Below are 204,665 nucleotides of genomic sequence, written 5' to 3' on the forward strand. Positions count from 1 at the left end.
ATCTTCTTGAATTAAAAACATCAAATAGATCGTTGAACAGCATAATAAAATTTTCTTTGCTCGCAGATTTTTCAAATTTGTCCAATTTTAGCGTTTCGCGACAAATTTTTAGACTTATAGAAACACTTCTGCTAAGAAGTTGCATGGCCAGTTTAACTTTCATAATTGTATTCCTAAATTCTAAATGTCTTCGTGTTAGCTTGTTCGCAATGTTCAGTCCTTCTGTATCCTGCAAATCATTTAAAAGTACCAAGTAGTTCCAATCCACAACATTTTTTTGTTCATCGAGGAATTGCCTTTTATCTTCCCAGTGATTACGGATAAGCTTAATCATGTGGCATGGATCTAAAAATACCGCCACTTCGTGATCTGATGAAGGGTGCTTAAAGGTGATTTTTAACCCGACAACCTAACAATTCCATCGCTGAAATATTGCTGGGGTGACCATCAAAGGTTAGAGATACAACTTTAACTCCAGCATCGTGACATTTAGATAAACAGATGTTTATTAAATTTTTTTTATGTTTTCCCTCCAAACTTTGAATTAGGAAATATCCCAAAGGGATTTTCCAACGCTCGTTCAGGCAAACAAGCATAAAAACATAAGCCTGTGAGGCTTTTATATCACTAGTTGTGCCGGTGCCAACATCTACATTTCCCAGACCTCCTTTAATATTTTGTGGTCTGATCGCCATTTCATCGGCAATCAGTCCACATATTAACGTTTTGTCCGAGTTTTGGGACTTTGATTTTAAAAGTTTAAAGGATTCATCCGTAAAACCCGGTGATCCATCGATGCTGCGATACCAATTATACAACGTTTTTGGGTGTGGAAGACACGTATCAAAAGTATTGCGAACGTATGTATATACTCGAGGACTATGGTAGTGCAACGTTAGACAGAATTTTCTGAACTCAGGTGTGTATTTTGGCATAGGTCGCTTTTTATCTTTTTTTGTTTTTTTTTACCATGTTATTGAATAAATCGGCTGCAAAAACATTTTCAGACAATAAATTAGATACATCATTACTAATGAATCTATTTTTTTTTTAGTTCACTTAAAATTCCTTTGAGCGATTTATTCCTCTTTTGGAGACGCCGGGTCTTTTGTTTTAAAGTTTTTATAACTTTTCTTTGTTTGAGATTAAGTAATGTGCTTTTCTTTAACTTTTTTCGAATGAGAGCCTTACGAGGAGTGTCCAATATGTAATCGAATTCGTCGTCTGATGGGCGTCTAAAATTCCCGCGTGACGTACTCTGTAAAATAAAAATTCTTGTAAGTTCAGATCACAATATTAACAAAATTCTGGGTGCAAAAATAAAATTACCAATTTAAAGATGTATAGTTAAATTTTAAATACCCAAATTCAACACTTTTGATTGGACTTTTTGATGATTACTTACAGGTTGCGATGAACTTTGAATTACTAAATTTCTATTTGAAGTTTCAGGAACTTCTTCTTTATTGTCTTCAGCAGCATTTATACTCTAAAAAAAGTCAGTTATGTATGTTTACTACAAAGACATTTGTCTAAAATTAAATAGCTTTACAACACTTAACTGAATACAAAAATATTTATTTTCCTAAGAGTCACATGTGACTCATTTGATAGTTATGTTGTTTATATTAACAACGACATAACTACACTCACCGATAGCCCATGAAGAGGTGAAACCTCATCCACATTATCTTCAGATTGATCATCTGTGCCTGTGCATGAAATATGTAAATCCTGAAATAAGTAACTTTATTATCATTTGCTTCATTAATTTTTATTTATGTCACAAAATCTAAAAACACCTTAGTTTTAGTTTAAATAAGAACTAAATAATGCTTTGATTATTATACCTTAACAGGGACAGCATTTCGACGCAGTCTACACAATCCACCCGGTGTCATGTACTTATCTTCATTCTCAAAATGTTTCGAACATATTCGTGTATTTTTGGTTGGCTTCCAATATACTTCTCCACGACTAAGCCTTATATTTTTCACCCACTTGTCAGCTATAACAGGGTCGGTAGGAATCCTTTGAACAACAACACGCAATAATCTTGTATGTTGTCATTTTAACAAGTGTGAAAAAAAAGTTCATTTACTTTTCAACTTTCAAGTAACACATTTTCAGGTACCCATATGATATCTTAACACAAACACCTATATTAAAAAACAGCAATAACAACTGTTTTAAAATTAACTAGTCAGTTAAAATGGGAAAATATTTTCACAATCGGGCAACACTGAGTATAGAATTGGAACGTATTTATTTTGACATAATTAACTACAAAATACTATGAAATTCTGAAAGCTTACCTGTGAAAAGTGATGTTATCACATTTCTTTTGCTTTTCAGATGTGTTGTGACACAATTTGACTGCACAAACCGTCATAATAATTTTTTTTTCGCGAGACACGTTCGGCTTGCATTCACGTTTAACACTACGTAGCGGCCCGGCGTTTGGAGCCATTTATGGCTCCAATAAAGGTGCTTCAAAATGGGCGCGCGGACTTGGTTTCTATGTGTAATTATTCTAAGGTTACTATACTCTTTGGGTGAGTTTGGGTGAGTCTCAGAGCAATTAACTAGGCTTGTTAATTGTCGGAGCAATTAACAGAGAGGTGGCTCCGAGGGCGAGGGGTAAACATATGATAGATGAACAAGAGAAAAAAAGAGTCCAGAAAAAATTTACATATTTTTACTTTGTACAAAACTCCTAATTAAGTAATATTACGCACTATAGTATACTGGAGTGGGTTGTGGAATGTTATATTTTTCAATGCTTGGATCATTAATGGCATAGTTTTCATCACATGTGAAAGCAATGGTCATAGCATATCTTTTTCCTGACTTAACTTTCTCAACATAATGCAAATTTTCATGGCCACTTGTGAATATACTCAGCCTGCCTTTTCTTGGTTCAATAGTTGTGTTATGTTTTTCATCAATGAATACAAATCTCCCTCCTTCAAAATCAATACCATAATCACTTAGATAAAGTAAACTTGTGTAGTGAAATGAATCATAAGTTTCCTGAAAAATTAATACTATCATTAATCATTTTGCTGTTAATTTCATGAAATTTTATTCACTTTTGAATTCAAATGAAAGAGTAATTAAAAAATTAGAAAAAATCCTTCACTTGTAAGTACATACTTTATCTACATGGGCATGCCAATATTCATCATGTTTTGTGACTGCTTGTTTAGAAGTAATTTCTGATATAAATGTAGGTGATGTTAAATATATCTTATTTGGTACCACACCAAAATGATGAGCTATTGTGTGTCTAACTTTTTCTTTAACAACCTAAAATAAGTAATTAAAGAATTAAAAAAAATATACTTATGTTTTTTAAGTGTAATTATATATTTAAAATTTAACACACCTTGTATAAATTAAAATCCTCTTTAGTAAATAAATTATTCATGCTTAAAGATTGATAAATATTTATAAAGACCTCTCCTTTAGAAAGTGCTCCAGTATGTAAATCAATCACTGAGGCTCCACCAAAGGAACGGCCATATTTTAAACCTTTTTTGGCAATCGCTAAGAGACCTTCTACTTCAACAGATGACACAACTGTATCGGCGACAAATCGTTTACATTGCCGTGGAAAGCAACCATCGAATGTGTCTATTTCCTTCATGTATTCCATAGAACATTTCAGAACTTGTGCTTTTCCTGAGATTACATCAGTCTGTTTGGCAAAGATTTTAATTCCCTCATCCTTCGAAGTGAAATACACTACTATAAGTAAAGAAGTTATAACCACAACTCTTGATATCACCCTCAGTGGAAGACCTTTATTAATCGATCTGAAAAAAAAATATCATAAAAATAGAACTATTTATTTATCGTTTACTTACAAAACAAATCTTTCTCATTTTCCTCTTCTTCAATTAATTTTCACTTAATTATTCTTACGGCTTCTCTTTTTCCTTAGCATTTTTATCTTTTTCTACACTTGGCGCGGGTTTATTCCTCTTTTTCAGATCAGACATAATTTCTTAATTAAATATTAACTTCGTGTAGCCTAGTTTAAACAATCATATTAATTCCATAAGTCGTTTAATATAACATTAATTACGGTACTCCGTACTCGTAAGTGGATGGTGGAATGTATTTTTTATAATCGATGCGATTATGGCGCGATGCCTGAAATCACAGCCGGAAATTAGAATGCTAAACAATTAGGTACAACAATAAATTGACAGTTGACAAACAATTGGCATTAACTAAGGGCATTAACTATTGACGTTTTACCAGTTTTACTTTTGTATCTATTCATCTCCCGACTTCCGTTTATTCTCAAATCACGGGAACTTGGTATGAACGTGTATGTTATTATGGTGATTAAATTAAAAATAGCGCTACTGGTGCAAACTCAGGTGCAAAACATATATGTATAATTTTTTAATTTTTAGTTAGTTCGATTCCCGGTCGAAGCAAGTGAATTTTAGAAAATCTTTGAGTGCAGTTCTATTTCTTTTTTACACATAAACATTGCACATAATATAGGAATGTTACCTTTCAGCCACCTTTCAGCACATTTTGCTATCTCTATTATTTCAACACAGAACATTAAAGTGTATTTCAAGTATGTACTTTCCCTCCATCGAAAAATTTTACACTGTATACGAACCAACCTCCACATACCGAACGAATTTTAGTTACGTGAATTTTGAAAATACCGTTTTCTTTTAACATAATGCTCCTAATGTGCTTTTATTCGATATATAGTTAATTGTGAAATTATTTATATTAAACACAATATTAAACATTAACATTTATTTTATGCCAAATAATTTAAATTTAATATAGTTCTATTATGATGTACTTTTTTTTTATGGCAACATAAGGTAAAAATCACGACCGTTGTTGATAGCATACAGCCTTCATACAGCATACCTACTGATACCTACTGTTTAATTGCGAATATCAGGATTTTTGTTGGTTCTTTTCTCGAAATTCTTTGTTTCATTGTGTTTTACGTAAAATAATGTTCAAAATTTAATAAGAGTTGGCGCTCTTAATTAATTTTGCATTCGATAGTATCTAGATATGGCCATGTTTTATGAAATTGAAAATGATGATGGAGCTGATGGACATTTCGACCCCGAATTATTTCAAGTTGTTAGACGCGAACTTTGTATGTATTTTTTTATTATTTTATGTAATTTTATACAAAAACTTTTTAAATTATTAATGTTTTCTTATTTCAGACGCAATAAGTACAAATTTCAATACAACACATTATAATGTTTATGCAGGTGTGCCTACTCATACTGAAGATGGAATACCGATCAGAAAGTTGTATGTGTCCAATCTACCACCAAAGGTATATCTCATATGTGTTTTTCATGTAATATGTATCGAGTAAATGATGTTCATTGGGATTTAGTATTATTCAAATTCATTCAAGGAATTATTTTCGTACATTCAGGTAGTAGAAAATAACACATGTCATGGGACATGTAATATGTTTTTTCACAAGTTTGTGGGTACACTGATATGTTTATATTTCAGACTACACGCACAGAGCTATTTGGTATATTTGCTCAATATGGTTTTATTAAAAGTTGCTGGTTAAGAATGGGAGACAAAGGACCTAACAAAGTTCCAACACCTACTTATGCCTTTGTTACATATAGTGATCCAGCTCATGCTCACAAGTAAGTACATACATGATTTTATGATTTCCTATTGATATTATGCTTATAAATATTGCTATACAAAGACTAGTTTGTAGCTAAGCAATCTATACTAATATTATAAAGAGGAAAGGTTTGTAATTATGTATGTATGTATGGTTTTCACGCATAAACTACTGGACCGATTTAAAAATCTCTTTCACCATTAGAAAGCTGCGTCTTCATTAAGCAACATAGGCTATAGGTATTGCATTTTCAAAAAAAATTAGAGATCCTTACCAAAAATGCAATTATGTAACCCAAGGTGTAAAAAATTCCTTAATAAAAATTCTGTCATCGCGTGCGCTGCGGAATCTATTCCTTGAAGTACGAGGATGGTTCTTATGAAAAAAAAATGTAAACATGTAGGTACCACGGGTGAAGCCGGGGCGGACCGCTAGTGTAATATAAAATTGAAATACCTTTGTTTTCTTACTAGAGCACTGACGGCGCCACTTTATGAAAAAATACTTCGTGGGCGACATCTCAGAATTTCACCAGCTGACAGTTGGCATCAGCCTGCTGAAGATACTGATGGGAGGGTGCGCTGGAAGCCCCGCGGTGAATGTGGGGACATTGTGCCTACTCTGAAACAGAATGAATCAGAACAAAATGCAGGTGCGTTGTTATTATTTTTAATAATTATTTGTGTGCAAAATATCTTAATATATATAAATCTCGTGTAACAATGTTTGTCCTCAATGGACTCCTAAACCACTTAACTGATTATAATAAAATTCGCACACCATGTGCAGTTCGATCCAACTTGAGAGATAGGATAGGTTTTATCCCGGAAATCCCACAGGAAAGGGAACTATGCGGGGTTTTCTCTGAAAAAACCGGGTGAAGGCGCGGGCGGAAAACTAGTAATATTATATAATTGTATTGTGGCTTCGTAGTTTTTCATAAAGTGGCGCCGTCAGTGCTCTAGTAAGAAAACAAAGGTATTTCAATTTTATATTACACTAGCGGTCCGCCCCGGCTTCACCCGTGGTACCTACATGTTTACGTTTTTTTTTCATAAGAACCATCCTCGTACTTCAAGGAATAGATTCCGCAGCGCACGCGATGACAGAATTTTTATTAAGGAATTTAGTGTGACGTTTCTTATTTATATGAATTTAATTATGGCAAGACTATCTGTGACGCAGGTGACATTCAAGAGTTCAAAAATAACGGTTAATTTTCGATTGTTATTTTTCACCTTGTTAGTTGTTTGACTGTAATGTGACTGTGAAAATAAATAATCATTAATCAACATAACAACTTGTTTCAAATTTCAATCTCATAATGGGAATACAAACCCCATAGTATAATATGGGGATCATAAAATAATATCTAAATGATAAATAAAAACTACTGCATGATATTCAATGCAGTTTTTTTTTATATACATACAGTGGTGGTCGTTTAATTAGAAACACGTAACACGATGAAGTAGTCATCAAATTCATTTAACATTTATGTATTAACGTATTAGAGATTAAGTTTTATTGCATACTAGATTTCCGCCCGCGGCTTCGCCCGCGTTTTCAAAGGAAAACCCGCATAGTTCCCGTTCCCGTGGGATTTCCGGGATCAAACCTATCCTATGTGTTAATCCAAGTTACCCTCTATGTGTGTGCTAAATTTCATTGTAATCGGTTCAGTAGTTTTTACGTGAAAGAGTAACAAACATCCATACATCCTTACAAACTTTCGCCTTTATAATAGTATTAAGATGTAATAGAACACCCGTTTATCTAGTTTTATAAGAAATTGCTTAATTTTAATCAAACGTTAGCTTAAATTAATAAAATTAAACAACTTTAAGTGAAGTCTGATTTCCGACTATTTTCAGTCTGGACAACAAATTAGAAACAGCATGGTTCAAGTGTTCCAAAGTCTAAACCTGTTGAAATGCCATCAATATTTTTTTCTTCTACACATATTTGCACCGTTTTTTAAACATTCCATCTAAAAGTTTCTGAAAATTAATTAACTTTGCAGTAAAAATGGGTAAAAGTAAGATTTGTGACCCATCAACAAGAAAAATAATTTTAAGCTTACATTTTGACAAAAACTAGAGTTACAGGAAAATTGCAAATCATTTAGAGTGTTCGATAAAAATGTATTCAATGCTATAGTTTATTTAAAAGAGCACGGTACTTCCGATCAAGTGCCTAGAAAAGCTCGACCATGAAAAACCACTGCACGTGAGGATAGGCAAATGATTCTTTTGGTAAAGATGGATCCATTTAAAAGTTCAAATTCTATTATTAAATTAGGTTTTTCCGAAGATGAACCTTGCAATGTGTCGATGAGATAGGTTCGCAGGCAAAAGTCGAGGCAAAATTTTTTGGGAGAGACGCCAGGAAAGTATAGCTTCTTACTAGGCAGTACAGGGAACAACGATTTTCATTTACTAAGAAGTATTGCTAGGGGACAGTCCGCCAGTGAAAATGTTTTATTTTGGGATGAAACTAAAATTAATTTAATCAATTCTGATGGCAAAGGATACGCGCGTCGTTCAGTTAACCAGGCCTTAGATAATAAATAAACAGTTCAGCATGGCGGAGGAAACATTATAGTATGGGCATGTATGGGGTTGTTTTAGACTGTTATAATCTTTATAGACAACAACGGCTTTACAACGTCGTGGCTTAGATTGTATGAGATTTTAAGACGTTTGCAAAAACATATTTTCTAATAGAATTGGAAACATTAAATGGATCCATCTTTGCGAAAAGAATTATTTGCGCGAGCATAGAGCAGTGGTTTTTCATGGTCGAGCTTTTTTAGGCACTTAATCAGAAGTACCATGCTCTTTTAAATAAACTGTATCATTGAATATCTTTTTATCGAACACTCTAAATGATTTCCAATTTTCCTGTAACTCCAGTTTTTGTCAAAATGTAAACTTAAAATTATTTTTCTTGTTGATGGGTCACAAATCTTACTTTTACCCATTTGTACTGCAAAGCAAATTAATTTTTAGAAACTTTTAGATGGAATGTTTAAAAAACGGTGCAAATATGTGTAGAAGAAAAAAATATTGATGGCATTTCAACAGGTTTAGACTTTGGAACACTTGAACCATGCTGTTTCTAATTTGTTGTCCAGACTGAAAATACTCGGAATCAGACTTCACTTAAAGTTGTTTAATTTTATTAATTTAAGCTAATGTTTGATTAAAATTAAGCAATGTCTTATAAAACTAGATAAACGGGTGATCTATTACATATGAAATAATGCTTAATCTCTAATACGTTAATACACAAAAGTAAATAAATTTGATGACTACTTCATCGTGTTACGTGTTTCTAATTAAACGTCCACCACTGTATATATATTTTCTTTCGATCTAGGTAGTAGTTTTTATAATAGTTTTAATTTTTATCAATAATTTTATAGTATGTATGCTCTATCATATTATTATTATTTGTACATAAATCATGATTAAACTGTCTCAAATTCATGCATTTATTTTTTACAGAAGAGTCTGAACAAACAGAGACAGTTGAAAATGTAGAAAATACACAAAGCACTTCAAAGGTAAATATTTAAATCATTTCAGACGACAATATTAGAATATGTTTAAATTTACTTAATCTTTCCTTTCCAAAATAATTATAATATTGTTAATTATTTTACAGAATACTGAAGAGGAAACGGAAGATGATTCATACAATATGTTGGATGTTCTCAATAGAGATTGCCTGACGCAAATACTTGGTTATGTTCCTATTGTAGATCTTATACGATCCGAAAGAGTAAGCAAAAAATGGCAAAACATGGTTCATGAATATTTACAGGGTGAGTAAGAGTTTTGCAACTTGTGTTGATAAAAATATTGCATTAAACATTGCATAAAAATGTGTAACAAAACACTATAGGTAACAACACATCTGCAATAAGTCCGTTTTAAATTTAGATGGACGCAGTAATTTATACTAAGCAACTCAAGAGAAATGGAATCTAAGAGCTAGCGCGCACAAGCAACTTTGTCTCCGCAACTATTTTGTCTCCGCAACTATTTTGTCTCTCCCGCCTATGGGCTAGTATGAAAGTGCGCGCACGTAGCGACGCAACTCCCCATACAAATTGATGGGAGAGACAAAATAGTTACGGAGACAAAGTTGCTCGTGCGCGCCAGCTCTAACATGGTTATTATATCCGATTTTAAGGTATTCGCACATTCAAGACGTCCTGGTGGCAACATGCGGGTATGAAACTCACGACAGCAGTGTTGAGACGCGTATTGCAACGCTTCGGCAGCTCGTTGCTTCGTCTACATATTGACCATCATTGGTCTGCACTGAATGATCGCACTGCTCACACTGTTGGCAAGTTCTGTCCCAACCTGGAAGAGGTTAAAGTGAGTGGTGATTTCATCATTAAATAATCACTACATAGTATAAAAACAAAGTCGCTTTCTCTGCCCCTATGTCCCTTTGTATGCTTAAATCTTTAAAACTACGCAACGGATTTGGACGCGGTTTTTTTAATAGATAGAGTGATTCAAGAGGAAGGTTTTAGTATATAATTTATTGGGTTTTAGACAAAGCGGGCGAAGCCGCGGGCGGTAAGCTAGTATACTCATAATTCAAGAAATCAATTCACAAAGTTGAGTCTGAAGGAGTCATTTACATACAAACATGTTGGTTACACATAAAAGTGTGTTAAAAATGGTTATCTCTATTTGTTGGTCAGCTATAAATTCTATATCTAGATTTTATTTTATTTATATTACAGTCAATTGCAAACCTATTTCTAATGTTTCAGGTGGTTGGAATGCACACAAAGAATTGGAACCCATTAATTTATGGTTGCAAGCAACTTAAATGTATCTCATTCATTTCCTGCAATAAGGTAATTTTGTTTATATATTTTTAGTATTATTTCACTTTCTTTCTTTCTTTTCTCACTATTTGTGTCTGAAATAATCAACAGTATTAAATGCATATTCTATTTGTTCACAGCTCACAGATTCAAGTTTGGTCCATGTGGTAAAAAATGATACAAGTATAGAAAAGCTGACTGTTACTCATAACACCCATGTGACTGGACTGTTCCTTACAGCATCACAACCTCTGAAATTAACCTCACTTTCTTTTTATAATTGCTACAGCTTACAAGGCACAGTGCTCAGTTCAGCCATGGTCACTTTACCAAATCTCACCACTCTGAAACTAGATGTGTGTCCGGTCACTATGTGGAAAATAATACCTTTAATTCTAAATAAACTGCCGCAATTAGAAGAGCTTTCACTCAGTGAATATACCTCAGTAGGAGAATGCTTAACACCAATAGGTAATGAAGCGTTTTGCGAATCAATTGCCAATTTAACTGAACTGAAGAGGCTGAATTTAAGTCGGAATATATACATAAATAACGCGGTATTGAAACAAGTGGCACAGACTTGTCAAAAGCTAGAATCTCTCAATATTTCAAGTTGTAACTCAAGAAAGAGCTTTTCGTATCCAGGTGTGTATACTGTTTATATTCAAATTTAATTTATTTACAAATAACAAATTGTTTCATTTTTGTCATCTCACAAGACAAGTCAAGGATCAAGGTAATTTGTCACATTGCATGTAGATAAGTGTGAAGTAATTAGGAGCAATTTAATCGCATATTATTACAGGTGTAGGTGACGAGGGTTTGATAGCCGTGTGTAATGCTTGCACATCTATATCGTTCCTGAACGTGTCGTATCTTGCGGCGGTCAGCGACGTGGGTATGGCGGCCATTGCTAAACTCAAGCGGCTGCAAACGCTGATATCGCGAGGCAATTCTACCATCACCGCGTCACCTTTCACCGCTATACTGAATAATTGTCATTACCTTGAAGTAAGTTGTATATTTTGACGTGACAACATCTTATAATTAGATAGAGCCGGCTGCACGCACGAATAAACATGGGCGGCGTTACCTCGCTCTGAGGCGTTCCATGTAAGGCTTGAAGTGCAAGCGAGAGCGTGGAACGAGCGACAAAGAAGCACAATCGGACGTTGTCACGTTCAACTGTCGTCAGTAAACCAACTTTACAGACAACCAATTTTTTATTTTAACACCAATTAAACTTCAATTTCATAAATAATTGAACAATTTTAATGATTTGATTTAAATTTATTGAGGCGAAATTCGAACACACATCTTTTCTCTTAGGCCATAACAATGCTACAAGTGAACCTCTCCGATCCTTATTTTTAATTCAAGCTTATAATAATACTCCCAAAACACACTGTACACTTTCGCATAAATAGATGTCTAAAATACCCTTTATTTACAAAACATAAAATAGAAGTATGCCTTCTAGATTTATTAATCTAAAATTACTTAATTGAAGTGAAACTTCTTTATCGGGGTTGCAAAAAAATTTAGTGTCACATTTTTTCGTTACGCGCCATCTTGTTTTTATCCCTACCACGCGTGATTGACGTATTTCTGTGAAATTGCATATAGTACCTAAATTATTTTTTTTGAAAAATAAGGTCATAAAGAAGTTTCACTTCTTACGTGTGTACACTAGTACACGCACACATTTTTTACATGCTTTATATTAGCTTCACCTGTATGTTTGTTTGTAACCGACTTCTTTGGGCGCGACTTTGACCCACTTTAAACGGCCAGATTTCGTTCAAACTTTGTAGATTTATTGAGGACCGATGACAATACAGCGTCTTTCCAAACTATACAAGGCCAGTACGCAACGGTGTGAAACTAATCACGTATAGTTTGGAAATAACTTTTTCACAAAGTTCTTCCAATCTATACAACAGCAGTACGCAAGTACTCGCGTATACTTTGTAGTGAAGTAAGTAAGAATAGCGCTCCAAAATATACAGCGCCAGTACGCATGCGGACTAATCGTGTATGTTTCGGAGTAAGCGCGGCGTCTTTCCATTGCTCGCGCTTATATTATTGTATTGCTGTTTTGAAATCTATTATTAAAATGCATGTGTATTGTGTATGTAATGTTGCGTACTGATCGTATATTTTTTGTATCGAGGATGCTTGTGTCTTCGTTCTCGACTATACTGCACGACTTAGGCTAAGGACTCACGAAGCGGTTTTCACACGTGCCCGCCGCGGTGGCGAAATGGAGTTTTATTTTCAAAACTCACGAGAGCGGAGTTTTGTGCGGTTACGCAGCCATCGCGGTTGCGATTATCACTCGCAAACTTGGCGGTTGATAATCGCAAGACAAGCGGTTCCAGTTGCAAGACGGGCCGGGCGGTTAAACGATCAGTTGAGTTCCAGACCGTCATGGACACACACCAGAAACGAGATGTTGCGTTATACTTCCTTCACAGAAGAATTAAAAAAGAAGGCCTTAAAGGTTCTGGATACATCCACTGATTGCGGAAAGAGATCGTTATGGATTATTTGTTACTCTTATTAATGACTTAAAGAAGGATGAAGAAAAGTTCTTCAATTATTTTCGAATGTCCGTATGTAGTTATTTAGAACTTTTAAGAAAAACAGAAACTGCTCTTCAAAAACAACATACTAATATGCGAGATCCCATATCACCAGAGGAAATGTTGCGGTCGCCCGCCAACCGACCGCAGAACACGCGGGTGCAACCCGCCGCGGCTGCGGGACCGCGACCCGCGCCCGCTGGTAGAAGATGACCGCCGGTGCAGCGGGACCCGCAAACAATCGCACACGCCGCGGGCGTAAAACGCGTCGTGAAATGTGCTTTAATTTTTTACATAAATATCTGTATTCTACAAAGGCTGCGGGCCCGCAACCGCGGCGGGCACGGGTGAAAACCGCTTCGTGAGTCCTTAGCCTTACAATTGACAATAGTGCTAAAATGTAAGAATCTAATAAGTCCAGAAGAAGACGGTTGCGAGGCGACGGCTATTTTTGTGTAGTTAAAAAAAACACGAACCTAACCTAACCCATAGGTAACCCTTATATACCTATCTGTTATCTATTTATTTTTCTAAGCTCACCTAATAATATTTTATTCCAAATTTTACTGAATCAATCAAGAAGAATAAAAGTAGATAGATAAAGCTTTACAAGTCTTTGATTGCCTACGCCTATTTATTATTTCGCTCAAGCGTAAGTGGTGTAGTAGGTATATTTAGTTATATTTTGCGTACTGATCGTGTATAGTTTGGAACGAAGAAGCAAGCATCCGTGTTACAAAGTATACACGATCAGTACGCAAACTTCGTGTATATTTTGTAATAACAAACTTAAAAACAGCATTACAAAGTATACACGAGCAGTTTCCTATGGTTGCGTTCTGGCTATGTATAGTTTGTAAATACGCGACAATACACTAATTTGATTGAAAATTTTCTATTTTTTAGTTCGGTTTTCTATAAAAAAGCGTGTTTTTTTAGTTTTTTTAAACTATTATTATTTTTTTATGATGAAACAGGAGATAGATCTGTGCGGATGCGACAGTGTGACGGAGGAGGTGATATCACCGGCCGCGAAGATGTTGGACGCGCACCCGAGGCTCCTGCTGCTGCGACTGGCGGGAACCTCGGCCTGCGCTGATGGCACATCTATCTTGATTGTATGTATAGGTCGCGTCATGTAAAAAGAACGCTGACGGTTAAGCTGCGCATTGGCGATTTATTGGTCTATTTGGTGTTATGAGGTGGTATAAGAATAACAAATAGGTAGTTGCGAAGCCACGACTCGAGAGCCTACTTCAAAAATAAAATAAGCAGCAAATAACTTTCGTGTTAAACTCGATACATGCCAATACACACCCCATCACTTTCATCCAGCGTTCTTTTTACATGATTCGCGTTATATTTTTGACGTGACAACGTCTTATAATTCGATAGAGCCGGCTGCACGCACGAAAAACTATGACTCATGCGGCGGTACCTCGCTCTGAGGCGTTCCATGTAAGGCTTGAAGTGCAAGCGAGAACGCGGAACGAACGACAATGAAGCACAATCGGACGTTGTCACGTTCAACTATCGTCAGTAAACCGACTTTACAACCAATTTTTTTATTAGCTTCATCTGTATCTATCTATGTTAAGTCTCCTTTAAACTCAATCAGTGGCAACTGGCAATACAGTTTCATGGTATTGTCTTTTAAACGTGTTTGTTATTTATTAGTTATTTTTGTGTAAACATGGGTGTTATGTATGTTACTATCAAGTACTTGACTTGTGTTACTTGATTACATAGTGTTAATGGTACCCCACACAAAATTCTTATTTTTTTATGTCTATCAACAAAAAAATAATTATTGAAATTGATCCAGTCGGTCACGCATGTTGTTGTGACCAAGAGAAATAGGGATTCATTTTTAGGGTAATTGTAAATAGGTGATTGGAAGCTACTCCACTTACACTTTTAATGCCTATTCTAAATAACTCTTCTTTTACAACTTTAAATAATTTTTCATTATAGATATTATAGATCCGATTCCGGTTCTTCAAACTCTTGGAAATTCATCTGACTGATTATAGAAAAAAATTCTTGTTACTTTTTCACCCCTGTTTATCATTATGACCGCCTCCTTGGTTCAGTGGTTGACGCGTGAGCGTAGAACCGAGGGGTCCTGGGTTCGATTCCCGGTGGAGACAAAGAAAAAAATGTCTTGGTCTGGCAGGACACAGAGGGCTGATCACCTACTTGTCCCTAAAGAAAATCGATCAGTGCAACAGATGTATAATGCATCTGCCCCTCTCCCCACTAGGGGACATGGGAATTCACTTTTTATCATAACGTATCCTGACTATATTATATAGAGATTAAAACATTCTTAATCATCTCTTCATATTGTAGGATAATCCAACACACAAACTTTTGGCTGTGAACCTACATGAAGACCTTAGCAATCCTCACATGCGACCCGACTTTGTGGATAGAGTGTTTGAGGACAGCTCGGATGAATCATTTGATGATCTATATGATCATGAGGACTTTAATGACATCATTGGACATAGTGAGTTTAAGTTACTTAATAAAATATACTTAAATATTAATACACTTCTTAGGTTTACGTTTTTAATTTTGTCTAGCTACTCATTCATAGTAATGTATCTAATGTATATTCGTTTTATAGTGTTGTCATCTGATGAGGAGCTCTACTTGGATGAGGATTTGGTGGACTATGACGGCGTCTTTGAATATGGACTCCATGATAACATTATACTGTTTTAACACACTGCCATTTACCATTTTATGAAATCTAAATCATCATGTATACATTGGATAAATATAGTGCGTCCAAGAAAAATTGCCAATGCCAATATTCATTCATCATTATTATATTTTTGAGAATAATGGTCAGTTTTCTTGTTCATTTGTTTTAAGTTTGTTTTTCTAACCTTTTGTTTTTTTTTTAGGAATAATATGTTATGCTTTCAGAAGAGAACTGATATTTGTTTTAATTGTAGTTATATCATACATTCATTAGACTATAGTTTATGAAATAGAAACATTGTTGATACTTATCTGTGATGTAAAATTGTTGCTGTGAAATGCAATATTTTAATAATTGGTTTCTTTTACTGTACATGTTAACTTATGATTATTATTTATTCGAAAATATCACGTCTATAATAACGATAGTAAGCAAAGTCTGAAATATTGTGATAGAAAATGTTTTCATGTACCTTTCTATTATTTTTCACAATACTGGTATCACTTTGTATTTGTATAGTGTAAATTCAATGTTAACATAGCTTACGAATCAGCTTTAATTAAAGAAGCTTTGGGTGTTCATATACAATTCATTTAAAAGCACAACCATTTTAAAGATGTAACAATATTGATAAGGTTTATTATCCTATATTATACTGTTGGAGTATGTTGTATAACATGTATTTGAAATTTATGATATTTATCACTATATAATTTGTTCAATAGCAACATTCACCTATGATAACACTCTACTTTCTGCTTTGGCTAATTTGAAAAGCATCAAAAAATAAATTTACTTGATAATGTTTTATTTTTTCAGTGGTGTGACTTGAATACAACACACCATCCCTCTCTTATTTTCTAGTTATTTTAGTGTGGTTTTCCTTGTTTTTAGTATTGCAATTTTTTTCCTTTATATGAACTAAGTTTGTTATCAACAAGTTGTTTATTTTTATACTCAGAATTGATTTTCTCATTATGAATGCAATCATTAAAATATATTTTGTATATGTTTTTAGAAGAATCTAACTTAATTTATTAGTTTAGTTATTTGCTTAGGGGCACTTCAAAATATTTTTATTAGTTTTTGTTACCTTTTTACATGTGCACAGTAATCAATAATTAATTATTATTCTATCTTTCTGGAATTTATAAAAATTGATATTACTGTTACAATCCAGGCTTTAATAACTCTTTCATTAAAAATAAATTACTTCAAACATTGGTTTTTTAGTTTTTAATTTTTTATTAATAAAAATATTTGTTTAGTTTAATTAGTAAAACAGTGGTTGCATGGAACTGTTATAATTCTGTATAGCAATGAAAATCAATATCAGACAAAAGGTTTATAAATTTCTGAAAATATCTAAATAATGAAATATAAAAGCTACTTTTTTCTAACTCTTTTTAGTACTTATTATGTTGAATTGAATAAAAATATGAAACTCATTCATCATATCATTTGCTTATTTAATAATAAATATTATGTTACATAAATTTACATCTCTTTTTCATAATTTTATTGTGCATATGTTAGAAGGCAATTAAAACAATTATATAGAAACTAGAAAGATTGATTTAAAAATCTGTTTTTTTTTGTATTGATTAATTGAAATAGATGGTTTTGTTCTATTCACATTTGATTTTTCTAAAAAGGATAATTTTTATTTGAAATAAATAGAAAAAGTTTGAACTTAATTTTTTACTTTTTGTGGAATTACATCACTTAATACTTTTAGACTAGTTAACAAGTAATTCTTATGATGTTGAATATTATCCGATGCCTTACATATAATACATAAGGGTTTGTATTAATAATTAAACAGTGGATCAAGTATAGTATTAATGATTGCTTGTTTTAGACTTTTGTTTTAGCATAGATTTTGCATGAGGTGATTTGCAAGATGATCTTATTTTATAATGATCACTTATTAAGATTCAATAGAGAAGAAAGAAATAAAACATTTTCTTTAACTACTGTGTATTATTGACCAAACTATTTTCACTCATTCAACTAAACATTAACATCAAAATTTGTTGTTTTAATGTGCAGATTCCACCACCTACCCATAACACCAACATCAACAATCCTTGATAAAATATTTGAATATGTAGGCTTTAAGTAAGAGCAATGTGCTTTATACAAGTCACATTCTTTGTTTAATTCTGTTGTATACATGAAAGATATTACTCCCAAACTTATGTAATGTAGTACCCCTTCATTGTAGCACTGTTGAATGAACCTTAAATGATCAATCGACTCTGCGTTTCTACATTCTTCACTTATTAAGATTACTTCATTGGTAGTATTTGTAACTTTGTCTTTAAAATCAATTTCGGATGGATTATTTTTAGCTAATGCATAAGCTGCAGCAATACCACTACACCATTTTAATGCTTTTCTAGGTTCATCTTGAATATCAGTTCTTAAATCCTGTAACATCTGTTTATAATCTATGACAAGATTCTTCCAATAATTTGCCCATTTCTCTAATACAGTGCCTTTGAACTTGTCGGGAAATATTAGTTTGTTTTGAAGGTTAGCTATGAGAGTTGGTGACTTCCGTATAACACTCAACATCTTCGATTTTCAAACCAGATGCAAGAAGGACACTACAATGCTAGATTTAAAAACATACATATTTTAATTCTATACAACGATTTTCAAAAATAAGACAAATTAAGTATTGCTGGTACGATGAACGATCATGAGAAACTTTAACAATTGACAGTTTGTAAAATTGTAAATATGACAATGACAAGAATTGTCAAATAAGAAGGAAATGAGCACCACAGACTATAGCAACATCATTTAAAACAGGGTGTTATCGTTAATTGTGCACAAGGAATGCACATTGCACAAGCCAAGGCACAGCTTGGCACAAGCGATTATACCGTAACTATTGCAGATATCAAAAAACTTTAAACTGATATCGAAAGTATAGGTCTACCAGAATCTGATGGCATATTTATATTTACGAAATAAAAGATTTTCATATGGCAATTTTATTTGACAACTATCAAATTGGTTGTCAAATTATTTGTCTTCTTTGCAATTGATGAATAATTTTAAGGATTTTGTCTAAAAAATCTTCGAAAATGTCGAAAAAGCCGCTGCGATCACAAGCAAGAGGTGTTGTTTATAATGTGTATAGAAAAACATTCGATGAAGAAGGGTCAAACACATCACAATTTTCAATTTTAAATATTTTATTGGTAAATTGGACTTACCCGTTTTGATACTTAAAATAAAAAATATTATAAGTAGGTAACTATAATATTGTTTGTTGATTACAATATAATTTTATGAAAACTTATTACAGGAGTTTCCAATACGGCTATTCGTCAAGTCCAAGCTGTCCAAGTCAATTTTATAATGTGTGTATCTTTAATACTTACGAAAATAAACATAGTTTTATTTTATTTTTATTTTATTTTATTTTATAAAAAATTATTAGCAATCTAGTTTTGATCTGCATTATCATTACATCCATATTTTTACATGGCATAATGATAATGAATATACAAATATAGGTATGTGTAAATAATAATATGTATTACATAGATAAAAGTAATATGTATATTATACATGTAATTATGTACCTACATAATATTAAGTGGATATCTCATTATTAAGTACAGTATTGTTCACTTATGTAATGTGACTAATGATGTTTAGGACAAAATAAAAAATAAGCAGTATCAAGATCGTTCAGTCCATTTTCCCTAGGGTTGCACACTCAAAATTTTGATTTCCCAATTTGCCATCAGATTCTGGTTTACCTATACATAACCTAATGAGTAAAATGGCCCTAATAATTTTTTAAAAATAAAACGAGAAAGGTGAGTGGTGAGAAAGACAAGTTGGAACGAAAAATGCTCTCACTCGCACTCCGACCGGTTTTTGCGCCATGGTGCACAGTCTAGATAATAGTCTAGCGTCTTTCTTTGGTGGACCTACTGTGAATTTACCATATTAACAAGGAGAAGAAGCATCTCAAAAGCATCTGATATTACTTGCTCTGTGAAGACGCATTGCCTAACATTTTTTTTATTGTAAAATGATTATTAAGTACGTATTGTTTAGTCTTATTTGAAATATATTATTAAGAATTTAGTTTTCTCTTTTTTATACTGGGAGTGTAGTCTAATAATTTATTATCAACTATATTCGAATCAGGATAACGGAAAATTATGAATAACTAGCAGTTTATGAACCGAAGTAGAACATTTAGGTAGGCACGAGTGACCCGACTGTACCTTTAAAATAAACTTTTGATTAATTCATTTTGGAGGTGAGATAGAGTTAAATTATATTACTTTACAAAAAAAAATAGTCAATAATGCATTAATTATAATTTATTAAGTACATTCATTTCAAATTCATATTCCGTTAGCATAATAGAACATCAGAATAAAATTATTCCGAGACAAATAAATTTTGAAACTTGAAAGTTAACCTTTTCTTGTTGGTAAGGATCCGCTGACACCTTTAGCTTCACGGCGTTTGCGTAGAAAACTCTTCATGTCGGGCATCTGGGGTGGTGGGGGCATACCCGGTATGCGAGGGGGCTCTTGTCTCACGATCTAGTTAAAAAAAATATTACGCTTGCCTTTAATATTTGTAAACTCCTCAAAAAAGAAAATTTCAATAAGACTGTAGTCTGTTGGTTTGGTACCTCATAACTTTCGACTGGGTGAACCGATTTTAATGATTCTTTGTTTATTTGAAAGCTTATCATTTGGTCTGTCTGTCTAATATCTGAGAATTTGAAGGCGGTAAAAATTATTATAATCAGGTCAGAATTTCGGGTATTTAAATGATATGAGAGTAGGTGCATAATATAAAAATTCACATACTTATAGTTATTACAATATTTTTCTTTTTATACTTACCCTTTTCAAAACTCGAAAGGACTCTTGATCAGTAGCGCCAAAAGTAGATTCTACTTCTTTCTCTTGACAGAGGCATATCTCTATGACCGAAATGATAACGAAGCAAAGCAAAATATACTTCATTTTCGGATGATTCTTTTTACATTGAAACTTTAACAACGAATGCTCAATTTATAACACGCTAAGTGTAATTTTATTTAATCGGTTGCTTTGAATGCTATATCAAACAATTCTTCAGTTTCCTGTGATGAACAACGGTAATTATTAAGATAAAAATGTTTCATCAGATGATAGCCTTAATAATATACCTATATAAATAGTTATTTTAAAATATACACCATGTAGATGTTATCTGTTTTACGTTGTTGATTTTTTCCTGATAAAGAAATATTTTTATTATTACAAATATAATGAATTTTAAACTTAATTTTGTAGATCTTAATGGTAGATCCACTAAGAAGTAAGAACTTGGTAAGTTTTCATTTTCAACAAAAAAAATTAACCACCAATCAGAAGACACCAACTTTCAAATTAAAAAAATAACTACCTACCTATCAAAATTGGTCAGGGTTGACCAATGATATTATATATAGAAACAAGAGGTAGATACGTCATCAACGCACCAAAACTGATTCCGTGAATTGGTCCTTTTTGGGACCAATGCAATCAGTCAGATTGTCACCGGTCCCAGTGAGCGTATATGCCGATAGGTACATTAAAGTTGTCGAAAATGCCTTCCTGTGTGTTCAGAAAGTGCACGTATTCGTGCAAAAAAATAAAAAAAGATAAAGGAATTACATATCACAGCAAAATATATTAAATTATTACAGTTTAAGAGTAAAAATAACAATTTACAATTATTCTTTATGAATGACACTTGCTTGACACGTGTATTGAAATAATGAAAGGGATAAAACATTGCTTCAATCACTAGTGTGACAAAGCTAGCGTACACTGTGTTCAAAGATTATCATGTAGATACGATTATTGAAAATAGAACGGTTATTTTATTAATTTCGATTTGGGTAAATACTTGATTATTTTTATATTTAAATCCACAGTTTACATCCAGTGCATATAATTAACAAATATAGCTATTTATTATATACAATGAAATCGTGATGCCAAAAATGTTTGTTTGCAATAATAAAATGATAAATAAAAATAAAATGATGTTGAATATACGTAAACATTAAAGAAAAGATTATCGCTACTGACGAAAAATGCTATTTGCTTTTCTGTAAATAGCTATTGAACATAAATTTTATTTGTGTTTTAGATAAAAAAGGCTTATACTTCATCCTTTCTTTTATTTCATCCTTTTTTTTCATCTAGGCACCACTATTATTATAATTATCCTACAAGTTGGAGTGATGACCTTGTACGGGTTTCGGGAACTGCCATGAAACGAATAGCGTAAGATCGGTCCTTATGGAGTTCTATAAGGAGGATTATGCAGTATGCTCAGCAGTGGGTGTTTATCGGGTGAAATGATGATGACCGAAAACGAACACCACAGCTAGTAATAAATACTTAATACAGTTATATCTCCAAAAAATAATTTTTTTTTTCATTGTAATACGACATCATAATAATCATAAAATAGTAAATGAAATTGTCACATTTATTTACTTGTGCAGGAAACCTAACATCTATATTCTATAACATTGAACCTTCTGTGTCGTTAGTCTATGCCAATTACCATGGCAACTATTTGTTTATTTATATTTAATTGGCGAATTCCAAGCCTGACACTGCATATGAAGCATTTTTTTTGGATATATTGTGAGTATATAACGTATCTATACATAAAATATCATTGGGGTTGACCCAATTTCTCTGCTCATTAAAAAATTTAATTTTGTCAGTGTTACCTACTTATATAACTCATCATAACTCAGAATGGTCTTATTAATCAATAAACACTGAAAATATTTTTTTTTAGTTTATGCAAATAATTGGTGCATTATTTATAAAATTATAATAATAATATTACCTACCTAAGTATTACCTACATAGATAAAATTTATTATTTTCGTAAGCTAAAAAATATGAACGTACCTACAAAAAAATTCTCAGCTCTCGGGTTTTTTTCTAAAATTAGGGTTGTTGATTGGTTTATTCAAAAACCTAGGTTTGTGATACATTTTAAACTCAATTTAATATAAACCTGTGTAACCTGTGCCTGTAACAGTTGTAATGTTTGTAACAAATATGTAATTACGTAAAATATATTTAGTCAAATAATTTGTAATCTGACTAAATGTGATTAATATTGATAAATGATAATGCTTAGTACTCCAAAAGAAAATTATTTTTATGACATCTGTATAATTTAAAAAAAAAACATGATTTATTAAATACCAAGTATCCAAGGCTACAATCGTTAAAAAAGAAACAAATTTAAACTTACCTGCAAAAACGCATATTATTGCAAACTGCCCGGCGCCCGCCATTTAAGTACTCCACGTGTGCCAAAGTAGATATTGTTTCTTAATTAAATTCTAACAGAATACTTTTTGATTAAAATGGATACTTCTAAGACTACACCAGTTGTTGCTGCAGCAGCTGGTATGATTTTCAAAGCTCCTAAAAGAGTTGGCCGTGGTGTCCCAGGAATAATGGATACTTATAACAAGAAGTGTTCTTGTCGTCGTGATAAAACAATGGTATTTTGTCGCGCTTGCGGCTTTTATTGTCATGGAAGAATTCGTTTGAAGTGCGAACAACATCCTCGAGTAAGTAAATTCAATTATCGCCTATTGCACCTCCTTACGTCTGGATAATAAATTATAATAATAGGGATAGCTTTATCAATCTCATATTTTAAAAACAAACTGCATGGATATGAACTCTTTAATATAAAGTTCCAATCTTGTTCCAATCTTATTCCAATTGTTTGTTTCAGGTTACATTCTTATTAGACATCACAGAATGTCCCCGTTGTCACTCATCAGTATTTTTGGATGAACTAAATTAATTATTAAAGCAAAACTGGATTTTGATGACTTCTTTATGGCTGTGTATACTACATGACTGATTTATAAAAGAGTGTAAATTTTATTTATAGGGTTAAGGTTAAACTACATAGTAAGTTCCTAAGTTAATTTTAACAAAAAATCTTAAATTTTATAATTCTAGAATTGTCACTCATCAGTATTTATGGATGTTGATTGTTAAAGCATAACTGTATTCTGATGACTATTTTATGGTGGTGTATAAAAACTGACTTGGATAGATTGAAGGTTTAAAAAAAGTTCCTTATGTAAGTTTATAATGATAGAAAACTCTTAAATTTTATAACTCTGGTTGTACTTTTATTTGTTTGAAGCTGGTATATGATATCATAACTGAAGAAAACCATTTTTTCTTAGTTTCTAGTTTTCAAGTCTTGGTTTCTGTTGAGAATTAGTGTTATTTTGTGATAAGTATTGGAAGATTTTAGGAAGTTTTTAATTTGTTTTTTAAGTACCTAAATACTCTGGTAGTGAGTTACCTTTTTGTTTTGTTTCAAGCTGATAAAAGATGGTTTTATGATTAAAACCTCTCCTTTTATTATAAGTTTGTGTTATCTTAATCTTTATGTTGATACTGATAGGTACTGTTTGTTACTTTTATGGTTTGATTTTATTAGTTGAATAAATGCAACAGTTACATTATTGTTTTATTTATTGTTTAAATGCTTAAAACATCCAATATGATCTCCCTTGATTATCTCACTACAAAGCAGACAGCCAATTATTCATTCACAATGTAAGTTAATTTTATTATCTCTGGCAAATTTCAAATAATCAGTCATAACTATAATAATCAACCATCCGCTTTGTAGTGAGGTAATCAAGGGAGTTCATATTTTTTGTTTTCATCAAAAAATAGAATACCAATAATAAAAACTAGGTACCAATTTGATCTAATATTTAAGTATTGCAGTAATAGTTTTACTTTTAACAAAAACATAAGTACCTATAATATATTTTCTTTACTTATCTTTAATTTTCAATGCTTTCTTTATGAAAAAGATGGTTTCCTAGAACCTTCTATGACAGCTGAGTGAGGTTATTAATTTATCCAATCCTTGGCCAAAACCTCCAATTGGAATAAAATAAACTTGATGAGAAATATTGCAACAGATAATATGAATAACTCATATACCTACAAACAACTAAAAATGTAAGCAATAGATTTTATAGACTACAAGCCCGCATATGAAAAAAATATGGGTCAAATGAACCACCACGGGACATATCTAGTACGAAAGAAGAGCAAAAAATAATAAGATTCATCACTATGCCGTCACTTGTAAGCTGTCCAACTGAGTGCAGATGAGAATTGAAAAGTACAGGTAGACTCGGTAAATTTTGGTCATATATTTTTGTACGGCATTCTTAACCATCGATAGATCCATTAAAAATAATAAGAAACCGCTCAGTGCCGTACAAAAATGTTGGTCCACCAAGTCGGAATTTTTATTTAATTTCCGAGAGTTACCGGGGGTAAATTTGGTCATTTGACCATGTACGGCATCTGTGTCATACTATTGCTATACTGCTTTTAATCCATTATTCCGCAACGCCGTACAAAAATCATGGGGACAAGGGGAAAAAATCGAGAGTTGTAATCCCCTCTCTTTCCCCACTCCAGGGGGTCATTTGACACAACACGAAATAAATTTATTTTTAAAGTATTTTATGCATAGATAATATTTTTTCATGTGCCGTACATTTTCGTTGGTTCAAAGGGGAAAAATCTGAAAAAGAAAAAATCCATATAACGAAATGTTTGCTTTATATTTTGATAATAAAATATAAATATACATTAATATTAACCCATTGACCACCGAGCGGCCCGATCGGGCCGCGACACAATAGATTTTCTATTGTGTCTGTGATTCCGGGACTGAGGGATTAAGAAGCTCGAGGTGGTTAATTATCACCTTGGAAAGTCGGAGTCAAGTGGAATGGACTCCGTTAAATTGATGAACTAATAAAAAAGCTATGAACGAAAAGATGTGAATTATATGCAATCAGCCCATGAATACAGGTAAAGTCACAAGCAAATGCTAGTATTATATACATATTAAAAATGTACAAGTAAAGCGCTTTCAAATGATACCAAACACGGCATATTTATCTTAACTTTATTTTTTTACTCTGTATGTTTTGTCCGCTAGAGGGCGCCACATTAGATTTTGTGAAACCCCATATAGCCTTTAGCTAGCTGGTCGCTGGTTATCCAGTGAACAATTCAGATGCTTCTTATGATATGTTATTTGTCGAATTCTGATAAGTAGTTTAGAAGTTACGAGGGAATAGATGAACATACATACATGACCTGTCAAAACCATAACCCTCCTTTTGCTTTGCCGTAGTTGGGTAAAAATATGTTAATGCCGTACTGTATCAAATGGCCATAAAGCACCCTTAAAATTGTAGCTTTCGTCGCTTTCATCAGCCTAAAAGATGTGGTCTGCACAAAAATGTACGGCATCGTTTTTTCCTAATTTATCTATGTTAATACTATTTAAAACAACGAATAAAGTGTAGAAAACTATTATATTTCATTAATCTACGATGTTTAAACTTTAACAAAATTTCTGGTTTTGCATTTCTCTATAACTTTTTTTAGAACGGTTTCTTTTGAACGGCAATACTATACAACAATTGAATTTTACAATATCATGTTAAAAAAAAAAGTTCCCGTACAGGGTCAAATGACCTTACAGCTCTTTATATCAAGAATTCGATGAAATTAAGATGATTATTGGTATACATTTAAAAGAACAATTATTTTTTGACGGCATTGCTTTTAATAGTACTTTTGAGTGCTAGATAATGTTTTGGAACCGAAGCCGTACTTAGTCAAATGACCCCCTGGAGTGGGGAAAGAGAGGGGATTGCAACTCTCGATTTTTTCCCCTTGTCCCCATGATTTTTGTACGGCGTTGCGGAATAATGGATTAAAAGCAGTATAGCAATAGTATGACACAGATGCCGTACATGGTCAAATGACCAAATTTACCCCCGGTAACTCTCGGAAATTAAATAAAAATTCCGACTTGGTGGACCAACATTTTTGTACGGCACTGAGCGGTTTCTTATTATTTTTAATGGATCTATCGATGGTTAAGAATGCCGTACAAAAATATATGACCAAAATTTACCGAGTCTACCTGTACTTTTCAATTCTCATCTGCACTCAGTTGGACAGCTTACAAGTGACGGCATAGTGATGAATCTTATTATTTTTTGCTCTTCTTTCGTTCTAGATATGACCCCTGGTGGTTCATTTGACCCATATTTTTTTCATATGCGGGCTTGTAGTCTATTATCATAATAGATATTTATCACAATAAACGGAAGCAAATATGCTATGCTCAAGAAAAAAAAATTCTATGAGTAAAATATAATATTTGCAGGAAAAAATATTGAACTACACACTTCAACTTGACCCTTTATTTATAATTGAGATTGGAGATTACTGTAAAGTAATAATGTAAATCAAGTCGTCTAGACTCTCTTCGACTCAAATTAATATTTGAAAACAATAATGAATTCTAAAAATTAACAGCAGATAGGAGTTTGAGAATATCTGGGTGAGCTCACACCAAGAAGCGATGATACTGGAAGAGACCAGTGATTTCGGGCTGCGCCGCGCGGCGCATCGGAAGTCGGAACGTCGAGAGGTGCATAGTAAAATCGTTGGCGCCGCGCGACTTCTCGAGGAGCAACGCTGCATGGTGTAACATACTCTAAATTCTCACAAAAGTCCTTCTTTTAAAGTGTGCGCACAGCTTTGCGTCTCGGTGTGAGCTGACCCTTAGGGTGTTCAATGAGTATAAAAGTAAGAAGCTCATGCAATGATAACACTTATATTTCTAATTCACATCATACAAGTAATAATTTATTATTAAACACTATTAGCTACATTTTATATTAAAACTAAAAATTATAATGAAAACCAGCTAGGGATATCACTTCGGTCTTTGTTTCGTGCTATATAACTTTTAAATGTTTTCTTTGATTCTTCTAAAGATTTTTCATTATCTTCCAGATCACCTTTTTTCTTTTCAAATATGTTTGGAAATTCAAACTTCATATCTTTCGGCTAAAAATTAAATTACAGTTTGAACAACTTTCACAAAAAGGGTTAACTACAGATTATAAAATTATTTATTTAATGTATATTATTATTGCAAATAAAAAGAAATTAAACAGGGTTATCACATCTGACTGATTTAACCATCCAAATCCAACTATGATTTTCAACATACTGGTTACCCTCTGCTTGTAACTAAGTTTTTAGTTTTACTTTAATTTTTATTACCCCAAAATTTGAATTCATCATTGAATAGCAGATAAAACATAGATATTTTTAGTTATATGTGCAGATCAGGCGACATTTTTTTTGGTATTAGTTAGTTCTTTAAAGAAACGAATCTTCAATGGCGGCGCTTATCATTCCCTCTCGCTCACACACGTCCGTACGGTATGCAAAAAAAAAATGGAAAAATAAAATCACTAAAATGTATTTGATTTTCCCTATAATAGTTTTTATCATAAATTTACAATGACAATTATGCATTTGCGAAAGTAAAAAATGTTTTATTGGAATTTGACAAAATATGTTCTTTGGGAAAAGTTGTTCAGTTTTATGGGCTTATTACAAGTATTATGGGGATTTTATTACATTCTGTATACGTAAATATGATAATTCATATAAATACACAAATACAATAACAAAAAAGTTTGTCAACAAACAATTTGAAATAATTAATAAAATAATTATCAATTTACGTTAATTTTATTTTCTTTTTTGATGATCCTACCATCTGTCAAAGTCAGCTTTGGCCGCCATTGAAGATTCGTTTCTTTATTGAACTGACTAATATCCTTTAAAGGTAAATTAAATTCCCAAACTTTTTCTTTTGTGCAACCATTAACCAAATTGAAATTTAAGTTTTGAAGACAAACTTCAACAACATTACATAGTAATTTTATGTACTATATTGGATATTGGATAACAAGATCATAAAGTATTTTATTTATTGAACTCCTTTATTATACATACATTAAAAAGCAAAGAAAATAATACTGTTAGCTATAAATAAATAAATAGCTTTGAATGAATGAATGAATGAATGAAAAATACTTTATTGCACACTTAATACAGGATTATAAACTAAGAACCATACAACTAACAACATGTACAGAGGGCGGTCTTATCGCTATAAGCGATTTCTGCCAGACAACCCGAAAATTTAAAAGGATTACATTTATGGTGGTGGTGCATTACAAACTTAAATTTTTTGATTTGAACTAAAATAGAATGAATAATAAATAAATATAAAATATAATTATAACCTAAATAATAAATATACATAAATAATAAATCTATAAATAAATACATCATAATAGTAATATATTATATATAAATATATACATACAAATATATACATACATACATGATACATGTGAAACTATAAAAATTATGGGCAAGGAATAAATTGAATTAATTGAAATAGGTAGTTATAATATATAAGATTACAATTGAGATAAATATTGCTTTAATGCATTTTTGAATGCAGTTAATGACTGAGCACGTCTTATCGATTCTGGAATAGAGTTCCAAAGGTTGATTGCAGACACAGTGAAGGAAGAATGGAAGAAATTGGATCTGTGGGTAGGGATGCTTAAGGTAAGTAGATTAGAGGAACGAAGGGTAAGGCTATTTTCACCGAGGAATTTAAAATTTTCTTTAAGGTAATATGGGGTTTTAGGATCAAATAAAACTTTGTACAACAAATGCAGAATATGAGCATTCCGGCGGACGCGGATAGGAGGCCACTTGAGCTTGGCTCGGAATTCGGACACATGATCATATTTGCGTAGTCCAAATATGTAACGTATGCATACGTTTTGGAGTCGCTCAAGGGAGTCAAGTTGCTGTTCGGAAAGGTCAGGATAGGAAATGTCAGCATAATCTAGGATAGGAAGGAGTAAAGTCTCAGCAAGCGATACTCTTGTAGGAATGGGCAGAAAATTGCGCAATCGACGAATGGAACCTACAGCGCCATACATTTTTTTCCGTAGCGTCTCTATTTGCACATTCCAAGACAAGTTCATATCAAGATGGAGCCCAAGATTTTTAACAGACTCACTAAATGGAATATGTGATCCACCAAGAATTAGCTTTGGTAAGCTGTTCCAATCTAGCTTGGCTGTCATTTTGCGGCTACCAATTATGATGGCTTGAGTCTTAGCCGGGTTAACAGTCAGACCGTAATTGTGTGACCAGGTAGCTATAGTATCTAAATCAGCATTTGTACGTTGTATAGCTTCTGAAATTTCGGAAATGGCTGTATGCGAGTAAATTTGCAAATCATCTGCATACATATGGTAGGGAGAAGTTAAATTATAGGAAATTGAGTCAATAAATATTGAGAAAAGGATTGGTGACAACACGCTACCTTGAGGGACACCGACACTTAAGTCACACCACGACGACAGAACGTCATCAACTTTAATACGTTGCCGGCGCCCCTGAAAAAAGCTACGGAACCATTCAATGGCTGCCGATGAAATATTAAGAGAAGCAAGCAGACCCAGCATAATATCATGATCGACCGAGTTAAATGCGTTACTAAAATCTAATAACGTGAGAATTGTGAGCTGCTTGTTGTCCATTGCTTGGCGAATATCGTCGGTGACTTTAACGAGTGCAGTGGTCGTGCTATGGCCTGGACGGAATCCGGATTGGAAGGGATTGAATAAGTTCTGTTTATTTAAAAATGAACACAACTGTTGTTGAACAAGTCGTTCCAGGATTTTAGAGAGGAAAGGCAGTATTGATATAGGACGGTACTCATGGAAGGATGAAGGATTAGCTTTTTTTGGAAGTGGAATAATGAAAGCTTCTTTCCAAGCTTTGGGAAATGAGCAAGAGGATATGGATTCGTTAAGGATGTGAGTTAAGATAGGAGCTACAACTTTGAGGATAGGGAGGATCATATCACGACCAATACTGTCACTACCAACGGCTTTCGAAGAAATGGACATAATGCTCCTCTTAACATTATCAACGGTGAATTGACTAAAATTAAACGGTGGCAGGTTCGGGGCCGATTTTGATGAAAGGAGGCGTAGTGTGTGAGATTTAGTATTTGGATCCATACTAACTGCAGCATTAGAGAAGAAATTATTTAATAAATCAATATTTGTATTAATGCTACTAGTTTGAGACGATTTGCCGATCCCTAAAGATCTCAAAAATTTCCAAACCTTAGCGGGCTCACCGTTTTCAATCGTTTTGTGGATGTAGCGCTGTTGTGCATCCCTACACATAGTATTACAGCGGTTGCGAATCACCTTGAACCGTTCTCTATTAATATCGGAGTTGTCGGTCTTCAGTTTTGCCTTAGCACGGTTTTTCTTATTTAATGCAGATTTTATGTCATTAGTTAACCAAGGTGCGGGAAGGTGCTTCAGTTTTACTGGACGTAGCGGTGCATGCTTATCGTAAAGTTGAACAATTAGCGAGTTGAACAGATCAACTTTTTCATCTACCGACGATGCATTAACTACGGATGACCAATCTGTTTGTTCCGCATCGTTACAAAGCAATTCTCTGTTCAAACCCACAAAGTTACGCTGCATAATGACTTTACGTATAGCTTTATATATTATAAACATCTTGTTCTTCATAAAAACCAATTAACTTTGAATATCTCAAAAACAGATTTCAGTTTGGGTGCTAGATGGTCAAATTAGTCAGAAATGATGTAAAATATATTCCCTTAACGGGAATTGATCCAATTACACTATAATCTAATAAAAGTAAAATTTGATCACTCACCAGAGTAACAAATGCATATTTAATATCATCATCCTTCACAACATATCCTCTTCCTACATCCTTTTTGAATTTACCGAGTGTAATTTTAGTTCGTACATCTACTACGGGTACATTGTATATTTTTTCTAAATAATTCCTTATATCATACTTTGTCATTTCCATAGAACATTTGAAATGCACAATATTTGGTTGTTGTTTTGGAAGGGGACGAACTAATTTCATCCAAAAATTTGGCAAGAACACACGTAGTTGTGGGTTCCCTCTCTGATAAATTGGATACCTACACAATAGAAAGTCCGATACAATTTTTAGGAAATTATACAATTTTTTGTTTGTAGGTATATAAGCACAACTTACCATCGAGTAGACATCTTTTTATGTTTTTCTAATAAGTTTCAAAATCCTTAATTTGTACGTACAATATGATGTGTTCTGTACAATAAAGATTTAATTTTAAATCATAAATTGCTTTGCAAAAGCCAAAAGATTTAAATTTTAAGGTTATGATAACTTGCCAAATGCCAATTGACATGAAAGTAATGACCACTCACCACAGTTGACACTTGACAGTTGACACTATCGATAATAATGAGCACAGATAATATAATATGAAAAATAGTCTGTGAAAAGTCAAGTAAATAGAAGTAGTTGGTATCAGGTATGCAAAGCTAAATAATTACATAAATATATAAATTTGTATTAATAGTCATTGATGTATTTATTAAAAGTACAAAAAACAAAATAATTATACATCTTTGTATAATTTGACCCCTTTACTGAAAATTAAAAAGACGTGTGGCACTCGGGGACTGCCGCGGTAAAGCTATTGCGGGTATGTATAAGTTATGGCTGGTTCACACTTTGATTAGTGCGAGTGCAGGTGATTAGTGCGAGTGCAGGTGTGTAGTGCGAGTAGTGTCCAATTGACTGCGAGTGCAGGTGATTAGTGCGAGTGCAGGTGTGTAGTGCGAGTAGTGTCCAATTGACTGCGAGTGCAGGTGATTAGTGCGAGTGCAGGCACACTGCGAGTGAGGGGGAAGGGAGGGCGCGCGGGACGTGGCTACTCGCAGTCCACTCGCAAAAAAATAGAACACGCTTCTATTCACTTTACTACACAGCCTACTAAACACTCGCACTAAACAGTCGCTGTCCACACGTAGTACTACTCATCACCTGCACTCGCACTAATCAAAGTGTGAACCAGCCATTACTCTATGGCTAATGGCTGGTTCACACTTTGATTAGTGTGAGTGCAGGTGATTAGTGCGAGTGCAGGTGTGTAGTGCGAGTAGTGTCCAATTGACTGCGAGTGCAGGTGATTAGTGCGAGTGCAGGTGTGTAGTGCGAGTAGTGTCCAATTGACTGCGAGTGCAGGTGATTAGTGCGAGTGCAGGCACGCTGCGAGTGAGGGGGAAGGGAGGGCGCGCGGGACGTGGCTACTCGCAGTCCACTCGCAAAAAAATAGAACACGCTTCTATTCACTTTACTACACAGCCTACTAAACACTCGCACTAAACAGTCGCTGTCCACACGTAGTACTACTCATCACCTGCACTCGCACTAATCAAAGTGTGAACCAGCCATATTGCATAGCATGCCTTCAAGCCACACCTCCGTGCCCGTCGGAGTGGGGAGCGTGAGGTTTTTTTTGTAACGGAATTTCTGGATTCGGTCCCCGCGCTCAAGGCCCGTGATAGAACTTAGAAGCTATGCAATAGCTTAAAATAGAGTAAATCTGAAAGCCAATTATATTATTTCATCGACTGAGCTTTTCCTGCAAAACTTTTTAAATAATATGGAAAATGTGGTTTCCATGATTGCAACATTCGCATATTTCAGTCATAAAGATGGCGGTGGCCCTGTCACCCGATCAGGAATTGGTAAGTTAAAATATAACTTTATTTACTGTAATATTAGTGTTTTGACTTAAACATATGTTTTAAAAACTTTATTTTTGGGACGAAATTTATTCATTTACATTTTATTCAACTTTTTTAGTGCTTATTTATGATTATTTTAGTTTGCGTTCCATGTCATCAGTGTTTGTTTTGGTTTCCTGTTTATTGAATGCAAAAGATTACTTTGGTATAGTTTTGTGCAAACTTTATTAACTGTGAAAAAGTTTCTCGTTTTTAAAAAGTATCTACCCGTTCACATCCGAATAAGCATAATATCTTGTGCACTGATAAACATTAAAATCGTTTCCTAAAGGCATGCTTTTAAAAGAACAATGTTTTTACAGATTGTCCTGTCTTTAGAGCCACAAAAATGTTTAGTGACATTCAATTAAAGGCAGATTATTATTAGGGTTTTTAATTTTGGTCGCTAAATGATATATTATGTATATTACTGCTATGATTACTGTACTTGAACAGTATTGACTTCAATTTCATGAAGTTAGGGATTTGAGCAATAGTGGACAAACATGTCTTATTACAATAAATTATAGCAAAGTATTTGCTCATAATTCATATCACTATTAATATTATTGATGTAGAAAACTTAAAAACTGGAATGTAAGTACAAAAAAGTTTGATGTAATCCCTACTTCCCTACTAATATTAGTATATGTATAAATGCGAAAGTAACTTTGTCTGTCTGTCTGTTACACTTTCCCGCTTAAACCTCTCAACCGATTTTGATGAAATTTGGCACAGACAATCTTTAGACCCTGAGAAAGAACATAGGCTACGCGGGCGAAGCCGCGGGCGGAAGTTAGTATGATATATACACATCAAACTTGGTCCGTAAGAATGGATTATTGCTTAAACTCCTTTAGGCCTGTGAACTTACATTGGAAATAAACTAGCTCAACAATGATGCGGATTAAGAAATACACATTATTGAACCAACTTGATAATCTAAATATGTTTTGCCTCTGTAGATGAGGTCATAAATTATATGTAAGTTGCTGTGCCCCATGGTTTTACCCACATTGCTCCGCTTCTATGGCGGATATTGTGTTATGATATATAGCCTAAATATTCATCCAACCTGTTAGTAATATTCATGCAAAATATGAAGTAAATTCATGAAGTAATTTTTGAGTTTAGCCCAGACAAAACAACTTAAAATTATATTTTTATCTTTGATATCAATAATTGTAAGTCACACCCAAAGTGTTCTTTAAAAAATGTTCAATGTACAGTTTTGACTTTTCTACGATGTTATTATATGTGTTGATAAGCCTGTCTATTTATTATGAGAATTGACTGAAATGAAATATGAGGTGTAAAATTGTAATATAACAATTGAACTCTTCAATATGTATATTGTATGTGATATTTGAGTGCTCTAGGTCTAGGCCATATATGTATAGCGGGCGACACCGACACATTGTTGGGAGTTATCTCTAGGGTCTAGATCTTGGTCTAGATCTACTGAAATGGTTTTGAAGGTTGTTTTACCAATAGAAATCCAAATCATTTGAGTGTCAAAAATGTCCCGTGTCAAGAGGCTAGTAAATAATATTATCTATATAGGTACGAAAAAGGTTTTTCATGTTCATTAAAATACATATATTAGTATAAGTTAAAATATTTTTTTATTCTGTAGTCCAGTGACTCGAAAAAGGATAAAGAAAAAGTTAAATAAAGAAAAAGATTTACATTCATATATATACAGGGTTTTATGCTGCCTTGAGGTCGCTTTTGTCTGTCAGAGGTACTTGAATAAAACAGTAACAGGGGTCATACATTTTCATTTAAACTTTTTGTCTTCTTATCAGTCATATCCGCTGTTCGTGTGAACGAAGATTGATTTGTTTCCTCTTGGGGATATTTTTTCAATCAGTGTTATTGGATACAATTTATAAAGTAGAGGATTGTTTCTTTAAATTTAAAACATCGTTATACTGCTGCGTGAATTTTTTAGGAAGACTATCTTCTCGCCTGCAGCATTGCTCGCATTGTTCTTTTTAGGGAATGGAAAGTTGTTTAAAACATTGACTCCTTTAGACTGATTTTGACTTTAATTTAAACTTTGTACACTTATCAAGGATTGGTGACATTTAAATAGTTTCATGAGTTTAAGCCTGTTTGGTGCCGAACCTCAAAGGAAAAAAGGGAACCGTTAGAAGTCCGTCGTTGGAAGCAACAAATTTTCAGTTACAATATGTAATAAAAACGTAGGTTTGTGCAGAACCATTATAATGGACCTCCGACTAGCACTTAACCGATTTTAAGTTTTTTTTTCAACTATATTAGGTAATTATTTAAGGAATTATTTGTAAGTGAACCACCCACACGTTCTCTTAACTATTATCATCCTCCCACGTTTGTTGTTTCAAGTAAATCGTAAGCTTCTGACTCATAATGTTGTCTGTAAGAATAAAAAGTTTACATAATACATAATTCTAATGTACTGGATTATCAGATTACACGTCACACTGCACACTTACCGTCGCAGATTAATTCCACCAGAGGGTTTGATCACAAAATCATGAACGGATGTTGACATATTCAGATAGTATAGTATTATTGTTACGTTTATTCGTTCAAATTGAATTACTGCTTTGTATCACAGTTGCAACTCGCGTTTGCTTGCGTACGACCGTGCGTATGTTTGTGTAACTATTGTTTTCATAACAATGAGGCGATCGTTTTACTTAGCTTAAGTTAGGGCGCGTTCCCACTATGTCGTAACGACTAATTTATCGTTCGACGACTGTCGTCTCTACCTGTTCCCATTATAACGATTGTTTGTCGTCAACATTTTTTATCGTTTAGCGACTGTCGTATCTAGCTGTTCCCATTGGATCGCGACGACATTTTATCGTTTCCTGGCAGTCGCTTTGTCGTTTACACATCATCAGCAAGCTACAAATCTAGTCGCCTCTGCGTTCGCTTGGTGATTACTAGTGCGTTTACTCTCCTGAGTTCAATGGACGTCATAGAGTTGCCGTCCACGATTTTTTATCGTTTTACGACTGTCGTGCTTGCCGTTCCCACTGTCACGACAAAGTGTCGTCACTGCAAAAACTGTCGTAGACGACAGTAAATTGTGTCGTTCTAAATGTGAACACCTCCATTTAAACATATATGCCACGACACTTAAAACTACACGATTATCTGTCGTCACGACACGGTGGGAACGCGCCCTTACAGGCTACTTTTGAAATAATAGTGAGATTTGCAGGACAAACTGTTTGTGCTCGATTTTGTGCTTCTTTCGCGTTTTTTTATGTGTTTGTTTATAGTAATAGGATATTTTTCCATATAACTTGACAAAATGTCTTTTTATCTATAGTTTTGATGAGTTCATTATCGGAGACCTTTCACATTTTTATAATAAAACTAGCGGTCCGCCCCGGCTTCGCCCGTGGTACATATTTACGTTTTCTCTACATAAAAACCATGCTCGTACTTCAAGGAATACATATAATAAAAAAAGAATTATCGAAATCGGTTCAGCCGTTCTCGAGTTATGCGCTTACCAACACATTTTGCGATTCTGCGAAGATTATTATAAGTATCTAAAATATCTTAGAAATTTGGTCATAGTTCATTCTACGAAACGGTTAACAAAGTAAATAACGTTTTAAAAAATTGCTTTTTTCAATGTTTCATTAATAATTAAAATTGTGACACATAAAGAGTAGGTAGGTTCATAAACCTTTTTGAATATATGAGCAAAAAGTCTGCACAAAATGAAGCTGTCTTTTACCACAGTACAGACTTGTTGGATGTTCTTCAGACTCTTGTATAGAGGCCTTTGCCCTGTAGTTAAACATTAAAATGCTCTTGTAAGAGCCTTAAAGAATACTTATGTTTTTCTCTTAGCCCGTTGAGGACGTCGGCCATTGCAGATACAAATAAGAGAATCCTTATTTTTGTGTAAGAGTATGAAAATGTTCGCGGCTTATTTTGAAATTGTAATTTCTTTATGAATTTTATGCTTGTTAAGCATGAATATTGTAATTTTTAAAGCTTTATTATGATGTATCTAATGGGTCTTTTTTTCGTTATTTCAAAATGGGCTCATGTATTTTTTCCTAAAGGTAACTCTAAATATTTAGGTACGATAGTCACTTATTTAAATGGATGAAGCATTATTAAATTAAATCTAAAATTTACCTACATTACAAAAAAATCGTGCTGCTAATAGATAATGTATTTATGAATTAAGCAAATTATTATGTACTTATACTTATAGAACACAAATGAGTTCTGAAATTTTTTATTCGCTATTTATATTTGATGTACATTTTGCGTGTAATAGATTGAACGGCGTGGCGGTGCGTGCTCGGCCATACTAATAGGCATACAGGATATACATCCCGGAAGAATTAGGCCCCTCCCCTAAAGCGGTCGCTTCCACGTGTAGTGTTTACCGTCTGTGATTTTAAAGTTTTATTTAGTATCTACCTTGCTGTAGCACATTTGTATCTATATTTGTTTTATCATAAATATTTTTATAAACACTAATTTTTAATGATGGCGTAGTAAATACATAGTAATGTTCGCTTCATATGAGAATTGAGAACGTATCGAATTTTTAAATACGTCGCCACTATAACAGTTCGCCTCGTCTACGTCCTAAGCTCGTATCTGTTTGATCGCAATGAAAGTGTGACAAAGTAGTGAAATCTTAATAGAAATGTAAGAGACAGTGCGGTATATAAAACTACTTATAATATAGTGGAGGCTTGAATTTATCGTTTTGAAGAATTAAAATGGAGTCTATCTTTATGCGACACTTCATGATCTTATTGCGGGTAATAGTTTCATAAAATATTTTTTAATACCTACATATTATATTCATGCATGCTAAAAATAAATACATATATCATTATTGTACCTATATAGCATCTCATAAAGAGGAATGTGATGCTTTGTAATTTGTATGTTTTAATAGATAAATTAATAAACTTACCTTATTTGTAAATCTTCACCAGTAGAAATCGTATTATTCCTGAGTAAGAACAGCCTATATTTATGGAGGAGAAGCCGGGACGAGTTGTATTTAATTAATTGATGTCATTATTATTATTTATCAAAGTACCTAGAAAGGTAGAATTTATGTGTTTTTAGAAGTTTTGGTTATGCTATGACCATGTCTTCTAAATCTAGGTAAATAATACCGGGGTTTAAATTTAAAGTTAATTTAAAATTCGATAGGTACCTACCTATATTCTTAAATCTTAATACCAGAAAGGAAAAATATAACGAGGGCTGTAAAACTTATAAGGGATATTCAATTCTTATAGGAGTAGGATTTTCCATAAGTAGAGCAGATTCGGAATTCCAGAATTTATTTTCGGCAAAGTTAATTGGGTATCCTCTTTAGTTCCGTGTATCAACGGTTTTCGTTCCATAGTAATATAACTAATATTCCTAGTCTAGTGCTATATGTATAGGAATTTCAAAATTGCATTTCTTATACTACATATTTAATCTGAGAATTTTTAGACTAATATAATATAGCATTTGCCCATTTTATATCAATTATTCAATACCTAAATTGGCTATTGTGGGAAACAATTGTTCGAAATCGTTTAATCATTATACCAATCGAGTTAAAGTGTTTGGTTATCTAATGCATAATTACACAGGCAAAAAACTGTGTCGAAACTTGAATATGTTCAGCATTAAAGTATCATGTTTACGTAACAGCTTTCTTTAAGGAATTTCACGATTGTTTATTATTAATGAAGTAAGAAATGAACTTATATCATTTTGGGATTATTTGTTGGTACCTAATATAGTATCATTATATGAAGGTATTTTCTACGAAGGATTAGGTATGATCGGAAAATATGAAGTATAAAATAGGTATTTAAATTAATTGTACTACTGTACTATAGGTATTCTATTATCTATATTTACAAAAATAAAAAATTCATGCGTAACCTCAATGAATTTGGTCTTTATTTTGTAATATTTGTTTTGCTTATTAAATTGTGTTAAAAGTATTCATTAATTGTTTCCAGGCGACAAAAACCTTTCTGGATGCGCTGAACGAGACGGGTGCCGTGTGCGTATCGCGAGCGACTGCGATCAAATTTCTACTTGCGCGCAAGTTCGACGTTGCGCGCGCGCACACGCTCTGGCGGCAGCACGAGGCGACGCGCCGGAGAGAGGGACTCATCAAATTCGAACCTTTCGAAGACCCCCTCAAAAGCGAACTTGAAACGGGAAAATTTACTATATTGGTATGTGTCCTTGTGTCCACAATTTGAAATTCCCTGCTTCCTTTCACAGAATAAAATTACGTGAAATTCCCTGCTTCCTTTCACAGAATAAAATTCCCTTATATTTTAAACCGCTTTCATTAAAAATGATATGGAAGAAAACATCATTGAATTACTATAGAGAAGGAAGGCATGCTCGTGATTTCTTTGTACAAACTCTTAAAAGTTCGAGTGAAATTGGAATATAATATAAGCTTTTCAATAGCTTTCTTAGATAACGTTTGTAAGGCAAGCTGAGCGATGGTTTTAGAAAATTTATCAGAATTAAGCCACTTTATTATATTATTAAAAAGTACCGTTTATTTTTCTACTATTTTAGAATATATTTACTTAATATTTTTTGTCATTAAAATGAGAACTTTATTAAAATTATCATTTTATAAGGTATAAATTTATTATTATATAAGAGTTTATAATAATATAAGAGTTTCAATGCCCTTTATCGGTAAATTCGGTTCAGTCCTTGCCGAAAACACAAGTTATCTTCAGATTTGAGATGGCGTTATGTACAATATCCGGAAATAATATGAACGTTAGTCCTACACACCGTGTCGACATCCCATTAAATTGTAGAGTGATATAAATACCGTGTCCCGATTTATATACGTGTTCGGTGCAATGACCACCGAACACCCTAGTCAGCAATACTAGGTATCGCGGGCGGCGTTTAACATAAATTAATTCAGTCCACAATCAACAGTCCACAAAATAACATATTACCGTCGCGACGCGTTAAACATTAAACATATAACATAACATATTTTATCTAGCAGAATAATTAACATATAACAATTATTAACAATAGAATTAACAGTAAAACATTAGCAAGTAAAAGTATAACAGTGTTTTGTAAGAAACAAGTAGAACAGTGATTTTAGAAAATATAAATTATTTAGTGTAACTTTAGTTTGATTTTATAACAAATCCCTCCAACACTAGCCACGCAGCCCATCACTGGGTCTATCGCCCTACATATTGGTCCTTCGAGCCGGATCTGCTAAATTTATTTTATTTATGTAATTCCATGTTGGTTTTTCAAATGTTAAACTTGGTAAATTTTTAATTAAATTGTTCATTATATATGCTTCTGTGTTGAATTCAAAGTTGTTGTATATCGACGCGCATTTAATGTTAATTTTTCCCTTGCAATTGTTTCTGTTTTGTCCAACCCCGAATATAACCCCATGACATGCTTCCCGTTTCAACCCCAATTGTTGTGCACCATTTTCTGTTATCAGTGATATTTGTGACCCCTGATCTATGAGTGCTCGCATAGTTATATATGTACCATTGCTGCTCCGTACCCTTAACATAGCTGTTGAAAGCAAAATTTCTGAAACATCATTTTGCGACACGTGTGACATGTTGGCCCCGTTTTTATTCGAAGAATTATTGCTTATTGTTTTGGACATTACTGGCCGTTCTGAGGTCGACGATCGCTGACTTATTGCGTCATGCAAAATCGTATTATGCGCTCGGTTGCATACCCGACACCGATGAAGTGATGAGCAAGGCTTTCCATTATGCGAAAATAGACAATTTATACAAATGTTTAATCTATTTAATGTTTTAAATTTAATTTCATTCGGTTGGTCTAAAAATGTCTTGCATTTGTATAATCCATGTTCTAAATTACAGAGAGGGCAAGTTATGTTAATCTTAGATGATAAGTGATATGTTTTCATAATAGGCTTTGGAGAGTGGCGATTTCCAGAGTAGTTTTGCTGGTTTACTTGATAATTGTTATTTCTCACATAATTTGGCAGACGATTAATTTCTTGAGAATATGTTGGATAGAAATTGGGCTTTATATGCGAAGATTTTTGAATGACAGGTTCTTGTTTTCTTCTAGATTGTTCTAACATGGTAAATTTACTCTCTAAATAATCCAAAAATTCTTGTAGGACCGGTAGCTCTCTCGGTTGTTTTAATGATTCCACATAATCGGAATGAGATTCGTTGTCTAATTTGAGCGCTAAAATATGTACTATAATGGGGTCCCAAGAGCTTATGTCGACGTCAAGGTTTTTAATTGCATTTAAGCTCTCCTTTGTGGCATCATACATTTTCTTAAGTTGTACTAGCGATTGAATTTGTATGTTTGGCAGGCCTAAAATCATATTCATATGTGATGCAAATATTAGTTTTTTGTTTTCATATCTATGATTCAAAATTTCCCAACATGTTATATAATTCTCCGAACTTATTTGTAGGTGCTGAATCAGGCGTTCAGCATCGCCCTTAATTTTGCTCTTTAAATATTGCATTTTCTGTGCATTGGATAAGGTGGGGTTGAGGTGTACTATTTCATTAAATAAATTTTTAAAGGAAACCCATTGCTGATAGTTGCCCGTGAATATTGGTATATCAACTTGTGGTGTAATATGTTCTCTGTGGGATACAGACCAAAGCTTGGTGTTGATTGCTTCTTTGAGTCGGTCAAAAATACCTTCGTGATGAGTGAAGGCATTTTCATACTCATGGTCTTGCCCATCTAAAATACTATCAATCTCCCAGTGAAGAGAGTCTATTACGCCCCATCGCGAGTTCAGTTGCTGTAGTACATCCTCAAATTTCCATTTAGTTGTTATTTTTTCTAAATCAATGCTGTTCACCGTTCTCATTAAAGCTTTAAAATTAACTGCTTGCTTATGCAACATCTCTTGCAATTTACTTGACCCTATTGAAATGGGTGCGGATGAAATTACACCTTGTTCAGTCTGTTCATTTGTTTCTGTTAGTTGCTTACTTGGACCTTCCCCTTGATTATATGTGCTTGTAAATGTTTTTGGAAATTTCGTGGCCAATTCTTTCGACACCCTAGCTATATACTGTTTAATTTCCAGGTATAGTGTATTACAGCGGTCGTACTCCCTTCGGGCGAAGTAAGGGCGCTCCCTGTCTTCGTAGGGCAATAATTTTTCATTATTGGCCTGATACTCAGACCAATATGATTCCAAAATGTCTAACTTCTTTTTAATATACCCTGAGGACATTTTCCTTTCTTCCCCATCCTTTTTTAAATTAATGTAAAGCTTTTCTAGGAAAGAGAAAAGCTCCGCTTGCGCTTCGTAAATGTCTTCCATGATGTTGTTAGTTAAAAAAATAATGGAACGAACTCACTTGTTCTGGAACTGTCAACAGCTTTACAACTTACACCCACTTAATTGTTCACTCACTGTTACTCACAACACTAGCGCGTCAGCCCGGCGGCGCTGACTCTCAACGAGATACGAGAGGCGTAAATTCCCGAATCCCGTGATCCCGCTACGATAGCTCGAAGGACCAATATATACATGTGAATAATCCGGACTTTAATGTAAGTAGACCAGTGGACTTATTGCTTGGAGCAGATATTTATTCAACAATTGTTTTAGAAGGGATGATCAGAGGAGACTGCACAACACAACCACTCGCTCAACAAACACATTTAGGGTGGATTTTATGTGGTAATGTGCATACTTTTCAATGCAACATTGTGTTAACAAACATGGACAACATTAAACAATTTTGGGAAATTGAGGAAATCACGGAAACAGAAGAATTATCAACAGAAGATCAGAAATGTATAGATTTTTACAACAAAACAACGAGACGATTAGCAGACGGAAGATATGAAGTAAGAATTCCATTTATTGAACAGTATGAACAAAAATTGGGGTCAACAAAGGAATTAGCAATAGCACAATTCAAAAATTTAGAGAAGAAATTAAACAAACAACCAGAGCTAGCACAACAATACAGAGATTTTATTCACGAATATCAGCAATTAAATCATATGCGTCGATCAACAAGTAATTTATCAAAGGAAATATTTTTACCACATCACTCAGTTTTACGACAAGAATCCACCACAACCAAACTTCGGGTGGTATTCAACGCGTCAGCGAAAACAACAACAGGGAAAAGCTTGAATGATGTTATGTGTAAGGGGCCTAATTTACAACAAGATTTACAAAAACTAATATTAAAATGGCGTCAATTTCGATACGCATACACTGCTGACATCGAAAAAATGTACCGGCAAATCAAAATTCACGAAGATGATCAACGATTTCAAAAAATTATATGGAGAGATTCATCGGAACAAAGTTTACAAGAACATCAACTAACAACAGTCACATATGGCACAAAATCAGCACCTTTCTTGGCTATGATGACGTTAAGGCGGTTGGCAACGGATGAAAAAGTATCATTTCCCGGAGTAACAGATATAGTTATGGAGTCATTTTACATGGATGACCTGCTCCATGGGTCACACACTATTGCAGAGGGTCAAAAACAAATGTGCCAATTAAATCAATTGTTGAAATCAGGTGGATTTACGTTAAGGAAATGGTCATCAAATGAATCTGAATTATTAAGTAGCCTGAATAACGAACAAAATGCTGACACAAACATTTTTAGCTTTAAAGCTGAAGGGATCACTAAAACGTTAGGATTACAATGGGACTCGTCAGAAGACATGTTTACATTCAATTGCAACATTAAATTCAATAACACAAATAAAATCACGAAAAGAATACTCCTGGCTGAAATTTCAAAAATTTTTGACCCATTAGGCTGGTTAGCCCCAGTAGTCACGAAATTAAAATTATTATTTCAATCCGTATGGCAAGAAAAGCTCAATTGGGATGACGTCATACCAACTTATATACAACGTGAATGGGTTAAGTTAAAAGCGGATATTGAAAACATCGACAGTATTAATATACCACGTTGGATAGGCTGTTCGAAGGGTGGACTCATCGAATTGCATGGTTTCTGTGACGCATCAATAAAGGCTTACGCAGCAACAATTTATGGAAGGATTCAAAAGGGAACAAATAATTATTCAACTGTTTTAATCGCTTCGAAAACAAAACTTGTACCACACAACAAGTCCGTCTCACTACCGCGACTCGAATTATGCGGAGCTCAGCTACTTTCAAAGCTAATGTTAAAAGTTATTTCATGCTATAATGAAAACAATATTAAGATGTATGGATGGTGTGATTCTATGGTTGTTTTAGGATGGATATATGGTGATGAAGCTCGTTGGAATACGTTTGTATCGAATCGTGTAAAGAAAATTAAAGAGGTAATGTTGCCTGACTGCTGGCGTTATGTGAAAAGTGCAGAAAACCCAGCGGATGCGGCTAGTAGAGGCCTAACAGTTTCACAATTAAGGGATAAATCCCTATGGTGGAAGGGTCCATCGTGGCTATCACAAAATAATTATATAGAAAATATAGTTAGTAAAAATAATTACGAAACCAATCATGAAACAAAAACATACATATCGGTACCTATAACAACAATTCAAGAAAGCATAATTAACAAGTTATTAGAAAAATATAATTCAATTAATAAAATAACAAGAATATTAGCATGGATACAGAGAGCATTGACACCGAAAAGCAAGCATCGACCTACATGTAAACATATTACATTGCAAGAATGCAAGACAGCAAAATTACGAATAATACGTCACGTACAACAGACTGAATTTTATAATGACCTACATAATTTACAGATAAATAATCGTTTAAGTTCAACTAGCAAGTTATTAAGTTTTAATCCATTTTTAGATAAGGACAACATTTTACGTGTCGGGGGAAGGTTAAGGAATAGCATCATACCTTACGACACAAAACATCCGATAATCATCCCGCATAATCATAGATTAACATATTTATTAATTGATCAAGCTCATCGTCTTACATTCCATGGAGGCGCTAAATTAACATTATATACATTAAGAAGAAAATATTGGATTTTGGGTGGATACAAAACAACGAAGAAACAGATAAGAAGCTGTGTGACGTGTCGTAAGCAGAATCCGGAGTTGAGAAACCAACTTATGGGAGATCTACCAGATTCACGCTGTAACCCCGCCCCTCCATTCTACCATACAGGGGTGGATTATACAGGATTTGTGGACGTGAAGGCCAGCCAAGGAAGATCTGTACGGACAACAAAGGGCTATATAGTAGTATTTGTATGCATGGTAACAAAACTTTCTAATGACATCTGGAAAAGATGGAAGTCAGAATACCTCATTCAATTATCAGCAAGAGCAAAATGGCAAAAACAACAAAATAACATAAAAATTGATGATATAGTGATAATTCATGACGATAATTTACCAGCAGGAAAATGGGCTATGGGAAGAGTGGTCGAGTTACATCCAGGTGGCGATGGGTTAGTTAGAGTAGTGATGTTAAAAACAAAAAATGGGTTTGTAAAAAGACCCTGCAATAAAATATAAATTTTACCGGTAAGCTCTGAAAAACAATAACAGAAGACAAAGATCAACATCCACAAAAAAAACAAATTAAAAACAGTTCACGAAAAGGCTCACAAAGTTTCTTATCCCTAGCAATTTCATTTTTATTATTTTTAAATATCTTAACTACCGCAAGTACAACATGTCACCCTACTAGGAAGGAGTAGAAGCATTATTTACAAAAATCATGTGATATGTAGTATGGACAATAATGCACGATGTCATATGATTCTAACATCATGAACAGGTGTAGTTATTATGTTACAATGACTTTGCTGGATCAGGCACAGCCAGGCGCACGCGACAGGCACGCGAGACAGCGGCGCGGCCTTATCAATGGTGTGGGTTATGTTGCAAACACTATTCGGCGTATCGGACGAGCGATTCGCGGAACAATATCGAATGGACATAGAACATAGTGTTAGTGATAGTGTTAGTGTGTGTTAGTGTGTGCTTAGAGACTCTAAGATTTTAACATTTCACTTTTAGATTTAACTAACATACATTTAGGATTTTAAGTCTTTATATTTGGCACTTTACTTGAGATAAAACAATTTATAAACTGTTAGATGCTTTAAGTTTAATTAACATAATAATTTTTAAATTTATCATATTTTAAAGTCTTAACTATTTTACTTTTAGCTTAAGCAAACATGAATAAGCATACATATTTCATACCTCTTATCATTGAATCATTTAAACTTTTGTAACATTTTCATCTCATACTCATCTTTGTCGCCCGGGAGCATGTTCGGTGCAATGACCACCGAACACCCTAGTCAGCAATACTAGGTATCGCGGGCGGCGTTTAACATAAATTAATTCAGTCCACAATCAACAGTCCACAAAATAACATATTACCGTCGCGACGCGTTAAACATTAAACATATAACATAACATATTTTATCTAGCAGAATAATTAACATATAACAATTATTAACAATAGAATTAACAGTAAAACATTAGCAAGTAAAAGTATAACAGTGTTTTGTAAGAAACAAGTAGAACAGTGATTTTAGAAAATATAAATTATTTAGTGTAACTTTAGTTTGATTTTATAACAAATCCCTCCAACACTAGCCACGCAGCCCATCACTGGGTCTATCGCCCTACAATACGGGAAACAATAAGTCTAAAATATATCTATGCAATCATGGACGTATAAAAAAAGACGGACGCCGTTTTAACGAACAAACAACGTGAAGCCACCGTAGTAAGCTAGCGATCGTGTAAAGACAATGAACACGCACACACTCTCACCATAGTAAGCTATTCGGCCGCCATTACGTCGTGAACTACCGACTGATTAACTGCGTCACTGTTTCACAAAAAATATTTAAAATGCCGTCTTGCGTGGTTAAATGGTGTCGCAACAGTAGAATTTTAAATAACAAAACACAAGGGATTACATTCCACAGGGAAGCAAGTTATTTCTTTTATGTTTTAATGACAAAATTATTACGGCAAAATTTATAGAAAAAAATACAGCCGCCATTGTCATCAGGACAGCTGTTGCCATAGTGTTGCCATGGCAACATGGCACACACACATGGATGTGTCACCGCCATTACTAGGCTTCACTCAATGTTTAGGCGATATACCGTCCGTCTTTTTTTATACGTCCATGTATGCAATAGTGACAGTGTTCAACTGTGCCGGCTTAGATTAAAGGATTGGTCTCCGCGCGCGCGCTACGACTAGACGCGCCGGCGGTACGCGCGCTACGTACAGCCGGCGTACTTGAAAAATGCGGCAACTAATAGTACCCTACCGCTTTGTGAAATTTATGTAGCTGGCAGCACAATTCTTCACACACACCAGCGTCCATACAAATTGCCTTACACACACTACAGAACTGAGTTGCCGCACACACGGAGCTATTGTTTTTAGGTGGGGCGGTATCTAGTCGTAGCGCGCGCGCGGAGACCAATCCATCATCTAAGTGTGCCGGTATACAAATACCGGTATTTTAAAGGCAATTTGATTTTTGGTGAGTTTTGCACAACTGGCTGTTTCCCAAAGATTCGTCCGCGTGGCCAAAATAAATTTTCATGATACCTACAATGCTGTGCATTGGTAGATCAATAAGTCAGTCAGTCATCTGTGCATTTTATATATTAAGATTAAAAGAGTTCTTGGTTTATAACCGTAACCAAAAAGTATAAATAAAATAATTAACTTTGGTGCTTACCTGCAGCCCACTCGAGATGCGACTGGAGCAGCTATTGCGGTGTTCACCGCCAACAAACACTTTCCAAGCCAAACGACACATCAGACTACGTTACAGGTAATTTGCATAATTTAATAATAATAATTTAATTGAAATTTCTTTAGTAGTAATAATAAGATATTAGCTTTAGGCCCGCGGCTTTGCAGGCGTGTCAGCCGTGTTGACTGATGCCCAATTTGAGATGCATGAAGTTTTGTTCCAAATTTTTTCAAAATCAGTCAACTCGTAACACCAGATAGAATTACTTTCGCATATATAATATTAATATTATAAGAGTTTTATTTTTAAAATTCATTTTATAATATTAGAGCTTAGAATTGCTTCCTGCAAGCAAAACAACAGGTGATGTCTGTAAAGTTATTTATCCATTACGATAATTGTCACATTTTATCAATGAAGGTTGAAAAATGAAAATATTTATTTGGTTGCTAATTTATTACTAATCTTAATCTTAATCTTAATCTTAATACTATTATAAAGGCGAAAGTTTGTAAGGATGTATGGATGTATGGATGTATGGATGTATGGATGTATGGATGTTTGTTACTCTTTCACGTAAAAACTACTGAACCGATTACAATGAAATTTAGCAAACATATAGAGGGTAACTTGGATTAACACATAGGATAGGTTTTATCCCGGAAATCCCACGGGAACGGGAACTATGCGGGTTTTCCTTTGAAAACGCGGGCGAAGCCGCGGGCGGAAATCTAGTCTAACTATATTTCATTCATTAATTCATTCACAACACATATTTTTGATATACTAAGATAAAGTTTAACATCCAAACTAGAATTATTAAATAAAATTAAACCTAGAAGACCCCTCATTATGTGCTCTAACACGTTACTCAACGGGGAAGCCTTTCCGCCCGCGGCTTCGCCCGCGTTTTCAAAGGAAAACTATTTCCGGGATAAAACCTATCCTATGTGTTATTCTGATGTATAAGCTATATTGTGATAAAGCTTCATTCAAATCCATTCAGTAGTTTTTACGTGAAAGAGTAACAAACATCCATACATCCATACTTACAAACTTTCGCCTTTATAATATATATTAAGATTGCACATTTATCAGGGAGTGGTGTACCAACTGGACGTAGCTCTGCAGTCGATTGAGACACAACGCGCAGGCCTCGTGTTCATATACGACATGACCGACTCCAAGTATACCAACTTTGATTATGAACTGTCGCAGAAGATACTCACCATGCTTAAGGTAAGCGCGATTTATGACTACCCTTAATTAAGAAAAATATTATAAATTAGGAGGTTCGTGAAAAAAAATTTTTTTTTCATTATTTAATATGATTATAAAAAATAGTGTGTGCCGACCACACGTGTCAGAAGTGAAACTTCTTTGGCAAGATTCAAAGATACCAAAATCGTCGCCTTACTCCATGACGTGACGGTATTGCCATGACGCGACCTTAAAAATTTCACTCTCTACGCGCCTTAAGAAGTTTCACTTCAAAAAGCTTATTAATTATTCGTCATGTTCAAAAGGTCTAAAAAGGGCTGTTTTAAAACATTTTTTTCATTAATTAATATGATTATTTAATAAAAACTCAATTGAAAAAAAATTCCGGTGAGATTAATATTTGAGGGTTTTCATTAAAAACTGTTTGGTAGTTAAATTAAGCAATTCATTAATCAAGTTTACTTTTGGAAAGAAGAATATTTGAAAGTTTCTGTAAGATATAATGAAGCCATACCGCATATTAGGCGCGGGTCAAACACAAGCGGCGCGGGCGCGGGCGTGCCATAAGCGCACCTCTTGAATCTGTTTTGCACCACGTCCTTCTTATACATTTTGTATGAAAGAATTTTGGACAGGCGTCGAGACGGCACGCCACGGTTGTGCCAAGGTTGCGCCTTACCAAAATTATTTCATACAAAATGCCAATAGCGCACCCGATGCACGCCGGCAGCGCGCCCGCGGCGCGCCGCGCCGCTTGTATATGTCCCGCGCCTTACGATGAGGTCGGCGTCAAATTCATTTCATAATGGAGATCAAGATATCAAGAAGTCAATAGTTAATATCCAATCAATCAAATTGGACATTCATATTGTTTGCTTTGTTTAAAGACGTTAATGTTAAATATTACTTTACTATTTATTCAAGGAATTACTTAACCTTGTGACCTATTGTAATTTGATTAGGTATATTCTTGATGTCGATTGTAACTTGAGATTATGAATGTACTAGTAAAATAGACATTCTTGGGTTTACTAATACGATAATACACAAATAAAAATATAATAATAATTTATAACCGTACGACGTCCGTTATACCTTTTGCTAGGAACTTAATGATTATTTTGTATTCTTAAGAAGGTTTGGTTAATGCAAAAGTTTTTCTTGGTGTGAATTGCTACGGAATTTTCCTTTTATGATCGACTTTTTATGAAAGAACATGATATTGAATACCGCGTTTTTGTTATGATTTTAAAATTTTGAACACTTTCTAACAAAATTATGATATTACAAAGTTAATTGCGAGCGTCTATTAGCACTACTTTAACATAAAAGTATTATTATCAGCCCAGGGTTGTTTTAACGTTCGCATTGTTGTTACTACGTTAAAGGAGTTTTTTTATAGAGGAAAAGCGCTAATATAGCGTAAGATACAGAAGAGCTACCGATGAAAATACAAAGAGAAATTTAAAACACATTAATTTACGTGAAAACATATTTATGAAGATGATATTCGTAAAATTCTTCGTCACGATGCGACTTCTATTAGGTATGGTATAATGATACTTCGTAATTTAGAGTTCTAGGTAAAGTGCAATAAGTACTTAGTCGAAGAGATAAGAAAGTATACTTACGTATACATCCGTCAAGTGATTTTCTACATACGAATATCATAAATGTAATATGTATTGTAAATTGCAGCATGAATCATCTTTCAACTACTTCGTTGTATTCAATTTTTAAGCTATTGCATAGCTTCTATCGCGGGCCTTGAGCGCGGGGACCGAATCCAGAAATTCCGTAACGAAAAAATCTCACGCTCCCCACTCCGACGGGCACGGAGGTGTGGCTTGAAGGCATAGCATGCAATAGCTTTACCGCGGCAGTCCCCGAGTGCCACACGTCTTTTTTTTTGTTGAAAACTATCCCTGCCATCCATCTTAAAATAGATAAAAAGGATCTATAATTTTTGTTTGGGATAATTTTATGCGAAAATAGACTTTTTCTCTGAAAATCCCGAGTAAAATCTTTCCAGGTATCGAATCGATAAGGACAATTTCATTTCATTTATGATTTATAATGGTGTCTTGATCAACCCTGACAATTTTTAAATAGGTGTGATTTAGCAACCTCGTCGTATTTTGTCTTTGTGGTCTAATTTGACCAAACTATAATTAGAAATTACAATCTTAAGCCTTTCTGAATCTTTGGTCAACTGTATTAAATGGGTTGGTAGTTATGTGGCTAATTACTAAACGCGAGTAAGCTATGCAAGGAGGTTTTCGGTAGCTAATACAATATGAGAAAACCAGCTAGTTAAAACTAGTTATCTGAGCCAATATTTTGATTATTCTGGGAAAACTATTCTTATACCTATTTCATCGTATTCAATCATTTCAATGGAAGAGATTAGTGTCGCTACTTTTGTATCCTGACAAACATTTTCCTTAACATTAATAACATTATTACTCCATTCACAGAATTCTGCGAATAAAAATAATTACTCTGACTGCTTTGCATTGGACTGTATTAAACGCTTCCCATAATGCTGAAACTAATTGACTTTATATATCCACTTTTATCTTTTAGTAACTTTCCACTTTTCGTGCGTTGTTTTATTTTACGTAACATCTATCTCTTCCTTAATGATATCTATTGTAGGTGAATATTTTTCTATGAAACATTAAGTTTTTAAAAGAAGAAGAAGATACAGATTACAGACTACATTTTTCTTCAATCAGATCCTGAAAACTGTTGTAAATGTTTTTAATAGTCCTTGTAAATTTGAATTTGATAGTCAATTAAATATTTCTTTAAGAATATTAAAAGGGAACTTTTTAAACGAAATTGAAAATGAAAATATTATAAAAGAATGTTAATTTGTCCTCAAAGAAAGTGAGAACTTTTGATAAGCAATGAACCCATTTATACCATTAACGTTAAAAATTCATTAAATGTTCCTGCTTTGAAATGTTTATTCGTCCCGTTTTTGTATCCATTTGCCGAGGCTAGGTCATATTTTATTTAAATTTCGTTTCATATACATAGGCAAGAAAGTGACATGCTGCTCTCACTTTTTTAGATATGTTTTTAATAACTGGATAAAAAATATTACCTACCATATTAATTGAGTCTTGTAATACTCATATTTATGGAAATACTGCCTGCTCTAGCTATAAATAGTTTTTCATTTTTTATTTGTCTGGAAATTCGTAGCAGATTTTCCGTAGCGCGGTGGGCGGATGCAGCCCCGTAGCTAAGGCGGTAGCGGGCCGCCCGCCGCCCGCCGTTTACGTCAGTCGAGCTCGCGCGCCGCACGGGTGTGCACGTGTGCATTGCCACAAACCAAACCGCATATGACAATTGATAATTGCGTATCATACATTGATATTTTCCCCTATCAACCAAAACATAACTAGATTGCGTCTTGCAACATCTCAATAATCGGGCGTTGTAGAAGTTAGTGATAATATAGAGTGATACTGAGTGAAGCCGTGTTTAATGCTGTTGTTTGATATCGAAGTGTTTGAACATTGCGATTGTTGTTGATAGCACTGGCCCGTTTATAACGCACATTTTGGTGAAGTCGATCGATAAGTCGGCTATCTAACAGCTGAGTCGATCACACTGAACCTTCTTACAAGGTAAATTTATTATATTCCAGGATTATACCCTTCCTCGTTATGATTCCTGATCGCTTTCCGTTTCGTCATATTATATGGTTAAAATTGTCATCCTTGATATCTATTTATGCGAATTATATTAATGAATCGTGAACAATGTACGAAAAATGTTTTTTTTCTACTCACAATAAAGGAAAATGTTCAACTTGATTTATAATCACATTTTTATAGCAAAACGAGCTGTCCCAGTAGCAATTTTTTTTACCTAATTTTATCACTTAGGAGTTTGAAAAATAGATGTTGTTCAATTCTCAGACCTACCCAAAATGCAAATAAAATTTAATGAGAATCGATCTAGTCGTTTTGGAGGAGCTTTTCAAAACACTGCAACACCAGAATTTTATTTATTGGATGCAATTGTATGCATTTTTATGGTAAGGTGCAAAAATCTTCACGCAAGCAAGAAGAAATGTTTATTATCTTACACAAATGCTTTATCAAAATAAGAAACTTTAACATTAAATAGTAATTTATTATCTAGAACAAATGCAGCTCGTGACTTACGAATAACTAAAACAAAAAATAATGTTGACAATTCAAATGCAATAAACACACAGTTATTAATATAAAGATACATAATATAAGCAACAACAACAATAATAGATACATTAAACCTGTGAGATATAAGATTTCATTGTCATGGTTCAATTTTATGATATTATTAGCTTATTCCGGAACAGGGTCTATATTATAACATCAATAATAACAATCAATGAACTATGTAATGTCATGTATCGATCCCTAAACGGAAGCAATTCGTCACCTTGTCATCAACTACCATTGGAATCGGTAGCCGACAAACAAATGACGAAACATTTCTCTCGCTAATTTTAAAAGCTATTAGCTAAATGTATTTTGGCAAAAATATTATGATTCTTTAACATTGATGATGTTATAATTTTGCGGTCGATGTACGTAACGATGCATTAAGATATAAAAAAAAATATGTGTAATCAACAGGATGAGTTAGGAAAGAAGCAAGATTGCGATGTATCTTTAAAATTGAACGTCGGAATTAAATTCAGTTTACATAAGAATATTCTGCATACCATTCTCAAAAATTATGGAAATGTTGCAATATGCTATTGTTGCACCAGAATAATTTGCTATAAAGCATAATAGCTTGTCAGTGATGAAGCGAACTGGTCTGAGAACGAAAGCCAAGGGCGTGTGATTGCCAATTTTTCACTGCTCTTATTATCTACTCGGTCAGACTTCGTCGTAATTACATCATTAGATGAGCTTTCCGTGCCGTGCAGATTAACCTAGAATGCTGTAACTAGTGCCTGTTGAGAGATTACATTTATCTGCTTGAACGTTCATTTCTAACCGAGTTATCTGAGATAATAGTGTCATCATTTTAATGTTAAATCAGAAAAGTTATTATCAAAAAATATATTTATTTATATATTATGTATAAAAGACTTAAGTTAAGTATAACCACAGTAAAAATGGCTTTGTTAAAAAATAGCGGAGAAATTGTGTCGCGGGTTTGCCGCTGGAAGTGGGCTATCGACGTTAATGTAAGAGCAGTCTTAATTATTATGAATAGTGAGGATTAAATGTGATTCTCTTTAAAAGTTGTGCTCAAAACATTTTATTATTTAAAACATTTTATTATATTTCATTGTTTTCATCAGTAATAACTAAAATGTTAATTAATTACGATTGTATTTTTCTTAGTTAGAATATTTGTATTGTCTAATGCGTGAAATATTAATTGATAAAATAAGATTCATTTAATAGAATGTGTATCGTGTTCAGAAATATAAAAAGCAAGATACGTCTCGCAATGTATGTTTTATATGCTATATAATAAGCTATAAGTATGTTATTATATCTGTATGGAATATTAGATATTAGATTAGGTGTAATACGTAACCTTTAGTATTGTTAAAGATAATGAATCTATCGATAATTATTATTAGCACATACCTACACAGATACCTTCGCTTCATCAATTAAGTATCTACCTACTTCGCAAGAATCACTACATACTATAAAACAAAGTCGCTTTCTCTGTCCATATGTCCCTATGTCCATATGTTTGCTTAAATCTTTAAAACTACGCAACGGATTTTGATGCGGTTTTTTAATAGAGTGATTCAAGAGGAAGGTTTTAATATATAATTTATTATGTTTTAGACAAAGCGGGCGAAGCCGCGGGCGGAAAGCTGGTCTATTACAATTTACAGTTGAATTATTTCACACTGATATTAGAACGAGATAAGCGGTGCTTGTGTAACTTCTTTCCGTTGAATGGTATGAAAATATAAAATTCCCTTAGGCTTTCGTAGAAAAAATTCAAAGAGTGTCCAAAAAAATATAAGTATTTGTTTATAATTGTCTGTGCGTAATTTTTACGAAGAATAAATACATACTAAAGCTGATCGTTAAAATCACATGTTCACAAAAGCTCTATTGCAATACATTGATCTCACTCGTACATTAATAAGACTCCATGCACCTGGTAACTGGGGCTCAATCACGCATTGACACTCCAAACGCGCCACGTGCCAAGTGGGACTGCCAGATGCTTGCTTGCCTAGACAGTTAATGATGTCTCGAGTAGCTTGACTCATTAAAATGTCTTTTAATATTTATTACGCGGATTTCATTTACACATCGTGATGTCCTTATCGTTTGGATTTTGTCTATGAGGATTATTTAACTATAAAAAAAATCTATTCTCATGCATACTGCATAGTGCGACGAAAAATACCATTTTAATGAATAAAAATGTCAGTTTCGGTCGCCTACTCTTATGCTCTTTGAAATTTAAATGTTCGTATGTGTATAATGGCTCTTCGGCATGATAACTAAATGGAATATGCAGCGCCGGCTTTGAATATAATAACGAGGCTGATGTTGTTATATTTTTATGACGACTATGATCTTTCGTGCTCGGTATAGATACCGATTGTTCGATGGATGGTTGTTGTCATATTAATATTATTTTGTAAATATGGTAAGGCACAAAATAATATTTATTACGCATATTATTGAGGCCGGTGTGGGCGACTGAACCAGTCTCCGCGCGCAAGGCCGGGGTGCCCCATGCCAATCGCGGCTCACGTTATTGGTCGATTTTAACACCTGTACCTCCGAATCTATCTATAACTTGTTATTCTGACATCATAGCCAATATTCCATTTAGCATACCGAGTATGCGGAATGAATGGCATTCGTTTATTTAACATTCCTAAGGACGAAATTGAAATCGATTTCTAAACTTTATTATAATGTTGGTTATCATTGTACGTCTTTAAAAATTAGAGATTAGATTATTCGAAATGAGTAGAATAAATAGTTTTGCATAATCGTCGTAATTCGATTTGTTTTCCACGTCTAGCTAGATAAAGTTGTTTTGAATTGATATTATTGTTGATATGACATATATTGCGTAGTACGTCTTGAATAATAAACATTCATTCAATGCAATACTATTTAAAACATATTATGTTAATAAATATTTTATTTTTTAATTAACAGTAGTTAAATATTACAAATAAACAAGTTATTATGTAATAGCATTAAATAAATAATAAAACGACGGCGAGAAATTTTCAGAAAAAATAATTTTCTAAATTTATATTTAGATTGTAAGGCAGTCGTAATTGCAAATAAGGAACGCAGAATTTTCATTACTTCAAACCCCAGTTTTGCAAATTCTTTACTCAAATTAATTCATGGAAGAACGCTATACTGTTACTTGGTACCTGGGTAGGTAAATTAAGCAATTTACTTAAAGGCGGTACTAGGTATTTTTCCTCGAACGAGTAATTAATTATTGATAGTTGCGGAAGTTTATTATTAAGTAGTTTTTACAATTTAGTGACTAAATTATCTTTATTATTAGTGCTACAAGTTGGAGCGAATATTTCTGCAGAATATTACAAAATCATAATTCAAGCGACATTGATACTTCCGAATTGTTTTAAATATAAAATATTATCACAAAGATATTTTTTCTCAATGGCGTCAATGTTTTTCGGTAGTAGAGTAGATGTTGTTTATGTATCGGATCTTATGGTCTTCACCTTGAAGTCACGTGTTCATCGGTCCGTGAGTCAGTGTTGCGCAGCAGTTCTGTCACAAGCGCATTGCGTTTTATAATATTAAAGGCCATCTTCGTACCGTGACGAACTTTTTATTTATTCGCAAATGTGTGCTGCGAACGATGCCAACGTGACCACTTGTAATCTGTCTAAATGGGATCTCATGACAAGAGGGATGTCACGACCACGCATTTTGCGTTAGGTCAGCTCGTAATTGCTGCGCATGAATTTACTTTCATGTTTTTTTTTATTTATATACTTGTTACATGTCTAAATGCTTATAAAACGGTACCATTAGTTAATATTTAAACTGTGCTATCACAATCAACTTAAAAATAGAAATGTTATACACTGTTGAGATGTAGCTAATAATAGAATTAGTTAATTTAAAAATTTATAAATAGTGTAGAGTCCAAAGTTGATCTTTTCATGTTGCCGTAGTTTTTACTCAAAGAATAGTGTAACTTTTACACACATTGCCGATAGGACGGTTATGAGTGACCAGTCCAATTTCGAAGGTAATATCCTGTCTCCTGTTCGAATATCGTTTATAGCTAGATTCCAGGTTTCAATTATTTGAAATATCACAAGCGATCGATGCTTTTGCACGTGTAATGTGCACTATGCTTACGTAGTTCTACGTATATTCAAGGATTTGCGTAGGTGTAAAGTGTTATCGACAGTGTACCTACACATCTTTTCTTTTAAATATCACAAGAGCTAGTAGCTATAAATAATAATTCCGACATTAGCGTTTTAAACGAGTTAAATTACACTTGTATTTAATCCTGTTAAATTTGTTACATTTCTTCAAGGGCATTTCTTTCTTCAAACGTCTTTTGGATGGATTATGATTAACCTATTATAGTAAAATATATTTTGTTACGTATCAATGTCAGGTAAGAATCCATAGGTATGGCAGTTATTGGTTTGGGATGATTAATATCCGCTAGGAGAAGGTCGCGGGTGAGGTGTGACGTCACCTCCGCTAGCGCTCCACTTCCGCTCGTTCGCCATACGTGCTCCGATTACCATTTACAACTGTCTACCACGATAAATATTCAAATTAATCTTATTGCCGTACAAAAATTCCATAAAGAATGAGAGTTCAGTTTCAGTTTTCAATGCTATTGTATCAATATTAACGCACAAATGTTGCCAAGGGATAAATAGGTGACGAAGAAATGGTAGAGACCCCAGATTACCGTTCATTCGATAGATCTCTGAAGATATTGGCTTTCAAACATAGTAGATAAAATAAAAGCGATTTCTGTTTTATTTCAAAGTTATAGTTTTTATATCATGTTTGATAAATATAAAAGAAAATAATACTGATGCAGTTTAAAGTAACCAATCATACTTAAATAACATTTACTTGCTAGGTAAAAGTTTGTAATAAGTATATCATTTAAGAACGATATACCCCAAAAATGGTAGTACATATATACAACTAGGTTTCCGCCCGCGGCTTCGCCCGCGCAGTCAAAGAAAAACCCGCACAGTTCCCGTTCCCGTGGGATTTCCGGGATTGCGTCATTTTCCCGGGATAAAAAGTAGCCTATGTCCTTTCTCGGGTATCAAAATATCTCAATACCAAATTTTATGAAAATTGGTTCAGTAGTTTAGGCGTGATTGAGTAACAGACAGACAGACAGAGTTACTTTCGCATTTATAATATTAGTATGGATTGTGAATAATATGACCTCATTGTCAATAACATGCAAATTATTACTTATATCATAAGCTATTACAATGTAGAGCATTTGTAACAATGGTAAACGCTCCATTTACGACTGCAGTTTGATTATAGACTAAATAGTCCATTGAATGAGTCCCTCCAAGGGGGGTCTAGAGTGCGTGAGTTAGTAACGTATGATGTTTCTTCGGAAACATGTCAAGAGTCCCTAGGTAATAAACATACTAAAACCCCGGGCCACTAGGAGGAGCCCCGGAGTGGGGGGAGGGGGGAAATGGGTCCATTTTTTCATTTTTCGCTTAAATCTCAAAAACGGTACATGTTAGAGAAAAACTTTCAAGAAAAAGTTGAAAGGCCATAAAATTATCTACAAGTTGTACCTGAATCATTTTTTCCTATATCCTACCGTTTCTGAGTTATACGCAGTAAAACATGATTTTGGCTCAAACAATTTCCACATCAATCGTTAAAAAAATATTTCTTTCTTCCAAAAAACTCAAATGTGCAACTTGTGACCAGTACTGATAGATTGCTCTTAATTAGGTCTATAATTGGTAAAATAAACACATTCCTCCATGGAAGCCTTTAGGAGGAATCGATTGTCAAAATATTATATTAGGGCAGTTTGAGTTACTGAACTTGATCATTTTATTTTTTTCTTCCAAAAAACTCACAAGTGCAACTTGTGACCGGTACAGATAGATTGCTCATAATTGGGTCTATCATTGCTAAAAATACCAGATTCCACCACGGAGGCGTTTACGGGGAATTGAATTTTATCAGGGTAGTTACGATACATGACCTTTTTATTTTTTTTCTTCCAAAAAGCTCAAAAGTGCAACTTGTGACCGGTACAAATAGATTGCTCATAATTAGGTCTATCATTGATAAAAATACCAGATTCCACCATGGAGGCGTTTACGGGGAATTGAATTTTATTAGGGTAGTTTGTTAAAAAGTTCATGTATCGTAACTACCATAATAAAATTCAATACCTCCTAAACGCCTCCATGGTGGAATCTGGTTTTTTTATCAATGATAGACCTAATTATGAGCAATCTATCGGTACCGGTCACAAGTTGCACTTTTGAGTTTTTTTGGAAGAAAAAAAATAAAAAGTTCAAATAGCGTATCTACCCTAATAAAATTCAATTCCCCGTAAACGCCTCCGTGGTGGAATCTAGTATTTTTATCAATGATAGACCTTATTATGAGCAATCTATCTGTACCGGTCACAAGTTGCACTTTTGAGTTTTTTGGAAGAAAAAAATAAAAAGATCAAGTTCAGTAACTCAAACTACCCTAATATAATATTTTGACAATCGATTCCTCCTAAAGGCTTCCATGGAGGAATGTGTTTATTTTACCAATTATAGACCTAATTAAGAGCAATCTATCAGTACCGGTCACAAGTTGCACTTTTGAGTTTTTTGGAAGAAAAAAATAAAAAGATCAAGTTCTGTAACTCAAACTACCATAATATAATATTTTGACAATCGATTCCTCCTAAGGCTTCCATGGAGGAATGTGTTTATTTTACCAATTATAGACCTAATTAAGAGCAATCTATCAGTACCGGTCACAAGTTGCACATTTTAGTTTTTTGGAAGAAAGAAATATTTTTTGATCGATTGATGTGGAAATTGTTTGAACCAAAATCATGTTTTACTGCGTATAACTCAGAAACGGTAGGATATAGGAAAAAATGATTCAGGTACAACTTGTAGATAATTTTATGGCCTTTCAACTTTTCCTTGAAAGTTTTTCTCTAACATGTACCGTTTTTGAGATTTAAGCGAAAAATGAAAAAATGGACCCATTTCCCCCCTCCCCCCACTCCGGGGTTCCTCCTAGTGGCCCGGGGTTTTAGTATGTTTATTACCTAGGGACTCTTGACATGTTTCCGAAGAAACATCTTACGTTACTAACTCACGCACTCTAGAACTTTTTATTCAATGGACTAAAAGTAGTAGTTTCATGTATATATTTCATCATCGGTGCACTATAATGAGGTCAACATTTGGGTTTCCTACGATCTTACAGTGATTCGATTAAAATGTCTGATTATGGAATATCCTACTTTTATTTTGGAATAAAAAAATCTCCTATTAATTAAATTTAAATTTAAGTTGCATTTAAAGTACTTACTGTCGTTCAATGATTTTAGAAATGCAATAATCATTTATAGTGGAGCGCCGTAAGGTTTATACCTCGGAATCCAGGGCCAGTCAATGAATCTTAATATAAACCTTGAAAATATGTTTTTAATAGTATATAGAAAAATGTTAAAAAAAATTTTTTTCGCGCTCTCAATTTTTTAATAATAATTATAAACAATTATTAATTTTTTGGAGTTTTCATTGATTTATATTAGTCAAAAGTCATATTTTAAAAAGAACAACTATTACAAACTTGAAAACTTGATCTTGGATCTTTAGGGACTTCAGATATACCGATGAAGGTCGGGTTGGAGAATAGAGGGGATAACAGCAGCTGTTCGGTATTGTTCATGGCGGGCTCTCACAGGAGCTGTTGTTTTCGTTCCGAAAAATATTTATTTCAGATTTTTGTTTATTAAAAATTAATGTTTATATTATTGTGCAGTGAGTGTGATAAAAGTTAATTACTGAACATTACTGAGTTTTAAAAACTTTGAAAATAGTGGCATAAATTGTAAGTATTTGTTTTTCATTTATATACATGCTTTTGAAAACAGTTATGAATATTTTGTAATAAATCGATGTTAAAAGTTAGAATATTATAATAGTAGAATTTAATAATATTAATCATTAATTATGTAAAAGTTAGTTATTAATATTAGATACTAATTATTTGTTGTTGCAGCCACGTGTCGCAATGGGTGAACCATCCAGTATTGATAGTAGATACAAGCAATGATTGCCTCATTTGTGATAAAATCGGATCTAGTTCTGAATTAAGCTCTGAACTAGGAGATATTATAAAAGTCACTAGAGGCATATCATCATTAAAAGCTGCATCTGCGGAAAGAGGGGATGGACTTTCTCAGTATATTAATACTCGCGACTTTGTCTACGTGCATTCGGTATGCAGACAAAAATATACTTATTAATAAAGGATGCATTAATTCTTATTTAAAAAAAAGAACACCACATCTGCATGCTCTCCACCTAAAAAAAAGCTTTGAACAGCTACTTCAATTGATTTTGATTGGAAAACTAGGTGCTTCTTTTGTGAAAAAGAAGCGGATGAAATGAAGGAAAGAAGGAAGTCCAAGTCGTCAAGACAACAAATCAGCTACGTCACTAGTACTGATTTCAAGAAAAGTATTGTAAGTTTGATATGTGAAGACAAAAGTGAATATTGTCGCAATATTCATAAAAGAATTGTAGGCGTGTTAGATTTAGTAGCTCAGGGAGCTAAATATCACGCGGATTGTTACATGTGTTTAAAAACAACGCTAAAACAGACTCAGAGGGAGAAAAAAATTCATCTTATTTACACCGCAAACAATGACGCAACGACCAGCTCCAGAATCTTTATTAAAAATTATTTTTTGCTCATGCAAAACAGGATGTGGAGCGTCTTGTGGGTGCAGGAAAAGTGGATTAAACTGCACTGCAGCTTGCTTAGAAGGCAATGGTGACAGCTGCACTAATCCTTCACCTACAATCTATATCAACGAGATCGACGACGACGACAATAATGTACAATGATGTAACAATGTGTATAGTTAATGATAATTTTTTTTTGTAACTTATTTTTACGATAATCTAATAAATTAACATTGAAGTTACTCTGCACATATAATTTATTACAAATAAAATTAAATTTTTCACTTTAAACACTTTTTCCCCCTTGCGCCTCTCATTTTTCAGTAAATTGTTGTTAAAAATTGTTGTAAATCGAGATCGGTCAATTTTTTTTTTTTAACTTTTTTATTTGAGGTTTTAATAATGCAGTCTCATACTTGATATACAGATTCATTGACTGGCCCTGGGTTCCGAGGTTTGACCATTTTTATGCCTTACGGCACTCTACTATTAAAATAAAATAGAGTTCAAAGCGACTATGTGATGTATACGGGTCTCGCACCTGGCAGTTTCGATGGCAGCTGCGCGTGTGCTGTCAATTGTCATTTTTTTATGTTTTATTTTCACCGACACCCTAGTTGTGTATGCTTGCTCTATTGTAGTTGTTGAAAGTGATTTGGCGTTCTTCCATCAATAATCTAGAGCCAATAGCCGGCATGGAAAATTACGCAATTTTTTTTATATCAGATCATTCTTATGAAAGTTTCATTTTTTTTAAGAATTTATATTTTAAGGGAACTATATTTTCTATCACCAAAATTTATATTTGTCATCAAGTTGTATCACCTAATAAATAGATCTATCACCACGAAATATTTTCGTTCTCAGATAAACAAAAATTGTTCCCAAGTATGTATTATCAAATTAATGTAAATATATGTGTAAAATAAGAGATCGTTAACCAATAAAATTATATTGCATTACATGAATATAAACTTCGTTCTTATAATAACAGTTTTGTTACATAAATAATCGAAGTGTCTAGTCGTCCGCTAAACGGATGAATAAAATAAATTAGTCGTCCGATTACCGGATGAATAAAATAATTTAATCGTCCGATTACCGGATGAATAAAATAATTTAATCGTCCGATTATTCGGATTAATAGATAACCTTTTAACACTAAAGCTAGTTGGGTTGGACTAAAGCAAAGGGGGCGCAGGACTTAGAAAATTTTTGATGGAGTTGGTGTCATTATAACACCTATTTATTATTGTTTTATCGTAAAGATTACGCTAATATAAGCATGTTTTATAGGAACAACTTTTCTCTAAAATAAAAAATGGCCGAGATATTCGCCCTTAATTCGTTAGGTTAGGTTAGGTTTCTTAAAAAAAAACTACACAGAAATAGGAGCCCCGCGAAGCGGGGCTCCGTCGACGCGCAAAAAAAAATCAAGTTTAGGTTAGGTTAGCCCTTAGGTTAGGTTAGGTTAGGTTTCTTAAAAAAAAACTACACAGAAATAGGAGCCCCGCGAAGCGGGGCTCCGTCGACGCGCAAAAAAATAATCAAGTTTAGGTTAGGTTAGCCGTTAGGTTAGGTTAGGTTAGGTTTCTTAATAAAAAAAACTACACAGAAATAGGAGCCCCGCGAAGCGGGGCTCCGTCGACGCGCAAAAAAAAAATCAAGTTTAGGTTAGGTTAGCCCTTAGGTTAGGTTAGGTTAGGTTTCTTAAAAAAAACTACACAGAAATAGGAGCCCCGCGAAGCGGGGCTCCGTCGACGCCCAAAAAAATAATCAAGTTTAGGTTAGGTTAGCCGTTAGGTTAGGTTAGGTTAGGTTTCTTAAAAAAAAAACTAAACAGAAATAGGAGCCCCGCGAAGCGGGGCTCCGTCGACGCGCAAAAAAAAATCAAGTTTAGGTTAGGTTAGGTTAGGTTAGGTTTCTTAAAAAAAAAAACTACACAGAAATAGGAGCCCCGCGAAGCGGGGCTCCGTCGACGCGCAAAAAAAAATCAAATACCTACGTGTGCCCTCCTCCCCCCTCCTCCCCCCACAAAAAACCTATAATACGTGCGGCAGTTCTCTAAAGAAACCCCGATAACCTAACTATATAGATAAATAGATGTTATCGGACGATTAAATTATTTTATTCATCCGGTAATCGGACGACTAATTTATTTTATTCATCCGTTTAGCGGACGACTAGCTTTGTCCCATAAATAATAGCTCTGTGCTCAGAATTTAACAATAAATATTGATTATTTTGACTTTGTTTTATTTAGTTACTACTCTGCTAAAATTTTTATTTAAATATAATTTATACTACCAGTGGAAATTTAGAACCTTGGGAGTCTAGTTAAGTAGCAGAATATTTTGGTTGAAACGATGATTGACAAGCCTAATTTTTTATTTGAACATAATGCAATTTTCTAGTAACATAATATGATTTATTGGTGATCTCTTTAAATTAGTTTGCTTAAGTAAATACTTATTAGGACACACCTATTATAATACATACAAAAACATTTATTTGGTACTAGACCTTTTATCTCAAGATTTTAGGTGATTTGTTGTGGAACTGATTTTGCATTGTTTGGTGACAGATCTACTATTTTGAGGACAAACCCTATTATTTAAGAAACACAAAACTAATTAAATTGGTGATAGCTTAAATGATACCCATATTTTAATACGTAAAATCTAAATATTTTCATGTTACACTCTGTTGAACTTATCGCGGTCGCCCTCAGTACTGCGGTGGCGTCGTCAAAATGAGGATGGCATGCCTGACCTACATAACAACTCAGCGGGGACGCCTGGGCCTCAGCCAACTCTATCGTTGTAACTACTTTTTATTTCTATAAAGAAAGTGCATATTTGTGGACCATATTAAAATTTTATTCCCGTTTGAGTTACGCTTAATAGCACCTATTCATCTCTGCCGTGGCCGTATAATGCAATTAAGTGGTGCCCCAGAATACAGTATCTTTAGTTCCTTATTTGATTTTGATTTATGCGCCTGGTATAGCAAGCGCATATTATAGTGATATATATGATGGAGCTTAAGCTTTATGATGAAATATGTTCTTTTAAGAATATAAAATTGGACCCAGAAAGGATTCTTAGACATTGTGATAATAATAATAGGTGGCCTGGAAGAAATCGCTTTTAAGCGATAAGGTCACCTTTTGTACTTCGCATCCATACAAATGTATATTATACTGTACATTGTAATATTAAATGGTGTGGTACAATAAATGATTAAATAATAATAGTCCGTAATAAAACAAAAACCTGGAGATTTCAATGAGTCTGAGTTATTATGTTTGGATCAATTCCAGTTTCAAAATCATAATTGAATAAGATTAGTTACGTATTAGATAAAAAAGACTAAATCTTTTTGTAGCTGTAACAAAAAAAAAAATTGTATGATGGAAGTCGTAATTATTATTTAGATTTCATTTAAATTATACTCATCAAGATACGTTGCGAATTTATAGGCATCGATCGTATACGGAGTGGCAGCCAATGCGGTGGAGTATCGGTAATAGCAATCTGCCGTGCAGCCACAGCTCATTGATTGTGCCCTATACGACCCTTCAACCCTTTGTGGGACAATACCCCGATGTTCATGCATAATATTCAGTATTCCCCAATTCTTATAACATGGAGACCTTCAAAAAGAGCACCTATAAATACCTAAAAAACCGGCTGCTAGCTAAGGATTCTCCAAGTTATCCCTAACAATTTCCCTCTTTTATATCCTTCCCCTTTCCTGAGGACAGCAACACATCCACTCCCCAGTGGAGTGGATGCTTATGGGCGGCGCGTATCGCTTAACACCAGGCGACGCGTCTGCTCGCTTGCTATCCCACAACATAAAAAAAAAAAAAAAAATAGCTGTGTTCTAAATCCTACTTTTGCACATGCCAAATAGGTTTTAAAAACTTTTATCCAACCTAAAGGATTTAAAGTTCCTAATATGTACTTGATTTGTTCATATAATAAAGGTGATTTGATTGCGCTTTGTCTAATCGGGAGAGATAAACAGATGTAACCCATTTTGAGTCAAGCTTTACATACATTTTATTTTATATTTTGACAATGAATTGAGTAATAATTGAAATGAAATAATAAATGAAATAATTTATTTGCAATTATAAACCTTCATAATATAATTCTTCGAACTTTAACGACTTTTGATTTTCTTCCAGGGTGGACGGTAGTAAGTATATATATCCTTTTGTATTAATGAAAATTCATAGAAACAGCACGTGTGTCGAAGCTAGGTCATATGTCGATTGTAGATAAGATTAATACATATTTATGTAACGGGGACACGCTTATTTTGCTTAGGCTCTACACGCACAGAGGATCTACGTAAAATTATTGAAAGGTTTTTCGTTCATATTTCATAATAATAGCGTGTTTAGACGTGGAATAAAATGACGTCGCTATTTTTATACTTTTTATTACTATAAACTAAATTGGCAGTCAGATTAATATTAACAACATAACACCGTCTGCTCTGGCTGAGCATTTTGCTTTATACTTAGTGATTCAAAGCCTTTTCGTAGCCATTTATTCCGGTAATTAATAAAGATGTCCGTCAAAAAGGATATAGCGATAAACGTCGGTTTACAATGTTTGATTCTATCATCAACATCGATTAATCAAAAGCACTTGCTCTGCGATGGCTTCACCCCGGGCTGTTAATAAAATCAGACTCCTGACATTTATATCAAAGGTCAGATTTATTTGCAGCAGGCTAGAGTCGCACTCCGTCCACCAAGCAATAATGATATTACATTTCAGAAAAGTGGATTTCATTTTTGTCTTTATAATGATTTGTAGGTTGGTGTAATTCTGTTATGATCTATTTATATAAAATAAAGTGGGGCTAGTTACACCACTCGTAACTCAAGAAGTGATTTTTGGTTTTCTCTTGGTTTCGATTGTATTCACTCACAAAAACATGCCTACCGGTTAAGATATTTTTTATAATCTTTTTCCCGGCTACGCATATGATATTAGGTGTTAAACTGAAACTACGTCACAAGTGATAGTAATTCTTGTAATAGATTAGATAACTAGTTTAATTCAGGTTATATTAAAGGGACGTATATAGAGAGTCTCATGTAATATTAATTGGAGATATTCAACAGCACTGCATTTAAAGACACCGGCTACGGTTCTCATTTAGAGCATGAATACGTCCCATTTTCTCCGTAGAAATAGCTTGCGATGTAGTCCTTTGAGCTTACTCTCCTACAAGATGCGCGACCGCATTTATACAACATACATATTATACCCTACAAACGTTAAATATGTAGACCACAAGTGAAGACAAAAAATATTCTCGTATTTAAACAAATAAGGCTGGAAGAAACTTGTACCAGAGAAAGTGTATATACTATCCTTAAAAGAAGTGGAAGCAATTACAGCTACGTATAGACTTCCGGTTGAGCATCGCTTTTTTATGTCGACATTATACCAATAGTTTTATGTTTTGCTTAACATAAAGTAGTTCGGAACAATCGATTTTCAGTCCATCATAGATAATGTTCGTTCACACGCAAAACTGCGATTCGCAGTAGCGTCTACTGTACATTCTAAGTGTTCCTATGGTGTTACCCAACATTGATTTAAAAAGCCATTATTTAATAACGACATGAAGTCGTCATTAATTTTTTTTTAATCACTTTAGAAATCATCTGACTTGTGCTGTATTTCTTCTTACCTTTTATGTCAAATATAAATTAATTAGAAACGGATATAAATATAAATAATAAATTTGCATTGTACAGCTTGTGTTTTGCTCGAGCAAACAATACAATGCCACCGCCTAGAAGCACGCGGAATTTAAGTGTTAGCGAAGGCGCTGAGTCAAGTAGAACTCTAGGCTCAGCCTTCGTGTTTATCTTACCCTCTCCACCTCACTCTCGCCCTAATTCGGGGGATAGAATTTTACTCAACAAGTTTCGTTTCATCAACTCGACCTCATTGTGATAAATTCGCATACCGCGTAGTTTGGCAAGTGGTTGCGAACTTCTAAGAACCTATTTACATGAACACAATACATGCAATGTTTTAGTTTCGCCTAAGTTTTAATTAAATGGCGCACTGAAAATATATAAAATATACAAATTAGACCACTACCCTAGGCTTTGCCCATGTGCTCAAAGTAAATTTCTATTATTTTAAGATGTCCCCGATTAGTACGTAGGTCGACGCGAGCTATTGATTACATTCATACCTAGATAAAAATACCTGAAATTCAGCTCGCGAGTTGTTATTCCAGACCTATTTTGTTTACAATTTCCATTACCTATACAGGGTCAAATAATGTCGTCTCAGCGACGTCTGCGTCTTTAATAGCGATATTAATATTGCCGTCGGTCTGACGTCATGGGGATGTCTAGACCACTGTAGACTGCGGAAGACTAAGGACAGTGACAGACATTTATTAAATGAATATTATATATTAACTACTACTACCCTTATACCTTTTTAAATTAACAGGCATTTCTATGGTATGACGGAATTAATTAAATACGGAAGTTCCATTGCTAAGCATCTAATATTATCTTTATTCTACTGTTTGTTACTGTCTTTATTGAATTATGAAATATTTCTTTGTCTGAAAAAACGTACATAACTTAAACACCGATACGAATATTATGAATATTTCAATGTCGAAATCTTAAAACCAAGGGCAATGACCTCGCACCCCTAGTTTTCTTGACGTTGGTAAGCCTGTCTGGGTTCACCCTAAAGTTCTTCGGGACATTCTATTTTATTGACCTTGCGTATATAAATATAACATCAGATACCTGTCCTCCTGAAGGGGATTCATACTAAACCGCACAAAGAATACTGTGTGCATAGTAAACTATGCTTTAGCATGTTAAAAGCAAAACGATTCGTTACTAAACACTGTATTTTATGCACGACGTGTATTTATAAGCTATTTCAATTCAGTTATTACAGCTTTGTTTTTTTTATAGGGACAAATGTGAAACATTAGTTCAAATAATTAGATAGATATTCAATATAAAGTAAATAGTATATACATAGATAATATATATATAGCAAACAGTATTAATAAATAATATATTGTGGGGAGCCAATTGCAATAAAATGAGTGGAAAGGCGAAAAATATATTATCCAAGTTTTATAGAGGTCTATCCAAGTGATCTTGATAAGATCGGTCCGCCACTCAGGCGTGTCATTTAATTTTGACAGACCTTGCCCTACGTTAGATAAGATGAGAAAAACTCAAGAATTCTTTACTTCGTTAAACAAAGTAAGGGTCTGAATTTATTGTTACCATATATGGTTTATTATTATCTTTATAACCTTGGAAATGCGTTGTCAAGGTCTTCATTTTAGCATTTCGCTAGGGTAGCACACCTTATCTTATCTTGAAGGTCATTGTCAAACACCAGTCATGATACAATTAAGTTCCGTTTAATTTTAGATTTTCTATTTTAAAGAGAACGTTTTAAAGTCTCAGAATCCTCTGCCTATCCTACTGGATGTATGATTTTTCCCGACACAGCTAGCGATTTTAAAGGGCACTCATAAAAATCTCGATACCGTAACTTGTTGTACCTACATTATTAAGTATGTTGATAGATATATAAATTATAATGTGCATGTTTCATTCATATGCACAAAAAATAATAGATTGATATTTATGTATCAACAACATTTATAATTATAATCAAAATGATTACTTACGTCTTACATTACCTATAGAATTTAAGTAATGATCTTGATAATGTTCCATGTTTATTAACGGAAAACCTTAACAATGTAAGAAACTGTTAATGTACAAAGATCCTTGAGTGACCTTTTTGTTTAATTAATTTAAACAAATGAGGTTTTGAAAAGACTTCGAAGTTGTTAAAGAACTTTAAATGAGTGATTAAACGTAGACTGAACCATGAACACTTTTTGTCAATTTATATCCATATTATTAGGTTCATCTAATCAGTGTTTCTAATTATATTTGTTGGCAAAAAAAAATATATTAGTTTATCTATCAATCGATATTTATAGTTATGTATAAAATATGATCAGATATAGGGAAAAGAGACAATTTGTTAATTTATTCGTTGATTGTGGTGACTGATTAGCACACAATGGCTTGGGAAAGTATTATTATGTGATTTTTTTTTTGATCTATCGACACGTCACCTTCGCGTTCGCTAAAGCCTTGTATCCACTTGAGCATGCTCAGGCGAATGAGCGGCTCATTTGGCCGAGCCGCTCAAGTGGAGACGCCTGAGCACGCGCGACCCGAGCAAGCTCAGGCGTCTCCACTTGAGCGGCTCGGCCAAATGAGCTGCTCATTCGCCTGAGCATGCTCAAGTGGATACAAGACTTAACACGCGTCCTTCGTATTTATTGTCGTCGTATTGCCTATGAAAACTTATGTATACTTCCAATACGTGATGGAATTTCATAACGTAGTTTATGTATTAACTGTCCAATAATATATTTTATTAACAAAGACACAAGTTCTTATGAGTGTAATGTTTTTACTTTTTGTTTCTAATTAACTCTACTGAATTTTAATCCAACAATACATAAACTCAAACTAATACCCGTGCAGCAAAAAAGAAGTTCTCCATTAATTGTTTAAGGAATATCTGATGAACTTATCTAGGCTTTGGAGGCTCATTTAAATTATTTTCCATTTAAAAGTGTAAAATTTTTTATTAAAAGAAGATATAAATAAAACAAAGCTGTTATCAGTTGGCGATTTATTACAATAAATAGCAGTAGATATTTTTGCTCTATATTTTACTTTCATAAAATGAACCTATTAAACATCATCTCGTATACTTTACAATATTGCTCTTAGCTATAAAAGACTAGGTATTACGACACACCACGTATTTCTAATTGGCCTATTTTTAAGACAATAGCTTGGCACAGATGAAGCTATTGCCATTTTTGTGTTCATTCAACTATATTCTGACCTAAAAATATGTTGCACTCAGAGCTTTTAAATTAATCAATAAAGTAGATGTATAGTTTTGTAGAAGTAGATTTACGTAAAAGAAAAGAAATAATTTGGAAAATCCAAAAGTGCACGCCTCATAATTTTTTTTCAATAAATATTTATTAATTATTATTTTTGTTTATTTAATAACAATTAAACCACATCGAATCAGACCCTGAAAAATGAAAGGGTTCTATTCCTGAGCATACTCAAGCGTAAGAGAAAAAAAAGACTCGATTAGTAAAGTATTTCGGTCGCTATCGTGTTAACAAGAAAAAGGATCCGCACATACAGACACACGGACGTCCAAGACAGAACTTTTTTAAACTGTTTTTTAACTAGTTTAAATAACAAAAATGACATCAAAAATATCATGAACGTTAAAAATAGTGTTTTTTCTTAATATGTGCAATGTATGATACATAAAGACATTTTAAGTTTGAAAAATCAGATGTTTTGCGCGAAGTGACAGTAGTACCCACCTCAACGCTTCGCTTATGAGGCGTGCAAAACATATTATATGAGATTCAACCCACATCAATTAATAATTTAAAATGTCCTCATTCCCACGAATACAGCGATTGTTAATTCACTTTACGAAATAAAAACAGCATGTTAAACGAAGTGTGTATTGACAAAAAAAAAAACCAGCAGTCCTAACGAGCGAAATTGTTGCAGGGTGGTTATCCGGCGAAATTAAAAAAGGTGTTAATAGTGACGGCGCCGCTGTGGTTCAAGGCGCCGTTTCGCATCCTCCGGCTGTTCGTGCGCGAGAAGCTCAGGGAGCGAGTGCACACGGTGAGCGCGCCGCAGCTGGGCGTGCACGTGCCGCGTGCGAGCCTGCCCAAGCAGCTCGGCGGACAGCTCGAGCCGGATCACGCAGCTTGGTTGGTAATCATCGATCATTATTTTTATACCCGATACGTGGGTACTCAGCTTCGATATAGGTGTAGCTGGTATATATGGTAGTGAAAACGAACTGGACTCATTGATGATAGAAAAGCAATTGAGTAATTAATATAGTATTTTAATTTTAAACTGATATTTAACTATTAAGTATATATTAGTGGATGTTCTTGATATTTAGCTATATACAATGTATTACGTAATTTTTTCGTGATAACAATCAAAATGTATTCACCATGACGTAAAATATTCAATACTGTAGTACCCACAGCGTACATTGCATTGTACATTTTATGGATTCGAGATGAAACATCATGTTCAACAAATTGTGAAAAACGTCTACCTTTACTAAATTACCGAGGCGTGTCCTCGTTTTATTTTCATTGTCAAATGGGAATCCTATTTCGCGTAAAAGCCCCACGCTACGAATTAGCCACCGTGAATATTACTGGGTATTCTCTCGGAACGTTTCTTCGTTCTTGATGCTTATTTAAATTTTCCCTATTTACAGTTCTCGTTTCCTTTTTGCGCGTGTAAGCTAACGTTTTCTCGCCGGTTTCCTATACGCTATTTCCTTTCATGAAAATAATCTTAGCTAAAATTAACTCTGGCAGTTGCACTGGTTTTATTGACACACTTCTTCGTGCTTTCTTATACAAACGCCATTTCATGTATGCGCTTTTTATCTTTCCAGGTTAGAGCACTGTAGAAATTGTTACACGAATAATCTTCAAAATTCAAAATTGGACGGAGTAATCGACGACTATGTGATCAGTAATCATATACCACCGGTCAAACCGCAAAATGGTAAGAATAATAACAGTATTTAACAAACAGATTAACAATATGAATGCTAATTACGTTTTAATGTTGTTTTAATGTGAATTGTATACCGGTTTAATTATTCAACAATTTGAAACGAAAACAGCTGAAAGTGAGAGCATACTTTTAGTCTAGTTTCAGAAAAAGGTAACCGCTTTTTATTGTGGTTTTTAAAAGGAATATTTTGTTATATTAAAAGTTCAATTTTTATTGTTACATTTGTCTGAATTACCGGGCCTTCATTTAGGAAGTTTAAACAGCTTTTAGCTCAAGACACAGATCATAATATTAATTTGAATTCGAATCGGATACGTTGCATCAGGTGTGAATCACATTTAGATCATTCATGCTGATGAAGTGTTAGCCTATTATTGTAGATTACGTAGAGCAATCGTGAAATTCATACACCTGAATTAACAATTATAATACTTCATTTTCTGTAGTATATGTAGTATTTATTTCCGAAGAGCTATATTTTGTCAATGATTGCTGCCATGTCGTTCTTGTTATTGATACGCTGAAAGGGAAATGTGTATTACAAAGCCCTCGCTTGTGTCTATTACGTCGCGACATCACGACGGCAATATTGTGAATTTTCATATCCTGAAACCCTTAAAGGTCGTCGTTACATGTGTCTTGACGGAATTCAAATATGTAATACACTATTTAAATTTTATTCGCTTACAGTTTACATAACTTTTTTTGCAACGTCCTTCGATTCGTATGCTCGGTAAATTTTCAATTTGGCTTTTGTATTTGAACTAGCATTCTGTCCGCGGCTTCACCTGCGAGTCAAAGGAAAATCACACGGCAGTGAGATGTTCCACCGCGGTTAAAAGTAGTTTAAGTCAATTTAGTCTTCTATCTCCAGACACAAAAAATTATAATAAAATAGCTACGTTGAAACAAAAAACAAACACATTCGCATTTATAATACATACTAGAAAGGAAGGGACGATTGTTAGGACTTTGTATTAGTAATAAAAAATCAACATTTTTTTTTTTTGATAAGCATCATATAGATAACTAGCTTCCGCCCACGACTTTGTACGTGCATCCCCGTTTTTCCCCGTTCCCGCAAGAATTTCGGGAAATCCTTTCTTTGGATGCCTACGTCCTAACATCTACCTGCATGTCAAATTTCTGCCCGATACGTACAGTGGTTTGGGCTGTGCGTTGATAGATCACTATATCAGTCACCTTTGAGTTTTATATATATAGATGAAATGATTATTTACGTTTGTATATATTACTCGGCAGGTATAATAGATCAGGAGGTGACACGTGACATGAGCAGCGAGCGGGTGGCGCGGCACAGCGACGCGGCCGACATCATGCACATCAGCGGCGACCTGCCCTTCACGTGCGACCCCACGCCGCTCAGGTACTGTGTACTGTGTGTGTGTGTGGTTGTGTGGTTTGGGTTGGGGAGTGTGAGAGTGCGTATGTGTGTGTGCGTGCGAGTGTGTGCGAGTGAGCGAGTGTGAGCGTGCGTGTGAGCTTTATGTTATGTGCGAACATGTGTTGGAGTGTGTGCGTGCGAGTGTGTGCGAGTGAGCGAGTGTGAGCGTGCGTGTGAGCTTTATGTTATGTGCGAACATAATATTAATATCTACATAATATGTGTTTTATATTGGGCGTGCACCATTTCTTAAGCATATAGGGACGGGATAGGTTATTTGATAGGGATGTGAAGCTTTGTAATTCTTAATTCGTAGAGCATGTGTAAAATCCTTAAAGGGCACCAGCATAATGCATTATCTGGTGCCTTTTATAATTACTTTATAGTCGTGGGTCGCGTGTGGCATGATGGTGAATTATGCAATATACGGTTAACACGAATGTTGATTCATGGTAAAACCAAAACTGCCGTCATTGATAAAGATCGATTACTTCATTGTTTCTTCGATCCTAGAAGAAAAAACTAGAAAACATAATGTCAAATAGAACGCAAGAGCTTATAAAAACAAAATGCGACTAAAACCCACACATTCCAAGAGTAAAGGCCGGGGATTTTACTCGACAACTCGTATTACGTCTCAAGGCGACAAAAACATCTTGTTTAACTTATGTAACTATATTTTTTCTGATTTGTGATCATGGGCGTAGCTAGCCATAGGCTCAGGGTGGGGCAAAAAAAATGTAACTAGCAACTTTATCCTAAGTCTAGTCCCGGTTAATTTTTAGGGCTTCGAAGTTCGAACCTTAAAAGGAAAAAAACGAATTCTTGAAGCAAATTTTCACACATTTCGACATTTGAAAGGGAATCAAAATCTAAAGGGTTCGCAATTTTTCCTTTATCTGCGCTATAAGACGTTACTTAATAGAAAATTTCACGATTCGGGGTTCACGGGAAGTTTAGGGTCACTTACTGACCATAAAAACACAAAATGCTGACAGATCCAGGTCTTCACTCGTAATCTTAAAGAAAGGTTTTTGGCCGATATCTCGGAAACTTTCCACTTTAGAGCAAAAGTTATATCGACTTTTTTTATAGAAAGTAAAATTTCGCATCTTTTAAATCCTGTAAACTTTTTTGTAAAATTAACTGTTCACGAATTATGGCCCATTTAATGAACCGGTTTATCGTTTTTGGCTAATAATTACTGTCAAAATATTGGATTAATCAACAAAATGCATCTACCCATTTTTTAAGATAACTTTATTCTCGACAACTTTTGTTTGAAACTTTTCTAGTGCCCATACTTTTTGAGTTGTAATATCGGCGCTCGGCGGGTGACGCGGGAGCCTTAAAGTTTTTTTTAAGGATGTAATGAAGACGAAGAAGAGATATCCAATGCATTTGGATTTTGATAAAATTTAGATTTTTTTTATATAAAATTTTACACATTTTTCTAAATAAACTCTTTTCGTTTACTTCTATTTTACTTTTGCATCAGAATATAAAATAATATACTCAATATTATTTAGTTGTACGAAATATAATAAAATGAAATATTTTAAAAGTCTTACTATGGCAGGTGAGGAAATAAACTATTAATTTGGAAGTACTACAGGACATATTTTTAATAAATTTGTTGAATTTGTAGCATTATATGGCATGCATACCTTGAAATTCTTTATTTTAAGCCCGGTAATCCAACATTGAACATTAAATAACTCAAAAATTGTGGGCATTACAAATATAACCGTCCAAGTGCGAGTCTGAATCGCGCACCGAGGGCCCCAACAAACCTACTTTTTATTATGTTGTACCTAACTCTAAAATGTATGTATGTACGTTTTAGCAATTTTTCCTTTCTCTGTGCTATAAGACATTGCTTTTTACCAAATTTCAAGACTGTGTTCACGGGAAGTACAGTGTAGGTTTTGATTCCCTTGCGAATGTCGAAATTTGCGATAATTTGCAGCATAAAACGGCTGTATCGTTTGATTGCGTTGGCTTTCACAGCTTCAAGGGACTGTAGACTTGAGTATTCGATATAAATTTCAGCTTGATACCTCCACGCTTTCTTGAGAAAAAGGGTGTTGACAGTCAGACAGACAGACGGACAACATAGTGACAACAACATAGGACAACAACAACCTATAAGGGTTCCGTTTTTTCTTTTGAGGTTCGGAACCCTAAAAAAAAGTTTCAAACAAAAGTTGTAGAGAATAGAGTAAGCTTAAAAAAGGAAAGATGTATTTTATTGATTAATCCAATATTTTAAGTGTTATAAGCCAAAAACGATAAAACGGTTCATTAAATGGGCCATAAATAGTAAACGGTACATTTTACAAAAAAGTTTACAAGGAATAAAAGATGCGAAATTTTACTTTCTACAAAAAAGTCATAATAACTTTTGCCTTTAAGTGGATAGTTTCCGAGACATCGGCCAAAAACACACAAACGAAAAATAAAAGGATTACGTTTGTTAACGCGCATGGGGTCAATCGTGCGCAAGTTTTTTGTTTAGATCGCATTTTTTGTGTGACGACTTTCGAGAGTGAATTTTCTTACGGATACTAAGTTTTTTAGTCAGTAGGTACTTAGATAATTTAATTAAATTTTTTGATTTGGTTAGGTACTTTCCAGGCCAGAGCCAGGGTGGGGCAAGTGCCCCACCCTGCCCCACCGTGGCTACGCCCATGTTTGTGATCGATCATTGTGAACGCTAGTGGGCGGGTTTTATAGCTTACTATAATTATATAACGATATTATGTTTATCTTGTAATAAACTAGGTGTGACCTGCTGTTTCGCCCACGAACCAAAAGCTCAAACACCGGTTTTGTAATAAAGTAGCTTAGCCTATGACCTGTGGTCTTATTAGTATTTTCATTATAAATGTCATTAATATTCGTGTTATCGTGAAAGCGTAGACAGAAAGACAGGCATTTATAATATAGACCGGACTCTCAGTGGAGTTTCGTTTGCAAAAATCGCGGACCTAAATCTGACTTCTGATATATATTGTATAGATCCCAGACATCCTATAGACAGATGTTGCCAACCAGTTTTGTGGTCCCCCTGCCCGCACCACGGTAATTAAATATGGCATACAAAGAAAAAAATAAAAATTTCCAAAACATGCCGTGTGGGGTATTAAATGAAAGAACTTATTGAGTAGATCACGAATATATAGCATACTATATACATTTCTTACACTTTCTCTAAGATTTTTTAGAAAATTTACGAAAATGGTCCATTTTTGAGTTAACTTTAAACCACTATAGATTGAAAACTCATGAATTAACTCATGAATTCGTACAGTGAAATAGTTGCATGGGGGAGTGGGGGGAGCATTCAAAGATGGCGAGTATATTTTCAAGTTCATATAGTATATAGTTATTTTCATCAAATCCACCACATAGCTCACTTATATTATATTACGAACTATTGAATCATAAACAATGGACTATTGTTAATTATTTAAAATAATAATTTAAAAAATATATTCATGAGTTTTCAATCTATAGTGGTTTAAAGTTAACTCAAAAATGGACCATTTTCGTAAATTTTCTAAAAAATCTTAGAGAAAGTGTAAGAAATGTATATAGTATGCTATATATTCGTGATCTACTCAATAAGCTCTTTCATTTGATACCCCACACGGCATGTTTTGGAAATTTTTATTTTTTTCTTTGTATGCCATATTTAATTACCGGGGTGCGGGCAGGGGGACCACAAAACTGGTTGGCAACATCTGTCTATAGGATGTCTGGGACCTATACAATATATATCAGAAGTCAGATTTAGGTCCGCTATTTTTGCAAACGAACATCTCCTTGGAGCCTGCTCTAATATGTATTACTCAGTATTGATTTATTAGTAATCGCAACTCGCAACATTTCATGCGACAATTTCCATAGAATTAATAATATCATAGTATTGATCAATCTAAATATTACAGAATTTTACAAGAATGCTCTATCAATTTGCAGGCATACGCACGGTTACAATGGGGACATAAAAGGAAATCACATTAACTCCGGGGATGAAGATGATTTAGATTTAATAAGTAAGTATTTCTTTACTTTATTTATTAATATTTAACCTTTTTCAATTTCCATAAAAATTTACATGACGTGAATGTCATTTTTTGTATCAAGTTTACGCAATATTGATTTTGTCAAAGTTTATTTTGTAAATAATTTGTAATGAATACTGATAAATTAAAATTGCCGGGTATGTGTTAATATAGAGTTTTATGAATATATTTATCGATGGGAAATTGTAAGTGGTGGAAAAACAATAAGTTAAAAAATCATAATTCGGGTAAATTGTATTTTAATTTGTGGTTATTTCTCAATCACGAAAGTTCAATGCAGTTTTTTAATAATAACGATGCGAAATTTAGGAAATACAACAACATGGCTATCATAAATATTAAATAAATAACAAGTGCACTAAAAAAAATTAAGGCTAAACTGTACATTATAGGGCGTGGAGTTGAGAGTCGTAATTTTTTTTGTGGTTAGCTATTGTCCTATGGAACCTAAATCTGAAATTTCACAGCGCGAAAACTTTTTGTTTTTGAGTCACGAATTTTTGAAAATCGGAAAATTTTACTCCATTTTATCTTTGAAACGCGAACTTACTGTTATGACAGTGTCAAATTGACCTACAGCGATTGTCAAACGCGTTTCATTTCAGGTAAAACATTTCTATCTAACAAAAAAAATATTATAATTTAAATTTTATTTATGAAATTTGTATATTTTTTAACAACATTAAAAATAATTATTATTAAGTATAGTTTTTGTAAAATAGATTAAATAAAATAAAATTATTAATATTCGCAATTTATAATTTAACAAAAATATTAATCGAAGTGTCTAGTCGTCCGCTAAACGGATGAATAAAATAAATTAGTCGTCCGATTACCGGATGAATAAAATAATTTAATCGTCCGATTATTCGGATTACTAGATAACCTTTTAACACTAAAGCTAGTTGGGTTGGACTAAAGCAAAGGGGGCGCAGGACTTTTGATGGAGTTGGTGTCATTTTAACACCTATTTATTATTGTTTTATCGTAAAGATAACGCTAATATAAGCATGTTTTATACGAACAACTTTTCTCTAAAATAAAAAATGGCGGAGATATTCACCCTCAATTCGTTAGGTTAGGTTTAGGTTAGGTTAGCCTTTAGGTTAGGTTAGGTTAGGTTAGGTTTCTTAAAAAAAAACTACACAGAAATAGGAGCCCCGCGAAGCGGGGCTCCGTCGACGCGCAAAAAAAAATCAAGGTAGGTTAGGTTAGCCGTTAGGTTAGGTTAGGTTAGGTTTCTTAAAAAAAAAAAACTACACAGAAATAGGAGCCCCGCGAAGCGGGGCTCCGTCGACGCGCAAAAAAAAATCTAGTTTAGGTTAGGTTAGCTGTTAGGTTAGGTTAGGTTAGGTTTCTTTAAAAAAAAAACTACACAGAAATAGGAGCCCCGCGAAGCGGGGCTCCGTCGACGCGCAAAAAAAAATCAAATACCTACGTGTGCCCTCCTCCCCCCACAAAAAACCTATAATACGTGCGGCAGTTCTCTAAAGAAACCCCGATAACCTAACTATATAGATAAATAGATGTTATCGGACGATTAAATTATTTTATTCATCCGGTAATCGGACGACTAATTTATTTTATTCATCCGTTATTTGTACGCATTTGTATTATAACACCTATTTATTATTGTTTTATCGTAAAGATTACGCTAATAAAAGCATGTTTTGTTGGGGCAACTTTTCTCTAAACTTGATAATTACCAAGATACATGACGGATTGTAAAATGTAAATTTTTTCAATGATGGAATATTATGTATTCAATATTATTCTGCGAAAGTCCGAATCTAGCTAAAATAAGCATTGCATTATCATAAGACTTGCCACAGAACCGAAGCTGTCAACCCCGAATTCCACGTGGTCTTGTCTGCCCTACCCCTAGAGTGTATGTAAAAAGCCGGAGGCGCGGAGGGAGAGCAGCCCTCGCCCGCCGTGACAAAGCTCGGGAGCCGTGCGGAGCGGAGCGGCTGAGGCTGGTCGCCGAAGGCGACCAATAAGCTGAAGCTGCGAAGTGGAGTACGGGCGACCGTGCTTTGTCACGCAAGGGCGGAAGGGCTGCACTTCCCGTAGCGCCGGAGCTAAGGCAGTGTCTGAGACAATATAAAAAAGACATGAGGAGATAGGGAAAGGGTTAGGTTAGGTTTTATCATCAATCTTTGAGGGCGAATATCTCGGCCATTTTTTATTTTGGAGAAAAAGTTTTTTTTATAAAACATGCTTATTTTAGCGTTTTGAATAAAAATTATGTATTTTATGATACCTATACAATTTTCACTTTAGATCAAAAATTTTCTAAGTCCTTACTTTGCGCCCCCTTTGCTTTAGGCGGACCAAAACTTAATTTGTAAATATCTCGAAAACTATTAATTTTCGCGCCCCCCCCTTTACAGGGGAAGTTCCTAGTACCCACCCCCCCTCTCTCCACCCCCCACTACCCCCAAATTCCACGCCCTATAATGTACAGTTTTACCAAAATTAATAGTGTTTTGTTATAAATGCTATTTGCAATAAAAACATATTGCGCATTGTCGTGAATGTGAGGGAAATAAAAACAGATTTATATTATGTACAGTATTGAGTTAATAATGTTGTCGTTTGGAATATTTTGCTTGAGTACGTATTTCACTATACTATTGTTCTGGGTGATGTTATGTTTCTAAATTTTCCTTATGATAAAAAAAATCAAACTGATAAAGTTCCGGTTTAGTTTATTTTGTAAAACTCATCAAACCTTGCTGAAACTGATTTGCAAGGAGCCAATAATTTGCAAAATGTTGAAAATAATAACACTCAGGTTCTCATACACATAATATAAACGCGAAGATCTAATAATGTTAGAAGACTAATAATGTTATTTGCATAAGTACTTTGTTGACTTATTGTTTTTGTGTCGATCTATGTATGTACATTGTACATCTTGTATTTACCTATTATGTCATACAAAGATTTATGTGTACAATAATTCTTTTATGGTAAACACTGGAAATAGAATACTTATAATTTTATGTATGTTGTCTTCAATTCCTGATTAACGATTTGTTTATTAAATTAAACGCTATAATGTTTCTATGAATCGTCAAACAATATTATATAATGGATGAGATCTGTGCAAAGTACCTATATAAATATGTATATATGATAAAATAAATCATATAATATCACCTAAATTAAAAAAGTGTATCCTCTTTAACATAGAATTACGAGTTTATTAATCGTCCTCATTAAAAAAGTGTGTTGAGCGTTAGACCAATTAAAATGCTTCCATAATTGATTTCTAATTGGACAATTTTATTGTTTGAAGCGGCGTACGGGTTAGGTTAGGTTAAATAAATTTTTTAATTATGTAGTTTCATTGAAATTAACACTTTATAATAAAAACGGTTCTCTTTTATTTGAAAGGTAAGAAAACATGGTTAAAGATTTACTCAATCTAGACAGTACTTTACTTTTGTTTCACCCGATTAGCTGTTTTACTTGAAAGAATATAAAACTTTATACATATATCCTTATAATTTTTTACCAATAAATTAGATAGATTATAAGGTATTAGAATATCGGGATTAGGATTTATTTTTCCAAAATCAAGTTTTCGGAAATATTTAAAGGCAGTTTTCTCTCTTTTAACAACTCAGTATTCCCTCCAGGTGTCATTAAAAAATTCCTCAATGTACATCTCTGTAAATGTAACAACCCATTCCGTTGTGTCAGCGCGCGGCACGTGGTCGTCGGGCGAGGCGTCACCGGGCCTGTCGGACGAGGAGTGCGGCGGCGGCGGCGCGGGCGAGAGCCCGGCGGCGCTGCTGGCGCGCGTGCGGGCGCTCGGCCGCCGCGGGCTCGTCGCGGAGTACGAGGAGATCCGCGCGCGCCCGCCCAACGGCACCTTCCATCATGCCAAGTGAGTGAAGCTTGCTCCTACTTATTGCATATTGTACGAGCAAGCACGTCCAAAGTGCAACAAGGCGCTTTGCTTGCAAATTGCGTAAATCAAATTCTTTCCAATATTTTAAACTTTATATTATATTCAAATCAGTTCATCGTCGACGGGCATTAAGAATACCTCGCGTGACTCATTTATCCATTTTATTACAAGTTTCCGTTTAATACAAGTTTTATATTTTAATAACTCTTTTATTTAATATTAATTAATTATACACAAGTACGGGATAGGCCCGTACATTCTGGTCCTTCGTGCCGGACACATATCTTAATCGTATTTAAGAATAGCACCTCCCATCTTGCCGTAAATTACGACTAAAGCATCTCTTATCAACTACGAGTAAAACAGCTTCTTAAATTTATTCGCTTATGGGTATTTATTTTACTAATATCAAAATAACGTTGTTTTATAATACTGCTGATTACGTAAAATATACTGTAATTAACATCACCGACTTTTTTTATTCTATTTAAACTACCTATGTGTATACCCCTGCTATCTGTACACGCTCTTATGTTTCAGAAAGTGTTTCCATTGACATGAGCGTTATGTAAATGGTTAGGTACCAAAAATAAAAATAACATTTTATTGTTTGAATATTTTACGTAATCAGCGTATGCAGAACTATAAGGAACATAACATTATACTATATGTATATACATAACAGTAACATACACCATAATATGCAGAAGACCCATTATAGTTAATTAACAACATAGAACCTTGAAACTTACTACAACATAGCCGACTACACAGGAAAAATATAGTATTGTTTTTAACAATAACTAATTGTCTCCATAACAATTACAGATTGCCGAGTAATCTAGTCAAGAACCGCTACACGGACGTGTTATGCTACGACCATTCGCGCGTGGTTCTTTCGCAAACTGACCCGGATGATCCTACAACAGATTATATAAATGCCAACTACGTTGATGGTTACAAACAGAAAAATGCCTTCATATGCACGCAGGGTGAGTTACAAGATCATAGTAAAAAACTGACTAATCCACATATGAAGAATTATATATTAATTATGTTGCCTTAAATTTCATAATGAGCATACACATGTGTGTATTTTTCATCGCGCAAAAATTGAATTGAATTTAAAAATAGCAGTACACACGCGCTATTTATAGTGAACTATACACGACCTTTATTTGATGGCTTCAAAGAAGCATTTACAGTTTGTGAATTTACTCGGAAACAGTCATTGTTTGTCTATTCTTGGTTTGGCATTCTGCCATACGTGCATTGGAAAATTTACACGACCCCTATTTCGAGGAAAGTTTCACTGAAATAGAATGGGTGCCCAAGTAACATTGACTTGTAGGCGTTATGTATAGCGTATTGTTAGGTTTTGTTTACTATTGAAGTTCGTTTTATGGTGTCGCGTCACATTATGACTCGTTGTAAATGATTCATTTGAATTAACTCACAATATGAATGGATTTTACATTGAACCATTTGCTGATACAACGTCGAAAGAACACAATAGAGAATGACATTATATTTTATTTGACTATTCATTAAATAAGTACTATTGTGTTTGTTATTTTGTATTCTGCGAATATGTAATCGTTTCAATGATACTTGAGAAAATATAGTTTTGATGATCAAATTATACAATATACATAAACATGCTATAGATATTTTAAAAATAATTTACGTACATTATATTTTATAGTTGCATATTTTGAGTAAATCAATATTTATTTTGCAAATATTGTGCCAGTTTATCTTAAATTATATTTTGCTACGTACTGTCCGTATTTTTGTCCATCCCAATGCAAACTTCTGTATCACATTCTGATGCGCAATCTGTCTACAGCTTTATCTCATAAGTATATGTAGTTTTACTAACAATAGAATAAGTACTATATGGGCAATGCTGCCTGATATAAAAAAAAAAAATTGGTTGTTTGTAAAGTAGGTTTACGGTCGAGATGTTTACGTGATAACGTCTTATTGGTGGCAGCGCTCGAGATGAGACGGGAGATCGGTCCGTCTCTCTCTCGTTATACCTGCGATCGCGCTCGTGAGGTTTTGGTGTGACACAAGTTTCTGAACATGTCACCCGACTAGAAAGATTTTAAAAACGTTATCACGTTAATAAATAAATAAATAAAAAATGATGATGACATGAACGTTGCTCTTCCAGGCCCGCTGCCCAAAACGTTCGGCGACTTCTGGCGCATGGTGTGGGAGCAGGGCAGCCTGGTGGTGGTGATGACGACGCGCACGGTGGAGCGCGGCCGCGTCAAGTGCGGCCAGTACTGGCCCGCGGCGCTCGGCGCCCGCGCCGTGCACGCCGGCTTCGCGGTCACCACTGAGGACATTGAGCACGAGGACGACTATACCATCTCGCATCTGTTGCTCACGGATCTGCGGGTGAGTGATAAATGATGGATGATGTATGGAGCTATTTTCAATGAAAATGTTGGATAAAGAATATTTAATATTCACAATATTCATTTATAAATTTTATAAGTTACCTAATTTATGTTCCCTAGTTTGGGACTAGATAGATCACTATAAATTATATTGATATAATTTTACGTGAATTAGATTTAGGATTAGTAGACATCCTTTGTAAATATATAAAATACTAGGTTTCCGCCCGCGGCTTCGCCCGCGCAGTCAAAGAAAAACCCGCATAATTCCGTTCCCGTGGGATTTCCGGGATTGCGTCATTTTCCCGGGATAAAAAGTAGCCTATGTCCTTTCACGGGTATCAAAATATCTCCATACCAAATTTCATGAAAATTGGTTCAGTAGTTTAGGCGTGATTGAGTAACAGACAGACAGACAGAGTTACTTTCGCATTTATAATATTAGTATGGATTAATATATTTTTCAGACCCTGTATAGGAAGTACAGGTTTTTTATTATTACTTGAAATTCCATGTTCAAATACCTCAATAAAACTCCAATCGGTGTCGTGTAAGTCTGCGTATGAAATTGCACTATCCATAGACGGCAATTTGTAAATAGCTAAATGAATATGACCGTTAACGATATACGTTGGATTGCAGACGGAGGAGTCGCGCACGATATGGCACGGGCAGTACACGCGGTGGCCGGACTACGGCGTGCCGGGCGGCGGCCGCGCGCAGCCCGTGCTGCGCTTCCTGCACCTCGTGCGGCGCGCGCAGCAGCGGGCGCGCAACGAGTACGTACATTTTGTTAACCTATCTCAGAGCGTATGTCTCGAGATTTTTGAAGTGAAAACTTCTTTAGCGGCTTTGGGTATAAAATCTTAAACTCGCGTCAGGAGACGTGGCCTGATCGAAAAAGCGTAAGACGGATTTTTTTTTAGCCCTTATATTCCATGCGTAAGACGGATACCATTCCAAAATATCAAATATGCTGAACGTTAATAATCAAGTTTTCACTTCTGCCGGCACTCCCGGAGTGCAACCTGTCTTTTTTTTTGTTTTTAACCTATCGCAGAGCGTATATCTGGAGAATTCTGAATGTTGCATGGTTAATCATACAATGTTTATTTTTCTTTTACAGATTAGGAGATGCGTGGGCGGGACACAGTAGAGGACCTCCAATAGTAGTACATTGTTCCGCTGGAATCGGCAGGACTGGTATGAATTGTTTTTTATCCATCTAAATTGACATTGTAACGAGGTAGCGACACGTTTGTTTTTTATGTCGTATAGCTTTATAATTGAAGAATAATTGTGGTTTAAAACCGATTGTATAGTTTTGACGTGACAACGTTTTATAATTCGATAAAGCTGGCTGCACGCACGAAAAAACATGACCCATGCGGCGTTACCTTGCTCTGAGGCGTTCCATGTAAGTCTTGAAGTGCAAGCGAGAGCGCGGAACGAGCGACAAACAAGCACAATCTGATCGTTGTCACGTTCAACTATCGTCAGTAAACCGACTTTACAGACAACCAATTTTTTAAGTTTATTCGTTACATACAAAATATCAAAACTTTCTTCTTTATAATATTAGTGTCAATGAATCAAAGAGAGTAGAAGTGTAAAAAAATACACTTGTGTGTATGTCAGGCACGTTCCTAACGCTGGACGTGTGCACGTCGCGGCTGGCGGCGGAGGGCGCGGCGGACGTGCGCGGCGCCGTGCAGCGCGTGCGGGCCCAGCGCGCGCACTCCATACAGATGCCCGACCAGTACGTGTTCTGCCACCTCGCGCTGCTCGAGTACGCGGTACGTGTAACCTTTCCATGTTTATTACATTTCTGACCCCACCTAGCACAAAAAAAAAGACGGGTTGCACTCCGGGAGTGCCGACAGAAGTGAAAACTTGGTTATTAACGTTGAGCATGTTTGATATCCATCCGTCTTACGCTTTTTCGATCAGGTCACGTGTCCTGACGCGAGTTTAAGATTTCATACCCAACGCCGCTAAAGAAGTTTTCACTTCAACAATATTCCCAGAAGAATGATAGGAGAAAAGTAAGTACTCTATAAAAATAGAGACCAACAAAAACAACGACAACGATACTTAGGCTGGTATAATCAAAGCACGTCTCGCGTATACTTTACGTACTGCGATAGTCAGAAAGATATACTAAAACGACATACGCGGATGATCAGCGCGGATCAAGTACGCGCGGAGCGTACTGACGGTCCGTGTGATATGCACTGCTCGAGCACGGCATATAACCAGCCATAATATGCCGTGTAACACTTATTAAACTATGTGTTTCGTTTCAGGTAATGCACGGTTATTTAGAATCAGCGGACCTGTCGGGCTTCGACGACGACAACGAAGAGGAGTCCGAATGAAGACTGTCGCGTCCCGCCTGCGTCGTGCTGTGAGACTACCGATACTTGTTGCCGATTCACCGTACAATACATTGCCGATTCATCGTACAATACATTGCCGATTCACCGTACAATACATTGCCATACACATACAAACACTATTTATTAGCCGTGCTAGACATTTGGAATACCAATACACCATGCTGGGAAATAACCCGTTCAAAGTCTACCCGATATATGTTTTCAACAAAGATTTTGTCAGTGTCCAGAAAAAAGCCATAGGATTAAGACACGATTAAATTCTGCACAAATTATGTCAAAATATTTATTTTTACTTTTTAAGACTCATGTTGTCGCTTTGTTAAAGCGTCGCGGTAACGATTTAACTTTGTACAATTCGGTTTTTTTATTGTGTGCCGAGCAAAATGTAGAATTAAAGTTATTGTGAACTTCAATTTCTCCTTCAGGTATTTCTATTGGATTTCTTATAATATAAAGAACAGTAACGAAAATGTTACAAGTGTTAATAGACATTTTATAAAAGCTAAATCTTTCAGCCTCTATTCATGGCAAAATGTAATGAACAAATTGCTATATTAATAAAGCGTAATTACTTATGATTAATGAGTGTAATGAGTTGTTTACGGGGAATTTATGTTAATATGAGCAAAATTATTTGCTTATTCGTAAGTAAAAAAGAAAAGTACATGCATGAAATTTTTATAAAGTTTGCCAATCGTATAGATTTGTATGTAACTTTTTGGGGTGAAATGGAATGCGGTATACTATATATTGTTGATATTTTATATAATATAAATGTTATTTAACTCGGACGAATCTACATTTAAAATAATTATACGTGTATTTCTTGAGCTATTTCGTATTTATTTTTATTGAGTGAATAATTGGCGTGTCAGGTACATTGATGGAATCGAACAGTGAACGGTTTTGGACACAGAACATATAAAAGAGGTTAGAATGGCAATAATTCGCCGTTCCGGCGCCGATAAGAACCGGTGTCGCCTGTGGGTGTGGCCAAGTCCGCGCAAGTCCGCTTACGCACATATTTTCAATTTCAAATGTAGCCAATCATAGCGCCGCGCGATCACGCGATTTAAAATGTAACGAATCATACGCATGATGATGATGTGAGCAGTGCTCATATCCTTGGCGCGTCTGCCCCGCCTACAATGCCTTTCTAACCTCTTTTATATGTTCTGTGGTTTTGGATGTGGCACGAGAGACCAAAGATCGGCAGTGATACGTGAATGCACAAAATGGGATGTGTTCATTAGACTAGCGCGGTGAGTGCGGGATTACTCGACTTTTATACTGTATTACAATAAGATTGCATACTGTCCATTTTAGCGCCACTTCGAACCAACCCACGTAGGTATGTGTTATATACAACTCGAGAGAAGGATCAAACTGCAAATAATATTGATTAACACAAATGTTTTGAAGATTATTTTAATTTTCTATGTATTACATTAGTGAATAAAACACAGCCATTTCTATAAAAATTGGAAAAATAAAATAGTTTTGTCAAGTCACAAACCTTTGTATCGAGTTGTATATCGATAGATAGAAAATCGTTCCTGTAGTGTGAATAAGAACTGAGTAGAATGATCGTATACTTCATGTTTATTTGGCAAAAACCCAACCAAAAATATATTATGCTCTATTTCATTTAGATTTATTTTATTTATTCATATAAGAAGTATGGCTGTGTGAAGAGTTTTGTCGGTAATTTACGTATTTTACCATGACTATTTATTGACACTAATATTTATTAAATTGGAAATAAATGAAATGCGGTGCTGGTGTTTTGAACTTACATGATTTACTTTTATCATAATCAATTTGTCATGCATTTCAGTTTCTTTTTTTTTATAGAAAATGGTCCCAACGCACTTAATTATAATTATAAATAGACTGAGTATTATTAATTTGCTCTAAAAGTATAGAAATTTATGGCTTTTTAAGAGTAGACATTTTTTTATAACGAACTATCATACAAACGTGTAACTAAAGTTATATAGATATAAAAAATGAAAGAAATGCTAGTATTATACATATAAATAAATATATAGCGGAAAGAGTAAATTATTTTTCAAATGGAATATTGGCGACATATCTATTGGCCATACATTTATATTTTACCGCCGTCCTGTCGAGCAACTTACATATCTAATAAATTCAATGGTATTTATTTATTCTCTTACCTTCACTGCTTTGTTTTTCCTTTTTAGTTTTGCTTATTTTCATATCTTAGTATACGTATTGTATAAAATTATCCAATGTGTATACGACGTGGAACGATTTAAATTATTGCGAGTTGAATCTCGCTCTAACTTTTAATAAACTAATGCGAGAGAGATAAAGCTCGTTATATTTTGTCACCATGTTTTATAGCACAATAATGGTTTATTTCCTATTATGTATACTTATTCATTATATTGTTTTTTTATGATACGTCGCGCCTTGAAGTGCCCAAATGGTAACCAGTGAGAATCGTTATACTCTTTTTGTAAAATAAATATTTATAAATACAAATACATTAGTTAATAGAATAATGTGAATTAAATGTATTATTTAATGCAAGGACAGACGTAGTTTAACCCATTGACCACCGTAAGGCCCGATCGGGGCGCGACACAATAGATTTTCTATTGTGTCTGTGATTCCGAGGACTGATGGATTAAACTGTTTTATTATAAAGATTCTTTATAGCAAGATTGTGTGTGAATATTTTGTCTAGTTAGATTGAAACCACACTTTATTAATTACTTCTAGAGCATTAACTGTCCGAATCTATGTTTTATTATAATTGTTTAATACTAAGGAAAATTGTTAATCTGAACATAACGTTGATTCTGGTAAATCTGTAAATATTTTATCGATTTCTTTTTAAGGTCTAAATTAAATAACCTTGTGAAATATGTGTGTAATAAAATACTTGTAATATATTTAATAAATTGTTTTATTTTTCTACCTTCAACATTTCAAGAATTACAAAACACATCAACAAATAACGACATACATTTAAAAGATTATACACCAAGAACAGACGTGTCGTTTCCTCTCACGAATAGAAGAGGAGGCATGTCTCTGCTCAGAATCTCCAACCACGACATGTATAGGGCAGATGACACATTCTGAAATTTTAAAAGCATTTTTAGAGAAATTTAACTGGTGAATTTTGTTCCGTACAAATTCTTAAGAAAACTAAGAATAATTTACCTTAGTGAAAGCTATGAGCTTAGGCTATGAGAATGAATGTGAAAATATGACATTAACATAAACCTACTTGTCGCAGCATGGGCAGTGTCATTACAACCATGGATGCATTCGAAGAGTTTTCTAAGAGCAATTCTCGGAGTCTCAAATGGCGGTACGTTTTCCATTGTAATCTCTGCAACTCTGCTTCAGTTATCAATACATCTAAAAAGTAATATCAAATAAGTTATCTAGACTAATTAAAAAAGTCATAAACCGAAAGGTTCGAAATCAAATGCTTCGATCATTGGGTGGGTAGATGCTGAAATTAAATGATGAGATAAGTTTAGAAGTAAATATTTTTGTTAGTATATAATTTTTATAAATGGGCTTTATAGAGAAATTTATATAGAGATAACATGTGCCTACCGCTTTCCGTGTCGGATCTGAAACGTTTAATAATTGTATTGAACATTTGTATGGTTTCATTTTGAGGAGGATCGTAAAGTCCTTGTATAATCGTTAGAGATGTGTACTGCAATCGCATCTTTTGTAACAAAGCTATCATCCTAAAACAAATAAAATATTAGCATTATCTACATAATGACAAATATTCTTTTAGACTGAAAAGTTTGGTGTAGGTATTTTTTTCGGGGATAGTGCCTGAACGAATATTATTGTAGGTACTCGTAATATTAATAATATAAGAGCCCACGACGGCCAGACTTTCCTTTCTTTCGGAAAGTTGAAAGTTTCTCTGTATATGTCTCCGATACAGATAAGAACGACCAGCGACTATCAAGTCTGGGTTGTGGTTACTTTGGCAGGAAACAGGTAGTAAGGGTGTATAAAATTGTACCTATCTTTCATTATAGTTTAAAAGCTAAATTTTATATATGTTACTTGGGGACCTATGAAAAGACATTACCTTAAGAGCCAGACAGTTTTCATGGTTCTTACATCTAGCCAGACACATTTAAAAAATAACTAACATATCATCAAATTCACATAACTACCTAAAAGCGTAACAAATATGAAATAACCCACTAAAAACATTAGTTAACTATAATTATTAAAAAAATAAAAGTATGATATATAAGTAATAAAGTTATTACTTATCTTTTACTTAGACTTATGTTGATGAAATTTCACGTATCCCGATGACTTTTTTATTGTGTCATCGGGATACGTGAAATTTCATCAACATAAACCCCCGTAAAAGATAAGTAATAACTTTATTACTTATATATTATTTTTTTATTTTTTTAATCATTATAGTTAACTAATGTTTTAGTGGGTTATTTCATATTTGTTACGCTTTTAGGTAGTTATGTGAATTTGATGATATGTTAGTAATTTTTTAAATGTGTCTGGCTAGATGTAAGAACCATGAAAACTGTCTGGCTCTTAAGGTAATGTCTTTTTATAGGTCCCCAAGTAACATATATAAAATTTAGCTTTTAAACTATAATGAAAGTTAGGTACAATTTTATACACCTTCACTACCTGTTTCCTGCCAAAGTAACCACAACCCAAACTTGATAGTCGCTAGTCGTTCTTATCTGTATAGGAGACACATACAGAGAAACTTTCAACTTTCCGAAAGAAAGGAAAGTCTGGCCGTCGTGGGCTCTTGATCTATAAGGGACAAGTTAATGAACACAAGCACGCTCATAACGTTTCGATACATTTTAGGTCGAGTGATATCGTTGAAAAAAATGGATTTCTTCCATAGCGGGGGGAATAAAGGTGTTTGTTTTAACTATTCAATAATAATTATGCTACTTTATAAAGTTCATTTTCTAAGATTGTAACACGAATATACCTTAACTTAGTTGTACCTAAGCTAAAATAGTGGAATTTTAAATCTCACGAATGAATATGAACTATGTTGTTAGTTATTACCGTTCCTCCGCATCCTCTATCTCATGGCAGCTCCTGGCCAAGGCGAATATTCTGATGGGGATTTTTTCTCGAAATCCTCTTATCGCTATAATATACGACAGAAGTACGTTCAAACCTCCGTCATCAAAGAGCCACCACGTATCTAAACTATTTTCCTGAGTAAAATGGTCTATTATTCATAACAAAAATAAAAGTATTGCCTCATTTATTTGTACTTTATCGTGTATTGCAGGATTTTATCAGTATTTATATTTTATATACTATTCATGGTAAAAGACAATGTGACATACATCATTATAATATCATTTTAGATGATAGGTAATTAGTAATCTAAAGTTTAATACCTCGTCTATAACTAAAGACTTAACCGGCTCGGATTTCAAGATGCTCAAAGTAGGTGAATGCTTGTGATGTTGTATAGATATACCCTCAACATCGTTTGTAATTTCTCCTAGTGAAGATGTTATATTATTATCTGTATCTAAAATGAAGCAACTGTTTATTATAGATATGCTTAGATATGTATTACAATAGGGTTGTTGTTTTAAATACTAAATACCAAATTTATTATTCATGTAAAATACGAATAGCACACCTACCATCTATGGACTCATCATGATTATTTTCAAATTCCATTTCGGAATCAGCGTTCATAATAGCGAGAACTTCAGAATGCAAACGTAAATCCGTATCAGTGTTGGTTTTGTTCTTAGCTTGTGATTTATATGTTGGTCGAGCTATTTCTGGTACACGAAGTATCGCAACCGCAAGCTGTTGTTCGAACACTAATCTGGATGGAAAATATTTTTACGGAATTTGTAAGCATCAATAAAGTTCCATTGAAACGAAAATTATTGCTGACGTTCATAAAGTTGATTAGCATACCTATACAAGATAAGTAGTAAATTTTTTTTCGTACCTAGGTACCAATGTCGTTAGTACTTAAGTAGGGAAATAGGCCATTACTAATTTTTAATTGTTTTATCCAAATAAAGTTCTAAATCTATCTAATTTATATATAAAACTCACTGAATCATTCTAACATAAGTTTTCAATTTATTTAGTGGTGATTTCATCCAATAACTTTTATAGCCAATAAGCACTATATTCGGTGTTAATCTGCCGAGTCCGCTGCTTTGTATGACAGTTCTTATACTATCCTCCAAGGAGCATCCATCAACAACAACATAGAAACCACGATGCTTTCGTGATCGTAACCATTCTTCACCTAATCGTTGAAAGCGAAGCCTTTGGGCACATGTCAAAAGTGTCTGTGAAGTTATGAAGTTATGAGGTATGATAATGTAAGAAGTATAGAGAAAATATAAGGTACCTTCTCATAGAATGCAATTACCTCGTTTATATCAGCGACGATCATGAATGAGCCTGCTTTGGTAATGAGGTGACCCATATCGAGAAGTGCTGGCCGAATATACGGGCGGCCAGCGAGTACTAGCAATTGGGGATTGTATGAATTAACGTTTTCCGTCATATACGTCATTTGCACTAGCGATGATACCGTCTCTTGGTATCTTTGAGCTTCGGTACTGCTGCCCCAACTGACATCTTTAAAAAATAGTTTGACTCGTCACTTACCTTACCAGGAAAATTGAAATATATATTTTCTGTCTCATTAATTTGTCTTTTTACTATTTACTGTCCAAGAGGAATAAAAGTAATCATAATATCTACCTGGCTTGCGGTAATGTACCAAAAGATACAAGGTTAAAAATATCGTGATCGTTAGTAAAGCCATCATCCAGCTGATGATCATCATAATCAATATGCACATAAGAAATCCAAGTAATGATAACCATCTGTTGTAATACTGAAATAAACAAATTATACGGCTTGTTTTATTTACATCATGAATTGTTCATAAAAAAGCTTCTAGACAACGAAAATTATAATACAAAATTGGTGTTTAAAATACTTAGAGAACAAATAACTGATAGCAGGTAATTGCAATTAGACAGGTACGGGTGGCATTTTCCAATGTTTAAACGTGAGGAGGACAATAACACAGGAAAATGTATAATTTGATATACCAACTTGGAACGAAGGCCGCCAATTGATAGACATAACTAGTGCCGCGTGGAAAGTGCAAAAGTTTATTAGAGCATATGAGGCGAGGTAGAAATTAGTTATCAGTGGCGCTATTGCATTCAAATCCGCTGTGGAAAATAATTCATCATTATTCAAATAATTCAAAGCATTATTAAGACTCTTAACATGATAGTTAAATTAATTAAAAAAAATCTACGATTTTTCCAGATGAATGCATACTCAATGTAACTACTTATTTAATATTTAAATTTTATTTATTTACCAATTAAAAGAAAAGTAAGTGACAAGAAAAATGTGAGAACGTATCCCCGATAGGGCTCCCCATGCTTGCCGTAGGGCTTCGAGAAGAAGATCAAGCCAGGGTAGATGCGGTCCATTCCCAAAGCTTGGATTAGTCGTGGCACAGATAACAAATTAGTGAGTGCCGTCGATAGAGTCGCCGCCCAGCAACCCGCGTAAATTATCGCACTTGAGAAAGCCATCAATTGCATTATCTGGCAAGAATCAAGATTTATTTTAAAATGTTAAAAGATAAACATGAATTAATTTACACTATTAACCAGTTTATAAAATTGCTAAAGGTTCAAGCTACAAAACAGGATATAAGCTGGATTTTACCCCATAATTATTGTGTAAACCGTAAGGACAGTTAGGTTTACAAGCATCAATAGGTTGTAAACCTAAACTGGTGATATTCCCACTCGCGTCTCTTAGCGCAGCCGCGCCGCACAGGACAGCCATTATTAAATAAGATATCATCGATATTGCTAACGCTAGCAATGTTCCTTTGGGAATTGCTGAAGCTGGGTCCTAAAATTCACATTTATTTTTTTTATTACTAAGCTAACTAGGTGGATAATGGATATAAAAATAAAATTACGAAATTTGGGTACTGTTACTTTTAAAAATATAAAAGGACTCTACCCATTACAATGTACCATACTATGGCTGTAACAGGAAGATGTCAGGATTGTCAGGTAATTAAAAAGTATCAGGGGGGAGGATTATCATAATTTGTACATATTGGTTTACCTTTAAATCACCACAAATATTTGCTCCAGCTTGAACGCCTGTGACAGCAGGAAAATACATAGCAAAAACAGAAAAGAAATTGTGGTGTTCATTGTCACTATAACGAAAGTCCGGAGCAAAATTTTCTGTTACAGTATTTACTGAAATATAATGTAGCTTTTAACATCTTAATGAGTTTGTATGTAGGTTCATATACATATTTATAATTATGACAAACCAATAGGGAATTGTTTTAGTTATAACATGTATTTTATTTGAGCATTATGTATCTGTAAAATAAATACAAACACTCACCATTAATACCAACAAAGCCCTGTGCTCGCTCAATCTCACTCGTAGGGCCGATAAGTACACCCAAAACATAATTAAGAATTGCAAGCACAATTATTGTAATAAGAAAGTTCTGCAAACGAAAATATATAAAGTAATAAAAAAAATATGTACCTTAGTCCTTATATAGGACATAGAGAAAACTTATTGCAAATTTTTGGCATTAACTTTGACTGCCTGACCTGAGTTTTGGTTTCCCAATCCATTCCGAATGCGCAAATTAGGCACATAAGAAACAAGGCTATTGCTCCTACAATTCGTATATCATTAACATCATTATCTATAATTTTCATATTATAGCTTTTCAATAATGCGTTCAATGATTCGCAAAATCCAATAGTGTTCATACTGGCAGCTACTGCGTTTGCGAATGCGAATATTATTCCTACTGATGCACCGAGTTCTGCTCCCAATGATCGTGATACTATATAATATACTCCACCTAAACCAAATTTGTACATAGGTAATTATAGTAGAATATAAATAAACTTTGGTGATTTCTTATTGTTCTAGATTACTTATGTTTTTAGAATCTACGTTGTATAAAAACAAACGTAGGTTAAATAACTTTTTTAGTTATTCTTTTTAGTTTACTTTCTCCGATGGTTTTGATTGATAATTATTAATTACCCCCTTGTAGTTCTCCGTTAGTACATATTGCGCTGAGAGATAGTGTAGTTATAATACAGACGACCCCAGACAAGCATATTATGGCTATTGTCAACCCGATGCCAGCTTGCCCCACGATCCATGCAATACGAAGGAATAACATCACGCCCCAAATATTTAATAGACATGGTATTAATACACCCTGTAATAAAATAATGGTAGTGTTGGAATCTTAATGTAGATACAAAATATAGATTTTATACATCCAAGGCAAATTATAGTTACCTGTATCCACCCTAATTTGATGTTATATGTGGTCAATTCCGGCGTAGGTTCAATCTTCTTCCTATTGCCTTTTTCCTAATAATAAAATGTAAATTAAAATGAAAAAAGAAAAGATACCTACTCTTATGAAAATTGTATATTCTATACTTACCTCATCTAAAATAGATACATTGCCACTCATCGCAGATGTATTTAAACTTCGAAAACTCATGACAAGCGATAGTTTTCTGGGATTTTCTGTATCTGTAATTATCATTTTAAATGTAACTGTAGTGGAAATATAAAAAAAATCTTCTTACTAAATATCAATTCTCATTAAGTTCTGTATTGAAACAGTCCACGCAGTCTCACCCAAATTATTATCTGAATTAGACATTAATTTTATTCCTACATCCATTACAAGGTTAATTGTATAGTTCAGTTAAACAAGGCTGCTAATAAAATTGAAATTGAAAAGTTTTGCAAACACTGTCTTCTGCACGCAGCCTGTTTTAACTGACAAAAATCAGCTCTTTACCAGTTACAAGCGACCAATGTAAAGAGAGCTAATATGAAGTCCTCAGGCTTCTTAATTTCAGGTCCTAATTGCTAATGTACCGCTAATGGACAGCTCATTCACGTTGGTCGTCCATTACAATCGATCATTTGAGACCGTATTGTATTTCAACTCATTGTTTTGTGACTGTGTGCGTTTTAAATCATCTGGTTAATGAACACCGAACCTAATTGTTGAAATAAATGAAATATAGTTGTGATAACAAACCTTGTACATTTTTTTCATGTTTCATTGCACAATATTTATTTTCATAATATCACGTCTACTTTACTAGTTTACGTAAACTTTAGCTAGATGTGGGTAGAATGTAAACTCGGTCAAGTGGTTTATTTAAAGGAAATATATGTTTGCAGTAAGTATATACTTAAGACTGTAGATAATTATAGTCTACTACTATTATAACTTCTACTACAAATTACTACTATCTTTGATTTTAAGGCATTTTATGATATAAATGTTTAGGTACCAATACCTGAGCCAATACCTACAGAATTAGGTAGTGAAGTAAAATCTTTACAAAATACAATCGATAAAGAACCCTACTATACTAGCGAAACTTACGTATAATATGTAAAAGTACTTACCTACAATTTCAGAAAGTCATAAATATATGTAATAATTATTTTCTATTATTCTAGCATCAATTTAATATGTCCTACCTGTCCTTTATTATATCCTACCTACTCTTCGGCATGCAAAATTTGACATAAAGAGTGACAGTTTGATTTATCAAGAAGATTCCACCAGATCCTAATTTTATTACCATAGATTCTTTGTAGATTATTATTTTTATATGGACGATATGGACAAAGAACCCATTATAATTATTATCAACGAGATAGAAAGTTTTTGTCGGATCTTTGAATACTGTACAAAATATTAAACAAGAATTATGATTATGAAAACAAAAAATGCGACTAAATAATTCTGATTGATGACTACAACGACACCTCCTCAGTCAAAATTCGTCCAATCCAGCTATTGATCTGTAGAGCGGCCATAGTAATATACAAACATACATACACTCGGAAAACATAACCCTCCTTCTTTTTCATTCGAGTATTAAACCAGTAATTGTTATTTTACTGTTTAATTACTTGTCAGGTGGTGAGTTAGTGTGAAACCGATACGGATGCTATTTTACTGCGGGTGTCGTAAAACATGATTGTATGGATTATTTATTGTGACTTCTCAATTGATTGTTGTATTTTTTATTTTTGATGTGAAAAATTAACAAAGAATATCTACCATACCTGAATCTGCTCAAAGGAAAAACATGAAAATATTTTGAAATAGAATAAAATATGTATCTTTTTACAATTTGCCTTTTTCTTGTGACGATCTTACAACTGCATTTTCTGCCTTCAGATGGTGTGATTGCATTGAAATTGGCTCTAACTCTCACTGCTTTTAGGTCGTCTATAATGTTGAAGCTTGCTTTTGTTACCATAAAACATACCGGAAAGAAATGCAAGCAAGCATAAAGGAAATTGAAGGGAGGAGTATTGAAAAATATGGTTGCCATTTCGAGCAATAACAAAAAACGAGGCCATTTAGAAGATGAGAAAAATTCCTTATATTCATTTTAAACACCATTGTTCGTATTAACTCAAGTTAAATTAGTTACTTTTGATCTTTTTTTTTTGGGAATCGAACCCAAGAACTAATAATAATACCTACTAGTAATAATCATTAGTTCATAAATGTATGCATGTCACTTTTCTTGTTCATAAACCCGATGATATGGGTCCTAATGGGTTCATAAGAACAGAACTTGTATGTTATGTTTCAGACTTTTCCTTCTTCTATGTAAATAATACAACATGAATTATTGGTACATAAATACTCTTTATTTACGAAATGTAATGTCTTTCCTTAATTGTAACGTATGAGTCAACATAATTTATGTATATAAATAATTCAAATTATTGTTACGCTTATTCTAAAATATATCTATTAATTAAAATAATAATTATTTATTATTTATTTTTAACGTACTTAATATAAAATTGTGATTTTTATTTGTCAAAGTATTGTACTTCCTCGTGAATATTCGAGTAAAATGGTCTATATAAATTAAAAAATCATACTCGAAGCAATAGTTAAACCAATGCTTCATGTTTAATTACTTATGAATGACAATTAAAATTATATTTATTTTTATTATGCTCTAGTTAATAACAACAACTATCCTTTGGTTTTAAGTGAATAAGTATATTCAATAGGTATTTAATATGCATAAGTTTAAAGTTAAAACTATAGGTATCTATAACAGATGCATTTCATTAACTTTGTTCTAAGTTATTCAATTATATTATAAGTACTTGTACTGTTAGCTCACTTACCTAATCATTTATTTTAAACACTTTTAAGTTATGTAATATGCCTTTATCAATTCTCTTTTTAACAATTAATACTGCTTAAAATACGTTATTATGATAACATTTTATTTAATATATACTCAAAACATTATTAATACCTACATTAACTAAAATACGTCATAATTGCCTATAATTATCCCTTAAGTAATATTTTAGTATGAAGTACAATTGTCTATAGTTACAGTTATTAACTAACATATAAAAAAATACGTCAAAATTAAACTAGGAATAGAATGTAAGTACAGAGGTGTGATTTCCTCTGACGAACAGCATCGGTGGGAGGTCTCTGCTCATCATTTCGAGCCAGGACATGTACAGTGGAGCTGATACCGAACCCTGGGAAAGAAACCATAGTTTATTTATAAGTAAGCAGATGATTAAATTTGCAAATTAAATTTGACAAAAAACCTAATAAGGCTGTTGCCAGGCTTAATGTTCAGAACAGGAACACTATAGTAAAATAGATGGAAATCAGCTATGAACGACAACTAAATACTGGAAATTTAAGAAGTAGTTTTTTGCTTCGTCAAGTCAGTTCTATAAATCAATACACATTATAAAAAAATAAGTAGGTTAGTAGATAAAAAATAATAACCTTTCTAGGCATTGGTAGAGACATAACAACAAGGCGTGCTTCCTTCGAGTTTGCCAACAACAGTTCTCGCAAACGAAGTTGACGATTTGTCTTCTCACACAGAGTGGTTAACTCGGTTTTGCTTATCAGACAATCTGAAAACCAAATTAATGTGTTTATAAAAATAGTTCACCATGGGTATTTACGTATAAATTCTGCTTCTTAAATGTTGATCAATTAAGGCATCATAGATTAAGATCAATTCATGTATACCTTCACCCATAGTTTCCTGTGTGAACTTTTTAATTGTTTCTTCGAACAGCTTTTTGGTTTCAGGCTGCGGAGGTTCTGTTATATCTTGCACCATTGTCAATGATGAATAGTCAATGCGGAACTTGGCTAATAAATTTGCCATACTGAAACATGAATAAATGTAAATATACTTACGATTTTATTTTATATTTTATGTTATTGTATGTAATTACCAAGTAGCTGCTTAATAATTAGCTTAATAATAAACGGCTGTGCAAAGTAGTTAGTTTTTGGGTAGGTATTACTAATGAATATGAGGCTTGATAAAAAAAATTGCAATGTCTTTCACTGTATTGGCTTTTTAAATTATTTTGAGTATAAAATTAATTCGTACTTTCTTTCTTCCAGTTCCATTTCATGGTGTCTATTAGCGAGTGCAAAGATCCTCAGCTTGCAGTTGGCCCAAGCGCTGCGTTGCGAGAGGATGTATGGCAGCAAGATGGTCAACCCGCCGTCGTCATACAACCACCAGACATCTAGAGTTCCGCTTTCCTGAAATAAATAAGTGTTTGAATAATAGACCATACCTTAAGGCGAAATTTGATAGTGTCCAGTGAGTGGTTTCATTACATCAAGTATTTTAACTTTTGGGTTGTAAAAGTTTTCATCAAAAAAAAGTTGTCAAGTTTCAGTATGAGTTTTATTCCTTACCTGTTTCCTTTTAAATAGAGTCATCTGTGATAGTTGCTCCATAGAGAGCTCGATTCCTGACGACGATTTGTAAATAACATGTCGATGTATATCCAGTCCTTTCTTTTCCTTCTTTTTCTCTTTCAAATCACTTTTCTCTGATATCGTGAATGAGCGTGATGTCGTCAAAGTCAATAAGTCTATAAAAATAGTTAATAATGTATATTGGTGGTCATTAAATTAACATTGATGCTATAAGTATAGCTAATTGCAATTCCTCTCATTTTTTAATTAAACAGAGTCACATACTTGTACCTATTTACATTTACAAATCGCCAGTATATTTAAGTAGATAAGATACGGAAAATATCACAAATATTTTTTCACACATATGGTTGTTCCTGACAAGTACCTATTTTGTCGTTCGAATACGAATTTCGTAAAATAAAAATTTAAAATAATAGATACAAACTGATACTACATAATATTCATATAAAAAAATATATTGAAATTGATATTTTTGGTTTTATGGCATTCAAATGCTTTATAAATATAAATTTAGAAAAAATTCTAAATTATAAAGAATAGAAAAAATTCGATCACGAGGCGGATCGAATTTTTTCTATTCTTTATAAATTTATAAAAAACTAGCTTTCCACCCGCAGCTTCGCCCGCGCAGTCAAAGAAAAACCCGCAAAGTTCCCGTTCCCGTGGGATTTCCGGGATAAAACCTATCCTATTTCCCGGGTTAAAAAGTAGCCTATGTCTTTTCTCGGGTATCAAAATATCTCTATACCAAATTTCATGCAAATTGGTTCAGTAGTTAAGGCGTGATTGAGTAACAGACAAACAGACAGAGTTACTTTCGCATTTATAATATTAGTATGGTTATCTCACTAAGATTGTTCTTGCTCGACGGCTGCGAGTCCGTGCGTATATCGAGATCAGAGTCCGCGTGCATGATGTGCGGGCCGCGGCGCACGCGCAGCTCGCCCGTGCTGGAGGTGCCCGTGAGCCCGCTCGCCGGCGCCTCCTCCGTGATCGTGCCGTAGTCCAGCCCGCCCGCTACACGCAATATCGCCACGGCGAGCCGGTTCTCGAATGCCGTGCTGTGGAAACATTTTCATTGAATATTTGGACTTCACCAACAGAAAAAAATCTATAGGATAATTTTATAGATATGATGTTTAAGTAGCTTTTTATTATTACGTAGGTGTATTCATTAATTGTTTTTTGATAGAGATAGATTATAGTTACCTACAATATTGTTATTTTTCAGATAGTCAACAGACAATATTTTCAGGCCCTAATTCACAAATCACAATACTTACTGTAAAACATTAAAGTACGACTCCAAATCGATCGCAGGAGCAGTAGTCCAGTCGGCCTTATAGCCCATAAGGAGAACATTTGGAGCAAGTCTCCCCACGCCTGTGGACTGCATGAGAGCGCGAGCCCCAATTTCAAAGCTAAATCCATTGACGTTGGCACAAAATGCGCGAACTTTGCGACCCCGTAGCCATTCATCGCTCGACCTCAATCGGTAGGAGCGCTCCTTATACGTTAGCTTTTTCTAAAAAAATACCATATAATTTAGGAACAGGAATTATTTTATAATAATTCTTTCTCTTCATAAAAGTGAAGCAATTTTTTTAACATTTTTCATCATTTTTGATGCATTTGAAATATTTTTTTGTAGCTCAAACTAATATATTATACGATAGATTTTAGGCATTATCATTTTCGTTTCACAGAATATAGCAAAAAGCAGCAATGTACGATAAAACATGGAGAAAATATAATTAAAGGTCAAATGTTATTACAACTATTCGACGTATTTTACCTGTTGAACGTCACCCACGATCATTAGCGAGCCAGCCTTGGTAATGAGATTTCCAAGATCTACCAAAGCGGGTCTATCCTGGGGTTTTCCAGCTAGCACGAGTAACTGGGGCCAGTAGTTTTTCACGTGTTCTCCAGTTCGTGCCAAATTGTGGGCGCTTGATAACGCTGTTTTGTACATTTGAGCTTGTGTACTACTACCCCAATTGACATCTGTTGAATTAAGATATTATGCTTGATAAAAAAATTACTCGTTATAACTACTTACATAGGACATTATAATTTTCATAAAACATACGGTAGAGATAAACGAAGATCGACAATGTGAATTTATTCGATACTCTTTGATCATCAGTCATGGTTTTGTCGAAAGGATTTTTACCCATTACGAAAACAGATAAATCACATATAATCTGCAAATTTATATCTGCTGAGCAAGTATGTATATCTATTTCTAAGAAAACGATCCCATTACTCAATGTTTGAAACGTATTTGCGGAGCTCGTCACTTTCTGTTCTCGTTTGTAGCCACTTGTAATGATATGTGGGTTAGATTTACGTTATTTACGTAAAAGCTAAGGAATTTATTGTAATTGTTGGAATAACAGAGATCTTGTATGATGTGATATGTAATGAAGATATCCCAAATGTAATACCAAGATCAAATGAACCAATAAATAAACAAGGTTTCCATTTGGTTATAGATTACCTCGTTTTATTTCTAAATTAGATTTTTAACGGAAAGCAATAAGAATGTTTAGATACCTACTAAAATTTTCAGCTTTTTGATATGAAATCGAATTACCTTGGTTCCATGTACATAGCAGTCTTATATGATACACAATTAAACACTTATACTAATATCTTACCAGGTCTTCGGTAGTGGACAATGAGGTAGAGTGTGAAGAATATTGCGAAAGTGACCAGAGACATCACCCAGCTGATGAGTAGCATGATTGCCACGCACATGAGGAAGCCCAATAACGACACCCACACGTTGTAATACTGCAATCAATTTAATTGCTTTAATTCCTACGCAAATGTTTTGTGGAAAATAAAATACCAATAATGCATGATCACACTATCCTAAGAACCTATCCTTTTATATTATAAACGCGAAAGTTTGTAGAGTATGTTATGTATGTACTCTTTCTCATGAAAACCAATGCATTAATTTTGATGAGACTTGGCAGTGATGTAGCTATACATTACCAGAATAACAAATCAGTTAAAAAAATACTCGTTATGGAGGTTCATTAGCGGGTGAACCCGCATAGCACAGCTAGTGAGGAACCATCGATCTGTTTGATATAAGGGACTTATTGCAATTAACCTGATTATCTATTATACATAAGTATATAATACATAATGGAATAGGCTTTATTACTTTCTTTCACTAGAAGAAAACTATAGACGAACAAGATAACAAATTACCACGATAATGAGGTCTATTAGCTATCTACTTATATCCCTCATCACTGCTATTTCATTTACTGACTTTTAAATTACTCTCAGCCTATTTTGTACGTAATTTTAGTAATATTTTATTAAGATATAATACTATATAGAATTCCAGTTTTATCATGCATGAGACTAACTCATCTTATGTTTTTATTTTCACTCAAGTAGGTATCTCACTAAATTTTGTTCTTTATGAATCACCCAATCACGTGTTTTATGTGTTTACAATTGCATCACATTAGTTTTGGCGTGTGCAGATCCATATTTAGTGTATGTGTACACTGTATAGTGTATACTAACCCGGAATGTAGGTCGCCATCCGAGGGGTCGCACCAGCGCTGCGTGGAACGTGCAGAAGTTTATCAACGCGTATGACGCCAGGTAGAAGTTGGATATCAATGGCGCGATTGTGTTTAGATCAGCTGTTGAATTTACAGTTTATTATAGTTTTATCAAATGCAATTTTAAGTTTACGTATGAAAATTTTTAAAGGAAATTCCGTTTTTCTTGTAAATATAGGTTTTTTAGTACATACTTTGTGTTTTCTAATCATAGTTTTAAATCTTTCCATAAAAATCTATCAACCAAGTTGAACTTACCTATAAGTAAAAATACGAGAGAAACAAAAAATGTCAACACATATCCACGGTAAGGCTCTCCATGTTTGCCGTAGGGTTTCGAGAAGAAGATAAGGCCCGGGTAGATTCGATCCACACCAAGAGCCTGGATAAGCCGCGGTACCGACAAAAGATTGGTAAGTGCCGTAGAGAGGGTCGCCGCCCAACATCCACCGTAGATAAATGGACCCCAAGCTGACATTAGTTGCATTACCTATATTTAAAAACATTTCTATTTAGATACTCAGAAAAATGGAACTGGAATCAAGAGAAATATTTTATTTGACTTATATTCATTTACAATTGAAAAAAGAGGAAGAAAATACCATGAAAATACACATTACACTATTTCAAATTCTTTTCTCATAGTTAATATTACCATTTAAAAAAATCTCCATGAGGTACTTATTTTGATATGGTTAACCACTGAGATCACATTGGTGCACACTTACAGAATAGCTATTGTGAAGTCCATAAGTGCATCCTTCGGTAGTGTTGACACAATTCGCTAAAGCGCTATAATCCAAAACAGTCCCATTGATGTGTATGACGTCAGTTATATTTCCGCTGGCGTCCCTCAGAGCACCGGCCCCAGAAATCAACACCATGGCTGCGTAGCTCACCATAGAGATCAGTAACGCTAGCAATGTTCCTTTAGGGATCGCCGATGCTGGATCCTACAACAAATGTAAACGAAATTAAATACTTTTGATCTTGTTTTTCATTACCAACGATGTATAAACCATCACGAATATGAGATTTTGTTTATCTTCAAATATAAATTGCTTTATGATGATTCATTTTATGTTGAACTTCGCCGTGAATCAATGTTTCAGTATCTACATTGTATGAAATTCGTGTCTAATTTTCCGTACCTACCTATGTACTTACTGCTGTTTCAAAACTATCTATGAAATGTTTTACGACGAAAAGAACTCAAATTGACATGTCAAGGACCAATTATTTAGGGAAGGACAAACCTACTTCACATTAGGTGACAACAAACAAACCAAAATATAATTGGGGCGGGCACACGCAATTTTGGTGTGTACTTACATATATATGTAGTTATCGAAAATAGGCATAATAACTCGTCTATTTTGAAAACTATACACTAAGTATATTCAAACAAAGTATAATAATCTAACAAATTCGACGAAAAAAGAAAAATATTTACGAAGTCGACTCATATGGGATGGACTAAAAGCTCGCTAAAAATAACATTGAGTCACCAATAAGACTGCCCCTAATTGGTTGTAACGAATCTATTCAATAAACGGCATATTGTATTCTTCATATGGGGCTTTTATACAATAAAATTCCAAAATTATAGGGGTTAAACGAATTGACTCTACCGATCATTGCAGTCGATTGGCAACGCAAACATTTTATAACTATCTGTTTATTTTTATGAGCGATTCTTAGAGCTGATGACTTCTGATTAAATTAATAATCTCCACTTGTTCATAATTTTCCTTTCAATGAATTTTGGATTTGCACATAAATACTATAATAATCATGGTTTATTGAGGGAGTTTATCATACTAAGTAGGTATTGTACACGTGTCGAACTAAAATGACGAATGTATTTAATTATTTATTGTTTTCTTATTTATTATTTTATTTACCTATAACACTTGGTTTTCTACGACGTATGTAGTTTTTATTTACATGAATGATGAATATAATGTTCATATTCAGTGTCTTGAACAAAACATTTGCAGCTGTAATGGAAAACACACCGTTGTATCAATAGTTACGATTCACATCGTGACTATGCGATGAAAGATCTCAAATCGATAAACAAATACAAGTGCGTTTTTTATGAAAATTAAAAATGTCTTTTCTATTATTTGTAAATAGTTGCATTATTAAAAAAATATACAGGCTAAGGCTCTATAAAATATCTACCAATAGCATAATTAGTGCGTTTTAAAAGTTATGTAAATTCAGATTTGTAATGCAACGGCATTGTTGCGCAAATTAAAATTCTTTCATTTAATTTAAATGTCATTCTGCAAAGTCGATTGTATTCGTTTTAATCACGACAAATCGAATAGTTGAAATGGTCTCATCTCGTGTTGTATGATCTATATTGATGATGTTATTATATCTACTTTATGTGTTGTTGCATTTTCCAATACTAATACCTAAAAAATAATATTACTGGGGATTATCTGCTCTTCCTCTACTATAATATAAATTATAAAGTAAGAAGTTGCGATTATAGTAATGTGATGTCGCAATATTTATTTTCAAACATTGATAGTGGATATCTGGTAGATAATATGTCTTAGTAGTCTTGAGGCCAATATAAACATATTATGAGAAAATATTAATTACATTTCTGTCTTTATTTTGGCGTGCTTGCATTGTTTCAATGAACTTTTTTTTAGTTCAAAAATTATGCACCCTTAATTATGCTACGTGAGTTAAGGTTCAATTTTGTGTTTATTCCACGCATAAACTATCAATTTAATTTACTAAATGGAATACTAAACTAAATCAACGCTGTACATTATTACCGTGGCTGTACCTCAGTTCTCATTTGTTATTGGACTGAAAAATCGATGACTCAGACATAACCAAGCTTACTGTCTTCAATCAACTGAATTAAATAATTTACTTCAAATCTGTAGCTCATATTTTGACAGTATTGAATTCTTAAAACTACCCAATACTTTATCTTATTCTAGGTTATTCTAAATCAGTAAAGATGCAATCTACTGTTCTTTCAAAATGTCTATTTAGCACCAAAATAAATATCTCTAACTGGAACATCACCTCATTTTAGGTATGTGGGTGAGTACTGAGTATTACTCTCATAACATGTTACTATTTATGTACGACTAAATTCGTAAATAGTAATGTATATCATGTAGCCTGTCGAATTTCTTTGGAATGATATTTAAAGCCCATTCAGCTGATCGTGAAGATCAATGAGTAAATATGTTGCATTATGCATATAAATAGTTAGATATTACTAAGTTAATATAATATATTAATAATAATTATGAATTACATTCTACCTTCATTGTACAATTTCAAATAGCTTATATTTATTTTTTAGATTCAAATAAACGAGTTTCAAAACGTCACTGTAATTATAAGGCCGTTGATGTTGTAACCTCCAGGATATTTAAGCCCAATTTACTTTTCTCCAAATAAATCAAATTTGGTAAAAAGCTCTTAGTAATCTTATTAATTAATGTTGCAATTTACACTCTGAAATCGGCGATTTCATTTTTTATCGAACCAATATGACGCCTTACATTGTAAATGTACCTAAGTGGGAACATTAATAGTTATCGATTCTCCTGGTCCACGTGCCAGGAAACAAAAGACAAATATTGACAATTTTCTAGGAAGTTCCCAGCTAAAGTGAGTTAATTTCAGTCGAATGACGTCACTCTGTGTCGAGGCAATCGTCCACATCGCCATTTGATTGCTTCGTATTACATGTACTTCGGTGTATTTGGTGTAATGGGAACAAAAGGCCGTGTGTATTTATGATTTTCTAAAACTGGCATAATGTCAAAGCCGATTAATTATGATACCTATATATATATATGTGCTTTCATGATTATGGTATAGATTTTATAAACCAACGTAAGTCTAAAGTTAGGACTTAAATAAACATAAGGACATATTTTTCTATCAACAAGAGAAATGTACGATACCTTTAGATCACCAGAGATGTTGGCCCCAGCTTGTATACCAGTTACCGATGGGAAGAAAATTGCAAACACGCTGAAGAAATTCTGATCCAAGTTTTCACTGTATCGGAAGTCCGGCTTTAAATTCCCAATAAATGCTGACGCTGCCAACATAAATTCATGTTACGTAGTCTCCAATAATTAAGAAAAAATCATCATCATAATTAAAGAGCAATATTTAAATATTGGTAGCTCATTAAAAATTTGAAATTTCCAAAATAAAATATTTATGTTCATTAAATAATTTAAAATTAAAACTTAATGTAGAGTTAACTCAATTATACTTACAGCTAACACCAACAAAACCTTGGGCCACTTCCGTAATATCTTTAGGACCCATAATCGTCCCAACTACGAAGTCAACCATAGCCCCAACAATTATTGCTATTAGAAAATTCTGAAACAATAACGTATTTTTAGGTTGTGATAAATTACAATTTGTAAAGGTACCACTTACATTGTATGTAGATACTATAACTATAGTACCTACTTTTACAAATGTTTATGAATAGTGAATATTATAATGGTTATAGCAACCTTGGTGTGAGCATTATAATTTTGGTTATTTTATATAAAATTTTCGTGTTTGGAGTTACCATAATACCACATGGTATTCAGAATGAAGAATAATACCTAAATGAATGGATATGAAATTATATGGCAACGGTATGCAATTTTATATAAATTATCGAGAGCGAAGGCTGTCACATAATAATTTACGAGTGGCAAATTTCATTCATTTCATTAATAGCTATTATTGTGAAAAACTAAAAGCAATTACGCTAATCAAACCGTAGCTTGCCGTGTTCTCATTAATCCATGTGTCCCATGACTTTACTTTTAGAAAGAAAATGAACGGTAGATAAGTAATGAAAAGTTTATACCACGTGGAAAATTATTTAATACGATGAAGATTGGTGAAAAATAATCATGAAAAGAATTGAACATAATCTAGAAAATAACAGACTTTTATTCATGCTTTTCATAGTGAAATTTTTCTGTCCTCCAGTTTAACAGTTTGTTTAGTTTATCCATTGTTTCTTTGTTCAATTCAATACCGTCACCTTGTCAACTACTCGTATTACTATTTGTACTATTAGTAAAACTCATATTTGTCTAGATTATTTGTATCGTCATGGATTCATTCTATACATATACTTAGGGTGAATGAGATGAAACGAAAATACGTTTACTATGGATACATAAAAATATACAATGAAAATATAAACGATACAAGTAGGTAGCATTTATGAATAAATGCTTAATTTAAAAATTCTAATTAAATTGTTATAGTGCAGACTTAATCTTTTAAGTACTGCGTTTTACTCTGTTATCATGTACTGTGTACAAGACACTAAAAAAACTAATATTAGACCAGGAATTACTAATCTAGCTTAAGTCATTAAAGTTGTTCTTTTGCGTATTAATGACCGCTAAATATAATTAGTCAATACAGATAAATACCCTTTATACTTTCAGCCACATTTTTACTTGTAAGATAAGGTTATTTAACTTTCTACGTCAAGCTGGTTCGATTTTGAGTCAAAGAAATATCATACAATTTACTAGAGTAAACAATGTTAATAGCCGATGAAAGGTATATTTGTTATATTTCAGGGTGGTTTATACACAAGGGAGGGTGAAGGGCAGCCCGCTCGGCCATCCGTTTGTCAGTAAACAACGCATCGTGTTTCCTGCACAAGGCTACAATAGTTCGTAGGTACTACGTAAACGGTAAACGTAGTAGATTAGAACTACTGAATGACGATTATACGCTGCCATATTAATTGAGAACTATGCGAGATAACTAATTTGTCTATTCTTGTCAGCTGTACTGATTTTTAGTTCAGTTCTTTTAAAACATATTTTCTTTGCAACAGTATTCAGATTGCATTTATGAGATAGTTATAACTTATAAGTTATAAGTAAAGTACTATGTATCATGTGTTATAAATTATAACACATGATACATATTACGTACTATTCCTTGTAGGAAATATGGAAAGTGTTGAATAGGAATTAGGAAATTTATCTGAACTTACCTGAGCCTTACTCTCCCAATCCATTCCCACGGCGCAGATGATACACATGAGGACTAGAGCCACTGCTCCAACTATTCTGACGTCATTGACTCCATTGTCTATGATCTTTACACCCTGATTCCGTAGAAGATCGTTTAGTGAGTCACAAAATCCAATGGTATTCATACTAGCTGCTACTGCGTTTGCAAAAGCAAATATAATTCCCACTGAAGCCCCAAATTCGGGTCCTAGCGATCTGGATATTATGTAGTATATACCTCCTGCATTCAAAAAGAAACACAATTAGTAGTAATTATTACATAATTATATTAGATACCTACCTACCTAGTAATATAATTGTACGTAAATTATTTATATAGTTTGAGCCAGTTTATATGAAGAATCCTAACCAATAATATTAATGGATGTTTAGGCATACAATATGTATCTGGAGATCTTATATTTCATAATTTCATTCAAAGACAACATTATTTATGAGAGATGTGACCATGTAAAATTTAATAGCTTTGAAAGCAAGCATTCATTACAAAACAACACCTAACAATGTAAGTACCATTCATATAAAATATTGTTTATAAACTAATACTTACTACTATAATAACTATCTCAATAAAGATTTTTCCAAGAAATTGAATAAATAATGACTATACTGAAAATGTACAGTTTCTCATACTTCTCATAGTCATTTAAATCTTATATTTTATATGATACTAATATTACAATCAATTAATTTTTTTTCCAATAATGAACGAAACAATATTATCCCCCTTAGTCCAGTAATTTTAAGGAAATTGAGATACTCAGAATATTACAATGAAAACAGTTCTATTTTGGCATATTAATACTGATATAATTGGATCATCATATAAATCGATTTTTGTGACCTTCGACCCCCTGATTTTCAAACTTGCGACCATCCAATTATATATGAATTTTAGGACAATTTTAAGATGCCAAAATACAAGTTTTTACATAATATGCTGGGTAGGTATCTCGATTTTCCGAGTTTTACACCTAATTTGGCCTAAACTGACTGCGGTAGGTATACCTCCTTGTATTTTTTATGTGAAAAAGATAAAACCAAATACAAAGTATTATTTTTATATAACAAAGTATAGGCTATAGCGAATTTCTAGTCAGTAGATGTGTAACAATCTACCGCTTGGTGTTGGTTGTATTTTATTGCTGGCTTCGATTAGCCTATAATTAAATATTGCACTCGATATGTCATGATACGGTTTCTATATAAACAAACGCATTTCGCACGTCAAGTACAAAATATATACATCCCAGCAAGCACATAAATTGTATATTAACCAAAAATATATACAGAATTATGACTTGAAGTTATATTAATTATTTAAATCGTCACTATCCAAATATAAGTACTTTATAAAGGCATTTGCTTCATCAAATAATGCTAACTGTTATATTATGGTTACCAAAAAATTGTTACAATGTCAAAAATCTTAAATAAACGTAGGATAATTCTAAATTACAGCTTCTAAAACAGCTTTCAAACTTATAGTAAGACTATTATCTTATATGGGTAATTTTAATAACGTTACGCTCTAAATAAGCATAAATAAATTATTTTATAGTGCCTTTGAACGTATGTTGGTTTTTTAAAGAATAAAAGCTTTATAATAGTCCATTATTGTGTTAATTTAATACTAATCCTATATTAACATTGAATTTATAACAATTATTGCTTTTGCTCCGTTTTCTTTCAAATCTATTCATCTCTACAGTATATAGCTATATATTGATCGAAATAAAAGTATTGTTAGAACTATGAGTAATAATAACATCGTAATTTGAATTTGGTTAATGGATAAAAAGGCTTTCAATAAAACTACAAAACAGGCGGATTCAAATGAAAACTTAAAAAGGAGTATACGGAGTATATAAGGAGTGATTTTATTAATAATTGTAGTAAACAAAAAAAGATTCTTCATCGGCATCTTCATATTATGTTGGGAAACGCTTTACTTTGCAGGGCATGTTGGTTCTGAAAAGAACAAGCAAGTTTGTTTTTTAAATGGCTTAATTAAAAATCTTGGCTTATTTATTTTATACCAAGTACCTAACTAATTACGGTTCCCTGATAAGCTCGATAAAAATCAGTCACTAATACGTATAATGAGTTTAAGCATCATAACATATTTCCGAAGTGCTGTTATATGGCTGAACATAATAAGTGTCTTGTATTACACTATATACGAGCTCTAATTTTTGTGACAAACCATATTAAAATTAACAGCACTATTATGCTATCGTGAAATGCCTAAAGCTTTAATTTCATTTGTCGCCATTTGCTTTCCTTTTCCTATCTTACAAAAATAATACAAGTTACTAAGATCTGACTAGAAAGGGAATGAAATCATTTGTATTTTGTACCAATATCTTTATAAGGTACTTTAATTGTTAAAACTATTACTATAATCTAAATTTTGTGATATTTGTTAAAAATAGGTTATGTTTTATAAAAAAAAAATATACTAATAAAGTATATTAGCGAGGGCGCGTGTATTCTTTCTCAATAACATGTATATTTCACCCGACAAACTGATGCGCGCAGCTAATTTCACTCAAAACATTCAGAAATACAGGCGGTACTTACCCATCATTCAATATTAATTTTCACATTTAAATATTTCAAGTCCACATAACGTTGCACGATCAAAAACAGATCAATATATTTTTAAAATCAATAAGATTTTCTTTTTTACAAAGGAATTACAACAGTTAGCATTGTTATGAAATTTTAATAACAGATTGTAATTTTAAAAGCTATATATTGACTGTAATGAAGTCGCAAAAAATGCCATTTGTTTATTCATGTGCTCATAACTGACTTAATTAATGATTTAATACGATAATTATAATGCTATTAAATTGCCTTTATATAGCTCAACGCTGTCTAAAGGGGGGGCCCAAATTTTACTTATAAGAGTCGTATAAAAGAAATACAGCCGATATACGATTTGGTTATAATGCTTTGTACATGAACTCGTGCTATCATAAGTTTGTTATAATGGTGTTTTGTGCTTGCTGGGATATTAGTATCATAGATAATATAATAAATACTATACTGTATTAATACATAAAATGCAAATAGTTACAGGTCAGAAGGCTAGAATGCCTTCAATTTTCGAGTCTCTAGTTTATGGGAAAAATCCTATCCTATCCCGAAACAGCAATTGTGAGCTTTAAAGTTATTGCATGAAACCTTAAAAATCAAAATTTTAAACCGTTCTTATGGAACTTATAGATTCCACATAAGTATAATTATTTTAAGATTTGCTGCTGGAGATATTTCTAAAGTTGGTTGTGTTCGTAAATTCAGTTTTTGAGTTATTGGATTTGAGACCGTTTAGGATTGGATTTCCAGAACGAACATACAGCTATAGTTATTTATACAATTTAATTACATTACTTCCTTACCTCCTTTTACTTCTCCATTCGTGCATATAGCACTCATCGAGAGCGTTGTGATGACACAAACAATAGCTGATATTGCTATAATGACCAGAGACATGCCGATCCCAGCTTGTGACACCACCCACGATATTCTCAAAAACAACATCACACCCCATATGTTCAGGAGGCATGGTATCAACACACCCTAAAATTACTTTAAATACTTAATACAAGTCCATTCTTTACAATAAGTTAATTATTTTGTTAAAAGCTCTTACTTGAATCCATCCTAATTTGATACCGACGGCGGGAGTGGGTGATTTTGTATCTCTTTGGCTTTGCTTTTCGTCCTGAAAAGGTTTACTTATGATAGAATATGCATGAAACCCAAAAATGCATCTCATCATATATTCATCCATCTCTATAAAATTTTATCATCCTTCAAAATATAAACTCCTAACACTAATGAATAAATCCATTATTATTTTTTTATCAAATATCAAAATAAACTACCTAGATAAATATCATTAGGTGAATATTAGAAGTATATTTTTATGTTTTTGTGTAAACAACAATCAATATTTAATTTAGGTACAAAACCATTCGTTTGCAATTAGCCTTGTGGTTTTCGTTAATTGTAAAAAGTGAATAGGTACGTATAGATAATAATTATTGTTTACCATCCTTTTATTGTACCATAGGCTATATAATAATATATATACCTATGGTACCAATTTGGTACCATAGGCTATATAATAATATATATACCTATGGTACCAATTTGATACCATAGGCTATATAATAATATATATAATACGGGCGTAGGGATGTGACGACCCACGACGACCCCATCGCCCACGGATGGGATATCTATGGTCTATGTGACAATAGATATTTCACCCGTGCCCAATCAATTAACCCGCAGGACACCTTGTGGCGAGGTGTTGGAGAGTAGCGACCCCGCGGGAACCGAGTGCTCCCGGGGAGGTCCCTGTCTTCATCTCCGGCTTGCCTTCACCGGCCGGCCGGAATGAAGCCTGACGAGGACAAGAACCCCGACCATGGCTTGCCTTAACCGGCCGACCTGAGTGAAGCGAGAGCTTTTTGCTCGATGCCAATCATAAGTGGCGAGTGGGCACGTGATGCTGGACCCTCAGGGAGCACGTGATCGTCGTTTAAAGTCCAGGGACGCCTCTCCACCCATAGCTACTCACAATATGTTGCCCCTTGTCGCATCAATTATCAATTATCAACTTATTTCGGGGGCCCATACAGTGAGAGGGCGAGCACCTGCAACTGCCAACAATTTTTTGCTATATCTTAGTAGAAAGGCAGGTGCAGTATAGTATAGTAAAAAGCAGTATAGTCTTCCATAGTCCTTAATTCCACATCCCATTCCTGTTTATTTTGTTTCCTTATCTCGCAATAGTCCTACATCGGCCGCAGACTGCCCAGGGCTGTATCTCTATAGTGCAGTCATGGGCAGGCTGCGGCTGGTGTCCCACAGGCACAGTAAAGTTCTCGAAAGGGCCTCTGCGTGTTGGATCTGTGTCCACACGTAAGCCTTCCAAAGGACCGGGTAACTTATGATGGTACCCGAGTATTATGGAATTGAGATATATATAATACAAAATAATGGTATACCTATAGGCAATATTACAATTACCTATTAGATATTACTGAGTTATTGACTCTGGTTAGTATGGTACATAATCAGAATATTCAAGTATGTACATAGGTATTGTAGCGTAAGTAACAAGTTTTTCCATACTAGAAGACTCCAAATTAGAATACATTAATAATAACGTATTATCTTGAGACTTGATAACAAGATAAATTTCAACTTGACTTATTTCCAAGTGAGTTCTTATGATAATGTTAAGTAGGTAAGTAGGTACATATAATGCCTTCATTCAAGTATCTCACGATTACGGCGATCATAACAATACAATTATCTCGCGTAGTGGGCTAATGTAATGCAGATGATAAAGACAAAGACCAAACGAGACAGGTGAATATGATAGACGCCGTCTGTCCGTCTGTTTATCAAGTTTATAAAACATTATGGTGTACCATGACACTGAGATTAAGTTCAAAACATTTACATATATAGGTATGTTAGGCCGAAAATTACTTACATCGGTTATTGTAAGAAATAACACTCTATTTTATATAGAGCTGAACAACAACAATGTTGAAAAACTAAAGAACGTAAATTTTTTCCTTCATATTCAATAAATATTTACAAAGAAAGCCATTTGAAGAACAAGATTAAAATTTATACACCTAGTAGATTGTTTACAGTTGGGTTAATGTATAATTTACAAGGTTTATTACACATACATTTTATGATTTTATTCGGGTGCTGTTAGTATTTGTGTATCAAGGGCATTATTTTTGTTATAAATATAAACGGAATTAGGTATGATCTATGCCGCACTATATTTTTAACATTCTTTACTTCAAACTCGGTGTTCGGCACCCTGAATATAGATAATTTAGTCCTTTTTCGATAAAGTTGCTTTTGATTTTGAATATGAATTATTCTTGGTCACTTTAAGATACTTGTACGACGTCAGTCTGCAGCGGTTTACTCCAGTAATCACCGGTTGCGCCCTCGGAGTAAGGCTAACGTTACGACTATAAGATATCTATGTTGCCATTTACAATGACGCATTCCCACGTGTAATGAATTTCCGTTCCTTCAGTAATAGTTTCGAACAGATTGACACTGTTAATAGGTACCTACTTGTATTTTTATATGCGTTAAAAAACATGTGTTTTGGCAATCTTAATTAATTACCGTTTGAATTACATTGTGCAAATAAGATGCAAATAAAATAAACATGTTTCTACCGTTTTCAATTACAAAGGCGATGACGATCGTGAAGTCTGTACAATGTATTCTGATCTAAAATTTAGATATTCCTAGAGGTTTTTGGTTGGTAGCAAATAGCATTGGAATCGTAATTTCCTTCCTTGTTTATTATATTCCTTGTCTTGGAAATAGAGGCGTCTCTTCCATGCCAAATTTTAGTCATTTTTATTTTACGTTTACGACATGAAGAATGAAGAATATGACTTATGAAGATTATGGCACCGGATTTTTCCCTCTGTTGATACCTTGACACTTCATATTATTAAAGTAGTATAATGTATTGAGGGGGATTAAAGTCACATTTATGTATCACTATAAAATTGCATCATAGCATTTTTAATTTATCTAAACTACTGTCAATCCTACAATTCATGCTCAAAATGATGTTTTAAACATGAGAACCAATTATACCTACTTACACGATCTAAAAAAAAACTAAACGTCCTTTTTAATTCCGAGGGTCACTCAATTTGAAACAGCATAATGATGAAATAAATATAATGGATTATTTTGCATAAAGATAATCATAAAAACAGTAAAAATACAAGCTGTTTATATATTATAGCTTTAGATGAATTTTCGTTTAAAATGACACATTAATTTTAAGGCTAAAATGTATCAATAATAAATCAACCGTTAGCGATTTATTATATTTTATATGCATCTACGAAATACATACCTCTTCTGTGATCAGATGATCGCCGTGAAGTTCACCAAGGCTTGGCCTTTTTAAAGCTCTCTTAGAATTTCTATAATTTTCCATGCGTGGCAGCGCTTCCCTCGTCAACTGCGCCAATGATCTCTTTCTTCTCCAGCCAGCATCGTGAAGCCATGTGTCAGGTTGAGCGTTCGGATCTCCCCGTTCCATTGTCTCTACTGATGACCTTAAAGGTCTAGTTATTATAGCAGCGCCCATGTGGATGCCATTCTTTTTACTTTCATTTTCCACCGGCAATACGGTGAATCTTAAACAATTGTTTTAATTTAAATACAACCCACACCGATATAAAGGTAGGTATATAATAAATTAATAACAGAAATACTACAATTTATTCACATTTTTATAGTTCTTTAATCGTTAAAATTATTTTTTTTAGTCATGAACTAAAGAGAACTGCTGCTTTACCTGTTTTCCTCCATTGTCCCCATATTCATGTTACCTTGGACTAACGGAAAGTATTGAGCGTATCATTAATTTGATATAACTGTACCATAATACGGGGATTTTTTGGTTTTGTCCTCAACCGCATATTCTTTGCCGACCCTGTAATAAAATTGAATGTTATTACTTAAATGTTAACTTTGGTTAGGTACAATTTAATTTAAAATTAATTTAGTTTGAGCTTTAAAATATATTACTTACACTATTTTAAAGCTTAAACAAAATAATGTATTTCTATAATAATATAGTAACTAGTAGTAGAAATGAATCGCCAAATGTAAAACATGAGAACGGCTCGATCAATTCGACAATTTTTTCGACGATTTAAAATTAAAAATCTGATTCTAGGATAATAAACGAGTTGGGACATAGTGATAATGCTCTACATTCAATTGTTCGATGACGTTTTTGTTGTGGACATGTGTTTATCTACTAACATTATCAAAATACATATATCTATTGTATTTAAGGACCTACGATATGTACCTTATATTCAAGTACCGACATCTTAATTTCTCTTCACATTTACCTACACTTATCAAATTCAATTATTAAGGTACGTAAGTACTTCCTATGAGATAACTATTAACTAGCAATAGTTAATTATGTCGATAGCTGATAATATAATGATTAGGTACATTTCTATTTTTTTTAAAGGCGGATATGATGGTTGGATACATTTTGTTGAGAAAAAGGAAGTAAGGTCAATAAATAAACAAATGAAAAACATTTAAAAAGACAGAAGGTTGTTGTTTGCTAAATCCAAATAGGTTAGAGACCGTTTTGTCTCATAAAGTACCAACTAAAAAGTTCTTCCTGTAAAGTGGGCATTGATTAAGTAATTAAAAGATGCCTGTAGTTCGTGATTTTGGTAAAAGTTAAAAAGAGCAAATGATTTCTTTGCAGCAATATTTTTCTTCAAAGTACAAAGTGACAGAATGTATGGGTTTATTTTTTAAAGCCCTCTAGGTATATTATTACATTATTACGAATTTGTTTAATAAAGTTTTTGTAGTCATTCTATCGATGTAAATAGGTACCGGTTTAATTGGTCATCTCAATAATCACGTTTAAACATTAAAATTGATGACGCACGTTTCTAACAAGTTTGTATTAAAATATATCGTGTACAGTACAAAAGCTCTCGGGCCCGGCCCGACAAGTCCGCGAGACGCGCAGGCTTTCACGCCGGTACAATCCAGTTACGGCCGGCGCCAACTAGCGGCTATGACGGCACTTACCGCTACCCACTGACGCTATGAACTGGCCCTAAACACGCGCTGTATATTTTAAACTTACAAATTCCATTTTTTGTAGATATAAGTCGAATAAAGTTAAATATACAAAATATATAAACCGGAAATCTCAGGAAATCCCTGTAGAATGAAAAATTAAATTTTCGATTTTTCCACTTCATATAGGTCATATTATTATACCTATTTTATCGTAAGGTGCTACATTTATCCTGAGGTTAAACGTTATCATATTATGTAATGTCATACCTACCTTTAATGCAGTAATTGTTGTTGTATTACGCAGATTAGCTATATTATGAATTATGATCATAGAATTGCTAATGTTACACCCGACATACCTATTACCTATAATAGATATATACATAATACATATTTAGAGTGTCAAAATGGTTATTAAATTGGTAGGACCTACAATTTTGGGGGTTCCAAAAGCTTTAGTTCTTTTAAAGAGAAACTGTGCTTTTCGAAAACCTCAAATTTATTACACATTATTTCTAATCTAAAACGAAAAACTATTAAGATTATTATAGAAGACAGACTCGCATAAGAGTTGCCCCTTTAAAAATCGTAATAACTACCTCAAAGAGTAACTACCTTGTAAAATAAACTTCGTGTGCCGATGAAATGGTGGCAATAATATTTGTTTGATAAATCCTAAATGGGATGTACACGGTCGAATGTGTACACCATTTGAAAACAAGCAAACGAATTGCACAATAATTCCCATCAAAGGACTTGTTTGAAATACTTAGTTCACACCTATGAGACAACAATATCGTTAAACAAGCTCACATTTGAACGATTAGATCAGATTATAAACGCAACACTGTTCTTGAAATTCACACGTATATTTTAATGAATTCCGTAAAAGGAGCTTCTTTATTTATTTACCAATATTAGTTAATACACCATGCGTCTATGTCACCTATTTCCAAGGTTTGTAGCTTTCCAAACAATGCGAGAAACGTCATTAATTACGGGTTTAGGAAATTAGCTAGGTAGATTCATTAGCTGTATTTTGAAGATCTCTTAATAAAACAACCATTTTGCATAATTACCTAGCTACTTTACACCACATGTGAGTGTGTGTCCCAAATTCTAGGCAAATCTGATTGGCAATATTTGTGTTGTTTACATATTAATTATATAAACTTTCACATTTATAATATTTGATTTGTCCTTATTTACATAAATCGTCCTTATTTTTGTTAATTTTATGTTTCTCACAGATATTTTATCCAATTTTAACCAGTTTTTTTATTCAATTGGTACATAAATACTACTAAATAATTATTTTAGCGGCAGATTAACAAAAAATAATTTAAAAGCCAAAATGGATATTTAAGAAGTCAATATAAATAACTGGGTAATTATAAAAGCAAAGGATGGTTTTTTTATTGATTAATATAAACAGTAGTGGATTTTTTACGACATTTCTGTTCACGTGTGTGTGATTTTATATGGAACGTTAAATTTCTTAATTATTCTCACGTCACCGCTGACACCATCTAACTACATGGCAATTACCCAAAGCATGTGACTTGTATTAAATTCATTTAAATTATTACGAATACAATACGTCCTGCCGACCGACACCAGCTTATCTTATCTGATAGATCTTTTATATTCGCGATGCTAACGACATGTGTTTGTATAAATGTATTTTTTGTTCATTTTTAATATTATGTTTATTTATATAATATATCGAGTTGATTATGAAGTAAATTGTAAAACATTACAACAAACGAAAATCATCTGCAATATCATGGCAATATCCCTTCTTATCTCTATGCATTACTATAATATGGAAGATAAAACCTATATGACATACAAAAAACAAATCTACATAATTCTCTTCTATTTTGTTTAACGTTACTTTTACTTTCTTTCTTTATCTTTATTGTAAGGAGTATCATTGTTTTATCTTTATTTTATTGTTTTGTTAACATATTGCCACTACACATTTCTTTCAACTCATTATAAATGATCAAAGGATTACCTATTGAATATAATGATAATTAATGAGCTAGGTACCACCAAAATTTGCTAGTTAGCTTATTTTGAGAAAACTGTAAGGTAGTGGATAGTATCTACTTTAGAGACTCATCTTGTAACTAAATCTTCTCTTTTTACATATCCATTTACTGGTAATGTTTTAAAACGATCTACAGCCACCCACTACATGGTTACGATAGTTTTTTCAAAATAATATGACATTGATCCATATTTCTTCAGGCTGATATCGCATTGCTCATTATTCCTCTAACCGCTAACGACAATCAGATAAGTAGGTAGACAGTGTTGCCACCCGCAGTTTAATCAAGTAATAGACTCCTTGCCGCGACTCCCACTGCATGAACCGCCTCATATTACAAATTAGCCTCATGGTCTCTTATAACATTTTCTTTTACATAATAATATGAGAAAATGTTTTAATTAAATTTGAAAGTGTCATAATAATTCATAAATCTATATAGACAAGATCCTATAGGAAAAGTGATTGATTATTCGCTAACATCCTTTTTGAAGTGAAACTTCTTTATCGGGGTTGGAAAAAAAATTGTGTAACATTTTTTCGTTACGCGTGACATATTTCCGTTACGCGCCATCTTTTTCTTATCCCTACCACGCGTGATTCGACGTATTTCTGTAAAATTGCATATAGTAAATTATTTTTTGAAAAATAAGGTCATAAAGAAGTTTCACTTCTTACGTGTGTACACTACACAGTACAGTAGGTGGTGTAGTGTGTACAGTAGTTACACGCACACATTTTTTTTATATTATTGTCAAATATTAAAAAAATCGGTTAAAAGCGAGTCGGACTCGCGACACATTTGGTTCCGTATAAATAAGCTAAAGAACTGGAAAAAAAGTTCACCCATCCAATCTATGTTCGTGGCTACCGTTGCTTAACCGCATTTTTTTATAAGGATCAAAATACATCGTGTCGGAAAATTTCATCTTTCTTAATACATATTATTATCAGAGTACATGAGATACAGCTTGGTGACTGACGGACGGACGGACAAATAAACAAAGACGGATACCGAAGTCCGAAGCTTCAGTCCTGCCTACCCTTTGGAACTAAACAGCACCTATATCGTACCAGCGCGCGCAGCGTTGATATTGTAGAAATTTCATAAAAGTTAAATTGAAAGATAAGAATCAATTCTTTTATAAAAAGGGAACAGAAAATTAACTGAAATTTATGTTTTCAGCGTATTTCTGAAATCGGTACGATATCTGCCAGTAATATTAAACCAAGCTATAGCAAATTAAACAAGTTTATATGCCGGGGTATTTATATTTAGAATTGTAATCGTTAAATATACAGAATTAATAATAATCTGCCTATCACTTCGAAACTAAACAGATTAGAAGTTACATGGTTGTTTATACTACAAATAAACTTTATGGTGTTTGGATTTATTTTTCCGTTACTAATTTATTTTTGTGTAGATAAGTGTAAAACCTAAAATTCCTGCCTGCTACCTGCTAAATATAATTATATATTAACATATTATATTGCATTTATTTATTAGGGATCTACTAAGCTACGCTATAAAGTTGACCCTGCCTCGTTCATAAAATTTTTTTATCATCTCATTGAACTCAAATGTCTGCGAATTTAATCCGTAGTGATGGCTCATTTTTAATCGAAACAGTCGATATCCATGAATAATATTTACAGTCTTACTAACACTAGAACTTCTCAGCAAAATGAATCACTCATTCTTCCAATACATACTTACATACTTGAGTTTTGATTTGATAGTTTGCCAGAATCATCTAACCTCTTTCATCTTTTAAACCAGCTAATGTTATTTTACGGCTACAATTTTCATACATATTTTGAAGTATCGATTTGAAGTATAGGTAGGTACCTTCTTACATGTGTTTCAGTTTTATTGGAAAATTGAAAATTGTTTGCCGAAGATTAATACCTAAAATTTATTATTTTGTGCTGGATACACCAACCTACTTTATTTAAATTATAGATAATTTCGCTTTATACATTTCTGAACATTTCCTTATTTAATGCTCTAAGTTATTTTACCACATTTTATATGTATCTACCTACTATGATTCATTACATTAAATGTTATGATACACAACACAAACACCTTTTTAATATTTCAATAAATGTTATTCTATTATAAATATGTACAGACAATCTTTATTCTATTATATCTTTAACTTTATTTATACATAGTAGTTTATAGTCTCTTTAGACTAAACTAAATAAATAAATAAATAAATAAATAGATCGTTTTATTATTTTTTAGTGGTTTAGGCTTTATTCAAGTTAAATTTTAATAATGAAAGAATGGATTGAACATTTAAACTACATATCACAATAATTAAAAGTTTAATAAATATACCCGGGCGGAAATTTTCCATGGGTTACCTACTGGGTTCAAATGCAGTTCTATTTTTTCAGTAATTACTTACTTTCCAACATTTTCAGTAAGTAATTACTTTCTCTGCAGGACCAATAAATTACCAATATGATTATCAAAGCACAGTAAGCACTACCCTATGCAATTATTTATTACGAAGATAATAAAAATTATAATTTTATTAATAAAAAACTCTAAAATGTATAATGAGTCAGTATAACTACCTAAGTACTATATTATTACAACTACTTACGTTAACAGTATAAATTTCCCGAAGACCACAACACAAATTAAAAATCTTCTCACATTCTTTATTTTCACCAATTACTACAAAAAAAATATAATCTTCAAAACAACGCACTCTAACAAAAATTTTAACTTAATTTAAATTACATATGATATAGTGAAACAAGTTTCATGTAATAGAAGTAAGTAATTAATTAATTTTATTTGATTGTTATTCGCGAGGAGGAAAATTGCGAGCGGCACGTGCGGTCTGCGATACAGCCATCGCATCTGTCTCCGAAGGCTTCACAACGCGAATATATAAAGAGATCGCGCCCTTACATGATACAAACAATATTTTTTAATTACATCAATGATTAGTTCTAGTTAAGACGAGATTTCTACCAGTTCCACCGACGACCCGAACTTTAGTCCCGATTCCCATACATTACCATTGCTGTTTATTTTTAGGTCTACCATCATTTATTATTATTTATATTGGAGCATTGCGATGAGATTGCAAAGTACCTACCTATTGAAACTTAGATATAGTATAGGTAAATCAAAGAGTAAACTAATATCTAATATCTAATATATATTATAAAGGCGAAAGTTTGTAAGGATGTATAAGGGATGTATGGATGTATGGATGTATGGATGTATGGATGTTTGTTACTCTTTCACGTAAAAACTACTGAACCGATTACAATGAAATTTAGCACACATATAGAGGGTAACTTGGATTAACACATAGGATAGTTTTTATCCCGGAAATCCCACGGGAACGGGAACTATGCGGGTTTTCCTTTGCAAACGCGGGCGAAGCCGCGGGCGAAAATCTAGTATGGATATAAATGATTTCCCATACGAGCGCAGAAATAATTTATTTATTTAAATATTAGGTAATAATCCAATTTCATTGAGAAATATAGTTAGTATGTAGATATACAGTGGTGGACGTTTAATTAGAAACTCGTAACACGATGAAGTAGTCATCAAATTAATTTAACATTTACGTATTAACGTATTAAAGATTAAGTATTATTTCGTATGTATTAGAACACCCGTTTATCTAGTTTTATAAGACAATGCTTAATTTTAATCAAACATTAGCCTCAATTAATAAAATTAAACAACTTTAAGTGAAACCTGATTTCCGAGTATTTTCAGTCTGGACAACAAATTAGAAACAGCATGCTTCGCGTGATCCAAAGTCAAAACCTGTTGAAATGCGGCCAATATTCTTTCTTCTACAAATATTTTCACCGATTTTTAAACATTCTATCTAAAAGTTTCTGAAAATTAATTTGCTTTACAGTATACATGGTTAAAAGTATAATTTGTGACCAATCAACAAGAAAAATAATTTTAAGTTTACATTTTGACAAAAACTAGAGTTACAGGAAAATTGCAAATCATTTAGAGTGTTCGATAAAAATATATTCAATGCTATAGTTTATTTAAAAGAGCATGGTACTTCCGAAAAAGTGCCTAGAAAAGCTCTATCATGAAAAACCACTGCACGCGAGGGTAAGCAAATGATTCTTTTTGCAAAGATGGATCCATTTAAAAGTTCAAATTCTATTATAAAATTAGTTTTTTCCGAAGATGAACCTCGCAATGTGTCGATGAGATCGGTTCGCAGGCGGTAATTTGAGGCAAAATTTTTTGGAGAGACGCCAGGAAAGTACAGCTTCTTACAAGGAAGGGAAACACGTTGTTGTGTTTCATTTACTTAGAAATATTGCTAGTGGAAAGTACGCCAGTGAAAAAGTTTTATTTTGGGATGAAACTAAAATTAATTAAATCAATTTTGATGGCAAAGGATACACGCGTCGTTAAGTTAACCAGGCCTTAGATAATAAATAAACAGTTAAGCATGGCGGAGGAAACATTATAGTATGGGCATGTATGGGGTTGTTTTTAGACTGTTATAATCTTTATAGACAACAACGGCTTTACAACGTGGTGCCTTAGATTGTATGAGATTTTAACACGTTTGCAAAAACATATTTTCTAATAGAATTGGAACCTTTAAATGGATCCATCTTTGAGAAAAGAATTATTTGCCTATGCTCGCAAGCAGTGGTTTTTCATGGTCGAGCTTTTTTAGGCACTTAATCAGAAGTACCATGCTCTTTTAAATAAACTGTAGCATTGAATATCTTTTTATCAAACACTCTAAATGATTTCATTTTTTCCTGTAACTCCATTTTTTGTCAAAATGTAAACTTAAAATTATGTTTCTTATTGATGGGTCACAATTGTTACTTTTACCCATTTATACTGCAAAGCAAATTAATTTTCAGAAACTTTTATACGGAATGTTTAAAAAACGGTGCAAATATTTGTAGAAGAAAAAAATATTGTCGGCATTTCAACAGGTTTTGACTTTGGAACACTCGAAGCATGCTGTTTCTAATTTGTTGTCCAGACTGAAAATGCTTGGAAATCAGGTTTCACTTAAAGTTGTTTAATTTTATTAATTTAAGCTAACGTTTGATTAAAAATAAGCAATTTATTATAAAACTAGATTAACGGGTGTTCTATTACATATGAAATAATGCTTAATCACTAATACGTTAATACACAAAAGTAAATAAATTTGATGACTACTTCATCCTGTTACGTGTTTCTAATTAAACGTCCACCACTGTATATATCTTTTATATTATCTACCACTTATTTGATGTTTTTGAAAATAATGGAAGGCTAAATACTTTTTATTGATTTGTAAATGATTGTTATGCAAGTTTTGTCTATTACCTAAGTGATTATGATTAAGATTCCCTACATACCATTATAAATACGATCTATTTAAATCTCAACAAAATCAAATATTTTTTTCAAACTAACTTAGGTATCTATTAGGTACCTACCTACATACTTCTTTGTAAACTGCATATCAACAAATATCATCATCAGCTCATAGGTAAACTCAAAACTGTATATAATTCCAAGTGCTGGGACAAGGGCGTCCTATGAGGGTTCAGGACATCCACGCCCGCGCTGGCCAAATGCGGGTTGGTAGAAATATCACAATATGTCATCGAACTTTTGATTCTTCGACATGTCGGTTTCCACGATGGTTTTCTTCACCGTTTCCATGCGCAGATAAATAAATAAAATATTTCCTAACTAACAAATAACAATTTGAAATTGGTTGAAATTTGGCCGGATATTGCTATTATCTATACTTAATACTAATAATATTATTACAAATTAATTAATATTCATTCAGAATCACCTGGAATATTTAGACTTTAAATATAAAAAATATATTCGCGAATATGTTAAGAGTCCGTATCGATTTTAGAGTGATTTTGACTTGTTTCTGTAATTCTTTAGGAGCTCGTTTAAAAAAAACTAAATAAGAGTAGGTACTGAAAAATAGTACTCATTTCAGAGCGCTGTAAAACCTTAGCTATTGACGTAATTAAAAAATGTTGTAAATAAAAGTTGTTCCTCGAAAAACAATCTACAAAAATGGTCTGTTATAATTTCTTCGTAAAATGATAAAAAAAAATTATCGAAATATATAAATAGATCTAATTTTTGAACATAGGTAGGTACATAAGTGATTTGTTGTAGGTGCCCTCTTATGTCTAAAATATTGTTATCCAAGGTTGACTTAATGCTGTTGTATTTAAGTTAAAAAATATAAGCAAATCATTGTCGATGAAGAAGCGATGAAGGCATCTAGAAAACGTTACCATGTACCTAACTATACTGATGCATGGTAACGATCAACCGGTACATCAACAAAAATAAGTTGATCAAGATGTTACGCCGGGTTTTTTACAATTTCATTGTGCTCGACGAATATCATAGATGTATACAAACTTTTTGTTTTCGGTTATGTGGTGATATATCAGTCAGTATTATCTGAAAATCATATCACTGCGACTCACAAATCACAATATTACCTACTTAGTACGTTTTAGAACTACACAACGAATGAACTAATGAAATTCTAAACAAATAAAATCCACAGATTGCAATTTGTAATACCTATAAATTTAGAAAAGTAACTTTACTAACCTAACTTTTTATAATAATATTGAAACAGCTAAGTTCCCGAAGAACGTGCCCTAAACTGTAAGTTTTATGCAGGCGATTATCGTTATTTTCAAACGACTCCAAACCGCGACACCCTATGAACGTAGGGTTACCCCATAGACTAGGTATATACTTATTACAGAGAGGTTTCAGGTTACCCTCATAAATTAGGTGACTTACAGTATACAAAAGAGTCTAAGACGTATTGTCAAACCTATAGATTATAATGTGTACAATTGACCTAAAACACATGAATAAATGCGAAAGTAACTGTCTATCTGTCTCTCCTTCATCCCTAAACCTCTGAACCGTGACTACTTGGTCCTTTATCTATCTAGCCAAATACTAACTATATATTATGTATTAATATGTTTTTTTATGTATATGCCTCAATCAATCTAAAGAAATTTCTAATTTCCGATAAAGAATCATCGAACTTTTAGTTATATTATTATCTTGATGTGCCATACCTACTTATAGACATGAAAATTGAAATATTTATTTACCATGGCACGATGGCAGTGTTTCCTATAGATCTATTCCATTATCATTATTTATAGAATATGTAATTATTTTCAGTCATAATAACTAAATGCAATGGTTATTACAATACATTAGTTTAATTTAAATTGTTTTAATATTGACAATCGTGAGAAATATATATTGAGTGCTTAGTATGAAATAATGACTGTTATATTCCACCTATATCTAGGATCAAGAGAAGAACTATTAATTATTGAAAAAATAATACATTTTAGAGAATTTCAAAAGAATATTTAATCACATTACTTTATTACTTACTAGATTTCCGCCCGCGGCTTCGCCCGCGTTTTCAAAGGAAAACCCGCATAGTTCCCGTTCCCGTGGGATTTCCGGGATAAAACCTATCCTATGTGTTAATCCAAGTTACCCTCTATATGTGTGCTAAATTTCATTGTAATCGGTTCAGTAGTTTTTACGTGAAAGAGTAACAAACATCCATACATCCATACATCCATACATCCATACATCCATACATCCTTACAAACTTTCGCCTTTATAATAGTATTAAGATTAAGTAAGTAACGAATACTTCACTTTCACTACATAGGATAAAACAAACTCGCATCCCGCTTCTTCGCCTATTCTTTTCCTTTACAGTTACGAGTTAGGTTTAGATCTTCAAACTAACTATGCGTTCCTTATGGATTTTGAGTTTTTATAATAGAAGGATTCTAAGGGATATAATATAGTAGGTATGTAGTTTGTAGGTTATACGGGCGACACCGAAATAAACGGCTGCTAATTCATATTTTGTGAAATATTAAAGCCTTAATAGGGGCTAGCGACCTTGCTAGGTGATTTACAAGGCGAGATTCGGGGACCGGCCGCGGCGCGAATCTACCTTAGTAAAAGTACGTATAAAAATTATTAAAAAGATATTTGGATATGGAATCAAAATTTAAAACAACCATGCCCTGTGTTTCAATTTCATAAACACACTGTAAAAACACTACAATAATTGACGTTATATTGACTTAGCGTTTTGGTTTAAAGTCCAAAAATCGACCTCAGTTCATGATTTTTTTCCAAAAAACCTGATTGTAAAATAAACAAATTAAAAAAATGTTGCGTGGTTTTATGAAACCACGGTAAAAGTGAAACTGTTCGAACGGTTCCGAACACTGCTTTGTGTAGCGCATGTCGCGTGTCGGTCGGCTGCCGTGTAGGTATACCTACTCGACAGCCGCGATACACGCGACATGCGCTACACAGACCAAAAAGTTTGAGACGATGTAATAAAAGTTTCACTTTAACAACCATGCCCTTTATCATATTCGAAACTTTAATATACATTTTTTTTAGATATATGTACATTAAGAATCTAAGAAGAAAAACAGTTATAACTAGAGTTAATTTTCGATATTAAAAGGGAATTCTACCCGATTCAGGCCTTAAATTATTACAAACATTTAAGTGTACCCAAACAATATTTTGGATAGATGCAAAAAGTGAGTCAGTCGAACAATCTATATAAACCTATCTGCTTAAAAAAGTGATCACGGAAATTGAATAGGCATTCTTCGAAATAGTAAAGGTAAAAATACGCATTCTTCGAAATAGTAAAGGTAAATTTGATTATAATATGTATATACTTAGTTTATTTGAGTTTGTAATTCGACGGTCCATTTTGGGGTAACGGATACAAGACCAAAAGGGATGTTGAGCAAACAAAGTCAGCAGTGACGACGAGCTCTGGCGAGTAAGATCGCATTGGTTATGAGCAGTTATTACCAGTCGCAACTGACCGTATATATGATGACCGAACTACGGAGATGGAGAATGCACTCGTATTTAAACTAATAAATGCGCTACGCATTTTTATTCGCATCGGTCGCATGAATCATGCTTTTGCAAACTTAATTTAGCTTTATTACTATGCGGGGCGTTAAATTTTTAGTCTGTTCAATCGATTATGTATAATGAACTGATGTAACTATATGCATATATAAGTTGAAATTCACTTTATTTTTTTTTGCACCATTCGTACAAATTACAACCCAAATTGTTAGTTGTCAAGTTATGTTAAGTTTAATAAACTTATAGACTACAAGCCCGCATAGGACAAAAATATGGGTCAAATGAACCACCAGGGGTCATGTCTAGAACGATAGCAGAGCAAAAAATAATAAGATTCATCACTATGCCGTCACTTGTAAGCTGTCCAACTGAGTGCAGATGAGAATTGAAAAGTACAGGTAGACTCGGTAAATTTTGGTCATATATTTTTGTACGGCATTCTTAACCATCTATAGATCCATTAAAAATAATAAGAAACCGCTCAGTGCCGTACAAAAATGTGGGTCCACCAAGTCGGAATTTTTATTTAATTTCCGAGAGTTACCGGGGGTAAATTTGGTCATTTGACCATGTACGGCATCTGTGTCATACTATTGCTATACTGCTTTTAATCCATTATTCCGCAACGCCGTACAAAAATCATGGGGACAAGGGGAAAAAATCGAGAGATGCAATCCCCTCTCTTTCCCCACTCCAGGGGGTCATTTGACTAAGTACGGCTTCGGTTCCAAAACATTATCTAGCACTCAAAAGTACTATTAAAAGCAATGCCGTCAAAAAATAATTGTTCTTTTAAATGTATACCAATAATCATCTTAATTTCATCGAATTCTTGATATAAAGAGCTGTAAGGTCATTTGACCCTGTACGGGAACTTTTTTTTAACATGATATTGTAAAATTCAATTGTTGTATAGTATTGCCGTTCAAAAGAAACCGTTCTAAAAAAAGTTATAGAGAAATGCAAAACCAGAAATTTTGTTAAAGTTTAAACATCGTAGATTAATGAAATATAATAGTTTTCTACACTTTATCCGTTGTTTTAAATAGTATTTACATAGATAAATTAGGAAAAAACGATGCCGTACATTTTTGTGCAGACCACATCTTTTAGGCTGATGAAAGCGACGAAAGCTACAATTTTAAGAGTGCTTTATGGCCATTTGATACAGTACGGCATTAACATATTTTTACCCAACTACGGCAAAGCAAAAGGAGGGTTATGGTTGTTTACAGGTCATGTATGTATGTTCATCTATTCCCTCGTAACTTCTAAACTACTTATCAGAATTCGACAAATGACATATCATTAGAGGCGTCTGAATTGTTCACTGGATAACCAACGACCAGCTAGCTAAAGGCTATATGGGGTTTCACAAAATCTAATGTGGCGCCCTCTAGCGGACAAAACATACAGAGTAAAAAAATAAAGTTAAGATAAATATGCAGTGTTTGGTATCATTTGAAAGCGCTTTACTTGTACATTTTGAATATGTATATATTACTAGCATTTGCTTGTGACTTTACCTGTATTTATGGACTGATTGCATATAATTCACATCTTTTCGTTCATAGCTTTTTTATTAGTTCATCAATTTAACGGAGTCCATTCCACCTGACTCCGACTTTCCAAGGTGATAATTAACCACCTCGAGCTTCTTAATATTAATGTATATTTATATTTTATTATAAAAATATAAAGCAAATATTTCGTTATATGGATTTTTTTCTTTTTCAGATTTTTCCCCTTTGAACCAACGAAAATGTACGGCACATGAAAAAATATTATCTATGCATAAAATACTTTAAAAATAAATTTATTTCGTGTTGTGTCAAATGACCCCCTGGAGTGGGGAAAGAGAGGGGATTACAACTCTCGATTTTTTCCCCTTGTCCCCATGATTTTTGTACGGCGTTGCGGAATAATGGATTAAAAGCAGTATAGCAATAGTATGACACAGATGCCGTACATGGTCAAATGACCAAATTTACCCCCGGTAACTCTCGGAAATTAAATAAAAATTCCGACTTGGTGGACCACCATTTTTGTACGGCACTGAGCGGTTTCTTATTATTTTTAATGGATCTATCGATGGTTAAGAATGCCGTACAAAAATATATGACCAAAATTTACCGAGTCTACCTGTACTTTTCAATTCTCATCTGCACTCAGTTGGACAGCTTACAAGTGACGGCATAGTGATGAATCTTATTATTTTTTGCTCTGCTATCGTTCTAGATATGTCCCATGGTGGTTCATTTGACCCATATTTTTGTCCTATGCGGGCTTGTAGTCTATTAGTGTAAATAGTGATTTTATTCTTATTAAAAATATTACATGCAAGCTAGATTGCTTCTTGCCTTTTCATTCTGGATCTTTAGCTACCGACTTACCAAATTTCATTGTAACCGGTTCAGTAGTAGTATTTGCGTGAAAGAATAAGACATCCATCCTCACAAACTTATGATCCATAATATAGGAAGTAGGTTGGAAAGTACCTATTTTTAGGGTAAAGCTGAAAGCAGTTATAAAGCTACAAAAACAGTTACGGTAAATTCAATAACTACTTTGCTTTATATTTTGTATAGTCATATAATATTAGTTTATGTCTGCTTGAATATTCTCGCATTGTCTCAAAACTTCTGGTCCGATTTGGAAATAAATTGACTTCTAAGAAAAAAATTTCTCCACTAGTACGAAGAATGCAGTAGCCCTGAAAACGTAACAAACCGACAGATGCTTTTCTACCAGAGATATGCGAGGATGCGTAGCGAGGGATGTGCATCCTCATTCCTCACATATCTCTGGTAGAAAAGCACCCTTAACATTATAAATGCGAAAATCTGTCGGTTTGTTACCTTTTCAGGGCTACTGCATTGATTTACATTAAAAAAAGGTCTATGACCCAATGTCAACAAAAGGATTCTTTATAATCATAATTATTCATAGATATGACGATTACTTTTCGAAAATAGCGAAAGCTAGCTGTTGTTTCACACGGCTTCCATTATCATCCTTAGTGTTCCTAGCTATTTCACGTGAAAACCACTGAACGGATTTTCATGATACTATACAGTGATGTATACATATATGTATAAGAATGACACATAGAAAACTACTTGTACCTAGTTAATAATTAATAATATGTATTAGACCGGGAGAATCACCCGGTCTAATACATATATTGTGTCAATATCTCCCGAGTCATTTGTAACAGGATGGCGGTTCTACAGGGTTCTTAGTACGCAATGACAAAAAGAAAAATGATGGTGTGAACGCTGGTACCGGCGGCTTAGTCGCGTCTCTCGTCGCGTAACTCGTCGGAAAATAGCGAAAGTCAAACGATTTGTCACAGTATGGCACTTATTTTTCCTGTAAGTTTGAGGATCAACGAATATAAATACAAAATTTCAAAGATCTAGGTGTTGGAAATCTTCACTTATATAAATTAATACTAAATTAATTTTTCAAGTATGACAGCACTTTTTCCCCCTACTAGAAGTATGGCAGATATAATAATGGTCACATTTTATCAAATACTCACTTTATAGATTTCAGTTTAGATTTCACTTTATAAATTGCACTTTTAATGACCTCTACAATAAATTCCAAGTTATATATAACAAATATTTTAAGACTGCAGTAATACTCTGTTCTTTGTTTTAGATTTGTGCATATCTATAATATAAAAACCCGCATCCTACATATTGGTATATTTCCATCTTAGTTTTAACAAAAAGTATGTGTACATATAAGAATTCATGAAAGGGACTGAACAAAAACAACAAACTAGTGTTCACAAACATACTTTAATGTATATGTGCAAACATTTTTCTCTTAACCTAAACACAATAGATCCATCCTACTTGAGAGGGATGAACCTGGAGCTGTGCGTGGCACCAATACCAGGCCTACCGTGCTTAACAGGCTTGTATGTGACTGAGAACTCGCCAAGGTAGTGCCCAATCATCTCAGGCTTGATTTCAACCTGCAATTTGAAAATAAACAATACATTTAAAACATTGTCAATTTAGGGCTGAACACATTTAAGTGTGTTATTATATGTCAAAGTTCCTTATTCGCGCTTCCTTCATTCGCGGTTTCACTATTCGCGGGTGGAAAAAATGCGACCTAATTTCTATATTCGCGGCCCAAAATTCTTTACTCGCGGAGCGAATCGGTACATCGGTACATACATATATGTATTTACCTAAATAAAAATCAATTGTTATCCTTAGAAAACGCCTGAACTACAACTACGAATTTATGATGTCGACTAAGAAACAAGTAAAAAGTGCTAAGCCATTGACCTAAACCTGAAGATAATGCCTAATTAAATGGTAATTAATAATAATGTATGGTCAAAAATTTCAATAAAACTGATTTCTTTATGTATTTGCTTCCTTTTTTCGTCACCTAGGAACGTATCCCCTATAACCCCATACAAATTACCATTCCATATTCACGGTTTCTTCATTCGCGGCACATTTAAGGAACCTATTGCCCGCGAGTAAAGAACTTTTACTGTATTTATATTTTGTATAATGTTATGAAAATACACAAAGGAATTATTCAAAGTTTAAGCCTGTTCATGTTTTAGGATGAAAAAAAGTAAAATCCAAAACCCAAAAACAAAAAAAATTAAAACATGGAAGAAACAATAGATAAAATTAAGATTATTAAGTATTTCTTGACAATTTTCACACATGGCACAACTGATCCCATACTAAGCTTTCACTTGTGTTATGGAAACTAGATGGCTATGATAAAAATAAATATATAATTTTAAATAAATACTTATATATAGATATTTAACACATTATAAGAATTCACACAGGGCAAACATGTATGTTCATCACACAAATATTTGCCCTGGGTGGCATAAAAAGCCATGACCTCTGGCTTGGAAGGCAGGGTCACTATCAACGAAGCCAACCAATCATCTAACATTTTCAGCATACAGCAGAACAAAATATCATAAAAAAAGTGTAAAGATAAAAAGAAGGATGATTTACTGACTGTAGTATTTTATCGTTGGATTTATGGGAGTAAGTATTATATATCTTCTTTAACAGTTTTATTATCAATATATTGATCATTAATTGCTTTTGTTATGTCAAGTATAGAACTAAAGTCCAAAACATAATCATTTAATTGTTCAGTAAATCAATTATTAAAATTTAGTTCAATAGTATGTATCATAAAATAAAGAGAATTCACTTTGACTTGATAAATATCAAGCCAATTGGAACAAAACTATGTAAGTAGGTACCTATATAACAATTCATTCAATATGGTGATAAGTAATTCACTCCATACCTGATTGAAAGTCTTTCCATTGTAAATTCCAACAATAGAGCCAACCATTTCGGGAACAATGATCATGTTTCTCAGATGAGTCTTTACAATTTCTGGTTTCTCATTTGGAGGTGCTTCTTTCTTGGCACGGCGAAGTTTCTTTACCAGTGCCATTGGCTTCCTCTTAAGCCCACGAGCAAATCGCCGGCGAGCACGGGCGTGCATTAACTCCATAAGTTGTTCACTGAAATTACCATTTTTAGGTTAGATTTGGTGTCAACCTAAACAAGTGTAAAATAAATACTATGATAAAGAAAAAGCAGTAACAGTTGAGTACCATCCTCTGAAAATATGTATAGAAATACACGCGCTATTGTATATCAAATTTACAGAAGGAACTTTGAAAAATAAAGCAAGTTTTAGGAAAACTTTCGACAAAAATAATATTTAATACATACTTGGGCATATCAAGAAGCTGATCCAAATCAACCCCTCGGAAGGTAAACTTCCTGAAGGTACGCTTCTTCTTCAAAGTTTCGTCGACCTGTAAATTGTAAACATCATTTTGTCACTTCTGGAAATATCACTTGCAAAACACCATTCATGAACCAAACAAGAAATCATCTTTAAAAAGTTAGAAATAACTGGGCAGATTCGAATTATAATGATGGATTAATAATTTAAACTTATATTTACGAACCTCGGCCATGTTTCTATACGATTGACAGAAGCAAAAGAAAGACCGCTTTGACAGAAGTCAAATTATTGTACACCAATTTGACAATCAGATGACAATCCGTAATGCCTCCTCTACACGGCAACAGATGCGTCCGCGGACTCTGGCAGATGCGTCCGCAGATGAATATCCACGAGCTGTCCACACGTCTGTAGGTCGATCAGTCTATGTTCATTCTTGGCAGACGCAACTCGCACTCGCACATTAACATAAAACATTTAAAAAATGGATATTGAGACCGTAGCTGCCGCGGCTATTTATTTATTTAGTACTTTTAATTGAGTGTGAAAAGAAGAAGGTGGTGGATGCTGGCTATACTTATATTTTTGGGATTCCATAAACATTTTCAGCTTGATATAGCTCAATAAACCTAAAAGTTTCCTCTGTAATTATATTGTTCGTCATTTCGAGCGTTTTTACGAATGATGCGACATAAAAAGCACGCGTGCACTCGCAATCGTAACTCCGTTCAAACAAGACTGTCAGAGTCATAATTTTTAAGCCAGGTTAAACCGTTTTTTTGAATATATTCCTATTGAGAGCTTTGACTTTATGTTTTTCACTTAACATATTGTAAAATCGAGGGACAAGTCCCTCGAACGACCTTATTGCAAATTTACTTTTAACCTATTGACCACCGAGCGGCCCGATCGGGCCGCGACACAATAGATTTTCTATTGTGTCTGTGATTCAGGGACTGAGGGATTAAAAAAGGGGTGGTTCAAACTGATGCGTCGGCAGACGTGTGGAGTGTGGACAGACGCTGGACGTTCGCGCCGAAACCCTTTGATGTGGGACACAATACCGACAACAAACGGATTGGAGGCGGACGCATCTGCTAACGTTAAATACCTACCACAGACGCACAAATCACCCCTTCTACACGACGGCGGACGCATCCGCAGATACATCCGTTGACTTTTTTTTTTTTGTGTGGTGTCTCTCAATGTTAGCCAGAAGGGCTTCTACATTTTAACGCGGACGCGGGGGTGAACTAGGGTTGTTGAGGATTCCTCTTCCGCTTCCTCATAATGCGGAAGTTCCACTATATTTTGGGTTCCTCTACCGTTACCGCATCCTCAAAAATGAAAATAAAAAATCCTCTTCCGCTATCGCTTCCTCAAAATTTAGAGGAAATTTATGAGGATGCTGATCCGATCGGGCGGCGAATTTACAAAGCCTATTTAAACTATGTATTTGAGTTACGAGTCGGACTCTACTAACGAACAAGAGTAGAGTCTTACCGCCATATTTATATCTGCGCCTAACACTTATCTCTAAACATAATAATAAAACATTTTCTCTCATACTCAGAAGAAACATATTTTACCAAATAATGTTTGTCAAAAGTCATTTTGAATTAAAAAACAAACAAGTTGTTTAAGCTTACATACTTAATAATATCTACCAGTTAGTTTTTTTTTGTGGAAATCGCCTAATGTCGCTTCTGGCACTGATATAGATTAGGTTTTTCTGCGGGTTTTTTCGAGTAATATGCATAAACAAAAGCTCACCGGCTCGTGACTCAAATAGTATAGTACGTAAGTACTTTGTGTAAGGCTTTGTAAATTCGCGATCGGGCGAGCAAACCTCCCCTAACCTTAAACATCAATATGTAGGACAGGAGAATGGCTTTTGTTTTAATTTTTAATTTTAAAAGTTTTTGTTTTTTAATTTTAATTATAATTTCTTATCATCCTCATCCTCTTCCGCTTCCTCATCCGCATCCTCTTCCTCAAAAAAATATCCTCTTCCTCATCCGCATCCTCTAAATTTGTGTGTGAAAATTCCTCTTCCTCCTCCTCTTCCTCATAATCACTTCCTCAACAACCCAAGGGTGAACCGAAGGTTCACCCTGGTAGCGACATGCACAAGGGCGTCCCCCCTTGACGGGGACCACGAACCTCGGCTTGAGCTGTCGCTTGAGTGGAGGAGGCCAGAGGGGCCCTAATCGGACGGGTCCGTTGACGTGTAGAGGGGGCTTAAACAACGAAGATTTCACAGACGTAGCCTCGGAGGACGTAGCATTAAAAGAATAGATAGTCATTTAGTAGGTAGGTATGTAGTTAGAAACGGCGTGCCGCGAAATAAGTCCCGTAGTAATTGGCGACGCGTCACCACGCCAGAAATCGGTTTTACGTGCGCCTACTGCTAAGGCCTACTGATGTTTCACATCAACATTTTGAATTAGTTATTTTTTTTTCGATACGTCTAAAACACTAAAATAAACGTATACAGTGTTCATTTTTCTAAAAAAAAAATATAGTGTTCATTATATTTCTGTTTCAAATGAACTTCCATATTTAAAGTAGCCAGCACTATTTAGGAAAATTTAAAACGCATAGGGTTTACGCATAGGGTGCCCCGTCAACTGATGATAGTACTTTAATATTTACCTACTAACATTAGCTTTTTAAGTCACGTACTAACATTAATGGATCCCTGTAATCTAATTGTTTAAATAAATAAATAAATAAATAAAATAAAACAAGTAGGGTTGCCAGGCTTCCGGCTTTAGCCGGACAGGCTTTTTGATTGCCTGTCCGGCCAAAATAAGCGGCGTCCGGCCTGTCCGGCTTTTGTTAGGCTTTTTATATTTCGAAAATCCCGCTGATCGAAACCGAATTGTGAAGGAACAAATACTGGCGGCCGGGCCCGAGCACTGTCGCCTAACGTAAAACCAAGTTCTTCAAATATTTATAAAATACATATTTAAAAAACTTACTTTTCAGTTTTTTAACATTAACACCAATTACACCGAAAATTGCCCTTTTATTTATTTTAAAATGTAAGTGTCCGGCTTTTTTACCCAAATGACGGGCCAAACAAAGCTATAAGGCTAAGTTTAATTTTACATAATAATAAAATATAAATACATAGCAAAAACGCAAGATGTCTGGCGTTTTTACCAAAATGTTCGGCCAAATGCACAGGTTTGTCCGGCCTTCAAGAGCGAGGACATGACAACGCTAAACACAAGTAACATTCAAAATGAACTGTATGACAGTATGAACACACACAAAATATTGTATGTTTCCGAAATTAAAAATTCACCTCATAAAATATACTTTATCAAGTTAAACAAGGTTCTTATCAAAACTCGCTCCAGCTCACAAGTCACAACTTCACTTATGATTCTGTGGGTGCCAAATGTGCCAATCCCAACTAGTTATTATGTAAAAAGTATGTAACTAACAGCTTTCAGTTCTCACTAATTTCCTGATAAGTAGCAAAACAATAAGTATTACTTTTCAAACTTTCTGGGATTTAATATGTATGTACATAATAAAAATATTTCACATTATATCTATGTTTTATTATCACTTAAATGGTCTTCTGTTTGTCGTAGTAGTTTAGACAATCTCTTCCCAATAAGTTTCGGGTAAGTCTTTGTCTTTATTAAGAATTCTTTTGATTGATGAGTAACTGCTCCATTTTCTAACTGGAACTTGCATAACATATGCAATGGTCCTAGGAGCTGCTGCTTATATATTGGATTTCTTTCCAGTTGAGATAATGCTTCTGCTGCTGTCTCAAGGGTACTTAAACATCCTTCTGTTGGTTGAGTTCTTATTATATAATTACTACCACTGGTAGTAAGTAATTTCACTTGTTTTATTTTTTGCAACATTGGACTAGATGCATACATAGCTTTAGCCTGTGGCCATGTACCATCAATTAGTACTAAATTATAATTATTTTCATTAATATTGAGTTCCTTAATATCTGTGGCAGCTTTACTTGGATACAGAAGAATTGTATTTTTATGTGATAAAATACTCTCTAAGTTTTCATGTCGTGGTTGGGGAAATTTTTTTCCTTTGTATATTAGGCACTTATTTTCAGCTAATCCAAGTTGCAACATTGGAGCAGTACGAAGACAACGTTTTTCTTCGGCAGGATGCTGCAAAAGAATTACTGTACTCCCCGGCTGCAACCTTTCAGGTGGCAAAGCTGAACACCAACAAACAACTTGTGGCCTTCTAGAAAGAAAAAAAAAACAATTATCAAAATAAAATGTTATCATTAATTTGATAAAAATATATTTACTTTACTTACTCGCACTGATCACAAAGCTCACGCATTGAAGGTGGATCAGCTGGTATATTTGATAAATCTTCCCAAACATTGAATTCCTCCATGTTTTTGTCTCGTATTAATTATTATTTATGTCATGTTTGTTTTTGTCAATGTTTATACAAAATAATGTACATCAGATGTTCGAAGTTCGATGACACGATACACACATTTTTTATTTTTTATGTGAAATGTGAATTGTATTGTGATCAATAATATCATTGATTTGTCTTGTCATTTTTACACAAATTTGAAAATTGTGCAGAACATGACAATTGACATTGACACCACCGTGGTGACCACTGACCAGCTATTGACAGCTGACAGGCAGCGATGCTCCAGCGATGTGACAGTTGCCAGTACAATATAAGGGCGTATTCAGAAAGAAAGCTTGAAACTTATAAGCGCTTATGAGCACTTATCGGCGCTTATCGGCGCTGGTAACCCGCACAGGAAAATATATGAACATGCACCGATAAGCGCTGATCGGCGCCGACAAGTTCCAAAAAGTTTCAACAAGCGCTGGTCAGCCCGGGCGATGCGCTGTTAGATTTTGTACATGAGTTCGTTGATAAATTGCCAACAACATCATTCAGAAGGATTGTTGGATGAGACAATTATTATATTTTATGCTAAATAAAATAAGTATTTGAGCCAATCATTAAAAAGTCACATTCTCTGATAATGGGTAGTCACCATAATAAAATTATAGCAACTCTCGATTTGTCAATCTTCTTTGTCTTCTTCTTTGAATATTTAAGTTGGAGCCATTATTTAAGAGAAGAAGAAGAAGGAATATTTAAGTTTATGTTGTTGCATATTTAATAAATATTTTCCGAATATAAAGAATGTATTGTATTGTGCAAAATTGCAGAAGTGTTTGGAAATCAAATTCTGGCCTATAATTTCACAGGCAAGTGTATATTTACGTTATTTACAATATTCCTCAATACTCATGCATTTACCTGTTTAGAATAATTTTAATGGCAAAAATCGTCAAATTTATCATCATTTTAGTAAGCAATCATGTTACGTATAAGTTCTGTTCCTAATAGTTTCATCATTTTTCAACAAGTTTTCAATAAACAAATTTAACAAGTAAGGTAACCATGATTACGGGTTTTTACGGATAGCGACGAGAATATATTATTGCTAAAACAATATTATGATGAACATTTAAAGAACAACATTTTAAAGATTTTTATATTAATAACTAGCGACCCGCCCCGGCTTCGCACGGGTGCAATGGCGGCCCGCAATTTTTAAATCTGTAATATCTTCGAAAATATTCACTTAAATCATACGGTGTAAAGGGCCATATAGATCTATATTAAATGAAGAATGTATTCAAGGTATTTAATTGGTTAAGGATTAATGCTATATTGGTTAAAATCGCTTCGAAAATTAACCATTATTTGTCGTAAAAAGTAAATGACAAAAAAAAGTTATTGTGGATTATCCATAAGAGATAGACATATACCATCGCGGACATTTCTGTAGACCTTTTCAATATGTACAATATTTCGTACATTATTTTGATAAAAACCGGCCGGCCGCCCGGCTATATATTTTATACCCGTGCGAAGCCGGAGCGGGCCGCTATGTTTTTATATACAACGTTCACAGTTTTTCTATAGTGTATTTACTATTTAGTATAAGCATTGCACCCGTGCGAAGCCGGGGCGGGTCGCTAGTATACTATATACCGATTCATATCCAAGCTTTGTAGCCAAAAACCGTTATTTGAAAACTTGATTCGTCATTCTCTACCAATTAAAATTGTATGTAGGTACCTATAGAGGTGATATATTCTTGTAAGTTGACCAGAAATTATAATATAAATACTGTTAAAAATATATGTCGTTATTTATAGGTCACATCTACATTTATCTAGGGTCGGTCTACATCTATAGGTCTGTAAGACCATGATTTTTAGTTTTTTCTATTTCGAAAAATCCTCAATTTACAAACTAGCGTGGTCACCCCACAGAAAGAGACAAAAAACATAACTGACGTCATTTAAGGTCATATTTTCTTGTTACAAGTTAATGGTCATATTGCAATCTCCAGTTTAATAGATATAAGCTTCTTGGGCTCAACTTTAGGCCGCGTTTCCGTCTGCAAGAAATCTTCCGCAAGAAATGTAGCTAGAGAGTTTCAGAGAAGCTGTCTTGCTACTATCGAGTCATATAAAGTTGTCATTCTAAAAATACGGATGTTAATAGAATGCCACATTCTTAATGATTATGCTTTACTTTATTGTATGTGGTTACTTTAAAACTAATGTTAAAACTACATGTTTTTTTATTCTATTTAACTTCAATGCTGTATCACGATTTTGTATATTTACAGTTTGTTCACTTTTTGAATATTTTAATTATACATTAGGACCCCGAAAACTCATTTTAATAAAATGAAAAAATATTTCAAGTTTAATTACTGCTCGTGCGTAAAATGCTCATTCTTGACGCCATTTTGCCTTGCAATTTCCAGATAATAATGAAATGATGAAGTCTCATTCTAACTTCTATACAACCCAAATGAGTAAAAGAAAAAGCTATAGTACTCTAGCTTTCTCCTAAGGTGGCTATGGTACATACCTATTTAGTTAAAATTTTTATGCGAAAAGATTTGTAAACATGGAGGCCAAGCAATGCGATCTTGAAGTGTTTGATTAAAAGTATTCAATAAAATCTACAGTGGCAAAGTTTATTATCCGGTTAGTAATAAGATTTAGTGATGTTTAATGTAAATATTAAAATTGTTTCCTCGCTAATACGTTTGGATAATGTTTTGTACACAGTACAAAATACAATTGATACGTAGCATTATTTGGCGCCAATGTCGTAAAAACCGTTAAATGTTAATAGATAGTGATAAATCAGTACTGTTGATTATTCAAATGCGCATTTAAAATAATAAATATATAATAAATGAGCTATGTGATCACCCAACTTTAAACTGCACCCTGAAGAAAAACTGGTCCTACGAGTGTCGTCAGATCTGTCATCCGGACAAATTGTTAGAAAACTGAAAGATTATTATGTGAAACAATTATTATCATCGTAACCGATAATATTCTCTGAATATAACATTTATGTATGTCTTTCAGCGTGATACGATGTTTACTTGCGTGTTTTGATTGAAATGAAGAGATTGGAAGTATTTTCATTCGGAACATCTTGACCAACCTTGAAGTAAGTACCCCATATTATATTTATAAGCGTCATTAGATCCGAATGAGGTGGTTATCAAATTTAAGAGAAATATTATCTTCTGAATTGTTGACATAGTCGCCTCTATGGCACATTCTTACATGTGTATTTTCATTCATTTATGTTCTTCATGTTGAATCATAATAGTGCCCAGCAGAAAAGTAAATGGTTATCAATTTTTATGAGTATGTGCATATAATTGTGAATTATATATAAAGAAGTGATGAAATAACAATGACTACTATTGTAATCATTTGTCTTAACGTTATCATTTGTCTTATGTATGTTTTTAATCATCAAACAAATTCAACATTTTATGAAAAAGTTCAGTTTGTAAACAAACAAGTTTTATTTTATTTGCTCTAATTGCTGGTCAACTATATAACATATTTGATATCACGCAGCCAGATCAATTATGATTCTTTTATTGCAATGTTTCAGAAATGGGCACAGAGGTGCCGAAAACTCATGATTCAAGTGGTGATACAGATTCAAACAGTGATTCTGAGGTTAGTTTTTTCCTATACATACCTATTAATTTACAAATAATATGAAGTTTAATTGTGTATTTTAAACGATTAAAATGGTTTCATTAGAAATAATTAGTATTATTCTTATTACAGAGTAGCAGCTCAAGTGACACATCAGGGAGTGACTGGGAATGCTCAAGTAACAAGCAAACCAATGCTCGAAAACCTCATTTCTCAGTAACTTCATGTGATACCGGCTTAAAACTAAAAATTGCAGCAATTCCACGGAAAGTCACTCCTAAGAAAACAGCTAAACCCTCAGTTAAAAAGAAAGGCAATGAGCCTATGTCCAAACATAGAAAAGAGAAGCCTGTAAAAAAAAAGTTATCAGAGAGTAGTTCAACCTCGGAATGTAGCAAGTGTTCATCTGATTCTTCCAGCGAAGATGACTTGCCACTTAAAGCTGTTAAGAAATCTTTACCAACCAAGAACTCTGTACCAAAAACTGCTAAAAGAAATACAATCAAAAGTGATAGTGACATAAGTGATAAAGATTCAAAAAATAATAAAGAGAAAACATGTAAAAATAATGCAAGTGTCAAAAAGACTAAGTGTGATGATTCAAGTCAGGAAGCAAAGAGGGGGCAGGGGCGACAGCGCTCTAAGGTAAGATAGTTATTTAGTTACAATAAGAGTAGAAATATTTTTTTGCAATATTATTTGACAATAGTAGGAAATATATATATATATATCAATCCATCTCCTGATATCAATGTACACAAAAATAAAAATATCTCTATTGGTCCAGCTCCAGTTGTTCATGTTCACCATTTTAAAGAGGTTTCACAAAAATAAATAATATTAGAAGTAAATATTGCAAGTTTTACATTTTATTGATGCAAAGAGATACTAATAATAAAGCCAGGCATGTCCAAACGGCTTTTATTGTCGAGCCAATTTAATAGGCAACATTTGACGTCTATCAATTTTATCTTCGAAGAGAGGTCACCTGCTTAAAAACATCGATTAAAGTGAATTAATCGATACGGATTTGAAACATTTGTCAATCGAATTTATTAATTTATGATGATTTTTATTCACAAGTAATCAATGCATTCGATTCTAGATGTCAGATTTCGATTTTTAGAGTAACGTCTCTGGTATTTAAAAAGAAAAAAGGTTTATTGACACAAAATTGTAGTGACGTCAGTTCTTCAATTCAGAAATTGTATATTATGTTTAGAATGGTTTTATCAGTAAAATGAAATCTTAAAATTACTTGTATCGGTCATTATTATTATAAATATGTAGTCGTAATTGAAAAAAGTTAAGCAAATGTGCAGTTCTAACAAAACGAAATATCATGTTATTCTATGTCGTCGTTACTAGGTTACGTTCTTGAATTTTGTTGAACTGTCAAATGTTGCCTATTAAAATGGCTCTACTATAATTATAAAACCAGTATGGTTTCATAAATAAAAACATATAACTCATTGTAGGGAATTATGAGATAAAGACGTTGTATAATGATAACTACTGTGTATTCATTTCATATGTGGTTTCTTATAAAAAAAATTGTGAAGTTTACCAGTTTTACAGGTTGGTTGTTTTTTACTGGCTCTTGAGCTTTTTTTCTAAGCTAAATACCTAATATTTAGTACACTATAAAATCAACAAATTGGATCTGCAATTAAGCATTTATCAATTGTTGTTTAGTTGAATATTATGCTTTGGAATTTGACTGTGTTTGGTTTTTAAGAATAAATATATCATATAGTATAGAAGATAGATATTTTAACAATTGTTTTTCAAAATCAATAATAATAATTAAAAGGTGGTTATAAGGCAGACGTCACCGGCGCACGCGCAGGCGGCAACGACCTATACATTTCTTAGGGTATTTTTGCCCTATATCCTGGCCTCTATGGTCCCCCAACCTAAACCACATTGATTTTTTTTTAAATACTATAAAGACCTCGTCTATTCGAGAAATTCGTTGTTTGGACGAATTATTCCGAAAATTGAGAGTAGCAGAAGAAACCATTAAAAATAATAAAAGGACATTCAGACATCTTGTAATTAAACACCTTGTAATCGGTTTTGCAATTATAATTTTAATTTATAAAATTAAAATTTTTTTTTTACCACTTTTGGATTTAAATTTTTTGATTGAAGCCTTACAAATAATAATATGAAATTTTCAGGGTAGTTACCTGATAGATAGAGCAAATTTTTAAAAGCCAAACAGTAATTTTGTTTTAATCATTAATGTGATATTGATGAATCAACGGGCCCTTGAAGTTGTGAACATACTGTATAATTTTATCTTTCTTGGCAATTAATTCTTTTTTTATTCCATTAAAAAAATCTAACTAACTAATTAAATTTAATTTAATTTAATTTAAAGATCTAACGATAGTAAATGTTACCATACTGAATTGATCTATCTATCAGCTAAGCACACAAAAAAAATCAAGCATCTACTGCTATAATTCACGCCTCCATGATAAGAATGTCATCATACTCGGCGATAGGTGAAAAATTGAACAAAAAGTCATAACTCCAAAAATACGAAAAATCGCATAACATACATGGGGGTGATTCAAGCCCTCTAGGTCCTCTACTTCCCAGACATTGGCTATTGTTGTAATGTAACAGGTTAATTTCATCCGTCCTAAAGATCGATCCTTTCATTTCGATTACTTTGCCGTAAATTTACTGTACATCCTTAACAAAGTTATCCCTAGACGGAAATACCAGCAGACATGCGTTTACGTGAATTGTCATGCTGCATGCGCGTCTAAAAATGTATGAAATCATGCATTTATACATATAGTTTGCGTCCAGGCTGATTCATCATCAGCCCATTATGTTCCAACTGCTGGGACAAAGACCTCCCGTATGTGATCAAGCCATTAATCCACCACCCTGGCCAAGTGCAGGTTGGCGGATGTCATATGATTTTCAAATTTTGATTCTTCGACATGTCGGTTACCTCATGATGAATACCTTCACCGTTCAAGCAGTGGTGATGTTATAAACATGATCATAGAAATCTAAATAACAAGACACTAGAACTGCTATAATGTCATAATTAGTATGAAGACCACTGTCGCCAAAATCAACACATTTAAACTGATAGCTAAACAGTACACACAAGTAAACTATGCCTTTTATTGGACAGATTCATTTTAGTGAAAACTAACTTAAAAAATAAAGTCAGCATTTTAATATGTAGATACCCTAACATACGATTTTATGGTTTATTTAGAATAGCATCCCTAGGTATGTACAGTCACGAGCAATAATATATGCCTAGGGGGCGATGTGCAAAAATATCTGTCACTAGAACTAATTCAATAATATCTGTCTGCCCGTATACAGCAAAAATATCTGACATTAGTAGGCAGCATAATAAAGTGGCATCAAAATTATATGACGAAAATGTTACAGCAAATAATTGTGACAACCTCTCACGGCATAAATATGTGACATCAACTAGGAAGCAATAATATCTGACACAATTTCATATAATTCTGTATTTTGCATCGATTCCTCATACAAATCTATACTAATATTATAAAGAGGAAAGGTTTGTTTGTATGTATGTATGTATGTATGTATGGTTTTCACGCATAAACTACTGGACCGATTTTGATGAAATTTGGCACAGATAATCTTTAGACCCTGAGAAAGAACATAGGCTACCTTTTATTTCGAAATATGTACCACGGGTGAAGCCGGGGCGGACCGCTAGTCATAAATATATGACATCAACTAGGTGGCAATAATATCTGACACAATTTCATATTTCTATCTTTTGCATAGATTCCTCACAAAAAGCATAAATATGTGACATCAACTAGGAAGCAATAATATCTGACACAATTTCATATTTCTGTATTTTGCATCGATTCCTCACACAAAGCATAAATATGTGTCACCAACTAGGTGGCAATAATATCTGACACAATTTCATATTGCACGCCTCATAAGCGAAGCGTTGAGGTGGGTACTACTGTCACTTCGCGCAAAACATCTGATTTTTCAAACTTAAAATGTCTTTATGTATCATACATTGCACTTGTAAGATAATACATACACACACATATTAAGAAAAAACACTATTTTTAACGTTCATGATATTTTTGATGTCATTTTTGTTATTTAAACTAGTTAAAAAACAGTTTAAAAAAGTTCTGTCTTGGACGTCCGTGTGTCTGTATGTGCGGATCCTTTTTCTTGTTAACACGATAGCGACCGAAATACTTTACTAATCGAGTCTTTTTTTTTCTCTTACGCTTGAGCATGCTCAGGAATAGAACCCTTTCATTTTTCAGGGTCTGATTCGATGTGGTTTAATTGTTATTAAATAAACAAAAATAATAATTAATTAATATTTATTTAAAAAAAATTATGAGGCGTGCACTTTTGGATTTTCCAAATTATTTCTGTATTTTGCTTCGATTCCTCACACAAAGCATAAATATGTGACACCGACTAGGTGGCAATAATATCTGACACAATTTTATATTTCTGTATTTTGCGTTGATTCCACACTAAAAGCATAAATATGTGACATCAACTAGGAAGCAATAATATCTGACACAATTTTATTTTTAATTTAATATTGAATTAATACAAAATAAATAAATTTTATTTTAACTACGTTGTTTTAAAACATTATTACCATATTAATTAATATGTGCCGTCGTTGTATACTACATATTGTATGTCTAGATATTACATATATCCTACTAGTTTAACACCCGCGGCTTCGCCCGCGTTTTCAAAGAAAAACCCGCATAGTTTCCGTTCCTGTGGGATTTCCAGGATAAAAGCTCTCATAAGCGTTAATCCAAGTTACCTTCTATGTGTGTGCTAAATTCCATTTTCTCTTTTATTTGTGTGAAAGAGTAACAAACATCCTTACATGATACTCACGAACTTTTGCATTTATAATAGGTATTAGAAGGATATCATATCATGACAAAATTAAAGTATTCATATACTTATATGAATGCGCCCACTTGGGTAGATTTATTTTATTTGAAGGTTCAGTGTAACCTTCATGTATTACATATTTAGAAATTGTTTTGACTTTTGTCACATGTTTTGTTATATTTGACGTTAACGGCGTTTGACACGATTGCTCCGTTATTCATTTTCATTTACCTATAATAATTATATTAGCCTATAATATTGCTATTATTTTATTGAGTATCGAAAATTATGGCAAGTTATCATATTATCGTAATTTTATTAAAAAAAAATATTTACAAAATATAATGTGTCTTTTGTTCATATTCTTACCCCAGCAAAATACATAACACTAATTCAATAAATAACGTTTTGCCTTTTTAAAATCCTATCCTATATTATCCTACTAGTCCTACTATAATCCTACTTCCTATCCTACTAATCTAGTATTATTAATGCGAAAGTTTGTGAGGATGTGTATGTGTGTGTGTGTGTTTGTTACTCTTTCACGCAAATACTACTGAACCGATTACAATAAAATTTAGCAGACAAATAAAGGGTAACTTGGGTTAACACTTAGGATAGGTTTTATCCCAAAATTCCCACGGGATCGGGAACTATGTGGTATTTCTGTGAAAACGCAGGCGAAGCCGCGGGCGGAAAGCTAGTGTCACATATTTATGCTTTTTGTGAGGATTCAATTATATTTTACAATATAGAAATATAAAATTGTGTCAGATATTATTGCCTCCTAGGTGCCGTCACATATTTATGCTTCGAGAGGTTGTCACAATTATTTGCTGTAACATTTTCGTCACATAATTTTGATGCCACTTTATTATGCTGCCTACTAATGTCAGATATTTTTGCTGTATACGGGCAGACAGATATTATTGAACCCGTTCTTATGACAGATATTATTGCTAATCTGCAAATGGTAATATATTTATGCTTCTGACTGTACATGAGATGCTTTGATTCTTTTTGGTCAGACAAATACAAATACGTAAAAATTTGGCTTTTCTACAACAGAGGGCGTTAATTTTCAATAGATATAACTTTGAACCTAAACACATAGAAATAAGGTTGAAATTTGTGTTAAACGTACTATAAGAGCGGTCGACTGTGACATTCATTTTTATTTAGATTACTATGGTGACATTCGTATTACTTGTAAATTATATTCTTTAATTTTAAAGAAAAATGGCAATTATTTCTAAAAAACATACTGACCGAAGAAATGTCATTCCTTTATTAGTATAATTGCAACTTGTGGAAGAATTTCCGCAATGGGATGTTAACATACGCACGTCTCTAGAGCAACTGAACAGCGACGAACGCACTGGTGGCTTGGAAGTCACCTGAGTGGCGACAAGGTCACGCGCGCTTACGACTTCTAGTGTCTTGTTATTTAGATTTCTATGAACATGATAAATTAAAAAAAAAAATGAAGTTTATTTCCTGCACGCTGGTCTGGTCTCGAACCTCTGACTTATCGATATAAAAATCCTCACCACTGCTTTGCTAGGCCGATTATAGTGCATGAATTAAGTTTTTGCATGACAGCAACACCGAACCCATAGAAAATAGAAAGTTTCATCAATCAGTTGCCAGAACGTAGTTTGAATTGCATTTCAATCATCGATCTTAAGTCAAAACGAGCATTGACACCACTTAACTCATGTCATGCTGCATTATCGTCCAGAGACATTTCTTTTTGTAAGTTGATATTTCATTTTTAGGTATCTTTCGTGACTTCCTCAAAGTCTTTTTATAGAGCTTATAAATGACCCCTTAAAGGCAACGAGTGGTTTGCATGACACATTTAATTAAAATAAGTAATAGTATATTTCTTCGAAACACGCCCGTTTTCAACGAATGTGTGGCTATTTGACTTGTCGCTGTTTCTTACCCTTTTTTGAATACATATTTTGGTTTAAAATAGGGGAACATGAATAGGAAGGGTTACCTATATGATTCAGTTACTCAAAAGGTACCCCAATTTCTTTGTGCAGTAATTCTAATACAGTTTTTATGGTTCATATAAATTATTTACCACACGTTCACTGCTAAATGGAAAGAATTGATAAAGACGAGCACCCGAGTTAATGCTTGAATGGTATAAATAAAGTTGCTACATTGTTAATACATATAATATTTTTGAATAACAAAGGAATAAAAGGGCCATGCGTTTTATTGCGTAGTAAAGTAAGTTTTATACAACTGCGTAGTACATAATTATATTATTTATTTTATGGCAAGAATTTAAATTGATGTGATCTTTGGTTTTTGAAATTTTTTTTAAGTTTGATACACTTTATTTCCGTTAAGTTTAGCACAATTATTGAAATTTATAAATTTTTTTTTTTTGAAAAGCAATTTTTTTATAAAAATTACTGTAACAATAAATTATAATTTTTAGTATTCATTCCCCATTCGTAAAGATAATTTTGCGATCCACCCATGCTACTGAGTGTATTTGGTTAATCATCTAAAGTTACACATAAATGCATCTCACTACGAAGCAATTGTTTTACGACACAATCATCTCAAGCAGTCGATTTATGTTGCAAGGAGAAAGTCGAGGCACGTTTGCATTCCTGACCTTATTTTCGTCTACCGATTCCATGTCTATCGGCACTCAGAGAATTCGCTATGACGCCTACGCGACCTAACACAATTACGAAAATTGAAAACAAAATACATTTTAAATCGTCGTTTTGAATAATTCATTTCTTTGATGAGTTTGTTTGACACCTAAATTACTTATCTTGAAGTATTTCTACTGTAGGTATAATTATTTTGTAAAATAAATAAAATTTAGCGATACTACAATGGCCATATTTTGAATATAGGTAATATTAGAGAATTTTGTCGGATCAATATTCAAATTAGCAACGCCTACGAAAAATCTTCAGGTCGGTCATTCACTCGACGTTGGATTAGTTATTTATTAGTCTATTGTTTCGAATATTTTCTTAAACGAAGATATCTTGTCACATTTATGAATTAAATTTAGTATAATATATTGTTTTAGTTAGAACTTTATAATAAGGAAAAAGAAAATAAGATTTGGCAACAGGATAGGATATCTAATCTGTGGCAATAGTGAATTTAAAATTCGTATAAAAGACTTGGTAAATACAGTGATATAACTGGGTTGTAGAAAAGCGTGTTATGTATAGACTATAGAGGGTAGGTGTGCAGCGTGCAGCATTTAATTAAGGCGGTGGGTGCGCTCGGTTCGCGTGCCGGCCATGCACTTCCGGTGCGCCCCGGGGGCGCTGCGCTTTTTCCTCGCGGGGGAGGCCGGAGCGAGGAAAGCGCGACCGGTCGTCACCCGCGTTAAGGAATTAAAATTTTTCACGTAAACTGGTTTGATAGCGCGTACAGTGGCAGAGTGGGGGTCGCGAATACGCGTCGCGCCAGCCATTAGCAGGCTCGTTACAAAGCGCGCGCGCGTCCCGATCTGACGTTTGCGTACGCGGTGCTGTGATGTGCGCATATAAATATATTTACGATACTCGTTTCGCTCCTTATGAATGACGGTTATTGAAGATTATAAATGTGTATATCCGGTAACTAAATAAAGTACTTAGCATGATAATAATTTTATGTCCTGCCTAAAATTAGGAAAATCAGGATTATTTACTATTGATTGATATTTTTGTTTACAAATAAAATTTAAAAATGTCGTGTGTGGATTATAAGGCATTGAGTGATATCGTTATAATAAGTGTGTCGGCATTATTTCTTAAAAAATAAACAGTGCTCCGATAAGCGTGCGAAGAGAGAGAATTGCGGGGTCTGCCAAAATTCTCTTATCAATTGCTCAACGCGGCTCAAGGTCGCGCGTTATCACTGGCATTCGTGCACAACCGATGGATTTGTTCTGTGATTGCACGCATCACTGCAAATTACTAATTTCTGTGTGCTCTTAATAATAGTGTTTGATATAATATTTTATTCATAAATTTAAGTTAAAATTTTATGTTTGTATTCATATAACGGGTTTAATATTATTTTCGTTTTACTGATTTATCTCAATAATTCCAGAAGAGGAATTGCTGAAATAAAATAATTACCCGTAAAGTGAAACGATTGTTTACAAACTTCCATCGTTTTAGTGCAGCTTGCTATGTAGATCGCGACCCAGTTGCGCGTGATTGAGGATAAAACAATATAAATAGCTCTTCAACAGTTCGCGTGTGTGAGCAATACCTGCTAATAGTAAATAGTGTTTAAAAGTGAGAACATAGGGGAATGCAGTGAATTATTTGTGATGCACGATGAGACACGAAGCCACTCCTGCGGCTTGGACTGCTCCCGGCGAAGTCTGGGAGTATGTGAGCCAACTCGTCAGCTCCTACCACGACCAGCATGACTGTCAGGTGCTAAATATTTAATTTTAATTATTATTAATAATATTTACATTTTCCAATAAAATTTATAAATAATGTGAAACAACTTATTAGTGGATGACATCCACTAATAAGTTGTTTCTTCCACTTGTTAATAATGGTAGCTGGCATTTACAATTCTATATTTTTGTAGACTAATTAGAATATTTGCAATTCTATCCAGTCCGAATTTTACAAATGGTAATGTGATATTAAACGATTTTGCTCTAATGATTCATTCTAGTTAGCGTATAGAGATTTTCATCTTAACATTATTCATACGAGAGACCTACTTACTGTTGGTTACCGATAGGCACCTATCGCCCGCGTGTTCTAACACAGATACGCAAAATTAAATTTTATTACTCTACAGCGACTAATGTAAACATTAATGTATAAGACAGTTTATCATACTATGTTGGTATTAGCACGGTTTATATTTGCGCTATTAGCTGACGCTTTTTTTTGTGGGCAATTCAACATCTTTTTCTAAAAGTAAACAAGCCAGTGAAAGTCGTGCCGATTGATAGTCCAGTTATTTTTCGCATTACCTGGAACAAATATATCGGATAGATGGATGGATTTATTACAATAAAAAAATATTTCTACGTTGTCATGGGTTAAAATATATGCAGTTTTACAGATTAAATATGTCAATGTACTCGTTACGTTGTATTTTGATTGATGTCTGCAAATATGTTCAATGCGCTGGTATAAAAATTGGCACCTAGCTATAAAATAGCACTATAACTAAATGGACAGATCAAAGTTATACAATTTGACCGTGAAATTGTGATCGAGCGAGCGTGACCGCGTCGCGTGTTAAAATCCGCTGAGCACACATCCGTAATGTAAATATCATTTGTTATCATTACCTTTTCTTTCTTTAACACTTGCAAGTGAAATACTTGTTGATAAAGCTACGATTCGCGTCCGCCACATTTGCAACGATTTTTCTGGTCACATGGGACGGCTACCTCATTAAGCGATTGCGTAATGCGCATGTTTTCCGAGCTTGGAGTTCGGAATGATGGCGCTTTGTATCTATATACATCATTATTGGTATTAGCTATAAATGTCTACGTTACCCAGTCTATCATTCCAATAATTACTTCCAATAGATATACCCTTCAAATAACCTTTTCATTCGTCTAAAAAATTAAATCATTATTTCTTTGAAATTTTTTCAAATTGTTACTTGTTCATGATGATAATTATATTAGTCTAAGAAAACTATTCTTTCCATTCTTGGCAGCGTCTTTTGATTAATTTAAATAAAAACGTACATAAAACGGTTGTAAGTCCGGTTAGTAATAAAATATATTCTATGAAATTATTTTGCGATCTGATATCCTATTTAGATTATAAATTAAAATTGAATCACTGATAATTTTTTTATATTACATATTTAATTTCTTTATTTTAACTTCAAATTATTTGATGACTTCCTATATAATATTATGAAGTCCCTAATTCAAGACCAAAGATTACTTAGCGTACAACTAAGCTTTTTATTGTTTACCTTCTTCTAAGTTTAGTTTTTGCTTTGCGAGATCATTATAAAGAAAATGGAGGGAGCTGCCACCGGCCACCGCTGATCGACGCTAAGCTCGCGAGCTCCATAGTACATGCCACTGATTGATGTGCGTCGCAGTTAAAGCCCTGTAGATCTTATCTCGGGTATCTAATAGCTTTAACGAGATTACGGTACCATTCCAGTTCAATTTACATCTCTTCCTGATTGTTATCGCATCGACTCGCTTTATCAACGCTTATACCAAAGAGATGCTGTGGATATAGTATTACTAATACCTATGCTTCATTTCCTGGTTTTTATTTTTTCATAGTTATTGTTTGCATTCGATGATTTATCGTAATTACGATGACTGATTTTGCAACATACTACGAGTAGCTAGTCTTTATCTGAAAGAAAAGGCACTGTTATTGTTTATAATAAGCTTCGCGATTTAGTTACATAATTCATCTATGCAATCGATTCGTACACACTAGCATAATATATATAAGTACAACTTTCTGTTTTGTTGTATCATGTATGTATAGTATGTATTTATCAACGTTTTCATATGGATAGGCAATTAATTTATGCTTTTAATTATTTGCATTCATGAATTTAAAAAAATTGCTGCCATGTTTACGTTTTCCTAGTACTTTGTACTTATTTCCGATTCCCATTTTCTGCTTACTTCATATTTATATTTGGTAACATTGGTCTTGACACTTCATTTCGTACAGATAAACATAATTTGCTTGAAAGTTTTGACAAAGTCGTGATAAATATTAAAATGTGGTTGGTAATTGAGGGCGCATTAAATTACACATGCTTGCCTTTATTAATGGTGGCTTGGCACAGCGCACTGGTTGTATTGCATTTTGCGGTATTTGACGAGTATTGAATTTGTAGACGCGCATATGACGACGGGAGGCGATGGTTACTAAACCGGTTGGACACCTTTGGACGGCGAATGCCGGCTTTTGGTGACATCCGCAAAAAGTGCGCAATCTCATACACAACTGAGTGCTCCGCCGATCATTTAATCGATGCGCTGATATTCAAGTTAAATGCAAACTATCCTACTCTAAACTTGATCATTATACGAAGCATTGATTTCCTTCGCCTCGTCTCGCTGTTTAAACCGGTTAGACTATCGTCTATGAACATAAACGATTATAGACTCTTGTTCTGTGAAAATAGACGATCGCATTGCATTCCCAGTTACATTGGACAGATGGATAATAATGATTCTATTAAAATAACAGACGAGTTCCTTTGCAGTGGAGATCTTTGGAGTGCATTCTTGTCATGTGTATATACGAATACTTATGATTATCATGTAAATTGCGATTTAAGCACTGAATGTTGCATACGAAGGTGAAATGTTTAAAGCGAAACAGGTAGACGTTGTGAGGGAATGCAAGAGATTTATGTATGAGTGAGTGCTATGTACATTCGATGTGTTCTCAGGTCGCACTTGGTCACATCGATTTTATGCACCACTGCTGCTTACTTATATTGAATCGACCGCTTTATAAACAATTCGCCGACCCTCATACGGGCTCGTTGTGTTAATAATAAACGCTCTCAATCAGGCTGCTCACATGCCAATTAAAAATATGTATGCCCTTATAGTTATGCATTTTATGTTATAAACGTTAAGTTTGTCATCTTTAAATTCGTTGCAATTTCGTACTTTGATGAGACCTAATTCTTATTCAGCTTAAAAATGAACGGCACTGCCCTATTTATTATAAGGAGATTTGTATTAAAGGTTCAAGTTTATAAACGGCAAGTACAAGTTATTAACGAAGCGTTGAGTAGGGTATCGGGAGTCGGGATAAGCCGGTCTCACAACCATCTAGTGTTGGCTTGTTTAATATAGCCCCTTGTGACAACTACGCAACTCGCTACTGTAGGGTTGACAGTAGAACACCTGTTTACATAGAAAGACAGGACCAGTAAGCCATTATATTAAATCGTCTTTTATCATTAACCTGATAACCTGTTGAACCGTATACTAAAATAACGTGGCTATAAATTCACGCTAGAAGTTTTCCCATGCCTATTATATTATGTGTGATCCTAACTAATAAATATTCATCCTTTTTGTCACAATACACATAAGAATTACTGTAACTAAAAATATCAAATATCTGATAATTGAATTGCAATAACTGAAATCATAATTCTATGGTTAAATCTATATGATAATGCATGATGCAAAATTGACTAAAATGATACCACCAGCCCTTGCTTCCTATCGAGTAATGCAAAACGAGGCTCGGGAATAAATCGTTTACATGGTTGTCGGCGTAAACTGGTACCGCTGTGCATCACAAAACTTTCAAGCTGTGAGAAAATCCAGATGCGTTAATTCTTATTCATACACATTTTTCTATAAAAATAACCTACAGTAACCTCTCTTTACGTAAGTTAGCATACCTACTTGTTGCTTTATTCATAAATGAATACAGAGAAAACAGTAGGAATAACTAGCATTAAATAAACTAAGTCAGCCAGTGTGTGTGACGTAGTACCACATCTGATTAAAGTATAGTGTACGCAGTGTGTTGGTACATTTGTGCGGTTGGTACAGCGTGTAGCAGAGCAGTGGCGGTCTTATCTCACCATTAGAGTTATTACGGGCCGGTATCTCGCCCATCGCACCGCTTCGATTGTTTCTGAACGCGCCACAAAGCCGGGCGCTACCAGCGTAATTGACCACTGTTTATTTCCAAGACGAGGTCTTATTTTATGCATTATTCTGCGGTAGTATTTTAATTTGATATATTGTTCTTTTTCTAAGTGCTTTTTATCAATAAATGACACATTCACTTTCGATCTGTTTGAAGCGCTCTATAATTTATATAGTTAGGCAAAGATACAACATATCGTTACTTAAATGTATTTAAATTTCTATAAATTAATTTCACAAAGAATATCAACGATGCAGTGCCTTTTAACTAAGATCTGACTTGATCAAGTGTGCAGAGGGCACTTATTTACAGATAGCATCAGATGATTGCCGCCTACGCGATTCATACCATAGCTCGCCTGCCTTATCATTATTTGTTATATGTATTCATCATATGATAATATTATGTTTCTCCGTGTTGTGTTTGCGTTTGTTTGTTTAATTCTAAAAATACCTAAAATAATTTATTCAACGCAAATTAACATTTTCTACTAAATAAACTGTGACAAAATATGTACTCAGACTTCAATTCAACTTCAATTATTTTTAGAAAGCTTTGTTTTATTGTTAATTTTTATCGGCATAAATTTTTTAACATAATAACAAAAAAAAAAACATTGTTTCACGTGATTAGGTAAAGGTACCAAAAGCGATCTCTTGTCACAAATTAGTATAAATTTATCAAGAACAATTATTTTGGTTGTGCGAGTCGCTGATAAAGCAGCGTGCTAACTTTACGGAGTATAATTTCCATTAACCAACACTGTAAATACATTTTAGTTATTTAAAGCTCGTTTCGAAGATCACGTTCCAAGTATTCCCTCAGTGACGACGGTAATCGTGCACTAGCTATCGCATTCAATTAATCTCGAACAGTTTCTCTGTGACTTTTGACGTGCCGTCCCGATTCCGTGTTGCTGTGACGAGGTACAGTAATATTTTACACATGATTAGAGCGGCGGGCACCGGCACTGTATGGGTAAGCAAATTGCAGCGAACGCGACGCGGAGTCACGATCTGAACCTCTCGGGAACCCAGGAGAATTTCTAGAGAATTCCGACGTAAATGCTACAACAGATATTAATGGTACACCAACTCGGATATTATAACTCAAAATTATTCACGTGAAAATACTTTTTTGTTACAAAATTGAAACGGATGTGTCAAGTGCCACGATAAATGCATTAATAACGTTCTGTTATTAATATCATTCCCATGACTGCTACGTATTCCGACAGGGAAGATATGTAAATCTAGATTTATCAGGTCGTTGGATATTCAAATTAGATATCGCTCTTAGGCCGATTACATCGCGTTACGGATAAGGAAGTCACAGCGTATCTTGTCATCGCCAGGAATACTGCTACTGTCGCACCATTTCTGGTATATATTATACAAACTAAACAATTAGTGATAATAATTAAAGCGGCTAGAAAACTACTGAAGTTTTCAGCGTAATAAATACAAAGACAATTGGAATGTCCAAAATACAAAGAATATGAATTTTAAATAATAGACAACATCGACTTAAAGTCGTAAAGGTTGTTATTAGACGTTTTGAGCATTTTCCATTGGTTTCTCACCCTAAATTTGTACACCTTAATTAGGAATGGTCAGACTCGGTAGATTGTGATCGCGGGTATGGTAATAGGCGCCTAATTCTGAGTCACACGCGGCGCCGGCGTGACTCTCTACACCCCGACTCGATTGCGTGAATTAAAAAAAAATGCAACCGTTGTATAAAGCCATACCAAAATTAATATTTCACAGCAAAAAATAATGGTCGAAGTGATACAGCAAAAAATTATGGTCGAAGTGTCAATACAGCTCTGTTTATTTATTTATACTGTAGACTTAATGCTACTTACTTTATACACACTACTACCACACTACTACATTGATACATGATATTAACAACAACAATATCCTTATATTGTCGTTATTAATAATTTAGTTGAAGAAATCAGATTGAATTTTACTCTGTCAGTAGTTTTAGGAAGTTGCTCTGGCAGTATGATGCATTTATAGAGCTGAGGTAGTTTAATATGTTATCATACAGGACAGTTTTGTTGCATTAAATTGATGATCCAATTATATATGTATACCTACTTACATATAATTATGATATTATATCATAACGAATAATAATTTATTATCGTCTTCAAATATGAGGAGCACACAAAGGCAACTTACGGCTTAGTTGTTACAAGGTGGGATTCATACATTATATTATGCAACGGTGTCAATCCGGTTGGAACGGCCGTGCCAGCCCTCGCGACTGCTTACTGTCTGAAGGATAATATTATGCATCTGACCTTGGTTATGTTTCGATACTCTTCCCATTATACAAAACAGATGTTAAAAGTATTCACGTGCATGTTAATATAAATTAAATGTAAAAAACTATTTACGTCTGCGGGTAACCAAGTTAGTTTGTGGATAATGTCTTCAACTCATTATTTAAATAGATGCGTTCATTGTTTTTAATATATTTGACAATTTATTTATTTTGAGAGTAGGATACGTTTACTTGTTGAAATTATAATGCTTTTATTCCCCTCTTTTATTCGTAAAATTTTGGACGGTATTTAATTTTATTCATATTTTATTTCCACGTAAATTTAATTGCACGCAACTTTACCTCACGAATACTTACATTTAGAGAATCCAATCCCGCATCAAAATCGCGATCCCGCAAGCCTGCGGGATTAAGATCATCAATCCCGCGGATCCCGCGGGATTTGCGGGATTGATTTTAATTATTATTATTTTTGTTTCATGTAATTTAAAGAAAGGAAATACACACAAATATTTTTAATTATTCTTATCAACATGAAGCAAAGTTATCACTTATATTATAAATTAAATATAGGTAATGATGTTTAAGACAATACAATATTCACAATAGGTATTTCACGTTTCATATTTAGATTTTTATTTGAAACTAGCGGTCCGCCCCGGCTTCGCCCGTGGTACATATTTCGCAATAAAAGGTAGCCTATGTTCTTTCTCAGGGTCTAAAGATTGTCTGTGCCAAATTTCATCAAAATCGGTCCAGTAGTTTATGCGTGAAAACCATACATACATACATACAAACCTTTCCTCTTTATAATATTAGTATAGATAGAACATATTCATTGGTTTTAGAGGCATTTAAAATCAGCTTATTTTTTTTTGAAAATACTTTCGAAGAAATGATAAAGTATCTAACGTTTCATCTTTTAGATTTGATCTTATCTTGTTGCATAAATAGCCAGCGGCGGAAATAGCACGCTCGGCTTCCACACTTGTAGGCGGAATTGACTTTACATAAGTATAAACAGCTTCCAAATACTTCCCCCTATTCCCTCCACATTCAAAAAGTGTCAATATCAAATCAGTTGAGTTATCTCGAGTGGGTACACGCACAGCAGCTCTAGACTCTGCCACCCATTCAGTACGCGCAAAGTTAAATCCCCGTGCGCCGTAGGGGAATCCCCAGTCATAGAGTACTGGAGTCTGGAACTGACATTGATTACGTTCTGTTCCGTCCGATAATAGTTCCGATCATCGTCTGAGCCTATTTTTCTTACTTTTTTTCAAACCCGCGAACGTGCGGGATCCCGCATGAGTAATCCCGCATTTTTGATCCCGCAAAAAAGGTGCGGGATCCCGCATTAGCGGGATCCCGCGTTTGCGGGATTGGATTCCCTACTTACATTACAATTACAAATTACTCATGTCTACATGATATTAAGTGCATTTTTATCTTATACAAGCTGCTTTAAGCGGCATTACGCTTTCAATTTTTATCACGTCCGCGTCGTGATAATTACTGACACACATAGGCGCTTTTATTTGGCTTTTAGTTACACTGCCTTGCTAGGGCAGTTGTATTGTTATTTTTCATTTTCAGGAAGTACAATACGTTGCTAAGCTCGTGCCTTCATGAGAATGAATTGTTCGCTGGCTATAGTGGCTTATTATTATAATTGTAATTGCTTAAAGTAAAACGTATAAATAAATGGTGTCCTTTAAATGACTTACATGTTTTTTAATCTCAATACAATCGTTGTGTTCTTTTTATTGATATAGCCTTTAAAGCGAATCCGATGAAGATCGTAAATATAATCATGTTTTTATTTCGACGTCGCGTAGCACTTGTATTCGAAACGTGACAAAGAGAATAAGTGACAACTGACAACACGTCTCATAAAATGTCCCTTCGAGAATATTAAAACGCAGAATTGTTTTATAAATAATTGAACGTTTTTGAATATTTTTGCATGAGTTTTGAATTGTTGATGTTAGGATAATATTAAAAGAAATGGGTGATCTTATTAAGTGGTTAAATATTTTACCCGACGTTCCCAAAAAACGAAAGAGGCTCTCAATTAGACTGTTTTCTTTTGTTGTTTTGTTACACGATATGTTTATGGGTTTTCAACCGATTGTTGTGATTCTTTTTGCGTGTGATAAGTCATTACTGTCATTTGGTCCTATTCTCTGCTGGAATGATAACAGGAACGGCGGTGACCTTTTTGGTAGAAAAAAAAAATATTTTGAGATAAAAGATGCAGTTTATTAAGATAAACTGCATTTTAGACTAAGGTCTAATTTAACATCATCATGAATCATAACTGAGGAGATACTGCACTGTGATGCATTTTAATTTTGTAGCAATAAATATGCGTGTAGTTTAATTCAATAACAACCGTTGTCAACGCATACATGTGTATTAAAAACAATTAAGGCCAATTTAAAATTACTCTTTACGTATCCAATTAGAAGAATATGTGTAGTACAATCTTTTATAAAAAGCAATCAAAAACTTCATTTTCAGAGGTTCTGTTATTGTAGGTCGGTATACAATTAAAAATAGTTTTAATGAGCGATACGTAATCGATGCATGGAGTCTGTCTATAAGCCAGACAGCCACATGTTTTATTTGCGATTGCTCATCACGCTCATTTGGCAGCTCTATTACAGATCTTTGTTTCCTCTGCCTTGTCTGAATTATACATCTCATATTAACTGCCATGTACATATATTGTATAGTTAGTTGTAGGTACTAGGTAGTTGCTAGTTTTTAAGCTAAAACTGTAGCTTCAATATGTATATAAATTTACTAAGCCTAAATTTGAATATGTATGAGCAATAAATTTCGTCACATTAACTTGTCTCTGTAATCTGGTTATCTTGTTGGGCATTGTAAGTGTTTTATTAAGCTAACAAGATAAAATATTTTAGAACATTAATCGATGTTAGAAAACATAGCGTTTTAAAACTCATAAATGTCAATAACTTAAAAAAAAAGGATAATTTTATTCAATATTGTTTAAATTGACGTATTAGAATATAAAAATGATAAATAAATAAATTAAATTCCACACATAAAAGACTTACATAATATAAGGTTGACGACGAAATACTGTGACCTATAGACTATAGTGTGGCAAATACGTGGCCTACGCTTTTCACATTGCATTAATCTTGTGGTTACAGACGTGACGTATTGTTTGCACATCACGAGTGTGTAATACACGCAAAACCACAACCACTACATATGTTTCTCTGTCCAATTATGTGTTCGACATTAATCATTTTAACTATGAATAAAAAAGATTTCGTTGTAGAAATACTTTAATTTATGATTGACATCCCTATCACTAAACCAATATAAGCTCCCGTTCAAACATACACGTTCACGTTATCAATTTCAAGTCTATAATCTATTCATAAGTTTATTTAAGATAATCAATGTTGTGATTATCTTCCCATTATAATTTAATCAGTAATACGAACGGTACACTAACTACTGCAGTCTACAATCTCCCACATTATCACGCGGTAACCGGTCAATTTCATTTAGCCAACGGTTTCTTTGAATTGCATCGTCAAGAGACTGCTAATTTTGTTAGGGATTGAAAGTCTTCCCCTTTTATTCTCTGTAATAAAATACATACGATATTATAATTTCGTATATAGGTATATTTTTTTGTTTTATTATGATTACTTACTTACATATTATTATTATTACATAGTAGTACCTATATATTTACTTTAAAAATTTAATTATTGTATATTTCAGAATATAATATAGGTACTTATACTGTTAATAAAGTAACTATATTTATGTGCTAGTAATTTTAAATGCAGTGTATCTACAATGAGATGAATGTTAAATGAGAATGCACTTAGCCAGACAATTGACACCGGCATTAATGAGTAATTATTTATAATTACCAACAATATTTACATAGGTATGTGTTTATTTGTAAAATTTCCATGCATTTTGAAGAGGAATAGAAATAACGAACTTCTTATGAATTAGTTTAAGAGTTGTGGAAAATGATAATAAATTCTCATTCATCATGATTGTCAAACATATACGAAACTATCGTGATCGGTAGGTTATCCTAATATTCACAATGTCTACAAAATACAAGAAAAAAAAGCATGATATCTTGAAGTTAAATTCCAGTAATTAAAGTACGGGAACGATGTCCTTGGGTTACGTACAATGAGTCCGGTTGGTAGTCCGCATATTCTTGCGTCATCTTTTTAATATTGTTTCGGACTCGCTTGAAGTGCATTTTTGTTGACATGATAAATACATACGCATTCACCCTTGAATCGCTCGAACCTGTTGAAGTAATCCTGATGATAGTATAATTTATTATATGGCTTACTGACTTTAGTCTTCATCGTCAATTAGCAGTCAGTATTACTAGTTTCCTCTATGAGCATATTCACGAATTGCCACGAATCAGCCATATGCCACAAAAAAATTAGCAGACAATGAGGTTCGCACATTTTGTATGTTGAGGTGACTGAACCGTAACAGATGAATTTAGTCAATCGTTTTTGTTGATATTCCGTCTATAAAAAGCGATTTAAATATAAGTTCCATAGCATTGATTTGTGTTCCAGCTACTCGGCAAACTGCTCGCTCTGATCCGGTACTTTAATTGATACTCAACATGTGTTTAACATTATGGGAACCTTGAAATTTTATATTTTAGTAACCCATGACTAGTTTATTTCCAGCTAATTGTAGACTAATGTTTGCACGTTTATGAGAACAATATATCGTTATGATATTGTTAATACGATCCTATAGATGCAATAAGACTGATTAAATAAGGATTGATATCTTTCATCATACACATAAAATGTATAAAAATTGTAATGTCAATAACAAATATGGTCAAAGGGATTAGCAACAGGCTTGGCACAAAAAAAAAAAAGATTAACCGTCGATATTGTATCATGAATATAAATGAGATAAGACAAAAACAAGATGTGTCTGGGAGAAATAATAAGAGTCGATCGACTGCTTACGTCTAGCCGACACCGTCCTTGAGTGAAGAAATCCTTGATGAGTACAATCAACCGCCACCGGATAGCTGCCTTACAGGGCTACCAATTAATATTATTACTATTGCTATGCTCTTGAGCCTAGCCTCGGAGATCGTTACAAATGATTTATTCGCTATATGTCTCATTTTATGTTCTAATGGTAATATTATTGTCATAACATGTCCAGCAACATTGTAAGGAGTTGAATTTTAATTTCGTTGAACAATATTTTGCGTTTGTACTGCATCAAATTTACTTTATGCCTTTTAAAATTCTTGGTTATTTTATTATCTACTTTGGTTTATTAGTAACAGTACTGTTTGCATACATTAGATATTTTCTTTGTGTCCAATTATTACAGCCCTATTAAATTTCATTTTGATTGTTTGTTCTAAAAGGGCTAAGACTTTTTTTTTCATTTCAGAATTTATTATTTGTACGTTTATTTTTAGCCATATAACATCGCATTCAGTCAAATTTTTTTTATCACAATCAAAAAATAGCTATTTAGAAATAATAATGTAAAGTAATTAAAAAATTACTGAAATTCCACAATAGTGAGATTGCTTTGAATTTTTTAAGGTACATAGACAAGATGTACAGAATGTTGATGCCTTGACTCTCTGCCAAAATTATACGTCATGTAACGTTTTCGTAAATTTTGTAAGGCGATAACATCGCATTCGCAACCCTGTTTGTAAATGTTACGTAGGTGCTAAATTATGTGGTGACAAAAAATATAAAATTTATAATAAATGGCCGCGAAATGTTTATTAACCGCTCGATCATCGGTCACACTGTATTATTGTGTGCACATCTACTTATTTTGTCCTTTTATAGATATCCACATTGAATATTATGTATACAGGTGACAGTTAATTTAATTGTGAGATAGCATTTTTAATTATTCAGTGTCTTGATGTTTAAATTGTATTTTGGTTATCATTTTAACTAAATTTCATTCAACGGATGTTTGTTTGGTATAGTTATTAAAAGGTAATTTATCGCTAGCATTATCTTTAAAGTTTAAACCTGTAACATTTAGTTTAATAAATTCATACTATGATTTGTAGGCTTCCAGCAGAATATATTTTCCTAATAATCGTTACCAATTACGGTACTATACGGCCTCGTTGTGTATTATAGACATTCGCTCAAATACCTCAAGTGGCGATAACTGCGCAGGATTGAGATCTTTTTGCAGTCGTTTGTAAGAGGGAATTTCAAAAATCGATGTTATGCTGATATGAAACTGTACATTATCGCAAGTCCAACCTGACAGCAGGCGTCATGAGAAAATTTGTTCATTGTAGTTCAGGATCCATCGCCCATTTTTGCAAGTGATTACTATCAAGCTAATTTTCCGTGAGTAGCTTTATTTGGATGAGACGCCCAATAATTTCATGTACGAAACTCTCGATGGTGGTAGCTAGCAGAGGTAACAAGGATAAAATATTTTGATTTGATGGTTCTCAAATATTTATTACTAACTGAATGTTTTTTTTGTTCAATCTCAAGATAATTATCTAAATTATTCGAAAAAATATTTGTCCTACAAAATCTATGGTTTGATCAAAGAGTCCCAAATGCTCTTTCCAATGTGTATCGATAACGAGGTCATCATAAATGATTACTAACCAGCTGATTTATTCACTTATTTAATACTTATATAATTCAACAGACATATTGTTCTACAAATTGCGTGATAAATATTTGAGAACCATCAAATCAAAAAAAATTATCCTTGTTACCTCCTCTGTAAGCTACCACAATCGAGAGTTTCGTACATGAAATTATTGGGCGTCTCATCAAAATAAAGCTACTCACGGAAAATTAGCTTGATAGTAATCACTTGCAAAAATGGGCGAAGGATCCTGGACTACTGTGAAACATAGAAATAAATTACCTATCGCACTGACTCTACAGTGTACACCGTGTACCTATTTTACATATTTTTTCCTTCGTGTCCGAAATTGTATTATGTATTTGTTATTCACATACCGGTAATAACTCACATATCTTTACAATTAAAACTTGTTAAGAGCTACATAAACATGCGCTAAACTAACTTAAAATAATGTTTGTGTTCAATTATTTTAAATTACAATGTATGTGTATAATTGTAAATTTATGTTTTATATGTGGTGATCGAGAGATCAGAAACATGCGATTGTGTGTCTTTTGAGACAATGATCAACAAGTGTATTCAATAAAGGATCAATGCCTGCAAGATAATCTATAAAAAATAAATTTTATTGAATAGCTTGTTAAACAACGAAGAGCGTGCACGTGATTACTGGTTGTACATATACATCGCGGAACGACCTTTCTCGCCCTTCCGCGCAATTTGATCAGCCTCCGACCGATGTTCGATTGTCTTTAGCAGTCAAGTTCACGGCCTCAATGATTCGCACTTTTCGTTGCTTATGAGTTATGACGTTTTTCGTTTCTCAATATTTTTTGTCGTGATTAAATTATGATATTTGTTTATGAATGCGTTCAAAAATAATTAAAACGTTTTTTTTTCTTTATTGACAAAATTAATCGTTCACACCTTTTAATTGTGGTCTATTTATAAATAACAATTTATAGAACCTCATAAATATGTTATATTCTGTTAAATTAAATGGAATTGACGAAAACTTTGTAGGTAGGTAGGTACTTATTGGCAGCGCCATTGCTAATAAATCTAGAACATCTTTATTGTTCTATTCATCATATTATTACAAGATCAGCCTCAATACACGATCATTCTGAGGCGGTCCATTATGAGTATTGTTCTCGACATTTGGCTTGGGGTCGATGACTCGTGCAATCAACTATTTAGTTGGCTTAGTTTTGCCTTGTCTCAAATAACCGCACAACACAAGACGTGTCTATTGCCTGTGTTATATTATTGTTTTAAGATGTTTTTGTTTTAATGTTTATCTAATCAACAATATCAACATAGGAATTGCCTGTTTTTAAAATAAAACTTTTGGCCGATTCGAAATTATAATAAGAAACATTTTCCTATGGTAACACCGTTAGGTAAAATCGTTGGGTAAAATACAATGTTTAACATTAATAATGTAACACAAAATAATTAAATTGAAGATACATAATTACTTAAGACCCACTATTTAATGTTATTATCGAGACGTATTATATTATAACATATTTCGATTTTTTACATCTGCATGTTTACCAGATGTTTCAACAATACCTAAAGTAAATTTTTAAATATGTACATTCCTATTATAATGGCTTTTATTGCACGCCTCATAAGCGAAGCGTTGAGGTGGGTACTACTGTCACTTCGCGCAAAACATCTGATTTTTCAAACTTAAAATGTCTTTATGTATCATACATTGCACTTGTAAGATAATACATACACACACATATTAAGAAAAAACACTATTTTTAACGTTCATGATATTTTTGATGTCATTTTTGTTATTTAAACTAGTTAAAAAACAGTTTAAAAAAGTTCTGTCTTGGACGTCCGTGTGTCTGTATGTGCGGATCCTTTTTCTTGTTAACACGATAGCGACCGAAATACTTTACTAATCGAGTCTTTTTTTTTCTCTTACGCTTGAGTATGCTCAGGAATAGAACCCTTTCATTTTTCAGGGTCTGATTCGATGTGGTTTAATTGTTATTAAATAAACAAAAATAATAATTAATAAAGATTTATTAAAAAAAAATTACGAGGCGTGCACTTTTGGATTTTCCAAATTATTTTATATTTATTACGAAGTCGATACAGTAGTAATTGTAATTTAATACCGACAGTCATACTCAAATTCATTTCGCTGGGTGAACGTCCAAGTTTGCCACAAAAAATTGTTTACTACTAGCGGTTGTTGTTCGTAATTTCTTTTGTGTCTAATGCCTATGGTCCAGGTCGAGGTAACTTACCCACTTGAATAAGTTTTAAACATTTTATACCGATGTTACCTGTCGTAATATTATTATTTTTAGACAATATTAAATAAATTATCTGAATGCTTATGCAAGCAGCAAGATGTCTAAAGATGTCTAAAGGTTACAATTTGTATGAAATGAAAGTATGTATACTTTCTCAATCGACATTTAAATCTACGATAATGTTTTGTGTTTGTTTGACTGGCTGTCAGATATAAATCTCCGCGGATCACGAGGTGGTTAATGTGATATTCGTGTCGGCGCCGGCTCGCAATAGGCACATATGCACCGTTAGCATATTGTCTTCAAATGCTTTAGGATTAGGTACATATTTGATAATATAAGCGCTATATTCAAAGTAGTAGTGAGATCAATTAAACGTTATTGTTATTTGATGATGAATAGTAAACATTCTACATAGCATTTATAGTAACCATTTAAATAGATGGGTCATACATTTCAATTTCATTTTGTAGGCTGTAGAGTGTAGGTAAGTTGTTACCTGAGGCTAAGTTGTAGCCGGAAAGTTTAGTATTGTTTATGGTTTCGAAACCATTGAAAAAGCAGGTGGATAGAAACAGTTTGTTTAATTTCAGTTTAATGAATCCTTATAAAAGCTCTCCATTTTCCAACATTCTTTTTTCTTTTATTTACATTGTTCTAATTTGTGCCTGTATTCTTTATTTTTTGTATAAAATACCCTTTATTAGTAATTTATGTAAATGCTTGGTTCCCTATAGTTACCTTTTGTTTATATGGTGTAAAAACGCTATGTGTGATATTCTAGCCTTGATAAGGGCCACGCGGCAAGTCGACCCCTTGATATGTTAGGGTTGCTTGCCCTTCCGCCTTATTGATTAGCGCCTACGTTGCATCTGATTAGTGTACAAGTAAAGTTAGTAACCAGTTTCAAATTAATGGTTTTATTTGAAGCACTTTCAAGCTTTTTTTTCATGGGCAGTGACTTATTTGAAAAACGATTCTTCTTTGGTTGGATACGCAATCCCTGAGTGCTATAGGCTATAGTCTATACCATGTTATGAATATTGTAACTATATCAAAGTTTTTTTTAAAGTTAAAACTAATCAGAAATGGCCCCGATTTCATCAGTCGTTTCATTGCTAACCATTTTTTTTTATAATTTACCCCCTGTCAAATGATTGTTTACTTACTGTGCACTCATTAAATTATTATTTAACTAGCGGTCCGCCCCGGCTTCGCCCGTGGTACCTACATGTTTAAACTATCCTATCTCTCAAGTTGGATCGAACTGCACATGGTGTGCGAATTTTATTATAATCGGTTAAGTGGTTTAGGAGTCCATTGAGGACAAACATTGTGACACGAGATTTATATACATATATGTATTAAGATAACAAGGCACCTATGTTTGGTTTACAAGTTTTCATGAAGTACTTTTACACATTTTTTATTTTTAAACATATGAGAATTAAGTAACTAACTCAGTGATCGTGTATAAAATATAAGTGGAAAACGTAATAGACAGGCGCAGTATTGCGGTCAGAAGGGTAGCTTGCGACACAGCGGTTGGTACTATTTGCGCTGAATCAATCTTGTCGGCTAATAGTACCTCTCGCTCGATATGATTATTATTGTTACCGTATTCTGCAACTTGTTGGAATAATTTGATATCATCGACTAACGTAATGATTTATTCAAATTTCGATTGGCATTAATTTTCATGTAGGTACAGAATAACAACCAGAACCAATATTAACAAATCAATAAAGCAGTTTCAAGTGAACATAAACAGTTATTGATGTCCTTTAAAATATCGAATATTTATTAAATTTATGAATGAAACTATTTAAATAAGATTCGCTTAACACACGTTGCAGTTTAAATAATATTTATGTTTGCTACATTATCTAATCTTCAATGTGTTTTTGTTACAGTTCGCATCACCCACAGCTGAGAGCGTAGTATGTGGCAGTAGCTCATCATCTACCACATCGTCGTCATCGTCATCATCGTCCTCATCATCTTCTTCATCATCGGATTCGGATACTGCGGATGCCGCTGGCAGTTCCACGCACAACCCGCCCGATGATTCGACCGTCGCATTGGCAGCAGCTTGTCAATTGCAGGTATGTTTTCGTGTTTATTAACCCATTGAGCCCCAAGCGGCCCGATCGGTCCACGACACAATAGATTTTCTATTGTGTCTGTGTTTATTGATAATTTCAAACGTCCGATAACAGGAATTTGAGCTAGTATCTATTTAAATCATTAATTATTGACAAACAATGTTTTGGTTATAAATAGATTAACTCAGCTAGTTAATAGAATTTAAAAACATATTGTTTGCCACTGCAATACATATGTATTGAAGTGGCAAACAATATGTTGTATGTTTCTCTGTCTGTGTCTCTATTAGTAAAACTTTGTTTTATACTTTAATATTACATTAACAATTAATATAGCGGAAATCCATATTTTAAACCGAAAAAATATTATAATAAAGTGTTATTAAGTGGATTCATAAGACGTAGATAATACGATGACGTAATCAACCAAAATAAATCCACAGGTTATCGACGATGCGGACCTCGCGGAACTATTTCCAGAACAATCATCTAGCGCGCCGGTGCAGCAGCCCAATTTCTCGTCGTTTTCCGTGCACAACACCTCGCCAGATAACGACGATAAATCAATCGCGGATAATGGTAAGTTTTCCTTACAATGATTAATTTATGTAAACGATGGATGACCTTAATTAACTTAATTTACATTGAAAATTTATTATTTTAAAACGTGTAACTTTATTTCATTATAAAATTGTTGTAGGAGACGGATCCAGCAGTGAAATGGAGCTTACGCCCCAGCTTGTGACTGCTGCAATACAAAGAGCAACGGCGGATTCTTCTGGATCTGAAAACGAGTGTTCGAACTCTGACACTGTCCATCAAAATACATCCCATTATGCGTCAAGTTTGTTGCAACAATTTGTCGCACAAACACAGCTTTTAAGTAGTTCAGCTCCATTAACAAACATCAGTACATCAACATCACTACCTTGTGGACTAAATGGGAATCAAATCGACAGTGTAAATACTATCAGCGATTGTGTGCTCGGGCAGATAAATACTCTATCTGAGATTGCACCAATTACTCCGAATTTCTTGAATAATGGTAATAACCAGCATTTAAGTCCTCAGCAAACTGAAGAGCTATCTCAAATAAATAAAGATCTTGAAGAAATAACGTCTGTCACATCATCAGTAGATTTATCCATACCTAACCCACCAAGTTTGGAAGACTGTGTTGATAACAATGATTTTATGAATTTAGATATTACAGCTGGAAGTTCGGAATTAGGTAGCGCAAGTGATCTTTTGAAGAGTTCGCCGATAACCGTAGTTAGTAATACAATAGCTTCAACAAATCAAATTGACACCCAAAAGCTGGATTCAATCAGTACGAATTCGGTAGAATCTCAAGAAGACTCGAAAAATATCGTAGTTGAATCTAGAAGGAAAAGAGGTCGTCCAAGGAAAGTGAAAAAAATTGATGAATTCTCTAAAAAAGAAAAAGAATCTCATAAAGAAGATAAACCAGTTGTAGTTAATGTAATTAATGACTTTCACAATAGTAATGATCCACCAAATGTTTCACCTGATTCTGGAATTCTTTCTAACCACAATTCGCCAACACATTCTCCACTACGGCGACATGATGTTGACGAAGGTAGTAGTAGACACAGTAGTAGAAAATCGGTACAAAAGGAGAACAACACAGCCGAAAGAAAAAGTGCGAGGTCAAAATCAAAAACGAGAAGTCAACAACATAATAGATCAGATTCCAGTGACTGCGACTATAGGAAGAAAAAAATTGAGAATGAAATCAAACAAATTAAAACAGAAGCACCGTCTCCGGTACCTCTAAAACAGGAACAGAATAAATTTGACAAAACAAAGAAAAGTGACCGAAAATTGGATATAGCTGCTTTAGATAGAATGTTATATGCCACGGACAGAGTTTTATATCCGCCACGCAAAAAGCCTGGCAGAAAACCTCAAGCAAAATCAAAACCAACTAAAACTACTTCCAAAACTTTAAATGACAAAAATCAGTATAATTCTGGCGACAGTGATAATGATTCTATTTCACCTAATAGATCAGTGTTATCTGGAGTTTATGCAAAGAGAAAAGAACTTAACAGCAAACTTGCAAGTTTACCTAAGAAAAGTAGTAAAACAATAAATAATTCTTGGAGGGATAATCAAAGTGAAAATGAAGCAGCCGCTGACGACATGCTTGATCCTACGTGGAAAGAAATCGACCTCAATCCTAAATACAAAGATATTCTGTCAGGATACAAAAGCGATTATGAATTTAAACCTTATAAAAGTTGTAGCAGGCTGATTGAATCGGGTTACAAGAGTGATTATGGATGTAGATCTGGCTATAAAACCGATTGCTATAGATCAGGCTATAAAACTGATTATAAATCGGGGTATAAAACTGATAAATCTGGTTATAAAACGGACTACAGTGTCAGAAGTATGCGAAGACGTATGAAAAAATTAAAGAAAACACGCTCTGTTCGAAATAGATCATATTACAAAAATCAGAAACACTTTGTATCGGATCAGGAAATTTTATTATTGACAAATAAAACATTTAATAGCCTAACTCTTGGACATAGTTCAAGTGATTCAGAATGTGACACATATTTAAGAAAATCTAATGCTAGTCCCAAATACATCAGTGTTTGTACCAAGTATCCGCTACCATCAAAATATGACTATAGTTTCAAGAAAATGAGTCAAAAACATGTATTACGATTAAATTCTTCTGATCCATTTGCACCTGGTCCAGTTTTCAGCGGTCTTCAAAGGCCAGTAACGACTTACAATATTTTCAAAGTTAGTAATAATAATAATAACACCCTTTTGAAGTCCCCATCGCAAGTTAAACACTCTGGCGGCAAATTACCGTCACTCAAACCAGTTTTTACCCACAAATTTGGAATATCACCGTTAACGTCGACAAAAATGTCATCTTCACAGAAAGAAAACGAAAACTTAAAACAATCTGAAAGGAATCTTTCACCTAAAAACCGTAAACAGAAATCTGGATCATCTGTATCACCTAACACGAAAAAAGACACTGTGAAACCTTTACCGAATATTTTTGAAAAGGCGAAAAATAGTTATATACCAAATAAATCTTTATCGAGGAATGTATTTTTAAATTTTAAAAAGTCACAAATTAAGCCTTCGTTTAATATCAAGAAACACAGGCGAACTGTTGTCCTTGCCCCTCCTAAAATTAATTTGAAGCCTACAGAGCGTCCTTCTCGACTTACCATAAAAACTGAAAATAAACACCATCGGCATAGAAGTAAAAGGCGACACAGATCCCGCTCAGTTTCAAGGTGTAGAGATTCTTTCTCAAATCGTAATGCTCCTGAAACAATAGATCAAAAATTTAATCAAGACATGGACAGTCTCATAACAAATTTTATAAAACTTTGTCATGTAGCTCCAAAACTTATAGCCAATGTTGCATCAAGTCAACCAAAAAATCAAGAAAAAGAAAAAACTGTGTTAGAAACAACAGCTACAAAAATAGTAAAGCGTGCCTCGAAGAAACGAAAAACATCAGATAATTTAGAAATCGCTACACCCACATCAAAACGAAGACATAAGAAACAATTAACCGAATCACAGAATAAGGGTGGAAAAGATACAAATGAACATAAATTACCCCTGAAAAAGAGACATTATCATATTAATTCTTCCACAAGTAATACTCTGAGTTTGAGTTTGGTTACCACCGAATTTGATGAAAATTCCAAAAATGGCTCTAGTTCTGAAAAATTCTTGTGTACAGAAACAGACTGTCTCGTTGATTTGCAAACTCAAACGTCTGAGGGATCGCCTAAATCTAAAGTGGTTTCTGAAAAAATTAAAAAACCCAATGACTCTTTAAAAAATGTAGCCTTGTTATCGGGTGAAAATAAAAATCAAACAAATGAGTCAAGTAAGACACAAAAGTCAGATGAAGATTCTGAAAATGTGTCAATAAAGGACGACATTATTTTATCAAATATCAACAATGATAATAATACAAATTCAAGTGAAATAGTAGACGATGATTTACTAATTAAAAAACCTTCTGCTGAACAGTCTGATTTATCCAAGAAAATTTATGAAACATCTGAGAAATTAAAAGCAGTGCACAAGATGGTTCATGATTTAGAAAAATGTTTACCAAAATCAAAGGATGTCGATGTAAAAACGGAAACATCAAAGACGGACAATCATCGAGTATCATCGCCTAGATCTGAAACAAAAATGTCACCAGTCAGAAATCCTATAGTGACACCAAAAAAGCGGCATAGATTAGAAGCGGAGAAAGCGGTATCACTTTCAAGTTTGGATCAAGTAGTACAATCTTTATCAAAGAAACTATCGGAAGATAAATCTAATGTTAATAGTGAAACAATAGATATAAATCAAAATACTTCCAAAGAAGACCTAAAAGATAGTGAAAAGTCGAACAGTGAATCACCTGATGCTTCTATAGTTTCAAACAGTGTAGTTGATCCCCTGAAAAGCATGTCAGCACGTTCGCTTTATAAAAGCTCTATACCTCCTGCACAGAAATCGGAAATCATGACTCGAAAGAAGAATAGGCTGGAAGGATTAACAAGTAATTTAGTATCAAAAATTAATCCAAGCGCAGCCACGAAAGTTCTGGATACACTTTTGAACAATAACATACGGAAATCGATAGAATCTCGAATCTTGGAAAAAGAAAAACATAGTTCAGATGGTAATAAAACAGACGAAAAGAATAAAAGCAGGGAATCTGTGAGTAATCAAATCAATACTCGCGCTAGTGTTATCAAGTCACCAGTTTCAAAGGGTAAAGTGTTGGAAACGAAAAGAGTAAAAGCATCTGACATTTTACCAGACCCTCCCGTAGTTGTAAATGTGGATAAACCTACAGGAATTTTTGAGCCCTCTATTGATTTAGAAGATCAAATTCCTAAATCATCAATATGTGTAAGTAATATATTAGCAGACTCAAATAAAAACAGAAAATTAAAAAATCTGGACTCAAAGAGTTCACTGTTGGCTTCAATTGATACAGAATCTGAAATACCTTTAGCTTTAATATCTGAAACTCCAGATCCTATCATAAGGCCTAAAAGAGGAGAATCAATAGCAGCTGTAATATCTGATAAAATTCAAGAGACTAGCGGAGGTCATAATTTAAGACAACATAAAAGAAATCTGACAAGTGATAGTGATGACACAAATGAAAAGAAAAAGAAGAAAACATCTAATAATCTCATACGTGAGAGTAAGCTAGTTTTACCATCTAAGGTTCTAATTCCAAAGATCCAGGCGGAACGATTGCCAATGGGCGATTTCATAAAGAAAACTAGTTTACAAGTTAAGAAGCCTGACTTGATTACCGTCGAATCTAATGATAAGACGAAATCGGGTGATAGTTTCAAGAAGAAGACCAGAAGACGCAAAGCTTTTAATAGAACAGGATTTCCTAGCATTAAACGGAAAAAGAAAAAGATTGAAACAAATAATACTAATAATTCATATGATCAATTGGCTTCTGAAGATACTGATAATTCTGCATTTGAAAGAGTTCCAAAAGACGGTGAAGCTATGCGTAGCTTTTTAGAACGCACAGGTACCAAACAACCCGAGCTAAAAGTAGTGTTAAATAAAGATGATTGTCCGAAACAAGGCCGTTTAACAGTTGTTGCACTAGAAAAATTACAAGGTAAAGAAATATTAACTGACAACAATAACAAAAAACAAGGGGAGAAGGTAATACAAGAAAAGAAAACCACATCTTCAATCTTAAGAGCTCCTGCTTTGCAATTAAAACAAAACAAGACTGATAAAGAAGTTAAAAATCACATTAATAAATGGGAAGTATTAAGTGAGACTGATAGTATTCCTTCAATGGCCAGTTCGCTCGGTAATGATCCAGAGGACAGTATACCATTAAGTTTATTGAATGTCAACCAGAGCAAACCAACAAGTAGATTTGACACTTTAGACCGATTAAAAAGAAAGAGTAGAGCGATGTCACCATCAAATGAAATAGAAGATATATTTTCGAAACGCAAAGTAGTAGAAAAGAGCGCCAAGGTCGGCCTTAGGCCTAAATCAAGTTTGGCTGTTTTGTATCCAAGTGAACGCAGACTCACTCGAAGTTTTGACAATGTCAATGACGATGGAAAAACTAAAACAAGAAAATCAGAACACAAAAAATTGATAGGAAATACAGAAAAAGAAAAAGTTTTGAATCCTATGAGCATTGTTACCAGACGGAAATCGAGATCGTGTCAACTTAATAAGAAGCCGCGCAATGAAGTATATTCCAGTTCTAGAGAGAGCTCTATAGATACAGTAGTAAGTCGCAAATTAACATCCAAATCTCGTGAACCTTCTGTTGATACTCTTCTCGACCACGATGAAAATGAGCCCCTGCCTCTTAATGAGAAAGAAATTGACTTCGAAAAGAGCATAGATGTACTCTCGAAGAGTATTATTTGCAAGAAAAGAATAGCAGCATCGCGTGATCACAGTCCGTCTAGTAGTATTGATAATAGAGACAAAGTCGTCGTATCTAAGAAAAATCCACGGCTAAGAAAGAAATTCTTATTAGCTGGTTTGTTCTCGGACTATTACAAAGAAGAGTAAGTTTTTCATTCTTATCATTCTTTTTTATATTCTATTTGTTATTATTATTTTTAATTATTTGGTAATATAAAAAAAATGTTTTCAGTCCAAAGCCGGAAGGAAAGGGGAAGAATCTTGTCACTCAAACAGAATTTCCTCCGGGTTTGTTAGCTCCGCCACCGTATTGTGAACGTTGGGTTAGAAAGCGACTTATCCATTTCACCTTACCGTATGACATCTGGTGGGAACAACATTACAATCAACCTGTCCCTTCGTGGAATTATAAGAAGATACGCACCAGTAAGTACTCTCTTTGTAAATATGTACTTTTAATAAAATGCGTATTGTAGTAAATACGTATTTTATACGATATAAATGGTAACATTGTTATTACATATTAATATATACATATTTTATATTTCCCTTTTAGCATTAATTCATTCAATTTATTTCAGATGTTTACTACGATGTAAAACCGTCTGCTGAAGAATGTGAAAGTGTGGCGTGTAATTGTGCTCCAGCTTCTGGTTGCAATGAGGACTGCATCAATAGGCTTGTATTTTCTGAATGCTCTCCTCAGTTGTGTCCTTGCGGGTAAGTAAAAAATTAATTCAAATTCATACAATAAAAAAATCTTGAATGTGTTTTGGCTAATCAATAATAAAAATATACAATAGTCAACACTTAAATTGTTTAATTTTTTCAGAGACAAGTGCAAAAATCAAAGGATCCAACGCCACGAATGGGCTTCTGGTCTGGAGAAATTCATGACGGAAAATAAAGGCTGGGGTGTTCGTACCAAGGATAAAATAACGTCAGGCGACTTTATTCTAGAATATGTTGGCGAGGTTGTGTCTGATAAGGAGTTTAAGGTTAGTTATTAATATATAAATTTTTTAATTTTGCTAATAGATGCATGCAGAAAACTATATAAAAACTAACATAATAAAGGTGAAGAGTTTGTTGGTTTGAACAATTATAAATGTTAGTACCTTAGAGTATAGATATCTATAGAACGCGAACAACCAAGTGGGAACAGTAGGCACAGGTGGGAACAACACGACGTTCCCGCCGCGCGCTCTCGTAGTCGTGGTTGAGTGCTGACGAAGTGCGTTGCTCTGGATTTTTATTCTCATCATATCTAGGGATAAACATGGTGAAATGTGCAGTTATATCTTGCAAAAACGATACTAGAAAATACACAAAATTGAAATCCAGTATCACATTTCATCAGTAAGTCGATTGTTATACTTATTTTTATGAAAATAAATCTAGCATCGCGGGGGTGAAGGGGAGGTGGGAGGCGGACACGCGCAGGCTCGCTCGCGCGCCTCACTGCCGCCACGTGTAGTCCGTTTTCTTATGGGCATGCTTGTATGGAAAGGTATACATTTTGAGTAAAGCAATGAAATTTGGTTCGAATGTTGTACTTGTCCACCTAAGCCAAAATCGCCTGGTAGCCAGTGTCTACTCCCCGGCAGAAGGGAGGGAGGGGGGCTTATAGAACAGAGCGCCCGGCGCTCGGAAAAAAAATTCTGGCGGATTCAATTGGCCCTTTGAGTCGAGTTTGGTGTCGTTATCAGGTAACTAGATGATGCCCGATTCATTCCCCATACCAGTTTTTTAGGGTTCCGTAGCAAAATATGTCACAATCTTTAAAATAATAAACTTTTGGCAGTGGTAAAATCCAAACAAACCAGTATATTTTTATATTTTTGTATGAAACTTGGTTTATAAAAAAATACTGTCTGAAAGGCCATTTCATGCAGATTATAAAAACATTAACATGTAACATATATCTTACCATTTTCAATGTGAAATAAATTATAGAAAGTACAGGAACGTTCGTCAGCGCAGCGTAGGGGACGGCTAATAGACCCGAAAAATAAGCAATAACATAAAACAAAAACCAGTCAAGTGCGAGTCTGACTCGCACATCGAGTGTTTCGTACTTATTTGTCCTATACCATGTTATCTTGTCTGGTAGGACCTGGTTAACTGATACACACACACTTTCTTCTTTATAATATTAGTGTAATTTTTAATCATCTTTAAATTATAAATGAAGTCAGGTAACATTGTTAAAAATAAAGATATATAATAATAGAACGTTTTTGTATTAATAATAATGACAACCACCACCACAATTACATAATTCGGTACATTTGAGCTGGCGTATAAAACACTTCAATCTGGAATTGCAAGATTTCACGCACCGACATCTTATCAATTCAAAGCTTCTCTTTTCTTTTTATTTCAGATGGGCAAGGAATATTTAGATTTTTTTAGGTCCCTAAATACATATATAATATATATAGCCTGTAAAACTGTCCTTAAGGTGTGTTGTTTAAGGGCAGCTTCTGTGGGAGGCAAATTTTCGATTTGCCTGTCCGTTTTTGTTAAAAATTTGTTTGCGACCCTCATTTACTGTCACAGCGGGGTACAATGTGAAAAACAAACATGTACTTATAATAATTATAAAAAAATATAAGTTCTGGATAAGAGTATCCTTAAAATATCGTGACCGTCCTTACCTATCATGCATTGTAATAACAAACTTTTCAATTTCACTGTCTGCATATTTGCCACTGTAAAGTGCTTCAAATCCTCGTGTGACATTCGGATATGCCTTCCATACCTCAAATGCAGGTGTACCTATAGTTCTTTTAGACCTTCTAGCTTGGAATACATGATATTCTGTACTAGCCATATCTGTCGACTGTTCTTAACATTATTTTGGCTACTACTACTATATCGTGTGTTCCAAAGCTAGAAGGTCTAAAAGAACTATAGGTACACCTGCATTTAAGGTATAGAAGGCATATCCGAATGTCACACGAGGATTTGAAGCACTTTACAGTGGCAAATATGCAGACACTGAAATTGAAAAGTTTGTGATTACAATGCATGATAGGTAAGGACGGTCACGATATTTTAAGGATACTCTTATCCAGAACTTATATTTTTTTTATAATTATTATAAGTACATGTTTGTTTTTCACATTGTACCCCGCTGTGACAGTAAATGAGGGTCGCAAACAAATTTTTAACAAAAACGGACAGGCAAATCGAAAATTTGCCTCCCACAGAAGCTGCCCTTAAACAACACACCTTAAGGGCAGTTTTACAAGCTGTATATATTTAGGGACCTAAAAAAATCAAAATATTCCTTGCCCATCTGAAATAAAAAGAAAAGAGAAGCTTTGAATTGATAAGATGTCGGTGCGTGGAATCTTGCAATTCCAGATTGAAGTGTTTTATACGCCAGCTCAAATGTACCGAATTATGTAATTGTGGTGGTGGTCGTCATTATTATTAATACAAAAACGTTCTATTATTATATATCGTTATTTTTAACAATCTTACTCGACTTCATTTATAATTTAAAGATGATTAAAAATCACACTAATATTATAAAGACGAAAGTGTGTGTATCAGTTAACCAGGTCCTACCAGACAAGATAACATGGTATAGGACAAATAAGTACGAAACACTCGATGTGCGAGTCAGACTCGCACTTGACTGGTTTTTGTTTTATGTTATTGCTTATTTTTCGGGTCTATTAGCCGTCCCCTACGCTGCGCTGACGAACGTTCCTGTACTTTCTATAATTTATTTCACATTGAAAATGGTAAGATATATGTTACATGTTAATGTTTTTATAATCTGCATAAAATGGCCTTCCAGACAGTATTTTTTTATAAACCAAGTTTCATACAAAAATATAAAAATATACTGGTTTGTTTGGATTTTGCCACTGCCAAAAGTTTATTATTTTAAAGATTGTGACATATTTTGCTAGGGAACCCTAAAAAACTGGTATGGGGAATGAATCGGGCATCATCTAGTTACCTGATAACGACACCAAACTCGACTCAAAGGGCCAAATGAATCCGCCAGAATTTTTTTTCCGAGCGCCGGGCGCTCTGTTCTATAACCCCCCCTCCCTCCCTTCTGCCGGGGAGTAGACACTGGCTACCAGGCGATTTGGGCTTAGGTGGACGAGTACAATATTCGTACCAAATGGCATTGCTTTACTCAAAAATGTATACCTTTTCCCATAAGAAAACGGACTAGTGATCTTAGTGATGTAACCTAACCAACGCTGTACTCGATATAAAGTTTACTAGAAGAACTATATTTTAACAAATTATTTATTTCTTTAAAATTAAAACTCTTCTAAAAATGTATTATAAATAAATTTGTGGTGTGTTTTATATGATAGACTTTCTAATATTATGAATGCAAATTGCAAATGTATTATAGTGTAAATGTAAAGTATGTAATGCACCGCTAAATTGATTTTGAACATTTTATAGTAGAATGGATAAAATTAAATAAAAAAATTGTTTATATGATTTATTATATTATCATTGTAAATTACTAATTATTTCTTATTTTTATTTAACATTTTTAAAACATTATTATTATTGTTTCATTTATTATTAAAGAAATAGCACCAAACCCGAATTTTTATTTTATTAACTTTAATATCGAACTCGTTTTTCTGATATTCATAAACATATTTTTTTAAGTACTTAAAATTAATACAAGAAATATTCAAATGGGATAAACACTTTATTCTCTTGGCAAACAAATTTAAAATGACATATTATTATTTATACTTATGACATATTATTATTTATACTTATTACTTATTTATACTATAACTATACTTTATTCATACATTTCTCCTTAAATAACATATTGAACATAAAATTTACAAAAGATACATAGTTATTTACATAACTTATCGATAGCTCGGCACGCAATTGATACCTACCCATCCCTATTTGTCACACATACATCTATATATTATCTATAGCTCATCTGCCTACGATGTGCACAAAGCAATTTGTGCAATACACTCGCTCTATACTACTGTAATATATACTCTAAGGTTAGTACGTTAATAAACAACTACACATACAATCATCTATTATAAGGTCGTCAAAAAATGTTCGATTCTTATTTCGTGGCAGTAATGTTCAAAGTCTATTGTATCCCTCATTAGAAAACTCTGCCTAGTACACGCGTGGACAGAGTTTTGCTTCGGACAATTTAGTGTGATTGTTATTTGTTAGTGTAGTTGTTTATTGTTGTTGTGAAAAATGTTGTTGGAAATGTATTCTAGTACACTTATGCGTGCAATTATCGTATTTAAAACGCAATTTCTATGTATAACTAGTTGACCCGACAAACGTTGTCCTGTTTTTTTTGCAAATTGTCGAACCCGTGAAGTTTATATGGCCGTTACGTTTTCTCATTTTTTTTTTCATTTTTTAGCGCAAATTTCTTGAATTTCTCTTTCATAAGATCCTTTTGACAATGATGAACATATCAAAACATGTATAATCGAGATAGTTGTTACACATCAAACAGTTTTACAATGATAAACACATTACCTTATGGCTCATGTACTATATATGTTTTCCATTTGTGTTGAATATCTGTAATTACTCCTAAAATTTTATGTTACATAAAATTGTTATATCACTACATAGTATAAAACAAAGTCGCTTTCTCTGTCCCTATGTCCCTTTGTACGCTTAAATCTTTAAAACTACGCAGCGGATTTTAATGCAGTTTTTTTTAATAGATAGAGTGATTCAAGAGGAAGGTTTTAGTATACAATTTATTAGGTTTTAGACAAAGCGGGCCAAGCCGCGGGCGGTAAGCTAGTAAATAATAATAATTGAATAAATGGCACAGGAGCGCATGGCGACGCGTTACGCGCGCGACACGCACCACTACTGCCTGCACCTGGACGGCGGGCTCGTGATCGACGGACACCGCATGGGCGGCGACGGACGGTTCGTTAACCACTCGTGCCGGCCCAATTGTGAAATGCAGAAGTGGACTGCTAATGGTATGATTGGATTTAAATTATAAGTAAAATATGGGGATCTGATTAACTAGCCTCCTGCCCGTGATTTTGATGTTGCTTTCTATTTTTTTTTAATCATTGGGGTAATTTTGTGTTTTGTGTTACATAGAAAATGATTTTTCGGGTAATATTTATTAACTAAGTTTTGCTTTTAAAATCCAATAGAGCTGACCTTTCTTTTAAGCAAGTAAATCATATTGTAATTAAATAATTTGTGTACAGGTACATTCAGGATGGCATTATTTGCACTACGTGACATAGATTCGGGAGAAGAACTTACCTACGATTACAACTTTTCACTATTTAATCCAGCTGTTGGACAGGTAAATTTCATTTTGTGATGAAAATAATTCATTTCGGAGTAAGGGTTATGTTCAGTATTCAAAACGCTCTTTTCTATTTTAGCCTTGCAAATGCGATTCTGAAGATTGCCGCGGCGTTATTGGCGGGAAATATCAACGTATTACGAAACAACCATTAAAAACACAGTCTAGGACACCATCCAATGCTTCTAATCAATCAAACAGTTCGAATGGCAACCAACCTCGCGTGGGAAGGCCGCGTAAAGCGGTTAAATGCAATAAGAAATCTGAACAACAGAGTGTTTCGGCGTGCGATATCAAAAACATGACCATACTCAAATATCAACAGCATTTGAATAAGCTGTGGCAAGAACCACAGTTGAAACCACTGACTGCTAAAGAAAGGAATCTCGTTAAAGAGAGACATTGTTTCCTATTTAGAAATTTGGAGAACGTAAGTACATAATTTTTTGTGTGAATTTTTAAATATTACTAATAGGGAAATAATTTATTCATTCAATTTCATTTAAATTCATTTATTTGCCACATCTGTTCAAATAGTTAGCTATTAATAATTAATTTGCATTTGAAGAGGTTTTTTCCGTGTAATAAACACCATTATTCCATATAATACAACACATCATCTACATTTCAGGTGCGTCGTACACGTGAGCGAATGACAATACAAATTCCGCCTTCACCCCCCGCCCCTCCCGCGCCAGTTCCAAGCACCCCTACAGTATCTACCGTACCGAGTCAACCCGCAGTACCAGATACAATAAATGTGGACCCATTAACCCTCCCCGATACTATGAACCCACAAGTATTCCACAAAAAGCTACAGACTCTACGCGCTTCTAAGGAAGAAATTCTTAAACTATCCAAATTGGAAGATGATCCGTCGTTGGACACGAAACAGCGCTTGACGCGCGTTTTTAAAGCTCTGTACAATATTATAACATCTTTCAAAGGTCAGTCTTCAAATTAAAATAAAAACTTCGTTTCTTATAAAACTTCTAAATGCTATGATTGTGTTAAGTCTAAGATTTGAACAAGTAGAGACTTAATTATAAATAATAATAATTAGTACACTTGTAAGCTATATAATTATATGCTATCTCTACTTCAACGAATGAAAAATTATTACAGGTGATGAAGAAAAACCCATATGTTCACCGCTACTTAAAATTAAAAACCAAAAATCGGATACAATTCCAATAACGGATCTAAACGTGATTCAAAATAAAATTGAGAACAATGAATACGAGAGTGTGGTTCAGTTCGACAGTGATATGAGCGGTTTGTTCTCTGCGCTTATGCGGGAATACAGTAAGATGACCGCCATTGGCGCTGTCGCTGCGCAGTTGAAAAAGGTAAAATTTTTGCAGTAATGTTCGGGGGGTTGAAAACTTTTATTTTGAACACTTTATGTGCACTACTTATACTCATTGAGATGACTCATTGTTAATGCTACGCACATTTAATAGCAATATTTGAGTGGATTTTGATATAATATTATTGTTTCTTTATAGGTATACAATTCTGCCAAGTTGGAGTTTGCTGAGCAACTTATTAAAATACTTGGCTCACAAGATAGTTTACCATCTGGATTCATACAAAAATCAAAGCCTGGTAAGTGATTCTATAAACATTAAGAAAATTAATTTCTTGGAAATATGTATTTGAATACTGGCCTATTAAGGAAAGCTGGCATCTTCACAGTACTCACACATATGCAATTTTACTATACAGTATGTTCAAAAATAAATGCGACTCTAGTTTAATTATTGTAGACTTGAATTGTAAAATGAGTGCGTTGTAGATAAATATAATTATGAAAGCTCTCATAATTTATATGTAAAATTACAATTTAAAAGTAACTCAATCGATGAACTTAATTATTTATTCTCATAATCAATTGTTATATAGTATTGATCATCATTCAAATATCAAATAATAATTAAATTTCATGTCATATTCAAAATAACGATACAAACAATACAAATAACACGTGCGCTCACTCACAAGAAACAATACAAGCGAAACCGTAGCACGTAAGAGATAAGGGCCCGTAGACAAAGTAACAATTAAAAAACGATAACGAAGTTAGAAAAGGAAAAATGTATGGGATTGACATTAGATAGACCACGTGATCTAACGCGGCGTATGTCAATCCCATACATTTTTGCCTTTTCTAACTTCGTTATCGTTTTTTAATTGTTACTTTGTCTAAGGCCCAAGGCTACATTACAATAAAAGTTGTATTGTTCAGCTATGAATGAAAATTTTAACTTACGGCGTTTACATTTTGTTTACAAAACTTATTAAAATGATTACATAATTAATTAACCTAGGTAAAGTAAAAAAATATTCTTATCCGCGTGCCGCGAAGTATCTCGTCGAATATAGTTAGTAGTAGATATACCTAACGTCTTTGTTTAAATTACATCACCCTGTAAATAAACAATTGCAACATAAAAACAATAATTGTCCCCTTCACCCTCATAAGCTAGTCTGCGCGCGAGAGAGACAGACAGACTTTTCATGATGCGTATGCACTATGGCGTCACGCCGCGCGCGTCTTCACAGACACTACATATTATGTGCAATGTTTAAATGTGTTGACGTTCCAGCTCTTCTTAATCGGCCAATACTACTTAGATACTTTATTTTCTAGTTGAATTAACGAACATAATGTATGCTATCTTAATTGCAGAGGAGGTAATCCTGTGCATATGCGGGCTGCACGTGGAGGAGGGGCTGATGGTGCAGTGCGGCAACGCGCGCTGCGGCGTGTGGCAGCACGCGCGCTGCATGCGCCTCGCCGACACCAGCTCCACGCACTACTGCCACCTGTGCTCCACCGACCCGGTAACTGTCACTATACCACAGAATACATAATAGTAGCTAAACGCTACAGAACGGACACGCTCCGCCTCCCGCCAAAATTAAACACTTACCTCACCCCGCACGATCAGTCTAAAAATGGTCCACATTTTTCTACAGGGACGATACGCAACGAAGATTGACAACATTAATCAAATTGACTTAGTAATTTTATTATTTTGGATTTGTGATTATCGTTTTTCGTAGAAAATGGTTAGATATTGTGCTGTTTACGGATGTATTTCATCAGAAACAAGTGCATTTTTTTTTTACGCTAGTCAAAAATGTGCCAACCATTAAGTGTTAACACACACATTTGCAGTCTCTACAGTGTGACTGTCAAAACGATAATTTTGTATGGAGTGTCCGGGGTGTGACTATACGCTAAAATATGAGCCTTGTTATATTGTTCTACCAAAGTAGGTTCTAAATTTGTGTAAATTAATTTTATTTGACATGGTTGTGACGACATCGCTCTGAACCGCGCGAGCGAAATGTTTTCGCTACAGAGCATATTTACAACTTTCTGGCATCATTCCTTAAGCCATTGAGAAGATTGTTCGAGGATACTCCCTTTTATTATAGAAAAATATAATTTTATTTACTGCTATTTATACACATTTCGTAAACTAACAAATTATTTAAATACCTGGCAGGTTGATCGCGAGATCCCACTCGACGAATACACGGAAGAGGGTCACCAGTTCTACCTTTCTTTGATGCGTGACGGGCTGCAAGTGCGTCAAGGTGACACTGTATACGTACTACGAGATATTCCCATTGATGATAAACACCCGGACGTCAGCCAAAAGGACGGCGATAAGACAGATTCGCCGAAGACTAAGCGCGTCGATAGAAAGAAGTTGAAGAATATCAAGGGGAAAGAGAAAGAGGAGACTGTTCAGAATAAGGTACGTAAAATAAGTTGTGAAGGTTACACAAAGGGTTGGTAGTTATTTATAAAGATTTTACAGTAAAAATGTTTGAAAGTGACGTGAATACAGCACGTCGGATAAATAGCAAACGTTGATTTTGCCTAAGTTTAAATATTAGATTGGAATTTGTATGTCTTATATTCAAATAATTTTGAAAACTAATTGTAAAACCGTTTACTATGAACACATATTCATTATTCATATTATACTTGCAGGATGGTTCGGTCCGCAAGCATACATACCAAACGATCGGTTGTGTGCCAGTTTCCGAGTTGGATATATTCCGTGTGGAGCGGTTATGGAAACACAAGGACACGCGCGAGCGCTATGTGTACGGACATCATTATTTGCGCCCGCATGAGACCTTCCACGAACCAACTAGGAAGTAAGTGTAACATTTAGTGGCAAATATTAATTAATAACTCAGGCCCCGGAATCACAGACACAATAGAAAATCTATTGTGTCGTGGCCCGATCGGGCCGTTCGGGGCTCAATGGTTTAATCATTCTTAGTATATTACTGTATAGCAGGAACAATAAATATGAAAAAAAAAGAAGAATACGCCACAATCAAGATCGATATTATGTGTTGATTGAATAACATTGTATCAGTGAAGATTGTCGTGTAAAATAACATAATAAATAACTATAGCTTTCAAATCACAAAATACATTGAAACGAATGGTTTGTGGTTTTATATCATGACAATTTATTTTTGCAGATTCTTCCATAATGAGGTCATGCGTGTACCACTTTACGAGGCAGTGCCCATAGAACTAGTGATGTCTCAATGCTGGGTCATGGACTTGAACACTTATTGCAAGGTATGTAATAACTAAATGTAAGATTTTCACTAAGAAAGTTAAAAACAACAACAATTAATTATATGAATTAATTTAAGGTAAAAAATCATTAGCTATCTGATGGTTCGTTAGCAGACAGTTTTTTGTTCACAGTTTAATTACAATTCATACTTTAATATTGTTTATTAGATTATTAATGTTTATTAGGGTATTACCTCATGGTGTACCAAATAATGTCTGCGGACGCGGACCCAGGGCTCTTCCCCCGAGTGCCCTGGGTATGCCTAAATGCATTCTCCACTATAAAAAAAAAAATGGTGTACCAAATAATAATTTATGAATCAGTTCAATTTTCCTATATTTTAAATAGTACAGAAAAAAAATCGATAAAATCCCGCTTCCTCATCGATATTTTTTCTATTATTATTTTTTTTTTAATTTATAAAACATTTTAATGCTATAAAACTAAAAAAAATGTATTCCCGTCACGCAGGGCCGCCCGGTGGGCGCGCACGAGCCGCACGTGTACATCTGCGAGCTGCGCGTCGACAGAACAGCGCACCTGTTCACCAAGATCTCGCGGCCCAAGTACCCGATATGCACCAAGCCGTACGCGTTCGACCACTTCCCGCAGCGCTTGAAGGTGTCGCGGACGTATGCTGTGAGTGTTTCCCATAGAGATCTAGAGAGATGCCAATCGCTTGCGCTGAGTACAAAACCGTGTCTCATAAAAAATTTACGCACACAACTGCAGTAAACAAAATCAAAACAATACTTCGCGTTGTGTGCGTGTCATCACACAAAAATATGAGAGCGACTATTCTTTCGCACACTAGATTGTAAGTGACGTACGTATACAGCACCGCTACAGCTTGTTCTTTTTTTGGGCATATTGCTGCGACACCGGCCCCGCCCCCTATCTCCCTTTAGTTTCTGTGATCTGTGGTATTTCCCGTCCGACTAGGGCCCTTCCGGCCACTCAAGCGACAGCCCAAGCCTAGGTTCGAGATCCCCGTGGCGGGGGGACGCCCGCCCGCATGTCGCTACCACCGTGAACCTTCAGTTCACCCCCGCGTCCGCGTTAAAATGTAGAAGCCCTTCTGGCTAACATTGAGAAACATCACACATAAAAAAAGTGTGTGCAGTGAGTATTTGTGAATATTTGTAAAGGGGATAATTTGGTCTTGTTGTGTTGTACTATTTGTTGTAGTAAACATGTTGCAGTTATCTGGTTGAATCTGCTATTTGATTGCATGACTAGCGCGTTCATTGAATGACTATTCCGAACCTTGATTTAACAAGCGTCACTAAACTCATTTCAATAATTTGCCGCGATACTATTGCCGCATATTTTATAATATACAACGTATATTGCATCTGAATGAATAAATTTATATAAATTAAGATAATTCATTAATTAAGTCTCGATTTATACTTAGTAAACAGTTGTTGTGTTTTAGTTAAGGAAAATGAATACAAAATTAGAATTTGTTTATTTGTGATTCATTAATTTAATAATTTATGTTTAGCCTCACGAAGTTCTGCCTGAATACCTGAAAGGTCGCGCTGGCAAGAATTTTATGACACCAGATAAACCTAAGACATCACAGGAACCGAAGAAAAAGCCGGTCGCTGTGGCTACCGTTGCTAAGGTAAAACATGATTTTAAAACAAATACTTACTTGTATTAAAAAAAAAACTTTTCTAACTCATGATAATATTCTAATGAATCGACTTATAAGCAAATTATAGATAAAATAATTGTTCTCATCATTTTAATTTATCATATCATAAAGTAAAACTTTTGAAAGGATGTACAGATATTTATCTGTACATTTCTGTTCGTTACTCTTTGTTACAATGCTAAATTATAGTCTAGATAAGTACTTAGGCTATTTATTACCCGGGTACAACGCGAGTGAAGCCACGGGCAAGAGCTAGTGCAATTTAATTCTCTTTTATATTATGTATTTATCTCAAATTAAGGAAGCAGTTATCTATAATTATGCAATTAGTTCCTATAAGTGGTATAATAGAGTAATTTATTAAACTAATGTATTAATTAATTTAAATAAAGTAATTCTATAAAATTTTATCGTGTTTTATGAATATTAAATACAAAATTGTGTAGTAGATGCGATGTTTTTTGAATTTCTACACAAGAACTAATGATGGATGAATATGAATATCTATATGCATATTTGAATTTTATTCATAGCAAATCAACTGTATTTGCATTTGTTTTTATTGTAAATTATGTATTATTTTGTTTTACGTCATCGTGATTCTGCAGCATTCGTTTTCTAATTTGATACCTATAGGATGTTTAAATTAAATAAAGGTTAACTTAATAATATTAACATAGTTCATCATGACAGTTTTCGATATTTACTTAGAAGTAGTGTATAATGCATATATCGATGATTTGATACATAATCTGCACTATCATTATAAAGAGGAGTTTGACCATTAGAGAGACCACTACATAAATCTTTTCTACCCAACTTTTCAAATTGACGTGGTCAATTTCCCCGTGATCACGCTCGCTGTAAAGTGTGCGTAACGGCCGGGTTGGTAATACATATCTATGCTAATTTTATAAAGCTGAAGAGTTTGTTTGTTTGTAGGCGCTAATCTTAGGAACTACTGGTCCGATTTGAAAAATTCTTTTGGTGTAGGTGATAGCCTATTCATCGAGGAAGGTCACGCGGGTGAAACCGAGGAACGTAGCTAGTAATGAATAATTCGCGTTTATAATCCTGTAATATCTTTAATTTCTTAATGTACTCGCGTAAAATCAAACACAGAAAAAATACTATCTTTATTTCAACTTATTTTATTCAACACAATATTTACAGAACGTATCCCCCGCCCAGCGTCGCGAGCAACAAAAGGAGCGCGTGAACGAGATCGCTTGGCGGCTGCTGAGCGCGGGCGGCGGCGCGGGGCGCGCGCTCGACGCGTCCTACCTGCTGGCGCCGCGCGCCGCCCGCCGCCGGCAGCGTGTGTCCTGACCGCCGCGCGCTGCCTGCGTGTCGTGCGACACCTGCCGCTGATAAGCAGTACCACACCCCGGACACTCCATACAAAATTATCGTTTTGACAGTCACACTGTAGAGACTGCAAATGTGTGTGTTAACGCTTTATGGTTGGCACATTTGTGACTAGCGTAAAAAAAAATCGCGTTTTTCTGATGAAATACATCCGTAAACAGCACAATATCTAACCATTTTCTACGAAAAACGATAATCACAAATCCAAAATAATAAAATTACTTTGTCAATTTGATTAATGTTGTCAATCTTCGTTGCGTATCGTCCTTGCAGAAAAATATGACCCATTTTAATCACGATCGCGCGGGGTGAGGTAAGTTTAATTTTGGCGGGAGGCGGAGAGTGTCTGTTCTGTAGCGTTTAGCTACTATTATGTATTCTGTGGCAGTACTTGAATATTAGTAGGAAGGCGTACGGCAGGGTGGGGGGGGTCAGGAATGAGTGTTGTTACGTCTATCGCTGATCGATTTCGTCTCTTAACAACCGCGCGTTGCTTGCGTGTCGTGCGCTACCTGCCGCTGATAAACAGTACTTGAGTGGAGGCGTAGGGCAAGGGAGGAATGTACTTCAAGAGGAAGACGTAGGGCAGAAGAAGGAGCTAGAGGGGATTCGCTGCTCCTTCTGCCGCTGATCGTCCGTCTGCTGCGTCTGCTGTTGCTAAGCGGCCACAACAAGCATGATGAATATAAACGAAATGTGCGGGAGTGGTATTGTAAGATTGCCCGCGTGCGTCTGCTATTCTTACTTTTGCTAAACTCCAGAACCACCGCCGACATGATTAAAGCAAGAAAATGGTAGGTAGTGTTGATGATATCGCGTCATAAGCCTGCTGCCCCTCCAGAAGAATCTTGGCTCATTGCCTCCCCTGCGATTTCCTAGCCGCTGAAATACTATATGTTAAATATTGGCAAAATGAATGAGGAAGGACGAGAACCCCTCACATACACCGTCGTCTATTTACTACAAGAGCGCGCAGGGGGGAGGACTTTACGCATTTCATAATATTATGTATTTGGCACGTGTCGCAATTCGCGATGCTCTTTAGGGCAGATAACTGGCTATAATATTCGGTAGGTATTAGGTGGTGTAACCAACTTAAAAAAATATTATCTGCATCCTGAAATATTGCATTGTAAAACAATAGTCTTCTACATCACAATCAATTTTGATAAAAATCATATACGCAAATCACAAGTTCAACTTAATCCTGTAACATCTCTTCATTCTACATATTAAAAGAAATTAAATGCAAAGAGCACTTCTCTAATTTGTCTTTATGGTCTCCATGATTACTTGTAAAATATAAACTTAAAAAATACTTGGATATTACTATATTTAATTTAGATATAAATGCTTCTTTAGTACTAAAATGTAAACTTGGCTTACGACGATGAACGTAGATAATTATTACTAGTGAAGATTTTACATGAATTTGGTGTTTAATACATCTCGAATAAAATGGACTGTTGCTAGTAATAGTTTGAATTGTGAATATGTAGATATATTGGCAAAACTAAGGATAAAGAGACGCGAATTGTATTTTAAGTGGATTCATTCTCACCTGTAAATAATATATTCACATATTTTAAAACATGAAATCATTGCATAATCATTTAGACTTGATGTAATTGCACACTACGCGTGTGTAAAAATATATGTTACATATAAATTATTGTTGTATTATGTAGGTGTATCGATAATATTAAACGTGTAAAAAATAACATATGCAAGTACATTCCTTAATGGTTGATGTTCTGTGACAATAAAAGGAATAGTCGTGTCGAGCCGACGAAGATGCTCACATCGTGTAATGGAATCTCTTGTAGGTACCTTTTGTATATAAATTTATCGCGATATTTTCAAGTAAAACAATATTTTTGTAACGTAAAAATGTTATCAACTATTTAACTGTTTCATCTGACTAACGAGATAACGTGCTACTTTACTTTTAAGTAATTTATTTTTAATTTTAAGTTATAAGGTTCATCGTTATTTAAGTCTACATGAATGTAGTTAGGGTTATAATCTCATACTCATTTACTTTATTTTGTGTGCTTATTCAGTGTTTTTTCACGGCGAAAATATTCCCATATATTAAATTAGTTATATATTTTTATAGGCTAATATTGTTATAATTTAACGATAGATATAGAATAATAAAATTACTATTTAACGACCAGTGGTGCGAACTGATGTTGAGTGTTGAAAAGTTTTTATAGAGGTTAGATAGAAAGTTGTTTGGCGGTTGTTATAGTAATATTAGTATTAATTTTTTAAATATTCTTCGTATAAGTTTTGTTTAAGAAGAATAATTATGAATTAAAACATTCGATTTTTTTCTGGTCATTTTGAACGCCTACGATTTGTAGGAGAGCTGTTATACAATCATGCTTTTATTAAAAATCTCTCTATTTTTTTTACAAGTCTTTAGTTTTAAGTTGTACATATTTTAGTGCTAAGGTGGTTGGTTGTTTATTTAAAATAAATAATATATTTGGTTAACGATGACCTTCGTACACACTGCAGGCGCTTACTAGCCTTCGCTTATGTGATTGTTCTTGAACAAATTGTTTTTGTTTCTAATTTATTTGTAAAATACTGTTAGCTTTTGAATACATCTTTGGCCCTTATGAATTTGATTTGATATGTAAGGTTTTTTATCACAGCTTTTTTTACACTTTGCTTTTATATTTCTATATCATGAAATAAATGATCCCAAAATTAGTCCCATCTGGACTCCGATATATGTATTTCTATAAATATACGATTGTTTAAGTACTAAATAAAGACTTAAGAAGATTCATAGATATTGTTGAACGTATAGTGGCAGATGTATGAATGTAATTTATTTATTTCGCTACTTCCTGATACGATATAAATGGTGTATGAAAAGTTTAAGTTGAGTTAATACTTAAGAAGTAGTATGAAATGTCCCTTAGCTTTGTATGCAATAATAATGTTTGCTAACACAAGTTATCGTTTGACCTTTCGGGGATTTGATTAACTACCTACATATTTATATAGTTGGATATTAAAATCAGGAAGTGGTGAATTCATAACATAATTTAAAAGTTCAAAAAGGTTTTTCTCTTTTGCACAAACAAGCACTTTACATTGCCTTGTAGTTAGATAAGTATACACAAACACGTTACATATTAATGTTACACACATCATGTACTTAATTACATAGTAGATTTCAATAGTCAATAATATAAGAGATAGTGTAGATGACAATTGTTTTTCCAGTATTGCAAATTCGATAATTTATGTGAAGTAGCAAAATAACATTTTGGGATCAAAATTATACATTAAAATAAAATATCTTTCGGAATCTAAATTGAGTGGCTTTTTCATTTGAATCAATATGACGTAATAATGAAGCGCTACATTTCGACTTGAGCAGGCCTCATAAAATATTGTGACTTTGAAAAATCTGTTATTTATTCATGGATTTATAAGGAAAACACGTTTACTTACTGATTCAAATGAGAAATCAAATAAATACATATTTATATTGAATTCATTATATTGAGCAGCTTTACTATTTTCTAAGTAAGATTTTGTTTTAAGATGCCATTTGTTGTAACTCATGTTTTAATATTAAATTAAAATGAAAGTAAATGTTATTTTATTTCAAGCCCTTCACAAAGTAATGAAAGATCAAAATAAAATCCCCTTTATATATCTTGTTGTGTTATATTTTTAATAAAAATAAGTGTTCAATTTAATAAAAAGGTCTGGAATGTTCATGAGCAGAATCACTCCTCTTTTATTACGCCCGCATCCTCTTTCACAGTCAAACTAAGCCATCACGTAACCAGAAAAAATTGCCTTGTTCCATAATAAAAATCGATCAGTTTATACGACGTAATGAGGTTCCTCGCTACGCAGTAGATTCAATATTGCCAATCAAAACATCGCATGCATTAACATTGACCTTATAAAACAATTTGTGTTTACGATTTGTCCTGGGCCGGCTCCACCGGCCGGGGTCAGTCGCAATGAGAAGATTAGGCCTGCGTCCGCCCGCATGCCGCCGATACACGCAACTGTCCCAATTAGGCTGCGCTGGACCACGAACCAAGTGTGAAAAATATCCCATTCTTAGCGGCTAATGTACTTCAATAATCGACCTAAAACGATCGTGAATTATAATTTTTGTATTATACTACCTACATATCACCACGTTAAGACCAACAAAAGCGGAGCATTGCTGGTAAAGCCGCGGGGGGATTCATTCATTCAAAGGGACACAACTGATCATGTTGGTATGATTGCGGATGCGGCGGATTATTATCCGCAAATAATGTGATGTCAAAATTTTTCTTAGGTACTATCTTACTAGTTACTAGTAGGTAGTGATAAATATACATATAATCAATGATGACTATATTAAATTGTAAAACACGAGAATGAAATATGTATATAATAAGCAAATAGCACAGTATAAAGAGAAGTACCTACATATGCTGAAATGAGTGTTGGTTTGAGAAAGTTTTAAATATGTATATAAGTTTTTAACTTCAAATGGGTACCTATTCAATTCAGAAATTAGCCGTTAGCGGTTAGGTTGTAAAAGGGACTTCTCGTAAAATATACCCATGTTTTTTTAAGCAGAAATACATATAAAACATAAACATATATACGTATGTATTATAGAGACCACGTCTCCTTGTTACAATATCATATAATATATTAATTTGGTACCTATACATAATAAAAAAATATATATGTAAGTAATTATTAAAAAAGATTTAGTTAAAAGAAATATTAATTTTTATTTAGGTATATTTAAAATACATATATTTATTAATCATATACCTATTCAATAAAATTAAGAAGTGATTATTTATTGAATTGAAGGATAATGTGAAAAATTTGTCGTGAAAAGTTGTATTTTAAGCGGAAGCGGAAGTTCGTTAAAATTAAGCGTTTCCTTCAACAAAAATTCATAAATATTATAAATGCGAAAGTAACTCTGTCTGTCTGTCTGTTACTCAATCACGCCTGAAATACTGAACCAATTTGCATGAAATTTGGTATAGATATATTTTGATACCCGAGAAAGGACATAGGATAGGTTTTATCCCGGAAATCCTACGGGAACGGGTTTTTTGGGAAAACGCGGGTGAAGCCGCGGGCGGAAAGCTAGTTCAAAATAATTTAATATTAATTTGATGTATTACTTTGACACTACTGGGTTTGGATTTCATAATATATATTCTTCTTCTGAAAGTTCTAAAAATTTTATTATATTTGTATATTACCTACCTAATCTAGTCTTTACCAATCGCCTCGGCTTATGTGCTGAGCTAGTTTTATTTTTTGATTAATAAAGTATATTAATTATTAGTATAATTATAAATAAGAAATTTAAGAATATATAAGTAACTACGTAGTCAAAAAATTATTTATTATTATTATATGTACTAACGTTGCACACTGCAGAGCGAGCATGGCCACGGGAGTGCGTGTTCTGCTTCAGTCTAAAATCATCAGTCGCGTTTAAAATCCGTTAAAATCTTTAATTTATAAATGTAGGTATATACCTAATACTCAGGTCAAACAAAAGAAAACTACTGAATTGACGTTATCTAGATACGCTAATCAATAAATTACATAGCAATAAAAATACAATTAGTTAGGTAGTTACTTCATTTATTTTTTATAAAACTAAAGTACTTACAATTAAGGACCTAGGTATTCTATTATTACCTTACCAATGAAAATCTCTTTTAAATCACACATTTAATTTATTCCAAATGCTAGATACTCATTTATTAATATTAATTTTTAATTATAGGCTATAAAATTTAAATATTAGTGTTCCTGATGCAAAACGTTATTTACAATGTATTGTTTTTTATATAGGTACCTCCTATATTGATTTCATTGAATATTTAGTAAGGAAAATGGTAGAATTGCATGCTGCAACTAAGACAGTTTCTTACAAATTAAAAGTCACTAACCGCTCAAGAGGATTTAATTAAGAGTTATCTGTGATGAAGTGGTTGTAAGATTGTAATAAATATTTCAGTACCTACGTTTCGATTCATAGTAGATTTAACCTTTAGCTATTAGGTATATATTGTATCGTAAATTTTATGTAACTAAATATATTGTACCGCTTTTCTTCTGTCGCAACTTAATCCCTAAAAAGCATTGCTGCTGCCAGTTGCTTTTAAATTATACAGTATTTATTATTTTATAGGTTAAAACATCTCTATACACATCTATAAATTTATTTGCATAACTACTACATATATTAATATAAAAAAATGACATGCAAACTCTCTCTGTGGGAAAGTTCAATAAAGATTATAAATTTTACTATCTAGTTTTCTGCTTTGTATAAAACCTAAGAAAATATATACCTTCTAAACCTTTCCTCGATATTCGATAACCACTCTATCTATTTATACCGCATCCGTTGTGCAGTTTTAACGATTTAAGCATACATAGGGACAAAGGGATAGGTATAGGGTCAGAGAAAGCGACGTTGTATTATATTATGTAATGATGATTCTAAATTTATTATCAATAGTCTTCAAAAAAGTTCTCAATTCGAGTTTTTTGTTCAATATAAATTATCTATGACTTTTTACATTTGGTTTTGAGGGCCTTTTCAGTTTTCAATTTGTTTATATTTACTAAATAGTAATAATAACATATTAGATATATTCGTTTTAACTTCTTCATAAAATTTACTACTAAATACATGTATTGTAATCTTGTCCGTTGAGTTGTCAGCAGGATGAGTCGGTAATCCCGCGCTATTATTTTGTCAGTGGCTAACTCATGGCTCACTGCCCTCAGCACAAGTACACGTATTGTATCACGAGACGCACGTTGACCTACGAAAATATACGACTTGATTTGACAAAATTCATGTAAAAAAAATCATTTTTAATTTTTTTTTGCTTCAATTCGACACTCGTTAGTGAAAACGGTCTCGAGGGATGAAAGCTGCTGCGGCGTTGCACAAGCTACGTTTAATTTGCTTTTATACCACGTCTATCTGCTCAGCAAGATCTCCAACTAATTGCCGAATGACAGCTATGTACATGTAAGTAATTATTAATTTATTATTTATTGATTATTATTACACATACAGAACATTAAAACATACGTAGATACGTACTCAGTAGGTAGGTATCTGAAGCTGATATTCACTTGAAGACGATTATATTATGTAGATGCCTACCTAATTATATTAGACACGTAAAACTTATTTTTCAAAATGTAGCCTGTGCCCGGCATATAATTGACGAGTTATAGTTATAATTTGGTAACTTTTACAGCTGTAAGGAAAAGTACCTATAGTAGTAACTATTGTACTGTTCAATAAAACTTGATTTAAGTTGCTACCTAGAGTCATGTAGAGTGCTATTACCTACTCTGTGCCTATGGTAATTGTTGTTTGATTAAGTAATATGAAATATTTTAAATTTAATTTTAATTATACTTGCTAATAAAAAACACCAAGGAGTTTTTCCGCTATACTGCACTAAACTACTAATCCTATTCTTTCCTTTTCAATGACGGAACTCTTTTATACCAATATTTTATTGTTTAATAATAAATGATAATTAAGTATTTAATATTTATTTTATAAAAAGTAAAAACAAAACAATGGTCAATTATTAAAAATGTACATGAAAGGCTATTAATTATAGATAGATATATATAGATTTTAATAAAAAAATGATTTCGCCTAATGTAAGATCTCAATGAATACAATTTTAATTAATTACCATGTGCTCTTAGATACGTACTGATATTAAATATTTCGATATAATGAGGTAGATAACTAATCAAATGGTTAAAAATAAAGTTAAAAAAAATAAAACCAATGTGTAAACAGCCTATTAAATTCTTCCTTTGTTTCGTCTGCTGCTAGATATTATATATTATCTCATCTAGGAATAAATTACACATATGCGACAAGCGTGCACAATAATGATTAATTATTTTAGATATACATCGAGCATTTCAACTGAACTAAAGTAGGTATCTTTGTGAATTTCAACAACAAATTATTTGGCATTCCATAATAGTGGACGGTAGAGCAATTTCTAGGTAGGTATTAAAAATGGCTCTTCCTAATACGAATAGGTATCTGATATGATATGAGTAGATAATAGGTATAACATTTTATTTAATAGCTTCAACATACATTTTTCTTTTTTGTACTGAGTATATTAAGGTAAATAGACACAGTTATATGTTCAATTTGCGAAGATCCTCTTTGAACTATATAAATGGGGTCAGTAGTTAGGAATAATTGCGGGCCGGCGATCAAAACTCTACAATGTAGGTACCAGGTAATGACTAGCGAGTAGCGCGACACAATTGATAGTTTGGTTAGGATGACCACAGTAATTTCGATAAATTAAGTATTTCGGTAGTTTCGATTATCTCTAGCACGAGTAAAGCGTTACGACCTCGTAATATTGTTTTCCGGGATTTTGAAACTTAAAAAGTAGAGACGCCCTAATATAAATGTTATTCATTCTAATTTCGAGTTCACTTTATCGTAATGTTTTGTTGTATACCTACGATTACAATGTATTAAAGATTTTATATACTTATAGGAGAAGTGGTACCACAAAAACCTTACAAAAACAGAATAAAAAAATGAACAGAAATATACGGTCTAGTTATTGAATATTTTAGCTTGTCTGTGATCAACACGTGATACTTTCAAATGGATGATCACTTGTCCAGTCTAGCATAGGGTACGCAAGACATTTTCAAAATACATATTCAATATTGTATGCTGTTTAATTTAAGTAAGTATAGTTCAATTGTTCATATCAATATTTACCAAAAATACATCACTTGGTACCTATTCTTATTAAGGAAGAAATTTAAAAAAACCCTATAAACATAATTGCGCGTTATCATCATTACTACATAGAATAAAACAAAGTCGCTTTCTCTGTCCCTATGTCCTTATGTCCCTATGTCCCTTTGTATGCTTAAATCTTTAAAACTACGCAACGGATTTTGATGCGGTTTTTTTTAATAGGTAGAGTGATTCAAGAGGAAGGTTTTAGTATATAATTTATTAGGTTTTAGACAAAGCGGGCGAAGCCGCGGGCGGTAAGCTAGTCTACATATAAACAAGGAATTAAATTAGCTGTTAATGTAGGCTATCAAAATAATTTTGGTCTATAATAACTATTACTTATTTTACTACATAAATAAAAGGAACATGTATAGATAGTTATACCTATATCTCCAAAGGATTATAGACTTTTTATTTGCCTTTGTAAAGTCCTGGGCATCCCAGCCAACATTTTTTTTGTTCTCGAACAAAATGGAAAATCACAGACAGCCCTATAGGAATTGTGGTGTGACATTAGTCGGGCGACTCGACGTGGCGGACGAATGATGATGGCCGAAATCGCGTCGCACTACAGCCGGAACACTTCATACACGTTATTGATAAATTGCCGCTACGTCAATTTTCCCCTGTCCGATCTGTCGCCTGAGTGCAGCTACTATATGTTAAACACACTAACTCAATTGTCTCCAAAGATGGCGTGCTAAACGAATAATTGCATTTATGGAACTGAATCTAATTTTACTATTTGCTGATCTGTTTACCCTCATGATCGGTAATTTTTTTTTTTTGGAATTAATGATTACATAAATTACTTTAACACTTAAATCAAAATACGTTATATAGACGTAGTACCTACACTAAACTTTTCAGAATTTATGACTTGCCATAACAACATCAATAACCTCCTCCTTTTTTAAATCGGTTAAAAATTATTGAGAGAGAATCCGAAATTCGCTTTTCTTTTTTTTTCATAGATATCCAATTTAACTATTGTTTTATACTTACAACTCTACTATCTTGACAATAAAGATATTTATTTACATGAATTATTTCAGTTTATAATTGAAACTTCGGCGAATATTTCAATAATGTTTGAGCATTGCATCAAATTTTATAGAAAATAAGGATAAACAGTACATACATACCTACTTAGGTACTGTTAAATGTTTGTTGTTGAGTGATTGTACAATTCGGCCGTGAATTTCATTATAAGTTAGTAGGTATAGGTACGTCTCTATTTAAGAATAATGCGGAAATATCGATTGTATTATTTTATTTACTCAATTCCTATTGTTACATGACATAATATAAACAACAAGCCGGATATTTTATGTTCTAACATAATTAGTAGGATGTTCTGATGTTATTCACATAATATCATTAAATTCCAAATAAACCTATAGAAAACAATATCCTACTGAAATAGTGAATATTGGTTAAATATAATGGTTATTAAAAATGATAAAAATAGATTAAGTTTAAAATAAATTAGTGTACATAATAAATCTAATGAAATTAACCATTTTTGCGCATAATTTGGGTGAAAGTTTGAATAAACAGGTTTAATATAAAAATAATTGTTATTTTATCAATTAATTAGTTACAATGAAGAATTTATTATCAAGTCTAATACGCTAACAAAGTAACAACCAGTAGGTATCAAATAAATATAAAACATACCTGTATTAAATAGAGTAGGTAGTTAGGCGCTTTGTACGCGCGTTCATTATTGTACAGTTCATACAAACAAAGGATTTGTTTATCATGAAATTAAGTAGTAGGTATAATTAGTATTGTAAATAAGGCACATACAACATTTACAAGAGTTTAAGAAGGTTTTAATAATAAGTAATCAATCCCCGGAATGTGTAAGACTGTAAACAGCTCAGTGGGCATGCCAATTGTATTGTTAGGTAGGTATATAATATTTCATGATAATTATTAATTACCCAAAAAATCGCATTTGTTTAACAAGATTTAAAGCAAAATTATTGTAATTTTGCTTTTTATTATTTAAAGATTTAACGAAAAATGACTGTAATTTTGCTAAAAATAATTCTTTTGTTGCAACTTAATTAAGTGACGCGAATGTTAATTATACATATGTACATGCTGTGTTATCGTTTAATTAATCTTCTGTCACATTCATGTAAAATGTATAATATATTAAAATTATTCATCCTATCTTTATATAACAATGTAACAGGTGTTTGAATACCTTAAATAATATAATAATTAAATAAAAAAGCATGCGATAGAATTCTGAAATCAATTTCGATTCAGAGAATTTTTAAAATGATATTTCCAACTGTTCGAGATGAACCTAAGTACCTACATCAGAGATTACGACGTAGGCAAAAAAAATCCTCTGTATCGGCTTAGTTCAACCACTTACCACTTCAACGTCATAATTCAAGAAGATGCAATCTTAATTACGTTTCATAATCTGTTTCGACAAAGGAAATGATTTTTTTTATAGGCAGTTGAAATGAATTGCCTATCGCCATCGCTTTTTTGCATAATACGGTAATTATATTAACATTATCGTTTTTTAAAGAGGCTTATAAATAAATTCAAGAATTTAGGTCTTGGCTATGAATCTATTCTAATTTATGACACGCGCTAGTCATATTTTGTTGCAAATAAAGAAAATAATAGTTATAATTTTTCATTTTAAATTCCGGAAACACCGTCTTTTTAAACTTTTCAATTCACTTCTAAATTTTATAATTTTGACCGAATGGTTAAGTGAAAATATTATGAAATAATAAAATAGAACTGAATTGAGAACAAAATTCATCTTCAATTATATTATTCGTTTAAAAATTTCTAACCTTAACTAAATAATAAATTACCGACATAGACACACCGAGTTTTCGCCAGCCTTGGGGTAAAAAAATGTAGGATGCCCGTACGCTCCTAACTCTACCTAATTTATGGGTTTTTTAAAACCTAAATCATGATTAAAAAGTTAATAATATAATAATTAAATTCTCATTTTTTTACACTTTATCAACAGAATGACTTACATTGGGTAACCGTTAGTCATTACGTAGCACCCTCCAGTAGAAAACCGGCCTAAAGCAGAAGCATTTAAAATAATAATACCTACTCCACATCCGTCGAGGATCTGAGGAGGGATAGCGTAACACTTCCCTCGGCTTAAGTTTTAAGTTGGTTTTCATGGGCGTAGCCACGGTGGGGCAGGGTGGGGCACTTGCCCCACCCTGCCCCACCAACTGCTAACCAAATTTAAAAAACTAATTTATCTAGGTACTAGTTAACTATATACTTAATATTTGAAAGAGAAGTCGTCAGTCGACATAAAAAAATGCGATCAAAACAAAAAGCTGGTACGATCAAACGCAATCTTTTTCTCCGATTTCTCGGAAACTATCTACTTTAGGGCAACAATTATTTTGACTTTTTTTTTGTAGAGAATTAAATTTCGCATCTTTTTCACCCAGTAAACTTTTTTGTAAAACTTACCGTTTACGATTTGTGGCCTATTTAATGAACCGGTTTATCGTTTTTGGCTATTTTTGAGGGCACTTTATTTTCTACACTCTACAACATTTGTTTGAATTTTTTTTCTAATGCCGTATTTTTCGCGTTATAGAACGTTTAATGTAGGACTACCTACTGGGCGTTTAATCGAAAATTTCAAGGTATGCATAGTATATAATGGTACAAATTCAACAAACTAAAAAAAAACTATGTGCTGTAGTGCTTAAAAATTTATAGGTAAGTAGTTTATTTCGGCCGCCCGCGGCATTTCTACATTAAACGTTCTATATTCAAAAAATGTGGGCAATGGAAAACATGCTCTACAAAAAAGTTCACATTAATAACTTTTTCCCCAAAGTGGATAGCTTTTGAGATATTGGCCAAAAACTTTTTAAACTATATTTGAGTTTAGACCAGACTCTCAGTGGAGTTTCGTTTGCAAAAATAGCGGACCTAGATCTGACTTCTGATATAA

At 33.6% G+C, this 204,665-nt stretch overlaps 12 protein-coding genes and 2 long non-coding RNA genes across 19 annotated transcripts; 4 read left to right on the forward strand and 10 right to left on the reverse strand.

The window, feature by feature from the left end:
• Window positions 1-397: 397 nt before the first annotated feature.
• On the reverse strand, window positions 398-2,534 carry LOC149900159 (uncharacterized). Its single transcript, XM_090113103.1, has 5 exons — window positions 2,316-2,534; window positions 1,851-2,031; window positions 1,654-1,734; window positions 1,406-1,489; window positions 398-1,258 (listed from the first exon to the last, which is right to left on the reverse strand). The coding sequence occupies exons 1-5, from the start codon at window positions 2,468-2,470 to the stop codon at window positions 1,040-1,042; spliced, it is 720 nt and encodes a 239-aa protein (XP_089969229.1). The 5' UTR covers window positions 2,471-2,534; the 3' UTR covers window positions 398-1,039.
• Window positions 2,535-2,682: 148 nt separating this feature from the next.
• Window positions 2,683-4,209, reverse strand: LOC149900160 (2-oxoglutarate and iron-dependent oxygenase domain-containing protein 3-like). The gene is made up of 4 exons (XM_090113102.1): window positions 3,928-4,209; window positions 3,389-3,818; window positions 3,157-3,309; window positions 2,683-3,033 (listed from the first exon to the last, which is right to left on the reverse strand). The coding sequence occupies exons 1-4, from the start codon at window positions 4,002-4,004 to the stop codon at window positions 2,731-2,733; spliced, it is 963 nt and encodes a 320-aa protein (XP_089969228.1). The 5' UTR covers window positions 4,005-4,209; the 3' UTR covers window positions 2,683-2,730.
• A 696-nt stretch (window positions 4,210-4,905) lies between these two features.
• On the forward strand, window positions 4,906-17,785 carry LOC149900161 (putative RNA-binding protein EEED8.10). 2 transcript variants are annotated; one of them, XM_090112849.1, is made up of 13 exons: window positions 4,906-5,152; window positions 5,226-5,341; window positions 5,530-5,675; window positions 6,133-6,311; window positions 9,169-9,227; window positions 9,329-9,488; window positions 9,860-10,050; window positions 10,458-10,544; window positions 10,655-11,159; window positions 11,320-11,525; window positions 14,077-14,217; window positions 15,452-15,611; window positions 15,732-17,785. In XM_090112849.1, the coding sequence occupies exons 1-13, from the start codon at window positions 5,065-5,067 to the stop codon at window positions 15,827-15,829; spliced, it is 2,136 nt and encodes a 711-aa protein (XP_089968975.1). In that variant the 5' UTR covers window positions 4,906-5,064; the 3' UTR covers window positions 15,830-17,785. The 2 variants fall into 2 exon arrangements, with proteins under 2 accessions (XP_089968975.1, XP_089968976.1); XM_090112850.1 differs by having other exon boundaries at window positions 5,274-5,341.
• On the reverse strand, window positions 17,776-18,530 carry LOC149900162 (mitochondrial import inner membrane translocase subunit Tim29). The gene has a single exon (XM_090112851.1). The coding sequence runs from the start codon at window positions 18,390-18,392 to the stop codon at window positions 17,826-17,828; it is 567 nt and encodes a 188-aa protein (XP_089968977.1). The 5' UTR covers window positions 18,393-18,530; the 3' UTR covers window positions 17,776-17,825.
• A 1,073-nt stretch (window positions 18,531-19,603) lies between these two features.
• On the reverse strand, window positions 19,604-20,922 carry LOC149900163 (uncharacterized). Its single transcript, XR_016457821.1, has 2 exons — window positions 20,708-20,922; window positions 19,604-20,398 (listed from the first exon to the last, which is right to left on the reverse strand). It is a non-coding gene; the product is annotated as an uncharacterized LOC149900163 (long non-coding RNA).
• Window positions 20,923-22,612: 1,690 nt separating this feature from the next.
• On the forward strand, window positions 22,613-24,476 carry LOC149900164 (uncharacterized protein CG13380). The gene is made up of 2 exons (XM_090113197.1): window positions 22,613-23,445; window positions 23,616-24,476. Exons 1-2 carry the CDS (start codon window positions 23,236-23,238, stop codon window positions 23,685-23,687), a joined length of 282 nt encoding a protein of 93 aa, XP_089969323.1. The 5' UTR covers window positions 22,613-23,235; the 3' UTR covers window positions 23,688-24,476.
• Window positions 24,477-27,561: 3,085 nt separating this feature from the next.
• Window positions 27,562-32,089, reverse strand: mRpL23 (mitochondrial ribosomal protein L23). Its single transcript, XM_090113089.1, has 3 exons — window positions 31,916-32,089; window positions 31,559-31,838; window positions 27,562-27,811 (listed from the first exon to the last, which is right to left on the reverse strand). The coding sequence occupies exons 1-3, from the start codon at window positions 31,927-31,929 to the stop codon at window positions 27,653-27,655; spliced, it is 453 nt and encodes a 150-aa protein (XP_089969215.1). The 5' UTR covers window positions 31,930-32,089; the 3' UTR covers window positions 27,562-27,652.
• Window positions 32,090-33,307: 1,218 nt separating this feature from the next.
• Ptpmeg2 (Protein tyrosine phosphatase Meg2) lies at window positions 33,308-89,937 on the forward strand. Of its 4 annotated transcripts, none has more exons than XM_090113127.1 (16): window positions 36,077-36,111; window positions 38,078-38,273; window positions 39,489-39,710; window positions 48,215-48,304; window positions 49,325-49,465; window positions 72,088-72,296; window positions 73,010-73,122; window positions 74,398-74,521; window positions 78,524-78,600; window positions 82,342-82,528; window positions 83,381-83,544; window positions 84,732-84,961; window positions 85,606-85,742; window positions 86,090-86,166; window positions 86,602-86,759; window positions 87,270-89,937. In XM_090113127.1, the coding sequence occupies exons 2-16, from the start codon at window positions 38,232-38,234 to the stop codon at window positions 87,339-87,341; spliced, it is 2,043 nt and encodes a 680-aa protein (XP_089969253.1). In that variant the 5' UTR covers window positions 36,077-36,111; window positions 38,078-38,231; the 3' UTR covers window positions 87,342-89,937. The 4 variants fall into 4 exon arrangements, with proteins under 4 accessions (XP_089969255.1, XP_089969253.1, XP_089969254.1 ...); XM_090113128.1 differs by having other exon boundaries at window positions 36,098-36,115; XM_090113126.1 differs by having other exon boundaries at window positions 36,108-36,125.
• Window positions 35,071-36,092, reverse strand: LOC149900167 (uncharacterized). Its single transcript, XR_016457807.1, has 2 exons — window positions 35,958-36,092; window positions 35,071-35,878 (listed from the first exon to the last, which is right to left on the reverse strand). It is a non-coding gene; the product is annotated as an uncharacterized LOC149900167 (long non-coding RNA).
• Window positions 89,938-90,373: 436 nt separating the features above from the next.
• Window positions 90,374-96,978, reverse strand: LOC149900168 (bumetanide-sensitive sodium-(potassium)-chloride cotransporter-like). Its single transcript, XM_090113130.1, has 18 exons — window positions 96,919-96,978; window positions 96,768-96,842; window positions 96,504-96,684; window positions 96,056-96,315; window positions 95,838-95,946; window positions 95,544-95,683; window positions 95,130-95,321; window positions 94,774-95,005; window positions 94,497-94,618; window positions 94,137-94,272; window positions 93,799-94,010; window positions 93,474-93,715; window positions 93,044-93,234; window positions 92,789-92,925; window positions 92,445-92,599; window positions 90,969-91,108; window positions 90,631-90,764; window positions 90,374-90,478 (listed from the first exon to the last, which is right to left on the reverse strand). The coding sequence occupies exons 1-18, from the start codon at window positions 96,976-96,978 to the stop codon at window positions 90,374-90,376; spliced, it is 2,823 nt and encodes a 940-aa protein (XP_089969256.1).
• Window positions 96,979-99,322: 2,344 nt separating this feature from the next.
• NKCC (sodium potassium chloride cotransporter) lies at window positions 99,323-124,545 on the reverse strand. The gene is made up of 20 exons (XM_090113037.1): window positions 124,274-124,545; window positions 118,326-118,463; window positions 117,879-118,164; window positions 114,600-114,671; window positions 114,346-114,526; window positions 110,899-111,158; window positions 109,145-109,253; window positions 108,821-108,960; window positions 105,593-105,817; window positions 105,123-105,354; window positions 104,824-104,945; window positions 103,932-104,067; window positions 103,064-103,275; window positions 102,552-102,793; window positions 102,118-102,329; window positions 101,242-101,420; window positions 100,925-101,082; window positions 100,552-100,694; window positions 100,300-100,433; window positions 99,323-100,040 (listed from the first exon to the last, which is right to left on the reverse strand). The coding sequence occupies exons 2-20, from the start codon at window positions 118,352-118,354 to the stop codon at window positions 99,927-99,929; spliced, it is 3,186 nt and encodes a 1,061-aa protein (XP_089969163.1). The 5' UTR covers window positions 118,355-118,463; window positions 124,274-124,545; the 3' UTR covers window positions 99,323-99,926.
• A 9,889-nt stretch (window positions 124,546-134,434) lies between these two features.
• On the reverse strand, window positions 134,435-136,795 carry RpS15 (ribosomal protein S15). The gene is made up of 4 exons (XM_090112951.1): window positions 136,643-136,795; window positions 136,401-136,486; window positions 135,964-136,186; window positions 134,435-134,632 (listed from the first exon to the last, which is right to left on the reverse strand). The coding sequence occupies exons 1-4, from the start codon at window positions 136,649-136,651 to the stop codon at window positions 134,507-134,509; spliced, it is 444 nt and encodes a 147-aa protein (XP_089969077.1). The 5' UTR covers window positions 136,652-136,795; the 3' UTR covers window positions 134,435-134,506.
• A 3,184-nt stretch (window positions 136,796-139,979) lies between these two features.
• Window positions 139,980-141,057, reverse strand: Dtwd2 (DTW domain containing 2). Its single transcript, XM_090112952.1, has 2 exons — window positions 140,738-141,057; window positions 139,980-140,661 (listed from the first exon to the last, which is right to left on the reverse strand). Exons 1-2 carry the CDS (start codon window positions 140,818-140,820, stop codon window positions 139,986-139,988), a joined length of 759 nt encoding a protein of 252 aa, XP_089969078.1. The 5' UTR covers window positions 140,821-141,057; the 3' UTR covers window positions 139,980-139,985.
• A 2,281-nt stretch (window positions 141,058-143,338) lies between these two features.
• ash1 (histone-lysine N-methyltransferase ash1) lies at window positions 143,339-193,070 on the forward strand. Of its 2 annotated transcripts, XM_090113194.1 has the most exons (23): window positions 143,339-143,474; window positions 143,868-143,952; window positions 144,412-144,479; window positions 144,594-145,106; window positions 171,195-171,386; window positions 171,830-171,965; window positions 172,087-177,982; window positions 178,072-178,265; window positions 178,421-178,559; window positions 178,672-178,837; window positions 183,679-183,835; window positions 184,076-184,176; window positions 184,259-184,609; window positions 184,811-185,126; window positions 185,305-185,528; window positions 185,688-185,787; window positions 186,872-187,026; window positions 187,698-187,952; window positions 188,192-188,361; window positions 188,698-188,800; window positions 189,273-189,440; window positions 190,309-190,431; window positions 191,638-193,070. In XM_090113194.1, the coding sequence occupies exons 3-23, from the start codon at window positions 144,414-144,416 to the stop codon at window positions 191,791-191,793; spliced, it is 9,681 nt and encodes a 3,226-aa protein (XP_089969320.1). In that variant the 5' UTR covers window positions 143,339-143,474; window positions 143,868-143,952; window positions 144,412-144,413; the 3' UTR covers window positions 191,794-193,070. The 2 variants fall into 2 exon arrangements, with proteins under 2 accessions (XP_089969320.1, XP_089969321.1); XM_090113195.1 differs by lacking the exons at window positions 143,339-143,474; window positions 143,868-143,952; window positions 144,412-144,479; window positions 144,594-145,106 and adding exons at window positions 152,869-152,998; window positions 153,548-153,811.
• Window positions 193,071-204,665: the final 11,595 nt, after the last annotated feature.

This window comes from Colias eurytheme, chromosome 19, assembly GCF_061535395.1.
Source record: "Colias eurytheme isolate Ceu_HAF_F1 chromosome 19, ilColEury1 Martin Lab GWU primary, whole genome shotgun sequence".
NCBI classification, from domain to species: domain Eukaryota; kingdom Metazoa; phylum Arthropoda; class Insecta; order Lepidoptera; family Pieridae; genus Colias; species Colias eurytheme.

Bases quoted from the DNA above. Each gene is read 5' to 3' on its own strand.
- LOC149900159 (XM_090113103.1), bottom strand. From the start codon at position 2,470: ATGGCTCCAAACGCCGGGCCGCTACGTAGTGTTAAACGTGAATGCAAG. The intron at 1,735-1,850 runs GTATAATAATCA...TACTTATTTCAG, and splicing joins GAAATGCTGTCCCTGTTAAG to GATTTACATATTTCATGCAC. The intron at 1,490-1,653 runs GTGAGTGTAGTT...GACTTTTTTTAG, and splicing joins CACCTCTTCATGGGCTATCG to AGTATAAATGCTGCTGAAGA.
- LOC149900160 (XM_090113102.1), bottom strand. From the start codon at position 4,004: ATGTCTGATCTGAAAAAGAGGAATAAACCCGCGCCAAGTGTAGAAAAA. The intron at 3,819-3,927 runs GTAAGAATAATT...TTTTTTTTTCAG, and splicing joins GCTAAGGAAAAAGAGAAGCC to ATCGATTAATAAAGGTCTTC. The intron at 3,310-3,388 runs GTGTGTTAAATT...TACTTATTTTAG, and splicing joins AGGATTTTAATTTATACAAG to GTTGTTAAAGAAAAAGTTAG.
- LOC149900161 (XM_090112849.1), top strand. From the start codon at position 5,065: ATGGCCATGTTTTATGAAATTGAAAATGATGATGGAGCTGATGGACAT. The intron at 11,526-14,076 runs GTAAGTTGTATA...ATGATGAAACAG, and splicing joins ATAATTGTCATTACCTTGAA to GAGATAGATCTGTGCGGATG. The intron at 15,612-15,731 runs GTGAGTTTAAGT...TTCGTTTTATAG, and splicing joins TAATGACATCATTGGACATA to TGTTGTCATCTGATGAGGAG.
- LOC149900162 (XM_090112851.1), bottom strand. From the start codon at position 18,392: ATGTTGAGTGTTATACGGAAGTCACCAACTCTCATAGCTAACCTTCAA.
- LOC149900164 (XM_090113197.1), top strand. From the start codon at position 23,236: ATGGATACTTCTAAGACTACACCAGTTGTTGCTGCAGCAGCTGGTATG. The intron at 23,446-23,615 runs GTAAGTAAATTC...TGTTTGTTTCAG, and splicing joins AGTGCGAACAACATCCTCGA to GTTACATTCTTATTAGACAT.
- mRpL23 (XM_090113089.1), bottom strand. The intron at 27,812-31,558 runs GTGAGTGATCAA...TTTAATTTTTAG, and splicing joins AATATGCATTTGTTACTCTG to CCGAAAGATATGAAGTTTGA.
- Ptpmeg2 (XM_090113127.1), top strand. From the start codon at position 38,232: ATGGAGTCTATCTTTATGCGACACTTCATGATCTTATTGCGG. The intron at 82,529-83,380 runs GTGAGTGAAGCT...TAACAATTACAG, and splicing joins GGCACCTTCCATCATGCCAA to ATTGCCGAGTAATCTAGTCA. The intron at 83,545-84,731 runs GTGAGTTACAAG...TTGCTCTTCCAG, and splicing joins TGCCTTCATATGCACGCAGG to GCCCGCTGCCCAAAACGTTC.
- LOC149900168 (XM_090113130.1), bottom strand. From the start codon at position 96,978: ATGAGTTTTCGAAGTTTAAATACATCTGCGATGAGTGGCAATGTATCT. The intron at 96,316-96,503 runs GTAATTAATAAT...AATTTGGTTTAG, and splicing joins TAACGGAGAACTACAAGGGG to GTGGAGTATATTATATAGTA. The intron at 92,600-92,788 runs GTATTAAACTTT...CATTTTACTCAG, and splicing joins AGTCTTTAGTTATAGACGAG to GAAAATAGTTTAGATACGTG.
- NKCC (XM_090113037.1), bottom strand. From the start codon at position 118,354: ATGAATATGGGGACAATGGAGGAAAACAG. The intron at 105,355-105,592 runs GTAAGTGTGCAC...TTTTAAATATAG, and splicing joins GACTTCACAATAGCTATTCT to GTAATGCAACTAATGTCAGC. The intron at 101,421-102,117 runs GTGAGATAACCA...CTATTTTTATAG, and splicing joins GTCGAGCAAGAACAATCTTA to ACTTATTGACTTTGACGACA.
- RpS15 (XM_090112951.1), bottom strand. The intron at 136,187-136,400 runs GTATGTATTAAA...TGGTAATTTCAG, and splicing joins CAGCTTCTTGATATGCCCAA to TGAACAACTTATGGAGTTAA. The intron at 134,633-135,963 runs GTATGGAGTGAA...TTCAAATTGCAG, and splicing joins ATGGAAAGACTTTCAATCAG to GTTGAAATCAAGCCTGAGAT.
- Dtwd2 (XM_090112952.1), bottom strand. From the start codon at position 140,820: ATGGAGGAATTCAATGTTTGGGAAGATTTATCAAATATACCAGCTGAT. The intron at 140,662-140,737 runs GTAAGTAAAGTA...TTTTCTTTCTAG, and splicing joins GAGCTTTGTGATCAGTGCGA to AAGGCCACAAGTTGTTTGTT.
- ash1 (XM_090113194.1), top strand. From the start codon at position 144,414: ATGGGCACAGAGGTGCCGAAAACTCATGATTCAAGTGGTGATACAGAT. The intron at 178,560-178,671 runs GTAAGTAAAAAA...TAATTTTTTCAG, and splicing joins CCTCAGTTGTGTCCTTGCGG to AGACAAGTGCAAAAATCAAA. The intron at 188,362-188,697 runs GTAAGTGTAACA...TTATTTTTGCAG, and splicing joins TTCCACGAACCAACTAGGAA to ATTCTTCCATAATGAGGTCA.